The 282,471-nt window shown below is 49.6% G+C and overlaps 8 protein-coding genes, 4 long non-coding RNA genes and 1 pseudogene across 30 annotated transcripts; 7 read left to right on the top strand and 6 right to left on the bottom strand.

The window, feature by feature from the left end:
* Positions 1–2,382: 2,382 nt before the first annotated feature.
* Positions 2,383–3,434, bottom strand: LOC143442502 (glyceraldehyde-3-phosphate dehydrogenase pseudogene; annotated as a pseudogene).
* A 31,248-nt stretch (positions 3,435–34,682) lies between these two features.
* On the top strand, positions 34,683–38,584 carry Rpl38 (ribosomal protein L38). 3 transcript variants are annotated; one of them, XM_034504542.2, is made up of 5 exons: positions 34,683–34,784; positions 34,960–34,993; positions 35,085–35,145; positions 38,131–38,253; positions 38,520–38,584. In XM_034504542.2, exons 2-5 carry the CDS (start codon positions 34,991–34,993, stop codon positions 38,543–38,545), a joined length of 213 nt encoding a protein of 70 aa, XP_034360433.1. In that variant the 5' UTR covers positions 34,683–34,784; positions 34,960–34,990; the 3' UTR covers positions 38,546–38,584. The 3 variants fall into 3 exon arrangements, with proteins under 3 accessions (XP_034360433.1, XP_034360434.1, XP_076791635.1); XM_034504543.2 differs by having other exon boundaries at positions 34,770–34,844; XM_076935520.1 differs by lacking the exon at positions 34,683–34,784 and adding an exon at positions 34,786–34,804.
* Positions 38,585–41,855: 3,271 nt separating this feature from the next.
* Ttyh2 (tweety family member 2) lies at positions 41,856–86,910 on the top strand. Its single transcript, XM_034505629.2, has 14 exons — positions 41,856–42,051; positions 52,468–52,640; positions 57,297–57,408; positions 63,547–63,767; positions 68,389–68,484; positions 68,856–68,928; positions 73,671–73,740; positions 74,003–74,058; positions 74,726–74,818; positions 75,085–75,177; positions 76,226–76,368; positions 77,013–77,198; positions 77,917–77,995; positions 85,042–86,910. Exons 1-14 carry the CDS (start codon positions 41,923–41,925, stop codon positions 85,114–85,116), a joined length of 1,599 nt encoding a protein of 532 aa, XP_034361520.1. The 5' UTR covers positions 41,856–41,922; the 3' UTR covers positions 85,117–86,910.
* On the bottom strand, positions 55,878–57,144 carry LOC143442619 (uncharacterized). Its single transcript, XR_013110932.1, has 2 exons — positions 57,009–57,144; positions 55,878–55,946 (listed from the first exon to the last, which is right to left on the bottom strand). It is a non-coding gene; the product is annotated as an uncharacterized LOC143442619 (long non-coding RNA).
* Positions 86,911–93,387: 6,477 nt separating the features above from the next.
* On the top strand, positions 93,388–124,243 carry Dnai2 (dynein axonemal intermediate chain 2). The gene is made up of 13 exons (XM_034506916.2): positions 93,388–93,807; positions 99,286–99,509; positions 101,042–101,203; positions 102,426–102,547; positions 105,208–105,350; positions 106,972–107,085; positions 112,286–112,425; positions 113,688–113,810; positions 117,470–117,693; positions 119,396–119,531; positions 120,450–120,596; positions 121,878–122,105; positions 123,439–124,243. The coding sequence occupies exons 2-13, from the start codon at positions 99,327–99,329 to the stop codon at positions 123,583–123,585; spliced, it is 1,869 nt and encodes a 622-aa protein (XP_034362807.1). The 5' UTR covers positions 93,388–93,807; positions 99,286–99,326; the 3' UTR covers positions 123,586–124,243.
* An 865-nt stretch (positions 124,244–125,108) lies between these two features.
* Positions 125,109–131,306, bottom strand: LOC143442618 (uncharacterized). 3 transcript variants are annotated; one of them, XR_013110931.1, is made up of 4 exons: positions 130,856–131,306; positions 128,240–128,328; positions 126,496–126,592; positions 125,109–126,260 (listed from the first exon to the last, which is right to left on the bottom strand). It is a non-coding gene; the product is annotated as an uncharacterized LOC143442618 (long non-coding RNA). The 3 variants fall into 3 exon arrangements; XR_013110929.1 differs by having other exon boundaries at positions 126,496–126,589; XR_013110930.1 differs by having other exon boundaries at positions 126,496–126,589; positions 130,873–131,306.
* A 56-nt stretch (positions 131,307–131,362) lies between these two features.
* Kif19 (kinesin family member 19) lies at positions 131,363–156,371 on the top strand. Of its 6 annotated transcripts, none has more exons than XM_076935513.1 (20): positions 131,364–131,574; positions 133,282–133,362; positions 144,060–144,170; positions 144,880–144,967; positions 145,257–145,393; positions 146,457–146,582; positions 146,905–147,099; positions 147,553–147,699; positions 148,616–148,738; positions 150,475–150,640; positions 151,269–151,443; positions 151,559–151,754; positions 152,201–152,471; positions 152,557–152,678; positions 153,308–153,441; positions 153,664–153,754; positions 153,921–154,008; positions 154,870–155,267; positions 155,488–155,647; positions 155,887–156,370. In XM_076935513.1, exons 1-20 carry the CDS (start codon positions 131,536–131,538, stop codon positions 156,015–156,017), a joined length of 2,979 nt encoding a protein of 992 aa, XP_076791628.1. In that variant the 5' UTR covers positions 131,364–131,535; the 3' UTR covers positions 156,018–156,370. The 6 variants fall into 6 exon arrangements, with proteins under 6 accessions (XP_076791632.1, XP_076791629.1, XP_076791628.1 ...); XM_034507218.2 differs by having other exon boundaries at positions 131,365–131,574; positions 153,664–153,778; XM_076935517.1 differs by lacking the exon at positions 154,870–155,267 and having other exon boundaries at positions 131,363–131,574; positions 155,887–156,030.
* Btbd17 (BTB domain containing 17) lies at positions 156,128–162,602 on the bottom strand. Its single transcript, XM_076935518.1, has 3 exons — positions 162,341–162,602; positions 159,590–159,866; positions 156,128–158,269 (listed from the first exon to the last, which is right to left on the bottom strand). The coding sequence occupies exons 1-3, from the start codon at positions 162,423–162,425 to the stop codon at positions 157,195–157,197; spliced, it is 1,437 nt and encodes a 478-aa protein (XP_076791633.1). The 5' UTR covers positions 162,426–162,602; the 3' UTR covers positions 156,128–157,194.
* Positions 162,603–165,740: 3,138 nt separating this feature from the next.
* On the top strand, positions 165,741–173,464 carry Gpr142 (G protein-coupled receptor 142). Its single transcript, XM_034507890.3, is given in 5 exon segments — positions 165,741–165,784; positions 169,632–169,674; positions 169,677–169,719; positions 170,535–170,696; positions 172,605–173,464. Coding segments are annotated over 5 exon segments (1,152 nt in total).
* Positions 173,465–180,408: 6,944 nt separating this feature from the next.
* Positions 180,409–189,222, bottom strand: LOC143442617 (uncharacterized). The gene is made up of 2 exons (XR_013110928.1): positions 188,686–189,222; positions 180,409–187,400 (listed from the first exon to the last, which is right to left on the bottom strand). It is a non-coding gene; the product is annotated as an uncharacterized LOC143442617 (long non-coding RNA).
* Positions 189,223–194,512: 5,290 nt separating this feature from the next.
* On the bottom strand, positions 194,513–217,353 carry LOC143442616 (uncharacterized). Of its 3 annotated transcripts, XR_013110926.1 has the most exons (4): positions 217,215–217,353; positions 202,896–203,074; positions 196,751–197,760; positions 194,513–196,470 (listed from the first exon to the last, which is right to left on the bottom strand). It is a non-coding gene; the product is annotated as an uncharacterized LOC143442616 (long non-coding RNA). The 3 variants fall into 3 exon arrangements; XR_013110927.1 differs by lacking the exon at positions 194,513–196,470 and having other exon boundaries at positions 196,704–197,760; positions 200,490–203,074; XR_013110925.1 differs by lacking the exon at positions 194,513–196,470 and having other exon boundaries at positions 196,704–197,760.
* On the top strand, positions 216,848–245,282 carry Gprc5c (G protein-coupled receptor class C group 5 member C). Of its 7 annotated transcripts, XM_076935510.1 has the most exons (6): positions 216,848–217,154; positions 225,440–225,510; positions 226,431–227,510; positions 229,733–229,827; positions 231,629–231,778; positions 244,984–245,282. In XM_076935510.1, the coding sequence occupies exons 3-6, from the start codon at positions 226,463–226,465 to the stop codon at positions 245,029–245,031; spliced, it is 1,341 nt and encodes a 446-aa protein (XP_076791625.1). In that variant the 5' UTR covers positions 216,848–217,154; positions 225,440–225,510; positions 226,431–226,462; the 3' UTR covers positions 245,032–245,282. The 7 variants fall into 7 exon arrangements, with proteins under 7 accessions (XP_076791625.1, XP_034363564.1, XP_076791626.1 ...); XM_034507673.2 differs by lacking the exon at positions 225,440–225,510; XM_076935511.1 differs by lacking the exons at positions 216,848–217,154; positions 225,440–225,510 and adding an exon at positions 217,159–217,254.
* Positions 245,283–259,167: 13,885 nt separating this feature from the next.
* Positions 259,168–270,324, top strand: Cd300a (CD300a molecule). Of its 2 annotated transcripts, none has more exons than XM_076935506.1 (7): positions 259,168–259,635; positions 262,948–263,100; positions 263,955–264,087; positions 265,795–265,892; positions 267,652–267,689; positions 268,059–268,166; positions 269,421–270,324. In XM_076935506.1, exons 1-7 carry the CDS (start codon positions 259,572–259,574, stop codon positions 269,568–269,570), a joined length of 744 nt encoding a protein of 247 aa, XP_076791621.1. In that variant the 5' UTR covers positions 259,168–259,571; the 3' UTR covers positions 269,571–270,324. The 2 variants fall into 2 exon arrangements, with proteins under 2 accessions (XP_076791621.1, XP_034362653.1); XM_034506762.2 differs by having other exon boundaries at positions 259,183–259,635; positions 262,726–263,100.
* The last annotated feature ends 12,147 nt before the right edge of the window (positions 270,325–282,471 follow it).

The raw sequence follows: 282,471 nt of genomic DNA, 5'->3' as shown, positions 1-282,471 counted from the left end.
CCCAGAAAGTCAGGGGGGCTGGCTTTTTATAGGGAGGGAGAAAGGGGGCGAGAATAACTTAATTAGCTATGTCCCCCACCTTTAGATAACTCATTAATATTTTAATCTCTGGAGGTGGAGACTTGTCAATCATGCCCTCTACCTGCATCCTACATGATTGATGGTGCAGGTTAAATGGCCAAGGCCCGACAGGTAACCACTGCACCCATTGAAAAAAAGAACGGACCTCAATGAATAAAGAGTGGTCAGAAAACAACAAGATATTAGAATTTAAATCTTGGGGCTAGAGAGATGGCTCAGTGATTGAGGACACAGGTTTAATTCCCAGCACCCATATGGCAGCTCATAACTGTCTGTAACTCCAGTTGCAGGGGTTCTGACACCTTTTCGCAAACATCCATGCAGGTAAAAATGTCGATGCACATAAAATTTAAATTTTATCATAAAGCTGCTGAAATACGCAAGCCGTAGATGAGATGTGTAAGATACAGTTAAGATTATAAGATAAAGCTAAGGAAATCTCTGGAATGTAGAGTGAAAAGGGAAAAATAAAAATGTTATGTATAATATGAGAGACTCATGAGACAAATCCAGGAGATCCATCATGTGGCTAAGAGGCATTTCAGAAAGAGAGACAAGACAAAACAGATGAATAAACTACTGAAGAATACATATTATTATGGAATCTTGGTATGGTGGTGCATGCCTTTAATCCCAGCACTTGAGAGGCAGAGGCAAGTGGATTTCTGTGAGTTCTGGGCTGTACTGGCTGGTTTTATGTCAACTTGACAAGCTGGAGTTATCACAGAGAAAGGAGCCTCCCTTGAGGAAATGCCTCCATGAGATCCAGCTGTAAGGCATTTTCTCAATTAGTGATCAAGGGTTGGAGGGCCCATTGTGGGTGGTGCCATCCCTGGACTGGTAGTCCTGGGTTCTATAAGAAAACAAGCTGAGCAAGCCAGGCGAAGCAAGCCAGTAAGTAACATCCCCCCATGGCCTCTGCATCAGCTCCTGCTTCCTGCCCTGATTGAATTCCAGTCCTGACTTCCTTTGATGATGAACAGCAATGTGGAAGTGTAAGCTGAATAAACCCTTTCCTCTCCAACTTGCTTCTTGGTCCTGATGTTGTGCAGGAATAGAAACCCTGACTAAGACATAGGTCATCCAGAGCTGCATAGTAAGAACCTGTCTCAAAAAAAGGCCAGTGGGGATGGGGCGGTGCTGGAGAGATGACTCAGTAGCTAACAGCACAGGCTGTTCTTGCAAATGGCCCAGGTTCAGCTCCCAGCACCCACACAGTGGCTCAAGGCCACCTGTAGCTCCAGTTCTAGGGGATAGATCTGACTCCTCTTGGCATCTTTAATGGTCCCTGCACATGCGTATCGCACAAACACGCGCAGGCACGAACATATAAAATAAAACATAAATAAATTTTATTTAATGTGGTACTTTCCAAAGTCAACGCAAAATGAAACATTCGGCTAACAAAGGGGACTTCTAAGTAAAATTAATTAAAAACAACCACAAGCAGAATTCACCCTCAGAAAACATGAATCCATCCATCCAGAATTTCTCAGATTCTCTAGAGAAAGAGAAGAAATGTCCTACAAAGAAGGGAAAAAGAAATCAGCTTCCCAACAACAAATCCAGGTCCCAGAAGATGGCAGACACTCCAGGAAGAGGATATGTTGGAAACGTGGAAACGTACCAGACGAAGGACCGCTGAAGAAAAAGTCTCAGACATCCAAAAATTAAAGAAGTCAACGATCTTTCTGTGCACTTTTCTAAAGAGGTTACTGGGGAAGGTATTCAAAAAGGACGCTGAAAACGAGATCCCAGTACCTACATCAGAGCTTACAACTGTCTGCAACCCCAGTTCCAAGGGGTCTCAACCTTCTACCGGCCTGTGTGGACACCAAGCACAGGCGTACATACATTCATGCAGGCAAAACACTCATGCACATAAGATAAAATAAATAAATTTTAAAGGAAAAAAAAAAAGAAAGATCCAAGCAAGGAACCATTGCTTTGGAGACCAATGTTTTTTATCAGAGACCAAAGGATGGCTGCTCTAAATTGGAGGTTGACACCGACCCTGGACGTTTTAGACTCTTTAGACTAAGTAAACAAAGAAAATAGGTCTTCTTCTATTACAGAGGAGAAGTGAGGGCATTGCTACGTGTGGGATCAAAGAGTTCAGAAACATTTCTGGGGTTTTTTTTTTGTTTTTTTTTTGAGTGCAGCAAACTTTATTGATGGAATCCAACAGAGTAGGGACCCTCCCTAGGTCCCTCCTGTTGTTATGGGGTCTGGGATGGAAACTGTAAGGGAGATAGATGCTCAGTTTGGGGACAGGGACTCCTCAGCAACCGAGGGCCTCTCTTGCTCTCAGTGTCCTTGCTGGGGTGGGTGGTCCAGGGTTTCTTACTCCTTGGAGGCCATGTAGGCCATGAGGTCCACGACCCTGTTGCTGTAGCTGCATTCATTGTCATACCAGGAAATGAGCTTTACAAAGTTGTCACTGAGAGCAATGCCAGCCCCAGCATCAAAGGTGAAAGAGTGGGAGTTGCTGTTGAAGTCGCAGGAGACAACCTGGTCCTCAGTGTAGCCCAGGATGCCCTTCAGTGGGCCCTCAGATGCCTGCTTCCCCCCCCCCCCTTCTTGATGTCATCATGCTTGGCAGGTTCCTCCAGGCAGCATGTCAGATCCACAATGGATACACTGGGGATAGGAACATGGAAGGCCATGAGCTTCTGCTTCAGCTCTGGGATGACCTTGCCCACAGCCTTGGCAGCACCAGTGGATGCAGGGATGATGTTCTGGGAAGCCCCACGGCCATTATGCCACAGCTTTCCAGAGGGGCCATCCACAGTCTTCTGAGTGGCAGTGATGGCATGGACTGTGGTCATGAGTCCTTCCATAATGCCAAAGTTGTCATGGGTGACCTTGGCCAGGGGGGCTAAGCAGTTGGTGGTGCAGGATGCATTCATTACTGACAATCTTGAGCGAGTTGTCATATTTCTTATGGTTCACACCCATCACTAGCATGGGGGCATCAGAGAAAGGGCAGAGATGATGACCCTTTTGGCCCCACCCTTCAAGTGTGTCCCAGCCTTCTCCACGGTGGTGAAGACGCCAGTTGACTCCACGACGTACTCAGCACCAGCATCACCCCATGTGATGTTAGCAGGATCTCGCTCCTGGAAGATGGTGATGGGCTTCCCATTGATAACAAGCTTCCCATTCTTGGCCTTGACTGTGCTGTTGAATTTGCCATGGGTAGAGTCATACTGGAACATGTAGACCATGTAGTTGAGGTCAATGAAGGGGTCGTTGTTGGCAACAATCTCCACTTTGCCAATTGCAGAGCAGAAGGCAGCCCTGGTAACCAGGAGCCCAGTACAGTTAAATCTGTTCACACCGGCCTTCACCATCTCATCTACAGGATGCGGCTGGCACTGCACAAGAAGATACAGCTGTCTCTGGAACAGGGAGGAGCAGAGAACCCAGAAACATTTCTGATGAACCATTAACATGTCCACATCCAAGCAGTTTACAGAGATGTGCTGTATAGATACAGAAGCTAAAGGTTGGTGCCTGGGATAGCCCCCAAAACAAGAGCATGGTGTCTGGGATAGCCCTCTAAAAACAAGAGCATGGTGTCTGGGATAGCCCTCCAAAAACAAGTGCATGGTGTCTGGGATAGTTCCCCAAAAACAAGTGCATGGTGTCTGGGATAGTTCCCCAAAAACAAGACCATGGTGACTAGAGAGATAAGATGCCTCAGTGGTCAAGACCACTGGCTGTAGCCGGGCAGTGGTGGCACACGCCTTTAATCCCAAGACTCCAGAAGCAGAGGCAGGTGAATCTCTGTGAGTTTGAGGCCAGCCTGATCTACAGAGGGAGTTTCAGGACAGCCAGGGCTACATGAGAAATCCTGTCTCAAAAGAAGAACAAACAAACAAACAAACAAAAAACGGAGACTTGAGTTCAAATGCTCATAACCACATAAAAGCCAGATGCACAGCACAAACACGTAATCCCAGTAATCCTACAGGGAAGTCGGGGCTAGAAATGAAGGAAACCCAGAAGCTCATGGGCCAGCTAGCTTGGCATCCGCAGCATACAAATGGCATAGAAATCCTGCTGTAAACATAGCAAGGACCAGCACCCAGGATTGTCCTCTGATCTCCACAGGACATTGTGCCATGGAATGCCCACATCCACATCCGTGAGCGTGCACATGTGTTCGTGCACACACATCATACATACACATGAAAGAACCTCCGATTCCACTCTTCCTGGTTTATGTATACATGTTTACACTTCCATATGTTAACTAATTTCTGGCTCTTTTCTCTTTTTATTTTATACCAAGCTTATTGGCACTGGTTTCTTTTCTAGTTTGGTCTTCAAGCTACAGAGTATTCCTTAGGGGCTGCAGATAAACCTGGGAGGTACCCAACACCACACAAACCTCAGAGTCATGGCTATTACTCCTGTTTGAGGAGACATAAAGTGTCCCTTACAAAGTGTCCCAGTGTCTTAGTTAATATTACTATTGCTGTGATAAAACACCATGAGCAAAGCAAAACCTGGGGAGGAAAGGGCTTATCTGGCTTACTGGCTTACTTTCCATGGCTCACTCAGCCTGCTTTCTTACAGAACCTAGGACCACCAGCCCAGGGATGGCCCCACCCACAGTAGGCCAGGCCCTCCCCCATCAACCACTAGTTAAGAAAATGCCCTACAGGCTTTTCTGTAGCCTGATTTTATGGAGGCATTTTCTCAATTGAGACTTCCTCCTGTCCAACGACTTTAGCTTGTGTCAAGTTGACATAAAACTGCCCAGCACATCTAGTCACCTTTAACTGTCAACAGAGCCTAGAGTCACCTGAGAAGGGAGTCTCAACTGATGGGTTCCCAGGATTATGTCTGTGGGGGGTCGTCTTGATTATTTACTAATGCCGAAGGGTCAGCCCACTGTGGGCAGCACCATTCTCTATGAAGGTAGTCCTGGGCTATATAAGAGAGGCAGCTAGTGCCAGGCATAATTGAACAATCATTTAATCCCAGCACTGGGGAAGCAGAGGAAGGTGGATCTCTGTGAGTTCGAGGCAAGCTGGTCTACATAGTGAGTTCCAGGCCAGCCAAGGGCTACATAATGAAACCCTGTCTCATAGGTAGGTAGGTAGGTAGGTAGGTAGGTAGATAAATAGGCAGGTAGGTGGATGGATGATAGATAGATAGATAGATAGATAGATAGATAGATAGATAGATAGATAGATAGTTTAAAATAAAATAGTAAAATAGAGAAAGCCCGTTAAACAGGAGCTTGGAGTGAGCAAGCCAGGAAACAGCTTCTATGGGTCCTGCCTTCAGGTTCCTGTCCTGAGTTTCTGCCTTGGCTTCCCTCAGTGACAGATTGTGACCTGGAATTATGAGCCAAATGAACCCTTCACTCCTAATGTTGCCTTTGGTCATGTTCTGTCACAGCAACAAGATAACATTAGAACACAGGTGAAGCCATGCATTTGTTCTTGCTTTAATTAGACAAGGTCCAAACGTGTGTGGGAGGATGCTGGGTAGTCAGCAAGGAGGGCTGTTCCAGGGGTTCTCTCCTCTGTTTCTCCCTGGTGAGGTTAGAATGCTGCCAGTCCCGTCTCCTCTTCCCCACAGGCTCCTGGTACGTCCATTCAAGGTGAATAACTCAGCAGCATTAGCCTAGCAGAGCTGTGGGCTGGGAGTGGGGCAAAGGTGAAGATTAAAAGGAGCAAAGGGAGGGGCTTGTGGCTTAATAACTTGACTTCACTATTAGGTTTCAAGGACCAGTCAGGCTGAAGCATCCGAGGGGCCAGACCTGGGACTTAGACTTTTCCCCTAGAGACTGCAGGAACCACTTGAGAGTCTCCGGAGGGAAGGGCCATCCTCCTCAATGGCAGCAAGCACTACAATGTCCTTGTGTTGACCTTCAGCACAGCTGCCCTCACTCCCGATCAGGTCCCATCTCCCCCTAGACATCTGCCCAAACCAGGAATCTCTCTCTTGCCCAGATACTTCCTATTGGAACTACGAGCCCTCAGAAACCTCGTTAGGGCACTAGTTAGTGTGATCAACTAATTCACAGTGAAGTGTTAGCAAACGAAAATGGTTTATCCCTCCTCGGGGTATTTTATTTTAATGGAGTCTCCGGTTGACAAATATTTACTGAACAGTCTATTACATGCAAGAAACTATGTAAAATTCCTAAGGGGAGCCGGGGCCTGACCTAAATAAATCACAGTCTCTAATGACAGAACTTGAGAGTCTGTGGGAAGCAACCAAGGGAGGCAGCCGATAACCTCTCTTATCTCTGTGTAAAACCAGAAGCTTGTGATCCGACGCCACCGTACTCTAATGGAGACCAGTAGCCGTCACCACCCTGAGTGGAGACATTGCTAGGACTGCCCTTGGGGGCTCAAGAGCCAACCCTTGCCTTACACTTGAAGATCCCTAGTTTTTGCACTGGAGAGGCAGGATGGAAGTAAGTGTGTGTGTGGTGAGGGTCTGTTCTTCACCCTCTGATGAGTGTACTGGGGCCCCATCGTTCTTCTTACACCGATGCCTCTCTTCTGCCTCCATCTCTGTAACCTCCATTTGGTACATTTTCTGGGCTCTGGAGCACATAAAGTTCTTCCAGGAGTGAAGCATGGGCACTTGGAAGCACTGGAGTTCCAAGGGGTCTGATGTGGTCCATACTTTGATGCTATGTGAGGTGGATTCTCCCCCAGCTTGGCTGGCTTTCTCTTCTCCCCTCTCTCCACATCTGTCTTCCCTTTCTCTCAGCCAGGAAGCGAAGAACAGGCTCCCAGCTACTGCTCCCCAGATCTTCTCCTTCAGCTCTCATCATCGGGCCCCATCTTGCCTCTCCTCTCCTCCAACCCTGATTCTCCAGCACCACCCTGGTTTTGCTGACATCGTACACACACACACACACACACACACACACACACACACACACACATAGAGTTTGCAGTTGGATTGGATGGAGATAGTGTGATTCTGAACTCCAGCCACCCTCAGACGACTCACTACATAAAATACAGGAAACTCTTACCTAGGCCTTAGTTCCCACCTATAAAATAGACACCCAGTCGCAACCATACTCACCCCACAGCTAGAACTTCCCTTGCGGGAGGCCAATCCCAGCTCCATCTGTTAAGAAACACTGACATCTAGTGGCTGAATGTGGAACCTGCAGCAACGACTTTCCTTCTAAGAATAAGGTCCGTGGGAGCAAGAGCTAACCCCTCCCCTGCCCCAGGACATTCTAAACAACCAAGTAACCCCACCTCAAAACCCCATCTCATACTTCTCTTTGAAGTTTTCATCCCGCCCCTTCTGAAAAGCCCCCAGGTCCTATGAGAGTCACGAACCCCCGTTAAAATGGTCACGAATGCCTGGCTCTTGCTAAATGTGTCCCAGACGCTTGCCGTTGAAAAGAGAGATGTCATAAATGAAACAGGCCGTGGATAATCCACAAAGTGAGTCATTAGGAGCCGAGACTAAGCCCACGTGCCAGAAGCCACGCAGCGCTCCCAGCATCTCCGCAGGGAGGGGCAGACAGTAAAGTGAGCAGGGCCGTTTTCCCCACCAGCTGCCAATCATCCCTCTGACAGCCTGGCAGGCATGTGGACCACAGCTGCTTACTCAGCACTCGGGATGCCAGGCGTGGCACCGGGCAATCGACAGTGTATAAGTGCGTGTGTGTCCGTGTACTTGTGGTGCGTGTGTGTGGGTGTGTGGGTGTGCACGCGTGCAGATGTGTCTGTATATCTGTGGGGGGGGGGGCGCGCGCTGGGGACCGCTGCACAAAAGGAAGGATGTGTACAGCATGAGTCACTGGCAGACACACGCAACTGAACCATAAAATAATCTAAATTCATTTATTCAACAAATGCTCCCAAGCACCTGCTGTGTAAGCCCGAGGAGCTGCCTCCCTAGCTGCACTGGGCTCCCTTCCACCCTCCCGCCCGGCACCTCTGAAGCAGAGTCCACCTCTCAGCCTCCTTGCCTCTGACTGCCCTACTTTACCTCAATATTGTCTTTTCTCTACACAGCCCTACAACCCTGGGACCCAGCACACAGGAGGTGCCTGCTGTGTGCTGACTGGAGTCATTACTCTAGCACAGTACCTACCCAGAGTGGAAATCCTTCTAGTAATGTTCCCGGTGGCTGGACGCCCCAGCCCTCCTCATACATGCCCACTGATGGGTGCTCATCATTCTCTAGGTGGTTAGACAGACCCGGCCTCTGAAGCAAGAATCATAAACACACCTTGGATTTCCCTTCATGGCTCTTCAGCTGGTTAATGGAGGAGAATGCTGGCCATAGGTGGGCCTGGGTTCCCCACCCCCTTCCATCCTTCTGCTCCCATCTGCCCACTAGACGACCACAGATGACCTCTTCCTGCACCCCAACTGACACCTTGCTTTCTTGTTGATTTTGGTTTTGGTTTTGATTTTGTTTGGTTTTAAGATAAGGTCTCTTACGATGTAGCCCTGGCTGTCCTGGAACCCACTATATATGTAGACCAGGCTGGCCTTGAACTCACAGAGATCTCCCTGCCACTGTGCTGGAATTGAAGGCCTGTGCCGTTGCATCCAGCCCCAGTTTTTTTTTTTTTTTTTTTTTTTTTTTTTTCTTGAGGCAGAAGGGGAGATGGTCACAGATTTTACAGGGAGACCCTACAGCAGAATCCTTCGAGGCTCTCTGCTCATCGGAGTGGTGTCTCCCCCCACCTCCAGTCCCCTTCTGCTTCAGCTCTCCTGGGAAATATTTAAACCCCTGGAATGAGTCTGACTGGGCCAGCTCAGACCCCGTTCCCCTCGGATCCATTCCTACAGCCTGGGATATGTGTGATTGTTCAGAGAGGTTACAAGTCTTACCCTGTGGCCAGGGGGACAGGAAGAAATATCACTACAATTACCAGCCTATCTGCCTCATGTGGGTTGGGGAAAGGATAGTTTCCCCACAGAGAGAGGACATATGACCAGGAAGAGAGAAAAGATGCAGAAGGGAGTTGATGAACAGTGTCCCCCAAAATTCATGTTCACTCAGATCCTCAGGATAGACTCTCATTTGAGAAGAGAGTTTGCAGGTGTATTGTGGATATGGGTCAGGGGAAGCTCATTGTGAGTCACTGTGGCACTAGATCTAACCGCCATCCTTGTGAGTCAGATACCAGGGCAACAGGAGGGAAGGTGGCCATGTTTCCATGGAGGCAAAGAACTGAGCAACAAGCCAGGGCCACCAAAAACTCAGAGACACAAGGAAGGGTCCCCACCACCACCACCCCTACTCCCACCTCTACCCCCCACCCCCAGAGCCTCATCAAGGAGCTCAGACCTGCTGACAGCTGAATCTCAGACCTCAGGCCTCTAGGACAGAGAGAAAATCCACCTCTGATATTTCAGGCCAGCTAAGCAGTGGTTGTTTCCTGGTGTCACTGGGAAGGTCACAAGGCCAGCACATGTCCACATTGCCAGGTGCCCAGATTGGTATTTGCAGCAAGCTTGTGGCTTCAACTCAGCCACTGGGGTTGTCTACTAGGGAAATTTTTCTGGTTGTTTGTTTGTTTAAGATTTATTTTATTGCCGGGCGGTGGTGGCGCACACCTTCAATCCCAGCACTTGGGAGGCAGAGGCAGGCGGATTTCTGAGTTCGAGGCCAGCCTGGTCTACAGAGTGAGTTCCAGGACAGCCAGGGCTATACAGAGAAACCCTGTCTCAAAAAAAACAAAAAACCGCCGGGTGGTGGTGGCGCACGCCTTTAATCCCAGCACTTGAGAGGCAGAGGCAGGCGGATTTCTGAGTTCGAGGCCAGCCTGGTCTACAGAGTGAGCTCCAGGACAGCCAGGGCTACACAGAGAAACCCTGTCTTGAAAAACCAAAAAAGAAAAAAAAAAAGAAAAAAAAAGATTTATTTTATTTATATGAGTACACTGTCGCTGTCTTCAGACACACCAGAAGAGGGCATCAGATCCCATTACAGATGGTTGTGAGCCACCATGTGGTTGCTGGGAATTGAACTCAGGACCTCTGGAAGAGCAGTCAGTGCTCTTAACTGCTAAGCCATCTCTCCAGCCCATTAGGGAGATTTTTTTTTTAAGGCCTACCCCATTCAGTTGATGTCTAAATAAGTAAAGGACTCTTGCAAGCATGGTACCTCAACCCTATAATTTCATCATTGGTGAAACTAAGGCAAGAAGTCTCCTGGTAGTTCAAAGCCATGCTAGACCTGTATATGGAGTGGGTTCCAGGACAGACTTGACAACAAAGACCCTCTCTGTCTCAAAAATAAATAGATAAGTCCCTCAGTGGAATTGACCAATGACCATCTCTCTCCTCTTCATAGTTGCTAAATTAGTAAAACCTGGAGTGTGTTATAGTCACTCAGGGGACCTGGAAACTGTCAAGAAGCCAAGACTCATGGACCATGGGGAATGCACACAAGAGCAGGCTGGCTTGTTTTGTTTTGTTTTGCCTAAGTCTATGACAGGGTCAGGAAGACAGGATCCCCTGGCTGGGTCTTCACATTTCTTGTCTAATTTAATTGTCTGAAGTTGAGAAGTGCAGTCACCAGGCCTTTCTCCTGCCTCTTGAACCCTTCACTCTCTGAGAGAGCTTCTCTTCTCTATTATGGTTTTCAGGACAGGGCCACACTGGCTGGCGAGCTGCCACCTCCCGCTGACTTGACTGAGTAGAAGAGGAGACTGAGGACAAAGCCATCTGCATCGAGTGCCTGCCGTGGACAGAGAACCGAGAGTCCAGCTGCCTGCTCCATGCCCCCCGCAGCATCCCACCCTGTATCCCCTTTAATAGCAAATGTCCCGCAGCCCCTTCTAGCGGCCGCAGGTCAGTTTGTGCGACTTTGATGTGCCGACTCTTGCCTACAACCTGGGGAAGTCGCACCACCACCTCGGTTCAAGGAACTGACAAAGTCCAGCTTGCTTTTCCTGGAGACTCTTTGAAGCCCCCTTCAAAGCCGGTAGCCTGGTGAGCGCTACCTAGTGGCAGCGCGGCCAGACGCCCTGAGGCTTGTCTCCAATTACCCAGTTCCTCAGAGGGGCAGCCCTGTCCGTCATCCTCTATAGCCCGGGTGGTTGCACAGCAGGGCTGAGGTCCAAGCATGGAGCAGAGCTGCAAAGCCACTATTGTACACTGCCCAGTGTGGGCCCTTCCTCGGCAGCTGGCGGCTGAACGGCCCTATACAACCTCCAGCCAGCCATTACCCGGCGTCAAGCCAGACAGAGGTGGATCGGCTAGGAACTTTCTCCAAATAACTAGAGCTTCAAAAGGAAAGATTGTGGTGGAGCTGCCATCCAGAACATTCCACAGGCTTGAGGCTAAGAGTGCCTGTGCTCTCTGCATCCCCCTGGTATTTATTAAGCAACAGGTAACCGAGCCACTGGCTGCCCTAGGCCAGCTGAGGGAAGGCAGTTTTTGGTTTGGTTGATTTGGGAGTTGGTTTGTTGTTGTTGGTTTTTTTTTTCTTAATTTTATATGTATGGATGTTTTACCTTCATGTATCTATGTATATCACGTGCAGGCCTGTGTCCTTGAAGGCCAAAAGAAGACCTTGGATCCTTTTGAACTGGAGTTGCAGACAATGTTCTTAACCATTAAGCCATCTCTGCAGGTCCTTGACACAGTTTTCACACACACACACACTACACACATACACACATACTCTACACACACTACACACATACACACACTACACACATACACACTATACAAATACTCTACACACACTACACACATACACACACTACACACATACACACACACTACACACATACACACACACTACACACATACACACACACTACACACATACACACACTACACACATACACACACTACACACATACACACACACTACACACATACACACACACTACACACATACACACACACTACACACATACACACACTACACACATACACACACACTACACACATACACACACACTACACACATACACACCCACTACACACACACACACACCTGTAGCAGCACTTGGGTTTCAGGATTGAGCCTCTCCCAGAATTGTCTTGATTCAGAGTCTGTTTTCGGCTCCTCACCCAGCCTCTTGCTCTGCCTCATTCTGGCAGATTCATAAGAACACACAAATCTCCTTCTCCATTAGCAAGCCCATGGAGACAGCTGGGGGCAGTGGAGCCCCAAGCTCCTCCCTCTGCCTGCATACCCTGCCTTTTCTCCTTCCATGCCAAACACCCCATCCCAGGCAGCCAAGGCTGTAAGGCTTCTGGGTCAGCTGAGGACACCCCAGCAGTAGCAAAGGGCTCTGGAACTGTGCCACGCCCACCTGCCCCGGTGAGAACCTGAGCCCAATCTCCACCCCGTGGCCTGTGACTTCAGATCATGAGGCAGAATCTCATCAACAAGAAATTTGAAGCCATTAAAATACAATAAAAGAGAAATTAAATGTAATCACTCCGTAAATTATAACTAATTGAAACATCAATTGTAATTTTTATGATCTGCATTCAAGTGAGTGATACCACCAGTCGAAAAATAAAGTTAAATGATGGAGAGGCGCCATCCTGGTCTGCCTGGTAGCTCCAGCCTCCACTGGATCCCTGCCAACAGCTTCTTTCTCTTCCCTCCCAGACTCTCTCCAAAACACAGTCTCTTTTCGAAGTTTCCAGCAAATGCTCCTCAAGCCGCGAGGCCACCATGCTTCTCAGCCCCTCACTTTTTTCTGTCATCCTAGAGAGAGCTGCCTGGGTTTCTCTATCTCTATATCTAATCTGGGGCCCCACCCATCACCTCAGACCTAGGAGCCAAGCACGGAGTTTAGAAATGTCAGGAGACAGGGCCTGGAGGACTCCAGTTCTCCCACACGGACTCTTTTATTTATCCACACAGTAGTCAGCTAGTAGGACCTGAAGAAGAAGGTCAGCTGACCATCCCACCTCCTCTCGCCTGGCTCCAGCAGCTCAGGCATAGGTAGTGGGGCCCCACTGGCGCAAGTAGGTCATTAGCAGAGAGCCCCTGGAGGTTGTACCCACTGCTGGTCCCCATCCTGCTCTGCTTTCTCATCCAAAAGAATATGAACTGCTGTTCTGCCCCGCCTCCGGCCATAAAGCCGGCCGCGATAGACTTCCGCAATCCCTCTGAAACTCTGAGCCATAATAAACCTTTGCTTCCCTTAAGCTGTCCCTGCCGGGTGTTTTGTCACAGCACTGAGAAAAGTGGCTAACCTAGTTGTGATCCATCATGTGATGGTGAGAGATCCATCACTGTCACTCCACAGGAACACAGCGGGACTCAGGAGCCTCCCTCCTACTGTGCATTTTCGGGAGCAGAGAGCTTGGGTCTGGGAAGCAAAGAGCCCTAAGTCTGGAAGTCACACCACAAGCCAGCTGTCCTGGTTGGATACACGAGGCTACAAATACACCCAGGGCCGTGGTAGCTGCGTTCTTAAAGCTCTCAGGTGACCGTCAAGCAAAGTATGTGCCTATTAAATTCTCAGAGACAACAGTTATGACGTCAGTATAGCATCCACCCTAGTGCCAGTCACAGGCAGATAGCCCAGGATGTTGGGACTGCTAGCCCCTTTGCGAGGTTCAGTCCCCTCTGGGTTCCTACTGAAGAATACTGTGGCCTATGTTGGCAAGGAAACGGCCCTCCGGATCTCCTCTCCTATTGGCAGAGGCCAGTGAGGCACCGCCCTCCCTTCCTCCCAGAGGACCGGCACACCCATGATGGACAGATGCTCTAGGGTCTCTGGAGCAGAAGGGCAGCCGGTGCACTCCCACAGATGGCTTTGCTTGGAGTTTGAGGTACGGACTTCTAGAGTCATCATTTCTCAGAAGCTCATCTTAAACCAGACTTTCCCCATCCCCACAACAGACCCTTCACAAAGCCTCCTTCGCCCCACTTCCCCACCCCTCTCCCACCTTCCTGGAGCAAAACTGCAGCTTTCCCATGTCCCTGTGCAGTGGGATGACTGGGAGTAGGGAGAAACCCCAGACATCCTCCCACTCGCCCACAGCACCAAGGTAAGCTGCCCCTCCCCCTTGCCTGACACAGCATCCTCGCCTGAACAATGACCTGTGTCCATACAGGCGAGCAGACAGTGGCGTCTTCTGATTCATAGCAGATCAATACTTTAATTTCTTTTTTTCAGTGCTGAGGATCGAACCCAGGACTCCGTGCATGCTAGGGGAATCCTTTTCCACTGAGCTATATCCTCAGCTGAATTCTTTTGTAATGATTCAGGGGTTGGGACTGTAGCTGAGTTGCTGGTATCCTTTCCTTGTGTGCACAAGGGCAAGATTCCATTCCCAGAACTTTATGAATCAGGTGCCACTAATCCCGCACACCGGACTCCCATGAAAGCAGGAGGTTCAAGGCCATCCTTGGCTACATAGTGAGTCTCAGTCCAACCTGAGCTATATGACACTATTAAAAAAAAAAAAAAAAAAAAAAAAAAAAAAAAAAAAAAAAGACAATTGACCAGCAAGCTTGCTCGTCTCAGTCTTCCATGTGCTAGAATTGCAAAGCATGAACCATTATGTCTGACCTTATTTCCACCTATTTTAAATATCTTTAAAGTTTTTTTTTTTTTTTTTTTTTTTTTTTTTTTTTTTTGTGTATGCATGCAGACAATGCCCATAGAGCCAGAAGAGGGCATCAGAGCCTCTGGAACTGGAGTTACAGATGGTTGTGAACTGCCATGTACCCACTGGGAATCCAACTGGTTGATCCTCTGGAAGGGTAGCCAAGCCATCTCTAGTCTCCCCACCCTTTAACTAAGACAAGATCTTCTGTAGCCCAGCTGTGTGATGGCAGGTCATGGGAGGAAACTCTACATTTAATTTTTTTCAGAAATAAACTTCCCAAAACTATGCTATGAAAACTTTCATAAGAATAAACTGCTTAAGAAAGATGAAATCTAAGCCAGACATGACGGCGCACACCTGCGATCCCAGCACTTGGGAGGCTGAGACAGGAAAATTGCTAGTTCAGAAGCCAGCCCGGGGTCCATCATGAGCCACTGTCTCAAGAACACAGGAAGGACAGCCTGTTTTGCATCCTTATAAAATTAACAGACACAAGATTGCTTTGTGAAGTTATGTGAACTGCTGAACCCATCCCCTCTGCTTAGTCAGCAAACGATGGGCAATTCTCAGACTGGCACCAGCTCTGGGTGTGTCACACTTTGAGCAGCCTGTGTGTGTCCCTGTCTCTGTCGCCTCTAGAGTAGAGCACAGCGGTATTGTAATAGAGTGTGGTCCACAAGCCCATCTCAGTCCCAGGCTTTACAGCCTCACCATCCCCAGCCACAGAGGGTCCATGCCACCCCCTAGTGCCCTCAGGGTCTCTCCTTGGCCTATTGGCCTACTAATCCTCTTATTTCAAGTCCCTGATCTAGCCCCCTCCTCCAGGAAGCCCTCTGACATTCTGTGTCTGGACCTGGGACCCAGGAGTCTTTCTGTCACGTGATCAGTGTCTCACTCCTCTCCCCTCTCTCCATCACTGTGGTGGCCTTTAGACTGGGGTTCTTCCAGGGAATAGAAATGTTCATATTATTGGGCCTCTGTACAACTTAGGGGTCAGCTTTCCAAGAGAGAGGAACTCTCAGGCTGGGCACCAGGCATAAACCATCTCTCTGCTGGACCAACAGGATGTGCGGTCACTGCAAGAACCCTCAGCCTCAGTAGCAGGTCTACAGAAAGGGAAAGGGGAAGGGACAAGAAAGTAAGCAGGGGGGTGGGGGTGCAGCTCAGTGTGAGGACTCGCCTGTCGTGCATGAAGGGCCGGGTTCAAGCCCCCAGCACACATTAAGCCGAGTATAATCCCAGGACTCAAGAAATTGAGATGGGCTGGAGAGATGGCTCAGTGGTTAAGAGCACTGACTGCTCTTCCAGAGGTCCTGAGTTCAATTCCCAGCAACTACGTGGTGGCTCACAACCATCTGTAATGGGATCCAATGCCCTCTTCTGGTGTGTCTGAAGAGAGCAGTGGTGTACTCGTGTACATAAAATAAATAAATCTTAAGAAAGAATGGAAGGAAGGAAGGAAGGAAGGAAAGAAGGAAGGAAGGAAAGGATTGAGATGGAAGTAGTGGAAGTTCTCAACAATCCTGGGCTGCAAGAGATCCTGTCTTAGGGAGAGGGGAAGGGGAGGAAGGAGGGAAAGAGGGAAGAAGAGGGAGAAAGAGAGAGGGAGAGAAGGAGAGGGAGAGAAATTGTCTAGAGTAAGAAGACAGACCAATGGGTCCCCTCACTAAGGCCTATGTGTCTTCTGTAGCCCCTTAATTGAGCCCCTCCTTAAACAACAATGTCACCTTTTCTAGTGTGAGCTAAGCTACCCCTCCTGAGCATCCTCACTAACACATACACACACACTCAGAGGACTCCTTTCAGTCTCGTCTACACAGTGCCCTGGATCCCGACAGTCAGGTTTTCAGAGCCCCACAAAGCACTCCATGAGAAGAGGGAATCCCTGTGGCCCCTCGATTCAGATGGGAACATGAGTGGGCCAGGCTCTCTAGTGTCTAGCAGGCTGTCTACTGGAGCACCCTGACATCCAACCCAGTCAGCACTACATATGGGGTGGGTGGATGGAATGAAAGATGGACAGGAAGATTCAGTGATGGGTGTGTAGATGAGTAAATTGGGGGGGGGAGTAGACAGATAGATGGATGTCTGGATGGTGAATGGGTGGGTGGGTAAGTGGGTTGATGAATGAATGAAAGATGGGGTAGATAGATGGGTACATTGCTATGGGCAGGCAGATAAAAGACGGATGGGTGGAGAGACGTGGAGACATAAGGGTTCTTTGGAGAATCCGTTGTGTTGGATGGTATTTTGCTGAGGCAAACACCTGAAGGAGTGTTTTCCTGAAGTGGACATGTGTGAAAGGCTAAGGCGGACTTTCGAGGGAACGTTTTGCTGAAGCAGACAAAGAAGAGAGGACGTTCTGCTCAAGCAAGCACGTGAAAGGACACGTGATGAAGGATTCTCTGCTAACAGCACGCGTGTATTGGTCCGCCTTACACTGTGTAGTTGAGCTGGGTTTGTTGGGACTCAGGCTGATTGGATGCCTGTGCTGAGGCAAGACATGTGGAGGACACGATGTTTGGAGGGGGTGATGGTTTGTATATGCTCGGCCCAGGGAGGAGCACTATTAGAAGGTGTGGCTTTGTTGGAGTAGGTGTCACTGTGGGTGTGGGCTTTATGACCCTCATCCTAGCTGCCTGGAAGCCAGTATTCTGCTAGCAGCCTTCAGATGAAGATGTAGAATTCTCAGCTCCCCCTACACCATGCCTGCATGGATGTTACCATGCTCCTGCCTTGATGATAATGGACTGAACCTTAGAGCCTGTGAGCCAGCCCCAATTAAATGTTGTCCTTATAAGAGTTGCCTTGGTCATGGTGTCTGTTCACAGCAGTAAAACCCTAAGACGGTAAGTGATGGGCTAGTGGGTATGTGCTAGATGAATAGATGTGAGTGGAAGGACATATTGGTGGGTGGGTTCGTGGGAAGAGAGGTGAGTGGGTAGGCAGGTAATAAATAGATGGTGCATGAATGGATGGTGGGCCAGGGATGGATGGGCAAATGGGAAGGCTAGGTTAGATAGGTAAGTAGAAGGACGGATGTGTAAATGGGTGGGTGGGTGGATGGGTCAAAGGATGGGTAGATAGGTAGGCAGGTGATAGATGAATGACTGGGTGGGGGATGGATGAATAAATGGTGGATGGATGGATAGTGGGCAGGTGTCTTAATTACTTGTCTATTACTGTGGCAAAACACCCTGACCAAGGCGACGTATAAAATAAAAGTGTTTAATTGGGCTTGTGGTTTCAGAGAGTTACAATCCAGCATGGTGGAGAGGAGGCTGCAGGAACAGCTGAGAGAACACAGCTCCACCCACTGGTAGGGGGCAGAGAGAGCCAGGCGGGTATGGCATGGGCTTCTGAAACCACAGAGCCTGCCCCCAGTGACACACCTTCTCCTGAAAGGCCACACCTCCTAATCCTTCCCAAACAGTTCAGCCATCTGAGAGCTGAGTTTTCAAACGTATAAACCTCTAAGAATCATGTTCATCCAAATTCCCACAGTGGTGATGGATAGATGGGAGGAGAGGGGACAGGACTCCAGCTGCAGACAAGAGATTCCCTAAATCCAAACATCCCTGGACGTGTCACAGACCAGAAACAGCCATCTGTGAAGTTCCCTTTCCCTGACAAAACCTGGAGAGAGAGTAATAATTAGAGGTGACACAGCAGGAGCCCATGGCTCCCTTCGGTCCCCGGTTACAAAGTGCCGGGGTCTCCCCAGGGCTGAGATTTGTAGTTCCTGGCTAAATGCTGGAGTTTAATGGACATGCTGAGGAAACACTCTTCAGCAGGACGTAAATGTCTCCCCTGCGCCCACAGCAGTCGTTACTTCCATGAAACAATGTCTCTTGAATGTGCTCCAGGCTGGCGGGTACGGACAGGAAGGGCAGCCTGGAAAGCCAAGGCCATGGCCACCTGAAGAAAGCTAAGAGAAGTTCTTGTAGGAATCTGAGGAAGAAGGAGAGAGAGAGAGCTATGGGCCAGCTAGGATGGCAGAGACCCACAGCGTGAGGGTGCTGAAGGCAAGAAGATTATAGAGTTCAAGGCCAGCCTTGGCTACCTAATGATACCTGTTTCAAAATCAACAACAGTAATGAATAAAGGACTTAAGTTAGCTTTGGTGTTTCTGAGCCCACATCACCATCATCATCATCACCATCACCACCATCATCATCACCATCACCATCATCATCATCATTATTTGGCTGTTTCTGTTTTTGTTTATAGTTGGTTGGGTTTTTATTATATTTTAAAAGACTGTGTGTGTGTGTGTGTGTGTGTGTGTGTGTGTGTACATGTCCTATGGATGGTACACATGTGGAGAACAGAGCTCAATTCTCTCAGGTGGCAGTGCTTGCTTGCCTTCCTGCCCTGTCAGCTTAGTGGCAGGTACCTTTCTTTACCCTCTGAGCAGCCCCTTCCTGGGTCTTGCAGCCTGCTGAACAGCACTCCTACCCTCTGCCCACCAGACACACGTAGGAAGCGCCCTCCCCAGCCACATCAATCAGAATGTCTACCAGTGGTCTGGAGGGACAGGCACAAAAACATACGCCACCCCTCCAGGTTCAAGCATGAAAACAGTCCCGACTCTTAAAAGGGCAAACTGAAGGACTGGTCTTGGCCCTCAGGAACTCACTGACCCAGACGGAACCGGCAGCTCCAAGACCACCGTGACCCAGCCTAGGACAGGACAGTTGTCAGTGGTCCAGCATCAAGTGAACCTGAGATGCCGCAGGTGGAGGTGATCTGTTCAGAAAACCTTAGAGAGCTGTCCCCCTGCTCCAGAGAGATAACGGGAGTGCCTCCCCGCCACTGAGATCGGTTTTCAATTAAAATGATTAGCACTGTTTACTTAGACTCTGCAGACCTATAGGATCTACAACGCTACCGTGACTTTAAAGAAATAGAGTGGGGGAGGGGAAACGATTCAGCCCAAATTGAAAAAGTCCCCCTGTAATTACGAGATTGGAGCATATTCACCGAGGGGATCAATAATGGGAAATCTAAGCACCACTGTTTGCCGAGATTACAGCCTAGAATCACTCCATCTTGGATTTTAATTTTCTTTCTCTTTGGCTCATCACCACAAGATCCCAGCATGAGAGGGGTGGGTAGTGGAGCTGGGTCACAGGAAGAAAGCACACACACACACACACACACACACACATACACATTCATGTGCACACACACACATACACTCATGCACGCACACACATACACACTCATGCACATACACATTCATGCACACACACATACATTCGTGCATACACACATACACACACACTCATGCACATACACACTCATGCGCACACACATACACACTCATGCACATACACATTCATGCACACACATACACACTCATGCACATACACATTCATGCACACACATACACATTCATGCACATACACACTCATGCACGCACACACACATACACACTCATGCACATAAATATTCATGCACACACATACACATTCATGCACACACATACACATTCATGCACACACACTCATGCGCACACACACACACACTCATGCACATACACATTCATACACACACATATACATTCATGCACACACACACACATACACATTCATGCACATACACATTCATGCATACACACACACACTCATGCACACACACATTCATGCACATACACATTCATGCACACACATACACATTCATGCATACACACACATACATTCATGCACACACACTCATGCGTGCACACACACATACACACTCATGCACACACACATTCATACACACACATATACATTCATGCACACACACACACATTCATGCACATACACATTCATGCACACACACATTCATGCATACACACATACACATTCATGCACACACACATACATTCATGCACACACACACTCATGCACACACACATACATTCATGCACACACACACTCATGCACACACATACATACACACTCATGCACATACACATTCACGCACACACACACACTCACACACATCTGACCCTCTGTAGGAAATATTTATTGCTATGTAACCAATTGCCATGCATTTAACAACTTAAAATGACTGATGTTTATTAACTCAGAGTTTCTCCCCGGTCTGAGGGCTGTCAAGACTCAAGTAGTGTCTCTGTCCTAGGGTTCCCCCACCCAAGGCTGGGCTCCTGTGTAGCCAGGTTGGTTCTTGCCTCAGGCTCAAGGAAGATCCTTCAGGAGAACAGACTCATCCCCTGTAGAGCAGAAGGCAGCTTGGTGACCCGGCTCTGATTTCCAAACTCTTTGAAAGACCTCACTTGATTGCACCTAGCCCACCCAAATAACATCCCTTCTAACTCACTGTTTAGAACTTTAAAGGCAGGGACATGCTTTCTGTTGCAATAACAGGGTGTCCCCACCTGGGTAAATTATAAACAAGAGAAGGTTATTTCGTTCTTAGCTCTGGAGGCTGGGAAGTCCAAGAACATGGCACCGGCCTCTAGAGAGAGTCTTCCTGCTACATCCTGACCCAGCAAAAGAGCAAGTGGTGATGGAGATGGGTTGGGGCTGGATCCATCCTGACTACAAAATGGGTATTATTAGTCCATTAAGAGTCTTAGTCAGGGTTTCCATTGCTGTGAGCAGACACCATGACCAAGGCAACTCTTATAAAGGAAAATATTTAACTGGAGCTAGCTTACAGGTTCAGAGGTTCAGTCTATTATCATCAAGGTGGTAACACGGCAGCATGCAGGCAGACGTGGTGCTTGAGGAGCTGAGAATTCTACATCTTATTCCAAAGGGAACCGGGAGAAGACTGTCTCCCACATGGCTAAGAAGAGGGTCTCAAAGCCCTCCCTTAGAGTGACACCCTTCCTCCAACAAGGCCACACTCCCTAACAGTGCCAGTCCCTGGGCCAAGCATATTCAAACCGCCACACCCCAGTAAGCAATCCCACTTCCAGCCTTCAGTGATCAGGAACCTTCTGGCGTGGGAGAAGCCACTGAGGACAGGATGGATATCTTGGTTCCTGTCCTGTGCTCTCTCCTGACTTCCTGTTATCTTCATTGTGTCCCGAGTCCCAGCCAGGGTGACCCAGAAGTCTTCTTTAGGTACCTTCCTTATTCCCAAGTCAGGGGCACAAGACTGATGTAAATGAGCCCCTTGGAAGATGAGAAGAGCAGCCACTGTCCTCACCAGACACGCATTCCTTCGTCTGTGGTGCTACCTAACTTCTGAGTTTAAAGATGGCTGCTGCTGCACCAGCCATCACATCCACAGACCAGCCAACAGAAAGGAGGAAAGAACAGAAAAAGCATGCCTCTTCTTCCCTTTACCGCACATCTCCTCGCACCCCATTGGCCTTGAGTAATTCACACGGCCATAGATAAGCACAGAGAATGCCGGACCATGTAGTTTTTACTCTGGATAATAGTCTACAGTGGGAAAATGAACTCGTGAACACAGGAATTTCTGGAATCCCCTATCTTAATTTCCTTCTCTATCTTAGGTATGCATGTAACCTCAGGACCGGAGGTGTCTTGGGCTATTTCCTGTCACTGAGATTTTCACGGCACAGTCTCCCTCAGCAGGGCAGTCACAGCAGCAGAAGCCTCCAGGAGCTGGCCATACCCACAGTCAAGCAACCGAGAGCACCCGGAGCAGCAGCTTGTGCTTTTAACACCTGCACTTAAGCAGATCTCTAAGTTCAGGGCTGGGCTGTTCTGTAATTATTATATTATTAACACACACAACTTACACGGTCTGATTTGTGTCCCGGTGTCTGCATGTTTAGGGCTGAGTACTTTGGATTAGATAACCTGTCAGGGAGCTCTTCCCTGGAGAAAACCGTTCTCTCTCTCTCTCTCTCTCTCTCTCTCTCTCTTTCTCTCTCTCTGTCTCTCCTCCCTCCCTTTCTCTCTCTCTCTCTCTCTCTCTCTCTCTCTCTCTCTGTCTGTCTCTCCTCCCTCTCTCTCTCTCTCTCTCTCTCTCTCTCTCTCTCTCTCTCTCTTTCTCTCTCTCTCTCTCTCTGCCATTGATTGCCTTTAGCGCTTCATATAGAGGTGACCTTGTGATATTTGCCTCATCCACGTTGGCATGTCATCTGGCATGGACTCTGTATTTTACACAATCCAGGATCCCTGCCCAGGGAAGGGCCTCCCTCACATTCAATCAGCCATAATCTAGATAATTCTTCACATACATCCTCAGAGGTTAACGCTAATCTAGAGAGTCTCTGACAGGCATGCCTGGAGGCTTGCCTTCTACAGGAGCCAGATTCTGTCAGGTTGATAACACTAAACACCACAGGGTATTTCTTTTGTATAGAACGATTGATTTCTCTTTCAGTAGCTGGACCATCCTTCTATAGCCTTTGATTGCTGTGTCAAACCCAGTATTTGGGGACAAGGAGGTAGCTTAGTTGGTGAAATGTCTGTGTAGTATATTCAAAGCTCCAGGTTTGATTCTCAGCATCACATAGACTAAGAGTGGTGGTCCATGCCCGTAGTCCCAGAACTTAGAAGGTAGAGGCAGGAGTATCAGGAGTTCAAGGTCACCCTTAGTTGCTACATCAAGGCCAGCCTGAGATACACAAGACCCCATCTCAAAACAAACAGACAAACAAAACCCCAGGATGTATGCATTCATATTCATTCTCTCTCTCTCTCTCTCTCTCTCTCTCTCTCTCTCTCTCTTTCTCTCTCTCATCACTCCACTTATAATTACCACTTCCTTCCTTCATTCGTCCTTTGGAAATTCTCTTCTGTGTCTTGTACAGACCTGGGCTTGTGGTCAGCATTCAAATTTTATCAAGAAAGACACAGATGCTACAAGCAAGGTGCTCACAAACCAATCGGGAAGGTCCCAAGGAAATGTGGCCTTTAACACAGTCCAGGCACTGTGCGTATGCACAGAGGCTACAATGCCAGCGGTGGGCCCCATCCTTCCTGGGACGGTGTTTGTGGGTGGGGGAGGGGGACCCCCCTGAGTCAGGGAAAAACAAACTTCAGGAACAAACGAGGAGCAGGGGATACTGGGACTGCAGAAAATAGGAAGCGCGGGGCTTTGCCCTGTCCGTGGTGCTGACGCCCTTGGAACACGTGAACCGCGGTGGGCTGACACTCGGGGGCGGGCGCCCAGGATGGCGGTGGCGTGGCACTTAGCTACAGATTTCATTTTTGTAACGACCTTCCTGTTTCCCCTCTCAGTCTCGCTTGTCAGTCTGTGACCATTAAATTCCTCATTAGCAAACGAGATTTGGATGGGCTCATTAAGATGAGGGATGGCCCTGAGGTGCAGCTGGCTGGGGGTGAACCGGAATGTGTCTTTGCCTTCTTTAGTTTGCTGCCTCTTTTATTAAAAAATAATGCGTCCTGCATTCTAAGCACTGGGCTCCATGTCTACTGCCAGACTGAAACAGTCTCCCAGTTCTTCAGAGAACTAGCTTAAGGGATAGGCAGACCAGCAAGCAGCAACAGGGCTGCTGACCCACGTGGATCCCCAAAGTCACCCACTCAGAGCCGGGACCTGTTACCTTATTAAAGCTCAACCACCCTGGATGTGATTCCTCTCAGATTCTCTCCCTCCTCTTCTCCCACATACCTCCAAGCTCACACTGGGGCATTCTGCAAGTGGCTCCCACAGGCTCCTGAGAGCATCTTCATACTGCGTGTACGCCACGGGAATCCTCTAGTGTTGTGGGTAAAGGGTTCAACCAGAAAACAGACTCAGGGCTGAGGATGTAGCTCAGTTGGTAGTGTGCTTGCCTTAGCATGAAGCCCTGAGTTCAATCCCCATCACTGCAGCAACTTGGCTTAGTGGTACACAACTATAATCACAGTACTTAGGAGGCAGAGGCAGGCGGATCAGAGGATCAAGATCACCTTTGGGTCCATGGGAAGTTTCTATACCTAGGAACAGGTATAAGGAGGTATCAGTGATGCCTGCTCACCATGGAGACCTCTGGCAATGAGCTTCACCCTGGCCTTCAAGCAAGTATGGATGCTCTCACCCCACACCCCTCAAGACAAGTCTAGATTCACAGGGGTTGCTTTTCCATTCCCAGGCACACCAGAGGAGAAACCGGAAGAGAGAAGCCACTGCTGAGCCTCCTTCCCCCTAGTCGGGGGCTCTCCTTGTTGCTACATGCCTGCAGAGTCAGGTAACAGCCTCTCTTTATGCTGCCCACACACCTGGAAGCCTCCATTTCCAGCTGGGCACCCCAGCTCTCTCTCAGCTCCACACCTTGGAGGCATTGAGGCGCTCTGGTAATTGCTTTTGGAAACTCGGTCACCAGTGGTAATTGGTAGAAGCTGTCTTGGGCACTGTCGCACAAGGAAGCAACACTAGGACCGTCTTTCTCTGGACGCAGAGGTCAGCGTAGCTGTATGGGAGGTGGGTGGCAGCAGGTTGGGCTGTGCCAACCTGAGCCAGCAAGCCAGCTAGAGTGCTCTTCCAGTTTTGAAGTCTTTCTAGAGCCAAAGGCTCTCTTGGAGAGAGGGAGAGGGAGAAGGGGATGGGGGGGGGGAGGTAGAGATAGAGGAGCAAGGGCTGGTACAAACTCAAAGTTCAAAACCTCAGAGAGCCAGCTTGATCCCAGGGGTGCTTTCTGCCTTGGGATCACGATGGGGGGCAGCAACACTGTTCTTCTAGCCTAAGTCAGCACTCCGTAATCCTGTTAGGTTTCACTGATGGAACGCTATGCTAAGGGGGAGTGTCAGGAAGCATTCACTCCCCAGATGCCACCCTGAGCTAGGCTGAGGGTCAGTTCTCCTTGCAATCTGGGCTGTCTAAGGTTCTGGTGACAATGTCCTGCTGTAATTTACTATTCACCTATCTCTCTATCAGTCTCCCTGGGGCCCTTCACCCCTGCTCCTGGCCTACCTCAAACAACCCCTGGCTTGGCCTGTTTCCTGATGAAACCTCAGAGGCCCACAGGCTGTTGGGGACAGGTCTGGGGACCCAGGAAGCTCCAGGTGTGCGGGTCATTATTCCCTGCTCCCAAGAAGCCTTAGGATGAAAGGGTAGCAGGAAGGTGACTCAATGATTCACTCTCCTACTTACCCACTCAGGGTCTCCCAACCAACTTTCTTAACCCCTTTGCCAGGACTATGCCTTCCCCCTGGGGCTGGAGGGACAACACAGTAGGAGGTTATGACCACCCTACCCCCACACCGTGGTCATTAGTGAGAGACTTGAGGGAGAGCCCAAGGCAGAGCCAGGGTCTGTTCACAGTGGCCAGTCTGTAGGGTTAAGGAACAACAGACAGCACGCAGGCCTACAGGACACATGGACTGAGGTAAATAAGGCAGAGAGGAGAAATGGATGGGGGTAACAAAGCAGAATGAGGGGTGCTCTGAGATCCGTTCTTGTAGGCCAAAGGATATGTTCAAACCTTGGGGAACTAGAGCTGTCCAGGAGAGGTCATCAGTGAGCAATATGGCCCTCACCCCCATCCAGGCAGAGATCCTGCCCACCCCTCCATCCTGGTGCTCACACACACACACACACATACATATACACAAACACACATACACACACACACAAACATACACACACATTCACACACACATACATATACACAAACACACACACATATACACACATACAAACACCCCCACATACACACCTCATATACACATACACACACACACGCATATACACACACAAACACACACAGACAGATACAAACACCCCACACACACATACACACACAAACACACATACATACACACCCACACACATATATACACACACATACACACCATCACACACAAACATACACACATACAAACACCCACACACACCCCATACACACACACACATATACATACACAACCACATACACACATACATATACACACACCATCAAAGCAGGAAGCCTGAACTACCCTCTCACCCCCTCCTCCTAAGGATCCAATCAGAGAATGACAAGGCACTGGCCAGTCACCCACTTCCCGAGGGACTCCCACCACAGTCAAAGAGACCCGTAACCTGCAACTGATCGGACGCTACCGCCGGTGCTGAGCGTCTTCCTGTCATTCATGCTGGGGATGCTCTCTACACCTGTGATTGATGGACTTTAATTTCCTCAGCCCCTCAGTTGTGTCTCTGCTTTCCTCCGGCCTGTCAGGGTGTACATCTCCTGGCCGCCCATGCCCCTCTCCCTTCCCTCTTGTTTAATTTGAAGCATACGTCTGGAGCATCCCGGGGTGGGGACGGTGGCAGGGCTGAATGCATTAACCGCTGACAGCTCTATTGATTTTCTCTCCCACACTGCATAATGCAAGATATATACACACTGATAGGCTGGCCCTTGCCCTGCTCTCTTGAAGGGACAGGTGTCCTTTCTCTTTCCTCTCCAATGTCCCCTCACCCTGGCACATGTTGATATATAGGAGGGTGGATTGTCCCTTGCTCTCAAGATGGATTCTCCTCAGCCTCGATATTACTTTCCTTGCTGCTGGGAGACCGGTCCAATCTGTCCTTTTTTACAGGAACAGATTGGATGCTAGGATTGCAGCTTGAAGAGAGAAAGAGGCCTGTGTGTTGAGGCAGGGGAATTGAAGGAACATCATCTGTCAATACCGACTCTGCCCCCCCATGGAGGAGACTCCTGGGGCTTTCCAGGTTCTCTGCTGCCTCACCAAGGCTGGGCAAGGGAGGGTGCTCACTCCATAGCCCACCTGCTCGGAGAACTCACTCCTCGTGAACATCCACAGCGCCACCTGCTGGGCAGAGCCAGCCTGTGTCCCTCGGGTTTCCTGGGTGCCCAGAAGTGAGGCTACTGAGGTCCAACCTACAAGTGACAGAGTGGCCTGACCTAGAACAGATATTTGCATCCCTCCTTAAAAGAACCCACACAGCCACCGATTTCTGGAGACTGCTTAGCCAAACACTAGCTAAGTGAACCTGGACAGCCTGTCTCCAAGAAGAGTGTCCCTTTTCTAAGAGGACACCCAGACTAAAGCCACCCAAACGGATAATTCCTTTGCTCTTGTATCCTTGGAGATTCTATGTACCCCTGCAAGGTTACATAGATGGATCCCTCCCAGACCTGACCATCCCCATCCTGGGTGGTCTATCCCACAGCACTTCCCATCTGGTCCATGAAGCACTTCTTCCATGTGGTAGCCTCCTTCATCTCTGCCTTCACTGTTAGTCTTTGGGTTCCCTGTGGTGGGAACAGAGGTAGAGACACACGTCATCACAGCAGGGAGGTGACACAGGACCTGGCCCTGTAGGTGCTAGGTGCTCGGGAAGTGAACTGGCTTGGGGCAATGTTTGCTCTCTCTCAGGAATCTTAATCTCGAACTTGGTGTGATTGTTCCTCCTCCTATCTACCTGTCCCACACAGACCCTAGGCTTCCTGATGGAAAAGTTATCCTAGCCATGCTCCCAGCCAAGAGCTGCTGCTTTGCAACCTTAAGGCAGAGGCCAAAGGAGGGGTAGCAACCCTCTGCAGAAAGACTCTGAACTTCTAGGCTATATGTGAATATAAGGAAGAGAACTGGGCCAGGTGGTGGTGGTGCACGCCTTTAATCCCAGCACTTGGGAGGCAGAGGCAGGCTGATTTCTGAGTTCAAGGCCAGCCTGGTCTACAGAGTGAGTTCCAGGACAACCAGGACTACACCGAGAAACCCTGTCTTGAAAAACTTTTAAAAGGGGGGGGGGGATCGGGCTGCAAAGATGTGGCCTGAAGTCAGGCACGGTGGGTATCCCAGGACCCACGATGCTGAGGCAGAAGGATTGCCGTAGGTTTGAGAATCAGCTTGATTTACTTAGGAAATTGTTGGGGGCCGACTTTTAGCAGAAAGCGGCTATCAGCTTTGCAGCCATCTTGAGCCATATACCCTGACATGAGACTTGGATTACAATAGCCTACAACAGCTGAGCACACTCTGATAATCTTGGTTTAGATACCTTGGGTGTGTGAGATTAAAACTGTGTGAGATTAAAGGTGTGTGAGATTAAAGGTGTGTGACTTAAGAGTGACCTAGAGATCAGATTTAGAGACAAGACCTAAGGGCATGATTATAGGTGTGACCAAAAGGCATGGCTTAGAAGTGAGACACAGCAGACAGAGGAGACAGAGAAGCAGGCACTTGGGAGAGAACTTGGAAGAAGTAACTTGGAACTTGGAGGCACTAGGGACTAGGAACTAGGGACTAGAAACTTAGGACTTGGGACTTGGAGAGAGGAAGAGAGACTGAAGAATAAATGGGATTGAAACACACTCTGTCTGGACTCCATTCTTCGAGTCTGTCCTCACTCTCTCTCTTGCTGAACCCCGACCCGCAGACTGGAGTGGCAGCTTGAGCCAGGATACAGTAGCCGCCAAACTCGGGGTAGCCCGGGCCTCAACATTTTGCTCGGGGCTGCGACATTTTTGGTGCCCGAACGTGGGGCTAGTATGGCTCCCAACAGGAAATACCGGGTTAAATTAGGGCTACATAACCAGACCCTGATTCAAATACAAAATGAAGCGGTATCAGTGGACTGGGCTCAGAAATAAATAAATAACCTGGCCACGAGACTGGGGGTGTCACTAATGTAGCTCACTAGCAGTGTCTGCCTAGCACAGGTTGGCTCTGGATTCCAGTCCTAGGAGCAAAAATGGGGTGGTCCACGATGGAGTATTCATGAAAACAGCAAAAATATTTCTCTGGCTTTGTCCTGTTAGCCCTGGGGACTTCCAACCCTGCAGGGACATCTGGCCGTGTGCATGGGCATTCGTATTCTCCAGGATTGTGGAGATGGACCATCATGTGACCGCAAACCAGGATGCTACTCAAATTCCACAGCATCCTAAACAACCTCACTCCCAGCCTGAGACGAGGACCTGGAAAAGATCATCAGTGATGCTGAGTTCCTGGCTGAGCACGTGGCTCAGTTGGTAGAGCGCTTGCTTTGAATGCATGAAGCCCAGGGTTTGAATCCCCAGCGCTGCATAAACCCAGTATGGTGTGGTTTGTCTGTAACCCCAGCTTTCAAGAGGTATAGTTGGGAGGATCAGAATTTCAAGGTCACCCTCTGCTACCTAGCAAGTTTAAGGACAACCTGGGCTGCAGGATTTCAAGAGGCATCACTGCCATGCTTTGAGGCACTTGGCTCAACAGCCGGTTGTGGGTCTGCTTCTCATGACCATCTATGAGTCTTGAAGATTCTGTGGGGGCTGGAAAGAGGAGGTACCCAGCACCCCATTTAAATGTCCCATCTTAGATTCCAAAAAAGCACAACTCCTCTCTCCTCCCCTGTCCTCTCCTCCTTCCTTATCCACTCTTCCAGGTAGCCAAATTCATGGAGAACCCCAGGCTCTCTCTGTGTGAGCATCTGGGAGGTTTATGGACAGCTCCCACAGGACAGGTTTAAAGGCCAGCCATGCTGGCAGCGGAAGGCATGGGCCTCTTGAGGGCTTCCTGGAGACTAAGTGCGACGTAACTAAGAAAGCACTCCTCTAGGTATGAAATACTACACCAATCACATCCACAATTTATAAGCCTGAGATTTGGGAGTTTGAAGAAGGCTGGTTTCTTACCGTTCAGTCTCCAGTCTCAGTCTCAGCACCCCCGTGTGGTCACAAGTGGACACTGCACCCACAGCCCAGACAGCCAGAGAGGAAGCCAGGATGGCTGGTGACCTGCCTCCCATTCTATCTGTCCCCTCCCTGCACACCCCCCCAAAAAAAAAACAGCCTTAGACACAGAAACTCAGAGCTCAAGAGATTACTCTAGCATGAGTGGGAATCAGAAAAATCAATTCTGTTTTGATACCACAGAACTTTCCGACATTCCCAGAGAACCCCAGGTTCTCCAGACCCTAGGCTAACCATTTTCTCTGTCCTTCCCATTGGGGGGTCCGTCCATCAATCATTTATCTGAGCCGGATGCCAGGCTGTCTTCTCAGTTCCTTTAGAGCACGCTGTATCTGACACTACCTCTCTCCCACCCTTGAGTGGGTCTCTGCCCCATTCTGGTGCCTCTGAACACTGACATGAGAAATCCAAATGGATGGGCCTTCAGGGTTCTCACTGGAGGGGAAGGGAAAGGAGAGAGGTACCTCTCCATCCCTGTTTGCCCTGCAGCAGACCCTGCCAGGGCCAGCCCCAAGGCAAGCAGGTAGATGAAAGAAAGCAAGAAAGATGTAAGACCAGAAGATAGTCCCTAGATCCGATTTAAGCCCAGCTCCAGCCTCCATCAGCCCTGTCTACAAGGCCCCACCAAGACCAGTGTCTCTATGGTATCTCAGCTCCCACCTGGGATGCTGTAGTCCACCCTCCTGGCTTAACAGACACAGTAGCCCTGACAGGTAATGAGGACCCCATTCTGGCCAGAAGAGAGCCGTCCTCTCCGCAGGATTCCCCCCTTTGGCAGCTCCTATCACGTGCATGTTTGAGAGTCCCAGGGAAGCTACAGTACAGATCTTGCACGAGGGACTGGTCCCAGCCGCTTCGTGTCTGAGTCCGAAGTCAGATCCTGACACCGAAGCTCTGCCATGGGAGCCTGAGACACCCTCCTTCTGAACACCACACTTTGCCCTGCAGTGTATTTTGTTATTTGTTGTTATCTGTTCCCCTTGGGGAGCCGGAGAAGACCTTGGTCCTTGAACAAATGTGTCTTCGTGGCTTTACTATGCATTTACGCTCTCTTAAATCACACAACTCAAGTGGGCCAACATCTGTCTCCCCAGGGCAGCTGCCAATGGGAGACGCAGTTCATCTTCTTACCCATCACCTGACTGGTGCAACAGTAAGGAGCAGAGGCACCAGTTACACACACACACACACACACACACACACACAAACACACATTTTGTGCACCTACTATGTGCTAGGGACTGCTTGGAGTATCTAACCTGAATCTTTCTACGTTTAGTTCCCCCTTTCTGTTTTTCCATATTCCCTCCGTCCCTTCCTCTCTCTGCCCCTTCTTTCAATGAGTGCTTTCAAAAGTCACATCCAGCTTGAGAGTCCCCCAATGTCAGCATTAAGCGCCTACTGTGTACGTGAGTATCATATCCAAGAGCTGCCTACAGAAGGTTCTACCTTGTCCTTGCCCTCAAACGACGTCAGTACAAACACACGAAGAGTTTAGCCCTGCCAGGGACAAAGGATATAGCTCAGCTGGCAGAGTGCTTGCCCAGCATGCAGAAGTCCTAGGTCCAGTCATCAGCACCAAGCATGGTGGCTCACATCTGCAATGCCAGCACTCAGGAAGTAGTGACAGGAGGTTTGGAAGTTCAAGGAGGTCACCCTCTGCTACACAGAGAGGCTAGCCTGGGCTACAAGGTATCCTGTCCACCCCCCCCCCAAAAAAAAAAAAAAAACAACCAAAGAGCCAGTCAGGAGTGGTGGCTCCGGCCTTTAATCCTAGCACTTGGGAGGTGGAGTTCATAAGATCTCTGTGAGTTCAAGGCCAGCATGGTCTACTTAGTTCCAGGCTACCTAGTTCAACACAGGGAGACCCTCTCTTTTTAAAACAGAGTTTATCCTCACCATTGCCTCACAGTCTATACAGAGGGTGTTAGCTTTTCCTCTAGGCTCTGCCCAACAATTACTTAGCTAGGAGCCAGGCATATAAGGGTGGTTTGGGCCCCTCCCCCATCTTCTTCCATTCTCTCCACTGTTCCCGGCCAGCTTCCCTATTTTCTCTCTCCCCTCGCTTTGTGCCCTTCTCTGTCCCCTTTCTCTGCCTCCACTCCTTCTCCAGACCCCCTTTCCAGGTCCCAAATAAAACTTCTTTTTATGCCAGGTGGTGGTGGCACACGCCTTTAATCCCAGCACTTGGGAGGCAGAGGCAGGCGGATTTCTGAGTTCCAGGACAGCCTGGTCTACAGAGTGAGTTTCAGGACAGCCAGGGCTACACAGAGAAACTCTGTCTCGAAAAACAAACAAACAAACAAACAAACAAACAAACTTTTTTTATTCTGGGCCCACTAAGGCACCCCCTCCCGCCGCACCAAACGATGCTTTATTGGAGGGGACAAGGGAGGGGCATCGGAGCTGCCCCCGAGTAGAAGATGGAAGGGGCTAAGAAGGGACACTGTAATACCTGAGGGGACAGAAAAGAAGTCCCTGCAGACAGGAAGCACTAGCAGGTTAAGGGGCTCTCGGTTTGGCCAAAAGGGCATTTACTTGAGGAGACAGGAGGCAGAAAAAACTGGAAAGGCATTTGCCCTGGAGAGAAGGCCGTCAGCAAAGTCGAGCTGGGACCTATGGGAATGTCCCGGGTCAGGACTGAACAGCCATGATTCTCAGATCCTATCTGGCCCCCAGACAACCCACTCAAAGCCCACCAACTTCTCCAATGGTTACTGAGAAGTTATTTCTCCAGTTCAGGCCAGATTAGAGTCTATATTAAAAGGTTTATTGGGAAACTGCTCTTGGGCTGGTGAGTCCACTGGTCCCAAGGAATGAGGCTGGAGAAGTCGCAGTGGGGAGAGGGACAAAGGAGAGGGGGAAGAAAAAGAGAGAAGTGTGGGGGAGGGGGAGGGGAGGGGGAGGGGAGGGGGAGGGGGAGGGGGAGGAGAGGGAGGAAAGGGAGAGGGGGGAGGGGGAGGGGGAGGGGGAGGGGGAGGGAGGAGAGGGAGAGGGAGAGGGAGGAGAGGGAGAGGGAGAGAGAGCGCTCCTGCTCTGTCCTCTTGTCCCTTACCCTCTCTCTCTCCACACCCCATGTGCACATGGCTGGCCTCTTCTCTCCTCCCCACCCCCTCCCTTTTTCTGTCTCTACTACCCTCTCATCTCCCCTCCCCATGCCCTGAATAAACTATTCTATACTATACAGTCTATGGCTGGTCCCTCAGAGGGAAGAGATGCCTCAGCATGGTCCCACCGAGGCACCCCCTTACCCCACACCTTACTGCACCTCCACCAAACATATCCCTTCTCTCTTTATCTTTATAAAACACAACAGTGTGGACAACCCAGCCCATGGGCCTAAAAGTTTAGGGTTGGGGAAAGGGTCTTCTAAGTAGGGACCTAGGGATGCTGGGAAAAGCTGGAGGCCAGATCGGCTTTGGTATGTAAAATACTCCTCAGCTGCTTGTTCTGGGATCCGAAATCCAACAGTTACCAGCAGACAGATTGTCAGTCGCCAAAGCACTGCTCTGTTCTTGAAAACGACTCCCGAAAATTAGTTTTTCTGCCCTGTATCACCGGGAGGCAGGAGCTCCGTGAAGATTCCTTCATCCAAAGGGAGTGGGGAGGAGGAGGAGGAGGAGGGAGAGAGGTGAGTTTCAAAACCTCATGGCCAAGCACGCATCCTCCTCGAGGGGTCCACTCCACAGTAATAAGTACAAGGCAATTACATTCTGTTGTGAGTTATTAAATTGGGGAGAGAGAAACATAATAAAATGGAGACATTTGTAGGGCGGTTGAAATAAAATAAACGTAGATAAAAATACAATCACTAGCTAAAGTTTACCGGAGCCTAACCTTCAAGGCATTATCGTAAAGACTAACAAGGTACTGAGGAAGTTAGAGCCGGGCGGGAAGGCAGCTGGGAGGAACCCAGTGGGCAAACGGAACCAACGCTGCCTTCCCAAAGCTGTCACTTTCTTACTTGTCTAAAGAAGCGATGTGTGGTGGGAGCTGGGCTGAGGAATCTGGCCAGGGGAGGCTCAATTCTTGACCTGGATAATGGGTCTCAAGATGGAATAAAGGAGCCACTTCTGATTACCCAGGTGGTTGCAGAAGTTCTGCCCGGCACACAAAGCGAGGCACACGAGTGTCTCTTTTGGAATATCTTCATTTCTGCTGGGCCTATTATAAGCATTGAAGAAGGTATGATCCAACCCTGTCTCAAAAAAAAAAAAAAAAAAAAAGCCAATCAGTTCCTCCGTGTATATCTGTGCATGTGATGCACAGATATACACGCAAACTAAATACACACGAAATAAAATGTCAACAAACTAATAAGATGAGTGACAAGAAGAGGGGATAAATAGGGGCACAATAGAGGGTAAGAAGAGAGGCGAGGGGTGATGCCGGCCCTCTGTCCATTACTTTAAGGAGCTGCACTACTAATCTGAACCAGAAGAGGGCAGGACTGCTGAAATTGAAATTATGAACGCATACTTTTTGGCCCATTGCAGACACCGTACTCAATTTCCTCCGTAGGGCGGTTTAACTGTCCGGAAGCGGAAATCTCGTTCTTTTTCCGTTGTCTTCGGTTCTCGCCCGTGAGTTTTTTTGGGGGCAGGTGGGGAAGGGAGTTAGATCCGAGGCAATCCGCAGCCGGGGTGGGTTTGGGGAGCACGGGTCTGCAGGGAGCGTGTGAGGGAGGAGGGAGGGGTGCGGCGGGGCGGATCGGGGACGCAGGATCGCGGCCGGTTAACTCCGGATTGTTTCCCACAGGTGAGGACGCCAGACCCGAACGCCCGTCGCCATGGTGAGTCCGGGGCTGGGGCCCGGGGCGGGCTTGAGCACCCCCAGGACGCATGCGTCCCCCGAGCTCATTCTCTGTTTCTCCTGTGTTGCAGCCTCGGAAAATTGAGGAAATCAAGGACTTTCTGCTCACAGCCCGGCGGAAGGACGCCAAATGTGAGTGCGGGCTTCCAGAAGGCTCGGGACGAGCCCACGGGACGGGCGGAGGGAGGCACCGGGCGGCTCTGCAAGGCGGTTTCTGTCCGGTGGGGTCGCCGAACTGGATCTCTTGAAAGCTTGGCCATCCAGCGTGTCACAAACACTAAGGTCGGCGCTGCCAGTTGTGCCCACCCAGATTATCACAACGTTATCACAACGCGCGATAATTAGGTGCCCAGCCGGCCCTCACGTGGTAGAGGCCGGAGGATCCCTGTGAGTTAGAAGCCCTCCGGGGCTGCATAGTGAGACCCTGTCTTAAAACTTAAAAAGGAAAAACAAAAGCGTCATTTACCTGTAATCTCCAGCTTCCAAATAAAAGTGCGAGGTAACGACAGAAAGCGGAGCCAGTATGCTGGCCCATGCCTGCTTAACCGAGGCAACAAGACTGTAAGCGTCCACCATCCTTGGTCTACATAGCAAGACGCTTCTTGACGCGCTGGCTTCGTTCCTGCTCTGCGTGAGCTGCGATTCAGAGCCAGACCTAGTGCACAGAGGGTGATCCCCGAACTCCGGAGGTAGAGACAAATGGGTGGGGAAATGCAAGGTTCTCCTTGGTTACATTGTCTCAGAAATAGATTAAAACAAGCAGGTTCAAAGTTGTTTGTCGGCTCCTGCTGTTTTTGTATTGTTCTTTTATAACACAAGGACAGAATTGTCTCCTATTTAAAGGATGTTTGGGAGGATGTGTCTAGTGAGAGACCTTGGATGACTGTTATCTCACGTGGCAAAAAAAGAAGTCTGCTTTTCTGCTGCGTGAGATGGCCCTGTGTGCCTTCCTTTTCCTCTCAGTCCGTCTTTATGAACATCAGATAATGAGCGGAAGTAGACCTAGTTGGGCTGTCCTGTTAGGTGGACAGGAAGAGCCTTTGGAAGAACCACAAGGGCCTTAGGTGTCCCCTGTCACGTCAGACAAGCTGTTGCCTCTGATCTGGTGGTTTGTGGGCTATTGGAGGATGTCTCCCGCTGGTGGGCTCGGTGGGGGTTGCTTGTGTTTTCCATCCGGCTGTAACATTTGCCACTGCCTTCCCATGTCCCAGCTCTGTCACAGGCCACAGTTCTTTCCTCCTGTTTACTTCAGAGAATGTAGAACCAGAGGTTAGACCTCCAGATTGGTGAGGTCAGCTTAGTTCCTTAACTAGTTAAGAAAATAAGTCAAGCGTATTTATTGGGAGAAATGCTTTTGAACCCGATTTCTGGTAGATTTTGTCTGTTTTTAGAAACAGGCTATATGGAGCCTGGGCAACCTTGGCCCTCAGTTGTAGCGCGGGCTGACCTCAGATCCAGAGCTCAGGGAGTCTTCTCTCAGGCTCCCAAGTGTTCAGATTGCAGACCTGTGCCACCATTGTTCTGGCTTGTTTTCTTCCTTGTGTTCTTGTTTAGTGTGTGTGTGCACACACATATGGAGGTCGGAGGGCATCTTGAAGTTGGTTCTCTTTTTGTTTGTTTTTTCGAGACAGGGTTTCTCTGTGTAGCCCTGGCTGTCCTGGAACTCTGTAGACCAGGCTGGCCTCGAACTCAGAAATCCGTCTGCCTCCGCCTCCCAAGTGCTGGGATTAAAGGCGTGTGCCACCACCACCCGGCTGAAGTTGGTTCTCCTATGGGGCAGGTTTCAGGAACCAAACTCTGGTCGTTGGGTTTGAGGTTTGGCAGTAGGTGTCTTTACCAGCTCAGCTATCACACTGGCTTCTCTTTGACCTTGAACTGCCTACGTCTCCCAACTGCTGGTGTTATAGATGTGTCGGGATGCCCTGGTCAACGTTTCTACTGTGGGGACCAAGTTGAGTTGGACACAGGGCTGCTTGCACATTTTCTGTCAGCCTAGCTCAGCATTTATCTCTTCATATTGGTTATTTACCCAGAAGTGGAATTGCTGTATCACATTATGTATGGCTGTACTTAGCTAATGCTTGGGGCCTGGGAGTACGAGAGCTCCTACCTAGCATGCCTAAGGTTCGGGACTTTTGGCTGGAGGCAGAAGGATCGGGAGAGTTTGAAGTCCTCTGTTACACAGTGAGTTCAGGACCTGCAGGGCCAGATACATGAGACTCAGACCTCTTACCTCCAGATACTACAGGTCATGTTCAGGAGTGCAGCAGCTGCTAGAGCAGCAGACAAGCTGCCGTCCATGTCTGGGCTTGGTAAGATAGAAGCCAGAGTGGCCAGTGCCTTGAGCAGGCTTTGAGCCCTGGTGCTTCCTGTGAGGTGCCCTGTCCAAGGAGTAGTCACTGGCAGAGGTGGAGTTGGGAGTGCATGTGTACACTGGTCTTGTTGAGTCTGGAGCCTTGGGCCCTCCACTGCTTTGTAACCATGAGTGGAGTCAATGCTAGTGCGGGGTGTGGTTCCCAGCATCCTTCGGCTTTCAGATCTGTCTGTAGCAGTGATGCCCTCTTCTGGACTCCAGGCATCTGCGCTCACATCCCTGTGCCCATACACAGGCATGTGGTTACAGAAAATTAAAAAATAATAAGAAGCAAGTTCCACAGAGATGTAGGAGGAGCTTCCCTGCACACTGGCTGGAATGGAGCCTCCTGAGAGGAGCTGAGTCCAGTGTCCTTGTGTGTGGAGACTTGGTTGCCAGAAGTGGAGGGCTGGAAAGTTATTATCTGAGCAGATAACTCAATTCCTTCCTTTGTAGGCTGTCCCTTTAAAAAGGTTGTCATGAGTCATTCTAGAATGTTCTGTGGTGCTGTGTTTAGTGTGCTAAGTGGAGAGTTTGTGTGCATGTGCAAGTGAATTGAGTCAACCGGAGACTCACTGAGTACAGTAAGAAGGATGGAGACTCACTGAGTACAGTAAGAAGGATGGAGCTTCCTAGCACATTGAACATTTGACAGCAGAGGGAAGTCTGAGGTGGTGGTGACTGAGAGTGCCACTTAAGAGTACAAGGCACATGACCCCTGTGGCTCTGCACCATTCTCATCCTTAATGTGGTTTCCTTGGCAGCCGTCAAGATCAAGAAGAACAAGGATAACGTGAAGTTCAAGGTCCGCTGCAGCAGGTACCTTTACACCCTGGTCATCACAGACAAGGAGAAGGCAGAGAAACTGAAGCAGTCTCTACCCCCAGGCAAGTAGCCCTGAGACAGTAGTGGGGTGGGCAGCATTAGGAGAGTCACTTTGAGGTGACGATGACATGTTTGCCATGGCTGTGATTGTCAGGTTCTGTCTGATCCCAGAGATGGTTTCTTTGGCCCCTGGCAGATTATAGTCCATTTAATTCTCAAAAAAACCTTCTCTGATTGATAATCCTGAGTTTGCAGAGGGAAGGGCCATGAAGTGCAGCAGAGTGGTTATGAAGGAAATTGTGTCAACTGTTGATCTTTCTTTCCCCAGGTTTGGCAGTGAAGGAGCTGAAATGAACCAGACCTGCATATGACTATTAAAAGCCCTGAAAAGACTTCGTGTGTCCTCAGTCTTTGATGGGAAGTGGTATTGCTGTTGCAATGTTGCTACCTTCTGTATTCCAGATCCTGAAGGGGGGTGTCAACCTAAGTTAATACCCTGGGAAGGCGGTTGGAAGAGCCTGCTCTTTGTGGAGGGAAGCTGGTGAAGGCTTGGAAGTGGGCCTTGGGATGGGTTGCTGTCTGAGAAAGGTGGGGAAGGGGCAGCTTCTAAGCTGCAGGAGGGGCCACCCTTGGATCGCCTGGATGCAAGAGAAAAGTGTTCATACTGCAAGACTTGGGAACGTGAAAGAAAGCATGGGCTACGCCGGGCGGTGGTGGCGCACGCCTTTAATCCCAGCACTTGGGAGTCAAAGGCAGGTGGATTTCTGAGTTCAAGGCCAACCTTGAACTCAACCTGGTCTACAGAGTGAGTTCCAGGACAGCCAGGACTACACAGAGAAACCCTGTCTCGAAGAAAAAAAAAAAGAAAGCATGGGCTTCTGAGGTGAATGCAGAAGGATGCTTTCTGTGGGGTTGGCTTACCAGGGACTGCTGGGGATCTGATGCCTCTGGGTACTGCATTGTACATGGTACACATGCATGCCAGCAAACAACATGAGATCATTTTCAAGAATTAAAAAAAAGGGGGGCAGGCAAAGTCAAAGCCACTGGGCCTGCCACCAGGTGGCACTCTACTACAGTAGATAAGCCCATAGTTGAGGGGGTGTCTTTTGAGATAGAATCCCATTCTGTCTCCACCTCCTGAGTGCTGGGACCACAGGTATGCAGAGCCCAATTTAATGTGCTACAACTGGGAGTTCTTTCAGCTTTTAGTAAAATGTAGTACAACAGGCCAAGGGTTATGTTAAATGCTTAAACAAGCAGGTTGTAACCAGAAACAGATCTGCTTGCTGGAAGAGGTCATTTTTGCATATGCTGTGAGCTTTTTGGGGAGACATGGGGGTTTTGTTTACCCTGGGAGTGGGTGGGATGGGAGCGTGGTTGCCTAGAAATCCCCCTTGAGGTGGTTTGTAGTTTTGGCTTTTTTTTTTTTCCCCCCCAAATACATTTCTCAAAGGCTCACCCTGGCTCCTAGGGAACTGACAGTTTGCCTGGCCTTATGGTCTGCTGAAGGCACTTTTTCATGCAGTGCTTCCTACCCTGGCAAGCCTGAGTCACTTAGGGTGTGTGCTTCTGTGGTCCAGGCAGGGTCTAGAGACTGAATGATGTCTTTGTGCCTTCAGGTGATGGGGTTCACTGCTGAGGCTCAGCTAGCGTTAGCTGTGGGCAGCATTAAACTCTACAATAGTGGACTCCTGGTTGGCTTCCCCTCACCTCTGCGTCAGAACACCAGGAACAGCTAGAATGCCCTGGCACTGAGTTCTCCCTCAGGGTGGACATATACTCCCTCTGGCTTGGCACCATGTTCAAAATCAACAAAAGTGAGCAGGAGCATCCTTGAGGCCACTGAGGGTAGGTGTGCAGGACACCCACAGGTGAGGTAGCACCTCACAGGGTTCTAAGGCTGTATCTCTTGGCTGTTACTGGAAATTTGCTTCATATTTCCCTGCTTGGCTACATTGGAGGCTGCCCTGTGCCTCATCTGGCCTCACTTCCCTCACAAGCTTCAGGCCAGCCTGGGCTACATAGTTCCAGGAAACCAGGACTGTCTTGCAAGACCCTGTTTTACTAGAAAAGACTCATCCTGGGTGTAGGCGTATAAATCTTAGTTATGTATGAGCTGTTCAAATCCACAGAACATTTCCAACAGCCCAAAAGCCCACTGGCACTTACCTGCCCACCACCTACCTCCTGCTGAAGACCCTGTGCTCCCAGTGCTTGGGCTGGGGGCTCTGCCCTTGATTGTAACCAAAAGGCAGAGAAGTGATGGGCTGGGTTCTAGAGTATGCAGAGGGCTGAAGGCCTGCAGGAGTCTGCTGAAGCACTCCTGGTGGTGCATACCCTGTTTTACTTTCCCCTAAAACACCCTCTAACATAGCACATGACGACTTTATGTGTGTACTGCCAACCACACAAAGTGTAGTCAGCAAGGCCTCGGGGCTTTTGTCTGCTCTGACAGTAGTAAGTAGTCTTCCCTTCCTGTGTTCTTTCTGTCCACACCTCCCCTGTAGGAGCTCAAAAGCTTCCCTGAGTGCACAGGATTTATACAGTAGATTCTAGAATAAGTGATGTCATATGCCCATAATTGCAACCCTCAGAAGACTAAGACAGGATGATCCTGGGTTCAAGGCCCATCTAGACAACTTAGTCTCTCTGCCCCACTTGGATTTTTCAAGACAAGGTTTCTCTGTTTAGCTCTGGCTGTTCTGGAACTCATTCTGTAGACCAGGCTGCCCTCATATCCACAGAGATTTGCCTGCTTCTGCCTTCCAAATACTGGGACTAAAAGCATGCACCATCACCTCCTGTCTTAGACTCTGTCTTTAAGGGGCTCAGTGGTAGAGCCCTTGCCTAGCATGTTCAAGGCCTTGGGTTCTAATCCTAACACTGCAATAAACAAATAAACCAGGTGTGGTGGAACAGGGAGGCAGAGGCAGGCGGATCACTGTGAGTTCAAGGCTAGTCTGAGCTATATAATGAGTTCCAGGACAGCCAGCACTACATAGTGAGATCCAGTCTGGGGGAAAATAATAATAATAATAATAATAATATAAATAGAAGAAGAAGAATAATGAATGAATTAGGGACTAGCCCGGCCTCTTAGGCCAAGACTACTAATCTACTGGTACTTTAGTCTTTTTTTCAAAACCTTCCTTTTTTTTTTTTTTTTAATTGGATTTTTTTAAATTTGCATTTCAAATGTTTCCCCCTTTCCAGGTCTCCCTTTCGGAAACCCCTTATCCTATCCCCTCTCCCCCTGCCTCTAGAAGGTGCTCCCCCACCCACCCACCCACCCACTCCTGCTTCCTTTCCCCCGCCTACCCCCCCCCCCCCCAATCAGGAGGTCTCACATAGCCCAGGCTGGCCTCCAACTCACTACAGACCTGAGGATGACCTTTGAACTCCTGAACCTTCTGCCTTCCCATTCTAAGGCATGCACCCTCAAACCTGGGCCACTATTCTGATGTGATAGCAAGGATCACTGCATGCTTTTGAGCCCAGTTTTTGGAGCGGGTGGGTGTGTCCAGGAAGAGGCACAAGAGGAGAGAGGTGGGGCAGGGCCCGAGGTGAGGGCGGGACCTGGGCAGAGCCTCTTGCTGGCTGGGGCGTGTCCTCGCCTAGGGCAGGACATGGGGCGGGGTCTAGACGGGGCGGGGCCGGATCGAGTCCTGAGCCGGGTAGTGGTAGCGGCGCTGGCAGTAGGAGTGGACCCGCTGCAGCTTGTGCAAGCCATGCCGGCGGCGCGCGTGGAGTACATCGCGCCCTGGTGGGTCGTGTGGCTGCACAATGTCCCGCACTTCGGCCTGCGTCTACAGAGAGTGGACAGCACCTTCAGCCCGGGCGACGAAACTTACCAAGAGGTAAGCCGGTGATCCCAACCACTGAGACGGACCCGCAGAGTGGGAGCCAGAGCCAGCCCGCGCTCGCCTAGGTCCCATTCCTTTCTCTCTTTCCTCGGCAGCCCGCGCTCTCCGCGCTTCTCAGAACCCTTTGGTCCCCAGTTGGGCCCTCTCGGCTCTCCCGGGTCCCTTGGCTGGGACTCTCGTCCTAGCTGGAAACTTTGGGGTTCGTAAAGCTGGAGAGGTTGGAGTAGAGTAGGCTGGGGAAGAAGAGGAAGGACGTGGAGACTGCGCTCGGGAGGCGGGGGCTGAGCCTTCCGAAGACTTACAGTGGGGGTGGGGCATCTGAACGGGGTGACTGGCGGCCGAGGTGTGTGGGTGGGCAGGGGTGCTCCAAAGTTCCTCCTCTTGAGACTCCAACACCAGACCTTTTCTCTCCCGGCGCTGATGGCCTGAGAGAAGTTTAAGCAGAAACTGACTCTGGAGTGTCTTTTGCGCTTCTTTCCTCAGCCCTAGCCTGCAGGGTAGCAGCCGCTGCCAATACCTCTGCCTTGGCTTCTTCTCAAAGGCTGCGGGGCTGAAAGAAGCGGCGTGGGCGACTTAACCTCTTGGACGCCAAAAACCCACAGCTGTTTAAGTCAAGGATAGAGGGTGGCTTCTAATCCACCCCATCTCGCACCACATCCTGCAACTGCCCTGTCTGCTGTGGCGTCCCTTCCCTACAACCTTCTAGGCCCTGAAATTCTGAGGTCTAGGTTCCCGGGCCAGTTACCCTCTTCATCCTTATACTTCTGAATTGACCCTGATGAAAGGGGATTTTCCCTTGCGGGTTTTGGTAGGCAGGTCCAGGCTTCTGACCTGCTTTCCAGACCCAGCTACCGTCTTCTCAGTCATCTCAGCCGCGGTTAAACCCACGACGGCCTCTGCGGCCCGGCTGAGTCAGTTCCCTCTGCTGGGTCAAAGATTCAGGGGCTGCGGCAACTTGGGAGGAGGCCCATTATTAGTTCAGAGCTCTGTGCTCATGTCGGACTTTGACCTGTAGTGACTGGCACCATGTCCTAATCTCCATAGTGGGGCATCTGGCCGAGCAGGGCTTCTCTAGACTGCCCAGGAGTGGCTTCTTGCACTCCCAGACTCTCCTCATTCTGAGGCCAGGGGCTCCGGCTCCGCGCGGTGTGCACTGCCCAAGAAGAGCCAGTATCCCGGAGTCTAATTATAACTTTCAATGGCTCTGCTGCTTGCAGGCTTAGGCAGTAAGTTTCTGTTCTTCTGGGAAGATGGGACCCCTTTGTGCTATTGGAGGCACCGTCACCCCTAGGCACTGCAGCCGCCCCCGCCCCCCAGTCTTATCTGGCCCTGGAAGGAAGGCTTGTTCCCTGAGGTCTAGCGGCTACCGGCATAGCACCAGGGAGTCTTCCTTTAGCTAGTGCTTAAAAGGGCACGGATATGGTTTCCGAACAGCTGTGGTGGGGGTGTGGAGAGAGCCCAGATCCTGTGCCCTGGGTCCCAACCGTATTTTCGCTTCTCTCCTGGAAGAAATCTAGCCCCTCAGCTGGGTCAAGGAGACCCCTGGTTGGGAAAGGGTTGACACGGGCTCTCCCTCACCCCCACAGCCGGAGCCTGACCCCACCCACTCCAGCCTATGAATAGATGGCAGGTGTGTGGTGCCTGTGAATCCCACTCGCGGTCTTTGCGTCCAGGATCCTGACCCCCAATCCTTTTGTTGTGACTCTTTCCCATAACCACTGTACCTGTTCCACCCCTGCTCCCATCCTGGTTCAGCTATGAGTGGAAGCAGAGCCCGGGGAGGTGAAATGTGATGGGCCTTAACAGAGGTCTGGCATTGGGTATTATTTAATTAAGGCTACTCCTATTTCGGTAAGTTCCCGTGTTGTCTGACCACGGGTCTCTTTTCTCCTGAGCACTGGAGTTCCGAAGCTGGTTAATTGAAGCTGGTTAATTCACAAGGTCGCCTTGGGTGCCTTATGTTGTTGTAAGTGGTCTTGGTCCTCTGCAAACTTAGAGACTGAGTGTTGTGCTAGGGCCTGGGTGACATGACCATAAAGGTAGCAAAGGCTGAGGCGTCTCTGAAGCGAGGATTGTCTGAAGCAGGGGCATTGCCATTCCACTGGTGGAGTTGGATTCCAGTCCCGTGGCTGTGTGACCACAGGCAGATGAGAATTCTTCCCTCATCTCTGTGTATCCCGTGAGTTATTCTACTGAGTATTCACAGTAAGGACATCACAGGACCCAGCGATGCAGTCATTAGACAAATGGCCTGGAGGTGATGGGTGTCTAAGGACAGTGCCTTGTCAAATAGTGAGGAAGAGAGCCTGAGAGCCTGAGCAGGGGGAAGACTGTGAAAGATGCGTGTGAAAGTCACAAACAGTGTGGTCATTAAGGTCAGTGTGTGTGTGTGTGTGTGTGTGTGTGTGTGTGTGTGTGTGCGCTCGCGCGCATGTGTGTATATGTGTGCATTTGCACACATGTGTGTCCTCTGTGTATGTGTGTGCATGTGTTTATGTGTGTGCATGTGTGCATGTGTGTGCATTTGCACACACGTGTATACTCCTCTGTGTGTATGTGTGTGCATGCACGTGCACGGGTGTAGGTCCGACCTACAGCCTTGTAAATAGGCAGTCAGACTCCAGGAATGATGATCCCGTGTGTGGGACCTAGAAAGCGAAGTAGGGCTGAGAGCTGGCCACGTGGTCAGCACAGGCTGTGATCCAGAACTTTCCTGAGTGAGAAGGACCCAGCTTGCTTCCTGAGATTTTTTTTTTTTCTCTGACCAGTGGAGGCCAGAAGAGTAAGTTGGATGCCCTGGAACTGGAGTTCCAGACAAGGTTGTAAACCACCCTCAGGTGTTAGAAACTGAACTCTAGTTCTCGGCAAGAGCAGCGAGTGCTCTTAATTGCAGAGCCGTCTTGCCAGCCCTTGAGTTTGAGGTTTTGGTTTTTTTTTGTTTTTGTTGTTTGTTTGCGACAGGGTTTTCTGTAGCCCGGGCTGGCCTTGAACTCACCACACAGTAAGGATGATATTGAACTTCTTGATAATGATATTGAACCCCTGTCTCTGCCTCCAACATGCTAGGATTACAGGTGTGTGTGTCCATGCCCTGTTTACGGGTGCTGGGGGTGGAGCCCTGGGTTCCCCACATGCGGGACAAGCACTTTACCAACTGAGCTACGCCCCCATTGAGCCCTCCTTTTTATTTTATTTATTCACTTATTTGCTCTTCAGGCAAGGTCTCCCTGTGTAGTTGAGGCTAGCTTCCACCTGGCAATCCATTTGCCTTCGCACCCTACAGTATGGAACTGCCACTGTGTGTCACCATTCCTACAGTATGGAACTGCCACTGTGTGTCACCATTCCTGCCACTGCCTAGAGACCTAGGGACCGTGGAAGTGTCTAGTTTCCTGATAGTTGGTCTTTCTCATCCTCTCCCCCATTGAACTTGAGCCTGAGTCCTCAGGAAGCCGCTACATCCCCAGCCATTTGCAGGAAGTGGCTGTGAGCCCAGCAGAGGCAGGCAGGGCTGCAGACCCGGGAATTCTGCTAGGCTCCGTGTCTGTAGCAGGGCGCAGCTTAGATCCCATCCCAGGTCTCATTTCTCTTTGACAGGAGAGCAAGCCTGGACATCGGAGATGATCCCTGCTTCAGATCTAGCAAAAGGGCTCAGGAGCTCACAGGTGGGAAGCAGGTGGCCAACTCTGTAATCCCTGCTTGGCAAGGAGGCCCTAGCTGGCTAGATGCCCAGTGGGCAGCGCTGAGGATAGTTAGAAAGTTACAAAATCGAGCCGTGTCTCTCAGAGATGCCACTTCAGTCTCCTCCTTATCTAGGGAATTATTTTCACCCTCACTGTCCACCAGCTACTCACGGGAGGCCAGACTCTGATGATGTTATGTCCATAGGACTTCTGTTGGATCTGAGGACAGCACACCCATCTAGGGCCTTCTGCAGGTCATGTGAGAGGTGGTATGAGAGGAGATGGTTGTCCTGGTTTGGCTTGGATTTTTCTTGACGTCTCAGTGTCCTGAGAGTCCCCAGTGAGAGGTCAAGGATGTACCTCAGTTGTGAGTGCTTACCTAGTGTCTTAGTCAGGGTTTCTATTCCTGCACACACATCAGGACCAAGAAGCAAGTTGGGGAGGAAACGGTTTATTCATTGCTGTTCATCACCAAAGGAAGTCAGGACTGGAACTCAAGCAGGTCAGGAAGCAGGAGCTGATGCAGAGGCCATGAAGGGATGTTACTTACTGGCTTGCTTCCCCTGGCTTGCTCAGCTTGCATTCTTATAGAACCCAAGACTAGCATCCCAGGGATGGCACCACCCACAATGGGCCCTCCAACCCTTGATCACTAATTGAGAAAATGCCTTACAGCTGGATCTCATGGAGGCATTTCCTCAAGGGAGGCTACTTTCTCTGTGATAACTCCAACTTGTGTCAAGTTGACATACAAAACCAGCCGGTACACCTAGCATGCACAAAGCCCCAAATTCCATTCCCAGTACCCTAAAAAACTGACTGTGGTGGCACACACCTGGAATCCCAGCACTTAAGAGGCAGAGGCCAGTGGATCTTTGTGAGTTCTAGACCAGCCTGGTCTACATAGTGAGTTCTAAGACAGCCAGGCTATAGAGAGACCCTGCCGTTAAAATAGTAATAATAATAATAATAATAATAATAAAATGAAATAACCACAAACAAAAAGTCACTCTTGACATCATAAGGAGTTTGAGGCCAGATGGACTATAGACTCCGTCTTTTTGACCCAACTGAGCTCACTGAGGACAGAATATGGAATTCTGGGAGAAGAACAGGATGCTCAGCTGGAGGCAGATCGAGGAAAAAGCAGGCTTTTAAAGAGCTCAGCCCCATGGGAGAAGAGCCAAGGTCAGGATGAGGAAGCCCGTTCATTACATCTGAACTTGGGAGTCATGGTCATCAGACTGTCACGCCAGTTCCCCAAGGAGTTAACCCTTCCCAGGCTTCAAGGTGGTATTCTCCCTACAGAGCATGAGGATAGGCCCCCTGCCTCAACCAGAGGCTGGCATACCACTGAAATTGCCATCTGTACTCCCCCGAGGTCTGTCTACAGTGGTCGCTGCTGTCCCCCTAGCCTGAGTACCAGGGTGGCCCTGACTACAAATGATAAACCAGAAACGATCAAAAGAGCTTTGATGTCAGAGAGACCAAGTTTGGGCATGGTGCTGGGACAGACGGGGAGTGGGGGTGGGGCAGTAGGAGGCTGGGGTGATGTGGAGACTGGCCTAAGTTCCGGCAATTGCTTGAGAGTGTATGTATGAGTAGAATCACCCACCCTCTCTCCCGTTCCCCCACCTGATCCCATTCATGTGTACTATTTAGGAACGGAGACATGGTGGCCTGTTTAGAGTTGCAGGAGACCCTCTTGTCTCCCCCCACTCCCTCTCTTCCTACCTTCCTTCCCCTTTCTGATCCCTTGGCCCTTGACCCACTGACAAACCAGCTTCTAGCGCTAATCCTTTAGTTGCTTAGGGCTCTTGGGGTGAGCAGCTAACAAACCTCATCTCCACCCGCATTTGGGTTTCCTACACAGGGCACTGACCTAATTGAAGCTAACTGCCTGGGCAGGAGAGGGTGCAGACCCAGGGCTATCCAGCAGACCTGGGCATGCAGGAGTTCAGGGGGCTCCACAGGAAATAATAGGCTCACAAATTCTACAAATCAGAAATCTGGAATCCAGCTATGGAGAGCTGGTGGAGCAGGTTTGCAGAGACTGAAAGGCAATCCTTGTGTCTCATCTCCCTCCTGAGTGGGGACACCCCATAGGGTCAATGGTTGCTTCTGCTTGGGGTGAACGCAGAGGAGAACACAGGGAGTGAAGGGAGATGCACCGTTAGTTTGGCAGCATAGGTCATTGTTGAAAATACACTCAGGGCTGGTGAAATGGCTCAGAGGGTAAAGGCACTTGCCGCCAAGCCTGAATTCAATACCCAGGACCCACATTGCATAAGGAGAGAATTGAGTCCCTAAAGCTGTCCTCTGACCCCAGCACTAGAGCCATGGCATGTGTGTGATCCCACACATAAGATAAACAAATAATAAAAATATAAACTATATATTTATTCATAATGACTTACTGGAACATGTCCATTCTTAACTCTTCAGCTGAGTCAGTTACTTTTATTTTTAAAAAGAGAGAGAGAGAGAGAGAATGAGAGAGAGAGAGAGAGAGAGAGAGAGAGAGAGAGAGAGAGAGAGAGAGTTGAATACACATACGTATGTGCAGGTGCACATGCCTATTATTTATACATAGAAGACAGAAGAAGACATCAGGTGTCTGGCTCTGTCACAATCAGCCCTATTTCCTTCAGACAGGGTCTCCCACTGTGCTCGGAGGTAGACTGGGGGCCAACAAGCCTCCTCTTGCCTCCCCTCCATAGTTTTGAGGTTACAGAGGTGTGGGGGGTTATGAGAGAGAGACAGGGAGAGCAGGGGAGAGCAGAGAGAGTCTACACAGCCTTTCATATAGGAACTAGGATCCAATCTCAAGTCCTCATGCTTGACAACAAATACCTTTACCTCCAAGCCATCCCCACAGCCCTCAGCGTTAATGTAACACTTCGTCCTGAAGCTGAGCACGGCAGTGCATGCCCAGTCCATGATCCTGGTCAGGTGTACCCTTGACCACCCTAGGCACTGCTGCATCTCCAGATGACGGTTGGTCATCTCCGACTGCACTGCATGTACATCCAACTGTCATGACTACTCCGTGGTCCCATCATTCCCCCCGTTAGATTTACCCACATTATACGTTGCTGCCGTCGCCATCTGGTGCCTGTGTGGCATAGCGTCATATGACTTTTGCACACGGCGTGTGTTTTTTATGAACACCCGCATTGTTTCCAGTGTTTGTTGATTGCTGCTGGACTCAGTGACTGTGGATCTGAGTGTATGTGGACCTTGTAGAGGGACACACTCCCTCCTTTCCATGAAGCAGAACTGCTGGGTCACAGTGTGTCTGGAAGTACGGTGCCTTACAAATCGTCAAGGGCGGAGACCTGCTTCTTAGTGGTGGGATTTCAGAGCCTGTGAGGAGAGAGTGGGGCTTATTTTTAGGTTTTGGAAACAGGATCTCGTTCTGAAGTCCGGACTGGCCTGACCTTCTTGATTGTTGGGGTTATGGGCATGGATATGTGCCACCATGCCCAGACACAGAGTGTCATTTCTAGACACACTTACTGTCCCAGTACTTACAGGAGGGGATACCAAGAGTGTGAGGGAACCCTGGGCTACATAGTGATCCCAAGGGCACTGTGGGGACCCAACAGTGGCATTTGCACCCACAAGGCTCTGTGTCTTGGGCCCCGCTGAGTGGGTCAGTTTAGAGAAGTTAAGCTACTGGGGGTGGGAGGGGAAGAAGATTGTTAACCTCTGTTGACATTAATCTGTTGCTTCTGCCCTTGAAAACACTCGATGAGATAAGTTGGCATGGGACCAGTTCTAGCCTTGTTTGGTTCTTTGGGATTCTGTTGTTATTTGTCCTAGTCAGGATTTCAGTGCTGTGAAGAGACACTATGACCATCTCAACTACTTTTTAAAAAAATATTTATTTATTTTATGTATGTGAGTACACATAGCTGTCTTCAGACACACCAGGAGAGAGCATCAGATCCCATTACAGATGGTTGTGAGCCACCATGTGCTTGCTGGGAATTGAACTCAGGACCTCTGAAAGAGCAGTCAGTGCTCTTAACCGCTGAGCCATCTCTCCAGCCCCCCCATCTCAACTCTTATAAAGGAAAACATTTCACGGGGGCTGGCTTATAGTTCAGAGGTTTAGTCCATTATCATTATCGTGGGAAGCATGGCAGCATCCAGGCAGACATGGTGCTGGAGAAGGAGCTGACAGGTCTACATCTGGATGAGCAGGCAGAGGAAGAGAGAGAGAGACTGGGCTTGACTTGAGCTTCTGCAACCTCAGATGCCCCAGAGCCCACACCCCCACACTTCAGTGATACATTTCCTCCAACAAGGCCACACCTCCTAATAGTGCCACTCCCCGTGGGCCTGTTTGGGCCATTTTCATTCAAGTCACCACACTTGCTTATTGTTGATTTTTGAGACAGGGTCTTACATGGCTCAGACTATGATGACATTGAACTTCTGATCTTCCAGCCTTTTCAGGCCCACCCACCAGCTCAGGGTTTTTAAAGGGAACTGTCGTCTGTCAGGAGGCCTAAGTGTCCCCTCTAAGTGAGGACCACTTAGGTGCACACCACCAGGCCCAGTCTTACATAATGTGGGACTGGAAACCCAGCCTTACCCAGCAAGCATTTCACCTTCTCTACTGCAGCCTCAGCTCCTCCTAGTTCATGCTGTGATGGGCTTAGCCCAGGGTTTGACTTGTTCTCCAGCTCCAGGGAGGTACCCTGCTTCTGTCAGAGGCCAACTTATAGTATGGTGACTTTGTGTAGTGAGTGAGCCCTAAAGCTCCCTTTCTACCCAGCCTCCTTTGCAGTGAAAGATGCCTTCCAGGCAGTGACTTCCCACCGCCTTATTGCACACGAGCCTCCTGAGGTCATTCTAAGGGACAGGTGTGCTAGCGAGTGGTCCAGGCCCCCTGCCTCACCTCGAGGACTGTGGAGTATGCTGTGTTCAGAGCTGCTGCCCCACCTTCTATCTCCCTGAAGGAAGAGGAGGAAGAGGAGGGGGAGGAAGAAGAAGAGCAATAGGAGGGGAGAAAGAAGGGGGAGGAGGAGGAGGAGGAGGAAGAGGAGGAAGATATTCCTTCCATGCTCAAGTGTTGCCCAGGTGGAAGTAGAAGCCATGTGCTAAGTGACATGAGACATCTCACATGTCCTCACAGCTGACCTGTCACTTGCAGATTTGTCCCTAAGTCTGAGAAGCCTGTCCAGTCAGGGTTAGCATCAGGACAGCCCAAATCAGGGGCTCCATAAGCTGCCTGCATCCTCACAGGAATAGGCAGCCCAGCAGCCACCCACAGGGGTCATCTCCATACAGTCTACCCAGCCGGTAGCCACCAGCCTCTGAGAGCGCTACAGGTCACCTCCCTGCGCTTGCCTGCATTCAGCTGTTCTCTCTCAAATCTTGGTTTCCTGTGGCCTCCTGCCCTGATGATCACTACCACCCACACAGGTTCCCTGACCAAAAATCCAGAGAGAGTGACCTCCTCCCCCGCCCACTGAGACACTGGACTTTGGGCATCACTGAGGCCTCATGGGAAGCCAGGAGGCTGTCAGCTCAGGAGGCTGACTTAGAGCCAGGTCCAGCCCTGGCTGGTGGCCACTGATCCCGAGGCCATCTGGTGTCCATCTGGCCAAATCAAGGGATTGGAGGATACAGTGGAGGGGGACACCTGGGCCTCCCGACAGACAACAGCTCCCTTTGAAAACTCTGACCTACTAGGAAGGGCCTAAAGAGGTATACACACACACACACACACACACACACACACACACCCTCAACTGTCTGTCCTGCCTGCTACCACTGGTATTGTGTGTGGGTCAGCTGTCCCTGGCAGGATACAGCAAGAGGCACATCAAAGATTATCTACCCTGTCTCCTCTGTTCTCACCCTTGAGCACAGAACTGGCTTCTAAGGACTCTGGAGAGCTGCGGCACCCAGAAAAGGCACATTCCATTTTGACATAGCAAGACAGGTATGGTAGTACCCATGATCCTTAGCAGCTGGAGCTTAGTTTCACTTGGTCCCTAAGTTTAGTCTCATGGCCCAGGCTCTGCCTCTTTCTAGCCCTGTGACCACAGGTCCACAGCCCTGTTTGCAGCCAGCAGGTCTCCCTCGCTCTCCCGAGTGGCTCAGGGCTTGTCATCCGGCCCGGCCTGGACCACATCTCCATCCAGAAACCTGGGCTGGGCCATGCATAGCTGTATGAGTTATTTTCGTCATTGCCTCGGTAAGATTCCTAGCAGAAGAAGCTTGAAGAGGGAAGGATCTGTTTCAGCTTGCAATCTGGGGGGCCATCGCCCATCATGGCGTCGGTGGGTGGAGCTATTGGTGGCACAGCACCTGCAGAAACAGGGGTGAGGGCTGAGACTCAGCTGCCTTTCTCTTTTGTATAGAACGCCGGACCTTGATGAACTCTCCAACATTTCTGGTGGGCCTCCCCACTTCTGTTAAACTAATCTAGAATCTCTCACACACGTGTCTGGAGATTTGTCTTCTAGCAGATTCTAGATCCGGCTGAACTTGATAATACAAATCACCCCAACAGCTGCCCCTCCCTGCTCCCCCCACCATTCCTTCCCATGCCGAGTTTATCTGTTTCTCTGCTGTATCCACCCTGGCAGCCAGATGTAGGGCAGGCTGTCTAGAGGGCTGGGCATAAGGATGCTTTGCATTTCCTAGGGCTCCCTGCTCCCCAACCCCATGCTGGGCCAGAAGCTGACACAGCCTGCCTCTCTTCCAGTCACTGCTCTTCCTGGGGGTGTTGGCTGCCATTGGCCTGGGCCTGAACCTCATCTTCCTCGCCGTTTACCTGGTGTGCACATGCTGCTGCCGGCGGGACCACTCGATGCAGACCAAGCAGCCCGACTCGTGCTGCGTGACCTGGACTGCGGTGATGGCTGGGCTCCTCTGCTGGTGAGTGTCCTATGTACAGGGAGAGCTAGCCTGTGACCAGGACACCCTTCAGTTCCATGTGGCTCATCGGTGTCTAGTGACGTTCACTTCAAACTAACACCTAGAAGAACAACCTGTCGCCCAAAATGAACACTGTCCTTTTTTAGCCAAGCGTGGGGAAATCTGTCTCTAGTGTGGTGATGGGGGTCAGCTTAATGCCCCCCCCCCAACACTTCTACGAGGCCAGGACCAAGCCTGACAGCCACATGGATGCTCCTCAGTTGACCAGGTGAACAACAGACATTTCTTTTCTGTACACCACGATCAGCTTCCATGGCCGCCCAGGGTCCGCAAGATCAGAAGTTGGCCCCAGTCGCTTCCGTGTCTTGTGGAATCAGGAGCTTTAGTGCCCATGGATAGATCTTCCCCTGCACTCTGAGGAATGCGTCTTGCCAGCACTGTGTGAGAGACCCACCCACCCAGCTCCCAGCCATCAATGTGCTAGCTCTGTGTGTTGGTGAATTTTTCTTGTTTCTATATCTGTAGGACTTTTTCCTAAATTGTAGTGCCCCCTAGAGTTGTTGAAGGGTGTGGCTACCCTCGAGGGTAAAAGTCCCTTGCTGTTTATCTGAAGGACTGGTCCTGGGTTCCATTCTGCAGAAGGGTCACCTTACTCTTGGACATTCTTTTTCTTTTCTTTCTTTTTTTCTTTTCTTATTTTCCCTCTGCCCTTTCCCCTCCCCTCCTCCCCCTTCCCTCCCCCTCCCTCCTCCTCCTCTTCCCCTTCTTCCTCCTCTTCATCTTCTTCCTCCTCTTCCTCTTTCCTCCTCCTTTTCTTTTTTGGTGCTTTGAGACAGGGTTTCTCTGTGTAGCCCTGGCTGTCCTAGAACTCACTCTGTAGACCAGGCTGGCTTTGAACTAAGAGCTCTGCCTGCCTCTGCCTCCAGGAATTAATACAGGAATTAAAGGCATGTGCACCCCCACCCAGCTCATGTCTTTCCATTACAATTTATTCGTTCATTGTTTCTCAGCCTTTTGGCCAAGATGGAATTCGGTGATATGTTCACTGAAGCCAAAAGATAGGCCATCCTCGAAGCAGCAAACGAGTGGGGAAGGACTGGTAAAACTTGGGGCTGGAGCCAGGACCTAGAGGAAAGAGTTTCAGGCCCATGGGAGGGACAGAGAGCCATCTGACTCTCAGACTCCCATGAAGAAATGGGGTACTAAAACCCCTCTTCCTGGTGTGAGTGAGGCATGACAGAATGGCCAGGGAAAGGTGAGAGCCCAAACACACACCAGCAGTGCTTGATCTGATGCAGTGATCCTCAGAAAACTGCGGGTGCTCCTACATTTCCAGTAGAGCTACTGCAGACAAGCCTGTTGTCAGGTATAAATACCGTTAGAGTAAAATGCAGTAACCGTTTAACGCTGGTTAATCCAGCATCCAAGTAGAACCATCGCAGACAGTAGTGGCGGCTCGCGCCTTTAATCCCTTTATTTCACATGTGTGGGTGTTTGCCTGAGTGTGTGTCTGTGCACCACACGTGTGCCTGCTGCTTTGGGGACCAGAAGAAAGTGCTGGAGCCCCTGGAACTGAAGTTACATACGACTGTTGTAAACTACCACGTGGCTGCTGGGAATCAAACTTAGGTGCTCTGGAAGAGCAGCCAGATCTCTTCATTCTGTTTTGCTTTTTGAGTTTCTTTGTGTAGCCCTGGCTGTCCTGGAACTCGCTCTGTAGACCAGGCTGGCCTCAAACTCATAGAGATCCACCTGCCTCTGCCTCCTGAGTGCTGAGATTACGTGTGCACCACCACTGCCTGGCTGCCTTGTTTTTTTAAAGCATGCTTTTCCCATGTGAATGTTTTGTGTGTGCACATGACACCTCCAGTCACACTGTAGAGAAGGATGGACAGAGTAATGGTGCAGTGAAGTGGACTCAGAACATGGGTTCTGATATTGCTTGAATGCTAACAATACTGACTGGAGCTGGACGTGGTGGTAATTGAGGCCCAGGACAACCAAGCTACAACCATCTCAAGGAGGAAGAAAGGATGAGAGTGAGGGAGGGAGGGAGGGAGGGAGGGGGGAGGAAAGGGAAGACATCAGTGTGTGCTTGTCTGTGTGTATGTGCGTGTGTGCGCGCGCGTGTGTGTGTGTGTGTGTGTGTGTGTGTGTGTGTGTGCGTGCGTGTGTGTGCGCGCGCCTTCTCACACCTTTTCCTGAGCTAGCGTTATGAATGAGAGCTGGGGAAGCTGGTTGATTGGCCTTGTGATCCCTGGAGGGGTGGACCACATAGGGATGACAGAGTTAAGGTTGCAGATGATTTACCCAGGCTGGAATGTTGGAGTCAAGCCAGCAGTGACATTTCATACAGATGGATTTCAAGTTTGGCTTTTGATTAAAATCAATAGGAAAGAGAGGAGACTAAGCTTGACAGTTCCTGAGGAGAAAATCCAGGGAGGGGACGTTTACTGACCATGATGTCAGTGGGGCAGGCCAGTGGAGGGAGGGTCTGAGAGCATCAACACACACACCACACACACACACACACAGAGAGAGAGAGAGAGAGAGAGAGAGAGAGAGAGAGAGAGAGAGAGAGAGAGAGAGAGAGAGAAGCTCCCCACATTGCTCAGTCCCAACTAAAGAGTAACATTGAAAACCAGTCAGGGGGTCAGGAGTTCAAGGTCATCCTCAGCTATACGGGGGAACGTCAGGCCCAGCTGGGAATACATGAGACCCTGTCTCATATGTCTGTCTCAGAGAGCATAAGGCAGGAGGTGACAAAGGGGACACTTAGAGACATCAGATGCAGTTTGTGGCAGAATTGGAGATTTGTTCCAGCCACCCAAAAACTGATTAAGGGCCAGCAGGCTCTGGGTTAAATGAAGCAGGCAGGCGTCTTTTCAGCTCTGTAAGAAGGAACTTGCCAGAAACTAAAACTTCACAGTAGAGGACCAGATCTGGAATATTTAGAGAAAACAGAGTGTGAGAGTCAAGAAGAGTTGTTGACCGTGTCTGGAGAGACATGTAGGTTGGCATTGAGTGTGTCAAATCGTATGGCAGGGCTGCACCAGAGCCACCAAATCCGAATCCCCAAGCTTACCTGCCTTTGTGTGTCTTTCAGAAGTATGTAGCCAGCCAGGACAGGCAGGCTTCTGCTGGGTCACTTTAGGTGGTCCTTAACCTTCACCCTCAGACAATATCCCCCTCATGCCAAGTCCCCAAATAAAGCTCCTCAGTCAAAAGCCCACACTGTGGCTGTTATGGAAGCTTTTATTCACAATTCTCCAAAGCTGGAACCAAGTAGAAGGTCCTCTTCCGTAGCTGAGTGAATAAATAAACACACACATATTCAGACAATGGAATATTATGCAGTGCTGAAAAGGAAATGTCCCGTTGAACCATGAAAGACGTTGGGAACCTTGAATGTCTGTCACTAAGGCAAGTGACCTGATCCTTATTGGGAGAGGCTGGAGGCTATGCCTCCAGTTGTAGGACATCTAGAGAAGGCCATGGAGACTCTAAAGCCCGGGGTTGGAGAAGGGGGGGTAGGGGAGAGGAGTAGGCGGAGTGCAGGAGAGTTTTAGGGCAGGGTCTGCTGTGATGGTGAACATCTGACACTGTGTCCAGACCTAAAATTTTAGCCCAGAGTGGCCCCTGTGCACACTGGGCCTTGGACGGCACCCATGTTCCTACTGGGTTACCAGTCATAGCCAGGATTCTACCTCATAAAGGAGGTCATACTTGGGACTGAACACAAATAGAGGAATTCTGCACCTGCTCAATTTTGCTATGAACCTAAAACCACTCTAAATCTTTTTTTAAAGATTTATTTATCTTTATTTTATGTGCATGGATGGTTTGTCTATGTGTGTGTCCAGGCATTATGTGCATACAGTGCCTTTAGAGATCAGAATGAGTGTGTCAGGTCCCCCTGGAACTAGCTTATGACTGTTGTGGACTTCTGTCTGGGTGCTGGGAGCAAGCAGGGACCTCTGAAAGAGCAGCCAGTGCTCTTAACCACTAAGCCATCTCTACAACTCTAAAAACATATTTGTTTGTTTGTTTGTCTGTTTGTTTGTCTGTGTAACAGCCCTGGTTGTCTGCCTTGGAACTCACTATGCAGACCAGGCTGGCCTGGAACTCATAGAGATCTGCCTGGCTCTGCCTCCCAAGTGCTGGGACTGAGGGCGTGCGCCACCACTGCCTGGCTGCAGAAACCTTTTTTAAAATAATTAGTGTAAGATTGGGACTGTACCTCAGGAGTAAATTGTTTAACTGGTGCACGTAGTCCTAGGTTCAGTCCTCAGTACATAGAAAGATTGACAATACTTATGGGAAAACCAGAAGAAAGTGCTTGCTGTACAGACAGACATGAGGACCTACCTGAGTCTGGATTCCCAGCACCTATGGAAAAAGCTCACACATCTGTAACCCCAATGCTAGGGATGGAGACCAGAGATGGTTCCAGGTTCACTGAGACTTTGTCCCAAGAGAATAACACAGAGATCGACAGATGAAGGCACCCAGCATCATCTTCTGGACTCCTTGTGCACACGAACACGTGCATATACACATGTGAGCACACGTTACACACCTCACACACAAGTAGCACAGAAGTGTATTCTCTTCTGGGTATCACCCCTAACCTTTGTTTGGGGTTTTTGCTTGCAGTGCTGCGGTGGGCGTTGGTTTCTATGGAAACAGCGAGACCAACGACGGGGTGCACCAGCTGATCTACTCCCTGGACAACGCGAACCACACCTTCTCTGGAATGGATGAGCTGGTAAGGATTGTGGGCAGGTGGCTGGGCACAGGCACAGCCCATGAGATCAACAAGGCCAGAACAAGGGTGCCAGTCAGCTCTCAGGAGCCCAGCTGCGCCCTGTCGAGTTGTGTGAGGGACGCTGTGGGCCGGGCTGCCTTCTGAGCCGTTGCCCTGCCAAAGGCAAACACAGTTTCTATGTCCCAGGCCAAGGGAGGTTTCAGGGCAGCTCGACCCCATCACATCCTGGGCAGTCTGCAGAACGTCTGATCACTTACCCATCCCGTCTGATCACTTACCCATCCCTGAAAGAGACCTCAAACATGGGTTCTGCAGTTGTTCTGTTATTGTTATTGTTATTGTATTTAAAGTAAGAGGTCTCATTGTGTAGCCCTGACTAGCCTGGTGCCCTCTGTGTAGACCAGACTCACCTGGAACTTTCCATGATGAAACACTGCCACCCTAGCGTACTGGGCATGGGTTGTTTGTTTGCTCGTTTGAGACAGGGTCTGACCTTGAGCTCTTTACCAGGTCTCAGAGGATGACCTGATGTTTGTGTGCATGTGTGCACTCCAGTGCCTTGTATATGCAGTGCTGGGGTCTGAACCCCAAGCTTTATACATACTAGGCGAGCTACATCCTCGGTCCTGAACATGGCTTTTTATTTTTTTATGTTAGCTCTAAGTACTTTGTACAGAGTTCTGTTCCATATATCAAAAGGGGGAAAAGAACCTGGAGACCAAGCATGGTGGTTACAGGCCCTGAACAAAAAATAATGTTTTAAGAGATAAAAAAAAAAAAAAAAAAGTCTTCAGAAACAATGGAAGACTCCCCCTAGCACTACACACACACACACACACACACACACACACACACACACACATACAAGGCTTGGGAAGAAGCCTGCCTCATAAACCCAGCTGTGTGTCTTGGGACTATGGGATCAATGGCACCATCTCTGGGCTCATCTCTTCACCCCTGGCTTCTGCCTGCCTGTCACCTTTGCCGAGTGCCAATCTTTCCTGCTGAATTTCTAGGTGATCTGGTGACAGCTCCTGGTGTATCCTGAGGAATCTGGTGGGAAAGGCCAAATGCATATTTTAGGGAAACTAGACCTTGGGCGTCTGACCCTTTCTAGACCAGGTCCCTCCTGAATAGCACAGGTCCCAGCAAAAGGCACATTTTGATTTGCCAGCCCTAACTCGAGGAACTGGTGACCTGGCATCCTCCTAGGGAAGACTCAACCTCATCCGCCCCCTCCCACATGCTCCTTTAAGCTCTTCTGGGGATCTATCTAGTCCTTCCATCAGCTCCGGGGGGGGGGGGCTGGGGGGGGGACCAGAACTCTTCTTACCTTAAAAAGCAAGCTATGCTGCCCAGGATGTATACCGCTCAGTATTTGTGGGAGGTGGCCCCTGGGAACTCACTCACTCTTATTCACCTCTGACCTGATGGGGACCAAGCCCCAAGGACGCCTTCTGCCTGTTGGGCATTGCACTGTCTCTCCGTCTCCAGCCACCTTCAGCCTTGGTAGTGGGAGAAGCCGGCATGTCGGAAAGACCCCGAGCTGTGACCTTCACGGATGGGAAAACTCAGTCTTTATCTCTGGTGGGGAGGAAGTTGCTGGTGTCTAGGAACAAGCTCTGAGCCAGGTTTGGACACTTGGCTGTGTGACCTCACCTTCACCCTGTCCCTGGAGACAGCCCTTACCATCTGGCTGTTGCTGCAATGTAGAATAATTGTCCCCGAGGGCTTCTTGGGGCTGCCAGCTACGGAAGCATCTGCCCTTTTTACCTAAGAGGGTGGGGAAGGCCTCAAGGTGGGTACCCAACAGTCCCAGGCCTGAGGACTGCAGGGAGATGATAGATCCTTATAGAGCCTTCCCCCTCACCCAAAGGGTGGGGTCCAAATTGCAGGTAAATAAATGGCATCAGGTGAATTACCACCAGCGAAAGTGCCCTGTAAACTATAGAGTGCTCTCTCCCTGGGAGATTAAGATAATGGTGTCATTATAATAATTACTGCTCCGGTTGTGGGAGGCTGTGGGTGGCAGAGTCAGGATGGAGAACCACCCAGCATCCCGGATCTTAAAGCTGGGCCCTGCTGGAGCCCAGATCTAGCAGCCAAATGGTCAACTAGAGGACCTTCCAGGGCTGCCCCTAAACACAAAGGCCAAGGACCCTCTGCATGCTTCTCTCTTGGCTAGAAACCCCCACCATCCTGAGCCCATAGTAGGCCTATTGGAAACTGACGGATGGAGAAACTGAGGTCCAGGCCTCAGGTTCTTCTCCTCCCACTACCTCCCTGAATCTGAGATGGTGTTCCAATTGACCCGCTCCACAGGTGACCTGGTGATCCCTCCCAGAGGTTCTCAACCTGGCTCTGCTTGCATCAGAATCTCCCAGTGAGCATGTTAGCCCAGGGCGCCAGCCCCACCCTTCTGGTTTCCAGTTTACCTTCTGAAGCAAGCTGAAAATTTGCATTTGTAATGAGCTCCTTGGTGATGCTACTGGCCTGGGGACCGCAATTTGAAAGCTACACCCCTCTCCTTAATGACCTTCTATCTGGCCTGTATACCCATTTGAAAGCTACACACCCCTATTCTTAATGACCCTCTATCTGGCCTGTGTACCCACCTGGTGGAAGAGCTGAGCTGTTCTTGTTTTCAGTTCCCAAGAAAAAGCTACTGGCCATGTCAGGGGCATCACACCTGTCTTGAAGGTCAAGGACTGGGACCCTTGTGAGCAAGCACATGTGGAGGCCATTGTTGTGATGTGTTCTATTGTCTGTCTGTCTGTCTGTCTACCTAGCATGTATCTATCATCTCTTCCTGTGAAACAATACCAGAAGGGAAAAAACGGACTTGACAGATGTTTATCGTCTTGTGGTTTTGTTTCTTTTCTTTTTTCTTCTCGTGGCCCAGACTGATTGATCCTCTTGCCTCGACCTCCTGAGCTTTCAGGATTCAGGCCTCAGACGCCACGCCTGGCCTATTCTCTGATTTTTGTTGTTTTGGTTTTTAACACAGGGTCTCTCTGCAAAGCTCTGGCTGTCTTGGAATCCTCCATATAGCCCAGGCTGTGAGCCGCCACACCTGGATAGTCCTTACAATCTCAACTTCTCTCTCTTTTTTTTTTTTTCTTGGGGTTTTGTTTGTTTGTGGGAGGGACTTGTTTTTCTTTATGTTTGTTTTTTGAGTCATTGATAGCTCAAGCTAGCGTCAAACTCCCCGTGTAGCCAAGGATGACCTGAACTCTTGGTCCTTCTGCCTCAGACTGCTGAGTGTTGGGATTGTTCAGTACAACACCCAGTCTGTTGGACGCCTTGGCTCTCAGTCAGGACCTCCTGCGTGCTAGGCCAGCACTCTACCAAATGAGCTACACGTCCATTTTTGGCTTGTCCTTTTGTTTTGTTTTTAGTTTTTTGAGACAGTTTTTCTGTGGAGCCCTGGCTGTCCTGGAACTCATTCTGCAGAGATCCACCTGCCTCTGCCTTCCAAAGGTGTCCACCCCCACCTCCAGGCGAGGGAGGGCTTTTTTTGTTTTGAGATTAAAAGCTCATCTGTAGCCAATCTGGCCTTGACTTCAAGGTGATCCTCCTGCCTCAGCCTCCCAGTTGTTAGGATTCTACAGACATGAGCCAGCAAGCCCAGTCCTAATCTGTCTCTATCTTGGTGTCTCTACATCTGTCACCACCTCCTAAGAACCCAGCAGAAGCCAGAAAATGGAAGAGATGCTGACACGCACAGAAACAGAGAGCCATTGTCTGTTCTAGAATCAGGAAGTCACAGTGTAGGGAAGGCATGAAAAGCCTTCCCTAAGATTGACGTGGGGTTCTCATGATTCCCTGAGCTCAGGGTGCTCTCCTGTGGGCTTCATTGCTGTGCCCTCTTCTGGGATTTTTCTCTTGCAGGCCTTGGAAGCCATTGTTGTAGACATTTTTAATCCCAATCCAGGGTTTCTACCCTGCCTTTGACTATTTAGTTCCTGGACACAACCTTTATATTTACAATACGCCTTAATCGGCACGAGAGCTGGGCAGATATCTACCCTCTATGCTCTTAGAGTCTACTTTCCTATCGATAACTCCGAGTAATTACTTACTGTGTTTCATCTGGGCAGCTCTTCACGCCAGCTGGCCAGCCCTCGGAGCATTTTCATGACTCACCTGACCCATGGCTTCTCTCTCCCCTCCTCAAGCCAAGGCTGGTGGTGCCCTTCTTCTAGCTGTTTATTTATGACAATGTCAAAGCAGCAAAGCCAGACCCTGGTAGCACAGTCCTGCTGGCCCAGCTATTCCTGAGGCTGGGGCAGGATGATCTCAGATTGAAGATCTACCAGGACCCCATAGCCAGTTCCAGGCTAGCCTGGGCAATTGGTGAGACCCTGACTGCAAACAAATAAAACGGAAAACAAACCTCTTCTTCTCTCAGCTGCCGACACACAGACTCTGCTCAGACAGCTGTAGGGCTGTGGCTCCGTGAGATTCACCTTTGCAGGTCAAGCCGAACCCCTTGGTTAGGAGCTGACAAGGACACCCTCAGCCACCTTTCATTTCTGTCTGCATAGACAGATGTTCGTTCGGTCCAAGCAAAGGACAGGTGCCTCTATACCCACCCAGCAGGACAGACATCCTGGGAGTTGGGGGACATGAGTCCAAGATAAAACACTAATTTCCTCCTCCTGTCCCAGGGCCAGGCTGGGAGAAGACGACATCTGTTCTCTGTTTTCAAGGCCCCATTGTTCTGCATTGACTTGTGGTTGGGACACTAAAAGCTGATTCTAGCTTGGAGACAAACCCCTTCTCTTGTAGGGCGCCTGAGAACCCTACTGGACTAAAGCACAAGGCAGCAGCCTGGGGCTCTGGGTCTTTGATGTCATGATCCCAGGGGATTCAAACATTAGGAGAAAGTTCAAGGAAGAAAAATGGATTCTCTCGGTTTCCTATTTGGAGTCCAGGTTGAGCCTTCCTCTCTGAAATTCAGGAGGCCCGAGGTGTTTGGGATTTCAGAATTTGGAGTTTGGGATTTATATTTGGAGTTATTTGTATCATTTCCTGCTAGGTTGTTAAAATGATTTGGGTTTCCAGATAAGAGAAACTAGGGCTTGGAGAGGCAAAGCTGGATGAAGCCAAAGCATGCCCAAATGTGACTGGGCTGTGTGTCTGTCGGTCATCTTTCCAGTACTATAACAAATCCCCCGAGATGATCAAACTTATAAAGAACAAAGGTTTGTACTCCTGAAACCTCAGCACTCGGTAAATGGATACAGGAGGATCAAGAGCTCAAGGTCACTCTCCACTTCATAGCAAGTTGGAGTCCAGCCCCAGCTGCCTGTCTCAAAAGTGAGACAGTTTTTAAAATGAAGGGGAGAGGGAAAGGGAAAGAAAAAGGCTTGTTTTGGTTCAACCTGGGAGGTTTCAGCTCGTCTCGTGTTGGTTGGTCTCATTAGTTTGGAGCTTTTAAGAGGCCATAGTGAGCCCATGGGACAGGCAGGGCTGCTCACTGTGCTGTATACAGAAGCAAAGAAGGCATCCCAGAGTCAGCCTGGTGGGCAGTGGTAGTGCGCTCCTTTAATCCCAGTACCCAGGAGGCAGAGGCAGGAGGATCTCTGTGAGTTCAACACCAGCTTGATCTACAGAGCAAGTTCCAGGATAGCCAGGGCTACAGAGAGAAAACCTGTCTCAAGAAAAATGAAGGAAGGAAGGAAAGAAGGAAGGAGGGAGGGAGGGAGGGAAGGAAAGAAGGAAGGGAGGAAGGAAGGAAGGAAGGGAGGAAGGAAGGAAGGAAGGAAAAGAAAATAAAAGAAAAAAGTGCCTTCTTTGAGGTACCCCCCCCCCCATGACCTGAAGTTCTGTCACAGTCCTAGCTAGTCACCTCTTAAGCATTCTATCTACCATTTCCCAAGATCACCAAGTTTGTGCCCATTCTTTTAACATGGCTCTTTGGGAAACATTCCAGACCCACATGATGGCAGAGGGCAGGCAACAAGACCTCTGTCCTTGGCCACCCCTCTGGGGCAGCAGTCTCATGAGTTCCTGGGTCTATGTCAGTATGGAGTATCCCTTCAAACCCAGCTGACTAACCATTATTTCCTCCTCCTAAGACTTTCCAGGGCTATCCCAAGGCCAGACTCCTAACCTCTTCCTTACCCCCCCTAGGTATCTGGAAACACCCAGAAGATGAAGGTAGACCTAGAACAGCACCTGGCCCGGCTCAGCGAGATCTTTGCTGCTCGGGGCGACTACATTCAGACCCTGAAGTTTATGCAACAGATGGCAGGCAATATCGTCAATCAGCTCTCGGGGCTGCCTGTGTGGAGGGAGGTCACCACGCAGCTGACTGAGCTGTCCCACCAGACTGCCTATGTGGAATACTACAGGTGAGGAACCGGTTGGGGGGGGGAGGCGCGAGTGGGGCTACAGATGCAGACCCAGCCACTCCCTACCCCCCAGCCTCACTGTGTAACCACACTGAACAGTGAGGTGCTGAGGGGCTCCACCTCACCTCTACCCCACCCGCTGTGTACTTTTCTCATTGCTGTGACTAAATATCTTGACACAGACACTTAAGGAAGGAATAGGAGTTTATTGGGCTTGCAGTTTTGAGGGTGTGGTCCATCCTGGCGGGGAAGATGTGACGACAGGAGCGTGAGGTCCCTGGTCCCATCACATCTGTAGTCTGGAAGCGAATGATGAATGCTGTTATTCCGTTTCCTTCTTTCTATCCAGTGCCTCTACCCACCTGACTTAGTTAGTATCCTAATTAGAGTTTCTATTCGCTGGGATGAAACACCATGACCAGAAAGCAACTTGGGGAAGAAAGGGTTTATTTGGCTCACGCTTCCACATCACTGTTTATCGTCATCGAAGTCAGGACAGGAACTCAAGAAGGGCAGGAAGCTCCAGGAACTGGTGCAGAGGCTATGGAGGGTACTGCTTACTGGCTTGCTCTCATGGCTTACTCATGCTTTCTTACAGAACCTTGGACCACCAACCCAAGAGTGGCACCATCCCCAGTGAGCTGGGACTTCCCATATTGATTATTAAGAAAATGCCCTGAAGCAGGGGTTCTCAACCTTCCTAACTCTGCAACCTTTTAATACATTTCCTTCATGCTGTGGTGACCCCTAGCCATAAAATGATTTCTTTGCTGCTTCATAACTGTAACGTTGCTACTGTTATGAATCTTAATGTAAATATCTGATGTGTAGGATATCTGATATGGGACCCCCCAAAGGTTGAGAACCACTGCCCTACAGGCTTGCCTACAGCCCAGCCTTATGGAGGTGTTTTCTCAATTGAGGCTTCCTCCTCTCTGATGTCTCTAGCTTATGTCAGGTGGACATGAAACCAGCCAGAATACCACCTCAATTAACACCACCTAAAAATCTTAGACTGTTGAAATAATTAAGCAGATAAAGGCCTCTGGCGCCAAGTTTGACAACCTAAGTCCAATTCCAAGACCCCTCATGATAGAGGGAGAAAACTGGCTTCTGCACTTTGTATTCTGATCTACACATTGTATGACATGCCCGTGTGCATACACACACATAGACATGTGTACACAATTTTCTTAAACCTTTCTCAGACATGTGCAGAGATTTGTTTCCTAGGTGATTCTAGGTCTCATAAGTGAACAGGATCAGTCTCCACACCACCTCACTTAGGCATCCAAACTCATCTCTGTCTCATCCGGCTGGGGCATATGTTTATGTCCTTGTGTAACCCAATCCCTGGTAAAGTCACTAAACTCAAGTCATAGACCCCAGACTGGCTGGCCCCCTTCTGAAGATAGGGTCTCAGAAGGAAGGCTTTTGAGAGCCAAGGAAGGAGGCAGCTCTCTCTGTCCTAGATTGACCTCCATCCAAATGGTAACGTGAGCGCCTGTAATATGCGTGCATCACGTGTGACACAAGCATCATTGTACTCAAAGGGCCAGGCATCCAGTATCTTAGACACAGGATGGAACAAATGTGTAAGTCTTGCATGACAAGCTTCAGCTCTTTGAATCCCTTCCTTGCCCAAATAACTTGGCCCCTCTTCCGAGCCTCTGCCCCAACATTACACAATATATTCTTGGTTTTCTGGATTAGTATTCAATTATATCATAAACTCCCACCCAGGAGGCTGCTGCTGGGCTGAGTCAAGAGGAAATGCTCAAGGCCTCTTCCCCTCAGACTCTTTTTCCCAAAGGGGCGTACTCACCCAGTCCTGAGCTCTCTGGGTGGTTCTCTGGGATCCAGGTGGTGCTCCCACCCCTCATCCCACAGATTGACATTTCTTGATGACATTTCTTGATTCTAAATGGACAGAGTCCTTTTCTCTCAGATCCCCACAGGCAAAATGCCATCCTCCTAGGGGACCAAAAGGAACTGTCAGCTCTGAGGAGATAGTCTTCCATCACCCAGGACCCTCAACAACGGGATCTGATGAACCCCTTGATATGGGGGCTGTTCATTTCCTGAGCCCTTGAAATCACATCAGAGCCAGTGGGGTATCCATGGTGTGTGTGTGTGTGGGGGGGGGGGTGTCCTTATTGACCCAGCTCTTTTTTTTTTTTTTTTTTTCTGAGTGCATCTGGCTGATCCAGTGGGCATTTTAGCAAAGACCATAACGAAACGGGGAAGGATCTTAGGCTTCTTAATCCAGGTCACGTTAAGGAGTGAGAATCGTCCGAGCAGGCCCCTGCAGCTCCCGAATGGCAAGGGCCATCTCTGCCAGTGTTTGTAGCTCACGGGCTTCTTGGAGAACCTTCCCAAAAAAGCTTTCCAGCAGTTTTCATGCCAACTATTCACTCCAAAAGTGTCAGAACACTTTACTGGGGAGACATATCCAGCTCAGAAGATGTAACAGGCCGAGGCTTACTGCCTGGGGCTGAGATGTGGATGCTGTCTCACAGATGCCGGATGTGGTGGGGTGTGGGGGTGAACCGGCAGCATTAGCTCAGCAGACGAGAGCCAAGTTCATGGTGAGAACTCCCTCCCCCCAGTTCCCAGGGGCTCCTCTGGGAGAACACATCCGCCCAGGAGCTGTTTCTAGGAACAGTTTACACACGCAGCAGTTCTGAAAGCACAGTTGTGGACGGGTCAGGAGCCCTTCTGCATCTGGATTTCCTACAGATGGGAGAGGAAGCAGAAGGAGCAACCAATCTTTAGGTTGGGAGCACGGAACCCATGTTTTAGACGGTGCCTGGTGTAGGGGGGACCTATGTCCCTAGAAGGAAGGAAAATGTAGGGGTCTCATGCAGCCACCATGAGTCTCCATTTTCTAATCTGTAGCATAGGACATAACACCAGATGGATCCCAAAGTTCCTTTCAACTCTGACTCTAAGAAAACTGGCTCCTTGGAGGCCTCCAGCAAGTGACAAGCCAGCTCTATCCATGTCCCTAAGCTGAGGCCCCATTCCTGAGACCCCAGAGACCTGTCATGGAGTAGCTACTGCTCTGTTTGGGGGGCTGAGGGTTTCAATTAAGGCCCCGCTTTTAAGCATCAAGCCTCCATTCACAAAGATAGCATCTTATTTGGCTTCTGGGGACCTCCAGCTTGCTCCATCTTCCTCAGAGCTTGTCAGTTCCTACCAGTTCCATTGTGGCCTACTTACACCCCAAGATCCAGTCCTCAGCACCACATAAGACCTATGGTGGTGCACGCCCCTGATCTCAGCACTCGGAAGGTGACAGCAGAAGAGCCACAAGTTCAAGGTCATCCTTGGCTACATATCCAGTTTAAGCCATCCTGGAATATATAAGACCCTGTCTTTTTAAAAAGTGACAAAAGGTGCATGCAAGTCCCTAGCTGGCATAGGACAGGTTTTTACCAGAAGCTCTGTAGGGAGTCTAGAGGGTAGATGGGACCCCAGGATACCTTGACCCCAACTCCATCTGAATTCCCTGATAGTCAAGAGTGATCCCTCTCACACAGGCACCCTGACACCAAGCTCAGATCTTGGCACAAATGTTGGTTGAAGAAACCCCTGCACACAACACTGTATGTTGCCCACAGGCTAGATGGGCAAGATTGGAGGCCTTGGGGAAGACAGACAGACAGACATCCATCAAAGAAGGGGGCCTCTCTGATCTGTGACTGTAATGTCAGGCCTTACTAAATCTGTTCTCTGAGGGTTCTAGAAACAAAGCAGAGGAGGTGGGAGCTGCCTGATTGGTGGGAGGGAGCTGCAGAAACAGAGCCGTGTGGTCCACTGTGGACGCCTCCAACCACGGATGTCAGAGCTTATTAAAACGTGGGCAGGGGCTGGAGAGATGGCTCAACAGTTAAGAGCACTGACTGTTCTTTCAAAGGTCCTGAGTTCAATTCCCAGCAACCACAGGGTGGCTCACAGCCATCTGTCATGGGATCCGATGCCTTTTTCTGGTGTGTCTTGAGGAAAGTGCACTGTACTCACATAAAATAAATAAATTAAAAAAAAAAAAAAAACTTGGGCAGAAGGGTTGGGATGTAGCTCAGTGACAGACCTCTTATTAGCATGTGTGAGGCCCTGGACTTATTCCTATACATTGTGAAAAATAGTAATATCAAATAGACTGAAACATTTATATCCTTTGTGGGAATGGGCCGTGTGAGTTTACTATATAGCCCAGGCTGGCCTGGAACTCTCATGAGCTGGGATTCCAGGTGTCTGCCACCATGCATGGCTTCATTTTCTCTCTTGCATTATTCACATCTCAGGTTCTTAGTAGGCTTGTTTTTCTTTAGGCCCTTAGTAGGCAGCTGTGAGTAGTGGCAGATGAACAATGTCGATGTTTTCCACCGTGATGGAAAGTTCTAGTGCCCTGTACTGGCCTCAGTATATTCCACCAGATTGTTAAGTCTGGATAGGAGAGTTCAGCCTCGTCTATGTAAAAATGAGTGTGTGGTTACTCCAGCCCCTGAGGACCCTCAGTCTGTGCTCCCTCTGGTCTGGGCTACTGTTCTGGCCTCCCAAGAGCAGTAGGTGGGCAGTTCTACTCTGCCACTCTTTCATTGTCTTTGCCTCCGCCCAGGTGGCTGTCCTACCTCCTGCTTTTCATCCTGGACCTGGTCATCTGCCTTGTCACCTGCCTGGGATTGGCCAGGCGCTCCAAGTGTCTCCTAGCCTTGTGAGTAGCCCTCTTTATGGTCCTGAAGCAAAGAGTCAGGCTAGGGGCCACCTACAGAGGGAGATGAGGGCATAGCCACCATAAGAATGGTAGTAGCCAGGATGCTCCTCAGCACCCAGCTGCCTTGCAGGCAGGGCTTCTTGTGTGTCTTTGTGCTGTCACAGCTGGGTCTCTTCAACCAAAGCACTTGGATCCATGGCCCTCTCTGAGCGTTTGGCAGAGGTGGGGTGGGGGTGGGGGTGGGGGTCAGGGCATGGGAAAATAAGGCTCTGTATGGGATGAAGGGTATTGAATTTAGGTAGAATAACTGCTGTCCAAAAGATCCCCTCCTGTCACCTTGCAAGATCCCAGAGTATCTGCCTCTCTCCTAGCATGCTGTGCTGTGGAATACTGACCCTGCTCCTCAGCTGGGCTTCCTTGGCTGCCGATGCCGCTGCAGCAGTGGTAAGTGAAGGGGATTGTGAGTGGATGCTCCGGATCAGGACAATCTGTCTGTCCTGTTCTGTTCAAAGACCCCAGATGGCTGAGCTTTGGCTCAGTCCCTTACCCACCATCCCAGAGTCTCAGGACTAAAGAGGCTTGGATCATTTTGTCCAGGCTCAGAGACAGGAAGGGGTTTGTCTGACGTTACAGGGCTGCGGGGACAGAGCCAAGACGAGACATCCCGCTTGTCTGGGCATGCCGAGAGCTAGAATGTGGCCAGGTAGCTTCTGTGTGAGCATGGAGTGCTGACCTGAAGGAAGCCGTGTGGGTTCTGAAGCTTGCTCCTTCCTTTACCTGCTGCTTGACGAACATACATATAAGGTGGCATCATTTACCTTCTGTCCCTGCAATCCGGTCGTCCTCACACTCGTGTGTGTGTGTGTGTGTGTGTGTGTGTGTGTGTGTGTGTGCGTGCGTGTGTGCGTGCGCGCGCACGCGCGTGCTTCTGAATGTAGCTCCTCAATGTTACAGAAAAGCGAGGGACTTCCTATATTAGAATGTCAAAACCAAACAACAACAACAAGTCTACCAAAAACCATTTGGTCTTGGAGCTGAGCTACCTGAGTGCCCACTCACTCAGCAGAGGGTGTTGCTGTGTGCTCTGTGTGCCTTGAGCTGCAGAACACAGAAGGACATGGTGTTCCCTGATGAGGGTCACTCACGGTGTGGATCCCTAGGTATAGCTGCTTGCTCTTGAGTATGCGTTGCTGTGTGCATGTGTGAGAACGCATGCTCGCACAGCTGCGCACGTGCTGGGGAAGGCTCATTTCATTAGGCCATACCAAGGGACCATGCTGATTCGAGGGCTGTAGCCAACCCTGTGGTCTGCACCTGCTCTTCCATACCCACACCAGGCCTGATGTCCCTGGGGATGGCTTGGGCATTTTTTTTTCAAACCCACAGAACAGATGGCTCCTGGTGCCACCTGACTCTGTCACTCTTGATGGAGGCTTATTCAGAAGTGCTAAGGAGCCGGTTCTGGTGAAACAAACCTATGACCCCAGTTACTCTGGAGACTAAAGCAGGGGGATTGCAAAGTAAAGGCCTGTCTGAACTACAGAATGAGTTTAAGGCCAGCCTGATCAACTTAGTACAGCCCTTTCTTAAAGGGGGGCTGGAGAGCTGGCTCAGCAGCTAAGAACACCTGTTGTTCTTGCAGAGAACCCAGGTTCCCATCCTGGTACCCACATGGTGGCATGCAATCATCCAAAGCTCCAATCCCGGGGGGATCTGGTATCCTCTTCTGACCTCTAAGGACACCAGACACACAGGTGGCGTAGACATACATGCACATGCGTACACATACAAACACACACATGTTAGTCATACATGTAAAATAGATCTACGGGTTGGGGGCAGAGTGGGACTGAGAACATAACTCGGTGGCAGAACGCTTGCCTAGTATGTAAGAAGCTGTAGGCTCGAGCTCCAGGACTGTAGCACGGGGTAGGGAGGGCTGGGAATGCTTGGTTAATAAGGTGCTGGCTGACACAGACCCAGCCCTGGGTTTAGTCCTGAGCGCTGCATCAACTGGCTGTGACACTACCCATTACCCTCCCAGCACTTGGGGGCGTTAGAAACACAGGGGTTATAAGTTTAAGGGTTACCTGAGCTCCTATCCCAAAGCAAATAAAATGAGAGGAAATGGGTATTTCTCATCTCTCCTTTTCATGCTGTGACCATATACAAGGACTGGTGCAGAAAAGACAGTGCTGGAGCCCAGGCTGTGCTCAAAGCATCCTTGTGGCCTTTGGAGGCTGTAAACACTGTGGGGAGGGGTTCCACCTCCCAGAGCGATGGATGGGCACAGCTGCCTGGCTGGCAGTCTCTCTTCCAGAGACAAGTGCAGGCACAGGGAAGCTTTCCGTGCTGTGGGGCGGGTCCCACTTCTGGCAGCCTCTTGTCCTTTGAAGAAGCAATAGCATCCAGCTTGCCACCGTGAGCTACCCCTTGGGAGCTGGCTTTCCTCCCAGCAGGGGCTTCTCCCACCAAATATCCTGCCGAGGAACCGATAGGCTGTTTTATCTGCAGCCGGGTACTGCGGAATGCCAGGGAGCTGGGAGCCATGCCAGCTCCCTGATTCCTTTACTTGGGCCCTTGTGCGGGAGAGGCGGGCGTGAGGGCACTGAATGGGCCTTTGACAGCAGAGCCGAGGCTGCTACAGCATTTTGATAGGAAGAGGGGTATGGAGGAGCTGCCAGGGGGTGGGGGTTGGGGGAGAGCACCAGCTGTCAAGGGGTCATTGTGCTAAGCTTTTGTGTTTCTCCCTGCCACCCTGCCCTCTGAGGCCTTTTTTTTTTTTTTTTTTTTTTTTTTTTTTTATGAGGGCAGTGGGGCCAGATTCACACCATCACCCTTCCCCCAGCCTGCCCACTAGGCAGGGACATCCACAGTATGGCTTCTGACACTGTTCTAGGGCATGCTGAGTGAAGGGAAGCTGGGAACTGGGGAGCCAAGCTCAGAGCCTCCTGACCTGCAGCCTGTATAGTTAGTAATGAGCCACAGACACACTTTCCACGCTTTTGGAGCTGGGGGCTCTTTGGGCCGAGGAGAGGCAATACCAAGAAGGAGTTGGTAAGGAGTCGCCATGAGTACTTTGGCTGCGACAGACATGACAGAACACTCCCAGAACATCCAGGCCTGAGGGGCAGCAGGCCCACCTCCTGGGTCAGAGGCAGGAGCATAGCTGCTAGAGCCCCCAGCCTTAGCTGTGCCATCCTTTCATTCCTTCCTAGCAGCAGAACCTCTGGAAAGTTACTGGTGTTCTCCATGCCTCAGTTTTCTCCTCTGTAAAATGGGGAGAATAATGGTACTCGGTGCCTCAAAGGGCACACAGTGACTGCTCAATGTGTAGTAGCCATCTTGGCTGCTGACACAGTTCTCACCATGTGAGAGTCACAAGGATGACCGCTTCAAACAATCAGGAACGTCCTGAAGGCCCAGTCTGGGCCAGGCTCTGGGTAGCTTCTCCTCCCTTCCTCATCCCATTCACCATCAAATGAATAATGTACGGACAAATACAGGCATACGTACACGGATGCATGTGTACCCACAAACTGCACGTGCACATCCATATGTCACCTTCATTGATAGATAGATTCGGCTTCTCACAGCAAGCCATAGACATCACAGTGTGTTAACCCACTTTCTCTCCTGACCTTAGCAGAGAAAGAGAAGTCTCGGCATTGGTAAAGCCTCATGAAGAAGTTCCTAGTTCCCCCTCTTTGGAGCCTAAGGTGTGACTCACACACAGTGGCCTTATTCCGTCTACCGAGGCAGCCCTAGCCTGGCTCCTCATCTCTGCTACTCCAGCCAAGGGATAGAGTATGCCGCCAGGCCTGCTGGCATTGCCTCTCTTGATAATAATAGGGCAGCTGATTTATTATGTATGTTTGTGGTTTGTATATAAAACCCTTCTTCATGGTCTTGAGTGCCTGTGGGTGATTGTAGATGTTGGGGGGGAGGATGGTCGAGTGTATGTGGGAGAGGAGATGATTGTCGGGGTACTCTGGAGAAGTTTTGAATCTCCCACCACACACACACACACACACACACACACACACATACACACATACATTTTCTACTCTCAGTCTCAAGACACAAACAACCTTAACAAGTACCAATCCTAGAACTGCGCCTGTACCTAGTAAAAGCTCAAAACCTATCAGTTTGGTGCCTGAGCGGCGATGCTTCCTATGGACAGAGTACGCCTCTTATTGCAGGACCACCTCAAGGAGTCCCGTGCTCAGGGATCAGAGAAGCAGGGTGGTCCCTTAGTATGCGGCATAAGAAGAGGAGCTTGCCCTGGCTTCTCTGAAAGTTGGGGTACCCCATTTCCCCAGTTCTCCATTGCAGCAGTGTCATATCTGGGTTCAGAACATCCTCAGTCACTTCTCTTTTCTGCAGTCACACTGACCTCAGGAGCCACTTAGCCAGGCTGGGAGCCAATCCTACCCCGTTGACTCCCTGCCCCTCGTCTCAGCAGCAGAAACCTGCCCCAAAGGCTCCAAGATGAAGTCTGTGCCAGCCTCACCCTTCAGAATACAAGTCAGAGAGAGAGAGAGAGAGAGAGAGAGAGAGAGAGAGAGAGAGAGAGAGAGAGTGTGTGTATGTGTGTGTGTGTGTTGCACACCTTTAATCTCAACACACAGAGGGCAGGCCAGCCTGGTCTACGTAGTAAGCTCTGAGACAGCCCGAACTACATAGTTAGACCCTGTTTTTGGAGCAGGGTCGGGGGCAGGTGACAAGTTAGAGACCTTTGATAGTTTGACCACCAGAGTGTGCAGAGCTTGATAGTTGCAAGAATCCAGTTAAAAGAACAAATAAGCCCAGGAGCAAAGGAATCCTAACCCCAGACACACACCTGTAGCTGCCCCCAAGCCCTGCAAAGATTCCCAGCCTCCTGGGTATCCGTCACTGAAAAAGCATTCAGAAAACCTTATATAGAGTCATGTAAGGTGAATAGTGTCATCATGCCTTCACCACAGATAAGACCACTGAGGTACAAAAAGAACAAGTAACTTGTCCAAGGTGATAGGTAAGGACAGAGGCAGGATTCAAACCCAGAAATCTGGCTCCCGATCTCTTTTCTGCCCCAGAATGAGTTAGAGAGCAAAGGGACCAGGGCAGCGGGAGCCAGGCTCACTCCCCTCAGTGCCTGAGGCTCTGACCTTCCTCTACCCACTCCTGTCTCCACGACGCAGGGCACCAGTGACTTCTGCATGGCACCTGACATCTACATCCTGAACAACACACGGAGCCAGATCAGCTCAGGTAGTGTCCTCTGGGGCTGCTGTCCCTAGAGCCATTTATTCCCCGAGCTCAGACTAAGCCCTTATGATCCAACTAGCTACACTTTACCTCTAACTTTAATCACCCAGCGTCTCCGTACCCCAGACTTAGGATTCTCTAGGGCCACTTCCTAGAACACTGTCTCCATTGGGAGCTTGGGGAAAAGGGGAGTGGGCTGGACCACTGAGCAGGCAGAGGGTCTGTTTCCTGTGATCTTCCTGACACTGATGCTGTTGCCTTTCAGAGGTGACCCGGTACTACCTGCACTGCAGTCAGAGCCTCATCAGCCCCTTCCAGCAGGTACAGCCACCCAAGCCTACCCTCACCCATCCCACAGCCCTCATCTCTGGATCTCCCTCTCTCTGGACCCTGAGCCCCACCATGTACCAAGATGGTGGACAGCCGGGCCTCGCTTCACTGTGGTCCTCTTTTGGCCGGTCTCTGAAGGGGGCTTTGCTCTTGGTCACTTCATTCTATCCCTGTCTCATGAGCGTGCACCTCCATAGTGAGTCGGTTACTCTGCTGGTGTTGGGCAAGGGGTAGGGGCAAGCCCCAAGACTCTGCATTTCTCACAAGCTCCCTGGCAAGGCCCATGCTATTTGTCTGAGGACCACATCTGAGAAGTGAGAAGCATGAGGACTGTGGAGCTCTTAAAAGCTAAAGGGGTGTGGGGGGAGCATATCCATGCCATAGTGGTTGGGTTGACCAGATGGCTAGGAGTCTGAATGCTGGAGAACAACTTCTCTCTATGAGTCAAGGTCCTCCAGTGTTCCAAAACCAATAGGACCCAATTTATTACGCCTGTCCCCTTCAAAGTCTAAGAAGCCCTTTACAGTGTGTACAGCCTGCCCAGAACTTCCTGTATATTTGCCTGGTGGTAATGTGGGTATAGGAGAAAAAGCCTCCTGGTAACTGTGGGACTTCTGGGAAATGGATTCTCATGGAAGGCTGGGGTTTCTCCACCCAGTCACTGACCGTCTTCCAGCGCTCACTGACCACCATGCAGATCCAAGTTGTGGGCCTGCTGCAGTTTGCCGTGCCCCTCTTCCCTACAGCAGAGGTAAGGGAGCTGCCATTCTCAGCAGTTGTTTCGGGAGGAAGGGAGCCCTAGTTGAACCCTCCCCACTCCCAGCCATCCTCGAACCTGTACCCCAGCCAGGTTTGGGTGAGCATTCTGCCAGCTGTGCATCCATCACTCCCCTGTGGCTCAGCCCTTCTCTTCTATCCAAAGACCTCTTTGCACAGAGGCTCTCTCTAATCTTGTGTGCCCGCCCTCCCCAGCTGCTCACTCTGCCGTCTCTCTCCCTCTCCCTCTCCCTACTTCAGAAAGACCTTCTTGGCATCCAGCTTCTGCTAAACAACTCTGAGACTAGCCTGCACCAGTTGACTGCCATGTTGGATTGCCGGGGGCTGCACAAGGTACTGGGTGACCAACCGTGGAGAGTGTGGGGTACACTAGCAGAGTACATTTCCCAGAGAGAAGCCAGAAAAGATCTAGGAAAAGGAATACCCGATATGAGGCTGAAGCCCAGTAGAGGGAAGTGGAAGGAGGTGCCTCATTTCTTGGTTTCCCTGATGGCTGATGAGGAGCACCCTATCAAAGGAACTTAGGGGAAGAACCTAGCAGGTTAGTTTTGGAACATTGGAAGACCCTGATTTAAATGATGAATATAGTTGTCCACTGCCTAGACTCCTGGCCATCTGGTCAACCCATCCATCTCCCCATCTTGCAAGTCAATGCTTCAATCTCATTGCCAGGATGTAATGTACCAGGCATGTTAATGCATGCTTGTACTTAGAGGTGGATGCAGGAGGATCATGAATTTAAGACCACTTGCATTGTATAGTGAAGTCAAGTCTCAGAGAGAGAGAGAGAGAGAGAGAGAGAGAGACAGAGACAGAGACAGAGACAGAGACAGAAGTGGGCAGGAGCCAGATAGAATGGCACATTATTTTAATATCCAGATCTTGGGAGGCAAAGCCAGGTAGATCTCATGTGAGTTCCAGGCTAACTAGGGCTACAAAACAAACAAACAAACCAAAAATGTAATATATATACACACACACACACACAAGGGTCACTGAGGGTATGTGAGCATCCCGAAGCAGTGAGCAAATCATATACACTTATACATACATACACATAAAATAATGAACATTTTTAAAAGTGAAAGAGTTATGGGTATAACCTGTTTCCAATTCTACAACTAGCCGCCACCTCATCTGTCTGGTTTGAGGTCAGCCTCCAGTGTCTGGCACATAGTAGGAGGTCAGCAAGTCCATGTCCCAAGGAGTCTGTCTGGTAGCTCCAGAGAGGGGGACCCGAAAAGGAAGGGGAAGGTGCTTTGGCTGGGAAGCTGCCAGGAGATTCTATATGAAGGCAGGGAGGAGAGGGGCTTCCAAAGAAGGGCTCAGACCCCAGGCTTTGCCCCCATCCCTCTGCAATGACATGTCCCTGTTTCCCCAGGACTACCTGGATGCCCTCACTGGCATCTGCTATGATGGCATTGAGGGCCTGCTCTTCCTTGGGCTCTTCTCCCTCTTGGCTGCCCTGGCTTTCTCCACCCTGATCTGTGCTGGACCTCGTGCCTGGAAACACTTCATCAACAGGTAGGGTACCAGAAAGGCAGGGCCCACCCCCATCCCAACAATATGGAGGGTTTCTGCTGTGGGCACCGATGAGCTGGTCACCCGAGACAAAAGAGGGCAGCAGAGGGTCCAGCATTCAGCTTCAGCAGCCTAGCTGGATTTCCCTGAGAATTAAAATAGATCCCTGCAAAAGTAAGTGGACCAAAGATGGCGACAACCCTCCTGACACCACCCAGTAGCCCTTGCTTTTCTTCCTAGGCAAGACTTTGCAAGGTGACATAATGAAAGAGAGAGAGGCCCCAAGAAATAGCAGGGAGGATCAAAGATATTACTGACAAGATGGAATTTTCAGGCTCCCTGGGGAGAGAGAAAGACAAAGACAAGGTGGGATTTCAGGACTTCATGGATGGACAAGGGGGAGCGAGTGGACCCCTACGATCCCACCCCCACGTGTGCAGCCAGTATGGTGCGCTGCCTGGAAGAGGTGGGCATGAAATTGGGATCAGGTGCAGTAAGTCGGGCCTCTGAGGACCATGCTTTTGTAGATGCTGAAGGAGATCCATATGGCCTGAGCGTATCCTAGGAAGAGAGATTGGGAGCATAGTAGGATCCCATGGCCTTAAGCCTCACCCCAATGGCCAGGCGACTTCTACATCTCTTTCTAGGGACAGAGACTATGATGACATCGACGACGATGACCCTTTCAATCCCCAAGCTCGGCGCATCGCGGCCCATAACCCTGCGAGGGGGCAACTGCATAGTTTCTGCAGCTACAGCAGCGGCCTTGGCAGCCAGTGCAGCCTTCAACCTCCCACCCAGACCATCTCCAATGCCCCTGTCTCTGAGTACATGTACGCACAGTAGGGCCTCTGAATCTCTTACACCCAGGCTGGGCGGCAATAGCCCCCTCCCGGCCCTGCAGTGAGGCTAGATTTATAGACAGAGTGCTTGTTCCCCAGAAACACAGGGAAGGGAGGGCACCAAACCTGATCTCCCGACTGTAGCCCAGAATGCCTGATAGGTGCATTTCGTCACCCCTTCACAGCCCCCAGGTCAGTCCCAGGCCTGAGAAGCTGCATTTCTCCAAGACGTGCTTCTCGTGGCATCTCTCTCTTCCTTGCTGCCTCCTCCCTGGTCCACCAGGAGCACTGGTTCCCACCCTGTGGGTCACGACCGCCACAGGGGTCACCTATCAGATATCCTGCGTATCGGATATTTATGTTACAATCCATAACAATAACAAAATTACAGTTATGAAAGCAACAACAAAAACAACTTTGTGGCTCTGGGTCACCACAGCATGAGGGTATTAAAGGGTCGAAGCATCAGAAAGGTTGAAAACCACCCTAGAGTATTCTCTTTTTTTGACTCCCTCTGTACCCTGAGGCAGGTCTCACCCTGTAACCCAAGCTGTCCTCAACCTACCGCATGCTGGGATGAGAGGTGTGAGCCACCACGCCCAGTTCTTTTTCCTTTATTGTCCTACCCACAACCCCTCCATCATACCCACTACCCTCAGCTCTCATGATCTCGAGTTCACACACACATATCCGATCTCTTGGCCCACAGGAACCAGGCCATACTCTTTGGCGGGAACCCACGATATGAGAACGTGCCACTCATCGGGAGAGGTTCCCCTCCGCCCACAGTAAGTATCCTTTTGTGACAAAGTCATTGGCTCCGTCCCTGTCTGCGACATAAGCAAAGATAAAAGCTGTCAATGCAATGTGTGATTCCCCACAGAGAAGGGAAAAACAGTAATAGCTTTGTCATCAAATAAGTATTAAAGCAGGCTGCCACATGTCAGGGCCATCCGCTACCCAGACCATAAAGATGCAAAGCGATCTCTCCCTGCTAGATGGTCTCCTGGGCATAGCCCATTGCACAGCTGTCCTCGAGATAAATGGCCTCTGTCTTCAAGCAAGAGGGCCAAGGACAGCATTTGTCACACTGGCACTTCATAAATCCACCTGGTACTTAGGGTGGTCATGCTTGGTTGTCCATTGTTTTAACTCAAAGGGAAAAACAAATTTCTAACATCACAAGACAGCCAGCAGGCTCCAGTTTAGAGCCAGGCACCTAAGCAGTGCAGTCCCGGGAGATTGTGGGACACACACACACACACACACACACACACACACACACACGACTGTCTTCTGTGATAATGACCTTTATACAGCCCTCAAGGAACGCTTTTGGGGCTAGGGATGTGGATCGGTTGGTTGGCAGAGTCCCTGTCTAGTAAGCATGAAGCTTTGGGTTCCAACCCCAGCACCAAGTAAAACTGGGTGTGGTGGTTTAAAGAAGTTCCAGGTCACACAGAACAAGTTCAAGACCAGCCTGACCTATGGTTTCCTACTTCAAAAAAAATGAAAAAGGAAAAATTACTCCTGTATTGTAAGACCAGAAGGAGATTGTCTTGGCATTGATTTGTTTGTTGGTTTAATATGCATGGGTTTTTTTTTTTTTTGGGGGGGGGGTTGGTTGTTTTGTGTTTGTCTTGCCCACTTATGGTATATCTCTGTACCACAGGCATGCCTGGCACCTGTGGAGGCTAGAGGATGAGATTAGATCCCCCTGGAACTGAAGTTACAGATGATTGTAGACCACCGTGTGGGTGCTGGGAATTGAACCCGAGTTCTCTTGAAGAGCAGCCAATTTTTTTAACCTCTGAGCCATCTCTCCAGCTCCTCTTCAGGTTACGGCTGAGAGAGCTCATTGGTGTACCACTCGCCTAGCATGTCAGAGGCCCTGGGTTTGCCCCTCAGGAGAAGAGAAAGTCCCTTATAGCAAGTTTCCTAAAGAGGATAAACACAAGAGGAAAAGAGGCTCTCTTGTCCATCTGTCTGTCTAGTTTCCTTTCCACTGCCATGATCAACAACAGGTAACATGGAGGGAAAGATCTTACATGTCGTCACCCTAGTCCATCACCGAGGGAGCTCAAGGCAGGAACTGAAGCAGAGGCCATGGAAGACCACTGCTCATTGGCTTGCCCCTCGTGGCTTGCTCAGCCTGCTTTCTTAGACAACCCAGGACTACCTGCCCAGGGATGGTGCCACACACGGTAGGCTGAGCCCTCCCATGGCAATCACCAATCAAAAAAATGACCCACAGACATGCCCATGGGCAGTATGATGGAGGCATTTTCTCAATTGAGCATCCTTCTCAGATGCCTCCTACTTAAGTTGACAGAAAACTAAAAGCACTCTTCCCTGTCCTGTTGTGTGTTTGTGATTTGAGACACGGTCTCCTATAGCTGAAGATGACCTTGAACTCCTGACCCTCCTGAGACTATGTGTATCTTCCAGGTGCTGAGACTATAGGCCTGTGCTACTTACTGTTTTCTCAATTTCTTTTTGTAATTTGTGTTTCTCCTTAATCCTGGGGCCTAAGTGTAGTAGGCTGGCTTGGGGCTGTAGTGGCCTATCCAGGACAGCTATCAATCACAGCCTTCCTCCACCCCAGCAAAACTCAGAACCCCCAGGATCAAGCCCATGTGAGGTCTGTACCTCTTGCCTTCTCTACCACTTCTAACCAGTACCAGAGTAGGAGCCCAGGATGTGCTGGGTGGGCGGACAACTGGAGAAAATGCAGTGCTGTCTGTTCCCAGGGTAGCATCCACAGAGCTCAGGATTATTGCTAAGGTAGGAACAGCCTGGACTCTGGTATCCAGGAGCTTGGGTTCAAATCCCAGTTATACCTTGTGGCCTCTATAACCTGGGACATGGCCTCTGCCTCTCTGGCCTCAATTCTCCCGTATGTAGAATGGGGACGGTGAATACACTAGCCTGAGCACTGAAAGGGATGGCTCATTAGACCATTATAAGAATGATACAGTAAGTGCCACACACAGCAGGCCAGTTCTCTTCCTTTTTCTTTTTTTTTTTAAAAAACTTCTCCACGGAAGTGTGGCATTCATAAGAAAAGGCCAGAGTGGAAGCCTCTGGGGAGAGTGGAGACTTCTTGTCCAGCGTCTGCTTCCATGAAGGCGTTCTACCCGACCATCCATGTAGTTTCAAGGGGGACCACTGATATGATAGAGATGCTGGGTACCAGGGACCAGTGAGGTGAAGCTGGGCCCTGGAAACCCAGGAAGTGCACAGATAGGCGGTAAGCAGCACCCTGGCCTGCCGGCTGCAAAACCTACGGCAACAAATCCTGAATTTCCGTTCCACGGTTCCACTTTGGTGTTTTATCCCGAAAACCTTAATTTCCTTTCATTACTATTATTTTAAGATTCTCTCTCTCTCTCTCTCTCTCTCTCTCTCTCTCTCTCTCTCTCTCTCGTGTGTGTGTGTGTGTGTGTGTGTGTGTGTGTGTGTGTGGTATAATGTGGGGGTGTGCAGAGAGGACTATGGGAGTTGTATTCCTTGGAACTGGGGTTACAAGCTTCCTGAAGTGGATGCAAGGAGCTGAACTCAGTCTTCTGGGAGAGCAGCGGATGCTTCATTGCTTATCCCTCTCTCCAGCCCCCTTATTATTTTTTAAAACAGGGTCATGTAGCCTGAGCTGACCTCTAACTCATAACGTGGAGGCTGGCTTTGAACTTCTGATGCCCCTGCCTTGAAGCATCACGGGCCTGCCCCTCCATGCATGGTTTATGGAATAGTGAGTTGCAGGCTGCACCTTTAAAATCCTACCCTGCCTTCCCTGCTCATCTAAACTTCCTAGATCCTCCTCTTTCCCTCCAACTGCCAGGCCCCAGGGACACAGACTGACTTCATTGTTAATCCAAGCTAAACACGATTTGGGAAAATCTGCTGCTGTGAGAGAGAAATTAATCTCTATGCTGTGGTTGTGAGTGAAAGTGATGTTTAGATTGCCTTCTGCTTGAGGCAGTCAGGCCACTCTCCATGTCCTGAGGCAAACTATAGCTGACCCTATTTGCGTGGTTGGAAGGCAAAAAACCCTCATTGCTTTGTCAAAGGTGACTAACTCCCAGCTGCCTCGAACTTGGCCAATTCTGGGGGAAGATTCCTGCCCTCTGCCCCTGCTGAGAACATCTGGAGAGATAGGTGCTACTGATGTTGTCCATGGAAACAGGCAGGATGAGGGTGTGGGCATCTCCCACGAAAGAGTTGTCAGAGTTAGTGGGTGAATAAGCAGAAGCAAGGTCACTTGAAGGCTCAGCTTATTCCTTGGGCAGAAAAGTATCTTCCCTTGGCTTGGACTTCAGGGAATCTCTCTTTTGTTTCCAGACCCGTTGCCCCATTGTGAAAATCCCTGAGTTCAAGGTCTTTCCTGGCTTTATCTATGATTAGGAAGTCTTTCATGCCACAAAACAGCAGTATAGTTGTCAGCCCTGCAAGAGATAGAGATATTTTTTGGTTGGTTGGTTGTTTGGTTGGTTGGTTTTGGTGCTGAGAACTAGAACTCAGGACCTCATACAAGCTCTGTCTACCACCAAGTTATATCCTCAGCCCCACGGGTTTTACAGACAGCAAAGGACCAAGGAAAGCAGGAACAAGCCACAAAATGAGGCTTCCTCTTTTCAGAGTTCTCTTTCTTATAAAAAAAAAAAAAGTGACACTTTTTATCCTTTTGGGTAAGGATTGAAAAGGAAGGGCCACATGATCACCCTGCTTGAAACTGACCCATTTCCAAGGAAATCTGGCTGTTCTCACTCATGCTGAGTTGTAGCATGAATGACTTCATTTTGATTTCCAGTCTGGCTCAGTGTAGGACTCAGGTTCAATTCCCAGTCCAAAGCAGTGGCCCCGTGTCATGTTCCTGCAGTAATGGCAGTACAGGGGTTCTCAGACTCACAGAAACAGACCCTCCCAGGGAAGCAGCCTGGAAGATATACAGTCTAACAGACTTAGCAGGCAAGTCTGGGGAACACTGCTTCCATGGGGAAGGTTTGGTGCTTATGTGTACCCCAGAATCTTTCAAAGGGCCTGAGGAATCTGAACTGGATCCCAGGGGTTAGCATGTCTGGCCTATTCCTGGGCAAAGCTGCCGCTGCTGGCCTGGGAGCCAAACTAGAGAACCATCACTCTCAGGCTGCCTTGCTCTGCAGTCCTAGAGCTTTGATGGGCAGATGGTCCTGTGTGTTGAAGCTGGCCCGTGCATTGTGGGATGTTTACCTGGCTTCGTAGTGTTCCATCCCCAATCCTGCCCCAGCTGTGACAACTGGATCATCATTAGATATTGTAGGCATAGCTGAGAGACAGGGTCTCCTCTCATGGAGATGCACATGGTTACCTAAAGTGCCTCATTCCCATTTCTCCTCATCCTACCCCGAGTGGCATGATCTCTGTTGAATGTGACCTAGACCTCAAAAACGACCCTTGGAAATGCCCCTGGGATCAGGAGATTCTGATCCCGGAGTCAACAGTCCAGCAGCAGCCATGAGCTTGTTAAGAAATGCAGACTGTCAGGGCTGGAGAGGTGGATGAATGGTGAAGAGCATTGGCTGCTTGTGCAGAGGATTTATGTTTAATTCTCATCACCCACATAGTAGCTCATAACCAGAGGATCTGATGCCCTCATCTGACCCTTGCATGCCAGGAATAACATACATACCTGCATGCGCAACATTCCGATGCATAAAAGAAATCTAAAAACATTTTTTTTTTTAGAAAGGAAATATTGTCAAGGGTCCCTGGTGCTTTGGGCACAGAAGGAGATAGAATTCCTGGGTTTTCGCCTAGGACAGGGGTTCTCAACCTGTGGGTCATCATACCAGATGTCCTGCATGTCAGATGTTTACACTATGGTTCATAACAGTGGCAACATTACATTTATGAAATAGCAATAGAAATAATGTTATGGTTGGGGGTCTCCACAACATGAGGAATTACGGTCACAGTTTTCGGAAGGTTGTGTCATGCCCTGGGAGTGTGACTGGATCTGCTGAGCTTGCACAGTTTCTTCCACTCTGGAATTGTCAAAGCACTTTAAAACTATTGGTGACAGCCGGGTGGTGGTGGCACACGCCTTTAATCCCAGCACTTGGGAGGCAGAAGCAGGCGGATTTCTGAGTTCAAGGCCAGCCTGGTCTACAGAATGAGTTCCAGGACAGCCAGGACTACATAGAGAAACCCTGTCTCAAAAAAACAAACAAACAAAAAACTTTTGGTGATACTTTTAAAAACTTGGTTTTCTATTCTATCTATCTTACCTCAAAACAGAAAAAAAAATCTTGGTGGGTGTGGCCTGACTGGGATTTTTAAACTCCCTAGGTTAAAAAGACCCTGATAGAAAGAGTCTTGCTGAAATTTTTTAGGTCCATTTTTCAAGTGAGGAAACAGAGGCCAGGAGAGGTTAGAACAAACCAGCCAGCTAGGTGGTGGTGTTGCAACCCTTTAATCCCAGCATTCAGCAGCAGAGGCAGGCAGATCTTTGTGAGTTCAAGGCCAGCCTAATCTACAGAGCTAGTTCTAGGTCAGCCAGGGATATACAGGGAAACACTGTCTCAGAAAAACAAACAAAACAAAAACAGGCCTCAGCTGAAGTCATGGGGCAGGTAAAGTGTAGAGGGTAGAGACAGGGACTGTGTGAATGTCCACTCAGTAAGGTGCCCGAGAAAAGGAGAGGTGTGAACCCCTGGGGCTCACTGGCCAGCCAACCTCACCTATTAGGCAAGCTTCAGGCCAATGAAAGACCTTGTCTCAAAAAAACACAAGGTAGGGGGCTGGAGAGATGGCTTGGCAGTTAAGAGCACTGACTGTTCTTCCAGAGGTCCTGAGTTCAATTCCCAGCAACCACATGGTAGCTCACAACCATCTGTAATGGGCTCTGATGCCTTCTTCTGGTATCTGAAGACAGCTACAATATACTGATATATACATATGTATGTACACACACACACACACACACACACACACACACACACACACACGGTAGATAGCAGCTACACACACAGGATGCATACATGGGATTCGGACCTGGCTTTTAGGATCTGTGTGTCCCTCAGTCTGCTGGCTGCTAACTACGAGCTCCAAACTTCTCTGGTACACCTAGTCTAGTGCTATGCCTCCTGAGAGCCTGGGTGTGGAGGAAGGAGGATTCCTGCTCTGTGTTTGCATGATATGCTAGAGGCTGAAGCCTGGTGCCGTCAGTGCACAAGAAGCTTCTCAAACCACACTGGTATTCCCCTGAGCTGCTCGATGACTTGTGATAAAGTCACTGTCTGGCTGCCTTGCCTGGCTGGCTTGTCATCCTCTGAGAAGTTCCCAGCACGTTTCCTAGTACAGTTGTTCCCACATTGTCCACAGGGGACTGGCCCCAGGAATCCCAAGGGTACCATACTCTGAGGATACTCCGGCCCGTTATGTAAAACAGTGTGCTGTTTTTCATGCACGCATCCTCTTGCATGTTCGGGATCTCAGCTGGGTTACTTGCAATAACTAGTGCAATGTGACCTTGCAGATAGTTGCTTCATTGCCTCCGGGTGTGGTGGCACACACATACAATCCAGCTCTCTGGAGTCTGACACCCAGCCTGGTTACATAGGGAATTCTGGACTACAAAGTAAGACCCTGTCTAAATAAATAAGTAACAGAAACAAGAGGAAGACAAAAAAGAAAATAGTATTCAATACAGGCATATATTTTTAGAGGCTTTGATCCAAAGTTAGTTGAATTCATGGGTGTGGAACCAGCATACACAGAGGGGAAAGCGGGCTGTATGATGTCAGGGTGACCAGGTAGCGAGCTGTGCCCTCTGACTGTCCCTCCTCTCTCCTCACAGTACTCTCCCAGCATGAGGGCCACCTACATGTCAGTGGCGGACGAACACCTGAGACACTACGAGTTCCCGTCCTAGGAACATCCAGGGTGCCTGCCTCTCCTGCCAGCTTGGTTTTCAGCGGATGCAGAACCCAGCTGTGTTTCTGGAATAGAAACCGAAGGTTTGGACATGAACAGGCTCCTGTGGCTGCTGAGACACAGCTGGGACTCCTGACCAAAGCCACAGGTGGCTACGAGGCCTGTGACTGGACCAGCCTCTCCAGCCTTAACCCCCCCAGGACTCAACTGTTCTCCCTGAGGCAGCAGCCCCGTTCAGCCCACCTTAATCCCACCCTCAGCAGATGAGAAACAGCAGTGAGGAGGGGCCCACCAGCCTGAGAGCCCTTTTCTCTCGAGGCCCTCCCACAGGGCCCCTACCTCTTGTTACCGTGGCCCTAAGTCCAGGCCATGCAGTTACCCTGTCCTAGGTTTCTAGGCGGGTTTCTAGGTTTCTAGGCGGGTGGCAATTGGGGGTGTGTTAGGAGAACACCTGGTCCAGAATCCACATTCTGGGACCACAGGGAGGACCCCAGAAGGACAGCACCAAGAGAACTCCGAAGAGCAGATTGGTGGCTTCAAGCTGAGCACTGCAGCCTGGTAGCCATGGCCAGACATATGGGAGAAAGCCTGCCGAGCTCTCTAACCTCCAGCAGCTGCCCCCATTCTGGAACCAGGTGTCAGCTGCAGGTGGGGACAGTCTCAGGTATCAACAGACTCTTTGAAAGCAACTGAACTCCTGTTCCCAGTGTTTTAAAACATGGTGATGATCCAAAGACTCACGCCTCCCTCACAGGCACGGCCAGTTCTTACAGTAGACTCGGGCTCGGTTTTACGCCTGATGCTCTGCTACGGCGTTCACACAAGCCATCTCACATATCTGGAGGAGAAGCTGAGGAGTGGGTTGTGGGTTTTTTAGGTTTTGTTTTGCTGCGGTCTCATTATGTACCCTGACTAGCCCTGGCCTTGAACTCACAGAGATTTTCGTGCCTCTGCCTCCAAAGTACTGGGCTATAACACCACACCACACCAGGCCAGGAGCAGGTTTGTTTTGATTTCTTGAGACAGGGTTTCTCTGTGTAGCCCTGGCTTGTCCTGGAACTTGTTCTATAGACCAGACTAACCTCAAATTCAGAGATCCATCCACCCACCTCTCCCTTGTGAGTGCCGGGATTGAAGGTGGTCACCATGATACCACGTCCTGTTTTTTTTTTTTTTTTTTTTTTTTAATAAAATAAAATATTGTTGAGACATTCTACCCCACATGGCTAGAGAAGGCTATCTGGAGCCTTGTAAAGGGAAAGACATGATAACTAAGAAGGCTGAGGGGAATTTCTCTATTCTGAGGAACAGCCATTTCTGGCTAGGAGAAAATAATGACCCCTGGCCTCCCTGCCGAGGGACCAGGTTCGGGGTCTTTGGTGCTTCCAACCTCCAACCAACCCAGAGTACACTACACACTGAAGCCCCGTGGCCTTGTTCAGCTAAGCAGGGCCCGGGTGTGAGATGGTGTGAGACAGGGCTGTTTCCATTTCAGAAGAGCCACGTTGTCATCGTACTGGCAGCTCCCAGCCAAGCCACCGGTGTCACTGTGTCTCAATATATTAACCTGTGCACACTGTGAGCTACCTTTGTGTGCCCGTGCCCTGTGCAGACTGGGAACTTCGGCCTCAGGCCTTGCTTCTGATGGTTCCTCTGCAGCAGCTGAAGGACTTTTTAATGCATGTACATTAAACTAAAACTCCGGGTTCTCCAAGAGTCGGGTGGGCAAACCTCTGCTTGATACATGTTCGCCCTCACCTGAGCCAAGAAATAAACCACGTCTCTTAATGTGCGCAGCTGACTGAGCCACTTAACTTGCTAAGCTCTGAGGACTAGCAACAGTGCATGCTCCCTCCATGGAGGTGAGGAATTACATGAGACTCCCAGAAGCAGTGTTGGGTTTCAGTGAGAAAATGAGCCAGGGGTTATGAGGCGGGTGGATGGGTAGCTCAGCAGGTAAGTACTTGCTCTTCCGGACAACCTGAGTTCTGTTCCCAGCACTCATACCAAGCACCTCGTAATCACCTGCAGCTCCATCTGGAGGAGGGGCACATTGCCCTTCAGATCTCCAAGGACAACCACATATACATGGCATACACACAGAGAGACATATATAGAAACTAAAAGGCAAATCTTGGGGCTGTAGAGATGGCTCAGTTGTCGAAAGCACTTATGGCTTTAACTGAAGAAAGACCTGGGCTTGGTTCCCAGCCCTCCCATGGTGGCTCGTAAGCATCTGACTCTTCAGTTCCAGAGATTCTGAAGCTCTCTTCTGACCTCCATCTATGATGTGCATACACAAAGGAAAACACTCACAGGTCTCATTATGTGTCCTTGGTTGACCTGGAACTCGGTATGTAGACCAGGCTAACCCAGGACTCATTGAGATCTGCCTGCCTCTGTATTCCAAATGCTGGGACTAAAATCCACCATAAAACACGTTTTTTAATTGTTTTGTTTTTTTGAGACAAGCAGCCCCAGTAACCTCTGCCTTCTTAATGCTGGGATCAAAGGTATGTGCTATTACACCTGGCTATAAATTTTTTTTTTTTAAAGAAGGAGTTATTAGCCTGGAGAGATGGCCTAGTGGTCACGAGCACTGACTGTTCTTCCAGAGGTCTTCAGTTCAATTCCCAGCAACCACATGGTGGCTCACAACATCTGTAATAGGATCTGATGCCCTCTTCTGGTGTGTCTGAAGATAGCAACAGTGTACTCATATATATAAAATAAAAAAATTTTTTAAGAGGAAGCTCTTGGGTGAATGTCTCAGGTCACAGGTACCTGTGATGGGGTTTCTCACTAGGCTGCAGCCAGAAAACCCCCAAAATAATCCTGTCTCCCCCACTGAAGCACTGAAGTTATATCATGTACCTATCATACCCAGCTTTTAAAATATTAATTTTTATTTATATGAGTACATTGTAGCTGTCTTCAGACACACCAGAAGAGGGCATCAGATCTCATTACAGATGGTTGTGAGCCACCATGTGGTTGCTGGGGATTGAACTCAGGACCTCTGGAAGAGCAGTCAGTGCTCTTAACCACTGAGCCATCTCTCTAGCCCCACACTCAGCTTTTTATATGGGTGCTGTGCATTTGAACTTAGCTCCTCATGTTTGCACGACCAAAGCTCTGATCCGTGGAGGCACCCCTCACCTCTGCCTGGAGCTCCTCTCACAGAACCTGAGCTAGGCCTATTTCTACTCTAGGCTTTCCCCAAAGTTCCTTCTGAAGGTCATTCATTTCTCATCGGGCTTCTAATAAGTAGCCTTGATTAAGTGTTCACCAGGAGCCAGCAATCCTGCCAGGTATGGATATTAATTTTGTATTAACCCTCAGAATAAATCTATAAGACCATTTGTTTTGTAGATTTAACAGGGAAAACAAGGGTCAGGGCCTTGCTGTTGTGAAGACGTCATGGGGTATTTCACACAGAGCCCCAGGCCCTGAGCTGGGTGCCTCTGGGTGGGCATGGGGTAGGGCAGTGGTCAGGCGGGAGGTGCTCAGGTGCACACCTCCCTCCGCCAGCCGTTCACGGATTCATGTTGTATCCCTGAGTACCTTGCCTTACAGGCTGCTGCTTGAGGCCGGGATGCCTGAACATAATGTCTCTGGGGCAGCCCCTGGCTCCCCATCCCACCCCCAGCCCCAGTTCAGCTACATCAGCTCTGGTGCCTCTCCACAAGCCAAGTGACTGCTCACACCCCTGTGCAGCTGAGCTTCCGGAAAGTCATGGAGCTCCTGGGTTAGGTGCTGTATCCCTTCCGAGTGCTCGAGGGAAGAAACGTACGCAGATGACGTCACCGGCTCAGAAATGGGCATTTGCTTCTGTGGCTTTTCCTGGGCTCTGCCTGCCCTCAGGGAACCCGCGGCCTTGGGGAGATGAGTAAGAACCGGGTGGGAACTCCCATAATTAGCCCGATTCTCAGAGAAAACTGCAACTCAGCACTGAGTGACATGTGGTGACGTGGGCTGTGGGGCTTTTACAGTCTCTGCATACTAGATGAGACCTAAGTTGCAAAAGGTCTAGAAGAAGCAGGAAGGTGAAGACTGGAGAGATAGCTCTGTGGTTAAGAGCACTGGCGGCTCTTCCAGAAGACCCTGGGGTTGATGCCCAGCACCCACAAGGTAGATCACAGAATCTGTAACTCTAGTTCTAAGAGATCCGAGATCCGATGAAACCAGTACACCCCTACACAAAAGATAAACTCTAGTTCTTTCATTAAAAATAAATAAATAGGAAGAGTGACTCTGAGCAGCCTGATGCATTTCTGCTTCTCTCGACTCCTGCAGCCCCCATTGCTTCAGACTAAACCAGGGCTACACTCCCAGCTCAGTCCCTCATACAGTGAGGCCTGCCATGTTCACTGACCAACACACTCAGATAAGAACTGTCCTTACCAGCCCCCGTGAGAGCTTTGATTTGTGCCTCCTAACACAAAGTCTAGATATTTGACTGCCCTTTACTTTCTCTGAGTTCTAGTGTAGCAGAGGTATCTGGGCAGTTTTGGTCATGGTCCTGGGATGGAGTTTACAAGTTACCATGTAACAGCTCCTATTGCTTGGATACAGTTAGCATTTGTGGGCAAGATTCCCACACTCTTGTACTTCCTGTTTAGTCTGTTTTGTGTGAGTGTATATGTGTGTAAGAGAGAGAGAGAAGACAGAGGGAGAAAAGAGAAAGAAAGAGAGGGGGAGGAGAAAGAGACAGACAGACAGACTAACTTTTTTTTTTTTTTTTTTTTTTTTTTTTTTTTTGGTTTTGGTTTTTCGAGACAGGGTTTCTCTGTATAGCCTTGGCTGTCCTGGAACTCACTCTGTAGACCAGGCTGGCCTCGAACTCAGAAATCCACCTGCCTCTGCCTCCCAAGTGCTGGGATTAAAGGCGTGTGCCACCACTGCCTCGCAACAGACTAATTTATGTTTGATGGTTTCGGTTTTGGCTTTATTTTGAGACAAGGTTTCACTATTGGAACTAACCTGGAATTCACCATATAGACCAGGCTAGCCTGGAAATCAGAGATCTGTCTGCCTCTACCTCAGGAGCGCTGGGGTCAAAAGGTGCCCAGCCTGGTCTATTTCTATTTGGTGGTTTTAAGATGGTCTCATATAGCCCACACTGGCCTCTAAACTTAGTTTGTAAGCCAAGGCTGACCTTGAACGTCTGATTCTTCTGCTTCTGCTTCAGAGACTGAGGTATCAGTTTTCACTCGATTTCAAAGTTAGAAAAACAAAAACCAAACCAACAACAAAAACATGAAAGCAGAAGGTAATGAGGAGTAGATCTGATCAAAGTATATTTTATGAATATATGTAAACACCATAAGAAACGCCCTTACCCTGTACAATTGATTAGCACTAATAAAAAAAAAATCACTAGTTCAAAAAATCAGAAGTTCAAAACTAGCCTGACCTACATGAGACCCTGTCTTAAAAAAAAAAAAAAAGAAGAAGAAGAAGGGACGGGACGGGGGTGGAAAGGAAGCCCCAGTAATGGACTAGAGACCTTCCTGGAGTTTGTCCGGGGCAGGAGCTGATCTAAGCAAAGAATTTCTGTTGTCAGTTACACTGTGATTGGGTGGAAATCTGAGAAGCTGGGGGGAAAAACCAAACTAGGACCTTAAGAATGCTCCTAATTACATGACTTCATGCTGGCCTCCCAGGGCGGATGAGCTGAACTTGCCAAGAGCATGAGAGCTAAAAGCTGGAGAGTGAGTTAAAGGAGCCAGTGGTGGTCTGAGTGAAGGGAGCGTGGTGTTGGGTAAGAAGCCAGGGATAAAAATCGTTGTCATAATGAAAAGACTGCAGTTTCTTCTCCAACTTCCCCCTTCTCCTTTTTTATGTGCACACGCAGTGCATGCTTACACACACACACACACACACACACACACACACACACACACACACACCTCGCTTTCTCTTCCCATGTGTCCCCCAGCTTGCAACCCCAGCCAGCCACATTGCTCCATCCTAGAACTGCTCTGGCAGTTACTTTGGTCCACATCGTGCCCCACCCCCACTCTGGGAGTCGCTCTCCACTTCTTCCCCTGAATCTCAAAATCATTTCCTAGGGCCCAGTTCCAGCCCCAAATCCCACGTCTTCATGACTCATTCTTTGCCTGACTCTATCCAAATCTCCAGTGCCCACGCCTGGCCTGGGGTTCACCTCGTTCTCCAGAGCCTGTAGCGACAAGCACAGTGCTGGCAGGGCCTCACAATGGGCTGGATTATCTTCTGTATCTGACTGCATATTCTCCCCCATGATCCTGAAGAACTGCCACTGTTCTACTGTGAAGATGGAGAAAGTTAAGTCTCAGAAATGGAAAGTAGGGCTGGGATGTAGTTCAGTAGTAGAACTCCAGACTATCAGATGCAAGGCCCTGTTCAATCCTAATACTGAAGGATTGTCTCAAGTCACTGTTTGATTGCTGCGAAGAGACTCCACAACCAAGGCAACTCTTTTTTTTGTTGTTTGTTTGTTTGTTTTGGTTTTTGGTTTTTCGAGACAGGGTTTCTCTGTGTATCTCTGGCTGTCCTGGAACTCACTCTGTAGACCAGGCTGGCCTAGAACTCAGAAATCCAACCAAGGCAACTCTTATACAAGAAAGCTTTTAATTGGGGGTTTGCTTATAATTCCAGAGGGTTAGTCCATTATCATCACGAAGGAAAACATGGTGGTACATGGACAGACACGATGCTGGAAAAGTAGCTGAGGGCTACACCCTGATCCACAAGCAGCAGGAAGAAAGAGACAATGGGTCTGGTGTGAGCTTTTAAAGCCTCCAAGCCCACTCCAACAGGGCCTTGCCAGAAAGCTTGTCCAGCTGGGAACTAAGCATACAAATATATAAGCTATGGGGGTAATCTCATTCAAATGTCACAGGAGATGGCAGAGAGAGTGATTTGCTAAAATTGCATGATAAATAACTGACCTTGGGTCCCAAATGCTCTTAAAGGACACCTCTGGGGAAGTATATGCAATTCTGTAGTTTTCTTTCTCTTTTAAAAAAATCAAGCCAGGCAGTGGTGGCACGCGCCTTTAATCTCAGCACTTGGGAGGCAGAGGCAGGTGGATTTCTGAGTTCAAGGCCAGCCTGGTCTACAGAGTGAGTTCCAGGACAGCCAGGGCTACACAGAGAAACTCTGTCTCGAAAAACCAAATAATAATAATCATACTGTGGGCTGGAGAGATGGCTCAGAGGTTGAACCCACTGACTACACTTCTAGAGGTCCTGAGTCCTGAGTTCAATTCCCAGCAACCACATGGTGGCTTACAACCATCTGTAATGTGATCTTGGCGCCCTCTTCTGGAGTGCAGACAGAACACTGTACGTAATAAATCTTTTTTTAAAAATCATATTGTGTGTGTGTGTGTGATACATATCACAAGTACGAAGGTCAGAGGACAACTTGGGGAATTCAGTTTGCTCCTTCATCATGTGTGTCTGAGGCTCAACCCCAGGTCATAGAAGTGGTACAAACCCTTTTCTCCACTGAGCATCTCACCAGTCCTAGATATAGGACTACACCTCCCTTCTTTAATTCTTTTAAAATTATTATTATTATTATTATTATTATTATTATTATTATAGTGTGTGTGTGCTACATGGCACGTGTAGGATCTCAGAGGACAACTTTGTGGAATGCATGCTTTCCCCCACTTTTATGTGGGTTCTAGGATGTGAATTCAGGTTTTCAGGCTTGTGCAACAAGTGCTTTTTACTCAGCCATCCATCAATCCCTCCCGCATCTTCTCACTTCCTTGCCTCAAGCTCATGAGCAACACATCTCTCTTTGTGTCATTCATGCGTCCATCGGCTCATTCATTCATACAATGACACCATATTTACAACGTGCCAACCACATAGCTAAGCCATGCATATATTCAGTCTGACCCTCAAGGAATTTCCATTCCGGAGATGAATTCAGAAGGGTGGTGGCGCAGGGGATAAGGCAGCAGAAGAGACCCGGACATTGTAGCAAACAGTGACAAATCAGACAAGATCAGAACTGAAATGAGTAGGTTTTCTCTGACCCAGGCGCGGGGCTTCCCACGCTCTGGTCACTTTGCTTGCGTTTTCGGGGGACTTTGCCGGATGTAGACTGTAAACTTGGGTAAGCATTTTGGCAAACTCTGGTTAACTTTCTTCCACCTCTTCCGCAGACCTCCTCCAAAGAAGGGAGGAGAGAAGGGGGTGCTTCAGACAAGAGGGAATCAGTGTCACGTGCTCCAGATCACCTTCCGAACGGCCGGCGTCTCGGCCCGGCCAGGGTTGCTAGGCAACCGGTAAACTCCGCTGCTCCCAGCCGTTTGAGCTGCGCTGGAGCCGGGACCGGTCTTGGGCGCTTCTCCTGGGCAGTGTGGCAGAAGGTGAGCCAGGATAAGGGGCGGGCGTCCTGGAGGACGTCCACGCCCGAAAGAAGGAAGACCTGGCAAAAAGAGGGAAAAGCCCTTGAGGGTAATAATCACCAACGGTGCAAGAAATCCTGGAGAACTGTCAGATGCTGGAATCAGGATCAGTGCTCTCCCTGCTGCATTAATACTCGCTGTCCAGAATATTCAGAATATTCTTCAAGCTCCAGGACCTCCTCAACTCCCAAGCACCTTGACTTCTGCACCATTACTCCACCAGGCCCTGACCTCGGCTGTGACCCAGAGTGGGCGGGACCTCTCTCAGACTTTCAGGTGAATGAAGCAAAAAGTTCAAACCCAGGAAGGATGAGCTGTTAAGAAGAGAGCTTTCAGTTGTGAGTAGAGAGAGGGAAAGGGATAGGCCGGTAAACCCTGCACTCAGGAGGCTGATGCAGGAGGATTGCCAAGAATCAGAGACTAATCTAGACTATTCAGTGCTCTCTAGGCCAGCTGGATTCAGAGTAAGAGCCTGTTTCTAAGACTAAGAGGGACTGGAGGGATGTCTCAGCAGTTAAGAGTGAATGAGCGCTTGCAAAGGACCGGGAGTTTGATTTCTAGCACCCACATCAGGTGACTCACAACCCCTGAAACTCCAGATCCAGAGGATCTGACACTTCTAGCTTCCACCCTACCTACCCTTGTGTGCACTTACACACACACACACACACACACACACACACACACACGATTAAAAATAAAGTGAAATTAAGCAAAACAAAATGGAGGACGTAAAATGGGAGATCACAAGAGTCTCATGGGCTGGGCACAGGTACTGTATGTAAATGCACCTTTTCTTTTGCCCCTCTGTCTGGGAGTAGGCCTTTCATCTACATTAGGGTCAGGAGACCATTTTCCTAACTTTGTCCAGAAGGTTCACAAAGACATGGGAAAGACACAGGAGCCCTTCCCTCTGTATCCCTCCCTCAAGCACTCAATTAATTCCAGGCACACAGGCTGCCCAAGGGACAAAGGCTGACTCTCCTCCTGGCCCTCTTCCTGCACTGACACCTCTGTTTCCTGCTGTTTCCTGGCCTTTCCTCCCAGCAGTGTGTACCATGCTTTCTGTTCAGCCACAAGGGCTTCTCTTTATCCTTGATAACTTTGCTCATTATCCTCCCATGAGGCAAGTCTTGTTTTTCTATTGGGCTAGGATGCAGGAAACGATTGCATGTTTTGATGTTTGGACCAGGGTGTGGCGGTTCTTTGTGGCCCTAGATTTGAGATTCAGTGGGGCTGAATGTAGCTCAGTGGTAAAGCACTGGCTGGCATGTGCAAGGTTCTAAGAGTCCATATTTAGTTCTCTCTCTCTCTCTCTCTCTCTCTCTCTCTCTCTCTCTGTGTGTGTGTGTGGGGGAGAGAGAGAGAGAGAGAGAGAGAGAGAGAGAGATTGTGATTCTGCATGCTTCTGGGACTCTAGGGTCCCTCAGGGATAATGTCCCCCTGAAACTCCCAAGCAACAACACTCTTGATCCCCTCCGTTACCCTTCCCAGACCCTCCTTGGGGAAGCCCCACCCTGGAGCACTTGTTTTCCAAAAGAGGGGAACGATTGCTGTGACATTCTTGGCTGACCTAACCATTTATCTTTGCACCCTCTTAGCTTGTGAGAAAAGAGACTGCTCTGGGTCTTTGAATGTGCTGTCTTCCTGTCACCAGGCTAGCCTTTAAATGTCCCCTCTGTCTGCCGCCAGACACAAGACAATGCCTCCGTTCTCCGAGAGGGCTTGGCCTTGGGAAACACCAAGTAAGAAAGCAGAGCTGTTAGGATCTGACTGGGGGCTGAAGAGGCTGGTGTTTTCTTCCTGGAATTTTCTCATTCTCTTAACTGTCCCTGTGTCCTTGGGCGCCAGCTGTATCACAGCAATTGGAGATGGAGAGAGACAGCCCCTAAGTGCCTGCATCCAGCTGCCAGCTGCCAGGCCTGTGGTGGAAGACAGAGAGAACTTAATTGACTTTGCATTCTTCCCCCCAAGGCCTCAACTCTGTCCATACAGAATGAAGACACGGGGCACCCTTATGCAGACTGCTGTTTTCCTGACCCCTCTGCTCTCCGAGCCATCTCTCCTAACCATAAGGGAAACTTTCCAAACCACTTTCTCCGAGAGTATGATTTGGGTTGGCTTGGAGGACGGTTGCAAGCGTGCTTTTATTGTTTTTGTTGCTTGCTTTTTGAGACATGGTCCTCTGTAGCTCAATCTAGCCTCGAACTATGTAGCCGAGGCTAGCCTTAACTCCCAAATCCTTTTGCCTCTACCTCCCAGGAACTGGGATATAGGCATCTATAGCCACGCCCAGCAGGAGCTGGGCCTTCAAGGAGCAATATATGGATGCTGAAACCCTGCGGAGTTAACCTCCCCTCCCCTCTTCTCTATCGTTCCAGCTGTTCCCATCCCCCTGGCAACCTGCTTGATGGACACGCCCAGTTCTCAGCCCTTTAGCTTTAGGACTCCGCAGCCAGAGCCGCGGCTCTGACTCCTTATGGCCGTGGAGCGTGGAGCGTTTCTTACATCTGGAGCTGCTACCCATTTTGAGCTCTTCTTTTTCATATGGTGTGGGAAAATGCTCGCGCGGCGGGGAAGGGGGGGGGGGAGTCCCAAGGCGGAACAGATGCCCGTCCCTTATAGGCCTGTTGGGTCTCCGGGCTTTCCAGCCAGCACTTTGACCAAAACCAGCCATCCTATCAGGATCCTACAATATGGTGTGGGAGGGATAAGGGCTCTTAACAATCTTTTGTTTGGGATGTCCAGTCATCCCAACACCACCTGCTGAAGAGACCCTCCCTGTTGCATCCGTTGGCGAGTTGTCAGAGATCAACTGACCGTAAGCATGAAGGTTTATTCCGGAGCTTTCCAGTTCGGTCCCATTGATCATGTGTCTCTTTGCATCAGGAATCACTGTCTTCATTACTCATACTTGGTTTAATTGACTGACTGACTGACTGACTGATTGATTGATTGATTGGTTTTGAAAACTTTTTTTTTTTTGAGTTTAGGTTTTACTGTGTAGCTCTGACTAGTCTGACACTCATGCTGTGGATGAGGCTGGCCTAGAACTTGCAGTGATCCTTCTGCCTCTGCTCTTTCAATGCTGAGATCATAGGCGCTACTGTGTTTAGTACGCACTTGGGTCCTATTGTCTGTCTTCCCTCTCTGTATATGTGTCTGTCTGTCTCTTTGAAATGGGCTCTTTTAATTTTAAATAATGTTGTTTTTAATATTCTTAGAATGTTTATCTTATGTGTATGAATGTTTCGCCTGCATGTATGTCTGGTACCCTCAGAGGCCAGAAGATGACATCAGACCCACTGGAACTGGAGTTACAGACGGTTGAGAGCTACCACGTGGGTGCTGGGAACCAAACTCCTCTCTGCAAGAGCAGTCAATGCATGCTCTTGACTTCCCAGCCATCTCTTCAACACCAGATAGGGTCTGTTGTAGCTCAGGCTGAGGTCCATAGTATCATTAATGCCCCAGGTGGCCAGATGGCCAGCCCCCCATGCCTTCCCTGGCACTCAGCTTCTTAATGTGTGGCGTCAGAAGGATCAAGGCCCCTTTATGTCAGGTGAAAGGCAGTTGGTATTCTTAGGGCTTTGATAAGGAGCCCTCTTCCTCACTGTGTTTGCACGCCCGCTCCTTTACAGAACCTTTGCAGCTGCAGGTCAGCTCTGGAAAGAGTAAATGAGACCGGGCCACGGGCACACTGCTGGTGAAGGCAGGGCCAGATCCAGGGTCTGGCCACTGTTCCTTATAATTATTATTATTTTAACTTACAGAGAGAGAGAGAGAGAGAGAGAGAGAGAGAGAGAGAGAGAGAGAGAATGTGTGATTGTGTGATGTGCAAGACACTATACATACGTAGAGGCTGAAGGACCACTTGTTGGAGACAGTACTCTCCCTTCCTAACCAATGGGCTCCGGGGATTGAACTCAGGTCGTGAGGACTGTGCCACAAGCACCTTTATCTGCTGAGGCATCTCGCTGGCCACCATTCTTGATTCTCGTGGCTAAGTAGCACAAGCCGGTGAGTTTCCAGTTCCACATGTTGAAGAAGTTGCTTGGCTTTGTCCCTTCTCAAAGTGGCTCACATGTAGGTCGAGTGACCCTTGAGGCAGGGATTCACTGTGTGGCTACCAGAAGTCGGTTAAGGTCTGGTAGCCTGGCACGCTGGCATGGATGGACGAGCCTTCTGAACAGTTGTGTGAGCGGTTTGGTGGCTTTCAAGAGATCCAGGTCTCTCTCATCTGTGTCCCATGTGGTTTAAATCTCGAGTGTGCTGGTGGATTTAGCTCAGCAGTCACAGCCGGCAAGATTGCTTCCTGCCTCCAGTAAGTGTATTGATTCAGTAGAAAGTGTGTAATTTTGTGGGCAAGAGCTTTGAAGCCAGGCAACCCAGCTAGTCTGCGTGTCAGCTGTGTGACGCCTAGCAAGTCACCCAAAGGTATGAGTGTTCTTCAAGTAAAATGGTGATTTCATTGCCCACCTCAGAGGGTAAGAGCAAGAACAGAACAGTGTAATTTATACTTAGCATACGCTCGGCGCTTGGATGAGTTACCTGATTCTTGTTGATTGAAGAGAATTTTGTTCTTCTGTTTCTTTAAAGATTTATTTTCTTTTTCTGGCCATGGTGGCTCATGCCTTTAATCTCAGATGCAGAGGCAAGTGGATCTCCAAGTTTGAAGGCAGCCTGGTCTACATGATTAGTTTGGGCCAGATAGTGAGAAGCTATCTCAAAATCAGATTTATTTAGCTGTGTGTGTGTGTGTGTGTGTGTGTGTGTGTGTGTGTGTGTGTGTGTGTGAGAGAGAGAGAGAGAGAGAGAGAGAGAGAGAGAGACAGACAGACAGACAGAGACAGAGAGACAGAGAGATGGAGGTGGCATATACACACATGCTTACAGAGGCCAGAAGGTGGCACCAGATCCCCTGAAGCTAGAGTTATAAGCAGCTGGAGAACCCAACTCTGGTCCTCTGTAAGAGCAGCAAGTGCTCTCAGCCACTGAGCTATCTCTCTGGGACATTTTAGACATGGTCTCACTACATATCACAAGCTGCTTTCAAAGCATAGGGTAGACTTAAACTCATGGCAATCCTCCCGCTTCAGTCTTCCGAGGGCTGGAAGTACAATCGTTAACCATCATACCTTGTTTCAGATGAGGGGTTTTGGTTTTAAGTGCATGTGTTGTTTGTTTTTCTTTTATGTTTTATGTTCTATGTTTTGTGTTTTGAGACAGGGTCTCATATAGCCCAGGATGGCTTTGAACTTGCTGTGTAGCCTAGGATGATTTTTAAACTCCTGATTCTCCTGCCCCCCCCCCCCCCCCCCCCCGCCTCCAGAGCGCTGGGATCACAGACATGTGCCCAGCTGAATGGGATTATTTGGGTGGGGAGGGTGTTGCCTGCATCCTGTATGTCTGTGGGCCACGTATATGCAGTACCTGTGGAGGCCACAAGAGGGCGAGGTCAGATGTCCTGGAACTGGAGTCATAGGTGCTTGTGAGCTGCCAGGTGGGGGCTGGAATCCCAAGGTCCCCTGGAAGAGCAGCCAGTGCTCTTAACTGCTGAGCCATTTCTCCAACCTCCCCCCCCCCATGTAAACGAAAACAAAAAACAAACAAATAAACAAACAAACAAAACCCATAGGTATATCTTCTGGAGAGATACACTAACCTGGCCCTGCCTCTGGTAGGACCAGAAGAAGTAGACAGTATCTGGGTGGGACTCTCACCAGTCTGATGCTCTGCTCCATCCTGCCACAGCTGCAGTCGCTGCCACTGCTGTCGCCACTGTCACCGCCGCCATGGAGATCGTCTACGTGTACGTGAAGAAGCGCAGCGAGTTTGGGAAGCAATGCAACTTCTCAGACCGCCAGGCTGAGCTGAACATTGACATCTCACCCAACCCAGAGCTGTCCGCACTGTATGTGGAGCGGAACCCAGTGGACACAGGCATCCAGTGCTCCGCCAGTATGTCGGAACATGAGGTGGGTTCCCACCCTGAAGGTGTGGGGTGGTCAGAGGGGAGACTGGCTTACCTGGAAACTAAGTAGAGTGGAGAGCAGGTGCTGGAGGTGTGTGGGCAAAGTCACCCCAAGACTCACCCGGTGCCAGGATCAGGAGTACACAGCATCAACTCTTCGTGGGCCAGAGCAGGTGTGTCGGACCTCTGTGTGTCCCACAGAACACACAAGGCAAAGTCTGCGCTCTGAGTTGCTGTTGATGGGCAGTCTCTGTGATGTTGAAGGATGGGAATTACTCAGCGTTAATATGCTATCTCCCAGGAGGGCTGGGTAGATTTCTGGGCCTAGTCAACTCCAGGTATGGCTGATGATAGCTGTGAATGTGGTCTGATACAAACTGGTGAATCTACTTAAAGCATTATGAGAATTTTTTGTATGTGTGATTTTTCATTTTTTTTAATTGAGTAGCTGAGTGGTCATGTGTTCCAGCTTGGCCTTGAACTTACCAAGAGTGACCTTGAGGTTCTGATCCTCCTGCCTCCATCTCCCACGTCTGTTTTTTAAAATTATGTCTATTGCCGAGCGGTGGTGGCGCACGCCTTTAATCCTAGCACTTGGGAGGCAGAGGCAGGCGGATTTCTGAGTTCAAGGCCAGCCTGGTCTACAGAGTGAGTTCCAGGACAGCCAGGGCTACTCAGAGAAACCCTGTCTCGAAAAACCAAAAAAAAAAAAAAAAAAAAAAAAAAAAATTGTGTCTATTTCCTGTGTTCAGCAGTGGTGTGTGTGTGTGTGTGTGTGTGTGTGTGTGTGTGTGTGTGTGTTGACCATGTGCTTACAAAATATGAACTTTGTAGATGATAGTGTTGGGTCATATTGCAATATCAAAAAGATGGGACATACCTAGAACCAAAATGTTCCTCCTAAGGGTTCTGGGACCTTTTTTAATGTTACTGGAGTCATTCTGGGCATTTGGGCCTTCTGAGAGAACTATCCAGAAGGGGTTAAGAAAAAGGAAGTGTTACACAGGTGATTCCCATTGGAATGGGTTGGGGGCCTAGAGACGGTGAGTCCCCACGAAGTAAGGGATTGATCTATCATTCTATCAGCCACACTGGAAATCATGTGACATGGGCTAACCCATCTTACATGCCCAGGATCAACCAGTATCACTTGAGATGGCCAAAACACACTTTTCACAATCTCATGGGCACGAACGATCCTGATGACCGTAGCATGGATGAGGTGAATTGATGTTCAGTCCCAGTCTCGGAAATGCCGGGGGATGGAGGATTATTCACGGTTGATATAGTATCTCCCAGGATGGATGGGTGGACTCCTGAGCCTATTTAAGGTAACAATGGAACTAGGTTTTCCATGAGCGTCACTGCCCCCTGAAAGGCTTTTGAGGCAGTGCTGTTAAGGACCAGATAGGGAGGGCATCCTCACTTTGGTCAGAGCACCCCTTCTTCAGTACCCCTTTAAGAGCTTAGGGTTTGCAGAAATGACTGATGGCTTAGCCCAGAGACAAATGTCTTCTCACCTGTGGTTCTGTTTAGGCCAACACCGAGCGGTTTGAGATGGAGAGCTGCGGGGTCAACCATGTCGAGGGGGGCTGGCCCAAGGATGTGAACCCCCAGGAGCTGGAGCAGACCATCCGCTTCCGGAAGAAAGTGGAGAAGGATGAGAACTACATCAATGCCGTCATGCAGCTGGGCTCGGTTAGCCTCCCCCCCCCACGGCTGTCCCACACCACCACCCCAGCTCAGACTGTGCTTTGCAGGCTGTGTGTAGCCCCGTGTAAACTCCGGTAGCTCTCAGCCAGGGAAAAAGAACCTCACTGCTGACCATAAGGGCCTATAGGCAAACGGGTTTTTTAGGAAGAGTCTAAAATGCTTGGAAGAGGGCTGGCAAGATGGCTGTGTGGGTAAAGGCCCTGATCCTCGAGGCTGATCACTTGAAGTCCTGGAACCCTTGTGATGGTAGGAGTGAGCTCACTCCTGTAAGTTGTCCTCTGACCTCCACACATGTGCAACAGTAAGCATGCCCCCCCCCCAATAAACCCCAAGACACACACACCAACAACAATAATAATGTGGGAAGCCTCTTGGGTAAAGGGTGCCCTAGACGAACCCTACCAATCAGCCAGCAACACTCATGCATGCCCTGAACTGAATTTCAATTCTGTCAGACACAGCAGAGGCTGCAAACTGAACCTCACATGCCTCCTGCTCCTCAAAAGTTTGTAACCCACTCCACAAGTCCAAGACAGACGGATACACTGACTTCACCAGATACCGTTAAAAGAGACACTGTCAGAGACAGGGACCATCCCATGTGCCCTCGTAAGGAGGGAAATTCCTGCTGAAGGAGTTCAAGAAGGCTCCCAGTAGAAGGGTCTGAGAATCCCTGAAAGAAGACCCCCAGACTCGATAGTATGCAAAGAGAAAGAACATTTATTCTGCAGAAATATTCAGCATGCAGGGTCAGCCATCTAAGCAAAATGGTGATCATGAGAAAAGCAGGCCCTTAACCCCAGTTAGGGGTTCTCCAGTTACAATTGGGTCACCTTCCTCAGGATTGGTCGAGCTTATGGTATGAGATATTTGTACACTTTTGATTGGCTTGTACCACGAGGGAGAGAGGGTTATCTTATAGGACTTGTTTGAATCTGTTGTAAGCTCCTGGACAGATGTCGGGGCAGTTGCTGATGGCTACCCTTTTCCTGCTTTTTTTTCTCTCCAAGAAACCTAGGCTATCCTTCTGGGAAACTAAAGCTTAAGGACTAACATGGCAGCCTGTTCTAAAATGGAGTGAATTAGGTCCTCTCACCAGAAGAGTGTTGGGCTTGGACCAGACCTTGCTGAACACCAGAAATGACACAGGTTAGGGCGGGGGCAGCTCTCTTCACTGCTGAGATCTCTCGGCTCGGTGTCTCCTCAGATTATGGAACACTGCATCAAACAGAACAATGCCATTGATATCTACGAGGAATATTTTGATGACGAGGAGGCTGTGGAGGTGACTGAAGAGGCCCCTTCAGCCAAGACCATCAATGTCTTCAGGTAGCCAGGACCATCAATGCCAGGTTCTCTAGAGTTGGAGTGACAGGTGACCTGCCCAGTGAGGATGCTGGGAACCAGACTCAGGCTCTCTACAGGGATCTTATACCCTCTTCTGGCCTACACAGGCACCAGGCATGTGTGAGGCCCGTACATACATACACATATGTATGTACATACATACATACATACATACATACATACACAAACAAACCTCTTAAAAATTGACTTTAGTTCTGGTTAGTCAACAAAATGATGGACTGGGTATTAGGACTATCTTGTATCTCACTAGTACAATTAGGAATAATTATTCTCTAATTGCATTTTGAGAGAAGAGTTTTATTTTAACAGAAAGGGTGAAGCTAGGTGATGAGAGAAGGGGGGGGGCATGGAGGCAGATGTTCACGTGTCTACACCAGTCAAAGATAGTTTATATATCTAGGTTGGGTGTTGGGTTACACTTCTGATTGAGCATTACCAAACTTATAAAGCCTTTGGTTAACATTAAAAAAAAAATGTATAAAAGCAAAAAGGAAAAGGGGGCATGGGATAGGGGTTTTCTAGGGAGGGGAAATGGGGAAAGGGGATAGCATCTGAAATGTAAATAAAATATAAAAAATAAAATAAATCTAAAATCTAAAAAAAAAATTGACTTTAGGAGCAGGTGAGATGGCTCAGTGGTTAAGAACACTGGGTGCACTTCCAGAGGTCCTGAGTTCAGTTCCTAGCACCTATCTATAAAGGGGTCTGATGCTCTCTTCTGGCATGCAGGCATATATACAGATAAAGCACTTATACATTTAAAAAAATAAATAAAAATTATTTTTTAAAATTGACTTTGGCTTTTTACATAGCTTTAGGCCTTCCGCAAAACTGAATAGAGAGAGCCGAGAGTTCTCGAACCTCTCCCTCCCTCCCTTCCTGAGCACACAGGTATCTTCACACACCAGTGGTCCTAGCACTCCTTAGGCTGAGACGGGAGGATTGAAAGTTCTAGGCCAGTCTGGATTACTTAGTGAAACTTTGTCTTAAAAAAAGAAAAAAAAAAAAAATCTACATGGTGGCTCAGACCTGTAATCCCAGCACAGTTCAAGGTCATCCTTAGACTCAGATACACAGGGAGTCTGAGGTGAGTCTGGGCTTCTAAGACCCTGTTTAAAAAAAAGGAAAGAGAAAGGAAGGAAGGAAGGAAGGAAGGAAGAAAGAAAGAAAGAAAGAAAGAAAGAAAGAAAGAAAGAAAGAAAGAAAGAAAGCCAGTTAACCAATTAACCAAATCCCCGCTCTGTGCAGAGGCCAGAGTTTCCACTAGGGGGCACTCTTGGGCCTCATAATCTGTGGATTTGGACCAACAGTGCAGAGGTGGTTTTCATTCTCCTGCCCTCCAAGTCCTGGTACCCACTGGTCTTTTTATCATCACCACCCCCTACGATCTGCACAATGCCTTATACTCTGTGGCCCCTTTAGTCTGGCTTCCTTCATTCACTAATGGGTTTGTATCTCTGAATCTTTTCTTTCCCTCTCCTCCCCTCCCTCCCCTCCCCACTTCCCTCCCTCCCTAATTTTCTTTCTTTCTGAGACAGGCTGTCCTGTAGTTCAGGCTGGCCTAGGCTCACCATGGAGCTAACACTAGACCTGAGCTCCTGGTCCTTCTGTCTCTACCTCCCAAGTGCTGGGATCACAGCCCTTGTTTTGTGTAGGGCTGGTGCTCAAATCATGACTTCCTGCATGTAGGCCCAGACTCTAGCAAGAAGACTACATCCCCACCCCCACCCCCACCCCTTTTTATAAGGATTGAGGTCAGGGTTATAGGGGTGTTCTGCCATGCCTACCTGGACAGGAATTTTGAACTCGTTTTGGCGAGTACCCAGTAACGAAGGGGCTGCATTCTCACCTCTTTTGTGCCAACAGTCATGGACTCTGGCTCCCGGTCAAAACTTTCATCAGGTAAAAGTGTTTAAGCCAGGCCAGCATGGTAGCGCAGCCTCTTGATGCCAGCTCTAGAGAGGCAGAGGCAGGCAGATTTCTGTGAGTCCAAGTCCAGCCTGGTCTGCAGAGTGAGTGTCAGACTAGCCAGAGCTATATAATGAGACCCTGCTTTAAACATTTAGGTTGTTAAACTAAAGCTCTTCGGGGTGGCATGCAGTAGTATCAGATCAGTCAGATACACAGATACTGTCTTGCAGGGGACACAGCCTGAGTTGGCAGTGTGTATGTGTGCCTAAGATGTACATAGCTTTGGGTTCTGTCCCAGTTCCTTTTATACTGGGTGTGATGGTGCATGCCAGTAATCTCAGTACTGGAGGCAGACAGATCTGAACTCCAAGGTTATCCTTAGTTCAAGGCTAGCCTGGGGTACATGAGAATTTGCCACACACACATACAAAAAAAAGAGTTAGCTTATAGATTTCACTCATTTGCTTCCTGGCTAATTCCTTTGTTTGTTTGAGATGGGGTCTCTGTACTCTGAGCCTAAGCTGGCCTCTGGGGTGGTGCTGGATCACAGGCAGGAGCCACCTGCCATCCAGTTTCAACCTCGTAAAATCAATTTCTAAGTGAACGCAGTTGCATAGACCTACTTGGATTTTTTTTGAAAAGGAATCTGACAAACACAAAATTGGGAGACCCTTCCCTCCATCCCCCGATCTTCCTGCCTTCCCCTCCAGGGACCCTCAGGAGATCAAGCGGACAGCCACACACCTCTCCTGGCACCCTGACGGTAACAGGAAGCTGGCAGTGTCCTACTCCTGCTTGAAGTTCCAGCGTGCACCCATGAATATGAGCCATGACTCCTACATCTGGGACCTGGGTAAGAGACAGGTGGTTCTGCCTGCCAGAGAGGACTGCGGGGGGGGGGGCGGGGGGGTGTCAGGTCAGAGGTCAGCAAAACCTGGGGAGCTGAGGGTAGAAATAAGAGGTCAAAGACACCCTGTGCAGTGGGGCACCAGGGATAAGAGGAAAGCTCTTGTCTCTTCCCTGTGTGGGAACAGGCAGGCACACCTCCACAGAGCCAAACCAGATCCAGAAAGTTCCTGTCCATGCTACATTTGCCTCCTACACTGGGGATAGACCCCACACCCCTGTGAGTATGAGACAGGTGCGACACCACACCCCAGACCGACTCCAACTTCTGAGGCACTAAGAGCAGGATGCCTGGGGTCCCAGATCCACAGATTCCCACATGAGAAGGATTCCTACTTGACCAAGAGAGGGCCCAAGCCGGGAAGAAACCATCCCACCTTTCCTGACAGTTGCCTTTCATTCACAAAGACAGTGACAGACCATTTCCCACAGGGAATAATGGTAGCGACACTCAGTGTAGAGATACCACTCAGAACTGACGTTCCGATCCTTTCTACAGCTTATCAAATTCTGACTGGAGGCCACCTTCACCCAGGGTAGCTCCAGTTTCAGCCATGGTCCACAGACCTGACACTTCCACCTGGTTGGAAGAAGTTGAGAGAGAGATTTAAAGATTTTATATATATATATATATATATATATATATATATATATGTGTGTGTGTGTGTGTGTGTGTGTGTGTGTGTGTGTATATATGTATATATATATACACATATATATGGATATATACACATATATATTAAACTATATAATATAAAATATATTTTATATATAATAATATTTTATATATTATATATAATATATAATATATTATATATCTGGCTGAAGCAGCGAAGGAATGAAGAAAAGACAAACAGACTGAAAAGCAGAGGTGGGACGGTCTGCACTCCCTGCTGGAGAAATCTCAGTATCCTGGAAGCTCAGCAGGTTGTTGTATGAATTGAACAGAGACCTGGGGTCATTGGATACAGCTGAACAGGGTTATCACGTACACATAACGAGCAGGCTGGGTTATTATATACTCCTGGATCATGGAGGCGGGTTTAGCTAATCTTGGTAGGAGTGATCTCTGCAGGGGAGCATTCTTCAGACCACAAGTGTCTGGTGAGACGAAAGCTATGGTAGATGTTCTCTGTGCACACTGTCAACACTCCTTCTCAGTCCACTGAGGAAGGCTTTGCCGTTTCCTCTAAGCCTCACCCCAAAACTTCGGCAAGGGATGTGGGGGGAGGGGTGAGGCTTTGCGGTTCCTCCAGGGCTCTGAAACTCTAGGGTCCTTGGCATGGCTACGCCCATGTCAACAGCACACAAGTGCACATCTACTCAGGACTTCACTACTCCCTACACCTTAAGATCAAAATTTTATTTTACACCCAACCTGGGGAATGAACTAGAACTGGAATTCAGAATGTGAATATGCACCCCAATCCCGATCTGCCCACCCCCAACCAATAAAGCCACCAGCCAAGATTCAGGCAAAGGAGACCAGAGGGAGGGGAAAGACTGGTCTACTGTTTTCCTCATCCTTTGCTTGACGGAGTTGAACTGATTGGCCCTCTCCATTCTAGAAAACCCCAACCGACCCGAGCTCACCCTGAAGCCTTCATCTCCTCTTGTCACCCTGGAGTACAACCCCAAGGATTCCCATGTGCTCCTGGGGGGTTGCTACAATGGGCAGATAGGTAAGGAGGACCCCGCCCTGCCGCCAGCAGCCAGGGCATTGCAAACCCACACACACATCCATCAGGGCGAAGCCTGGACTTAGCAGGTGTGCTTATTTACAAGCTAACCACTGCAGTCACCTAGGAGACAGGATTGTGCAGAGAGTTTGGGCTGGCCTCCAGTCATAATCACCGAGGTAAGTCTAACATCAACAGGAAATAAGACAGTTTTAAAAAATCACGCAGGTTGGGGAGACGGTTGGTGGGTAAGGGTGCCTGTCACCAAGCCTGATGACCTGAGTGGGCCTGTAGGACCCACATGGTGGACAGAGAGAACAGTCGTCCTCTGACCTTCACGTGTGTGCTACGGCATGTGTGCAGCTGCACACCCATACATGCATAACACATAAGTAAAATGTAGTTTTTTTGTTTTTGTTTTTTAAAGCAATAGTTCAAATAAAGTCAAGCACCAGGGCCCGCGGTAGACAATTGAGGGCCGTTGTGGAGTCCCGTCTTGGGAGAGGTGTCTGGAAAAAGTACATGGGATGATTGTGGGTGATGCTGGGTTTGGACACGCAGTGGAGAAGTGTCGCCTCCTGTGTGCCCATTGCTGCCTCCTGTGTGCCCATTGCCGTGACGCACGCAATGTCTGAGAGGAGAGACTTAAGGGCGGAAGAGTTACTTTGCTTCCCAGTTCCTGAGGGAACAGTCCATCATGGTAGGGACAGGGTTGGTCCCTGGTGGCGAAAGGAGCCGGCAAAGGGGGCTTCTCAAGTCATGCCCACCAGGAAGCAGAGGCTTCAGGCAGGAAGTCAGGCTGGCTCCCAGCAACACACTTCCTCTAACTAGGTCCTAAGTAAACACAGGAGGACGTTTGCTTGTTTTGTTACTTATTTATGCTCCATTTATTGGGAGAGAGACAGAGAGATTCCTTTTCCAAGGTCCCAGTGATAACCTGAGGTAAAATCTGAGACATTTATTAGGCTTCCTTACGGAGCCTAAGGGAGGGGCTATGGGGGTTTGAATGGTCCTTCCCCCAACAGGCTGCCCCTCCCAGGGGCAGCCAGATACTCAGGGGAGGGTCTCCTGGCTCTCCCTTTCTCTATTACAGTATACAGTCAACAGGTCTGCCTAGGATAATCCTTTTGTAAGGGACACAGCTGAATTCCCCAGATGGCTAGGGGGACACAGTGGGCTGGGTGACACGCAACAGGCAGGATGTGGGGTGGGGGATAGGTGCTGGTGTGTGCCGCCGAACACCTGAGTCAGAGATTGGCACTCTCCTCTGCTTTTCCTCACGGAGCTTCTGTCTGTCACCTCCTATTCAGCCAACATGCGGTCCATTTGTTTCCTAGAACCAGCATCTGCCTTTATTACATTTCTCAGTGTCTTCTTTTCTTTGTTCACTTACTTTTTCTTACTTCAATTTTTATTCTATTTTCTGTTTCAGGGGTGTGTGTGTTGTGGTTTCAGGTATGTGTGTATATGTGTTTGTGTGTTGTAGTTTCAGGTATACACATGTATGTGTGTGTGTATGTGAGTGTGTGTATACTATAGTTTCAGGTATGTGTATATGTGTGTGTTATTATTTCAGGTGTGTGTATGTATGTGTGGGTGCATGTGTGTATGTTATAGTTTCGAGTGTGTGTGAGTTGTAGTTTCAGAGGTGTTTGTGTGTGTGTAGGTTGTACTTTCAGAAGTGTGTGTGTTTTTGCAATTTCAGGGGTGTGTGTGCTGTAGTTTCAGGTGTATGTTTGTGTGTATATGTGTGTGTGTGTGAATTGTAATTTCAGAGATGTGTGTGTGTGTGTGTGTGTGTGTGTGTGGTGTAGTCCAGCCTGCTGATTCTGCTGCCTCCACCTCTCACATGCTGGGTTTGCTTTTCACATTCAGTGTTAATTTTTGTTTGAGACAGAGTCTCACTGTGTAGCTCCTGCTTATCTGGAACTCACTGTGTAAACCAGGCTGGCCCCGAACTCACGAGATCCGACCGTTTCTGCCTCCTGGGTACATGTGCCACCAATCCTGCCTCTTTTTTTTCCAAATTTTTAAAATTTATTTATTATATGTAAGTACACTGTCTTCAGACACCTCATAAGAGGGTGTCAGATCTCATTACGGATGGTTGTGCGCCACCATGTGGTTGCTGGGATTTGAACTCATGACCTCCAGAAGAACAGTCTTAACTCTTAACTGCTGAGCCATCTCACCAGCCCCTTGCCTCTTTTTTAAAAAATTTATTATTTAGCATTTTATTTTGTGAGGCAGGGTCTCTGTAGGAGCACACACAGGACTTGAACTCACTGTATAGCCTGGGCTGATCACAAACTTGTATTAATCCTCTTGTCTCAACTTCCCAGTTCTGGAATTATAAGTCTGAGCTACTCTGCTTGGCTTTGCTTTGGGTTTAATTACTTTTGTTTTTCTGATTTACTTTTATCTTAGCTTTTGTTATTTGATTATGTATATGTGTGGGTATGTGCACCAGAGTGCACTGATCTTGACAGCCAGAAGAGGGCATCAGAATCAAAGACAGTTTGTGAGCCTCCCAGTGTAAGTGCTGGGAAACCCAACTCAGGTCCTCTGCAAGAGCCTATACACTAATAACCACTATGCCACCTCTCCAGCCTTTGAATATATTTTTGTTTTAAAGACAGGGTCTTAGTTTATAGCCAAGGCTGGTCTTAAACTCTTGATTCCCTTAGGAAAAGCCCCTCTTCTCTCTCTCTCTCTCTCTCTCTCTCTCTCTCTCTCTCTCTCTCTCTCTCTGTCTGTCTCTCTCTCTCTCTCTGACCTAATGAGTGTCATAGCTATGGGCCCCATACATTTCCCTGCCATATTATCCATTGTCTGAGCCATAAGGACTGAAGCGAGGCTAATGTCATGACTTATTCAGCAGCCTTCCTCACTCATTATTCATGATCACTGTCAGTGGCTTTTCAAACTGGCTCAGAACAGCTCGGCTCCGGGGCCCTGTTACCATAGGACATCTGTGATCACAGAACCCACCCTGGAGTGCTGCTTTGCAGGAAAATCAGTCAAAGAAACACATTTGTGGACCTAGCCTGGCCAGGGATAAAGGTCTCGGACTCAGGGACAACTAGGTCAAAACTTATGAGCAAGTAAGCACACTGGCCGGCTTACAAAGTCGGTTTTTCTGGAAACGGCTCTGTGGGCCCTCGATGGCTCTCAGGATGCTGTGAAAGCCAGATACCTCAGGGCGGAAAACAGGTAGACCTCACCCCTTTGTTGGCAAAGCACAAATATGGGATCACAGGAGAGACTTGAATGTGCCCATGAGTTGTTGTTGTTGTTGTTGTTTTTTTTTTTTAATATTCTTTTAGTTAAAAATGCCATCAGATCCCTTGTAGCTGGATATAGGCATTGTGAGCTGTCCACTCTGGATGCTAGGAACCAAACTCCAACACTCTGCTACAGCGGCAAGTGCTCTTAACCACTGGGCCACCTTCCAGCCCCCTCTTTATTTTATCATTTAAAAGGTCATACATGTATGTTTGTCTGTGTGTGTATCCTCTGCAGCTGGGGTTATAGGGAGCCATGAACCACCCAGGGTGGATGCTGGGAACAGAACTCTAGCCCTCTGTAAGGGTAGCAAGGGTTCTGAACTGATATGCCATCTCTCCTGCCCTCTTTTTTATTTTTAATTCACATTTTTAACACTTACTGGGTGGGCGGGGTGCATGTATACCACAGGGAGCAGGTAGAGGTCGGAGGACAACTTGAAGGAGGAGTTGGTTTTTCCTACCATGTAGATCTCAGGGGTTAAACTCAGGTTGCTGGGCTGTGAGAAGCACCCTTACCTGATGAGCCATCTCACCAGCCCTCTGTTTATTATTATTGTTAATCAATTTTTAGACTAATTAATTAATTAATTTATGTGCATAAGGGTTTTGCCTGCGTGTATGTGTGTACCATATTATGTATGTCCAGTTGCCAGAAAAGGTATAGGGTCCATCGGAACTGGATTTACAGATGGTTGTGAGCTAACAGGTAGGTTCCAGGAATCAAACCCAGGTCATCTGGCTGGATGACAAGAAGCTTAACCCACTGAGTCATCTCTCCAGCTGCCCCTCCATGAGTTGCTTGCAACAACATGTTTATACAGCAAAGAGATGGCCTTACCTTGGAGGGCCTGTGTTTCCCCTCCCTTGGATCCTGGCCACACCCCTTTGCTTGGCTAGCTCAACCTTCAACTTTAGCTCCCAGCCACTTTCCTTTCAGGCCTTCCCTGACCAAAGCAGCCTGTCCACCTCCTGCCCCCATGCCTGCCTCTCCCAGTATGGAGTCTGGTCTCACGCACTTCACCAGGGCGTAGGCTGTTGCTCAGAACATGGCTGGACACCATGGAATATATGGAGCCTGCAGTCCAGGAGTCTCTGCAGTAGATTGTCTGGGGCTGGTATAGATTTTATATAGGGTGGTTTGAATGTAGCCCTGATTCTAAAAATCCAGATAATTTCTAACTCAGAAGCATTATTCCTCCAACTTGATGCCTTTACCAGACACGGAACGGTGCCGCCTTCACAGACACGAGAACAACCACCCCCAAACAGAGCTCTTAACTCAAAGGGAAATGAGAGACAGTTAATTCTAGAGTCAAACATGGATGTCTGTGATCCGAAAGCACGGATGATTTACCCCAGACACTAAGTCCCAATCCAAAAACAGTCTCACAAAGTTCTTACAGCATCACAACAACAGAAAACCACTAACCAAGGGCCTTTCGGGTAGCATGGTGGAGCCATGAATGGCAGCGCAAGTCTATAAACCCACACCTAGGAGGTGGAGGCCGGAGAGTCAGCAGTTCAAGGCCATCCTTAGCGATATAGCAAGTTGGAGGCTAGCCTGGGTTACATGAGACCCTGTCTCAAGAATCTAAAATGAAACAAATGAATGACTACCCACCTCCCATGGCCAAATATTGATAAAAACAACAGGCAGGTGGGTCAGAACATTCTGGAACAGGACTCAGGTCTCACATGTTATCTAGTTACTCTCTTCTTGTGTCTTATTTTTGTGTATTTTGAGACAGGGTCTCACTATGTAGCCTTGGCTGGCCTGGAACTCGCTATGTAGACCAGGCTAGCCTCTAACTCAAAGAGTGTCAACTCTCCCCAGTAACAGAAAAGCTTTTCTGCAGGTTTGGTTGGTTTGCGTTTCCAGGCACTTGAGTTCACAGCCTAATTCTCTCCCCTGTCAGCCTGCTGGGATACCCGGAAGGGCAGCCTGGTGGCAGAACTGTCCACCATTGAGTTCAGCCACCGAGACCCAGTGTATGGCACCATCTGGTTGCAGTCAAAGACAGGCACCGAGTGCTTCTCAGCATCCACTGATGGGCAGGTACCACCGGGCTGGACCCTGGAGGGGGGGGGGCATCCAGAGAACATTACCTTACATTCTGCTTTCCAGTACTTAGTTTATTGTGTAGTGCTGGGGCTAGAACCCAGGGCCTCATGCATGGGAGGCAAGCATCTACCACTGAGCCACACCTCCAGCCCTCTCTTTCTAAAAAAAAAAAAAAAAAAAAGAAGAAGAAAAGAAAAGAAAAGAAAAGAAAAGAAAAGAAAAGAAAGGATAATAAAAGAAAACTTATTCTGGGGCAGCACTGTGTGCCCTGGTGCCCGTGTGGGTACTGGGAAATCAAACCCAGGTCTTCAGGCTCGGTAGCAAGCACATTTACCTTCTGAGACATCCCACTGCCCTAACCTTTCCGCATTTCGACATGAGTAGTAAAACATTCCAAAGAGTCAGGGGTAGTCTCTGAAATGCCTCCTCTGTCCACAACCTCTCAGCCCCTCCCCTGGACACTGGTTTTCTATGTCTACCCTGAGAGATGCTCTCTGCATGTTTGAGCAAATGCCCTGCTTTTCTCTCTCTCTCTCTCTCTCTCTCTCTCTCTCTCTCTCTCTCTCTCTCTCTCTCTCCCTCCCTCCCTCCCTCCCTCCCTCCCTCCCTTTCTGTCTCTGTCTCTCTCCCCTCCATCCCCCAATTTGCACACTTTCTTGCCTGTCTTGCACCTGCTGTGTTCCTTGGGCCTACTCAGCAGAATCAAATTTCACGAAGCGTGGCTCCGCGCCTGCCGACTGCCTGGTATAGGTCTGCTATGCTTCATTTCACAAGGGCTTATATTTTGTTAGCATCAGAAAAGGAAAAATAAGTGCCTAGATCATTACCCAGGCAAATCTAAAGCATATATTGCTGGGGGTGCTAGCTCAAATGAATATGTATGCTTGCTTATTTATTTATTTATTTATTTATTTATTTATTTTTAAAGATAGGATCTCACGTAGTCCAGGTTAGCCTCAAACTCCTAAACTCTCTGTCTCCACCTCCTGAGTGCTGGGATTTCAGATGCACTTTACCATGCCTGGGTCTTGTGTGAAGTTTTCGTTTTGCTGTCTACTGCTATATAGGGGGAGTCTTGTCGAAAATAGTTTCTTGTGCCTGCATCTGAATTGTATACCGTTTGCCTTCGTAAGGCTTAAAAATATGTTTGTTCTCATTGGTCCCATGACCTTTGAGCCCCTGGATGGTTTGGGGCGGGGCGGGGAGAGCGGTGAATAATAAGGGTCTTCATGGTCTCAATCGCCCGTCCCTGCCAGGTCATGTGGTGGGACATCCGTAAGATCAGCGAGCCCACCGAAGTTGTCATCATGGACATCTCCAGAAAGGAGCAGCTGGAGAACGCCCTGGGCGCCATCTCCTTGGAGTTCGAGTCTACCTTGGTGTGTGGTGTTTTATTTTGTTTTGTTTTGTTTTTTGTTTTGTTTGTTCTCCCTTCCAAAACTTCACTTGCCAGGGCTACAAACAGGCATGGGCTGGTACAGAAGAAGCAGGAAGGAGGTCTCTCTCTTCACGCCTTGTGAAGACTTTACCGCGATCTTCCAGCAGGGGGCGGCAGAGCACTTCCAGGAAGACTGCTGTTGACGGCCTCTTGAGCCAGCCCTTCTGAGCAGAGAGGCAAGCTTTAAAACCAGAGAAGCCCAGTTTTAGGGGAAGAGCCCTGCCCAGAACCAATATCCCCACAGCTTTGACTTCATTTGAGGCCTTAGGCTGGTCATTTCCCTTCCTCGGGGGTGGGGGTTGTGGAAATAAATGGGTGTTGAGAAAGGAAGGAAGAACAGAGAAGCCTCGTGGAAAAGCACAGACAGACCCGGTTAGGACAAGTCTCAGCAGACAAGGAATGCTAAAGAAACCCCAAAAGCCAGGAGCGCCGGTGCGTGCCTGTAATTCCAGCACCTTTGAGCTGGAGGCAGGAAGATCAGGAGTTCAAAGTCATAAATAACAAGTTTGAGATCCTGAGTTTTATTGTTGGTGGCGGTGGTGGTGTTTTGTTGTTTTGTTTTTTTTTTTGTCAAAATAAACAACGAAACAGAAAACAAGAAGCCAGAGAGAGCTTTTGCATTTGCTACACAAACTTGACCTGAGCTTAATTCCTGGATCCCGCTATGGAAGGAAACTGATTCCCGGAAATTGTTCTCTGACCTTTACTTATATATAGTGGGCCATGGTATTCATGGACACAGAAAGGGGGTGGGGGGAAGGGAGAGACTGAGGAAGAGGAAGGAGGAAGAGAAGAAAGAAGGAGGAGGAAGGAAGAGGAGGAAGATCATGATCATGACAAATGAAAAATTTAAAATTCAAAATTGAAGCCAGAAGCAGAGAAGAGTCATTGAAAACTCAAAACCAGCTGCGATCACAGAGTTCCAGGCCAGCCAGGCGTACAGAGCATGGCCACGTTGACCAGGTATGACCAAACATACAAAGCCAAAAACCTTTTAAAAGAAAATATAAAGCTTAGAGCCTAGCAGAGCATCCATGGGCGTGCGTCAGAAGCAGAAAGAAAACAGACACTCTCCCAGAATCAAGGCAAGAAAATCTCTTTCCAGATGGGTCACGCCTTAGGCTGGTTTCTCTTCTAAATCGCTGAGGCTCAAGCTTGGTGGCCCCACTCCTATGTCCTTGGAGGTGTCAGTTGTTCGGCGCACCCTCACACCTACCCCCAGCATCCTCAGCCGCAGGTCAGAGTTCAAATGCCGGAATGACAAGCCGGAAGATAGACCACTCACCCTGCCACCATGGCATAGGAGGAGACCCTGAACTCAGGGTCTATCTGGAAGGGTTTAAGAAGACATTGTACCCCCATGTTGTGATCCCTAGGTCACATGCTAAATGTAATGTCCCCTCTTCTCCATGATAGTCCTTGAGTGCACAGCCTTTGCCAGATCTTGGAAGCCGCCATGCTCCTATGATGATGGAATTTTATCCCTGCTTGGTGATAGTAAGCTGAATGCCCTGGCACATGGTATAGCTGGGACTTGAGCCCCAAGCTCTGATCTTGTCTCCACCTAGTATGATGTCTGAGGCAAACAGGCTGGGGGACTCGTCACTGACTATTTACAGTACACCGTGCCTGACCTAATGACTTACTTCTCAGGACCCCTCAAATTTGGTCTTTTTTACTTCATACCTAACCTTAGTAGCTCAGTTTGTATATTCTCTCTCTCTCTCTCTCTCTCTCTCTCTCTCTCTCTCTCTCTCTCATGTGTGTGTTTCTCTCTTGTTACTGAATACTGAACCTGGGGCTGACCTTTTAACACTAAGCCACACCGCATGGTTTAAAGTCTATGCGTGGTTTAAAGCTCATAAATTATTACCTACTTCCTTGACCATTATTATTCATTGATTTTAAAGATTTATTTATTTATTTATTCATTCATTTATTTACTTTTGTGCATGAGTATTCTGCCTCCCTTTGTGTATACCACATGCAATCCTGGTACCTGAAAAGGTCAGAAGAGAGTACCCAGAAACTAGAGTTGCAAATGTTGGTGAGCCAGCAGTGAGTATCAGGAGTCAAACCTGGCTCCTTGGCCAGAGCAACAAGTGCTCTTAACTGATGATCTATCTCTGTAGCCCTGCTTAACTGTTTGTTTGTTTGTTTGTTTGTTTGTTTGCTTAAGATATGGCTTCTCAGTGTAGCCCTGGGTATCCCAGAACTCACTCAGTAGACCAGGCTGGCCTCAAACTCACAGAGATCCTCCTGCCTCTGTCCCCCAAGTGCTGGGACTAAAGGTATGCGCCACCACCTCCCAGCTTCCCTCTTGAACTTTTTATTCTGGACAAGTCCCTTGTATCCCAGACTGGCCTTGAGTTTACTATTTTACCCAAAACCAACCTCAAACTTAAAAAAAAAATATTGCATTTTAAATATTTATTTTTGCCATGTGTAGTGGGGGGCATGCTTGTCAAGGGACAGCTTGTGGGAATCAGTCCTCTCCTTCCACTGTCTGGGTCTCAGAGACTGAACTCAGGTCGTCAAGCTTGACAGTCAGGGCCTTTACCCACTGAGCCTTCTCCCAGACTCATGACCTTGAATTTCTGACCCCCTTCCCCCACCACTTTCTGCGTGCGGGGTCACAGGTGTGCGCCACCAAGTCTGGGCTAACCACTTTGCAGGGCCAGGTCTGCAGTGCCCGGCCTGCTCACACTGTGGTATAACCATCCCTACCACCTGGCTCTGGAATTTCCCCATCTTTCAAAGCTCTTTATTAAGACGTGACATTTTATTTACCTTCCGGACAGAACAGAAAGAGCCTGGGTGGGGAGGAGCCCCGCCTCCCGTGTTGCTGACGTGTATAACTTTACTTCCTCATAGCTGTGTGGGTTCTGCTGACTCACACTTTGACACGGTTCTTCCTCAAAGGAATCGGGCCACTCTTATACTTCCCAGAAAAGCTGGGCTTGGCAGTTTTATGCCTTAATCCCAGCACTTCAGGCAGAGGCAGGCCTGTGAGTTCAAGGCTAGCCTGGTCTACAGAGCAAGTTCCAGGACAGCCAAGGCTACATAGTGAGACCCTGAAAAAAAAAAAAAAAAAAACCAAAACAAAAAAAACAAACCCAAAACCCCATCAAGCCCCTTGGCCTGGCTCTCATTGTAACTGATTTTCAAATGTTCAAAATGAAGCCTACAGTTTCCTCCTCAAAAAACTCGTTCTCTTGCAGAACAAATATAATACAAACTTGCAACACTAACCTATGAGAAAAACAGGTCCCTGTGTCTCTCTCCCTGAGATCCCAGCAATTCTTAGTACCCTCTCTGCCTCTATCACCTTGCTTCCTCTAGGAAGCTCTAAGAAGTGTCATAATTGTCTTCCTTCCTTCCTCCATCCCTCCCTTCTCTCTAGAGACCAGGAGAGCCTTAACAAGGAGACCCTTATTAAGTGTGACGGCCTTAAGAAGACTCGCAATGAGGCTGCGGGGTGGGACAGGACTCAGCCTAGACACAGCTGAAGCAGAGGTTCCCAGGCAGGCTTCTGGTCACACGGGTCCAGCCTAGAGATAACAGCTCATGGACTTTCTTCTTCTGTTTTCCTCTCCACAGCCAACCAAGTTCATGGTGGGCACTGAACAAGGCATTGTCATCTCCTGCAACCGCAAGGCCAAGACACCAGCCGAGAAGATTGTTTGCACCTTTTATGGTCACCACGGCCCCATCTATGCCCTCCAGAGAAACCCTTTCTACCCAAAGAACTTTCTGACTGTTGGCGACTGGACAGCCCGCATCTGGTCTGAGGACAGTCGGGAGTCATCTATCATGTGGACCAAGTAAGGGGAGGGCTGCAGAGGAGCAGAAGGTACGCAGGGACCCACTTCAGAGAGTTTCGGTTTAGCAAGACTCTAAACAAGTCGTGGTGGCTCATATCTGTAATCCCAGCATTCTGGAGGCTGAGGCAGGAGGATTGCAAGTTTGAAGCATCCTGAGCCTCAAGGAAAGACCTTGTCTTGCCACTGGACATCAGTGATGCATGCCTTTAATCCTAGCACTTAGGGAGTAGAGGCAGGCAGATCTCAGAGTTCAAGGCCAGCCTGGTCTGCAGATTGAGTTCCAGGATGGCCAGGGCTACACAGAGAAACCCTGTCTCAGAAAGGAAAAAATGTTTCTCATATATATATATGCATATACATACATATACATACATATACATACATATACATACATACATATATACATCATCCAGGTAAGTCAGGAATATATCTGTCACCTGGAAGTGTAGATAAATTAACCCTTTCCTCCCCAAGTTGCTTTTGATTGTGGTGTTCCTGATCACAGTAAGAGAAACCCTAAGACTTTGCCTCCCAAGGGCTGAGATTAAAAGCCTGTGTCATCACACCCAGCCAACAACAATGAACAATTTTTAGTATAAATGTGCTCCATCAATATCATGCCCCCATGAGATATACTTAATACTAAAAATTCTTCACTGCCTTCAAAACTCTCCAGAATCAGATGGGCATGCAAGCCATGCCTTTGATCCCAGTGTTCAGGAGTTAGAGGCAGGGAGATCTCTCTGATTCTAAGACACTCAGAGCTACACAGCGGGACCCTCTCTTTACAAAATATAAAATAAAATAAATCTCCAAATCTCCAGTGTTTTTTTTTTTTTCTTTCTACTGTGGCCCAATTGTTTACAAGCTTAGTAGCTTAGGAGGCCTGAAATGTAAAAAATATTTCACCTACTTTTGACCTTGAGGGATGAATTTCCCCCTCCCCCAGACAGGGTTTTTCTTTGTAGCCCTGGCTATCCTCAAACTCAATCTATAGATTAGGCTAGCCTCGAACTCTCGGCAATCCACTTTCCTCTGCCTCCCAAGTGCTGGGATTAGAGGAAGGCATCATCTTGCCTGGTGAAGGATGACTTTTTGTTTGGGCTGGTAAGATGCCTCAGTGGGTGAAGGTGCTTGCTGCCAAGTGAGACGATCTGTGCTTGACCCCAGACCTCTCTAGGGAGAAGGATAGAACTGACTTCTGCAAGTTATCCTCTGACTTCTGCATGTGTGCTATGGCATGCATGCACCCATACACACACACACACACACACACACACATTCATACACACATAAAAATGTGTTTTATAAATCATTAAACAAAGTTGTCCACCAAACAAACCACCTTTGGAAATCTGAATGAAGGCCAGGATGAAATATAGCAAACCTCCATCTCAATTAAAAAAAAAAAATTCTGGGCATGTCCTTCCTGGGACCCCACAGTGGATCCTAGTTCCATCAGGTCTGACACTGTGGGAAATACCAACACCGGGCCCATGGGGAGGGCCATACCCACAGATCCCTGTTAAACTCTGCCTGGAAACCTGAGGCTGGCATGCTAGAAGTCAGACCCAAGAAAGCTTCCTACCCAGAAAGCCTCAGAGATGCTGGCCCCTAGGAGAGCTTCAGTGGTTGGAACCGTGGGCCTTGTGCTCTATCCCTCCACCACAGGATCCCTGACTCACCACACTGGATCCTACAGGTACCACATGGCTTACCTCTCCGATGGAGCCTGGAGTCCTGTGAGACCAGCAGTTTTCTTCACCACCAAGATGGATGGAACCCTGGACATCTGGGACTTGGTGTTCAAGCAGTGTGACCCTGCCCTCAGCCTGAAGGTCACGTGTGTGGTTCCCCCCACCCTACCCGTACACTCTGGCCCTTGTGATCTGGGGTCCTTCCTGGATGGGTCCAGGTGTGTGTGTGTGTGTGTGTGTGTGTGTGCGTGTGTGTGTGTGTGTGTGTGTGTTGTTCTTGGATATGTGTACTTGAATAGGACCTCTCTGAATTGTCTGGGTTTCTGGCCAGCTGTGCTCTGGCCTTGGGAGTATGGGTTTCTGCAGAAGCGAGGGACCAGAGATTTGCAGTTGTGGTGACATACAAGAATCACCCTAGGGAATGTAAACAGAAGGGAAGGACTGGGGGTGCCAGGCAGTGGTAGAGTCCTGGCTTAACTTTCAAGTCTGAGCTTCACACCCAGCACCACAAGAAACAAGCTTTATCAGCTGGTAGGACACTTGCCTAGCACGCACAAGGCCCTGGGTTCTATCACCACAACTGTATACGCCAGGCGTGGTGCTGTGGGAGCAGGATTAGAAGTTCAAGGTCACCCCTGTCTAAGTAGTCAGTTCAAGACCAACCTGGGCTACATGAGACCCAGACTCAAACAACGACAACAAAACAGGAGGGAATTTAAGAAAAGTAAACATTCTCTCCCCTTTCCAACTGTATGTCTCCAAGATCCCTACATTCCGGTCCTCTGCAGCTACCCCATCAGCCGATATTAGCAAGTTGTAGCTGAGATCCGCTGGCTGGGGACATGGGAGAGCAGGGAGTCAGAGATCCGTAAGATGATGCAGCTAGACTAACATTGGGGCTATCGACCAAGCTAGAGAACCACTCTTGGGGTCAAGTGATCTTTATCCACTGTGGAAGGGTGTGTCACCAGGTGTGGTCCAATAGGGTCAGATAATAGGATATGTGTGACTTTGGTTTTCTTCCCAAACTCTACCTGGTTCTGTTGGCTCCTTCAACAGGTGTGTGATGACCCGCTCTTCTGCCTCCGGGTTCAGGACACCGGGTGTCTCATCGCCTGCGGATCCGAGCTTGGAACAACCACTCTGCTGGAGGTCTCCAGCAGTCTCTCCACTCTGCAGAGGAATGAGAAGAACATAGCTTCTTCCGTGAGTGCCAGGGCGAGGCCTACTGTGTACATGACCTGACCCACCCAGCCTGTCACATAGAGACCGAGTTAGGAAAAATGGGTTGTCATTACTGGGTAGGGCAGCACAGTGTCCCCAAGCTGTCGGATCTGCCCTTGCTCACCTGCTTGCATCCAGTAGTGCTGACATGGTCACTCGGAGCACCCAAGCTGTGAATGGCACTGGATAGAGTGAAAACAGTGGGACTTTCTGGAGCAGAGCCTCTCAGTTGAAGGCTTAGCAGAGGGTCACAGAGAAGTCACATGAAACTGACCTGGCTGATAAGAGAGACACTGAGAGCCACCATTACCCCTCTCTGCACCCTGGAGCACACTCCCCAGCATGTGGGGGGGACCCTGGCACTGAAGTTCCTACTGCTGAGGGTGGGATAGCCTCCTGACTGTGCCTGAGGCTGGGGCCTCATGACCAAGCTGGAGTCCAGGATCACCACATTGTCTTACCCCCAAAGGACATTCTTCATTGTCACCTGTGTCTGGGGCTCCTTGGAACTGGGTAACTCAATGGTCCTGGCTCCAGGCTGGGCTTGATTGATGCATGGTCATTGATCACCTTGGGTTTTAGATTCACAGTCTTTGCCTCCAGTGTGCTGGGATTGTTGTCGCCACACCCAATTTCTACTTGGGGCTCTCGGCTAGGCAGGCACTCCAACAGCTGACCTAGATCCCCAGCCCTGTGTGCAAGTGTGTATCTGTGTGTTTCAAGGCAGGATCTCACTTTGCAGTCTTGGTCTGTCCTATGTGGAACAGACTGGCCTCGAACTCACGGAGATCCACAAGTCTCTGCCCCCTGAGTACTGTACCCAAAGGCCTCATGCCACCATGTCTGGTTTAGGTGTGCTCCCCATGCCCATATGACAATGTATTTCAATTAGGCTCATTTGCATACAAATACCTGAAAGCAAATGTTAAAACTTTACATCCTTGGAGACGTACTTTCAGAGATAAATTTACTTGATATACAAGCGTGTGCTGACTCCCTTTTAATTTCATAGAAAATTGTTCAATACATAATAAATCGCCTCAGACATAGATTTTCCTAGATGGGTATTGCTAAGTAGCCCAGGCTGGCCTCAAACTTGCAACAATCCTCCTGCCTCAGCCTCCTGATCATAAGTATACATCACCATTCCTGGTTTAGCCCTTGACCCCTAGTAGGCCTCACCAGGGACAAATTTCGATAGAAGCCCAGACCATGCTGGGGTTTCTAGCTACACCCCCAATGGCTTGTCTCTGTCTGCCCCAGATATTTGAACGTGAGACCCGGCGGGAAAAGATCCTGGAGGCCAGACATCGTGAGATGCGGCTGAAGGAGAAAGGCAAGGCAGAGGGCAAAGACGATGACCAGAAGGAGGAGGAGGCAGCCCTGGACCTTGACGAGCTGGTTGGCAAAGCCGAGGAGGAGTTCTTTGAGATCATCTTCTCAGAGCTGAAGAGGAAGGAGGCAGAGGCCTTGAAGAAGAAACCCAAGCCTGTAAGGAGCTCGGCAGGGGACTGGATGGACGAGGGTCTGGGAGGGAGCCATGAGGCCTGAGCTCTGACCAACTTCTGACCTCCTGGGTAACCTTGAGCCAATAGTTTTCTGGGATGGATCCTTGACTGTCCACTGGTAAGAAGAAAGACTCACTCCTATCTCCTGAGGAAATTTGTCTCTCATGGGGCATCAGGTTCCTTGAGGGCCAAAGCTCCATGCCTCCTGGTATATTCCTCCCCACCGTGGTAGATCGATCTACCACATGCATGGGGCCTCTGGAGCCAGAGCTCTGGGGTTCTGTGAGTGTGAGCCTTAAGACCCATGAGAGGAAAGGGTTGAGCCCAACCAGGTATCAGGAATGTGGCCTTTGATTGCTCATCTGCCTCCCAGCCCCAGGTCACAAGCATTTTCTATTTGTGTCATCCAGTCTCTCTCTCCTCAGCTTCATCTGGAAAGTGAAGCACGCACTGTAAAGACGGTGCCTGCTTACCTTCTGGGGACAGAGAGAAAAAGTATCTTCTCCATCTGCAACATTGTTCTTAGGGGTCCAGCCAGGAAGGAGATAAAGGCCAGATGTCAAAAACAAAAACAACAACAACAACAAAAAAACCCACCACCACCACCACCACCAACAACAACAAAAAAAGAAACCCAAAACCAAAAAAACCAAAAAACCATGGAGCCAGGCTATGCTCTTCTGAACAAGACTGGTCATGTCATGGGGTCATGGGGGCGGGTGGTGATCAAAGAGCATCACTCCGAAGCCAGAAAAAGTAATCCATGCTATAATAACCTGAGCACTGTGTAGCGCCCAGAGAGGAAAGTCTAGAATTTGAGGTCAGCCTCTGTTATATTGCAAGAGTCAGCCTCATAAGAAAGAAATGGGAGGGAGATGAGGAGAGAGGAAGGAAGGAAGGAAGGGAGGGAGGGAGGGAGGAAAAAAAGGAAGGAAGAAAGGAAGATAGGTAGAAAGGCCACCCCCATATAAAGGTTGTCCTCTCTGCACTGTCTCCCTTCACCCTTCTCTCTAAGCCCCGCCCCTCAAGCTGCAAGGTGCCCCAAACGGAGCAGGCTCAAGGTCACTTACTCCAAAAATGGCAGAAGTCTGGCTATTAGATCCCCAGAGTCTTGCTGCTTTCCCCATCCCACGACTCTGAAAGCATGCCAGACCAGCTTGGAACGGACATTATAGGCTCCCAGCAGCTCCCTGCCATTGTCTTGGCGGGGGTGGGCGGGTGGGGGTGGGGGATGGGGGGGCTAGGGGGTGGGGGAGGGTACCTCTTGGAAACAGGGAGGGCGTGTCTCCTCACCAGCATTTCTGGTTCTGCTTCAGAAGAAAAAAAGTGTGGAAAGCGAAGCAGAACCGGTGGAAGGAAACGTTGGAGACGAGGAAGAAGGGAGCAGCCTAACAGGTGAAGACGAAGAAGGTGAAGACGCAGGTGAAGATGCAGGTGAAGAGCAAGAGGAAGTGCCCACCTAGGGCAGCCTCTGCCCACCCTTCATGCTCACGGCTGGCTTCCCGCTTGATACCATCTCATCTGGAAAGTGAAAAGTTGAGTTTCCTTCTTCAATAATTACCAGTGGAGACAGATCAGGGACAAGACACTGGCCCACACTGAGCCAAGCCCCAAGTGCACCCTTCTCTAGGGTAGGAAGGGGTAGGGCTTGTCTCTGCACTAACTCCCCTGGCCTCTGCAACCCCGAGGCTAACTCAGACTCAGGGCACACACACAGCCTTAGGTCTCTAGATTCTGCTTATCACGGGTTATCCAATGAGTAGTTACCAATGGCTTTTTCCAGAAGCTTCCAGGGTTCAACTGAGGCACAGGGGCCTCCAGAGCACCTACACAGGGGCAAGCTTCTCTCTCTCGCTCTCTCCCTCCCTCCCTCCCTCCCTCCTTCTTTTCCTCTCCCTCCCCCTTCCTCTCTCCTTCTCTTCCTCCTCCTCCTCCCTCACCCACTTGCAAATCAGAAGAGAACTTTTGTCTCCATCTACAATACCTTCCCAAGCAACTCCCCGTGCACTCACACCTTCAAGTGTGGAGAGTAGGTAGGTAGGTAGGATAAACCTGACTCTCCCTGTACACACATGGTTTTTATTGCTATGTTTCTTGTAACATTAAATCAGTGATTGACAACAGTGGGTACTTGTCGTGAATGCCATGCTCAGGGCCTCTCATTGATCCTGTATAACCTTTCCAAAGTTCCTGGAACGTTTGTGCTTGAGAAGTCCTTCTTTTACTGATGGGAAAATGGAGGCTCTACCTGGTCACAGCTGGGGAGGCATGGGGCAGGGACAGGAGCTTCAGGCAGTTGAATGTGGGCTGGGGACTACACAGAGTCCTTTTTGGGTAGGCACTGGGCTGGGCCCCAAAGCCGTGGCTCCATGCAGTAGTAGATAGTTGTAGAGGACACCTCAGAGACAACTTTGTACACCTCCAAGTCCCAGAGTGACATGGATTCTGTGACTTAAAGTGCCTGCCAGGAATGGTGGCATTCCAGTCCCAGCATGGAGGAGGCAAAGGCAAGTGGATCTCTGTGAGCTTGAGGCCAGCCTGGTCTATAACGTCAGTTCTAGGACAGTCATGGCTACACAGAGAAACTCAGCCTCAAAAGGAGGAAGAGAAAGAAGAGGAAGAGGAGGAGGAAGATGAAGAAGAGGAAGAGGAGGAGGAAGAGGAGAAAAGGAAGAAGAAGATAAAGAGGCGGAGGAAGTGGAGGAAGAGGAGAAAGAGGAGGAGGAAGAGGAGGAAGAGAGGGAAGGGGAGGAGGAAGAAGAAAAGGAGAACAAAAATAACAGCAACAACAAGGGGGCAGAGAGCTAGCCAGTTCAGTCAGTACAGTTCTTGCTGTGCAAGCATAAAGACCTAAGGTTGGTTCCCCCAGAGCCCATGCATAGAAGCCAGGCACAGTGCCAAGCACTTGTAATCCCAGCACTAGGAAGACGGAGACAGGCAGATCCCCGGGACTCACTGCCTAGCCAGCCTGGATGGATCAGTGAGCTCCAGACCATTTAAGCATAAGATGGATGTCATCCTAAGGAATGACACTAAAGTTGACCTCTGACCTCCTCACACTAGAGTTTGGTTATTTTGCAGAAGGAAAGCACCAGCTGTTCCTTTTGCCCAGAGCAGTGAGGGATCACAGTTGCTGCTGCATTTGGCTAGACTTTGATGTGACAGGTGCTGGGTCTCAGTAAGAGCCCCTCAGCATGGTTCAGGATCCTCAGGCATACATCACACACTGCAGGAAAAGGTCTTCTGGGCTCAGGTGGGCTCAGCTGGGGCCCTGCTCCCTGCTGGCTGCTGCATCCAGGCAAGAGGCAAAGGATACTGGAGGAGGCTGTCCTCACTGTAAGAGGGCAGAAGGAGTCGCAGAGACCACCCGTGCTGCCCTCAGGGACTCTCCTCTCAAAGGTATGATTCCCCATGGGATGGCTTTTTGCCCCATTGAGACACCTAACAACATCTGGGACACTGTGAGTTAATGCAACTGCTAAGTGAACTATTCCTGGCATTTTAAGCAGAAAGCCCCGGGTGCTACATGACTCAGTGTTCCAGGGTTCCTGAGATCCTAGGCCCCTGCTACAAAGAATGGTCTTTTGTCTACAACGTCAGTTTTTGTGTTGGTTTTGCGGGGCAGGGATAGTGCCTGCCTCTCAAGCACAGTGCTCTGGTTTGGATCCCCAGTACTGTAGAACCTGGGGACTAGGTGGCACCCCAGCAAGTCCAACTCTCAGAAGAGTCAGGAGAATCAGACATTCATCCTCAGCTACACGTCGAGTTCAAGGCTACCCTGGGCTGGCTACATGAGACTGTCTCACAAGGCTACCCTGGGCTACATGAGACTGTCTCACACAAACAAGCAAACTGAGGCGGAGCCAGGGCACGGAAACCTGATTTGGAGAGCAAAATCAATCAGACGGGTGGTCTGGGGCTTGGTGAGGGGAACGAAGCTGCTGGTTGACTTGGGCACTGACAGATCCCTGTGAGGGCTCTGCCACTGTAAACTTAAGGCAGGAGAACATCTTCTTACTCTTCTGGGATGTTGACCTTTGGTTTGTGCTTGCAAAAGTGGGCCACCTGCTGGAGACTGAAAATCCTTTCCTGTGGGTACAGAGGGTGCCTCTGTGGTAACATGACATTCCAGAATGAACTGTGGGAAGAAAAAGAAAGAGAGCCTGCAGACGGTGCTGGGCAAGGGCTGCAGAACTCTGTGCACACAGAGTTTACTGCATTGACCTTCTCTGGTCTCAATCACCTGACACCCATCGCCTATCTCCCTCTGTGATGGTGAACCTTCACTGTCAACTTGACTGGATTTGGAATCGCCTCTCCTGGGTGCATCCATGAGGGCGGTCCCAAGAAGGCTTAACGGAGAGAAGGCCCACCTTGAATGTGTGTGGCACCATCCCAGAGTGCCCGCCTTCATCTCTCTCTGCTGCTTCCTGGTCCATCCAAACGTGAGCCAGCAGCTTAACACACCTGCTGGTGAAACCACAGACCATCGGTGTTGCCAGCAGCCTAAATGAACTGCGTCCCCCACCCCCTTTTGCAAGAAGATTTGTTGTTTTTATTTTACGGCATGAGTGTTGTTGCCTATGGATACACGTACCTTGTGCATGCCTGGTGCCCACAGGGGTCAAAAGAGGGCCTGGAAATGCCAACACCAGGCTAGGTGTGAAGTGCCAAGCCACAGTAAACTGCGCGGAAGGTGGTTGCATGCCTGTGCCAGCACAGTTGTATGCCCCCATCCTATGCCACTTAACCTGACATACCATTTCTGCACCCTGTGGGTACCAGGACAAGCTGCCGATCATTTCATCTAGGAGGCCACTGGGTGCTGGAGCCTCAGAGCAGGGTGCTGAGGGAAGCCCTTGTCACCCTGCAATTTTAACCAAATGAAGTGGTTCCTGGGCTTGATGGAATGAATGACCACAGGCTGAAGCAGTGGACGGCTGCTAATGAGCTCCCGGGGTTAGATAGTCACGCCCATCCAAGGTAAGAGGAAGGAAGCATCTGAGAGTGCTGGAACCTGTGGGTGAGCTGAGACTGAGCTGGGAGCCAAGGATGACAGGGAGCTTACAGGTGGGGCACAGATAAATCCAAGTCTGGGGTTTACTGACTGACTTGGCTCAGCTCTGAGAGGAGAGAGGGGAGAGGGGAGAGGGGAGAGGGGAGAGGGGAGAGGGGAGAGGGGAGGAGAGGGGAGAGGGGAGGAGAGGGGAGAGGGGAGGAGAGGGGAGAGGGGAGGAGAGGGGAGAGGGGAGGAGAGGGGAGAGGGGAGGAGAGGGGAGAGGGGAGGAGAGGGGAGAGGGGAGGAGAGGGGAGAGGGGAGGAGAGGGGAGAGGGGAGGAGAGGGGAGAGGGGAGGAGAGGGGAGAGGGGAGGAGAGGGGAGAGGGGAGGAGAGGGGAGAGGGGAGGAGAGGGGAGAGGGGAGGAGAGGGGAGAGGGGAGGAGAGGGGAGAGGGGAGGAGAGGGGAGAGGGGAGAGGGGAGAGGGGAGAGGGGAGAGGGGAGAGGGGAGAGGGGAGAGGGGAGAGGGGAGAGGGGAGAGGGGAGAGGGGAGAGGGGAGAGGGAGAGGGACAGACAGACAGAAGACAGTTGGGAAGAGTGGCATTTTATTTTGTTTTGCTTTAAGACAGGGTCTCATATAGCCCAGGCTGGCCTTGACCTCATTACATAGCCGAGAATGACCTTGAACTCCTCTTGAGTTCTAGAAATACACTTGTTTATGCTGTACTGGGGTTGGAAGCCAGGGCTTCATGCATGCTCTAGCAACTGAGCCACATCCCCAGCCTCTGGGGTGATGTTTTAAGGAATAATACAGGGCATTATAAGGAGAACGGAAGAACGTGTCCTGGATTCTCAGAGATATAGGAAAAAGCTGTCGGATGCCCTCCATGAAAAGCTGACGACAGGCTGAGCCCCTGAGAGGCAGTGTGGGCAGCCAGGAGGTGTATAGCATATTTCATTGCACATCTGCACACATGTGCCTGTCCACCTGTGTACACATGTAATTGTACGCCAGCAATGGAGACTTTCCCATCACCAAAGGCAGGCCTTGTAAGTAAGTGGGTGAAGATTTCAATAAACCCAGGAAGACTGAGCTCAAGTGGGCGGATGGTGACTGACCTTTGATACCTGTGGCTTCTCAGCATTTCCAAGTTGACAACTCTCATGAAAAACAGGAGGGGCGTTTTCATGAGCTTCATCCACAACCACTGGAGGGGAAGAAAGAGAATAGTGACCAGTGAGATGAGTTTAGCAACAGAATCAGCATGGGTACCCACCTCTGAGTTGGAAGATGTTTCTAGAAAGGTTTAACAGAGCAAGGAGGAGCCACCGTGACCGTAGACAGCACCATCTCCAAGCAAGGAGGTGCACCATGACCATAGACAGCTCCATCCTTAAGGGTTGAATCCAGGACCAAACAAGGATAAAGTGAACTACATTCCACATTTCCTTTGCCACCTCGTCCCCTTCCCTCTTCTTCTGTCTTCCTCCTCCTCCTCTTCCTGACTGTGGACATAATTGCTGCCTCTTGTTCCTGCCGCTATGTCTTGTCTGCCATTGGACTGTATTCCCAAACTGTGAGCCAAAATAAACTCTTCCTTAAGTTTCATCAGGGATTTTGTCATAACAACCAAGAAATAACTAATATAACCCCAAAGTCAAGTGGAAGAGAATGAGAGAGACATGGACTCAAGATGGGTTTCCACATCAATTGGACAAGGACCTCTAGTTTTGAGGTTATTCGTTTTGAGACTAGATTTCCCTATAAGCCAGATTGGCTTCAGATTCACCACAATCCTCCTACCTCAGCTTCCCAAGTGCTGGGATTACAGATATACACAGCCACACTTGCCTCCAAAGATGCTTATTTTTACCCATCAGTCAAGACAGGCTGGCTTCTGTGAGGTTTATGTATGTAGAATAATAACTAAAAAAGAAAGAAAGAAAAAAAAAAAAAAAAAAAAAAAAAGAAAGCTAGCCAAAGTCCAAGCCAATTGGCCAGAGACATTCTTGACTGATGCAAAGAGTCAATTCAAACGTCTAAAATGCCATCAGGGTGGAAAGTACTGGCATACATCTACAATTGTATCGGCTGGGAAGTTGAGACAGGAGGGTTGTGAGTTTGAGACCAGCCTTGGCTAACGTCTCAATCCCCATCTCAAAATAAAACGAACAGGCAGGAAACCCTCTTGAACTCATGGCCCGTTCTCTTTGCAGTATGGTCCATTTGCAAACTGGCCAGCCTCAGAGAGTTGGGACCCCCTGCAGGACACTTTGGTTTCCAAGCTTAGCTTGGTTTATATACTCATCAAACTCAGGGCTGCCAGCTGCTTCCTGCTGCTGTTTATTAATAACTATGCCTAACACCAGCTCCTGGGGGAAGCCCAGGAAACCAGTCCCAAGGCACAGGCTGACATTGTGCTCTACCTCTGGGGAGCCACCAGGTGTCTGAGACAGCCCTAAGGGATGTGGGTACTGGGTACTTGCTTTTCCAGCTTCTTTCCTGGATTCCAACCACATGGAGTCTCCTTCTCTGGTCTTTCTTTGCAAGAGCTCTGGGCTCTCTGCTTCAGTGGGGACAGATGGTGCAAAGGACAGATCGCCACATTCAGAAAGAGTTCTAACACCATCCAGGAGACAGGCAGACAGGACAGGAAAACCAGGCTCTCAGCAGCTAGGCAGGTTTAAGGCAGAGGTAGGACTAGAATCCTGTTTTGCCCAGGCCTCCTGAGACAAGGAAAATTTCCACTGGGCTCCCTGAGTGTATAATTGTTGTTACTGTTACCAAGAATGGAAATTGCAACTGTTTATCCATTGTTCCACCTGGCCACCTGGCCGCCTGTCCAGCCTTTTGACATTGCAAAGTGATGTCATCTGCAAAGTTCACAATGGAGAATTGTACAATACAGTTTTTTTTTTAAATTTCAAGAAATTCATCCCAACCCAGAAAAACAAAACAAAACAAAAAAGCCAGATGGCCGTAGCACATGCCTTTAATCCCAACACTTGGGAGATAGAGCCAGGGGGATCTCTGAGTCGGAAGCCAGCCTGGTCTTTCAGGACAGCCAGCCTACACAGAAAAAAACCTGCCTTGAGAAAAAAAAATGTCAAGAAATTTGTCATAAAAAGTTACTTTTAATGGTGTGTGTGTGTGTGTGTGTGTGTGTGTGTGTGTGTGTGTGTGTTTCACTGGTGCTAGTGTGTGGCAGTTGTGAGCTGCCTGATGTCAGTGCTGGGAACTGAACTCAGTCCTCTGCCAAAGTAGTATTGTGGTCTTACCTCCTGAGCTGTCTCTCCAGCATCCCCCCCCCCGATTCATATTTTAAAAAATACATTTATATATTATGCACATGTATTAGGGTGTCCATGTGGAGATCAGAGGAAACATTTGAGTGTCAGATCTGGTCTTTCCACCATGTGAGTCTCAGGAATTGAACTCAGGTAGTTAAGACTTAACAGCAAGCTCCCTTACAGGACAAGCCATCTAGTGGACCCTCAGATTATTTGATGTAAGCTTATGATTTTGTGGTGAGCCACATCTATAACTAACCCAGGCCAAATGCAACCTGAGGGGACAGGTGGACTCTCCTGTGTGGTACTCTGGCAGGCAGGCCAGCTCCATCCATTTTGACCTCGGGCTTGGTTTGCTAGTCTGCCTACATCGGGGGAACTTTTTCATAAGACACACCCTACTAAGCCAGGTGCCAAAGGGTGCAGGGCCAACTTTTTACCCACCCTCTCACTCCCTCTACCTCACTTCCTTCCTCTGGACAATGAGTGCAGCAACCCACACCCTAGGCACTGGCCTCCACCGCGGCGATGCCCACATCTCTCTTGGAAACTTGAGGCTGCTGGGCGCGCCCTGGAGACGCCCAATAACAGCCGGGCCAGCAGCGGAAGATCATGGCCGCAGGCAAGGTTGCTTCTGCCCAGCTAGCCACGTGCCAGGCGGGTGTCGGGAGCGAGAAGACACAGCCAGAAGCCGCGAGCCTGGGCACGGGTGTGTGCGGAGGGGCCACCAAACGGACGCCGCCGGGCCAGGAGGAGTTCGGGACGCTCAGACCGGGGGCCACTCGTACTGACAGAAATCCTCAGGACCAGCAGCAGTAGCTGCAACAGTAGCGCAAGAGGGCCGGGGGGCATCCTAGGTGGAGGCGTCCGGCTCACCCAAGTTCAGGGGGCCGAGCGCAGGGGGCGGAGCGAGCACAGGGGGCGGGGGGGCACAGGGGGCGGGGCGGAGCCGGCCGAGCCCTCCTGGCCCCGCCTCCTGGTCAGCGCTCGGGCGGCAGGCGCGTTGTTGGTTTCGGGTTGTCAGGCAGCGGAGGCGGAAGAGCGACCCGAGGAGGTGACCACAGTGGAGGTGCGTCTCGGCCATGCCAGCTGTCGCGGCCTGAGGCTCTCTACCTACGGCAATCATGAAGGACAGCGGCGACTCAAAGGACCAGCAACTCATGGTGAGACCCCTTACCAAGCTCCTGCTTGGTTTCCCTTCACCAAACCTGAAACTTGACAGCCTCAAACACAATGACCACTGAGAGCAAGAGATGGGAGTCTGGGACTGTGCAGAACAACTGCCCAAGTTCTAGTTGGCCAGAAGGGATGGTGGCACTTCCTGAGGCTGGGAAGTTAGCATCCCACTCCCTCCCACCCTCCACCCAAGTTCAACCTTCTTTGGGCCAAGACTCAGAGGTCAAGACCCAAGAGAGGTCTAGCTCAGGCTATTGCCTGAGAAGGAAGCTGGGATTCTCTAGTGAACCAGAGGGCCAGGTCTTGCTTTAAAGGGATATGGAACCACAGATAGAAAAACAAAAGTCCACCCCCCCCAAAAAAAAAAAACAGGGGGAGCCAGCACCAAGTCTGGAGCAGTTAGTTATGGACTGTACTGCAGGCTCTGTCCAAATCAGGACTCCAGATACTTCAGAGAAATGCTAGAAGCCACCTGGATAGTCCCAGGGTCTCCTGGCCCTCGATGAATGGACATATGGGAGGGAGTAAAGGTAGGTAGAGACCAAAGATAGATTCTTGACTATCAGCGGTGGAGACTGGAGCCACAAGAAGTCTTGGTGCTCCTCAGGTTGTGGGATAGGTGGAGATCTCTCCCCTCTCTGTCTCCCAGCCCCTAGCTTTAACCTTTGATCTGTGGAAGTGACCCTTCAGCCCCAGCAGACGGTGGTCAGCTGGCAGAGCATCCCTGCCTCAACTCGGGGAACCTGCTTCTGCAAAGGGAAGCTTGGACTCAGCCCGAGGAGCCAGTTCCAGACTCTGTGGCACCCTCTCTGGCATGAGAATGGCCTCTTTGAAAGAGTTTGCTCCAAGAATACTCATTGTCATTAGAGCAGGGAAAAAGGTCCTCCTCTCACCAAGAAGGTGCAGCCAGGAGGCTGATAAAGACAATCTGACAGGCTGTGTGGATGAAAGGAACTGAGGGTCCTTTAGGTCCACTCAGTATCCAGCAGGCACCTCCCTTTGTTCAACAGAAGAAATTCTCCCCATTCCCTGACTCTGGGTGTTTTTTTGTTTTGTTTTGTTTTGTTTTTGGTTTGTTTGTTTTTTCAGTTTTTTGTTTGTTTGTTTGTTTGGTTTTTGGTGGGAGGGAGACACACATTGAGGGTGGAGACCCACTATCTCTCAGTGGCCAGGAAACAAACAGCAGAGCAGAGAAGCCCTTGGTGACACTTCCTGGGAGTGTTAGGATGCAGCCAGTAGTTGGAAGGACAAGGGGGAAGATCCGTGTCCCATCCTCATTTCCAGACCATTCCTTCCACACTCCACCACCCTTCCCAGCATCTCCTCACTCTCAGATGCAGACAGGTGGCTCTGGTCCTCAAGGCTCCGGATTTCAGCCCAAGGGAGTGGCAAGTGTTTAACGTGGGCGTGTGACTGATGTAGCCTGTAGAGACAGTTTTCCCCCTGGGGCTCCCCCTGAGGTATACAAGCTTTTGAAAAGAGACACTCAGACTCAGCCAAACACCCTGTGGACCGGCTGCCCTTTGGCTAAGGCAATGTCCTAGAACCACATTGTGTTTCAGGACCAAGGAGATGGAGACGGTTGGATGCAGGAGAACACAAGCCTGTTGGGGAAGGAATTCAAAGACCTTCTCATCCCTCCCTCCATAGCCAAGTGTGCTCCTATTAACCCAGGGCTCTGGTCTTCTTCCCAGGTGGCACTTAGGGTCCGGCCCATCAGCGTGGCTGAGTTGGAGGAGGGAGCCACCCTCATCGCTCACAAGGTGGACGAGCAGGTACTTGGGGCTGCAGCTAGGAGCTGCAGGATGGAGATTGGCTCAGCTTGCTTGGCATACACACCTGGCTGGACATGGAGAGCTCTGTGTCTCACCATGACAGCCTCTGGGTGGGCTATCCACAGCATCACCAAGAGGCTCTCTTCTCTCGGGAAGACTTCCTAGATCAGCTCAAGGAAAGCCACGAGCTTTTGGAGCCTGGGTGGGCCCAGACCATAAAATATATTTTGGTCCACATGCTGTAAACTTTCCCATCTATGCCTGCTCTCCACAGGGCACACATTTAGCTGGGTCTAGCAGAAACCACCTCTAGAACAGGCACGTTTGGCAAAGCTATTCACTGTCTACTCTCTTGGTCTTCACGTCAGCAGAGTGAGAGAAGGCATCTGAAATAATAATTATTCATAACAAACCTAGAGCATGCTGGGAGCTGTGTTAAAAATTAGAAAAACCTCCAATATGAAAAGCCACATGCTCCCTCTGTTGCTGGAGTTTACTGTGGGGTGAGAAGACAAGGCATTGATCAAAAAATTAAAACAGATATAAGAATGCACGGCCTAGAAGGGCTGGAAAAAAAGAGTCTGTTGTTCAGAGAGTGAATAAGGGTCTTGGACCTAGACTCCCTTAAGAGATGGTGACGAAAGATTGGGGAGATATCTCGGGGGTTAAAACACTTGCTTTGCGGGTGTGAGGACTGGGGTATGGATCTCCAGAACCCCCATAAAAGGCTATAAAAAGTTTGTGGGTGTATTGGCCCACCTGTAACTCCAGTTTTGGAAGACAGAGACTGGGAACTCTCAGAGTGAGCTAGCTGAGGAGAGTAATCACATCCATGAGCTCTGGGTTTGATTGAGAGACCCTACCTCAATGCGCACGGTGGGAGAGTGATCAGAGAGGTTGCAGAGCAATTCAGGATGACTTTTAACATGGACGTTAGGGTTCCACATGTACACATACATGCAAACATACATACAAACATATAAGAAAAAATGAGGGGAAATGAGAGAGAGGGGTGAACCTGGATACGATGGCACACATCTGTCATCCAGTGCTCATGTGGCTGAGGCTGGAGGATCAGGAATCCTGTGCTTTCCTGGGCTTCAAACTGAGACCCTGTCCTAACTGGCACTGGGGTAGATTATAAAGATAAGCTCTTGCCAGGTGGTGGTGGTGCACACCTTTAATCCCAGCACTCTGGAAGCAGAGGCAGGTGGATTTCTGAGTCTGAGACCAGCCTGGTCTATGGAGTGAGATCCAGGACAGCCAGGGCTACACAGAGAACCTCTGTAGGAGGAGAAGGAGAAGGAGGAGAAGGAAGGAGAAGGAGAAAAGGAAGGAGAAGGAGAAGGAGAAAAGGAAGGAGAAGGAAGGAGGAGGAGGAGGAGGAAGAGGAGGAGGAAGAAGAAGAGGAGGAGGAGGAGGAGGAGAAGGAGAAAGAAGAAGAAGAAAAAGAAGAAGAAGAAGAAGAAGAAGAAGAAGAAGAAGAAGAAGAAGAAGAAGAAGAAGAAGAAGAAGAAGAAGAAGAAGGAGAGAAAAAGAGATCTTTAGGGAGATATTCAAGAGGAAAAATTGCAACCAGGACTTGCTGTGTACAAAGCCCTTGAGATGGGGCCACAGTGCAACTGCATCACTGAGAAAAAAGCTAGTGTGGCTCAAGGAGAGAGGGAAGAAGTGTGAGGTGAGGTGAGGTGAGGTGAGGTGAGGTGAGGTGAGGTGAGGTGAGGTGATACAGGTAGGACCCAAACCTTTGTCAACATGGCCACAATGCTTGTTTTGGGTGACCCTCCCTGTGCTTCAGAGCTGTGCTGCTGGCTACTCTGAGTGTCAGGGGCTCACTGGCTATGCGGTGGGATAGGCTCCTGGGTCAGGAAGCATGGAGTGGAAGCTACAGAGCTGAGAAAGCTGTGGACAGACACTGCCCCTGGGCCAGGTGCTTAAGGCTGCTTCCTTTTGTCCCTTTCCTCAAAGCCCTTGGGGAAAATGGAGGTGTCTGGAAGAACCCCACATGGTGATCAGGAGCAGAGAATGTATGGAGACAGTGTAGGAGCCTCGTCTTTAAGTAAGGAACACAGCCCACTGTCTTCTTACTCCATGGTTTCTGAGTTTTGATGCTGTTTGTTTGAGGCAGGGTCTCATATAACCCAGACTGGCCTTGAACTTACTATGTAGTCAGAAATGGCCTGATCTCCATGCCTTTCCCTCCCAGGTGCTTAAATTGTAGGTGTGCACCGTTATTCTGGGCGAGGAAATATTGGATATTCAATCTGAGGTGTCGTTTGTGTGTGTGTGTGTGTGTGTGTGTGTGTGTGTGTGTGTGTGTGTGTGCTAGCCATACACTCTACAACTGAAATACATATACACACACACAGACACACACACACAGACACACACAGACACACACACACACATGTCTTGGTGCATGTTTGGGGGGCATTGATTCTCTTGTTGTGGTTCTCTGGGATCAAACTGAGACTATCAGCTCCACCAGCTGGCCCATCTTTCTAGCCCCATCAGAGGTCTTCTTTGGAAAGTCTTTGCTTGTGCCTGCTCAGTGCCTGGTGCACAGGAAGAGCTCTTCAGAGAAGGAGCGTCCTCAGAGCTGCTGTTGGTTGCTGAGAGGGGCCAGCTAGAAGAGTCAGAGCCCTTAGGAGGAAAAACCTCCTTCTAGACAAGGCCACTCCCTATTCTTCTTCCAGGGATATCAGATTCACAGTTTGGGACAATGGTGGCTCTCTCAGCTGCTCCTGGCTCCGGGCCACCTTGGGGGTTGATCAACATGAAGTGATAGAAACAGCCCCTGTTCAGGACCCACGCCTGTCAGACACTGGTTCTTTCTGTTCATGAGGGCAAAGAGAGTGTCTCCCAGCCTGGCTCTGGCCTACCCCAGCTTGCTACACCTCCCACCAGGCCAGAGCTGGGCCAGCCCAACAGGCTGCTCCTTTGTCAGCAGAGACTCTGAGAGGGCTGTCTAAGCATTATAGCCACAGGGCTCTTCACACTGTCTCCCCCCCCCCCCACCCCCCACACACACACTGCCCTTAGCTCCTCGGTGGCTTCCAAACTGGGCTTGTATAGGAGGACCTGGCCTAGCCCCTCTCACTGCTGCCTGGGAGTGACTACAACAAAGCCCAGATGACAGCCCAAGTGAGCTGTCTCTTGGCACATAGGCCCTGGCAACTGGGTGTTTAGGACACGGGAACCCAAGAACCAATATGGCGGAGAGACTTCCTTGCCTCCTGTTCTAATCAGTCTCCTAGTCCTGGCCCTCTCCCAGAACTCTGCCGTTCATCTCTTCCTCTCCAGGGATGCCTGGCCCAGAGGAAGGCTAAGGGATGTGGCTCAGTCAGGCCAGTTGTCTCTCTTCTTTTCTCTTCTCTGAAGTCATAGGGCATGATGGCTGGGCAGTGGGGCTAGCCCAGGTGGCATATGGCAGCGGTAATATGGCTAGGCCCATGTAGTCAACGAAACGCCCTGCCCCTTCTGAAGAAGAGGTCAGTAGAGTGATTACCTGCTTCCCATTTCTCTGGAGCTGGGGCTCTCATGGCCTCTGTGTCTTGGCCCCTCTGAGGAGCTCACCAAGCCAACTCACTAGGGCCTTGGGTGGTAGGTCCTGTCTCTTGTTTCCTGTCTCTCCTCAGAGTTGAGTGGGTTCCTCTGCGGGTGTCCTATCAAAGTAAGGTAATCCTAGGCTATCAGTGTGGCCTGGAACCCTTCCCAGGAGCTCAGCCAGTTCATTGGTCATTGGCAGATAGTAGTACGGCCATGGCCCACCTGTCAGTGGGTCCTAAGTTAAGAGAGGGGGAGGGTACTTAGTTATTCACTGACTTTAGTCACTATGAGGAGTCCCAAGCTTGCCTTAGGACTGAGCAGCATCCTTCTGGGGACATCAGGAGCTTGGCAGCCAGTGGCAGTGAGGTTTAGCAGAAAAAGGCAGACCAACAGGCGGAGTTCCTAAGCACCAAGAGGCCAGTGTGAGTCCAGGGCTACAGCTAAGTTGTTAGACTGCTTTCCTAGATTACACTAAGTCCTAGATTTAATCCCCATCACCACAGAAACTGGACATGGTGGCGCAGACTGTACTCCTGCCACTTAAGAGGTAGAGGCAGGAGGATCAGAAGTTCAAGGTCATTCTTGGCTACATAGCAAGTGTGAGCCCAGCCTGGGCTACATGATGAGACCCTGTCTCATTTAATTAAAATGATGGAGGGAGGGAGGGAGAAAGAGAGATTGCATGTGTGTGTGTGTGTGTGTGTGTGTGTGTGTGTGTGTGTGTGTATAAGAGAGAGAGAGAGAGAGAGAGAGAGAGAGAGAGAGAGAGAGAGAGGGAACAAGCGCAAGTCAATGTATGATGTATGTCTAGATTCTGGGAACATTGAAGTGGGTCTTGGATTTGTCAAGGGGCTAGTTCTGATGGCTTCCAGGGACCTAGGGTCACAGAGCCCTTGTTCAGTTCAGGACAGTGATCTTCATGCCTGTCAGAAGAGTCTTTATCAGAGGATCTGTATACAATGTAGAAACACAGCACCCACCTACAGGAATCGGGCATGGGAGTTACTTCTCTCAAAGGCTGCCCTGTGGTGTGGCCTCTGGCCTCTGGGATAAGTAAACCCCTGCCTGCTGCCACATCGAAATCTCTACCAGAGCTCCCTGCAGTCCCCTGTGGCTGCTTCCCAGTGGTCACCACCTGGAGGGGTGGGGTAGGATCTCCTGCCTTAACAGCAGCTGGGATGAGATGGATCCCAAAGCAGACCCTTTGAAAGAACCAAGAAACCAGAAGGGGCCTGGAAAGTATCCCAGGGAGGGGTGGAGCTCAGGGCGAACAATGGCCTCCTCCCACTCACCCCTCCCAAAGCCTCCTCCCAGCTGTGTTTATCTGCAGGATTTAAACCAAGCAGTTATACGCATAATCCCATAATTAGCACTTGTCCAACTGTCTGTCTATGGGGCCCGGTGGAGCCACACAAGGGCTGGCTCTCCAGGAGGCCTTCAGGAAGGCAAGGACGAGTGAGGGAAGGACGTTCAAGGCAGGGGGATGACATGCGGCAGAATGGTTACAAGGGTGGACCAGAGGCCCAGCCCTGGCATGCCCTGGCTGGGTGCCTCAGGGCTGCTAATGACCCCCTGGGCCTCTGTTCCCTGTTAGAGAAACTGAAGAGTAAGTTCCTGTTCCACATAGAGAGCTATGGAGAGGATTACAGACAGGGCAAGGCAGCCATTGTGAAAGAAAATGCGGTATAAGGTAACAGATGCCACAGGTGCAGCGGGAGTTAGCCTGCTTGCAGCCTAGGGCACAGCAGGGTGTGAGGCTTTCTGGACCATTCCTAGGCCTCATTGTTCCAAGAGCAGAGCATAGTGGGATATGACGAGGGGGATAGTCCGAGCTTAACCATATCCCCCAGGCAACCACCAATCTGTGTTCCATCTCTCTATCCCATTGGTATGCCCATGTGATTGGACCCTACTCTCTCTGTGGTCCTTCACATCCGGCTTTATTATTTCCTCAGTACACCTCAAGGTTCATGAATATTATTATGAATTATGTAGCTTGTATCAGAACGTCACTGCTTTTCTTGGCCAAGTAATATTTTAGAATATAGACGTATCACGGGCGTTTGAATTGTTTCTGAGTTTGGGGATCTTGTGCACAATGCTACAAATATCCAGGGATGCCTACACTTAGTAGACGAGTGGGTACAAGGAGTACTTCTTAATGCGGACGTGTGGCCCCACCGCTCCAGAGATTTTATGTGACTCTGAGCAGCACCTGGGGAATGTGTGGTTTACAAGCAGCACGCCTTGGGGGCCTGTGACAAAGGACTCAGCAGATTCCCTGAGAGACAGACACCACATTACACAACCTCTAGGTCATGCCTCCCGCCACCCTGAGCCTCAGGGTCCCTAGAGTCCAGTAGTCAGATGAGGTCCTGACTGGAACATCAGCCAGATGTAACTGTGCCCTCAGCAGCTGGCTGGGCTTTGGTGGCATTATAAGTACACTGGGCTCCGCTTTTCCTGGCATCGTTGTTTGTTTCAGCCAGTGTCGCCCTGCCTAGAGCAGGCTGGCTTCGAACTTGCTGTGGTCCTCCTGACTCTGCCTCCTTGGTAAATCCCACAGTGTGAACCATCGGTTTGGCTCTCTGGCACTTTATGATTAGGAGGTGTTCATCATGGCTGGGCTGGGGAGGAGATGCACACTACATAAAACTGCTCTTCGCACAGGGCACTGGTTAGATACAGAGTGGTTTGGTTCGGGGACCCGGACTCCTCACCCTCAGCCCGCTCATCCCTGCTGCTTCCGGTGAGCGACTGTTGAGATAGTTGTCTGGAGCAAATGCCCACCTACTCAGGGCTTAATTGTGTCTCCCATCTCCACCCCAAATTATGTTGGAGTCCTAATCCCAGGACCCTAAACAAGGGCTCTTTTAGACATACGTACTCATGGATGTAGTTACTTAAGTAAGAGTGAGATGGGCCCTTAAGACAGCAGATTTGTGTCAGGCTGGGGCTGCAGCTCAGTTGGTAGAGTGCTTGTCTGTCATGCATGAAGCTCTGAGTTCCCCAGCACTGTATAAAACTGGGTGTGGCAACACACTCCAATAATCTCAGCACTCAGAAACAAAGGTCGGCTTCGGCTACATAATGAGTTTGAGACCAGCCTGGGCTAAATGAGATGCCAGCCCAGCATGGTGGCACATGCCTTTAATCCCAGCATTCGGGAGGAAGAGGCATAGATCTCTTGTGTTTGAGGCCATCCTGATCTACATAGTGAGTTCCTCAGTACTACATAGAGAAACCTATCTTGAAATGAAGAGAGGGAGAGAGAGAGAGAGAGAGAGAGAGAGAGAGAGAGAGAGAGAGAGAGAGAGAGTCAGTCTAGTTCCTGGAACATCCCAAACTGCTTCCAAAGGCAGCCTGATTCAGTAAATGTCCTTGGACATAGGTCACCACGTACTACATAGAGAAACCTATCTTGAAATGAAGAGAGGGAGAGAGAGAGAGAGAGAGAGAGAGAGAGAGAGAGTCAGTCTAGTTCCTGGAACATCCCAAACTGCCTCCAAAGGCAGCCTGATTCAGTAAATGTCCTTGGACATAGGTCACCACCAGCCAGGGTGACATTCAGAGGGTCCTAAAGCCTTTTTCCTCCTGGCCTTGCTCATGTTTTTCTCTTGAGTCTTTTTCTACCCCACCTCTCTTGGCTGCCTCCTGTTCAACCTTGAAGATATCGTACCAATGTCATCTCTTCTTCCAGATTGCCTTCCTGTCCCAGCAGGGCTGGACTTGGGGATCTCTCCTCTAAACACCAGCTCTCTCCTGGTTATGAATCTGAGTGTGTCAGAAGGCAGAACACCAGGCCTCATTTTTCTATTTCTCTAAGGCCTTTCCCATGTTTGGAGCACATTGTAGGTGCTTCATAGATGAATTGCCCTGGCCTGAGCACCCCAGGCTACTCTCCGTGGCAGCCCAGGCTCCCTTCCCAATCCTTTCTGGCTCAGCTATGGTTCACCTGGTCAAGGGGCACAAGGGCTTCCTTGTGTGCTGTGACAGTCAGAGACAACACTGATATTTTGGGGTCCTGACAGATGGATCCCAGACAAAGCCCTCATTAAGTGGGATGGTGGCAGGTGGGATAACAGTCTTTTGATCCGGGAACATTTGGTCATCAAAGAATCTGGGTGTCCAGGTGGACTTGGCAATGCCTGAAAGTCATATAAAGGCCATCTGTTAGAGTGGACGACAATACATGTTGTTTACCCTGCTCACCAGAGCCCCTTGAGTCTCCTTGTCCACAGGAACCCCAGTAATTAAAATGAGAGTCGTTCTAACTGGCCCTGCTCCTGGTGCAGCCCTCAGGAACCCATGCCAGGGCCCTCGGAGCCAGGTTTTGTCTTCATCTAGGTCTGAAATCTGAGCGGGCTCTGACTGCTGATAGCCTGGGATAAGGATCAAACCCTGTGGAAGGCTTGGAGGGCTTTCGGGCTGATGCCTTGAGGAGGGGCCAGTGACTAAGGACAGGTGTCCTCCTAGGGAGCAGAGCTAGGGATCACAGTGGCTGCTAGCCTTTGGGGGGAGGGTACACAGTTGGTGGCCTTTCCCTGAACAGGCCCATTGCTCAGCACCCAGCTTGTCAGTGAACCTTCCTTCTAGCCAGTTTACCTGAAGCCCCATCTGACTGACAAAAACTTCTGCCTCCTGAGGAGTTACCCACCCCTGGAGGACCACCAAGGGGGTCCTGCTGCAATCTGAGGTTAGGTGGATGCAGAAAGCCTAGGTGCAGGCCTGCTTCAAGTATTCGGTGGGAGAAGGGAAGGCGTTGATCCTAGGACAGACATGAAATGTGGAGAGGAATCTTCCCAGAATCCCAAGGTCCTGGTCCTCCTAAATCTTCATGCCTGCGTTGGGGATTCAAAGGCACCCACTGAGGACCTCCTAAGCTCCTGAGTTCAGTTGTAAGCTGTTGTCCTGCTGTCTCACCTTCACAAACCTCTGTGAATTGATGCCTGTGGGTGGTTCTCCGTGTTTGGCCTATTCACAAGGAATAGCCTGGCTCTCCTGCTGATGGGGGGCGGGGAGCGGTGAAGTTGGGGCACAACTGCTTTCTCTGCCTTCCTTGGTTCTCTGTGAGGACTCAGTTTAAGTACATGTACTGCATCTATTCCCTAGGGCCAAGTGAGCACACAGGGCCAATGTGAACGGTGGTGGGTGGGGGCTTGGGGTGGGGCTACTCAGATCATACAAATGGTTAAAGCACCCCACAAGCCTCTGTGGCAAGAGAGGGAGCAGGGGGTGTTAGGGAGGGTTCAGAGGGTGAGAAGGTACCAGCCTGAGAACCAAGTGGCCAGAATCTCTAACTCTGGCTCTGCCATTTCCAAGAAGCTAGATGCTAGGCCCTGTCTGAGAAGTAATAATGAGAAAGCCATGTTGAAGGGCCCAGTAAAGATCTGGTATTGGCTGGGTGTGTTGATGCATGCAAGAGGCTGAGGGAGGAGGATTGCCCTAAGCTCAAAGCTAACGGGGGATACAGAGCAAGACCCTGTCTTGAAGGAAAAGAAAAGAGAACAAAGAAACAGTGCTTGTTAGTGTGCCCCAAGATCCAAAGTTAGTGTGTCCCAGGAGTGAATGGCAGCATGCACTGGAAGTGAAGATTCCCCTCTGCCCTCCTTGTCCTTCCCCTCCTTGGTAGAAGATGAATGGACTCTTAAGGCCACCATCTGGCCCCTGGGAGCAGTCCCCCCTCATTAGGTAAGGATCATGGGACAGCTTATTTCCCCTGGCTGTCTGGCAGATCCTGGTGTCTAGGGAACTACGCCTCTCAGGGACACCTATATTGTGCAAGGGAGCCACTGATGTTGCCATCCTGCCTGCCTTCTGTCTGTTTCGGTTTTGCCATGCTGTATTTGATAGCAGGGTCTTGGGTGAGGGCAGTTAGTGAAGTCCCCTCCCCTGCCTCCATGCACACCCTCCCTCTTCATGGCGCCTTGAAAGAGGATCTCTGAGACTCAGCCCGAGTCACACACTGATCTGTGGGCCCTTCATAGCCCTGGGGGAGATTACAGCACCATTTCCTCCTCCGGGGAGGAGACTGAGGCTCAGGCAGGTCCCCGTGGAGAGATGAGGCTACTACTCTGCTAATGAGAGTCCGGGCTAGGATTCAAAGTGCATCCCTTGTGTCCCGCATCCCTTGTGTCCCTTGGTCCTCTCCGAAACTCAGACCCCCTGCTCCAGGAGTAGCTGAGTGTTTTCTGATGTTTCCCATCTCGTATCCTACCCTAGACAAGGAACCCAGCAAGTACCCAGCCACTTGCTCTGTGTTCCTGCTCAGAGCCCTTGGCAAAGCTCAGCTTACAGGGACCTAGGCAGAATGGAGTGGGCTCAGCGAGAATTCTTAAAACAGGGGAGGGATCCAACCAGCCCATTCCACACCTTAAAGTATGTGTGTGCACACATGCACAGAGCTGACCCCACCCTACAGGTGTGGAATGCCAGCCTAGGGTCCTGCAGACTCTCTAACCCCAGGTCTTGGCTAGGGATGCAGTTATTTTAAGTTTCATGTAGGAGTGACCCAAGCCCACCTGCTTTCTTCACATGAGTCACCCAACTGTCAGTGGCTCTCTGCCTGCCTTGTTCTTCAGCGGACTAGAAGCTGGGCATGGAGGGAGGGTCAGGCAGGGTCTTGAGGTCCACGGAGGTGCAGAGACCCAGTTAAGAGCCTTCTGGTTTGGGGTCAGGTTCTGGGTTCTGAGTTATGTCTTTTCATGGGCTAGGGTTTAGCTCAAAATTCCCCATCTGTCAGGCGGGAGCCCACACTTTACCATTACTGAACCGAGATGAAGCGAGGCTGTGGTGGAGACAGAGGTGGAGAAGGCAAACTGGATCTTGTCACAAAAGATGTGTTATGACAACCAGCAATGTTGCAGTCCCTCCTCCAGGAAAGACAGCATGGGGATGGTACTGTAGTTAGGGGAAGAGGCCTTAGATCCGGGGTTCACTGTAGATGTTACCCCACCACTACCCCACACACAGTGTGCTTTGCTGTCTTGGGATGGTACCGTCTCCAGGGGGTAGTCTCTCATAGTCAGAGAGGTTTTCTCTCCCAAGCACCCAGACCTGAAGCTCAGAGAGCAGACAGTGCTGGGAGAGGTCTGCAGGCTGTAGGAACTCCAGGTGACAGTGGTCTCCCCTCTCGGGGACATTTGCAGATGGTGGTTCTCATGGACCCGATGGAGGACCCTGATGACATTCTGCGGGCACACCGGTCCCGGGAGAAGTCATATCTCTTTGACGTGGCCTTTGACTTCACTGCCACCCAGGTGAGGGGAGAATGTGGTCTGGAAACACATGGGAAAAAAAAAAAAACCAAAAAAACTCTCCATACATCACTCTGCAAGGACAGTTCTCAGGGGACAAGGCTCAAGCACCCACTTCCTGGAACTTTGCCCATTTGTGAAGGGGTGAACAGTTTACCAGAAATACCTCCCACCTGTTCTTCTGCATGGCCTGACGTCACGTGACTGCTTGCCTGTAGGGCCACACAGCAGGCTTTCTGCAGAAATACACTTGGTTAGTTAGCACTTAAATCTCACTTTGTATAGAGCAGTCCTGTGAGACACCCCACAGCTGGCTTATACAGGTCGGGAAAAGAAGAACGGTGAAGCCCATCTGGTGTGGGGAGGGCAGGGCGTGGGCAGACACAAGAAAACCCGACACCCTTCTAGGGATTCCATCTTGCCTATCTTCTGGATGTTCAGATGTGCCCATTAGCTGACTGCACCCTTAGAGCAGGAGTGTGGTGGGGGAGCCAGCTATAGAGGAGGCGTCTCAGGTGTCCTGAGTCCTCTTTGCAGGCTGGTGTCCCCCCCCCCCCCAGGAGTGTAAGCAGAGACTACCTTCCTCCACTTTCCATACCCTCTTACCTCTGGCTTAGGGCTCCATCTGTTTACTTCGAGAACCCGCCTGTGGGCACTGGTGTCTTGTCCTGCTGTGTCTCAGACCTCTGAGTCCCTTCCTTCTTCCCTGCAGGAGATGGTGTATCAGGCCACCACCAAGAGCCTCATTGAGGGTGTCATCTCAGGGTACAATGCCACTGTGTTTGCCTATGGCCCTACAGGTGAGGGGGAAGCCCAGAGGTAGGCAAGAACTGCAGCACCTTCCTTGTCTCCCCGGGGAACCAAGCCTTTCATTCTTCATCAGTGAACCAGCCTGGTCCGAGGATGGTCAGGGACAGAGGGGATGATCCAAACCTTGCCTCACCCAGGACCCTTCTCCCCTAAAGACCCCATTCCTCAGCCATCTGGGAGGGAACAGCCTCAAGGACAGCTCAGGGCTGTCAGAAAACTTTCCCCGATAAGACTTCACCCTTGCCCTTGCCCTGCTCACCACCAGTCTGTCCTGCTCAGGCTGCGGAAAGACCTACACCATGCTGGGCACTGACCACGAGCCAGGCATCTATGTTCGGACCCTCAATGACCTGTTCCGAGCCATCGAGGAGACCAGCAATGACATGGAATATGAGGTGTCCATGTCCTACCTGGAGGCAAGTCCCCACCGGGCTTGGATAGGAGGCACATAAGATAGGGTGGTCCACCTCCCTAGAGCCAGTCACTGGCAGTTCCTGGGGTGTTTGGCATGGCTGTGCCACAACCCACACACATAGCATTAGCCCCATATAATAAAAATTGAGACTTGAGAGCCAAACATGGTGGCCCACGCCTATAATCCCAGCACTTGGGAGGCAGAGGCAGGCGGATTTCTGAGTTCGAGGCCAGCCTGGTCTACAGAGTGAGTTCCAGGACAGCCAGGACTATACAGAGAAACCCTGTCTCGAAAAAAACCAAAAAAACAAAACAAAACACAAAACACAAAACAAACAAAAACCACCAAACCACAGACCTGTGGCTCTGATGTGGTATTGCACATCACACATCACAGTAGCCTGGGCAGTGAGCAAGCAGTTTGACAGTTTAGGTATCATCCTTTGAAAGCTCCTCCCCTTTGAGGCCATTCCTTAAGTAAACATCTTCCCATTTTGGACTTTATAGGCTGAGAGGTCAGAGGTGAGCCGCGGCTTATCTAAGACAGCTGGCCAGCCTCCATCTGGCTCCTCTGGGAGCTGATTATCTCCAGGGTGATGTCTCAGTAAGAGTAGCGAGGGTAGCAGCAAGCAGGTCTTGACTCAGCCAGCTGGGCTTGTTTTAAAGCCATCTGGGGGAGGGAGTGGAAGCAGGGGGTGGGGGCAGGGGGGAACGACCCACAGCATAATAGCAGGAGCCTGAAGGTTGCCTAGCAACAATCTGAGCGCCCTCTTCTGGCCAAGGGTCCTGCATTAGATCAGGTCCATGTGTTCAGCCCAGGACTGGCGTCTCTGCTGAGGGAGCTTCAGATGATTCTGAAGCCTCCTGCAACATGGGCTTCGAAGCCTCTAACATCCCACAAAGGAAGTGCTTCCCTGGGGTTAGGACTTCTCTCACAGGGCCTGGGGTCCAGTAAACAGAAGCATGTGGTCCTTCCTTTTTTTAGGGAGGAGGGGACAGCTCGACTGCTCCAGGCCTGGACCTCTTATCTCTCATCTCCCTCCTCCTTTCTCACTGTCCCATCAGATCTACAATGAGATGATCCGGGACCTACTGAACCCGGCCCTGGGGTACCTGGAGCTGAGGGAAGACTCCAAGGGGGTGATCCAGGTGGCTGGAATCACCGAAGTGTCCACCATCAATGCCAAGGAGGCAAGTCTCCAGCTACTGGCTAGGGACCATGGGCAGGACGATCACTATGAAGGAGCAGGACAAGGGACCAAGGCCAGGGTGCCACTGGAACACAGATACCCTGAGTGGTGGCAAGAGATCACATCTCCCATCATTCCTTAGCATACTCGTCCTAGTACAGAGTCAGGGCTTACAGCCCCTCCATTTACAGAGAAACATGCTTGCACAGAACTGCCCAGGCCCCTTAGCCCACCCTGGGAGACTAATAGGCTGGACCTAACCCACCAAGCCCAGGCTCCTCTCTGCAGGGTCCTCACCTGTCATTTCTGTCTCCCGTTCCCAGATCATGCAGCTGCTGATGAAGGGGAACCGGCAGAGGACACAAGAGCCCACAGCTGCCAACCAGACATCCTCCCGCTCCCATGCGGTGCTCCAGGTGGCTGTACGCCAGCGCAGCCGGGTCAAGAACATCCTCCAGGAGGTGCGGCAGGGCCGCCTGTTCATGATTGACCTGGCTGGCTCCGAGCGTGCCTCCCAGGTAAGGCCTGCTCAGGGGGGCACAATGGAGAGATGGCTTCCCAGAGGGAAGGGGTGGGGTAGAAAGGTGTGCAGGGGTGATGGCCCTTCAGTTAAGGCCAGCTTTCAGAGGAGGAGGGAGCTCAGGGAGAGGATGACTTGATAGGGCAGTTGGGAAGGGAGGATGTCTCGTGGATGTGTGGGTGGGGTGGGGGTGGCGGTGATCAGTGGAGTCCCCAGAGCGAAGGGCTGAGCAATGAGCCTGACATCTCGAAGAGACATGCTGCTCAGGGAAGAGAGGCTGTGGAGAGGGCACAGCAAAGCCTGCCTCCATGCCATGCCACCTCTGCCTTCAGGGACTTCAGAAGAGACCATGATCTATAACCAGGATCACTGGGGTATTGTTGGGTGACTGAATGAGGCTTCGGCAGGTTACTCTCCTGGGCTATAGTCATACCCCTTGCTATCTCCCCAGACACAGAACCGGGGGCAGCGCATGAAGGAGGGAGCCCACATCAATCGCTCTCTGCTGGCCCTGGGCAACTGCATCAACGCGCTGAGTGACAAAGGCGGCAACAAGTATATCAACTATCGGGACAGCAAGCTCACCCGGCTTCTGAAGGTACCAGAACAAGCTAGCCCTGGGCACTGGTGTTAAGAGCAGGCCTGCCAGGCCACACCCAGACAAAGCCCAGCTATCCCCACTTGGATTTCAGATGAATCACCTGGTTCATTATGTATCGGGTATGCTTCATGCAATAGCTGAGACAACCTTAAGCTAAACGAATCCATTTACCGTACATCTGAAATGTGGTTGCAAGCAGATGTTCTCGGTGTTTCTGGCACCTCTAAGCAAAGCGCAGGTAGAGAAAAATGAACACGGGCTGTGTCAGGACCTCTTTCCGGAGCTGTGAGTCAGGCAGAGAGAATCAAGAGTCACCCAGATTTGGGGCTTTGTGATGGTCAGCCTTGTGGCCTCTGGAGCTGCTCTTTGGAGCCAATTACTCATGACAGAGCCACCCGTGGCCTTCAGTTGTAGACATGGGATCCATGGAAGCCCAGACTTTGCTGGGTTCAAGGGGTTCTCCCCAACCCTAAAGTCTCCCAGTATCTCTGTGAGTTAGGAAGGTTACAGATACAGATAAGGAAACTGAGGCACAGACTCCCTGTATGCTTACACTTTGTAAACACTGAAAACAAGACATCCCCCCCCCCCCAGCAGAAAGTCTGTATCAGCCTGCCATGAAGACTGTATCCACAAGCCAGGGAAGTGGGTTTATATGGAAATGACCACCATTGTATATACGTGTTTATGTTGTATGAGAGTGTGCATGTGTACATGCCTGTGTGTGTATGGTGTGTACATGTGTGTATGCATGTATGCATGCATGTGTGTGGCATGTGTACATGAATGCATGTGTGCACGCATGTGTGTGTGCATGTGTTTATATGTGTGTGCACCCAGAATATGGTAAACAGCCTTGGAGAACCTCTGGGGAGGGTATCCTCCAGCTAGCCAGCTCCCATCCCCCCACCAGGACTCACTAGGGGGGAACAGCCGCACCGTGATGATCGCCCACATCAGTCCAGCGAGCACTGCCTTTGAAGAGTCCCGGAACACTCTGACCTACGCCGGCCGAGCCAAGAATATTAGGACTCGGGTGAGGGCCCTTGGACTACCCCCTAGACACACCCTCCTGGACTGAGATTTGAGGTCCTGAGAAAATCCCTGCCAGCTGCTCCACTCTTCCAACAGTGACCTCGTTACCCAGGCCAACATCCACTCCAAGCCCTTTCCCTGTATTCCCAGCCGGTGCCTGCCTGCCTGGAGCCCTTGGCAACAAAAGCCTCTCTTCTGCCTCTTGCTCCAAGTTCGCCCCCCCCCCGACCCCCGCCACTCCATCCTTCTCCTGTTACCCTGTTACTTCCTCTTCAGAGGTTTACCCAGTCCTCTGTATGTCTAAAGCGTCTCATCACCACAGTGACAATCAAAGGTTGTCACACCCAGTGCCACCCTGAACTGTAATACGCTGTCTCATCTGACCTCAGAACCAGGCAGGAGTTACAGCCTCCCTACCATACAGTTTAGGATGGTGAACCTTAAGGACATAAAGTGATGTCACAGCTAGTGGAGGATAGGGCAGAGACTGGAGCACTGATTCCGCCAGGTTTCCAAGTTCATGGTCGAACTCATGTTCTCTGGTAGGAAAGTAAGTCTTAGCCTGTGCTGCTATGGAGGGGAGACTAGCTAACTTTGAAGAGGTGTTACTGAGCCTCCTTTCAATACCCACAACTCCCCCAACATTGCCATCCAGCCTCCGGGATCTTCGTGGGGACTGGCCACATGATCGTGACTAGTTAGCCAGAAGCAGCTTATTCCGATATCGATATGGTAGTGAACACTGCAGCCCAACATTCGGAGGCAGAGGCAAGGGAATTAGGAGATCAAGGTCATCCTTGGTTACACAATGAGTTCAAGGCTATCCTGGGCCTCATGAGACCCTTTTTTTTTTTTTTTTTTTTTTTTAAAAGTAGATCAGTATTTAATTGATGCCAACTGTAGGAGCTAAGGCAAGCCAGGAAAAGATGAGCTGTCTGTTGTGGGTATGGGGAGACCAGGAGACTTGCCTAACTAAAACAGGACACTCATACTGAAACAGAGTCCAAACAGAGGGAAAAATAATGGGGCTAGAATGATGGTTAATGATTCAGAGGACTTGATGCTCCTCCAGAGGACCTGAGCTCAGATCCCAGCACCCATACCAGGCACACAATGGACTGTAACTCCAGCTCCAGAGTATCTTACATCTTCTTCTGGCACCCACAGTTATAGGTACATATTCCTACACAGACACACACATACACGCATACACATAAAATAAAAATAAAAGATAAAATCCAAAAAGAAAAGAATCTGAGTAGCAAGACCTCAATACCAGGTGACGAGATTGGTTCTGTAGGAAACAGGGAGCCAGTAAGTGGGGGCGGAACTTTAGGATTTAAATCTAACAGAGGCACACAGATGTGGCAGGGGCTGTGAGGATGGAGACAAGGAGACCATTGCTGTTGTTGAAAAGAACTGGCAAAGGGAAAGAATGAGAGGGGCTGGAGAGATGGCTCAGCAGTTAGAAGCACTGGCTGTTCTTCCAGAGGACGTGGGTTCAATTCCCTGCAACTACATGGCAGCTTACAACTGTCTATAACTCAAGTTCCAGGGGTCCATGGCACCAGACATGCACAGGGCGTGCATGCTCACACACACACACTCACACGGAAGCAAAATACCCGTACAAATAAAATAAATATTTTTTTAGAGGGGAGGTGGAAGAAAGAGAAAGGGAGGCCTGGCTCCTGGGGTGACTGTACCCCTTCATACCTCACCCTGGGCTCCCTGCAGGTGAAGCAGAACCTACTCAGTGTCTCTTACCACATTGCCCAATACACCAGCATCATCGCCGATCTGAGAGGTGAGATCCAGAGACTCAAGTGCAAGATCGACCAGCAGGCTGGGCGGGGCCAAGCCCGGGGCAAACTGGACAGGGGTGACATCCGTCATATCCAAGGTATGCAGATGGGCCTGTGTGTCTGGAGACCAGCCTGAGCTGGTCTCAGCAGCCCTGTCCAAGTGACATTACGGGGTTATAGGACCAGGTAGCATCAACCCTGGCTCCTCTTGGCTGAGTGGCCTCTGGCTAATTATCTTGGTAAATCCCTGTAAAATGGGACCACACTGTTTGCTTTGCAGAGCTGGAGATGGGGGTAAGATGATGTGAGGATATTTTACGGGGCTGCCCTGTCAGGCCAGAGAAGGCTTACCACTCACTGAGACTTGCGTGTTCACTGTGATGGTTTTCTAAAAACAAACAAACAAACAAACAAACAAACAAAAAAACACCAAAACAAACAAACAAACAAACAAAAAAAACACCAGAGAAACAGACATTCTAAAAGATGACAGAGAAAAATCCTTGTAGTTGACAGAAGGATACTGTGAGGACTAACAGAATCTCAGTTCACATAGAAGAGCCATAGTCCCGGCAGTCAGAAGATGGGATGTGGGAGGTGGGCGTGGGAGTAGAGGAATCTGAGAAGTTGGAAGGAGAAGCACTGGTCTGGGAAGAATGTGAGCGACAGAACCTCAGGTGGGCCTGACCTGGCGGCCCCTCTGTTCACACTTCTCCCACCAAACAGCTGAAGTACAGCTACACAGCGGGCAGGAAGGGCAGGTGGCAATGGGACAGCTTCGGGAGCAACTTATCAGCGCCTTCCACGAGCAGATGGATGTGCGACGGCGCCTGCTGGAGCTGGAGAACCAGGCCATGGAAGTTCAGATTGACACCTCCCGTCACCTACTCACCATCGCCGGGTATGCTCGCCCCTATCCTGGGACCCCTTAGACCCACCCCAGTTCAGGTTTGGCCTGGAGCATAGAAGCACAAATGAGCTGAATCTTGTGTCTCTCGTGGGGAAAATGCTGGCAGCTGGGAGCATGAGAAGTCACGTCGGGCTCTCAAGTGGCGGGAGGAGCGAAGGAAGGAGTCCTACACCAAAGACGACAGTGAGAAGGACTCAGACACAGGAGATGAGCCAGATAACCTGGAGCCACCGGAGGTGGCGGCAGCCCGGGAAAACATCGCCGCCCTCGTGGGCGAACAGAAGAAGCTGCGCAAGGAGAAGGTGTACGGGGCTTGGGGGCAGAGGGTTGGGGAAGAGGAGGCAGAGGGCTGGGGAAGAGAAAAACCCAGAGAGCAGACGACAAATCCTGGGTGTCCAAGTCTCTCTATCTCTGTATACATCAAACTTCTCATCTCTAAAATGAGAGCAGCCGTGCTGATGCCCAAGAGGGGTCGCTGGAGACAGTTAAACTAATGCTTGGCATAAAGTAAGAATAAGAATACGGTAATCAATCAATGTAATGACAGATTTTTACCTTCTGAGTTAGAATTAGGGATGTCATAGGATATAGTTGAGTCAAGTAGGCACAAGGCGTCGATTACTTGCAAGGCCCAGAATAAGCTTAGAAGGCTAGCCTGGGCTTATAGTACCAGCCAGAATGCCTGAGACTAGAGCCTGTCTGTACCGATGGGACTGGTCTGATGCTGACCCGTGCCACCCTCCCGCAGCTGGCGCTGGAGCAACGCTGCCGGGAGCTGCGCGCGCGTGGCCGGCGCCTGGAAGAGACGCTGCCGCGCCGCATCGGCTCGGAGGAGCAGCGCGAGGTGCTCAGCTTGCTGTGCCGCGTGCACGAGCTGGAGGTGGAAAACACAGAGATGCAGTCGCACGCTCTGCTCCGCGACAGCGCCCTGCGCCATCGCCGCGAGGCCGTGCGCCGCCTGGAGCAGCACCGCAGCCTCTGCGACGAGATCATCCAGGGCCAGCGGCAGATCATCGATGGTAGGGCCCGACCCCGCGGGCCTGGGGCGTTATCGCTGGGGCTGAGGGCCCACGCCCAGCCCTCATCTCCCCTTACTCCGGACAGACTTCAATCTGGAGGTTCCCCGGCACCTAGAGGAACTCTACGAAGTCTACCTTCGGGAACTGGAAGAGGGCAGCCTGGAACGGGCCACCATCATGGACCGCGTGGCCTCCAGGGCCCTGCAGGTGGGTGTGTGAGCTGACCTAAACTCGCTGACATAGGAATGCCACCAATCCAGCCAAGTTCCAAGAGGAGTTGGTATCCCTCCCTCCCTCTTTTTTCCTCCCTTCCCCCTTTCCTCCTCCTCTCCCACTTTTCCAAGCCTGGAGGAAGTTCCCCCATTCCTGGGCATTACTACCTGGCCAGGCTATTTTCTCAACCTAGGGGCACAGGGTCAAGACTGCCATCTGAGATATGGCAAGTGACCACTAGTCAACTAGTCAACCCCATCTAGTTGGGAGGCTGAGGCAGGAGGATTGAAAGATCAGCCACCACTGTACAACAAGATTCTATCTCAAACAATAGATAGATGGATGGATGGATGGATGGATGGATGGATGGATGGCTTAATTCATTAATTTCTAAATATCAAGGAAACGGTGGATGCTCTAAAGGACCAGGCCATTGAGCTATGCCAGAGACTGTCTAATGGTCCTCAGCTTTCTGGGGACCCAGAGCACAGGCCCAGTGCCCTTCCATCCCTCAGGCCCCTATCTTATAGCCCTTATGGCTCTGTGTTGTTCTTGGTTTAAGGCCTAGTCTTCTGACTGATCATTCTTGTCGTTGCCCCTCTCCCTTCCCACCATACACACAGGACAGCTCCTTGCCCAAAATCACTCCAGCAGGAACCACACTGACCCCGGACTCTGACCTGGAGAGTGTGAAGACACTGAGTTCTGAGGCCCAGCGTCCCCAAAACAACACCCTACCCCCACTTGGCACAGACAGGTAAGACTGTCTGAGGAATTTCAGCCCCATAAGTGCTTGGGGTGGGGTGTGGGGGAGATGGAGCCAGAAGCACATGAAGCTGTGGCATGGGTCTTCAGCCAGGATTTGTGGGTTCTCCCTCCCTTAGCACCAACAGGTTCTTTTCTAGGGTGGGGGTGGGTGGACTTTGGTGTGACTAGCCTGGTCAACAGCTGGCTCCTCCTGCTCCTCTGCCAACTGCAGTGAGCCCTACCACGTGTTCAAGGCCAGTCCCAGGGCCTGGCAGATGAAAAGCTCCTCTGTACCTTCTGTTCCTACTCCGCCTCCCATCCAGGTGGGCAGCCTCGTGACCCAGGAGGTGAGCTCCGGGTGCCCAGCGGTGGGTTGATTGCTTCCAAAATGCCTAGCACCTCATGAGAGGCCACAGGGCCTCTGCAGACTGCAGTGTGGAGCCCCTGGTGTCTTCAAGGTCTTCCCCTTTCCAAACAACTCACCCCTAGGCCCCACCACAGGACAGCCTGGGCAGCCAGATCAACTCTTCTCCCGACAGCAGCGAGAACCTGTCAGAGATCCTTCTGTCCCATAAAGGTGAATGTACCTGCCCAGTCCCCCCAACCACCACCACCACTGCCTGACATCCTCTAAACTGATCAGATTGCAAAGCTGGAAGCTCCTTCCTGCTCTCTGGCCCTGCTGAAGGTCCCCATTCGTTGGTTTTATCAGGACTAGCCACTTGCTCAGGGACATACAGAAGACAGGGCACAATCAGAAATTAAAATGGGGATACCTGGCACCCCCTTCCCACTAGATAATGCAATAACAAATTCTAAAATCAAATCCATTCCTGCCCCCTAGACAGATAGACTAAACCCACTGTCTAAAATATTTGTGTGGGTTTTTTTTTTTTTTTTTTTGAGGAGGTACTAGGAATTGAACCTAGGGCCTCACACACAATAGGCCAGGGTTAAAGGCAGGTGCCACCACCAACACCTGGCTCACTTTTAATCCTGAAATCAGATCTAAGTTGCCTGAGTTGGCAGGCCTCCTCCTCTTCCTCCTCCTCCTCCCCTTCTCCTGAGACAGGGTCTAACTATGTAGCCCAGGATATCCTGAAACTCACTATGTAGACCAGGCTGGCCTGGTCGAATTCACAGAGACTGCCTGCTTCTGCCTTCCAAGTGCTGGGAAGGTTTGCACTGCCACGTCCAGCCAACCTAAACTTTTGATCTTCCTGCCTCGGTCTCTAGAGGAGCTAAGATTACAGACCTATGACACCAGTCCAGACTCCCAGCGTCTCAGTTAATCCTTGAAGGAGTCCCAGAGTATTCATTTTGCAATCCCATTTACAAATGAAATAAACATTCCGAGGGTTCGCCCAAAGCTTCTCAAAATGTCAGCAAGTTAGGGTTCTGGAGATGGCCTTGACGTTGGATTTGATATGTGCTATAGAGAGGAAAGAGATCCTGACTCGGACCAAATGTATCTCCGTGAAGGCCGCCCAGCGGCGCTCCCGGGCCCTGGGAACAGAAGGGCGCCACCTGCTGGCACCTGCCACAGAGCGCAGCAGCCTGTCCCTGCACTCGTTGAGCGAGGCTGATGATGCTCGTCCACCCGGCCCACTGGCCTGCAAGCGGCCGCCCAGCCCCACCCTGCAGCATGCTATCAGCGAGGACAATCTATCTAGTAGCACAGGCGAGGGACCCGCCCGAGCGGTAGGACCTCGAGGTGATGGCACTGGGCCCTGGGTGCGTGGCCAGAAGAAATGCCTCAGCAAAAAGAGGGAGGAGTCACTGGAGGCAAAGAGGAGGAAGCGGAGGTCTCGGTCCTTCGAGGTCACCGGACAAGGGGTGAGGCAATGGGCAGGGGTGAAATGTCTGCACCCATCACTAATGGGCGGGGGCCTGAGGGCTAACTCCCTTCAGAAGCTACAGAACAAACACTTCAGCCCTTCATTACTTCTATCTAGAGCCCTGACCGGAAACACAACTGATAAAGTAGCTAGGACTGGGTTCTGTAGCTGAGCCCAGGACACCTCTCCGCTCCATTCACTGTCTTCCAACTGTACAGCTGTCCGGTCCCAAGACACATCTACTGGGACCTCGTCCCTCGGAGGGCCTTTCAGATCGCCGGATGCCAGCGTGTGGACGCCCATCCCCTGGTGTCAGGCATCTGGGAAAAGTCTCTCTGCCTCTGGCCAAGGTTAAATTTCCTCCAAACCAGAATACAGGTTAGTTCTAGTTCAAAAAAAAAAAAAAAAAAAAAAAAAAAAGGGACCGGAAGTTGGGAGAGGCCTTGACCAGCTCAGAGAGGAAACACACAGGCCTCCTAACCATATCTGGAAGCATGATTCAGGGAGCAATAGTGGGGTTGGCAAACTGGGATTGGTCCCCTTAGGAGCCCAAGGTCACTGGGTGGTAGAGGAGGAAAGGCATTCCTCAACTAGTGCTGCCTTTTCTCCTGTCATAGGCTCTGGAAACCCTTCACCCCTTCTTGTCCTCCCCAACCAAGCCGGTGTTTCCCGTAGAGCTACGCGTGGGCCCAGCCTGCCTCATGGCTCAAGCACCTTTGGCAAAGATGGACGCCTCCAGCATAACTGAGGGGCCCTGGCACCTACTATTCTGCCCCCAAGACTGAACGGGGTGTAGCAGGGACTGGGAGGTGGAAGCTGGGCAGATGGGGAGGGCTGTGCTCCCATGACCCGGAAATGGTAGGGTTGTCTGCATAACTCTTCCATGTTCACCCTGCCACTAGAATGGGAGGTGAGTCCCAGAGACCTGGCTTCCCAGCCCGGGACAGAACATTGTTGCCAAAAACTTGTACAGACCTGGAGCCAGTCTTGGCTTCGGCATTGGGGGAGAGGAGATGTTAGTGAGACAGGACTCCTGGGCCCACCCCTGGGCCTGGCTGAAGGTGGGGGATGGGAAGGAGCCCACAGGACTTCACATACGGAGGGGAGGGGTGGGAAGGGAGTCTGGTTTTGTAACTTCTCTGTTGCTTTTTTTTTTTTTTTTCTTTTTGCCTTTCTTTTCAATAAAGTCCTACTGGGGTTTCGATGGCTGCGTTGGGAGTTCTGGAATGTGCTGTGTGTGGGACTAAGACTCGTCCAGATCCTAGCCCTTTCTCTCCCAGCGCCCCATCTCCCTTGCCCAAACCTACACACAACTGGGGAATGTGTTTTTGTCTGTCTTTTGTTTTTTTTTTTTGTTTTTCTCCCTCAAGATGCCAAGACTCTCCCTCTGCAGAAGGGGAATGCTAGAGCTAGGTCTAGTTTTCAGCCATCTCTCAATGGCCTTTCCACCAGCCTGGAGCCTCCGCTAAGTCCAGGGACTTGAGGGCAGTGGCAGAAATCTCCCACAAACCACAGGGCAGCTGCCCCCCTGGAGACTGCAGCTCAGAGAGCACCTCAGCTCATATGTGGAAATTCCTATCCAAGAGGGAGAATGCCCAGGACCAACCCCCTGTCAATCAGTCTTCCCTGCCCTAATTCACATCCAGGTGAGGTCTCTGGTAGGAAGGAGTCCAGTGGAGGGCATGTGAACCCCAGACTTTTGAGACCTGGAGTTGCTTCAGTACCTGGCCTCTCTGAGCATCGGTTTATTCTGGACCAAGAATGCTGCCTTCAAGTTAGCTGGGAAAGGCACTCCTGAAACCACAGCCATCTTGTCTACCACATTCACCCAACCGGCTGCCCCTGGTCACCCAAGGCCCAGGCCCACAGTCACTTTGACACCCTGGTGCGCCATCCAGGCCAGGCCTTATTTCTCAATGCAGAGATTAGCTGGGAGTCCGGATGAGGGTGTGGTACACCGGCTTGACAATGAGATGGAGATGCAGCGCGTTCTCTACCAGGTATTCTGAGTTGCGCCTCTGCAGGTCTGCGTGGGCCAGGAAGTCGCCAGCCTCCTCGCTGCTCTGATGGAAGCTGTAGGCGTGGCGGACCAGGAGGCGGCCTTGATGGCGCGCACCCACCAGCACGGTCTTCTGGAAGCTCACGCCCGCCGCGTCGCCTCCGCTGCTGGCCGGTGTGACCACCAGTCGCGGCCTCCCGTCCTCAGGGCGCGCGGCGGGCAGCGCAGTGCCCGCGGCGTCCGCGTAGACGGGCCTCAGGCTGACGGGCAGCCAGCGTGGGGAGAAGAGCACGTTCCAGGTAATCCGGCGACCCGCGTCGTGACCGCTTGGTCCCAGCTGCGTCTGGAAACTGGTGCTGCGATCGTCACGAGCCGGGTTGTTGATGACCCACGGGGCGCCCCAGGCCGGGGCGAGGTAGTTGCGCGGCAGGAAGGCGCTGCCGTTCACGTGGAAGAACTTGGCGTAGTGTAACGGCGAGGCGGCGTGGAACTGGTAAGCCTGCAGCAAGAGATCTGCCACCGCCGGGCCGTGGCGCGCCAGCGCGGCTGAGCGCGCCTGCAGCTGGAACAGCTGTGCGGGCGGGATCATGGGGTAGCGGATGGCGCGCAGCGCTCGCTCGGCCACGGTGGGGGACGGCCGCGCGCGGCCCAGCCACGCCTCCAGCGCGTGGAACAGCTCCAGCTCGTCCTGCAGCACCAGGTCCGAGCGCTGCAGGAGCTGAGCCAGCAACTCGGGGCTCACGGCGCCCCACTCCGCGCTCCCCGCCACGGCAGAAAGGTTCCAAGCCAGGAACTGCAGGCAGCTCTCGCGCAGAGCCTCATCCCCGGTGCTCACCGCATAGTGGTACCAGCCCACAGCGGGGCCCGCGCCTCCCGCCAGGTGCGCGCGCATGTAGTCGGCCACGCCTCGCTGCAAGGATGCTACTCCATACTTGGTGGCCAGCCTATGCAGCGGGATAGCCTGGGCCAGCAGTACCGTCAGCTCACCACAGTACAAATACCTGCAAGAGAGTTGGAGAGGGGCCCTGTTGAAAAGGCACGGCAGTTAAGAGCACTTGTGTCCAGAGCACCGGAGTTTGGTCTCTAGCGTCCACATTGGATGCCTCGGAAATCATCTGTAACCCCAGCCTTCTTCCACCTGGAGCGGTACCCATTTACATATGGCATACACTCATGTAGACACACAAGTTAATCATATGATTTTAAAAATAAAAATAGAGATAGAAAGATTGGTGGGGCTGAGTCTGATCAAGGCCACCCACACCACCCCAGCAGGTTTACCCAGAGCTTTTTTTTTTTTTTTTTTGTAAGGAACAAACGGGGTGAATGGGCCTTGAGGCTTCCTGTGTTTCCCTCTTTAAAGTTCCCCCGTGGCCTGCTCAGACATCTTTTAGCTTCAGGTGCTGTGAAAAATCACGTGTATTTATTGAGCATCTACTATTTAATCTAACTATAACCTCAAATGAGAAGAGGCTGCCAGCACCCTTGATGTCCACATTATGGATTTAGATGCCCTTCTGACTTCCTCCTTGCCGTTAGACAAGGCAAGTCCTTTAACTTAGGAATCCTAAGATTCCTAAAAAAGGGGAAGAGCCCATCTCCAGAATGTTGTCACAGTGACAAGCTGTGAAAAATCTCCCTACACAGTACACAGTCGCCAACCCAGGCTGCTTCCTGTTCCCGGTCGGCTTCTCTTTGCCTGGGCTTTTTCATCTGTTGGATTCCCTTTCCCTCTTAGCTATTTTACTGTCTCTGGCTCTTTTACAGCGCGGGCCCCCCACCCCAAACCCCGCCTCATTCTTCCTGACAGTCCCGCTGGCACACAGCACCCTGGTTGGCTAAACCCTTCAGTTTTATCCCTCTTCCTGTTGCCTGGAACTTGGGAGTGTTGTCTGGATTCCTGCAGCCACCTTTTCTGAGCCGTTAGAGCAGGGCTACCTCTTTCGATCATTTTACAAGTCTTTCCCTGTGCAAGAAGGAGAGGTGACAGAGCCCGTTGACCTTTCTGCTCCTTAGCCCTGTGATTTCAAAGCCCTGTGGCCATTTAAGACACTTGAAATGGACCAAGAATCTATTATTTCTATAAGTGTTCTTGGCCGGGTTTGGAAGTAGCTCAGAAGGGGCCCCTAAAGGGCAGGAAGGGACACAGGCCACAATAGAGAGGGCAGCTGAAGGTGGGATAAAGGAAGCCTGTGTTGTCATGCTAGGACTTTTGGAAGTCGATATAATAACCCGTAAGGCCAGACTTCTGTGACCCTGAAGGTGGAGAGGCTGGGGAGCTTTGGGACAGGATAGAGCACAGTGCCCTTCTCACTGTGTACCTGATGAACTTGTCAAAGACAGCAGCACAGTCCCGGGGCTCCTGCAGCACCACCTCACTCTGGTTGCTTAGCATTTCCCGGAACAGCTCACTGTGCAGCCCCAGCAACAGGCGATGGACGTGGAAGGCTCGGACCTCGTCGGTGCCCGAAGCCTGGACTCGCAAGACGACATCACTGGCGTTGCCCTGGCGCAGCAGGTCCTGCAGTCGCTGGAGCAGCGTGTGGGAGTGGTTGATGGAGATACCTGCCGCATCCCCACCCACATCGGCTCTCTGAGCTGCAGCAGGAAGGGACATGGCAGAGCCTGAGAAGGCACCCGGCCTGGTGCTTCCAACTAAGGCTGCAGAAGGACTGACTGGTCACACGGTGGCAGTGTGAGGGAAGTGTGAGAAGGGTGGGAAGCCTAATGAGAGAGCCGTGTGCACACGCAAAGTACATGAGTGTCCACGAGCTAGCTCATCCTGGGTGTACATGGTGGCCCCAGGCAGACTCTGGAGTATGTTCTTAGAAGAGTATGTTCTGGGGGGGGGTGGGGGGGGAGAGGAGTCATAGACCAGTTGTTTCCGTGACCTTGACTCCCAGGTAAGAATGAAGAAAACCCTGGGTTCCACCTCACCCCCCTCAAAAATCGGCCAGAGGTGTCACAGCCTTGGGTACTGAGAACTTCCGTGGCTGCCATGTGGCAGTGAATGAACCTAACCCAGTTCTCAGGCTCAGGAAAGCTCAAAGGACAGAACAGACACGGAGTAAGTACACACACACACACACACACACACACACACACACACACGAAAGGGTAAGACAGAAGGATTGCCCAAGTTCAAGGCCAACCTGGGCTCCATAGCCAGTATCAGATCAAGTGTCACTGCTTAACAAGACCCTGTCTAAAAGTGGAGGAGGGGGAACATCAGATGGCTCAGCCAGCAGTAAAGGTAGCTGCTGATGACATGGGTTTGGTCCTGGGGACACACATACACACACACACACACACACACACACACACACACACACAGAGTAAAATAAATAAAATGTAATGGGGGGGGGAGCTCCTGGAGAAAGAGACAGAGCTCCATTGGTAAAATGTTGACACACAAGGCTGAAGACCTGAATCCTGTCCCCAGAACCCAGGTAAAGGAGCTAGATGGGATGGGTCATGCTTGTAATCCTAGCACTGCAGAGGCAGATGCAGGTGGATCCCTGAGGCTCTCTGATCAACCAGCTTAGCCTGTGCACTGAGCTCCAGGTCAGTAAGGGAAACTGTCTCAAAATACAAGGTGGATGGCACCTGAGGAACTATACCTTGGCCTCTGGCTTCCACATGCACACTCATCACACATAAACACACATACACACACATATGTATACACACATATACACACACATACACACACATCCATGCATACACACATACATATACACATGCATACATACATGCATAGACATACATACACACATTCACACATTTACATACATATATGCATACCACATACACACACAGACATGCACACATATACATACATACCACATGAACACACATATACATACACATGCACATACACGTATACAAACATACATACATACATACATACAAACACACATTCACACATACACACAAATCAATTTTAAAAATAAATAAATACACAAGTGAGCAGCCTAGAACCAGCAAGGAAAGAGTGCCCAGAGACAAAGGGATACAGCTAGCCCTAAAGACCTGGGTGGGTATGGACTGGTGGAACTCAGAGTCAGGGTTAGGGAGACCAAAGTGAGACCAAAGCTGGAGCAGCAGGCATAGGGTTTCTCTCTGTCCTTCTTTTGTTTTCTTTTCAGTTTTTTAAAGATAGGGTATCTTGTAGCTCAGGTTAGTCTTGAATTCATTATTAGCTGAGATTGGCCTTGAACTCTTGATCATCCTCCTTCCTCATCCTCTGTGCTAGGATTGCAGGAATGCATCACCATTCCCCAGTGAGAAGCACTGCTCCAGCCCTACTCAGTGAGACAGTGGGGAACAGTGAAGGAATAGGATTCTAGGGGTAACAGTGTTAAAGCTAGCATCTCCCTTCCAGGGAGGCCTGTTTCTTGTGTTCTCAGCGCAGCTATGGGGTCAGATGGGGACACATGCTGAGTTATTAAAAAAGACAGCCCCCAGCCAGAGCCCTGCAGGGAGCCTTGCAAACTGAGAAAAGCAGACGGTTAACAGTCTGACAACTGCAGAAGGGCACCAGCAGGCAGCTCTTGTGAGCGGGCGTGCACACGAGCACATACACACACACACACACACACACACACACACACACAAACAGAGTGGGCACAGGGCCTATGTGTGGATTGTTGAAAGGAAGGCTCACAGGAGTGAGCATCTGTGTGTGGGAGAGGGAGACCCAGCAAGGGAGAAAGGGAGCAGCTGCTGGCGGTGAATTTCCCAGCCCTGCCTCCCCAGCTGTCACTCCGAAAGACCTGAATGCTGATGGCGTCCCCATGCGGCCTCCGCCTGGACCCAGCTGCCTGAGACAATGAACAATAGAGGGTCTTTTTGTCATTAAGACCCCCGCCTGCTGCCCAGCCTCTCTTTCCCTGGAAGGCTGTGTGCCCCCTTTCTCTCTGTCCTTGGAGATGTCCAGTCTCTCCGTGTTCTCTGGGGCTGGCTGGCTGGCTCCATCTCCTGGCCAGCCCTATGTAGCTCCTAGCAGAAGTTCTTGCCCCCAACCCTTGCCTTTTTCTCACCAGGCACTTGATCCCGTACAGCCCACTCACCTGCCCGAGTGACCAGTCCCACCAAAGCCAGGATAGCCCAGAAGCTGCCCCAAGACCCAGGCTTGCAGGAGCCTTTTCTAAGCATCTTTGTGCTCTGTCCCTAAGTCCACTGGAGGGACAGTCAAGTCCAGAGCACTCCGATCCCACCCCTCCTCCTTATATAGGATCCAGCTAGGGGACAGTACCCCTTTCCCTCCTAGCCTCCCTCCCCCTACCAGTCTCTGCCATGGATTGGTTGAAGCTGGCCCCTGCTGTTGCCTAGGCAACTACTTAAGCCAGAGTGTGGCAGCCCCAGGGGCTATTGTGCAGGCCTGGGCCCCCAAGGGGAACAGATCCGGATGCCCTCCTCCTCCCCCACCTCACCAGACAACCCAGCAAAGCTAGCTGTTCCTCTCCCGGGAAGTTTTAAGCTCTCTGAAGGGCAAAGCAAAGGGCTTCAAGACCCCTGGCAGCCACCAACCCCGGGGCCCCAGCCCCCAGGCCCAGCCTCCATCCTGGCACAGAGCATACTTGGCAGTGTCCTGGTGAGCTGGCTGCAAAGGGAGGGCCTGAAAGAGGCAAGGAAGAGCTGGCTCGGGGCTCTATCCCCTCCCCCACCCCCATTTTTGGGTGGGCCGGTTATCCAGAGGGGTGGATAAGGACCGTGAACAGGGGTATGGGGCAATGGGACTATTCTTGTGCGGTTTGTTGAAGAAAGTTTCTGTCATGCTCTGGAGAGGATGATGGGCCTTTAGAAAACCTGCAGAGGGACGGACCGGCTCCCACCAAGGACACGGTACTGTGGTCCTTGCTCTAGGGACACAGCCTGTTTCTCTACTAAGACAGCCCAAGCCTTTAGCTCACCCCCTATGCATGGCCCTACATCTCAAGGTTCTCCCTGGAAGGCAGCTTTCACCAGCCTCTACCTAAATCCCAGCCCTCCCCTTCCCAAAGTCCCAAGAAGGCAGGCAACAAACCTAGCACCACAGTCCGTGCGTAGGGAACCTGAGGCAGGGAGCTAGACTGCAGACTCAGACAGCATAGAGAAATATCCTAAACAAAGGTAACGGAGAAGGGGACGGTGGGGTCTGGAGTCATGCACATGTCTGTTCGTGTGTGTGGGTGATACATATGTCTGTGTGTACATGTGTTTATATGCGTGTGTGTTTGCATTCGTGTGTGTATGTGTGTGTGTACACGTGTGTGGGGCATGTGTTGTGCATGTGTATGTATGTGTGTGTGCACACTAGTGGGGGGCATGTGTTGTGCATATATGTATGCATGTGTATGTATGTGTGTGTGCACACTAGTGGGGGGCATGTGTTGTGCATATGTGTGTGCATGTGCATATATGTGTGTGTGCACACTTGTGGGGGGCAGGTGTTGTGCATGTGTGTGGGCATGTATTGTGCATGTGTATGTATGTGCGCGTGCACACATGTGGGGGGTCATGTGTTGTGCATGTACATGTGTGTGTTGAGACCTCACCTTTACATAGAATCGATAGGATTTGCTCCCACTTCCTTGTGAGAGGGACTCCCCTGAGGTTGAAGCATGGAAATGAGAGGATTCTGGGAAATCTGAGTCGCTCAGAGGCCAGATCCTGCTCTGAGGATGGGTTGGAATTTCTTGCCCTTACTCCTTGGATCCCAGGAACTAGCTTCATACACTGAGTTCCATCTCTTTCTGGTGCAGAGAGACCCAACAGCTTCACCTCCTCCTGAAACCACAGAGAGAGCAAAAATTGGGTCTGGCACCAATATTGTCTGGGTTGGCAGAATCAGAGCTGTCCGGCTTAGCAGAAACGCCTCCCAGCTGACTGAACTCTCATGCCTGATCTTCCTTGTTCAGATGCACCATGGGTCCCCCACTGGCTGCCCGCCTACCCTTCCCAAAGACTATCCAACACCTAGGCTCAATTGAGGCAGTCAGAGCCTATGTGGAGCAGGGCCATCCAGCCATGGAGGCAGCGTCACTACCATGCACAATGCCCATCAACAAGGATGATTGTTACTCAGTAGACATGCTTCATCCCCCTCGTTGGAGACCCCCATTAGAGTCTCTCAATGCCTGGTCTGCCTGCACTGACATCTCCCATGTTCCACTAAGGACCCAGAACTCCCAAGGACTGAACATTCTGTTTCCTAAGCAAACCAACAGATTGTCATGGATACTCCGAACTATTATCTATGACTGGCATTTCAAGTGTGATGGACCAGGAGGTCTCAGGCTACCAAGAAGACCTCCCAGTCCCCATCTCTGACAGGCTCTTTCCATAATTCTAACCTCCCTCATCTCTGCCTCTCTCCATGTGTGCAAGCATATGTGTGCATGTGTGTGCTATATATTCGTACATGTCTGGGGTGGGGGTGTCTTGAGACTGGATACGGGCTGAAGAGTGCTCAGCCTGCACAGTCTTCCAGGTAGGTGACAGATAGACAACCCCACACTTTATTCCCTGCCATCCATCCCACCACCCCCATGGTCTGGAAGCGCTATCACTCTTTGTGCACAAATCTAAAGATCTTGCAAGCAGGGGGGAGGCAGTGGAGTGTGACTTCCTGCCCAGGGTACATATGCACTGTCTAAGGGACTTGTTTATGTTCAGCCAGAGCAGGCACAGCATGGGCATAAAGGTCCATATATTCAGGGTAGCTCTTCTTGGACGCTAGGTCAACCCAAATAAATGATCTCCATGTAGCGAAGTATCTCAAGAGGGTCTAGAGGCAACTGGAAATTTCCATAGTTGTGGGTAGGAAGGGTGAGTTTCCGAATCTGCGAAGGTAAAGAGCAGACTCCGGACACTGAACTTGAGGGAACATGGAGGAGAGGTAGACCTGAGGCCCAGACGGCCCCTACCCTGCAGCATCCTTACACTCATAATGTCTTCTGTCCAGTCATGAATGGCTCACTTCACTGTGAAAGAGGTTCCAGGCTCAATACACCCAGTGGACCCACTAAAGATAAAAGAAAGGCCTGGTGAGACGGGAGCAGAAGGATCAGGAATTCAGGGTCAGCCTCTGCAACATAGAGAGCTTAGGGCCAGCCTGGGCTATAAGAGATCCATCTCAAAAGGGTAGAGGATCACCTTAAAGTCACTCACATGCTATGGACAGCTCACAGTGACACAGCTTCTCTCCTGTTCTGCACCCTTGATCACGTCCTTCCCCAGCCAACACAGCTGGCCATCTGACCCACAGACTTCTTTTCCATGGAGCCTCAGCTTATTCCTAAGATCACTGTGCGAAGGAGTGAAATAGAACAGTCCTAGGGGAGACAACAGGAGGAACGAACCTGAATTCAAATCCCAATGACCACATCTGTGACCTGCTACCAACGTGCTGACCTATGGCCCTTGGTCTCCTTGTATGTTAACACAGATAGGCAGTTAGCTAAGTGGGCCTGCCACAAAGGATGAGCAATGGAGGAACAAGCAGATGTGGAGCCCATGGATGCTCCTTCCAGGTAGCACTGGATGGATGGACTGGTGATGGCTGAAGACGTTGAGGACCAGGAAGATGTTGCTGTTGGATAACAACATCTTTCACTTTACACAGCCAGGTTATAGCTACAGGCCTATGGGGCACAGTTCCTTCCTCTGGACTATCCTCAGCCCACCCTGGCCACTGACAAAGATACAATGTAGGAAGAGACTCCCTTCACCAAGAATAGGAAACACTGTAGCTGGACTTGGCTACTTTGTGAGTTCTTCTTTGTTCCACCCTTTCAGTCTCCCCCCCTCCCCCAACACACGCCAGGTAAGAGAGAAGAAAGGATAGAGGAAAGAGATCCCTGAAGAAAGTCGGGGGTTGAAAAGGGGGCAACGTTATTGTTAGACTACTTCTTGTTGATTACGGTCATCAAGTTCCTTGGGGCAAGTTTGATCTTTGCTGTCAGCATATCTAATTTCTTCTTATTGTTTCTTTGTGCACAGCTACTTAGCAAACCTCAGACAACAGCAACCAGCAATCCTCCACCTCTGTGGCCCTAGCATTTATATACCCTCTGAAAAGTTCCCAGAATTCCAAACATCACGCTACCGCAGAAACTATCTGCTGCTGGCAAATTCATGCCCCTGCTAGAGCACGAGGCAAATCATAGTCAGCTGCTGCGGACAATCTGAAACAGCCTCATATCCCACACCTGGGACTAAAACAAAAACATATAATAGTTCTGCACAGGCTGTGTGTGCCTACTGATGACTTGGTGGCCCTATCTCTGTCACAACCTATGTCCAGTCAGGCACTGCTATTCCCTGGCGTGTCAGTGTTGGCAGTGCTGTTCCCCTGGTTATGGATCTTGTGGACTTCAGCTCTTGCTTTGTGTAGCTCAATGCTATTGACAAGCATGACATCTCCTGTCATGGGGTGTGAAGCCACATGTCCCTGAATTATATAGCATTGTCTGCCTAGAAAGCTACACCTTCGCCTTGAAGATTCCAAGGCAATTAAAAAATATATTTTATTATTTATATGTATGGGTCTTTGCATGCATATATATCTGTGCACCATGTGTTAGTGTTTCTTTTAGGCTCCACCCAACAGTTACCTAGCAACAGCCAGGTATGAGCCTGGCTTGCTATAAAAGGACTGTTTGCCCCATCTCTCCCTCCCTGCCCCCCCACTATGTTCCCTGCCGGCTACTTCTCTTTCTCTCTCCTCTCTCTTTCTGTCCCTTTCTTTCTCACACCCCCTTTCTCATGCCACAAATAAACTTCATTTTATACTAGACCCGTTGTATGGTTGGTACCTGGGTAGGTGGGGGGAGTGCCTCAGCATGGGCCCACTAAGGCACCCCCTCCCACTTCATCATGCTACCACATTACAAAACATACCACCATGTGCATACACTACCCACAGGAGCCAGGACGTCAGATCCCCTGAAACTGGAGTTTACAGATGTTTGTGAGTTGCTACGTGCGTTCTGGGAATTGAACCCTTGTCTTCCAGCACTCCAGCACTCTTAACTGCTGAGGCATCTCTCCATTTCCTTCAAAAGCAATGTGTGTGTGTGTGTGTGTGTGTGTGTATGTGTATATCAGAGAGAGAGAGAGAGAGAGAGAGAGAGAGAGAGAGAGAGAGAGAGAGATATGCTTGGAGGCCAGAAGACACTGGAGCTATAGTTATATAGTTTATAGTTATGTAGATAGAAGGTTGGGAGCCATCAGACATGGGTGTTGGGAAAACAAACTCGTCCCACGTGAATGCTGGAAACTGAACTTGAGTCTTTTGCAAAAGGTGAATCAAGCCACTTCAAATACGAAATAGATGATAGATAGGCAGACAGACAGGCAGATAGACAGATTTAAAGGTCCCTTTCATAGGGAGGGACCCAAAGGCAAAGACGGCTGAAGGCACAAATGAAAAGATGTCCTCCTCTGCTCTGTCTTCACCTCACCCCTGATCCAAGTGCTCTGGTTATCCGTGTGGGTCACAGGAGAGTGGTAGCAGAGAACACTGGGCTCTGTCTGAAGGCAGAGAATGCTGGGCTCTGTCTGAAGGGCACCTAAGCTTCCCCAGAACGTTTACCTCCCACAAAATAAAAATCAAGTGCAAGTGGAATAGGGAATCGGTAGTCCTCCTTGCCCCTCTTACATGACTGACCTTCCCAACACCAGCCTCTGACTCACTCCTGCCTCGTGGTCCAAAGAGGTGGAGGTCTGCGGGGTCTGTCTGTGACACTCGCTTTTTCTGAGCTGAATTCCCTACTCTATATCTGGGGACCTGTCCTGAACTGATAGCACCATTTCATTGCTGTCAAGGGGGCCTGGTGGAACCCTTTCAGGATCCCTGTGTGGCCACCAGGGGGCAGGCAGCAAGTTTCTGCCATGAGAATAAAATGAGTCTTAGGATGAGGTGGGTTGGCTCGAGCCCTAGACACGGGATTTACCTCAAGGAACAGGAAATTACTATCATTCCCACCACAGTTGCTGGCACATTTCCAGAAGCTAGACCACTGTGGTAACTTGCATGAAAATGGCCCTCATAGCCTCATATGTTTGCATGCTTAGTCCACAGTGAGCAGAACTGTTTGGGAAGAATTAGGAGGCGTGGCCTTGTTGGGGGAGGTGTGTTTCTGGGGGTGGGCTTTGAATTTTCCAAAGCCCAGCCCAGCGCCAGTCTCACTCTCTGCCTGCTACCTGAGGATCCAGATGTAAAGTTCTGAACTACTATTCCAACATCGTGTCTGTCTGTCTCCCACCATAAGGATCATGGACCAACCCTCTGAAACTGTAAGCCAGCCCCATTTAAATGCCTTCTTTTATAAGAGTTGCCTTGGTCCTGGTGTCTTCTCACAGCAATAGAAAAGTAACTAAGACAACCATAAAAAATGACTCCAGGATAGACTTGAGTTGTGCACCCCAGGCAGTAAGTATCACTGGAGTTTGTCCTGATGCCCACAGTAAGCCGACCTGGCTACTCCTCACCCAGGTGCAGGGAGCTGCTAGCCACAGATTCCAGCTCCTTTGCAGCGTTGCCGGCACCGCACCGGCTGGTGTTTATTTACCAGAGAATGGTGTTCCTGAGAGCCGCTTGGCTGTACCACGTCCAGAGGGGGAGAAAACCAGCTTGCTGGACCACAGGGTCCTGTGCTCCTCACACTGCAGGCAGCCAGTGCAGTCTTCTCCTTGGGCAACACAGCACATGGCTTCTTGATGGCCTTTGTTCCAACATCCCCCGTCGTCTGGGGAGCCTGGACCTCATCCTACCCTTCCACTGTGGTGTCTACAGGTGAGACTCCTTTGAACCTCGCTCCTGAGACCTCTCTGGGGATCTAAGCCCTGCCTGCAGCTGCCTTCCTCTGAGGCTTTTGTACTAAATTTCCCAGTTTCCAGAAACAAATGTCCTCCTCTCTGGAAAGCAAGAGTTGTTCATCATGGGTGAACCCATGGAATCAGCCCCTTGTATCCGTTAGCCTCCCGCAAGAGCCTCAACTTCAGGGTGTGGCTGCCCCCACAGAGTGGGCCAGTTTACCATGGACCCTTGCACACAAGACAGCTATCCAGAGCTAGGCCTGCTTTTCTGCCCTTCCACCTCCCTTCCCTTCCCCCTGAGCACAGACACCTTACTTACCTTAGCCTTTCTCTCCCGAAGCCCCCTGCTCAGCAAACCTTCCCAGACAGTACTGTTTTGTTCCTACTGCATCTAGTTCCTGGCTAGATGGCTGGGGCCCTCCCCCTTCTTTCTCTGTCTCCCCACCCCCACTCTCCCACTCTCTGTACCAACAGACTCAGAGCTACAGGGAGAAGCGTGGGGCAAATAACTCTTCCTCAGAGAGCCAGTGTGAGAGACACAGCTGGTGATGTTGCAAGGTGCTGTGGAGATCCCAAGGAAAAGCTGCTAGTGACCCGGGTGGGGACCCAAGACCTGAAAGTATGGGACTTGAGGGACCAGAGACAGGTAAAGTCTTTTCAAATGGGAGAAGGAGTAAGTAGTGAGATAGAGGTCGGGTATGGGAAGTGAGGCTGGGGGTGGAGAGGGTGATGGGTAGGATAGGGAGGTGGGAGAACCGAGAGGTGGGAGGGAGGATCCCCCCCCCGCACCCCACCCCTATTTATCTTCAGCAGGAAACAAAAAGCTGTATGTTCAATCCTAAAAAGATTCAAAATGTATCTGAGGTGACTAGAGGCCAGTGCTGATGTGTAGGGGTCTTGGTTTCATATTAACCCCTAGACAACTGCACCACCTTACTCTGGGACTCAGTGTCCACATGGGGCAGGCTGGGTCATTGGAGCATCAGTTACGGTAACCTGTGAGGAAGGGCACTCTTGGGCTTAGGAAGGATGGGAACCCTAATCATCTTTCCTGAGAGGGGCTGGTTGTGACAAGGAACTGAGCAGCGCCTGGGAGCCACCACCCAGGCCAGACTTGCCCAGTGTCCTCATTAAAAGTGTAGCTGCTCCGGTTCCACTCCAGCTTCTGTGTGTCCACAACTACCACAGAGTAGCCGGTTTCCTTGGTGGCAGGGATGGTTATGTGGGGGGAAGAGAGGTTGCCACTGCCAATGACTCTCCCCGTTGATAAGAGAGCAGACAGGGGGTGGAGGGGGTGAGATTCCATAGAGATAGTGACTGCATTTGCCTAGGTCTGTCCCAGGGCTCTGCTCGGAGAGGCATTGAATACAAGTTGCCTTGGGGTCGGTCAGAGACTGCTGTCAATCAAACCCCAGTGAAAAGAAAGTAATTGCTGTCCCTCTGCCTTTCCATCCTTCTTAGCTGCGCAGCCACAAGTGACCCTGCTGCCTACAGTCAATGGGAGTAACCCAAGATACGATGGTGTGGATGGCCACTGGCCAGAGATCCCAGAGAGGTCACCCTGTGTGGCTGGTATCATACCTGTCATCTATTACAGTATCCTACTGAGCCTGGGGCTGCCTGGTGAGTGGGGACCTCGGGCTAAGCCAGAATTGAGGTCCTCCTTCAGCCATTCCCAATTCTCTCAAGATCACAGAGGATCCATGTGGCACTATCGAACACCCTGTGTAGCCACTGTGCAGGGTGGAGCCTGAATGGGGTGGCGTGGCGGGTATGCATTGATGTAGAAAAGGCCAAGTGGATTTGTTTGGGGGGGGACCCCCTAAGTCTAGTAAATAAACCTATACCTGGATTCCAAGACACCTCTGCTCTGAAGGACATAGAACACCTGAGAAAGACTTAGCTGGAAAACCAGCACGGATGCTCACCCAGATTAGTATTACCAAGAGGGTCTATAGTCTCTGTTGTGTTTTATAAAAATGAAAAAGAAGCCAGGTATATGTTTGGTAGAGGTTCTGTAAGGTGTGGGGGAAGGGGGTGTCTCTGCGGGCCCATGCTGAAGCATCGCTTCCCCCTGAAGTACCAGCCACAGGACATATAGTATAGAATAGAGTTTATTTAGGGCATAGGGAGGGGAGTTGAGGAGGGTAATAGATACACACACACAGAGGGAGGGAGGGAGGGAGGGAGGGAGGGAGGGAGGGAGGGAGGGAAGGAGGGAGGGAGGGGGAGAGGGAGAGAGAGAGAGAGAGAGAGAGAGAGAGAGAGAGAGAGAGAGAGAAAGAGATATTGAGAGAAGAGGCTGGCCATGAGCACATGGAGAGAGAGGGGGGGAGGGGAATGGGAGAGAAGGGACAGAGGGGGAAGAGGGTAAGAGAGAGCAGGAGAGTGAGGAGGGATCAAGCAGCCCCTTTTATAGTGAGTTGGGCACACCTGGCTGTTGCCTAGAAGGAATGCTAACAGGATCCATGTGACAGAGGGCAAGGCTGAGCAGTATGCAGCTCGGCCAAATACGCTTCATTTTGATTTGATTTTTGTCATGGGGTCCGCTTGAGTCCAGCATAACTCAAACACCAAGTCAAGGCAGGTGGTAAAAACGTATTATAATCAAGCCACTACTGATCGATCAGGGCCATAGAGCAGCCTCGGAAACTGAACTGCAACAACGTACAGCCAGAAAAATCACGGAATATTTAAGTTTTGCAACTCATAAACATCTGTGCCAAGTTATTGTTGCATGTTTCTTCCACCAACCAGAATCGGAGTTGGTTCCTGGCCCTGGGGACGTAAACTTAGTTTGACCCTGCCAGCAAGATGGAGAAGTTGTCCCTGAGATGGCTGGACTCAGACCACTGTCTCCTTACAAGTTGTCCCTGAGATGTGTGGACTCAGGCAACTGTCTCCTTACAACAGAAGCTGTTCAGCTATTGGGTACAGGGAACAGAACCCAGGACCTGTGGCATGCTAGGCGAGTGACCTGCCACTCAGACTATACTTTCAGGCAGGTGAAGGGCTTGGCTGTGGCTCGCCTGGCTGAGTGTTTGTCTAGCATGCACAAAGCCCTGGGTTCCATCCCCGGCACCACGTAAATTGGGCATAGCGGCGTACACTTGTCATCTCAGCACTTGGGAGATGCAGGCAGGAAGATCAGAGATTCAAGGTCATCCTTGACTCTACAGGGAGTTTGAGGCCAGCTGATCTGGGAAGGCAGAAATAGAAAGTACAGGACCTACCCAGCTACCATGTGAGTTCCCGGCCAGCCAGGGCAACTTAGTGAGACCTTGACTCAAAATACAAAGTGAAAAAAAAAGGCTGCCGCAGTGGGGCATACTGCAGTAGTATAGCGTTTGCCTGGCCCTGGGTTCAGTTCCCAGCACTGCAGGAAGGAGTAAGAGGGAATTAGAAACAGAAGGCAACACCGGCCCTTGCAGTGACAGGTGGGAGGGACCATGCAAATATCTCAAGGAGCCCAATACCAACACCCCTTCTGATGCCTCTGACCTCTCCTTCCTTTACATGGGTCTCCATCAGTCAACATCCTGACGACAGTGGCCCTGGCCCGCCTTGCCGCCAGGACCAGGAAACCCTCCTACCACTATCTCCTGGCACTCACAGCTTCAGATATCGTCACACAAGTGATCATCGTCTTCATAGGCTTCCTCCTGCAGGGAGCTGTGCTGGCCCGTCAGGTGCCCCAGGCTGTGGTACGCACAGCTAACATCCTGGAGTTTGCTGCCAATCACGCCTCAGTCTGGATTGCAGTCTTGTTCACGGTGGATCGCTACAACGCCCTGTGCCGCCCCCTGCGCCATCGGGCCACCTCGTCCCCAGGCCGGACCCACCGGGCTATTGCCGCTGTCCTCGGCGTTACCCTACTGACGGGCATTCCGTTCTACTGGTGGCTGGATGTGTGGAGGGATGCAGAGCCTCCTAGCACTATGGACAAACTCCTCAAGTGGGCTCACTGCCTCATCGTCTACTTCATTCCCTGCAGCGTTTTCCTGGTCACCAACTCTGCCATCATCCTTCGCCTACGGAAGAGGGGCCGGACAGGGCTGAGGCCATGGGTGAGCAAGAGCACAGCCATCCTCCTGGGTGTCACCTCCCTCTTCGCTCTTCTCTGGGCACCGCGCATTTCTGTCATGCTGTACCACCTGTATGTGGCTCCTGTTCACCGGGACTGGAGGGTCCACCTGGCCTTGGACGTAGCCAACATGTTGGCCATGCTCAACACAGCCGTCAACTTTGGCCTCTATTGTTTCATTAGCAAGACTTTCAGAGCCATGGTCCGACAGGTCATCCATGATGTCCACATGGCTTGTACCTTAAAGTCACAGCCAAAGGGAATGGTGGTGGAACTTGTGTTGAAGTCTGTAGGGACAGAGCTGTAGAGCTAAAGAGGCCAGGCTAGCCATCCCAGGGGCCCCAGGGCCACCTGCACAGAGACCTTTGCCATTGTTTTGGTTTGGTTTTGGCTTCCTTGGCTGTCCTGCACCTCACTCTGTAAAGCCCGCAAGCCTCCAACTCAGAGGGGCTCTGCCTCTGAGGCACCTACCTCTGCCTCCGGAGCACTGGGGTTAAAGGTGTGTGCCACCACTGCCTGAGGAGACCTTTGCAACTGTATTCATCAAAACTTTACCAACTTTGCAATCTGGGGGAGGGGAAAAGGCTCCCACTTTGGGCAGCTCCAGGTAAAAAGAAAAAAGAAATTAGTCACCCTATTGGTTAGCTTCATTCCAATTGCTGTTTTCTGGGGGGAAAGAGAGGTCTCTGCTGGCCCACACATCATAACAGCTATTGAGGTATTCCTTTGTAAGGGGCCTTCCACCTGGCACATACGGGACAAATACTAATGCGAGCTGAAGGGATGAGTGGAAGGAAAGATGGACGGACAGACTGACAGACAGACGAACAGATGCACATATTTATGTGAACCTGGCCTGCCTCCCACTCCCTAAACTGGTGGCCTCTTTGGCTCCCAGTGGTAAAGTTGGAGTCTAAAAAGGAAACTATCAGCTGGTATTGATGGACTTTCCTGGGCTGGGGGGGGGTGTGTGTGCTGATGTTTTTGGGTGAGCAATGGGTGGTGCCTAGTTAAGGAACAGAGGTCCCAGTGTCTTAATGCACACTGGGCATCCCCAAGCCTGTCCCAGCCAGGGAGAAGCAGTCCCTTTGGTTTCAGACACCCTAATTTGGTTCTGAATTTCTCCTTGCACCAGTACCAGGGTCTGAGTCTTGCTTTGTCATTTTCTAGCCTGGGATACTAGAAACTAAAACATCAGGCCACCACCTCCCCACCACCAGCCTCAGCCTTGGAGGAAGATATTTCTTTTGTACTGTGGGGGGAGGCAGAGTGGCTGAGTGGGTGGAGTTGGAAAGACTGCCCCCTCTGACCCCCTGCTAAGTCTCTGACCCCTGCTAAGCCCCTCCTGTTGGCACTGCCTACCCCCACCCCAACCTGGGGCTCTGCAGGAAGAGCTCAACAGATGGACCGCCCACCTGCTGCAGGCCTTGGGTAAACACATTAGCTGCCAGCTGGGGCCTTTTCTGCTCCCTATTCAGGCAGAGCTGACCTCTCTCCTTGATAGGAGCTTGGAGCTGAGCCCCCACCTACCTTCCACCACTGGCTGAATGACAGCAAGCTAAAGAGCTGACACACAGGCCAGGCACACAGTTGGTGAAGAATAAATGCTCCGCCCCCACCCCCACCCCCACCCCCACCCCAACCCCCACCACTTGTCCAGGGAGTTAAGACACTCAGGCATAAGCCTTCAGCCACACCCGGAAAGAGGGCAACAGCTGGCATCCTTCATCCCCAGCCACCATTCCCTGAAAATTGTCCCCAGCAGTGTCACATTCATGTAGTGGCAGAGTTACTTGTACTGATTTCTGGTCTTGATGAAGCTTTGATGTACTGGAGTGTGTTGGCCGCTGCTTTAGGTCTTTGGGGATGGGGCAGGATGTTTCTGACTGTACCCTGTGATAGGGGCTCTAACCCACCAGATCTGAGATGTAGGAAAAGGCTGGAACTCTGGGAGCTGATCCAAAGGCTGCATGAGATGGGCGTGTACTGCCACCGTGGGCACTGGGCATCAGAGTCTCCGCTGCACACACACAGATGTGTGCAGGGCAGGGTGTGTTAGGTCGTTTCTCCACTGGTGAAGCGAGCCAATTCAAGCCAGATTAGATTATATTAAAGACAAATTTATTGGGAAGCTGCTCAAGGGTGGGGAAGTTCACTGCCGAGGCTAGAAAAGTCATCAAGGGGAAGGGGGGGGATAGGGGAGGGAGAGAGAAAGGTCACATGCACAGAGAGAAGAGAAGGAGGAGGAAGAAGAAGAGGAGGAGGAGGAAGAGGAGGAGGAGGAAGAAGAGGAGGAGAAAGAGGAGGAGGAAGAAGAGGAGGAGGAGGAAGAGGAGGAGGAAGAGGAGAGACCAAATGTCTGGATTATATAGGGAGGAGCCTCTGGAGGAAAGGCAGCCCAGCCCCTGGGCTGGAAAAGCTCAGGGTTGGGGCAGGGTGTGCCAGGTAGAGACTGAGGGGTGCTCAGAGAGCCTGGAGGCCAGGTCTGCTTTGATATGTAAAATACGCACCTCAGTCTGGATCTGAAACCAAACAGGTAGGTGCTTGGAGCTCTGTTTTCTGCTAAGGATAGAGGGGGTGCAAGGGAAGGCAAGCAGGGAAGAGGGAGCCCCAAGAGGAATGGTGTCTGCCTCAGTTCAGACCAATCCATCCACACCCCACATGGAGTCTCTGGGAAGAAAGCAAAAGTTATTCTTGATTTTGAGCCAAATGAAATACTGAGTTTTGGGGTTTTTTAAAGATTTATTTATTTTATGTATATGTGAATTGCATGTATACCTGTGTGCCAGAAAAGGGCATCAGATCACATTATAAGTGGTTGTGAGTCATCGTGTAGTTGCTGGGAATTGAACTCAGGACCTCTGGAAGAGCAGTCAGTGCTCTTAACCACTGAGCTATCTCTCCAGCCCAACACTGAGGTTTTGGTTTTTTTTTTTGTTTTTTTTTTTTTTTTTTTTTGTTTTTTTGTTTTGTTTTGTTTTTTTTTTTGTTTTTTTTTTTGTTTTGTTTTTTTTTTTTTTTGACTCTCTGGTGGGAAACCCTTGAAACAAGAGAGTGTCCAAGATCAGGAGCCAGCAATGTCTTCAGAGTCAGCAATGAGAACCACACCAGGGGGCTGGGCTTAGCTACAAGATGCTTCTTCCGAATGTCAGATGCTACCATCCCTAGGGAAACCAGAGAAGACAATGTTCTCACCTACATCCCTCCTCCTTCCTCCCCCCCCCCTCCCCCCCCCAGCACTGGAAAAACCAGAAACTTGCCCCAGATGGTTGGAGAGGTGCTGTTGAGGCAGATAGAGACCTGCATATATGGGGACTTTCTGAGACACCAGAAATCGGTGTCTCAAAGATGACCCCATTTGTCTTCACAGGCTGAGTAATACATGTGTTTTCAAACAGCCTGTACATTGAAGTACCGTGACCACTTATTCTCACTGTGGAAGGGAGGAGCACAGGACAGTTAACTGCCATGCCCATAGGCAAACGCTGGTCCAGAGCAATGCTAAAACTCAAGCCAGCAAACTCTTGCAAACTCCTAGTCCACCCAGCAAGAGCCAGGTATTCTGCAGAGAAAGGGCAGCCCAGGCATGCTTTGCCCTGTTTCTAACTTTTTAACAGACTTGGGACCTAGTATCAAGTTTCCCTAATAAAACACATAAGATGTAGGCACCGAGGGGCACACAGGTGGCCTCAGCTTCTTAGGAGGCTGAAGCAGAAGGATTCTTTGAGTCCAGGAAACAGACATGGACTGGCTAGCCTATCCAGACCCTGTCTAAAAAATAAGTAAAAAAAATCTGAGGCTGAGGAGATGGTTCAGAGGGTAAAGTGCTCAGTACACAAGTGTGAGGGATGGAGGCTGGATGGCCTGAAGGAAGAGTAATCTGAACACACCGGAAATGGGAACAGGAAAGCCTCAGGGCAGGCTGACTAGCTAGACTCACCAAACTGCCTAGCCCCAGGTTCAAGAGACTGCCTCTCCCCGGTGAAGGTGGAGCATGCCTTGAGTCCCAGCACTCAGAAGGGGCAGGTGTGTCTCTGTGAGTTCCAGAATGGCCAAGGATACACAAAGAAACCAAAGAGAGAGAGAGAGAGAGAGAGAGAGAGAGAGAGAGAGAGAGAGAGAGAGAGAGACCCTGCCTCCATATGTAAGATAGACTATGGGAAAACACACAGTGCACATACACTCACACATGAATACACACATGTGTTCATGACTGCACACATATGACTGACTGCACAACACACACACACATACAAAACAAGTTTTTAAAAAGATTTTCAAAATAAGGAGAAAATTCATTGGGTCACGACTTTCAACATTTTTGTAGCCTGGCGAAATGCTATCATACACACCTGTAATTTCAATATTAGAGAGGTGAAGGCAGGGGTGTCGGGAGTACGAGGTCATCCTCAGCTAGGTAAGGAGTGTGAGGCTATCCCGAGCTATGTGAGACCCTGTCTCAAAAATAAATAAATAAATAAATAAATAAATAAATAAATAAATGTAAATCTGAAAGTCAATCAGATCATTTTGTTAGGTGCATCATGGAAATATAAAGAACAAGGGCTGTCATATATCTGCTCTTAGCCTGGCATGTTGGCACACGCCTGTAATCCTAGTGCATGAGGCAGGAGGATCATGAGTTTGAGAACAGCCTGGGCTATATAGAAAAAAAAATCAATCTACCCCACCAAAAGATCTGTTGTTTCTTTGTGCGTTTTTGTCTAAGGATTCAGGGGAAGGGTGTCGACATCAGACCTCACAATGTAGCTCAGGATGACCTGGACCTGGCAGGAGAATAGAGAGATTCTCCTACCATAGCTGCCTGGGTACTGAGGTCACTGTCACCATGTGAACCTTCACACCTTCTTTTAAGCATTTCCTCCCCTGCTTTTTGTGTTTGTTTTGTTTTGTTTTGTTTTTCGAGACAGGGTTTCTCTGTGTAGCCCTGGCTGTCCTGGAACTCACTCTGTAGACCAGGCTGGCCTCGAACTCAGAAATTCACCTGCCTCTGCCTCCCAAGTGCTGGGATTAAAGGCGTGCGCCACCACTGCCCAGTCCCCCCTCCCCCTTGGTTTTTCAAAACAGGCTTTCTCTGTGTGGCCCTGGCTGTCCTGGATTCACTCTGTAGACCAGGTTATCCTCAAACTCAGAGATCCACCTGCCTTTGCCTCCTGAATGTTGGGACTAAGGGGATGTGCCACCACCACTCAGCTAGCTTTTCTTATTGATAAACTCTCAAGTGGCGGGAGGGGAGAGGTCCCCCCCCCAACCAGTTTGTCCTTCCCCTTCTCTCCCAACCCCAAAACTGCTGAAATACCTTGACTGATGGAAATCTCACTTTGGAATCATCAAGTCCTTCCTTACGGTCCTAGCTTCCTAGTGACCACATGGCAGTAGGCCATGTTGACTATCACTTAGCTAAATTAGCTTTGGGGGACGCTTACTTGTCAAGGGTCTCCCATTTCTTCCCAAGTATTTTTTTGAAAGAGGTGTCTTGAGATAGAGTTTCTCTGTATAGCCCTGGCTGTCTTGTAGACGAGGCTAGCCTGGAACTCAGAGATCCACCTCTCTGCTTCTCCAGTGCTGGGACTAAACGCATGCGCCACGGATGCCTGGCTCTTCCCAAATCTCTATATGGCTTTTACCGGTTTGATTGGAAGTTGGATGAAGAACAGTTTTCTGGACCCATCTCATTTATTTTCTAAGACTGACATCACAAAGTTGGACAGACTGTGGCTCGAACAACAACAGAAGTGAATTGTCCCTCAGCTCCGAAGTCCAGGGTCAGGGTGCTGACTGACAGACTCACCTTTTTGTTTTGTTCTTGAGAAAGAGTCTCATGTAGCCCTGGCTGGCCTCAAACTCATTGTCTAGTTGAAGATGACCTTTTGAACCAGCCAGCACACCCCAAACTAACGCTGGTGAGTCCATTCACCCACGCGCATACACACACACCCTACTCCCACTGAAGCTGAAATCTGGAGCCTCTTGCATGCTAGGCAAGCACTCCACTGCTGAGCTATAGTCCCAGTCCTAACTTCTGAACTGGGACCCTTAGCATTGGTGTGAGAGTATCTAGGGATTCCAATCGCTCATTAGGCGAGAGCATGGGCTCTTTACAGTCTTGATACCCGACGCCCCTGTTGGCTCAGCCAGCAGGGGGCGCTGCAGGACTGTCTGGCTGACTCGTCAAGAGTCAGAGGCTCTTTCAACTGGCTTTTATAAGGACATCCAAGTGACTGGCTCAGGGCCCACTGCTAGTGGGGAATTAGTGGGCGGAAAGGGTCAGCTGTCCCCCTGTCTTTGCATCCATCCTGAAGTCACACCCCTCCACCACCCTTTTCACACGTGCGCACGCACACGCACGCGCACGTTCACACAGAATGGTTTCCTGAGCACGGCTGTTTGAAGAAGGCTCCTTTCATCCTTAACTTCCCACCAGCGGGGGTCCAGGTCCTCCTGCTGACCTCAGCAATAGTGATTTCTCTTTCCACCACGGGGAGTTCAGTCCATCTGGGTTCATTGGGTCCAGTCAGGGTCCCTGGGGTCTCACTTGCTCTACCCCAACCCATCATCTCCATGAGATCACTTACACCCCCTCATGAGTATGGATTCTGTCCTGAGCATCACACGGGTATCTTGTTCTCCAAGGGAGTTTGAACCTGACAGGAAGGTGCGTCATCCGCGGTGAGTTAGGAGCGGAGGTAGAAAAGAATCGGCTCTTGGCATCCCAACCCCATCTCTGTTATCCCCGGAGAGCCCCCCCCCCCCCCAGTCTCTGCTGGGACTCTTCTCCACCCAAAGCAGGAAGGAGTCCCCCCCCCCCCGCCCCCTTATGATAGGCTGCTTAATTCACGTAGTTCCTCGTAGTTCCTCGTGTGGGCAAGCCTTGTAGGCAGACTCAAGCATCACCAGGTCTGGGATGGCATATCCATCCCCACTCCAGCTGAGACCTTTCTCCAGAGTCCCCAGATTCTATTCAAAGAGCCTAGAAGACTGGAGGTGGTAAGTGCCTATAAGCTTAGGACGGGGAGGCTGAGAGAAAAGCATCACAAGTTTGAGAACCGCATGGGATATGTAATGAGTTTGAAGCTAGCTTGAGCTATATACAAAGGCCCCGGCTCAGACAATAGGTAGATAGATACGATAGACAGACGGATGGACAGATAGACAGACAGACCTTGAGATTTAGCTTAGTCAGTAGAGTGCCTGCCCAGCGCTGAATTAAAAATGACAACAAGACAGGTATGATGGTCCACAAGCATATGCCTATAATCCCAGCATTTGGGAGGTACAGGAAGGTCAGGAGTCCAGGCTAGCCTCAGCTACATAGCAAGTTCAAAGTTAACCTGAGATATAAGAGATATAAGTCTTGAAATAACAACAAGTATATAAATAAATAGGTAGGAGCCAGAAAAAGAAATCAACTTTTTGTTTGTTTGTTTGTCTGTCTGTCAATTTGACATAAGCTAGTGTCATCTGGACAGAGGGAATCTTAACTGAGAGAATGCACCTATTGCACCGGCCTGTAGGCAAGTCTGTGGGGTCATTTTCTGGATGAATGGCTGGTGTGGGTGAGCTCAGCCCTCTGTGGACAGTCCATCCCTAGGCAGGCAGTCCTGGGCTGTTGAAGAAAGCAGGCTGAGCAAGCCATGGAGAGCAAGCCAGTCAACAGCGCTTCCTGCCTCAGCTTTCCTCAGTGATAGACTGTGATGCAGAAGGGTTAGCCAAATAAACCCAAAGGGGGCAGTCCAGCTCTTTCTTTCTAGGATAAGTGGGTTAGGATATTTGAGCAGTGGAGTCTCCGCCTGCTTTTTTTTTTTTTTTTTTTTTTTTTTTAGTAGGTTTCCTTCCTCCAGTAATTGGGTACAGGAGAGGCAATGAAGCACTGCTTGTCTCCTTCCTACAGGCCAGGCCTACTCTGCAACCCCCTGACCCCATTTGTCTTACCTGGTGTGAGGAACCTGGACCTCCATCTCCCTAGCTGTTTTTAAGACCTCTCTGAGAATAACCTTGGGGTCCTTCTAGAAGCCCAGCTGCCCTCATGGCTTTTGGCCAGGAGAAGACTTAATCCTGTCTGTGGTAGCTCCTTCTCAGATTCCCCCTTGATGTATATTTAGCAGGGCAGGGAGGGTGAGCATCACAGGAATGCCAGCCAGGATGTCCTGGCTTGTCACGCCTCCCAGAGGGTGGGAGAAGGCCAAATGTTATTGAAGGTAGCCAGATGGTGCAGGGTAGGCTAGCAGGTACTGGGTACTGAGCTGGCTTCAAGCATAGGCTGTGCTCTCGGAACTTCAGGGTCTCATGAGGGAAGCACATGCTCTTTACTCAGTTCCTTGGGGACGTGGAAGAATTGTGAGAAAGAAGATTGGGAGCAAAGCATGCCATGGGTGCATGTGACTGGCCTGGGCTGGTTGTGGGCGCTCCTGCTGCTGGGAAAGGTCCTGGAACCCCAGGCTAGGGAATGGAGTAAGACAGAATACCTGCCTTGAGAGTCTCTTCCGGTCGGGGTGCCCACACTCTCAGACCTGTGCTTTCACTTTGGGAAGTAGCCAGGTCATGGTGACTCAGAAGGACAGAGAAGGAAGTTCTGTGGCCTTCACTGAAAGCACTCCAGGGGTCCTGCCCTAGATGAACTAACTGTCTGGTGGACCTGTAGGTAGACAGCATGGACACTGATGGACCACCTGAATTCACCCAGGGGCTCCAGGTAAAGAGGCAGCTGGCTATTCACCTCACAAGGAGGATGGTTTGTTTAGTTACTAGCAATATCTGCACCCCTCCCCAGAACCCACATATAATATATATCCTTGGCCTCAGAGACTAGGACAAAGGGCTTGGTCCAGTTGTCTGATCACCCTCCCCATGGCTTCCTTCTTCCTCTTTTGGAGTGAAAGGAACACAGCAGGCAGATCCAGACAACCCCCCACTGCCCTGAGGTGCTTTCCCCTGACCAATGGCCCTGGCCCTGGGGTACCTGACCCTTTAGGAGGCAGAGATTCTATTTGGCAGGGTGAGCCCTAGGCCCATCCAGAAGTGATCCAGGAATCATCAGCCATATATCCAGGCCTGGCCCATCCTGGATCGAGTCTATATTGACTTCCCTGATGAGGGAACATTACTTTTTCTAGTCTTGATAGTGTGGTAGCACAAGCCTGTAATCCAGTCCTGGTGAGGCTGAGGTAGAGGCAGCAGGGTCACCATAAGTTTGAGGTCAGCCCGGTCTACATAGCAAATTCCAGTCTAGCCAGGGCTACCTGTTAAGACCATTTGTGAAACAAAATAAAGAGAGCCTGGGAGGTAGCTCAGATGATAAGGAGTTCAACTGGCAAGTGAAAGGACCCAAGTTTGGTCCCCAGAACCCATGTTAGAAATATCTGGGTGTGGTGACTTATTCCTGCAATCTCAGTGTTGGGGAAAGAGAAACAGGCATATCCCTGGGCCTCCATGGCCAGTCAGAGTGCCCTGCTTGGTGGAGTTCCAGGCCAGTGAAAGAACTTATTAAAAAGAAGAAAGAAAAGGAAGGAAGAATAGATAGATAGATAGATAGATAGATAGATAGATAGATAGATAGATAGATACAGGGATGAGTGGAGCGAGGGATAGCTCAGTGGGTAAAGGCACAATGCTGACATCATAAGTTTGATTCCTGAAACCCACATAAGATGAAAGGCGAGAACCGACCCGAGACCACAAGCTGTGGCGTGCGTACTCGCCCCTATATCCTTCAAATACACACCAACAATAAACAAAAAGTTTACGTCTGGTTAGGGAATGTGTGAGTGCCAGAGCTTGCTCATGGGCTCAGAGGTCAACTCTGTGGGGTCAGTTCTCTCCTGTCCTTACAGAGAGGGATCAAGGCACTGAATTGACATTGTCAGTTTGTGGGGCAAGCACCTCCACCCACTGAGCCATCTGACCAACCCATTAAAATCAACAAACACGGCTGGTGGCTGAGGAACAAATGATATCCACGGTTGTCCCCTGGCTTCCGCACCGACAATCACACATGTGCATGTTCATATGATCACCCATGCACACGCACGTGCATGTGCACTTGCACATGCATGCACACAGGCACACACACATGCTTGCACACGGGCACACACATGCACAGTTGCACATGCATACATGCACACAGGCACACACATGTATATTCACACATACACGCACGCACACATTGTGGGGGTAGAACCCTCCCACCTCGGTTCTGAGGTTGTCAGTCCTTTTAGCCCAATCTCCAGGCTTTGGGAGGTGAGTCTTTTTGTGCCTTGCCCTCAACTTCTGCTTTGGGGCTTTGGCTAGAGTCTCAACAGCTGATTTTCATGATCTCTATGAGAGAAGCTCATAGAGATGCAAACAGAATGAGGGCCCCAGGATTAAAACAGCTATGTTTTCTGTTCACTCACTCTGTGGCTTCCTGGACCAATCACAGTGAGACTGAAGAGTATAAATCCCTTCTCCCTGGCCTTGCCTCTGGGAGAGGGAGGGCAAATAGTCTGCTCTAGACCTGTCCAACCTCCTGACTCAAACCGTACAGGAGGACATATCCTGCTAAACACTGGCCTGAGGTTCTGGCAAAAGACACTCTAGAGCAGTGGATCTCAACCTTCCTAATGTGACCCCTTAATACAGCTCTTCATGCTGTGGTGACCCCCAACTGTACAATTATTTTTGTTACTGCCTCATAATTGTAAATATCTGTGTTTCCCAGTGGACTTAGGAGATTCCTGGGAAAGGGTTGTTTAGCGCCCCTCCTTGTAACTACCAAAGCCATGGTTTCCCGACAACTTGGAATTTCCCTGAGAATCCAGTGCCAGGCAGAGGAGGAACATATCTCCCAGAAAGAGATTTCACACAGCTCTGACAGCTTGTCGAGGAGACTGGGGTCCAGGCGACGATGCTATACGAGGCACCTTACCCAGGATTGCTAGTCGTACACACCGCTTACCCTCATTCAACCTAAACCTGAGGGCAGAAGGGGGGCGAAATCATCTAATGATGTAACTATAGAATGATCTCAGATGTGCAGGTGGCGCACGCCTTTAATCTCAGCACTCAGGAGGCAGAGGCAGAGGCAGAGGCAGAGGCAGAGGCAGAGGCAGAGGCAGAGGCAGAGGCAGAGGCAGAGGCAGAGGCAGAGGCAGAGGCAGAGGCAGAGGCAGAGGCAGAGGCAGAGGCAGAGGCAGAGGCAGAGGCAGAGGCAGAGGCAGAGGCAGAGGCAGAGGCAGAGGCAGAGGCAGAGGCAGAGGCAGAGGGATCTCTGAGTTTGAGACCAGCTTGGTCTATTGAGTGACTTCCAGGATAGCCAGGGCTAAACAGAGAAACCCTGGGGAGGGAGAGGGAGAGAAGGAGAGAGGGGGAGGAGCTGAGATGGGGGAGAGTGCAGAATCCTCTTTGTTCCTCTCCCCACTACAGCCACATTGAATAAATCAACTTTCTATAGTCTTCGAGATGGCTTTTCTAATTGACCTGATGAAGATGGCGGATAGAGACTAGCCTATGAGAGCTGACAGGGACCAGGCTCCGATATTAATAACTCCAGTAATGAGGAACTCAAGCCTCAGATATGAGTGGACAGAACTCCATGACACCCTCACAGTCTCAGTCCCTTGGCCCATGTAACTCTAGGGATTCCCTTTTGTCTGTGGTTACAAGGGTAAGAGACTCACCTTGTAGGCACCAGCCATGGGGAGCTGGTGATACCTGGCCGTTAGGTGACCTCAGAGCTGGGTGACCTGACTTGTCCTATCTTTGCCTTGTGGCCTTGGCCACCACCCCTCCTAAAGGCCCAGTTTCTGCATCTGGGAAGCAGAAGCAGGCACTGACCCAAGAAATCTAACCCAACCTTTTGTCATCTGGATTCTTTAGAGGCCAAGAAAAGCCAGGATTAAGGCAGGCTCCCCTGGGCTCCCCTGGTCAGGTGCACACAGGTGGTGCCTTGGTTCTGTGAACATAATTAAAAAAAAAAAAAAAAGCAGAAACCACTTCCTGTGTGGCAGTTGGTAGGATTCCTACTACTTCAGCCTTCCTCATCCCCAGTTCCCCTAAGGGTGAACAGCAACTCCTACAAAGGGAGAAGGTACCGGACAGGCTATTGATTGTTCCAAAGCTTGGTTCTGTTTGCCCCTGGCTGAATACTTCCCCAACCAATGCAGAGGACTGCTTCTCCAATCCCAGAACCTGAGGACACTCAGCCAGCCTGTTATACAGGATGCAGCCCATCACCTGAGTGAGTCCAGCCAAGGGTAGTGTCTGCACATTCCATCACAGCCTTGCTGGCTATCACTCGGGGTGGGGGGTGGGGGGTGGGGTTTGGGGTGAGCTGGGAGTTTGTATACAGTCTTAGGGATCCAAGACTCCCTGTGAGATTGTTGTAGGTAGTCTCTGTCTAGATCAGTGTGTGTGTGTGTCTATGTGTTTGTGTGTGTGTGTGTGTGTGTGTGTGTGTGTGTGTGTGTGTATGTATTGGTTAATACCAACTTAATAGAGTCTGGACTCAGCTGGGAAGGGAGTCTCACCGAGGGATTGTCTATATTACTTTGGCCTGTGGGTGAATCTGAGAGATTGGCTCCACTAGGTTAAAGAAAGTGGGAAGAACTGCCCTGAACCTGGGTCACATGGTTTCATAGACTGGACCCTGGATGCAATGAAAAGCGAAGCCAGGCATGGTGGTGCATGCCTTTAATCCAGCACTCGGGAGGCAGAGGCAGGTGGACCTCAGAGTTTGAGGCCAGCCTGGTCTACAGATCAAGTTTTAGGACAACCAGGACTACACAGAGAAACCCTGCCTTGTAAAGCCAAACAGGGGAAAAAGAAGAAGGAGGAGAAGGAGGAGAAGAAGGAGGAAGAAGAAGAAGAAGAGGAGGAGGAGGAGGAGGAGGAGGAGGAGGAAAGGAAAGAGGGAGAAGGAGCTGAACTTGGCAGTCTCTGCATCCTGCTGCTTGTGGATGGATACAATGTTACAATGTGACTAATTGTCCCCAGCCATTGTGACTTCCCTTCATTGATGGACTGTAACCTGGAAGTGTGACCCGGGAGTCGGCTGGGGAGTGGGGTCAGGACCTCTTTTCTCTAAGTTGCTTTGTTCAGAGTATCTTATCACAGCAACAGAAATGAAACAGCATCCCTCTTAGTAAGTGCTTAGCTGAGAAAGGGACCTTCGCAGAGCTCAAAGCAGGGAGGGTCCTGGGGTGGAAGCTCCCACTATACTGGTTAGCCTTACAGACATCATCGGCCTCCCCCTCTCTCCTTTTCTGCAGAAAGTCCAGTAGGGGTTAAGGGGGGAAATGCCATGTCGCTTGCTAGGCAGGCAGAGGCAGGAGAGACAATGTAGAGGTTTAAGGGTGCCAAGAGGGTAGAGTTGCAGGATGGTGGATGTTTGTCTAGAAGCCAGAAGGCTTAGTGGAGACAGAATGACAAAATGCTATAACAACACACTTGAACTAGTTGCTCAGTGCCGAGTCAGACTGGCAAAGGGAGAATGCTGTTTCCATTCCGAATAGATAGTGGATTATGGGTGTTGATGGGGAGATCCTGCCAGTGGGCCTTTGTCACATCAGCAGGATGTTGGTAGCAGATCGCCTCCTCTCTGCGGTCTGTCATCTTTCCTGAAGCAGTCCTGACTCTGTAACAGCATAAAGTTGTCTAGTGGTTTCCTAGGCCTCCAGGATGAATCCTGTAGCTCAGCATGGCCTGGTTTCTGGATTCCCCAGTGTTCCTCCGTCTCACCTATCCCTAAAGCCAGCTCCCAACAGAGTCCAGATGAGCCTGTGGGTTGCCCATACAATTCTCAACACCTAACACAGTACTTGACCAACACACGGGGTGGGGGTTGGGGTGGGGGTGGGCAAGCCATCTGGCATGAAGGCAGCATCTTGGGTTTGAAAGGAAGCAAAGGTAAGACAGGCAGAGACACAGGCATCTCACTGCTGACTTGTGTGGTCTCCTGTTCATGCTGGTTCTGTAGTCTGCAGTATAAACCTTTCATAATTTTGGGGTCTCCCTGGACTCTTCAACTACCTGTGGTCCTAATGCCTTCTGAAAATACTGCCATGGCTTTTGTTGCTCTCCATGGCATCCAGGAGAAAGGAAAGTGGAAGCCCACACAGGTGTCTCACGGGAAGCCAAGCATCTGGTGTTGCATCGAGACAGAGGGACCTTGTTGAAATTCCTCAAGACACAAAAGTCCTCAGGGAGGAGAAGCAACAGATGATAAATGTGGAACAGGATGGTGGCTCCTGGCAGTGAGGAAGGAAAGTCACAAAAGGGTCCTTTTGCTCTCTGGCACCCCAGGATCCTCCACGCCCCCTACAGCTAAGAAAACATTCCAAGAGCTTGTTGCTACAGGTGCCCACATTCTTGTATAACTGGAGTGGGGGGAGGAGCCGGGTGGGAGAGCAGAGGCCAGTAAGCTTTGCTACAAAGAGTTGGGGAAGGAGCTTTTAAAAACCCCTGGAGATACAATAGAGACCGCTAAGGAACCTAGAAGCCAAGAGTCTGGCAAGAGGCCATGTTGAGGTGGGGGAGCCTCACAAGTGGGATCATCCAGCTCCCCTGTCCTTTCTAGTGTTAGACCATCTATGGAAACAAATCACTGTAGCTGTCTTCAGACACACCAGAAGAGGGCATCAAAGAAGAAGCTACCATGTGGTTGCTGGGAATTGAACTCATGACCTCTGGAAGAGCAGTCAGTGCTCTTAACCACTGAGCCATCTCTCCAGCCTCAGGTGCTACAACTTTGGACTAGGTTAAAAGTGGGCCAGGAAATGGCCGAGGAGCTGTCAAGTCCTGTAGCCTACAGTCACTGGGTCTGGGCCTGCCTAAGAAGGAAGGAGGGTCTAGTAGACTCCCCAATGGCAGGGTCAGGAGTGTCTCTCTGACGTCAGCGTGTTCTAGTCCACCCTGAGCCTATTCCTGAGGGAGTGCAGTCTTTATGAGGCTTTGAGAGAGGAGTTGGCAGAAGAAAGGAACGTTTCCTCTCTGTTCCCAGATGGCCCCTGTATATGGCAAAGGCTGTGGCCAGGCCCATCTGCATCCCAGTGAGTAGCCCTTCAGGCAGAAAACGGAAGTCACTTTTGATTTAATGAACACCATCCTGGCGCTGGAGCAATGGCACAGAACTTAAGAGGACTTGATATTCTCCCAGAGGACCTGGGTTTGAGTCCCGACGCTTATACAACAGCTTATAATCATACATCTGACACCCTCTTCTGGCCTTCAGGAACACACATGGCAAACGTTCATACTTGCAGGCAAAACACTCATACCCACAAAATAAATAAATCTTTATATAGAATAATTGTTTGAGTGGGCCTAATGTAATCACGGGAGGTCATTAGCAGTCAGTGCTCTTAACCTCTTGAGCCATCTCTCCAGCCCCATGTTTGGGTGTTTTGTTAGCATGTATGTGCTTGGTGCCTACAGAGGTCAAGAGAGGACACTGGATCCCTTAGAACTGTCATGGGGTAGGTTCTGGGAACTGAACCCCAGTCCTCTAGAAGAGCAAGCAGTCAGTGCTCTTACCTGCTGAGCCACCAGAAATGAGTTCTAAGGTATCTGAACTCGCAGTCTGTGGTCTCTTTGTGATTTTCTTTAGCATGCCCTTCCTAAGACACATTCCTCTGAGTGGCTTTCAACTGCATCAAGCCACGGAGATGCTGACAAGGCTCTGGGGATGCAAACCTCCAGCCGTCCTGGTTTTCGATTTCCTCGGCTGGCTCCATCCTCATCCTAGTTCACACCCGTCTGCTTGCACTGAAGTCTGGCCCACTCAGCCAGTCTGGGCCACCATCCATCTGCTGTCGATCAGTGCCTGGCTCCTAGCAAAATGCACATTTATTCCCTAAACATAGGGTTCTTTTTTTCAGCAGAGGTGGTGCGGCGATGTATTTGGAGAGGCAAGCTGCTGTTCCGCACATAGCTGCTGGTTACTTTGGGAGGCAGCCAAGGAGCTTCGAGCCTAAGCTTTAGGCTCCCTGAACCAGAGCCCCAGAGGTTGGGGGCAGGGCTAGGGAGGGCAGTGGTGTGTGGGAGGAGAGAAGAGAAGGTGACAGGTCTCTCAGAAAGCAATTAAGCCTTTCATGGGAGCCCCAGGGACCACTTAACTTCTTGTGCTTTTCCCCCCAGGGAGGAAAGGGGGGGGGGGATCATCTCTGCATGCAGTTCTAAGAAAAGTCTACTTTGAACTGTGGCTCTGGGAAGCTGGTTATAGAAAAGAGCCCCCCCCCCCCCGACCTGCTTTGCTCCTCCCTCCATGGGGTACAGTGGGCCAAGCTTAGAATGGGGCCCCTTGCCACCGCTACAACCCATTCCTGGTGTCTGACTGGCTCTGAATCTGACAGAGGGCTGGATTAACTGGCCCAGCATCTCCATAGAGTCAAATGCCCCAAGGGTTAGAAAGTGACAGGGCCCATCATTTAAGGGGCTCTGGAAGACCTCTGCCTCAGCAATTTCCAGAGTAAATTTGCCCGTTTGTTTGAGTCAGGAAATAACAGGCTACAGGCTCCCCAGGGGCCCAGGAATCCAGCCACTGGCTCCTCCTGTCCATTCTTGCCTTGGCAGGACTCAGCCAGATGTATAGGACAGCACGAGGGTCGAATTACATGAACCTGACTTGGGCTGCCCCACAGACACTGAGACCCACTCAGAGAGAGTCAGTGGGTAACCAGGCTTCTTACTGGGCCGATCTGTTTGCACAAAGATCTCCCCACACAGCTAGGGAGCATCTCGACCTATCTCAGGCAGCTCTGGGCATTCACCCTGCATCAGTGTTGAGCAGCAGAGCAGGAACGGAAAATGCATCTCCTGCGATTTCCAGGGAAGATGTTTCCTACCGTTCATCCAGGCTCCTCATCCTCCCCACCCATGGCCTACTCCACCCACTCACACTGTTCTCTACCCTGCCCAGGGTACGGAATGACAAGGAACGCCAGAGTTGAAGATCGTCCTCACACTGGAAACCTAAGTGGTTCCTAGGGTAGAAATCACCGTACCTCACTGCCCTTTCCCTCTTGGGAGTGACTCAGCAAGAAGCTGGAAGACACAGACACACATCTAGCCCTGCATCTTGAAGCTGAAGTAGGACGTATAGCCTTACGCTGTGTGTATAGGAGATGTTTACTAGCGCTAGTCAGAGGGACAAGCGCTAAAAAGACGTTTGTTGTCATTCTGGGTCAAAGAAGTGCAAGACGACTTCATCTATGGCCCATTTTCCACAGAACAGATCAACCAGAACTTTGAAAGATTCAGCAACACATTCAGATATTGACAATGGGAAAGGGCGCTCTCCCCTTTACCAGTGGGATTGTAAACCAATTCAACTTCCGCGGAGGGCAGTTTGGCACCTTCTGCCAATGTGCAGAGATTCAAAGCCCTAGACATCCCTCTCTAGAAGAGAGGCATGGACTTCTGTGAGAATGTTTGGGGACTGGGCTGGGTGGTGTTTTCTTAAGAATGGTAAAGGGTGGGAGGTTCCACCCTTGGGCTACGTAATCCCACTAGGGAATGCGATTGACAGACAGAGGAATTAGAACTGCTGGGGTCTGAATATAGAACCAAGTTCTAGAAACTTAATGAACCAGGAAAGCAAACAAGTTAGGTACTGGAGGAGAACAGGGCTGTCAGGCTTTGGGTCCCAGGGACTCTGCTGTCAAAGAGTCTTGTCTGCTGGGTGTTGTAAGAGCGTCTCTGGGTCTCTGGATGGGTACTCAGGAAACTGATTGCATCGGTTTTTCAAGAGTCAGTATTTTGGTGACATAGCAGACATTGTTATAGCATTAAAATGTTGACACTGTAACCTGGGAGCTGTAACCTGGAAGTGCCTCAATGAGTTGGTCTCAGCAACAGAAAAGCAGACTAAATGTTGGAAAACTAGTTTGATGGCCTGGGGAGAAGAAAGGACCCAATAAGTAACACATTTGCAGTACAACCTGAGAACCAGTTTGGACCCTCAGGGCTCAGTGGGCTCCTACCTGAGTGACTCTGGGCAAATCCCTAGCCAGCTGTGCTACAGTCTGAAAGTCGTGGCTCCCCAGGGTCACACATTGAAACCTAACCCCTAATGAGATAGTATTAAGAAGTAGAGTATTAGCCAGGCAGTGGTGGCACACGCCTTTAATCCCAGCACTTGGGAGGCAGAGGCAGGAGGATTTCTGAGTTCAAGGCCAGCCTGGTCTACAGAGTGAGTTCCAGAATAGCTATACAGAGAAACCCTGTCTCAAAAAACAACAACAACAAAAAACAGAAAACAGAAAACAAAAAACAAACAAACAAACAAACAAAAAAGAGGAGAGAGGTGGCTCAGGGTGGCTCAGTGGGTAAGTACTTGCCTCATAAGCCTGGTGACCCAAGTTCAATGCTCAGAATCCATGTAAAGAAGAAAACCAACTCTTCAGAGTGTTCCCTTGACCTTCATACGTGTGGCATGGCACACACAAACACAGACACACACACCACAATACACTAATAATAATAATAATAATAATAATAATAATAGTAATAGTTCTGTTTTGACTTGTTTTAAGAAAAAAGAGGTAGGCTGGAGAGACGGCTCATCAGTTACATGCACCTACTGTTCTTGTAGAGAACCCAGGTTCTACTCACAAAACTCACACGGTGACTCGTCACCACCTGAAGGTTTAATTCCAGGGGGTTTGATCTCTCTTCTGGCCACATACATACACATAAATAAATGATTTTAAAAAAGTTTTAAAGACCAAAAGAGGCCTGAGGAATACCTGTTCTCCACTTTCTATACAGAGATGTGAGAAGACACCATCTGTGAAATCGGAAGTCCTCATAAGCTACTGAATCAGTGGGCACCTTGATCTAAGACTTCCGGCCCCCAGAAATGGCCCCTTTACCTTCATGTTGTTTATAAATCGTCTGAGCTGAGATCTTTTGTCCTGGTATCTTGAATGAGCAAACCCAGGCTTTCCATAGCTCTAGTTGTAAGACAGAATAGTAATGACAGACCACAGGGCTGTGTGGGACAGCAGGACCTAAGGACACAGCTGCCCAGAGGTGCTCACAGCCCCGGCTGCGGCTGCCGGCTGTTGTGGAATGAGGGGAAATTCTGTGCACTCACTGGAGCATGTTTTTTGCATGTCAGCCTGCCAGGGTGCCCGCAGATACCCTTTTTTTGCCTGTTCCTGCTTTTGCTGTTTCTTCTTGCCCTGAGCTGGAAGCCTATGGTTGACGATGAGAATCTTCAAGCATGCTTCCTCCTTATTTAATTAAGGCAGGGTCTCTCCATCAAACCAAGAGCTCACTATATGCCAATCTTACTCAGGGGATCTCCTGTCTCCACCTTCCCAAACTGAAATCACAGGCTTGCTGCTCTGCTCGCCAAGCATTTACAGGAGTTCTGGGGATCCAAAAACGCTCCCGTCCTTGTGCTTGTACACTTTACTTTAAAGCTTTTAAGCACCAAGTCTTCGCTTCGCCTCTGTCATAAATTTTTTTAAAGATTTGTTTATTTTATGTATATGAGTACACTGTAGCTGTCTTCAGACACACCAGAAGAGGGCATCGGATCCCATTACAGATGGTTGTGAGCCACCATATGGTTGCCGGGAATTGAACTCAGGACCTCTGGAAGAGCAGTGAGTGTAAGCGCTGAGCCATCTTTCCAGCCCCCATAATTGGTTTGTTTGACACAGGGTCTTTGTGTAATCAGGGCCGTGGCAGTCCTGCTGTTAACTCCTGAGTGCTGGAGTCAAAGGTATTCGCTACCACTCTGGGCTTGAGACCTTGCACAGGGACCCCAGCCAGCCCTGAGGTGAGTAGGGAAGACAGAGGAATGTCAGCATCTAGTTCTTTTGCCTTTTCTCACCCTCTCAGCAGCTTAAATATTCTAATATTTGTTTTGCCCGAAGATTGCACTCAAATAGATATGGGTAATGGAGAGAAACAGGCTCAAAAGAGATAGGAACCTTTCTTTCTTCTTCTACTCCAGTAGCCAGGGTTGAATGCTGAGCCCCAGGCTGTATCTCATTCTTTAAAGGGGGTTGGGAGTGGGGGTGGAGAGATGGCTCAGTGGTTAGAGCACAGGCAGTTCTTGCAGAGGTCTGTTGTTCAGTCTCCAGCATCCACAGGGCAGCTCACAATGATCTGTAACATTAGCTCCAGGGGACCCAGCGATATTTTCTGGCCTTTGTGAGCACTGCATACATGTGGTACACACACACACACATACATACAGGCAAAACACCTACACACATAAAAATTAAGGAAAGGCTTGGGTGTCAACTTTCTGGGTACTTAAACAGACATCTGTGATGACCAGGGGCAGAAATTAAAATTTTATTTTCTTTCTAAAAAATATTTTTAGAAGTCACTTAAATATGTGGCACACATTTAATTCCAGCACCCAGGAGGCAGATGCAGGCAGATATCTGTGAGTTTGAGGTCAGCCTAGTCTACATAGTGAGTTCTAGGACAGCCAGGGCTACACAGTGAGACTCTGTTTCAAAAATCAAATATATGTGTATTTTTATCATTATTAAATTTATTTATATTATTTTATATGTTATGTGTTTTGTCCACATGGATGTATGTGTACCACTTGCATGCATGCCCTTAGAGGTCAGAAGATGGTTCTGAGCTACCATGTAGGTGCTAGGATCTGAACTCAGATCCTTTACAAGATCAACAAAAGTTTTTAACTGCTGGGCCATCTCTCCAGTCCAAGAACTTAAATTTTTAATTTTTATCAAACATAGCGCTACAACTGACTTAGATTATTCGTGGCAAAATATATAAGGCCATTTATTACAAACAAAAATAAGAAGAAAAGTCAGAAAAACTAAATTTCTATCTTTAAACATTATTGTTTTGCTCTGTGTGTGTGGTGTTTTGCTTGTATGTATGTTTGTATAAAGGTGTCAGATCCCCTGGAATCGGAGTTATGGTTGTGAGCTAGAAATGGAGATTTTTCTAGAAAGTTCAGGAATGGCCATTCACCTGCTTCTGGTAGAAAAGGATGTATTCCACCCGAGGACCGTGAAAAATGCAAATTTGCTTTCTTCTACTTATTTGGTGTTGGTCCGTGTTTATAAAGAGACTCAGACTAATAAACGCTCTGCTAGTTTGCCATGCAAAGTTAGCATTGGGGTTTTGACAGCAAGATTGGTGGCAGTCCTTTTCGGAGCCTGGAAAATGTGCCTGCCTTTTCTCTCGTCCAGCAACTCGTCTGGAACTGCTGCTCCCACAGATGCTGTGGAGTGAAACCTGTCTTGTGATTGTCAGGTTAGAGTGCAATGTCTCCAATTCTCTGTTGAGAGGAATATATATATATATATATATATTAAACTTACATTTCAGATGCCATCCCCTTTCCCTATTTCCCCTCCCTAGAAAACCCCTATCCCATGCCCCCTTTTCCTTTTTGCTTTTATACATTTTTTAAAAATGTTAATCAAAGGCTTTATAAGTTTGGTAATGCTCAGTCAGAAGTGTAACCCAATACCCAACCTAGATATATAAACTATCTTTGACTGGTGGAGACACGTGGACATCTGCCTCCATGCCCCCCCTCCTTCTCTCTCTTTCTCTCTCTCATCACCTAGCTTCACCCTTCCTGTTAAAATAAAACTTTTCTCTCAAAATGCAATTAGAGCATAGTTATTCCTAATTGTACCAGTGAGGTACAAGATAGTCCTAATACCCAGTCCATCATTTTGTTGACTAACCAGAGAGAGGAGTCTTTAAGAGGGACTGGGAACAGCTGGTTCTTCTGGGCTTGCTAGAGTTCCCACCAGAGGTCCCACCAGAGGTCTCACCAGAGGTCCCACCAGAGGTCCCACCAGAAGTTCCACCAGCTTTCTTACTGGCACTGAACCCAATGTCCTTGCCCTTTGCTCTGGGAAGACTCTTCCGCACTGACCATCCTTGCAAGCCAAGGCCTCCCTGGAGGTGGTCACACAGTGTCAGTGTAAGATCGGGGTAAACTGCATTCGGTGGCACTAGCTTATATATATATATAATCCAACAATTTAGGAAGCTGAGGCAGGAGGATCATGAGATCAAGATCATCCTACAGATCAAGTTCAGGGCTGATCTGGGCTATGAGAGATACTTCTGAGAGAAGGTATCTGCATGTTGTACTTGCGGGGCTAGGTGATCCACTTGGGGAGATGAAAACATTCCAGGACAGCCAATCTCGGGGTCATCAGCAGCAGGCAAAGCCTGGGGTGATGGACTTGCTCCTCGCAGTTTACTCTTAGGTCCGGACAAAGAACCCGACTTCCTTGGGTCCTTTTTACTTTCTTACTGGTTGTTGATGGTGGTGGGGTTTTGTTTGTTTGTTTCGGTTGGTTGGTTGGTTTTGGTTTATTTTTGTTTATAGATAGGATCTCAAACTTGTTATATAACTATATTCTGATCCTGCTACCTCCACTTCCCCGAGTGCTTAGGTAAGCGTTTATGCAATCCTAGGAATGGATCCCGGGGCTTCATGCAGACAAGCATGTACTCCTCACACAGAGCTGCAGCCACGACCCCTTCTGCTTACTTGTAAACTAGCTACTGTGTTCGGACCTGCTCACTGAATTATTGCTATATGCAGATGACTAATCATAGGGAATTTCTGAAAAGAGACTGCCCCAACCAGCGGTCCTCAACCTTCTAAAAGCTGCAACCCTTTAATACACTTCCTCGTGTTATGGTGAAACCCCCACCACCACCATAAAATTATTTCATTGCTACTTCATAACTCTTATGTCATAATGTAATTTTTTTTTTTTCTTCACGAGAGGGTTTCTCTGGGTAACACCCCTGGCTGTCTTGGGATTCACTTTATAGACCAGGTTGGCCTTGAAGACACAGAGATCTGACTGCCTCTGCCTCCTGAGTGCTGGGATTAAGGGTGTATGCCACCAAGCCTGGCTATGAATCTTAATGTAAACATCTAATATTCAAGGTATCTGATATGCAGTCCCCAAAGGGGTCGAGACCCACAGGTTGAGAACTGCTGTCTCAAACTAAATCTGGAGTTTCAGCGGGGGAGAAGAGTGAGTTAAAGGGAACAGCTTCTCTTACCGTCAATAAATTCTAATTGGGTTTCAAACTTTAAAACAGGTCTGAATTCCTTTTATGATTTAAAAGTAGTGTAGGGCTAGGGATGTGTCTTCTGTGCCTTGCAGACCGGAGGTCCTGGGATCCATCTCCAATTCCGAAAGCAAACCATACCAGACAGCAGTTTGTAAGTATTCACAGCTTCCAGCCCGCTAAAGCGTTTGGTTCCTTATTCTTCTAAGCTTGCTTGGCTCAGGATTTATCAAACTGATTTCACAGCAGATTCCCCATGTCCTGGAAATCAGAGGGTGCCAGTGAACAGGGATGAGGACCTGGGTGGGAGGAGAGCCGTAGGGTTCTAGTAGAACTCCTTGTTGGGGAGGGGTAATGGCTCGTCTCTCCCCGCTCCTGGCCTCCCGGGTATGGGCATATGCTGCTTCCTGGCAAACTGGCCAGACCAGCCTGCAGGCCGGCCTTGTGGTGCCAGAGAAAGAGACGGGGCAGAACAGAGTACTCAGCACAGGACGCATTTTTAAAAATATATTAATAATCAATGGCTAGGGCAGTAACTCACGACAGTAAGGGGGCTGGGCACCATAGCATCCTCCCCAGGAGCCAGCTGCAGCCGGGGTTCTGGGGACGTTGATGGCTCAGCAGGAGCTGTGGCCAGCCTGCGCCAGCACTGCACTCAAAGACACAGCCAGAGCTGGCACACTTCACTGGGCAGGGAAGAGTGGGGCCTCGTGCCTAAGCACTTGTTTATTTGGTGATTGAAGCCAGAAGCAGGTAAACTGGATGCTCAGATTATCCTGCGAAGAGCAGGCCCTCCCCTTCCTCAGAACCCCTGCCAGCTCTGGAAAGCGGCGGGAGTCACAACCCACAGAGAACCCAGGACACCCCAAGCAAGAAAAGGGACCAAGTAAGGAGATCGCTGTTGCTCCTAAGCAGACAACCCTGGCCAACCGTCTTTGACCAATAACAGGAGAACGGCCTCTTCCGTAAACCTTCCTTTTCCTGGAGTGGGAAGAGAAGACTGGAGGGGGGAGGGGAGTGCCAGACAGCCACTTGAACCAGGTCACACTAAGACGGAGGAGATCGGGTTACAGCCCGGCTCAGTCTCGGGCCGGGGAATTTAACTTCTGTGGGGAGGCTCTGCGCTCAGTTTGGAGCGGTGGTGGGGGGTGGGGAATTCCTGTGTGATGGTAGTGAACAAGTCTCCTCCTGTCTTCTTGGGGTGTGGGATTGGGGTAAACAGTTGTTTTGTGTTCGTTCCTGCCTGGAGGACGAGAGGTGCCCGGGTACCCAGAGGCAGGCTCAGGGCAGGGGTGAAGTCAAGGACACCTTGGCTCCTAGCTGGGCTCTAGTCCTGAATAAATCCTGACACCAAAACATCCTGATTGTAAACAGGAATCTCTTACACTCTTCTTTCTGCCCAACAGAAGTCCATGCTGGAACCATCTGATGCAGAAGACAGCCTAAAAGCCTGGCAAATGCCCTTATCCAGGGCGGCCAAACTTTCTGTAAAGGGCCAGAGAGCAAGGATATTTAACTTCACAGTCACGTGATCTCCATCGCTGCTGGGTCCTGTAGGCGTGAAAGCAGAGGAGTCAGTAGTAAATAAACCCACAGGGCTGTGTGCTAAGAAAACTTTGTAAGAACAAATGGGCAGGGCTGGACAGAGGTCTCAGCGGTTAAGAGTATTTACTGACTGCTCTTCCAGAAAACCTGGGTTCAATTCCCAACACCCACATGGCAGTTTACAACAGTCTGTAACTCCAGTTCCAGGGAATCCAACACAGATGTACACACAGGCCAAATACCAATGCACGTTAAATAAATAAATAAATAAATAAATACGTAAAAAAAAAAAAAAACAAAAAAAAACATCCGTACGACCAACAGAATCACAAAAAACAGAGACATGATTTGCACTGGGCTCTGAGAGCCCAGAGGTTGAGAATATAATATCTTGAAAGCACATACCACTATACCTGATACATAGGAACGCAGGGCTAACCTGTGGTTGTGACTAGTAGCTTGCTCAATGGGCCTGTCCCACATACTAGGAAGGGTTTTTTTTTTGTTTGTTTTTTTTTTTTTTTTTTTTTTTTTTTGTGGTGTTGGGAATCTTGAATCCAGGGCCTCATACATGCAAGACAAGTGTTCTACATTTGTTTTTAATTGAAAAATTGAAATAATGCTTGGTTATTTAGCCCAGCCTGAACTCAACTTTATGACAATATGTCTGTCTCAGCCCTTAGAGTGGCTGGAATTTTTTTTTTTTTTTTTTTTTTTTTTTTTTTTTGAGACAGGGTTTCTCTGTATAGCCCTGGCTGTCCTGGAACTCACTCTGTAGACCAGGCTGGCCTGGAACTCAGAAATCTGCCTGCCTCTGCCTCCCAAGTGCTGGGATTAAAGGTGTGCGCCACCACTGCCCAACTTATAAATATTTCTATTTGTGGCAGACATGAATTCATGTGATGCCACAGAACAGCTTGCAGTAGCTGGCTCTCTTCTTTATCATCCTGGGGATTGAACTCAGATCATCAGGCTTGGCAGCAAGTTCTTCCCTCTCCCCCCCCCCCACCCCAACCATCTCACTAGCCCCAGCCTTTTTATTTAATATGCATGACCTTGCTAAGAGGCAGCGGTCTTGTTTCTTACTTGCAGAGGAGGAAATTCAGGTTTAGGGAAGTGGTAAATTGTCCAAAAGCACACATTGTTAACACTAATCAAAGGAGAACCTCGAATGCTGATACAGAAGAGTGAAGAACCTGGGGCCGGGGCTGCAGACAATGGGCAAATTGATAGCTTGCAGAGGCTGGGAGCTCAATTGTCTTTAAGCCGTTGTGTGCTCAGCTGGGGGAGAGAGTCCTGCTAGTCCCTCCGGGGTGGAAAGACCTTAGGGTATTAATGGGATGAATGCCTAGAGGCTGTATATGAAGTGTGGCTCTGCGGTCCTTGCTGTGTTTGAGTATCTGCTGTTTCTTCTTGAAGTCAGGGTCTTGTTATTTAGGCCAGACAGCCGAAGTCCTGTACCGCCACACCCTTACTGGCATCTGAATCTTGATAAATGTAACTAAGTATCAAGATAAGATTTTGATGGACACTGGGGTGTGGTGGCACACACCTGTAATCCCAGCATCTGGGGGCTGAGGCCAGATGGATCATGAGTTCGAGGCCAGCCTGCACTACACAGGGAGGCCTTACCTGATAAAAGAGTGGCTAGCTACAGAACTTAGGCCTACACAGCTGTCCAGCAGAGAAAAGGGCAATGTCCAGCGTTTTTTCTATTCAGGCTATTCCCATATCCCCCACCAAAGCCAGGGCTTCCTTGTTGCCGTAACAACAGCTCTGATAAGCTGGGCAGCTCAGGAGACTTGGGAAAGGCCTGGGTGATGCTTATCTCTTAAATCATCAGACTCCACTTCCCTCTGGCACTGATCGATCCACAGAGATAGGAAGTCCCTTCCGGTGCCTCCTTCAACCTGGACTGACGTGGGTGCCTTCCATCAGAATGTGGCCAATGCCAACACTAGGCACATCTGTATCTCCTTGAAGACTAACAATTTCTAGCTATTCTTGTAACTGAGACATTTAGAAGTCTGGACTCTACTGTTGGGCAGAGGCCATGGGGAGAAGCCCCAAGCTGGCATCTAGTCCATCCAAATAAGTTGGACCTTCAGATGACCACAGCCTGCAAATCCATAGGGACCTAAGGAAGAGCCAATCTGTTGAGCCAACTTATATATATAACTGTCAGACAGAAATAAATCAATGAGGCTGGAGTCTTAGCTCAGGGGAAGATTATCTGCCATGGATCTGATCCTCAGTATTATAGAAACCAGGCATAGTGACTTTGCAAAGCCAGCACTCAAGAAGCAGAGGCAGGAGTTTTAGGAGACCAAGGTCATCCTCAACCATATGTGGATCTGGAGGCCAGCCTGGGTTACATAAGCATTCGTCTTACTAAATAACTAGATATTATTGTCTTAAGGCACTAAGTCTGGGGTGGCTTGCTTATATATCAACCGCCGGAATCACGTGGAAGATTTATTATTTATCTCTTTGCCATCCTTGCTCACTGATCTCTTGGGAGCCAGGAGGCACGACAACGCATTCATGTGACTCCTTAGACGCTTGACCCAGTCTTGTTCTTCTGAGCATTGTGGGCCAGCTGTGGCTACAGAGAAGAGTGGCTGGGTGGCCTTGCTCCTCCTTGGACTTCTCAGGAAGCTCATTGAAACCCACAAATATTTGTAGAGCAGCCGAGCTACTCAGGCCCTCTGAGGAGTCAAAGAGGCTGACAATACCTTTTATTTGAAGAACATCAAACAGCTCTCTGAGCACTCTTAACTCGGCTAAGCTCACTCCACCCATGACAACCAGCGCAGGGGGCAGGCAGCAAAGCTGCTTTGTTATCAGGCAGGAAATGACATCACAGGCTCCACAGTCAAAAGATCCAGAGCCAGGTTGTGAGGCGACTATTTGCAGGTCTCTCTTGTGCAACATCCTAGTTATCCCCAGGCCATCCCGGAGAGCAGTTTTAGACCTGGTCAGGCCTGTTTTTATCAGGTCAAAGGAGCAAAACCAGGAGGCAAAAGCACAGATTTGGGCGGCAGTGAGCGATGGTCTGGGTACCGGCATCATATCTGGGACTCCATAGTGGGTCAGGTAATGTTTGTAATTAATTGGTGGTAGTTACTGAACTCTTTCAGGCCTCAGTCTTCTCATCTGTGAAATGGAGGCTGTAATGGCTATTCCTGGTTGTCAGCTTGACCATATCTGGAATGAACTACAATCCAGAATTGGAGGGCTCACCTGTGATCCTGACCTTGAGGCTGAAAGACACAAGTTTCTGACCTGGATCTTGGCATGGAGGTCTTGAGGCACAGTGGCTATGAAAAGCTTAGGCCCAGGCAAGGTAGTACACTTCTTTAATCCCAGGAGACTAAAGGGAGGAGATCTCTGAGTTCAAGGTCAGCCTGGGACAAAACAAGTCCCAGATTCAGGCATGGTGATACACATTTTAATCTGAGCCACACCTTCTGCTGGAGACCTACAAAGGACACTGGAAGAAGGAAGAGTCACTCTTCTTTGCCTGCTTGCATTTACTTGCCAGTATGTCTGTTGGAATCTACTTCTACAGAAGACCAGCTGAGACAACCAGCCTCCTGGGACTGAGCAACTACTAGATTCTCGGACTCCCATTCACAGCTGACCATTGTTGGGGAGATGGACTGCAGACTGTAAGTCATCACAATAAATTCCCTCAATATAGAGAGACATTCCATAAGTTTTCTGTGACTCTAGAGAACCCTGACTAATACAGAGGTGAACTGTCGAGAACTCTTGTGAGCCTGAGAGAAACGGCCGGCTCTGGGACTGAACTGATTGCACAGAAGAACTGATCCTCTGCAAGGACAGAACACCCGCTGTCCGTAGATGATGAAGACATGATCTGGAGTGGGGGGGGAGGAGGTAGGAAGGGAACAAGACAACTTAACCTGTGCTTCCCCCAGCCCACTGGCACCAGAAGCTGCTTTCTGCTTCTGTATTTCCACACCTGGCCAGGTAGGTAGGTGTTGTGTTTGGAGAAGAGTTACTGAATGTCAGAGCAAGGGTCTGGACAGTGTGTCTTGGAGAGATGCTGGAACTCTACCCAAGACAGAACATTGAGGAAACTAGTGGTTTCAGGAACCCATAGGGAAGCATGGACCAGAGAGATGTTAGCCAGACCAGGCTACCCTTTCCCCAGAAGGGGTTGTATAACATCTAGCGGGGTTTGGAAGTGTAGCTCAGTTGGTAGCCAGCTTGCCTAGCATGCACAAAACCTTGGGTTGGAATCCTAGCATAAAAAACCCAGGTGCTGAGCCTAAAGAGACGGCTCAGTGGTTAAGGGCACTTGCTGCTCTTGCAGAGGACCCAGGTTTAGTACCTGGCACCCACATACATGGTGGCGCACAACTATCTGTAACTCAAGTTACAGTGGATCTGACGCCCTCTTCTGGACTCTATGGGCACTGCATACACATGGGGCACATATACATGCAGGCAAACACACACATAAGATCAAAATAAGTAAATCTTTCAAAATAAATAAATAAAGAGAAACCCAACTAGGTAGAGTGGCACACACCTGCAGTACCAGCATTCTAGATGTGGAGGCAGAGACCTGGCAATGGTGGCACATGCCTTTAATCCCAGCTCTCAGGAGGCAGAGTGAGTTCTAGAGCAACCAGGGCTCTACAGAGAAAACTCTATCTTCAAAAAACCAAAAAAGCGGGGTAGAAGGGAGGGGAGTGGAGGCAGTTAAGATCAGAAGTTCAGTGCAGTTCAAGGCCAGCCTGGGCTACATGAGAGCCAATGCGCTGCTGGAAAGAGAACCCTGAGATGGAGAGTAGGCCTAGAGCTGCTCTTCCAAGGCCAAGAGGGGTTCTCCTGGATCACATTTCATCACCAAAGCAGGTCCAAGGACAGGGAAGTTGCAGACCTGCTGTTTGCAGGCCTGGTTAGGGAATGGCCCAGTGAGCAAGGCAACTGTTTTGAAATGCAATCTGGTATTTGCAAAAGGGCTGTTGGGAGTAAATCTCTCCTGTTCAACTGCTCTGTGCTGGCTACTTCAGGGTAAGCATAAAAGTGACCTTCAGCAAGCCTCAGGCCTGCGTGGAAGAACTGACCACACTCCGTTCTTGTCTAAGTCTGAGGCTCCTGCTTACCACTTAAGAGCAGGAAACGGCTGGTGAACTGACTGAGGCCAAGGTGGCAGGGTTTGTCCAGAGGCAGGAAAGCTCAGCAGCAAGTGTCATTTGCTTCTGGGATCCCTACTAAAAACTGGATGCAAAGAGCCCCCGGGTGTGCTCCCAGCTTTCCGGTGACTCCTCCCAGCCAGGTATGCCTGGAAAATATGAAGAAAGGTCACTGGGTATGGCTGTCTCTGAATCGTCATTAGGGAACTAAATCAGTGCTTCTCAACCTTCCTAACGCTGCGACCTGATAATACAGTTCCCCATGTTGTGGTGACCCCCAACCATAAAGTTCTTTTCATTGCTTCTTCATAACTGTAATCTTGCTACTGTTACGAATTGTGGTATAAATATCTGTGTTTTCTGATGGTCTTAGGAAACCCTGTGAAAGGTCCTTAGACCCCACCAAAGGGGTTGCGACCCACTGCTTGGGAACTGCTGTGTAATTTGTCCCCAGCCCCTGGCGTGTGTCCCTGTGCCTGACATGGTGTGCATGTTGGGGTCAGGGGATCCTTGTGTGCAGTCAGTTCTCTCTCTCTCTCTCTCTCTGCGTTTACATCAGCTCTGGGGAACAAATTCAGGTTGTGAGGCATTCAAAGCCATGCCCTTACTCACTCACTGGTCCACGTCCCAGGCCTGATAACAGCTTTTGATAACTAGAAAAACGTTTTTATGAAGGTTTGCACTTGGCCCCAATCCCCATTCTGCTTTCTGCCATGCTCATGAGTACGTGATGTCAGATGTCAGAAGGAAAAAAAAAGGCTAGGTGGATTCATGTCTCTCCACAGTGTCAGAATTTATTAAATGAATTTAGGAACTATGTCACTTTCATTGGCTTCCATTTGTTGAGGAGCCCCCAGTTTGCCTGCATAGCTGGTCATTGGCAACAATAGTTCCTTTATTCCAGTTTTAATTATTAATATTATATTAATTCTTAGATCACAGATCACATATGCACAGCAATGATAATTCATATATATCAAATGGGTGTGCGTGCATAGGTGTATATGTGCATGCACCCGAGTGCTTGTGTGTGTTCGTGTGCATAGGTGTGTGTGTGTGTGTGTGTGTGTGTATGTGTGTGTGTGTGTGTAACACAGTGGCTACAGAAGGGCGGAGCTCCTAAAGATTTCAAGGCTGTGGTGAGAAGTGAGAGAGGCAGAGAGCTGCTATGGAGAGAGGCGCTGGTGTGGATGGGACATGATGGAAAAACTCAGAGCCTACCTTCTGGGTCATGGGTTAAGGCAGCCCTGGAGGTCGAGCTGAGCCACAGAGGCAAAGTGCAGAACTTTGTCCAGGCAGATGGATGGACAGGCAGATGGACAGCCACTTGATTAGGTCACATCTGCTGTAGGGACTGAGCTGAACTAAAGCCCAGGGACAATTATGTCTCTGTTGATTCCTTCATGCACACCCCATGTTCAGATGACCTGTGGTGAGAGCCATTAGCACTGAAGTGTTTGATGTCTTCCTCCTTAAGGCTCCCAGTGACAACGCTGTGGCCTTCCTGGGTCGGGAGTGTTTGGTAAGTTCTTAGCCTGGTTATTCTGATTTTTTTAAATTATATTTTTATTATATTTATTTGTGTGTGTGTGTGTGTGTGTGTGTGTGTGTGTGTGTGTTCCCACAGAGGCCAGAAGAAGATCTCAGAGCTGGAGTTACCAAAGGTTGTGAGCCACCATGTGAGGGCTGAGAACTGAACCCAGGTCCTCTGGAAGAGCAGCCCCTGATCTTAACATCTTAACCTCTGAGCCATCTTTCCAATCTTTCCATTTAAAAAATATTTATTTCTTTTTCATGTGTGTGTGTTTGAGGAGGCCTTAGGAAGGCATTAGATCCCCTAGAGCTGGAGTTCAGATACTTGTGAGCCACCCAACATGGGTGCTGGAAACAGAACTCAGGTCCTCTGGAAGAGTTAATATGCGCTCTTAACCACTACGCCATTTCCCCAGCCCTTATTTTTTTTAATTAATTAATTAATTAATTAAAAATTTGGGACAGGGTCTCACTATGTATCCTTGGCTGTCCAAGAACTCTCTGTGTAAACCAGGCTGTCCTTGAACTTACAGAGTGTCACCTGTCTCTACCTCCCAAGTGCTGGGATTGAAGGCTTACACAACTACACCCAGCCTGGTATGATTCTAACATGCCCAAGTGGGCTGGGAGAGCCCCTTGGCTGCAACACCGGGCCCTATTGATTGGCTGTCAAGGGGCGTATCCACTTGCTTTCTCACCAGTCACCCGTGCTCCTCCCAAAGCTGCATCCTGAGTTGAAGAGGATGACCTTCTTCAGTAGAGGAGAATCAGTTTGGGGTCAAGCATACACAAGCAGCTGCATCCTCCTGCTAGGACATCTAAACACACTCTGAATAAGCCCCTGTGCCCATGTGTTTCCAATCTCCCCTGACAGGTCTGTAGAAAGAACCTTCTTAAGTCTGTGTCTCACAGGTGGTAGTATCTATATACTCAACATTCGACATCAACCCGCTTCTATATCTACACAAATGATGTTCTGTAAAATTTGCCTAGGGCAAAGCACAATATGGAGTCACTTAGCCAGCAGGGCACAGCTTGATCTCCTCAGTTCCCTTCTACGGGCTTCCTACTGCAAACCACCAAGGGCTTCTCACTTCTGGACTTTTCCCAGCCAATTTGGTGGTGGTGGTGGGATGATTGTGGTGAGAATTTTGGTTTCTTTAAAGACACAGAAATATTATAAGAATGTGTTTTCATTTTTAATCCAGGTGTGGGGTATGGGGCTGCTTTATTTAGCAGCTGACTACAAGTTGCCCCGTGCTCTAGCAGGGGCGTGGTTTTGCCAGCTGCGGGTAGCTTCTGCAATTGTGTGACATTTGGAATTCTGGGGACTTTTCAGAAGGTACATACATGCTAGAGCTCTGAGAGAAGGGACAGGTTGGCCGGCTGGTGTTTGGGAGCTTTTGGTCACAGATCATCAAGCAGTTGTGTGTAAACATGAAAAGAAGAAACCAGACTTCCTGATGGGGAAGATCAAGCTCGCCCCAAAGAACTCAATGCCCCTAATCAGCAGGAAGTATTCTAATGATATCATCATTCTCTTTCCCCTCCATTCCCCCCCCCACACTAGTTGAAAGGGTGGAGGAAGAGGGGAGGAGAAGGGTGGAAGAAAAAGAAACCCACAAAGAAGCCCAAAGTCAGGCTCCAGGTGAGTCTCTTATTTCCTCTGGAGAGTTCTTTTCCCCATCAAAACTGTTTCCAGGACTACTCCTGTTTAATGGGATTGTCTTCCCTCCACACACCACTCAATCAGCCTGTGGTTTTGTTCACCTTGTCAGCTCTCTCTACCCCACAACAGACACAACCCAGGAAAGAATTTAATTTGGGGCTGACAGAGGGTTGGAGTCCGTGATGGTAGAACAAAGACATGGCAGCAGAAGCATCTGAGAGCTTACATCTTGATCCTCAAAGTAGAGAGAGACACTTGAAACCTCAAAGCCTTCCCCCAATGACATACCTCCTTCCACAAGGCCACACCTCCTTCCACAAGGCCACACCTCCTAATCCTTCCCAAACAGTTCCACCAATGTGGACCAAATATTCACACATACGAGTCTAAAGGAGCCATTCTTATTAAAACTACCACACAATGTTAGTATCCAAGATGGACTTGTATCTAAGAGGATGCAACCTTAAGAGATCTCAGTCACCTGTGCCCTCAATAAACGAGAGGTTCTGATTGGATAGGTTTAGGTGGGTTCAGAAATCTAGTCTTGGGCTGGTGAGAAGGTCCAGTGGGCAAAGGTGCTTGCCACCAAGTCTGAAAACTTGAGTTGGATCCCCAGAAATCACATGGTAGAAAGAACAACTCTTGCAAGTTATCTTCTGCCCTCCACACTGCCGGAAAAATGTAAGTCAAGTGGTGGCACACACCTTTAATCCTAGCTCTTGGGAGGCAGAGGCAGGAGGATCTCTGAGTTTGAGGCCAGCCTGGCCTACAAAGAAAGTTCCAGGACAACCAGAGCTACACAGAGAAACCCTGTCTCAAAAAAACCAAACCCCAGAAATAGATAGTCTCACACACACACACACACACACACACGTCTGTAACTCTAGCTGCAAGGGGATCCAACACATTTGTCCTTGATGGGCACTCATGTGTGAGCGCGCGAGTGTGTGTGTGTGTGTGTATGAAGGCATATATATATATATATATATATATATATATATATATATATATTCTATGTAGCCCTGACTACCTGACTGCCTGGATGAACTTGCTCTGTAGACAAGGCTGGTCTTGAACTCAGAGATGCTTCTGCCTCTGCCTCCCAAGAGCTAGGATTAAAACAATGAGCCACCACTGCTCAATTTAAGATATATTTAAAAAATTATTTTTAATTATGCATGTGTTTGTGTGTGCTATGTACACATGAGTTACAGACAGTTGTAGCTGCTCAAAGTGAGAACTAGGAACCAATCTTGTGTCCTCTCCAAGAGCAGTTTATGAGCCATTTCTCCATTCCCAGAAGTCTATAGTCTTAATCAGCTCCTAGGCGACAGAGGTGTGCCTTGTATTTCAAGGAACAATGTTTTTTTGTTGTTGTTGTTTTGAAACAGGGTCTCACTATGTAGTCCTGGCTGTCTTGGAATTCACTTTGTAGACAAGGCTAGTCTTGAACCCTTGGACACACAGATCTACCTGCCTGTGCCTCTGGAGTGCTGAGACTAAAGTCATGTGCCACCACAGCCAGCCAAGGAAGGATGTTGTCTTAGTTAGGGTTTTACAGCTGTGATCACACACCATGACCAAGGCAACTCTTATAGGACAACATTTAATTGGGGCTGGCTTACAGGTTCAGAGGTTCAGTCCATCATCATCAAGGTGGGAGCATGGTGCAGGAGGGCTGAGAGTTCTACATCTTCATCTGAAGGCTGCTAGCAGAGTACTGGCTTCCATGTGGGTCTCATTGCCTACCCCCACAGTGACACACTTCCTCCAACAAGGCCACACCTCCTAATATCACCACTCCCTGGGCTAAGCATATACAAACCACTACAGGTGTGTTTAACTGGGATGATGTCAGAGAGCACTGGAGAGAACCTAGGGAAAGGTGAGAGGCAGGAGACCCAACACACCAACCTTCTGTTCTTAAGAAAAGTTTTAAAATAATGTTGATTTATCAATTGCATGCATGCTTGTGCCAGGTGCATATGTGAGGACAACTTTTGGGAGATGATCCTTGTCCTTAGCCTTGGTGAGCAGCCAAGCACCTTTCTGTACCCCCTGAGCCATCTCAGGGGCCCAACGTCCTAGTCTTTAATCATCACAGAGATAAAGAAAAGACCTCCATCTGGGGAGGAACAGACAAAAGTGGGATTGGTGCCTGGGGTTGGGTTGAGAGCTCACCCAGGGGCACACTCTGATGGATGGAAAGCTCATAGAGCTTGCAGGGATGGCAGAGAAACCCAAAGACCACACAACTTGCTCATCTGTAAAATGGGTGACAGCCCCTGCCTCTGGGGACCGCTGTGGAAGTGTGGCAGAGCCGTTGACCTAGGGAACCACTGCCTTTGGGAGCTCTGAGACCCCAAATTGTCTCCCCAATACTCGGCAATACCGTGAGAAAGAAGCTCCAAAAACAGAAAGGAGCTGGGTCCTCAGTGTGCAGCTTCGGAACGGATCGTGCTGCTTAACAGATCGTGCTGCTTGGCTGACTTCTCCCAGTCGGCCTCCGTTGGGAACCCATCCTCCATTCTCCCTTCTGTTCATCTTCCATTCATCTGCTGTAGTCCAAGGAGTGGCCAACCTGGTGGGACCCGGAGGCAGCATCTTTCTCCCTGTGTTTTGCCTGTCTTGCCTTCCTTTGCTCCCAGATGTTGCCATCTGTCCTTTACTTGATGCTACCTTACCCAAACAAACAAAACACTCATTTATGTTTTACTAGGTATGAGTGTTTGCCTGCCTGTGTGTATGCACACCACGTGTATGCCTGGTGCTCATGGAAGCCACATGAGATCACCAGAAGAGCCTCTCAACTGAAGACAATAGAGGGTTGTGAGCTGCCTGTGGGTGCTGAGAACCGAACCTTGGTCCTTTGTAAGAGCAGCCAGTGTTCTTAACCACTGAGCCATCTCTCCAGTCCTGACTTTATTTTGTTCCTTTGTTTTGAGACTGGGTCTCATTGAATAGTCAGTCCTTGCTGGTCTGGGACTCCAATGTAGACCCAGCTGGCCTTGAACTTACAGAGATCTGCTTGTCTTTGCCTTTGAGCGCTGGGGATTATGGCATGTGCCACCACACCCAGCCTTGACCCTACTATTTCCTAAGGCCAGTGTGCATCTTTTGGGGGTGTGGATATCAAGCAGAGTCCCAGGGACTTGGTGGTCAAAAAGTGGCCTAAATCATCTGTTTCAAAGCAAATGACACAATCAGTTCTGAGGCTGTGTGTTTGTGTACCACGCCCCCCTGCCCCTCGAATAAATAAATAAAAATAGATAAATACAGTAAGAATATTTAAAAAGCAAGGACCTTTGAGGAAATCGGTCACTGGATTTAACCTGTAGGGATGGCTTCAGAAGGCCCATGAATGGGTTAATTTTGTAAAAAAATAGGGCAGATATGAGGACTAAGTGTAAGACTTGGGGTTGAGGGGGGAGGGAAGAACCATGGGCCCTGTGAGTGACATCAAGAAAGCTGGCTGCTGAGCCCAGAACTGAACACAGGCTGCCCACTCCTGCCAGGTCCCGTTTTAGCAAGACCACAATTGCTTTTAGGACCCTCAGACCTGCCATCAGTGGTTCTGTGCTTGTTTAATGCCTGAACTCTGCCTTATCATCATCAGGGAGGAGACCAGCCTAGAAACCAAGGGAGCTGAAGTTTCACCGGCTGCCCAGCCCCATCACACTCCCAGAATAGCGCACTGGTTCCCGGCAGCCAGAGCCACACCGCAACTGGGGCTTCCGGTGAAAGAGACAGTCAAGCTCCGGTAGCAGTGGGAACAGCTGGCCCTAAACACAGCCCTGAAGCCAGCTGGCTGGCCCCTCCCTGCCTTGCCCAGCCTTGTCCTGCCCTGCCCTGCCCTGCTGGAAATACCATTTTTGGTGAGTGCAGGCAGGACCAGAAGTCTGAGCTGGGTTCAAGAGTATTGGTGGCTTCAGATTCCAGATCGGGGAGTGAGTAGTGACTGGGACTTTTAAAAGTTTTTGCTGAGCTGGCGGTGAGAGGCTGAGACAAGAGAATTGTCATGAATTTGAGGCCCGTCTGGACTATAGGATGAAACCCTAGCCAGCCACCACCAACAACAACAAAATAAGGGGCTGTAGGTGTGCCTCAGTCAGCAGAGTGCTTCTTCAGAAAGCATGGGGCCCTGGGTTCATCCCTAGCATGGAATAAACCAGCTGTGGTGGAGCCCTCCTGTAATCTCAGCTCACGGAGGTGGAGGCAGGAGGATCAGAAATCAAGGTCACCCTTCGATACACAGCCAATAGCCAATCCAAGGCTGGACTGGGTTACCTGAGACCTCTGTTTTAAAAATCAATCAAACAAACACAGTAACTAAAATAAGGCTTTGCTTTGTGCAGCCTGTCAGTGGCTGGATTAGCTGCAGAAGAGCCTTGTCGGTGGTGGCTACAGAGGCTGAACTGCCAGATGGCCTCAAGCTGTAGAGTTGAAGTGACCACTGGGAACAAGGGCCACCAGCAGAAAATGGGAACAGGCTGTGGCTGGCTTCTGAAGGTGAACGGAGAGCACTTGGGCACACCCTGCGGGCTTGCCAGCAGGTGTGTTCTACAGCCCTGGTAGCCTCCTCAGGCCCTGTGCAGATCTCTCATCTAATAATTCCCTTTAGAAAGGTTAACCGAAGCCTCATTGTGTAAGCACAAAGATGAACCGGGCACACCGCTCCTTGGTTGCGGACACGTGTACATAAACAACCTTACTTTAAGCGGAAGATGGTAAGGCTATGCGGGAGTTGGGGTTCAGGGTACCAGACGAGCAGAATCAAAGGCTAAAAACGGTTATAACTCATGGCTGGTTTTAACCTCTATGAATCTCTAACAATCTATAAAATAGAGACAATAATATCTGCCTTGTGGAATGCTACGCTACCTACCTTTAATAACACCTGGCTTGTGAAATCTATTTATCATTTGGATAGCTACACGATTGTAAGCTTCATTTGTGCCAAAGACAGAAACGGTTTAATGCTATGTAGAGGTAAACTGTCGCAGGTATTGTATTATCAACCAGGCTTCCTCTCCAAGCGCATCAGCCCCAGGGCCAGGGAGCCAGAGTCCTGGTTACTGGGTTCTTGTAGACTCCAAGCTCCCCGCCCCCAACATCATCCCTTCACAGAAGGCTGACAGCCTCCTACAGCCCTGGACAATCAATCCAATCAATCTGCCCATAGTTAATGCCTCCGCTTAGATGTGTACCATTCTATGCCAGGGGCTGCTGGGAAGAAGAGCTTTGGAATCTAGAATCCATTCCCAGCAGAGACTATCAGAGAACATGGAGGCAAGACATCTGTGCATAAGATATCACTAACAATATAGTCCGGTGGAGAGAGAGATGAGATTCAGATAGTTGGGGAGGTCATCTCAAAAACAACCCTAAAAATTAACAACGTAAAGAGTAAAGCCGGAGTAGTGGCCACACCTGTAATCTCAGAACTCAGGAGACAGAGAAAGGCAAGAGGGACAGGAGTTCAAGGTCGTCTTTGGTTACTTATAGAATGTGCGGCCAGCCAGGCTAAGCAAAATCCACAACCAACCAATTGAAAAAAACAAACTATAAAAATAGAAGATTCCTCTGTGTGTGTGTGTTGCCCAGGAAAAGGACTCTTGGTGTTACCAGCATTCCTTACAGAAGAATCCCCAGAGCTTCAAGGAGAGGGATAGAGGGAGGGAGGGGTAGGGGTGTGGTGTGGTGGGCTGGTGGGGGGATGAGCAGGGGGAATGCTCTCTGACAGGCTGAGAGGAGGGGGAAGACATCCTGGATTGAGAATGGAGGCTGGTGGGAGTGAGCCAAAGGAAGGCCAGTGTGGGAGGCTGATTCAGGCCTCTCTGGCTGGAGTGGCGACTTCCTGTGGGGAAGATTGGAAAGCTCTTCCTTGAGCACAGGCCAGAGGGACTGAAAGTACAGATACAGGAATTAATTTGGATTTTGACTTAGTGGCCCCTGGAGCCATTTTCAGCTTGGATCAGAGTTGGTGGCTATCCCTCACTAGGTGGGACTCTGCGGGATGACAGCGAGGTTGTGAGCAGTGCAGTAGGTTTGGAGGGTTAGGGATCAGCCACCAAGTATGCTCACCCTTGAAAGGATCTCAGATTGAGGTGACCCTAAGGTGAGGGGAGCGGAACACAGCATGGCCACACGTTTCTGTCTTGGTTTTGGAAAGGCTGGGTTAGTTGATTGTCTTGAATGTCTAGACTTGGATTTGAGGCCTGGTTTTAGGATGCGCTAGGTCTGTTGATGAGGACTGGCCAGACCCATATGAACACCTTAGAAAAGCCTATTTTCCTTCCCTTGGGGGAGTTGGTCACTGGTGTTGAGCCACTGAGCTGTAGAGGGGCCAGCGGGAGGTTGACACAAGACAGGGGAGGCACAGGTTTCGTGGAAGGGTTCAGTGTCAGGTGACATTCCGGCAGGCTCTACCCAAAGCCTGCTTCCGGGTACAATTCCTGAGAGATTAGCCATGGGCAGCCAGCAGTGAGGAGTGAATGGTTTTTGATTTCTTAGGATCCTGGCTTCCAGCTTTGTAAAGTGGCTGCCACAGGTAGTAGGAACACTCTGAAATAACCCAGCTGTCTGTTCAGCAGGAAGCCCCTAGGAGCTCAAGGGGAAAGGAGCCAGCAGTATACTGCTCGGGGCAGTAATGGTTAATACAGGCTCAATAAACAGGGAGAGGTTTCCCAGTAGCTGTGGGACTCCCAGCCAACCCCCAATTCCACCACACAGGGTTCCCGGCCCCACTCTCAGCAGTATGATATAGCTGGCCTGTCTTTCCTTATTTTCCTCCCCCCACACCTTTTTTTACTCTTCTCTTCTTTCTTGGGGTGGGTGGATAAGACATGGTCTCATGTAGCCCAGGCTAGCCTCTAACCCAATATGTATAGTTAAGGAAGAATGCATGATCTCCTCTTCCACCCCTTCTTTCTCTTGATAGGGTTACAGGATGTGACACCATGCCTGACTTTGAAAGACTGTAATCCATCAGGACCCTTGATCTCTAAGTCAGGGCTGGCCTTTCCTGTCTCCCTTGTGAGATTCTACACATTGTGGTCCAGGATCCCTGTGCTTGGGATAGACTACAGGTTCCTTCTTAGGAACAGGTAATGAATGACCTGTATAGTATATATGGGTTGACTATATCCAAAATGGGTTATCAGGTTTCTACCCTGGGCTTCTAATATGGAGCCCTGCTCTCTGTGTTAGGGCAGGCTAACCTCTCCAGCAGGTACGAGGCTTTCCTATTTCTCAGGAAGCTGTAACACTGCTGGTGCAAAGCAGGTAAGGCACGACTTGTAAGGTCACTGGTGTGAGGGGAAGGTCTGTGGTGATTTGCACAGAGTGGGCAAATTCAAGTTCAGAAGCATCCACTAAAAGCACCTACTGTGTGTCAGGCTGTATGTCAGATGCTAGGACCAGAAAAATCCCTGCTCTTTAATAAAAGGTATTGTTTAGTAGGGAAGACAATTTAGAAGGTTAATGAAAACACACTAGAATAAATTATAAATAAATGAATGTAGAGTAGGCTCTGTGTGGACAAGGCAACTCAGGAGGGCTCGCTCCTTAAAAAGATATTTCTAAGATTTATTTATTTTATAACCGTTTCACCTGCATGCGTTGGCTATATGCTCACCACATGCACGCCTGGCCCCTGAGGAGATCTGAGAGGCTCTGAGAGGCAGCTCTGCTTGGCTGTGAGCCACCATGTGGGTGCTGGAAACTGAACCTGGGTCCACTGCAAGATCGACAAGACTCTTAAATGCTGAACCATCTCTTGAGCCCTCTTAAGATAGTCCTTTCTGAGCCAGGCGTGGTGGTGCACGTCTTTAATCCCAGCACTTGGGAGGCAGAGGCAGGGGGATTTCTGAGTTCAGGGTCAGCTTGAACTCTACAGAGTGAGTTGCAGGATGGCCAGGGCTGTTACACAGACAAACCCTAAGACCCGGCCATCTGGGGGAACCGAGGAAGGCTTCTGAGAGGCAGAGACATGGAGGCAGGGTGGAGTTTAGAGAAATTTTTGCTCAGACAGAGACAGGGGGTAGAAGAAACAAAGCTTGAAGAGGGACAAATTAGCACAAACCAGCGCTCAGCTGGGCACAGCCAGCAAGCCTTCCCTAGTGATGCTGAAAAGGGGGGTTATCCACTGCTGGAGAAGCAGCTTCATCCAGTGTGTGCTTCCGGAACAATTACCTGCCTTATGGCTCAGAAGGCTGGACCATCACACTGGGGGTGGGGGGTGGGGGGGAGTCTGGCCTCAGACCTGTCTGTAAGCGCTAATGTGTGTGTGTGTGGAACATTTTAGACATGTTGTATTTGTGTGTGTATGTGTGTGGGGGGAGTTATCACTCTCATTTTCCAAAAGAGGAAAGTGAGTGGGTCAGAGGGGTGAAATGACTTGGTCTGTCACACAGCTGGTGGGTGGCATTTCTAAGACTCCAGGACCAAGGGCCCCTGGCAGCTCAAAGATGGGCCAACTGAATAAAGATGGTGTCAGCCTGCCTTTCAGCAGAAACTCAAGTGCAGAGAGCAAATGAAGCAGACATTGGGTTCAATCAGGGTGAGAGGCACCAGGGATTTTAGATAGATGTTCCTATGACTGGAGTCAGAGAGGGTCCACAGAACTTTCACCCAGTCCCCAACTCTTTCTCCCAAGACCTAAGCAGAGCACAGCAGGGATCTCAGAGAAGCAGAGGTGGGAGCCATCTGCCCAGAGGAATTTGCTTTGTCCTTTGAAGGCAGATTTTGTTACAGAAGGGGGCCTTAGTGAACAGGGAAGAGCAAAGAATTCTCAGACACTGGCCTCCTTTCTAGTGCCAGCTGCCTCACTAAGGCTAGCTGAGGGCAGAGCTCAGCCCCCGTGGGACAGTCCCTTTTAAATGACTCCCAGTGGGTGATCAGGCACCCGATAGATAACCCTGCCTGGTGGAAAGCAAGGGCTAAGACTGGTAGTTTAGTTTTGAGACAGAATCTTATGTAGTTCAGGGTGGTCTTGGGATGACCTTGAGTTCCCTATCCTCCTGCCTCTTCCTCCCAAGAGTTAGAGCTACAGGTGTGCGCCACGAAGCAGGGCAAACCAATCATAGTTTTGGAGACTGTAGGGAAAAGAGAAGACAGAAAATTGAGATGGTTTAGAGGGTCCTGCCACTTACCACCCCCCCCCCCCAGCTGGCTTTTCACAGATGCCAAAAAGCCCTCAGCGCATAGTTAGGCATCAGTCACCTAGTTAATGAAAAGCAGGTAGCGTCCAGGGAGACTTATTCTGTGCACTTAGGTCTAACCAGTCTGTTTGCCTTTCTAGCTAGCGTGGGCACTAACTGCCTGCTCCAGTCAAGCCTTGACACCTGAGCATTGGATCCCTAACCTTGGGCTGGGAGGTGAACTTAGGAATGGGAGCGCGGGTACCCAGCAGCAGCCACCCACTGAAATAGTTCGAACTTTGTTTGCCACGTTGCCCAGACCTGACAGAAACTGCAAGGCACAGGAAAGGATTCAGGGTTCTAGAAAGTCTGGGCCCCACAAGCTCCCTCCCCAACCCCGCAACTCCCCTTAAGCAAACATTCCTCCTAGAGACAGAAAAGAGCAGAGTGGTGCTCGAAGGGGAGGAACCCGCCTAAGGTTTATCGCTCCGGCAACTCCGGGTGATTCATTTGAGTTTAGACTCCAGGTTGTCATAGATGGAGGTACGCAAACACACAGCCGGGGAGGTACGGGTCACTAGCTCCCTGCCCTCCTCCACCTGGCTATCCCCTCGCCTGTGACCAGCTGCCTCCCCTCCCCCTCGCGGGCGCCCAGGATTGAGCAAACACGCCCTGCCGCCTGCCCTGCCACGAGCTGGCTCCGACCGAGCTCCTGGCGATCCCCCAGGCAACTCAGGCGTCACGAGAACCCGCACCCTGAGACCCGACTCCCTGCCCTCCCCCAGAGTCCCCAGGGCTCCAGTCAGGCCCAACAACCTCTCCCTTGCTCTTGCGTCTTGTCCCCTCCGGGGATACAGAGCAATGCAACCAGACCCACTCAATGCTCCAAAGACAGCGCAGCACACTCCCGCGGGATCCCATGTCCCCAGAGAAAGTGGCCGGGGGGGGGGGGGGGGGGGGAAATCTCTTGTTTACTGGGCCAGAGAGGCCTCAGCTGGGACTCGCTTCCCTATTTCTGCGGTTTCTTTTCCGCAGATTCCTGGGGCTGGAGGAGAAAGGGTGGATCCACCCAGGCAGAGAGTGGGGGTGTGGTTCAGGGGAATCTGAATTCGTGGAAAGGTCTCCGGACTTCGGCAGAGGCCGCACTCGGAGTTAGCAACAACGTGGCCAGGAGCGCACAGACCACAGGGATCCTGTTAAACACTACCTCGGGGAACTAAACTGAGAAGGCTAATTAGGACAGGTCACCACAGGGAACCGGGACGCGGGGAGGGGAGCCCGCGATGTAAGAAACTCGGGCGTGGGGTAGTCAGGCCGACAAAGACGCTGGCCAACAGTCCGCAGGAGTTCTGGACTCAGTCCACAGAATTAGGGGCGTGCGCCGTGGCATTCCCTCGTGATCTTGGAGACTGGGTTCTCCGGGTAGGATCACGCAGGAAAGAGGCGGACGCTCCGTGTGTGCTGTGTCCACGTGTGCAAGCTCGCGAGGGGAGGGGGCGCAGAAGCCGTGACAAAGACGGACTTTGTGTCTTAGTGTGTTCCTCGCTCCAGCCGGGAGCAGCGAACTGTGCCAGGCATGTGTCTCATGGGAAAGCCAGGACGAAAGTGACAAAGGTTGGGTGTCTGTCACGGGGAGACGCGCCAAGGTGGCCACCGTGCGTCTCTGGGTGCGTGTGATCGCTGGGAGATGTAGCCCAGGGGTGTACTGGACTGCACCCCGAACCGCTTTCGGGAGAGAAAGGCGAGTCCCGAAAGTGAGTACGCGCAAGTGCGCGCGCGCCCGCGTGCGGGGGCGTGGCAGTAAACAGCAACAACCCACCCGTCAGTTTGGCTAGAAACTCGAATCTCCCTTCCCAACCCGAAAGTGCGTTTCGGCCGAGCCTGGAGGTGAGTCGGAGGGGGCAGGGCCGGGCGCGCTTTGTTACTGGGGATTAGGATTGCTTGTACCTGGAGGGCTGCTGGCCCCGGAGGAGCGCCCGGAATGGAGGTGATGTCACGGTGATGCAGCCCGGCCCACCCTGGCCGAGAGAGGGGAGCGCTGTGCCTGGGAGGCGGGCGGGAGAGCGAACCACTAAGCGCGCCCAGCTCAGTCGGGGGGTGGGGGGTCCCTGGGAAGCTGGCCCCCCGCACCTCTGCTCCGGCCTGGTCACCCCCGCGGGAACGGGCTCTGGCCCAGCGCCCTGCTTTGAGTCCCTCCTACGCCCGCCGGCGCTCTGCCTGGGGCCGAAGTTGGCTCTGAGCGCGGCGCCGGAGCGGGAGCGGGCTGGCTGCGCGTCCCAGGTAAGGGCTGCTGCCTCGGCGCTCCGCCCTTGCCAGCGGCCGGCAGGAAGGGCTGGTTCCAACTGGCTGGGAAAGGGAGAGGGCCGAGGGCCCTGTGAGAGTCCAAGGGGAGGGCGACGATGCATCCACTCTGTAAGTTCGCAGAAAGTTTCCAAACCCGAGCCAGCTGGGGACTTAATGGCTCGGGGAAGCCAGGTTCTGCGGCCGGAGGTGTACGGCAAGGGATCTGAGCGTCCGAGAGGTGCTCCTCTACCCACTCTCGCAATGGGAGGCCACGGTCGACTGTGACTCTACGTAGGTTGGCTTCCTTTCCTTATTTCGCTGCTGTGCGTGGGGAGGGCAGGTTCCTGTGACCAGGGGGATTAGGAACAGAGAGCCTGGCCCTTTGGTCTTTCGGTTCAGACTTTCAGGGGCGTGAGACCGTAGACTCAGTAGTCCAGTTGGAATTGGGGAGGTCAGGGCTCAGGATCTTTCCGCGGGAAGTTTGGAATTTCGGAGGCCTATGGCGCCTCTCCCTGTGGAGGCCTAGGTTCTGGATCCCACCCTTTACCCCTAGTTTTGTCAGAGCGCTTTCCGTTTCCACCTCGCGCCCACACGTTTACACTTACAAAGTTCTAAATCACTTAAGACTTCACGATCTTGATTCTGAAGTACAGACAGGAGGATATATAGAAGCGTGGCTTTGTGCTCCTGGTGAACCCCATCCCCCCCAACAATGTCTGTTCTGTGGCTGGGGGGGAGTGCTGTTGGCGATGGGGGTGGGGCACATTCCAAGGCGGAGAGCAGACCCCTGATTGCTTAGGAGATCTAAGACTCAGCATGCTGCGGTATTTTGGTCCAGTGAAAGGGAGGACGGTAAACGTGCTGTGTGGTTCCTTCCCTGCATCTTTCCAGGTCGTTCTTACGAGTCGTTGAACGGCCCACTACTCAGAGGGCCAGAGGGCTGAGACAATAGGACTGACTTGTCCTGAGAAAAAGGAGGAAGTGGTGGATAAGAGGATGGAGGAAGGCTGGCCAAGTGTCCGTCCACCCAGCTTTCCTGGTCAGCTGCTGAGGGGACGCAGCCAGGGAGGAAGAAGGATGCTGTGTGGTGTCCCTGGCTGAGCCGTTCCTGCATCAAACGGGGCCCTAGGTGGCTGTAGTCTTCTTTCCCTCTGTGGTGTGTGTGTGTGTTGGATGCTGATGGGAGAGATGAAGGAGATATTCTTCTTTCCAAAAGGTGAGAAGGGGAAGGTCTGCTCTGCCTCACCTGTAACTGCTTAAACCCGGCCAGGGCTGGTAGGCTCAGCCCACCAGCCTTACCAAGGTTTCTCCACTCCCCCTGAAGACAGAAAGAAGGAGGGAGGGGATTTGGGAACTTGATTGCACTGACCACCTTTGGGGGCCGGGTCATTGACCCCAAGGAAAGGCTGATTTCCGAGGTGATTAAAAATAGTTGTAGGTCTGAGTCTAGGGAGGTGAAGTTAAAAGCCTTTTTTGTACAGGAAATAATCTAAGGTAGAGTCTTGGCTGCACTCTGTTAAGGCTTCTAGGGCAGGAGGCCTTGTCCCACTCCCCGGCAGAGATGGATACTGTAGACTGTTCAAAGAGTAGAAGACATTACAAAGGATACAAGTCTCTTCACAAGCCCTCAAGACTTAGACCTGGTCGGGGAGGCAGGTCACATGACTCAAAAGTTCAGGCCTCCAAAGAGTCAGTCTAGATGTAGGGTGTGTGTGTGTGTGTGTGTGTGTGTGTGTGTGTGTGTGTGTGAGAGAGAGAGAGAGAGAGAGAGAGAGAGAGAGAGAGAGAGAGAGAGAGCGCACAGCAGGGGGCAGGCACACCAAGAGCTCTTTAAGAGCCTTTAGGCAGAGCTGTTCTCCCCTGTCTACCTTTTGGCCACCATCTTAAAAGGTAGCAGGTGGCTAAAGAAAGGGATTCAGCAGGTAAGAGCAGCAGCTGGTCTTACAGAGGACTGGGATTCTCAGCACCCACGTGGTATTGATAACTGTTTATAACTCCAGTACCAGGGATGCCCTTTTCTGACCTCTTTGGCACCAGACACACATGTGGTACACATACAGACATACAGGCAAAATATTTATACACATAAAAAAAATCAAAATGAATCTGGCTAATCTGTACTCCTGGACTGAAGGATTTGGTCTGAGCTCTTCTGTGCTTTCTTCTCCTCAACTGTCTTGTTGTTGCTACCGGGTTTTTATTTTTTTTATTTTTTGGAGACAGGGTCTTACTATGTAGCTCTGAGAGTCCTGGAACACATTGTGTACACAGGGCCAACCTCAGATCTGCCTGTCTCTGCTTCCTAGGTTTAAAGACACTAAGCCTGGCTCTCTTCCACTGTCTTGTTCACCTCAGGGACCTCTGTCCTTCACAGGGGAGAGAGTCCAGCCGAGAGTCCCAGTTTCCCATCTTGACCGTTTCCACTCAGGTATACACACACTTCTTTCTGGTTTTTTTTTTTTTTTTTGGAAGCAAACAGATGAAGCATTTTCGGGTAGGAATGGTACATTTCAGGCAGCCCAGTTTTCCACGCTGGTAAGGTTTGGTGACAGAGGTGAGATGTGAGGAACAGGTCAAGGCGGAAGCTGCTCCCTCTGTGGCAAAGGTAAGAGGAAATAGAACAGGATTGAACCATTCCTAATCCTGACCCTTCTGTCTGTGGGGATACTGGGGACTTCACCTTCTCCCTTCTCCCTGGGGAAGGAAGCCAGGACCTTGGACTTGGCTCGCAGTGACCTACATCCCCAGCCTTGGGATGACCTGGCTATTATCAGGTCTAAACTGGTAGTGTGGCCTGTGGCATGCTTTCCTCCTGTATCTCCCTAGTCCCCAGATTTGTGTGTGTATTGAGGGGAAGGGGTGGCAGGGGAGGGGTGGTGGCAATGATCTTCCAGATCTGGCCATTATGGTGCTTCCTCTGGCCTTGCTCCTTAAACTGGCTTTGTGCTTTTGTGCCAGATACATCTCTGAAAGCACTGCCTTGTTGATGCTGCTATCATGTTCGGTACGGCTTGCAATGGCTCCTCGTTTCCTTGAACAAGGCCCTCACTCTTGCCCACCACTGCTCACACACTCACCACCGCTCACACGCACCACTGCTCACACGGTTTTCTTTCTCTTGCTCAGAATTTGGGAGACAGATTCAGGGTACTGATATCTATTTTTGGTTTTTAGCACAATATATTTTTTTTTATTAATTTACCTCTATTAGCATTCTATTTTTTTTTAAAAAAATATTAATTTCATGTATATGGTTGTTTTGCATGCATGTATATCCATGCATCATGTGTGTGCCTGGTACCCAGGGAGACCAGAAGAGTGTATCATATAGTCCCCTAGAATTGGAGTTACAGATGGTTGTGAGCTGCCATGTGGGTGCTGGGAATCAAACTTGTATCCTCTGGAAGAGCGCAACCAGTGAACCAGTGTTCTTAACCACTGAGCCATCCCTCCAGGCCCCCCCCCCCCCATTAGCATTCTTGTTGAGTTTTTGCTAAGTATGGACTAAAATGCTTTATGTGGTATTTTCTGATTGTACCCCAAGTCTTCCTGTATCGATCTCCACCTTATTTTATTATTATTTCATTTATTTATTTGTTTACTTTTTAGTTTTTAATGTGTGTGCAGGCACACGTGGAGGCCAGAGGACAACTTACAGGAATCAGTTCCAGGTCCTGTGAATTAAACAAAGGTGGCCAGGCTAGGTGGCAAGCACCTTTGCCGCTGAGCCATCTTGTCTGCCCATTATTTGAATTTTTAATAGATTATGTTTAAGCAGGCATAATAGTCATGAACACCTTTAATACCAGCACCCAGGAGGTAGAAGAAGGATCTCTGTAAGTTAGAAGCCAGCCTGGTTTACAGAGTGAGTTTCAGGGCAGCCAGGGCTACATAGTGAGATCCTGTATTGAAAATACAAATCATATATATGTACATATAATATATATATATATATATAATTATAATTATTATTATTATTTGACAGTTTCATGCATGTAAACACTTCATCTTCTGCAGGTGCCTCTAGCACATTCCTTTCCCTACTTCGTGTTCTTTCTCTTTCCTTGTTAATAATCTACTAAGCCTGTTGGAACATTGACTGATCTTGCTGGCTTGATTTTGTATTGGTAATAATGGCTGCAGTGAGCTCCTAGGTACAGTGGCCATCTCAGGTCCAGAAGTCAGCCTTTCTCAGTGCACCTCCCATCCTCTGGCTCTTGACATTCTTTCACCATGCTCTAGAATGTTCCCTGAGAAGGTCCACCTTTTTTTTTTTTTTTTTTTTTAAAGAGTTGTTTATGATTAAGCTGTAGCTGTCTTCAGACACACCAGAAGACATCTGTAATGGGGCATCGGATCCCATTACAGATGGTTGTGAGCCACCATGTGGTTGCTGAGAATTGAACTCAGGACCTCTGGAAGAGCAGTCAGTGCTCTTAACCACTGAGCCAGCCATCTCTCCAGCCCTCCACCTTATTTTTTGAGACAGGATCTCTCACTGAACCCAGAGCTCGCTGATTCAGCTAGACTGGCTGACTAACAAGTTCCAGCAATCCTCCTGTCTCTACCTCCCCAGAGCTGGGAGTATAGGTGCATACTTTACATGATGGTGGAGATCCAAACTCAGGTCCTCCTACTTACACAGCAGGCACTCACTGACTGACATATTTCTTCCTTTTTTGAGGTGTTGGGGGATCAAACTGAACGCCTCATGCATGCTAAATATACGAGTCATATCCCTAATTCCCAATAAAATGCTTTAGACTAGGTCTTCTCTTCTGATTCTCTCTCTTCTTGTTCCCTTCTTACTCTCTGTCCTCCTGGAGTATTTCTCATAAATAGCATACTTATCTGTATCATTTTTTGCATACCTACCAGTCTTAGCTAGCATCAGGCCAGCAACTGTATTTGACCATCTCTGTGTTTTACAGAACTCTAAAAGCAATTGGGCCCTGTCTCCCGAGATACATAGTAAATACTGGCAGACACCAAATAATTACCTATTCTATATCCCTACGCATCTCCCAGTGTTGGATTGAACCTAGGACCCTCACATAGGCTAGGCAAACACTGTACTGCCAGGTTATGTCCCTGGTCCCAATTTCTTTCCCTAAACTACTGGCCAAGGGAGGTGGGGTGAGAAACCTTCCCAAGAGCCAATGCTTCTGGGTTGTTTTCAGGGTTCCATTCTAAAATTGTAGGTGCACCTTATGTTCTAGCTGTTGTCTGTTTGCTGAAACACTGGATATTTAGAATCCTTGATCTTGTTACCCGTGACTTATTCTCAGGTGGCTGGGCATGACTCCTTCCCTATTAACTCCAATGGTCACTCTCTTCCCAGTACTTGTAAATACCAGTGACACTTATTGATTTACCAATATACAGTCTCTGTGTAGGGGAAGTGAACTTTTGCATTAGAAATAGCGAGCAACTAGCTTTAAAAACAGTACTTACGTAGGAAAACAGCTATAAAGTTATTTAAGTACGCATGAAATTTTAGGAGTTGAAGGTAGATGGTAGCTGAGGAAAGGTGAGGAAATAGATGGCTTAGGCTACATCAGTTTTTATTTTACTTATTTTTATGTGTGTTCCTGTGGGAGTTTATATGCACCATGTAATAACTGTGAAGGCCAGAAGGGGGCGTTAGACCCCCAGAAACTAGAGTTACAGGTGGTTGCTAGCTGCTATGTGGATGCTATAAACCCAAGCCCAGGTCCTCGGTAAGAGCAGAATATGTTCTTAACCACTGAGCCAACTCTCCAGTCTCCCCCCCACCCCCCATTTTGAAACATGATTTTTTGTGGCTCAGACAGATGCCTAGTTTATTATGTAGCTAAGGAACAGGACTCCTGATCTTCCTGCCTCCACTTCCCAAGTGCTGGGATTACAGGTGTGTGCCACCATGCTGGGCCCTGAAATTTTTTTTCAAGAGGCAAAAGCTGGGATGGCTTAAAGTGCTGTAATCCTAGCACTCTGGAGTTGAGGCTGAGGGATTGACACATATTTGCAGCTATTCCAGGCTATCACTTGAGTTTCTCTAAATAAATAAATAAGTAAATAAATAAATAAAACAAAGAAGAAAGCGTACTATGATGGCTGATGGTTCAGTGGCTAAGAAGACTGGTTACTTTCCCAGAGGACCCATTCAATTCCCAACACCAATATGGCTGCTCACCAACATTTATAGCTTGGATTCCAGAGGCACTAAAGCCTCTCCTTCCCTATATTATGGAACTGCATGGGTTTATTTGCAGGCAAAACATTCATACACAATTTTTTTAGTAAAATGCAAAAGAGGGGAGTGGGAAGAAAATGTGGAAAAAATTAATCATCTTTATTATGTTAACTTTATTTAAATTTGTATGTTAGTTACAAAATAACCAACAGAAAGCTCACTTAAGGAAGGGTTTGTTTTGGCTCAAAGCGGTTGGTCACATTGTATCTGCAGTCAAGGAAGCAGAGAGCAATGAATGCTGGTACTTGGGTCACTCTCTCCTCTTTTCTCCTTGGAAACACCAGCCAAGGGAATGGCGCCGTGGGTGAGTCTTCTTCAATTAACCTAATCTAGATAAACTCTCACAGCAACGGTCAGGCTTCTGTCATTTCCTCTAATTTCATAACTTTTCATTTATCAGTTATGGTTGGAAATTTTCTATCAAATGAAATTTGGCGTTTTGTATACATGAAATTAGCCAAGAGTATTGGCTCCAGCCTATATTCCCAGTACTTAAGATGGTTGAGGCACAGCCGGGAGGTGGTGGCGAAAGCCTTTAATCCCAGCACTTGGGAGGCAGTTCGAGTTCAAACTTCTGAGTTCGAGGACAGCCTGGTCTACAAAGTGAGTTCCAGGACAGCCAGGACTACATAGAGAAACCCTGTCTCGAAAAAACCAAAAAAAAAAAAAAAAAAAAAAAAAAAAAAGTTGGTTGAGGCAGGAGGATTGCCACAACTTTGAGGCCAGCCAGGGATTAGTAGCAAAGCCCTGCTTCAAGTCAGATAGATAGATAGATAGATAGATAGATAGATAGATAGATAGATAGATATTGGCTTTGGAGGAGAAAGCGTTTAGTAACATAAGTGTCATGCCTTTGCTGGCCACTAGTGGACGCTGTCATTCAAGGAAAGCTTGGTTGTTGGCTTCAGGGACCATCCTCCTGGTTAGGCAGGAGAAATCCTTCCTTTCTTCCTTCCTTTCTTCCTCTTTATCTTTTCCATGTCCTGGAACCCAGTTATGTCTTCCTCTCAAGTGCTGGGGCTAAAGGTGTGAGCCGCCATGCCTGCATAGCTACAGCTAGTTTCTTGAACATGTAAGGTGGCTTACAGAGCTTGGGGCTTTATAATAGTTTCTTTTTGAGCCTTTAAACATTCTTTCCACGGCCAAAGCAACTTATGAAAGAAAGAGTTTATTGGAGTTTGCTTATAGACTCAGAGAGTTGGAGTCCATGATCCCAGTGGAGAACATGGCGGCAGGCAGGCTTGGTGTTGGAACAGTAGCTGAGAGCTCACACCCTTTTCTTCAGAGATCTGACTGGGGATGGCCTGGGCTTTTGAAAACTTCAATCCCACCCTCAGTGACACACCTGCTTCAGCCAGGCCACACTTCCTAATCCTTTCCAGTTCCTAGAGGGAACAAACATTCAAATACAGGTACCCAAAGGGGCCATTCTCATTCAAACCATTATATTTCCAAGTTAACGCTTTGAATGGATGATTTGTCTCTTTTGGTTGGGGGGTGGGGGGGGAGGGGGGCAGGAAGCAGAGCTAAGCATGGAACCCAGAACTCTGCACCTATGGCAGGGAAGTGTTTCACCACTGAGATTCTTTCTCCCGAGTCCCCCAGGTTTGTTCTTGAATTTCTCTTCACCAGTGACACCCTTCACTTCACACAGGGATACTGTTCTGGGCAGCTGGCTTTGGTTTTCCCCTTTGACACAAATCTGCAGCATTCAGAATGGTTATGGTGAGCAAGTGGGGTGATCTGTTACTTTTCTGGTGTTAATAAAATAGGCCGTTTTCCCCTTTTCACTCCAATGTCTTAAAGTCTTCCATTAAAGGCTAATCCCTTCGGGGTCTTGTTGTCTTTCCCTAGTTCTTGATATATATGTGTGTTTGTGTGTTTCCTTTTGCTGTTGCTGTTATGATTAGTTAATTAGCAGCCAGCGTTCTTAACCACTGAGCCATCTCTCCTGCAGTTAAGAAGTTTCTCCTTTCCCATGGTTAGGAATAGGGATGACAGCCAGGTGTGGTGGCTCACACCTTTAATCCCAGCACTTGGGAGGCAGAGGCAGGCAGATCTGTCTGATTTCCAGGTCAGCCTGATCTAAAAAGTGAGTTCCAAAACAGCCAGGGCTGTGGTTGTACAGAGAAACTTTGTTTCAAAAAACAAACAAACAAACACAAAGAAAATCAACAACAACAAAAAACTGAAACGAGAACAGGAATAGGGATGACAGATGGGTCTCATCTCGCCACTCAGATAAACTTTCCTGACTTTTAGGTTAAAAGATTCTGAAGAGCTGGAGGGATGGCTCAGTGGTTAAGAACATTTGTTTCTCTACTAGAGGACCCATGTTCGATTCTTAGCACCCACATAATGGCCATAACCAACTGTAGCTCCAATTTTAGGGATCCAACACCATCTTCTGGCCTCCCCAGGCAACAGGTACACACGGATGCACAGACATACTTGCAACCAGAACACCCGAACACATAAAATACAATTTTAAAAATGGAAGATACATAAAATAAGGATTCTGAAGCTTAGAAGAACATGTCTCCTGATCAACTCTCTTTCAGGATGGGGAGTGGGTGGAGGGGATACTGTGCTCACTGACGTCTGACCTTGGAGGACTGATTTTTGTCTCTTCTTCCTATCTCTAGGGACCCAGCTGAAGCCTGGCCTGGGAGCCAGGATGGCCACCCACAAAACCTTGCTGATGTGCCTAGGACTGCCTCTCTTCCTCCCAGGAGCCTTGGCCCAGAGTCATGCCCCACCTGGTTGCAGCCCAGACCTGGACCCCCTCTACTACAACCTTTGTGACCGCTCCGGAGCCTGGGGCATTGTCTTAGAGGCAGTGGCCGGGGCGGGCATCATCACAACATTTGTGCTAACCATCATCCTTGTGGCTAGCCTTCCGTTTGTGCAGGACACTAAGAAGCGGAGCCTCCTGGGGACCCAGGTGTTCTTCCTGCTGGGCACCCTGGGCCTCTTCTGCCTTGTGTTTGCCTGCGTGGTGAAGCCGGACTTCTCTACCTGTGCCTCTCGACGCTTCCTCTTTGGGGTCCTGTTTGCCATCTGCTTCTCCTGCCTGGTTGCCCACATCCTTTCCCTCAACTTCCTAGCCCGGAAGAACCATGGGCCCCGAGGCTGGGTGATCTTCACTGTGGCTCTGCTGCTCACCCTGGTGGAGGTCATCATTAACACCGAGTGGCTGATCATCACCCTGGTACGAGGAGGTGGCCAGGTTACCCCTCTGGTCAATGGCAGTGCCGACTGGACCATGACCTCCCCCTGTGCCATTGCGAACATGGACTTTGTCATGGCCCTCATCTATGTGATGCTGCTACTGCTGGGGGCCTTCCTAGGAGCCTGGCCCACCTTGTGTGGCCGCTTTAAGCGCTGGCGGAAGCACGGGGTCTTTGTGTTGCTCACCACAGCCATCTCCATTGCCATCTGGGTGGTATGGATTGTCATGTACACCTACGGCAACGAGCAGCACCATAGCCCCACCTGGGATGACCCCACGCTGGCCATTGCCCTCGCTGCCAATGCTTGGACCTTTGTCCTCTTCTATGTCATCCCTGAGGTCTCCCAGGTGACCAAACCTAGCCCAGAACAGAGCTACCAGGGGGACATGTACCCTACTCGAGGGGTGGGCTATGAGACCATCCTGAAGGAGCAGACGGGCCAGAGCATGTTTGTGGAGAACAAGGCATTTTCTATGGACGAACCAGCCTCAGGTGCGGCAAGATGTTATTTATATCCTTGTGGGGCTGTGTATGTGTGTGTCAGGGTGTGTATGTGTGTGTCAGGGCTGTGTATGTGTGTGTCTGTGTGTGTCAGGGTGTGTAAGACTAGACAGGATCTCACATAGCCTGGGCTAGTCTTGAACTCACTGTGTAGCTGAGGCTGGGTCTTGGAACTGATCCTCTGGTCCTTCTTTCTCCCAGTTGCTGGGATTATAGGTAGATGCCGACATTTCCAGCTTTTGTTTTTTATGTTTGTCATTTGTTTTGGTTTTTTGAAACAGGGTTTCTCTGTGTAGCTTTGGCTGGCCTGGAACCTCAATCTGTTGACCAGAACTCAGAGATCTGTGTGCCTCTGCCTCCCGAGTGCTGATTTTAAAGGCACACGCCACCAATGTCCAACTTTCCAACTTTTGTTTTTTAAAATTACATTGATTGACTGATTGATTGATGGATTGACAGTCATTTCTTTCCTACCATGTTGGTTCTGGAGACTAGACTCAAGTTGTCAAGCTTGGTGGCAAGTGCCCTTACCTGGCTGTGCCAACTTTTTTTTTTTTTTTTTTTTTTTCAAAACAGTGTTTCTCTGTGTAACCCTGGCTGTCCTGGAACTCACTCTGTAGACCAGGCTGGCCTCGAACTCAGAAATCCGCCTGCCTCTGCCTCCCACGTGCTGGGATTAAAAGGCGTGCACCATCCTATGCCAACTTTTATCCTATGACTTTTACTGCTGGGCAGGGAGCCTTTCTCTTGAGAAAAATGTCTGCAATTTTCTGCTTTAAAACCCCTGCATTCGGGGATGGAGGGCGTAGGCAGTGGGAGAGTTCTTGTGTAGCAGACCTGAGACCCCTCTCCCCACTTTCAGTTTCCGGCACCACAAACACCGCTCACCATGGCCCATATTGACCTCAGCAGCATATTTCTTAACTGGAAGGAATGTTGTCAGAGACCTGCTATGTGCTGGGCTCTCGCCTAAGACACAGGGGCTTGTGGCTCACAAGCTGCAGCCCTCTCAGGCATGATCAGAGCTCTGCAGGACCCCAGCTGTTTATATTGATAAAGATGTGGTACCACATCCCGGCTCTGGGATCTCTGACAGAAATTCAGTCAAGGGGCAATGGACATGCTAGAGTCAGAAATCCTAGGGTCTTCTGTGCACACTGCGTGGGCCTCATACTTCCTGTTTTGTGGAAGGCGGTGACACATACATGGTCTGTGACCTACTCTGTGGAGCTGACACTTTCCCCACACTGGAGTGGCTTCTGGCACACAGAGGCATTAAGGCATCATTCAAGAAGCCAGAAAGACCTGGGCAGGTGCTGGGAGGTATAGCAAACCCTTCCCAAACCCTTGCTCTTCCCTCCGTACTGTCAACAGACCGGAGAGTTCTTGGTATTTTTCTTCTCATAGAGTTACTTCTAGGCTTTTATTTTATTTTATGTATTTTATTTATTTCATTTTTTCCCCCACAATGGAAAAATCAATAGCATGAGCCGAGCACTTAAGTGTAGTCCCTGCACAGGCTGTAGGGTCCCTCAGCCCTGCAGGAGGCAGGTGAATTCTATATGCTTGGCCCCCTCAGGCTAGTTAACAGCTCTCCTCCAATACTCCAGCGGCGCTCAGCATGGGAAACCCACACCAGAAGGTGCAGAGAGTTACAAATCTGTCTGGGTGCTTGCCAGGGGGCCCAGGATAGGTGGAGTGCCAAGGCTCCCTGGCTGGGTCTTGTGTGGCTATAGAGTGACACCATAGCCACCCATGTTCTGTGAGGACATGAACACAAAAGGCTGTGGGGTTTCAGCTGTATTTCCCCTTGCGCCTGGCAGTGGGTCCACAGTGGTAGAGGTGGGAGCTGGAGGCTGGCCATCTTGGAAGGCAGCCCAAGGCCCATGTGCCCTTCTTGGCCTCTGGCCCTGAGGATGGATAGGGATGTGAGGGTTGCTGACAGCGTGTTTTTCTGAGCGATGAGGGAGGGTGTGTGTGTGTGTGTGTGTCCGTTCCACAAGCAGAAAGCCAAGCAGTACTTTTCTGTACATCTAAACAAAAGCGCACCAGATGTGGGAAGGGGCACCAGGCCCACTGACTCACTCATCTGTCACTGGCCCAGGGTCTCATTTCCTTGTGCCCAGGAGAGTCGCTTAGGGTGGGGAAAGGGGAGACAGACAGGAGATGAGTGTCCTGAAATCTTCAAATTTGAGCTTGGTTTTTCCCTACAGCAAAGAGACCGGTGTCACCTTATAGTGGCTACAATGGACAGCTGCTGACCAGTGTGTACCAGCCCACCGAGATGGCCCTGATGCACAAAGGCCCGGTGAGTCGGTCCCTCAGGTTCCTGTGATCTGGCTGATAGTCACAGAGCCCAGCCTCGTTTTTTATTGTAGAGCAGCTGTGCAGGCCGTAGCTGGATTGAGGCATTAGGGTACGGTGAGCTTCTCCTGGGGACATTAACCCTACCAACCTAGGGCTCTAGCACAATGTAGTGGGACGTACCCTGAATCACTGGCATCACCCACAGCCTGAGGCCCAGGCATGGTGGCACATACCTGTAATTTTAGCACTCAGGAGGCGGAAGCAGAAGGCTCAGGGGGTCGAGGGCAATTTTTGGCTACAGCCTGCACCACTAGCCTGGGCTATATGACACCCTGTTTCCATGCCTTGACCTTACACCTCCCCTGAGCCCTGGGTGCAGTACTTCATTAGCTATGGGGGCTGTGGGAACAGGAAGGAGGTGGAGTAGACTCTCCCTCCATATGTGGTCCTCCCCTCTGCTGGCAGTGGTTGCCAGAGAGGTCAGGACCTGCCTTGGCAGGATTCTGGGAACAGGAAGCCAGGAGGTCAGCAGGGTGCTGTTCCCATCCGTTCCCCACCTCTCCGGGCTGGGAGCAGGGGATGGCTGGCTGGTGTGTCTGAGACTTCCAGCCCAGCTCTTTTCCAAGTGTGAAGTTGCACCCTGGAGCAGAGCAGGGGCAGTTTCCATCCACAGCCCTGTGGAGCCGGCCCAGCCTCTCTCCCAGTTTGGAGGGAGAGCTGAACTGGGCTGCTATTATTCCTGCTTTGTTCTCACACCCCGTGGTCCACAGACCATCAGAGTGAGGAGCAAGTGAGAACTTGCTGACAGTGCAGATTTGGTCTGAGGTGGACATAGTAATGTGACTTCTGTGTTGATGGTGAGGTGGGTAAGGGCATTGACATCACCTGGTAGCTTGTGTTCTACCTAGAAGGGAGTAACTCCCCAAGGCAGATCTATAGGGGCCTTCAGGGCTTTCCCATCTCAGTAGTTAAATATTTGCCAGCCTTCCTCAGGATGGCGCCCAGCTAGGGAGTGGAGCTTAATTCCGGGTGGGGCTTTACAAACAGTCCTGATAATTTGGGTTCATCCCCCAGTTGAGTTAAAGATCCCAGATTTAACTATCCTGAACAGCCAGCATGGTTGGATGTTCTAAGGTACATACTACCTTAAGGTACATACCACCGCCACCACAGCCAACACACACACACACACACACACACACACACAAACACACACACACACACACACACACACACACACACACACACACGATCCTGGCTGCTTCAGAGCTTTGGTGGTCATTGTGATAAGACAGGTGGGACCACCCCAGGGGTTCATGTTCTTTCCAGGCAGAGTATTTGAGGCCAGATTTCTAGGCCAGATTTCTATGAACCGGGACCTACCTTACCAGAAGGGTAGAGGGTATTGCAGTGACATTTTAGGGACTTGGGTAAGACACTTGGAGGAAGGGAGCTTGCGCATGGTCGGAGTCAGACAGTAGCAGCTCAGTGTGAGCCGGCTCTCCACGAGACCTGAGGTTACCCCAAGAACCTAGGAGCAGGAACTCAGAGACAGGGTCTCCTAGGAAGCCCCGATGTGGCCATGGACCTTCTTCCATTCCCAGAAGAACAGTTCTCTATTTCCAGAGGTAGAGTCATCCATTCCATCCTGCCAGCAAGGCCCTGGAGGAATGGGGGCGGAGGGGTCAAGAAGTGGGAACTGGCAGGTGCAGCCCTGCAGGAAGCCGGGTATTTGTGTGTTTGCCCTGGCGGAACCTGGCTCCCAATGCCCTGACTGTGAGACCGCCTGTTCTTCCTTCCAGTCCGAAGGTGCATACGATGTCATCCTCCCACGGGCCACCGCCAACAGCCAGGTGATGGGCAGTGCCAACTCAACCCTACGAGCTGAAGACATGTACCTGGTCCAGAGCCACCAGGTGGCCACACCACCAAAAGACGGCAAGATCTCTCAGGTCTTTAGGAATCCCTATGTGTGGGACTAAGGCAGCAGCTGTGGCCAACTGGAAGTGGGTCGATTTAGAGAGGGCCCCCGGGACCCGGTTTGGGCGAGGGACCACTAGGGACCCTATGCTTTGTGGCTCCCTTCCCTCTTCACTGACTCAGGGTAGCTTATGACTCAGGGTCAGATCTGCTGATGTTTGGGTGGGTGTCCATGAGGGCCCCTCCCACTCAGTATTTGTGGCGTCCAGGAGCCTGCCCTGTTTCATGCCAGGGCCACCTCCGGCGATTTAACTCTATCCAAATAGTGTTCTGCTTGGGATGGTGGCTGGTTCTCTGCCTACACTCTGCGGTGACACCTCCACGACTCCATTGAGCTCAGAGAGAACACCTTGGGCTGAATCTTGCTCCTCTGTGAGGAGTAAGGGTGCCTAATAAACACATTTCTGCTTTATTAACTCTTGCTTTGGGCTTGTGGTTTCTGACCGGGTTCTCACTTCCCATGACTCCTTTCTTTATCCGGTTCTTAGGGCTGATGCTCTTTGGGTCTCCTGTGGTAAAGGGGCTGGCACCTCCTCTGGGGCAGGGCTTTCTAGTGTGTCTGCCATTGATTACCGTCAGAATGAGTATCTGGGCTCTTCACATCTGGGGTGCAGTCCTACACCTGGGAGTGTCCAATCTGGGTCTCATCTTCCACTGGTTATATTAAGAGACAAAATGAGGGAGGCAGACCCACCAGTGGGAAGTTCTAGGGTTAGGGGGGCATCAGTTCATCTTGGCCTCTTCCACGGGAAGCTAGCATACTTTTAAAGGTAAGCCAGGCTGCCTTTCTGCTCCAAGCTCTGAGATCGTGCTTCATGGCATGAGTAGGTTGGCTTGTAGTGGGCCTGAACTGTTTATAATGGGGGTTCACAAAGACAGGCAGTCAGAACACTCCTGGCTGGTTCAAGGGTCACAGCATCCATGTGCTTAAAATTTGGGGATCAGTAAAAGTCTTTTCCCAACAGCTCAGGTTCATCTCCATGACTGGTGGGTGTGTGGGGGAATGGGTATGGGGGTTCAACCAACAGGACAAGACCCGTCTTTCCCTCCATTTCTAGAACCAAAGTCTCAGAATGCTGTCACTTCAGGGTTATATGAGAACTTAAGGGTAGTTGTCCCAACCTCTTTTATAGTAAACAAAGTGACCCAGTCTGGTCACAGAGCCTCTAGGTGGCTGGACCAAAACTGGCCAGAATGATATCCCAGTGTTTGTCCTTGGCCTTCCCTGGGATAAGCCAGACCAGTGGCCGGGGCTCTGAGCTGCCTCTGTTCCTTATGGATGGGACAATGTTCTGACCTCTGGAGGTCAGGTCCAGGTTCTTCAAGGGGACTTGAGAGCCTGCCCATCCCCAGAGCTTGGGAATGTTTGTCCCTGACTAGCCAGAAGCTATTTTCTGACACCAGTTGTAAGGGGAAAAAACTAGTTTTTTTTTGTCGTTGTTGAGAGAAAAGGGTTATTGGAAGAAGACTCCAGACTTCTCACAAACTTCTATATTTAGATGGCATTGCTCCCTGAGGACTGAGACCTTTAAAATTTTTCTTTTAGTACAATTCAGTGCTTGGCTATGAGCCGTAGAATCCTCCCTTTTGACTCTTGTTCTTTCTGGTTACTTTAGGATCAGGCCCCGAACAATATAACAAGATGGTAGATGCCCTCTTCCCTGGACCACACCTCATCCGGATCTCTCATTGCTCTGCCTCCAGCTGAGCAGGGCCCAGCAGCTTTCCCATCTTTGTCCTTGGAGCTGGGAGGGACCAGAGGCCACCAGTTTGAAGCAGTGGACTGAGTGGGGACCTTGGGATAGGCCTGAAGCACGTGACATGCTCACAGGGCCTCCTGTCCCTTGCCCATCCCAGCCTCCTGGTACCCAAGACACCACAGCTATAGGGAGTTAACTATTGACTTCCATCTCCTGCCTTAACACATCCCCCAGGTCACAGAGTCTTGTGTCCCCATGTGGTTCTCCAGGTTATTGTCCCGCTGTGAACGTCAGGTGCATGACGGACCTTCTTGACCATGTTGGTGACCTGTGTTAGTGTGTCTCACAATGCACGTCAGATGAATCTTTGTGAGTCTCTGGAGATAAGCCACACAGAAGTTGTCCCTTGCCCTACTTAGGGCTTGCTGCACCTCCTAGACTGGAAGGTCACTAGCTAGGTTGGGCAAGCTGTTTCTCATGGCCTGAGGGTCCCAGGTCCCAACACCTTTGAACCTGGACTGAGTCTACTATACCTTCAGTGGGTCGTGTCCCCTCACCAGGGCAGGACCAGTCTGCCTGTTCTGTCCTCACTGCTACCCATCAGCATTGAAGATGGCAGTTACACCCGGGAAAGCTTTTGTCCTGCAGCCCTACTGCACAGAGAACCCCCATCAGAGTTGAAGAGCCACAGGGGTGCTAGGACTTTGCACCATTTCTATATCTCAGTTAATCCCTTGGCTGAATCACCCCCTACTCTGCTTTCCGGTTTCTGTGCCAGCTCCCAGGGCAGCTCCTGGGACAGGTGCAGATGTGCATGTCTCTGACTTACCCGGATCTCACAGGTTCTGGAGGTACCTGCTTGGGTTACCAGGACATACGTGGGTGGGGTCTGGCAGTACCCTTAGGAGACGGTGGGTGGGAGTCAGGGCTGCATTCTCAGGGTGAATTGAGCCTTTCCTGTGTCCGACTGGTGGGATGTGGGCTCCAGGACTGCAGATCGATTATGGAAAGTTTTCTTAAATTTCTACCTCAGCTTGGGCAGCAGATGTCCTTGGGACACCTGGACGTGCTCTGTTGCTTTCATCATTAGAGGAGTGTCCTTGGCCTTAGGATATGCACCCGAGGGATTCGATGGCCACCCAGGTCAGAGAGGGCCATTTTTAGGCCTGCAAGCTGCTGGCACCAGCCGCTGAGATGGCGTCATGGTACCAGACCCTGGAACTGAGATCTGCAGAGCATCGTTCTTTGTTCTACGCTTGGGTACCAGACAGAGCCTCTTCTGGGGACCCCCCCTAAGTGTGCTAACCTGGCCCTTAGCCCAGTCCTGCTTAGTGCCAAGGTAGATGAGTGGATTCCCCGGAGGGCGCCCCGTGCCTAGTTCTCATACTGTCCCCAGCAGCCTGTGCCTTTTATCACTGGGTGAAAGATTCCCATAGAGTAAGAGTATACCTCTGAATGTGACTCACTCCTCCTGCCTTGAGCTCTCTTCTGAATGACGATGCTCAATCCTTCCATAAGGAAGGGGTCTCCACGCACCTCACGCTGTTCTTGATCTAGAGCCTCAAGATCTGCCGCAGTAAGTAAGGGACAAGTTTGCTGTCTTAAGTGAGTCCTTTAGGACTCACAAAGCCCCAGATCCCTAGGTGTGTATCCTGTGGCGGGTGTGGCTGTGTTTAAAGACCAAGTCCTGCCTGCAGATGAAGCTGAGGAGTGATGGGCTCCTGGAGGATACAGGCCTGCCTGGATTTAGGAGTGTCTTGGTTACCCTGCGTCTCCTAGTTCCGGTTCCAGTGGAGAAGTACATTTTTTAGGAGGGTTGGGGGGTCTCCCAATTGACAGCTCTGTATCATGCACAAGCCTTGAATGGGAGACATCTAGTAGGTCCAGGCTTGATGCAAGCTCATCATCTGCAGGCCACTATCCCTTGATAGTTGTCACACTGACACTGTTAAATCCTGTAGTGGATGTAAAGGGAGGTTCTACCTTGTAACTACTCAGAATTAAATGACTGCCCTTTCTTTGTGAGGGGTTACTGCCTCTGTTCCTGTGTGTTTCTAAGTGATTGTGGAATGTCTGTCAGCTGGTCTGCCTGCCTCTCTCTCCCCATCCCCCATCTCTGCTACACAGGCGACAGCTGTTTGATTGCAACTAACTTCTCTCTGGTTAGAGACTTTAAGGGAGAAAACCAGGCCTCCAAAAAGAAGTTTGAATTCATAGCTGGATCCAGTGTTGCACGACTTTAATAAAGTACTTTGGAAGGTAGAGGCAGGCAGATCTTTGTGAGTTGCAGGCCAGCCAGGACTACATAGAAGAAAAACAAAACAAAACAAAACATTGAATTCTTAACCAGCCAAGCAGAGAGACAAACGGTTCACACAGGAGATGGAGGAGGGGTGCAGTGGGCAAGGGGACACCCTCAGATAACTACCCAGCTATGCCTGGCATGGTTGGAAGGTAGGGCACTGCCCATTTCATCTTCATTAATTGCTTTGTTCACAGAAAGGCATGCTGGGCCAGAGACATCACAGCTGCCCCAGGCTTAGGGGCCCTGTCATGGCCACACCCAGCTTGCTCTTTTGGCCCATTGTACTTGTGTGGCAGTGTTTCAGCTCCTCACGGAAGAAAGCAAGAAACAGAAAGGTTAGCTGGCTTGCCCGGCTGTCACCGCACAGACACCAACATTCTCACCAAGACCAGCGTCCCCTCTAGTGCTACAGAGGGCACGCCAAGGTTGTTTTCAGGGGGCTGCTAAGCAGACTTCCTGTCTACTGTCTCAGGGCTGGGTCCTCCAGGAAGCTGCAGCCCCGTTTACAGCAGCAGCATGAATTATTTAGCATCTGCACCAGCCAGAGAGCTCTGACCTCATCCTCCTTGGGCCCTGTGCGGCTCTGACCTCATCCTCATTGAGGAAAGATATCTGTTAATAGCCGGGAGTGGGGGTGGTGGGTCCCATGGGGTGTCAGTAATGGGGCAGGGGTCTCTTTGAGACCAGCACTCTCAAAGAGACTCAATTAGCCTTGTAACCAGGAAGTGACTTCGAAGTGGAGAGTTCTATACCACGTATAGAAATCAAAGGGTGATTACTAGCTGTGGCCCTGCACAGTCCCTTCCACCTGTCCCCAGTCTCCGCTCATCTGTAAAATACGAGTGACAACCTTTGGATACAGTAAGCACTCACACAAAAATCACATTCAAGCATAGCACTCAAGTGTGTTCTCCCTAGACTATTGGGTCTCTAGACTGGATCATTTGCTGTCTGTCCTTGGACATAACTTAACTCTGTTTGCCCCAGGCACTGGATTCCCAGGGTAGGTGCAATAGCTGGGTTGGGGCTTGAGGGTATATGTTGGGATATCTTTGCAGTTCTCTGATGTGTAGGGGGAATCGTCTTTGGTGGTTGGCCCACTTGCACAGGAAACCCAAGTAGCCAAGCTGGAGGGCTGGGACCAGACAACTGTCCCCCAAGCACCCATATGGGTCATTGAGAGTAGCGACTGTTGCAAAGGAGAGACTGGAGCTCTGAAGAAGTTATGGAGGCTTTGACTGGTCATTCCAGAGGGGCCACAGGGCATCCTCATGGCATGGCCTGACTCTGTCCTGCTCTGTCAGAGTTAGGAAGATACAGCAGTCTCTGCCCAAGGTCTGCAATAGAACTAGCCAGATAAAAGGTCACTGCAGGCTTGTGCCTTCCACAGAGGAGCTGAGGGGGTTAGGAGGCCCAGCCTAGCTAGCTGTCTGCCTGCAGGCTCTACCAAGCCAGGGAGAGGGGGAGATGCTTCCTGGTGTGTCCATAAAGAGGCAGAAGTTGAATCACCCTCCTAGGGCACTTTGGGGGTGCAGGTGGTAGGGACTTGGGAAGATTTCACACTGAATCCTAAGCCGTAGGTTCAGGCAGGACCCTGCCAGAACTCTAGGGTTCTGGGCTCAGGAGATCCTCTGTCTCCCACCACAAACACCCCCAAGCTCCTAGGCTCCTGGGGTGTGTGTTTTGGGCTGAAGGGAGGTAGGCCTGAACATCTGGTGCTTGGCTGTCATTCTCCTTGTAGGGCCCGCCTCTCTGGTCCCCAGCCAACCAAAGAGGCCTTCTACTCTCACCTAAGCTCCACCCAACACCCTGCAATCTAATCCCCGACCAGTTGGCACCAGCAGCCCCCCCTAGCTGTCTCTGTGCCTGCCCAGCCCTGGGTGAGGATGGGGAGAGGTGGTGAGTAAGAGTGTCGGGGTTGTTGGGGTTAGCCCACGTTGCCCCTACCCAGCTATAGGGATCTGATGCAGAAGTCTCTGTCCCATGTGCTCCACCAGCCCAGGATCACATCAGTCTCAGCCTAGCTCTAGGAAGCAGGTCCCTATCTGCAAAGAGGTCAGATGTCTGGACTAGCCAGCCTGGGGAGGGAGCCCCTCCTCTGTCTTAGTTGGGCTTCAGAGGACAGTCTCCTCAGCCTGGCACTACTGACATTTGGGAAGGAAGCTCCTTTGTTGGGAGCTGTGTGTGGTGGGTGCTAAGTGGGACCCTCTATTGGCTACATGCCAGAATCTCCACCAAGTCCCAGGATGTGACAACTAAAGATGCTTGGGGCTGTGGTAAATGTTGGTTAGGATTGACTGTCCAACCCCTGGGCTGAGGTCTGCTTCCCTAAGGAGTTACAGGGGGCCTTAGCCTGCCTTACAGGGACCCTGGGAATCGACATAGTCCTAGATTTTGCTTGCTTTCTGGGTGCTTCTCTGGGGAAGGGCAGCCTGGGGATCCCAATCTTTAGCTATAACACAGGCAACAAGTGATCACCAGCTCCCTACTTCCTGCCTGGTGAGCTGAGTTGTCTTGGGACAAGAATGCCAGCCACAAAAGTCTGTTTGCTGTACACTGGATCAGGGTATCTGGGCCACCAGAAAATCCCACAGTCAGAGACCAAGGTCAGGGGAGAGCCCGGGTAGCAGGTGTCCAGCTGCAGGTCACAGCAGGGGGCGGGCCACACTTGGCTGAGCATAGAGCCCCTCCGTCTTGTGCCTCTCAGAGGGATAAATGGACCCAACACACACACGCACACGCACACACGCATGCATGCACGCACGCACACATGCACACGTGTAGCCCAAGCAGATTCCCCCCTATCCCCTGCACTAGATCCCCTATAGAACAGGCTTGCAGAGCAGGGATGGGGGCAGGATGCTATTGGCCCAGAGCTCTACACATGCAAAGAACTCTCCAGAAGAAACCAATCCCAGACTCAAAGCAGATGGTTTTAGTAGCCCGCTGATACCGACACCCCCATATTCAGACGCTCTTTTTTGTATAAAAGGACTCTGAATAAGAAAGTTGGGGAAATCAAGTTCAGGTTCACGTGTGTGAGGGTGGGGTTGCCAGACAGAGGAGGGAGAGACTTACTGCCCTGTTGTTTCTCTACCCTGTCTTCTCTCTCCACCCCTTTCTTTATTTTCACTGAAAATAAACCATGAATTTGATTTCCTAGTTCAGTGCAGTGCGGGGGGGGGGGGGGGGGAGTGGGGGTGGGGGTGGGGTGGGCACAGAGGGGGAAGGCAAAGCCTTGTATAGGGGAGGAAGGGCACAAACCCCACCCACCCAGCTCTAAGTCACCAGTTTTAAAAAATTTTTAATTATTTTTAGTTATGTGTGTATGTACATGCGTGTGTGTATGAGTAAGGATACGTGCATGCATTGCCCTGAAGGCCAGAGGCTTTGGATTCCCTAGAACTGGAGTTACAGGTGATCGTAAACCACCTACTTTGGGTTGCTTGGGGCTGGGGAAATGGATGGCCCAGAGGTTAAAAGCACACGCTGCTCCTGCAGAGAACAAGGTGGGAATGAGTCTCAAAGATAAAAAAAGAGGAAGCTGACTGAAGGAGGGATGACTCAGCAGTTAAGCTTGCTCTCGGAAGAGTCTGGTTCTCAGCTCCCACATCAGGTAGTTCAAGACCAGCTATAATCCAGCTCCAAATCTGGCACTGGATCACCTAGTCTTTGCGGGTTCTAGTACATGCACGTGCCGACACGTGCGCGCGCACACACACACACACACACACACACACACACCTCTAAAAATGTCCAACGGCTGAGTAACAGGAAGCCATTACAAAGGGCTCATCCTTGGGAGATGACATGGGGTTCATTTGTGGGGTAAAAAAGGTCCAGACAACCTAAGGCTATACACCACCCCTTCTAGACACATCCTAAGTAGGAACACCCTGGATTTTTAAAAAAATATTTATTTAAGCCGGGCGGTGGTGGCACACGCCTTTAATCCCAGCACTTGGGAGGCAGAGGCAGGCGAATTTCTGAGTTCGAGGCCAGCCTGGTCTACAGAGTGAGTTCCAGGACACAGGGCTACACAGAGAAACCCTGTCTCAAAAAAAACAAAAAACAAAAAAACCAAAAAAAAATTATTTATTTTTGAGACAGGAACTTATGCCTCCCAGGCTGGCCTGGAACTCATTTATAGTAGCCACGGATGCAAGGATGACCTGGAAACTTCTGATACTTTCTTTGGCTTCCATCTCCCGAGTGCTGGGATTAGCAGTGTGTACTGATATTCCTGGTGTGTGTAGTGTCCAGGATGGAAGCCCTAGGCAAGCAGTCCTACAGCTAAGCTACACCCCCAGCCCATCCTGAGGAATTTTCAAGAGGTCCCTGTTTAGTGTCCTCTAGAATTCGTCAAAGAGACAGAGATCAAGTAGGGCAAAGGTGCAGGGCTGGGGTGTAGCACCTCTGGGTCACTTCCCTGCCACTCTTCTGTGTCAGATAGATGGAAGGCCGAAGTCCGTGACTCACCAGGTCAATGAGATCCGGGCTCTGCTTTTAGCAGTGTTTTTCACCTTTTAAGGGAATCTCCCCCCCCCCCCATCTTTGTTTACGTGTTTCCTACTATGCCACGGACTCCCAGAAAGGAGAAGTTGCTGTATTTTTATCTCTATGATCCTGATCCCATCTTTGGACCCAGAGCCTGGCATAACAGGGGAAGCCATGAAATATTTGTTAAACAAATAAACAAGGTCTGGGTATCAAGTGCCACCTGGTGGAGACACCCAGTTCGGTGGTGTCTCAGATTCAGGCTAGATCAGTGGACCTGCAGGGATGTGTCCTGGTAATGCTGTTTGGACCCATGTCCAAGTGTGGGGTCAGATGGTCAACAGAGTGAGGGGAAGGAGGAGGCTCTGCCCACTTTGAACAGGTAAGGTGAGGCATCCACTGTGATCCACTGCACATAACTTCTGTAAACATGGGAGGGGGAGTTATGCACTGAAGGTCATGGAGAGGGTTAAGGAGACAGCCCAGTTTTTGTTTTGTTTTGTTTTTGTTTTTTTGAGACAGGGACAGCCCAGTTTTTAAAGTGCTCACTAAGCAGGTGTAAGGGCCCAGGCTCCATTCCAACCCACATAAAAAAGTAGGCATGGTAGCCCATCCATGGTGTGTCACAAGCAAGCCTTTAATGTCAGCATTCGGAAGGCAAAAGCAGATGGACCTCTGTGAGTTCCAGGCCAATGGCCTACAGAGTGAGTTCCAGGACAGCCAAGGCTACACAGAGAAACTCTGTCTCAAACAAACAAACATACAGAGATAATCTCTTATGCACTGTGTAAGCGTTCACCTGTCAATAAAGAGCGGATTGGCCTATAGCTGAGGCAGGAATAGGAGGTGGAAGTTCCAGTAGGAAGAAAGGATTCTGGGATAGAAGCTCATGGGAGGATTCACCTCGGGAACCCTAAGGAGGACAGACACCTGGAACCTGAGCAGAGGGAACTGGCCATGTGCCTTACACAGGATGGGAGAAATGGGTTATTCAGTTATGAGCTAGTTAGAGAATGTGGAAAGCTTTGGCCTAGGTTATTTGTAAATACCCACTATCACACTCGCGTGCACACACACACACTCACACACACACCTCACACCAAAAAACATCTGGCATGGGAGGCAAAGACAGGAGGATCTCTGTGACTCCCTGGCAAGGCACCCTAATTTAAGTGGTGAGTCTCAGTTTCCACAGAGAGAGAGAGAGAGAGAGAGAGAGAGAGGTGGACAGCTCAGTGGTTGACCCTGGTCTCCGTCTGAATACATACACATATGCGCATGCACCTTCATACCCACGTGCATTCACATGTTCACATGCATATGACCATACATATCTGTACATACCACTTTATTTATTAAATAAATAAAAATTAATAAAGGCGCTGGGCAGTGGTGGCACATGCCTTTAATCCCAGCACTTGGGAGGCAGAGGCAGGTGGATTTCTGAGTTCGAGGCCAGCCTGGTCTACAGAGTGAGTTCCAGGACAGCCAAGGCTATACAGAGAAACCCTGTCTCGAAAAACAAAACAAAACAAAACAAAACAACCAAAATAAATAAATAAATAAATAAATAAATAAATAAATAAAGGCAATAGAGACAACAATAACCACAAACCCTTCTGAAGCACAAACCCTTCTGGACTATAGTTACTGATATAGACTGATAGCCTCTTTACTGTAGGAGGAAAAGCTAAGGCTCAGAGAGGTTAGAGACTCAGCCAAGGTCACACAGCTTACTCAAAACGAGGTGGGATTCAAAACCTAGGCTATGCTGGGTGTGGTGGTTCAGATATTTAATCCCAGTGTTCAGGAGGTAAGGACAGGTACATCTATGTGAGTGTGAAACCAGGCTGGTCTACAAAGTAAGTTTCAGACCAGGCAGGAATACATAGTGAGATCCTGCGTCGGCAAACAAAAACTGAAACCCTAGGCTATGCCTTCTATCCCTTTTCATTTATTTTTTTGGTTTATCTACCTACCGGCCCTGTGGGTAGTTCCAAGGTGTAGCTGGTACACTGGGTCTCACAAGCTCAGCCATTTTGTCATTGTGAAATCCTCCCTGTAGGGACCCCTGCCTTCTGTGGAGAGAATTTTGGTGATTTACTAGTGTGAGGGAGCCCTGCCTTAGAACTAACAACTGAGTTCAGGGAGTCCCACCTGAAACCTCCCCTCTTCTCCACAGCCCCGCCCAACACCAAGGCCCTGCCCACCCCGCCCCCACACCACAGGCCTCGCCCCCCAACCCCCCAGGTCTGAACAACCATTAGGTCAGAGGACTGTCCCAGCATAAGGTGTTTTTCCTGCTTTATCCTGCTTGCTTGCTTTCTCTCTCTCTCTCCCTCCCTCCCTTCTTTCCTTCCTTTCTTTTCCTTTCTTTCAATAGCAGAACAAACACTTGTTCAGAAAAAAGGAGAAAATAATTTCCAAGAGTGCAAAGGAATTCAAAGAAGAAATGCCCTTATTGTTCTTTCTGAGACAGGATCTTGTGTAGCCCAGGCTAGCTTCACACTTGCTATGTAGCAGAGGATAGTCTGGAACTCTTCATCTTCCTAGCTCCAACTCCCAAATGCTAGGATTCTAAATGTGCACCATATGCTTGGGGAAATGCTAGATGCTTATTTTTGTTGTTTTGTTTCTTGGAGCCCTTGTTGGCTTAGAACTTGTACTAGGTAGCGTCAGCTGGCCTTGAACTCATGACTCTCCTGTCTCAGCCTTCTGAGTGTGGCTGGAATTACCATCCTGTACCTGGTTGGGTACAGATATTTTAAAAATACTTACATATTTATTTTATGTATATGAATGCTTTGTTTTCACAGACACTGAAAGCGGGAATCAAATCCTCTTACAAATGGTTGTGAGCCACCGTGTGGGTGCTGGGAATTGAACTCGGGACCTCTGGAAGAGCAACCAATGCTCTTAACCACTGAGCCATTTCTCCAGCCCTGGGCACAGATATTTTTAAAAAAACTCCCCGCAGGATTCAGAAGTGCATCTGGATTTGGGTTTTTGCCAGTGTGGTTAGTGAGACTGGGAAGTGGAGTTCTGCTTTGCCCGACAGAGGCCTGCCCAGCTGGACCACTTCTCCATTCTGAAAGCAGGAAACCTTAGCAGCATTTAAAGTCGACTCCTTGGGCCCCTTGTCCTTCAGCCAAAAAACATATTCTCTCTCTCTCTCTCTCTCTCTCTCTCTCTCTCTCTCTCTCATTTTTTAGATTTATTTGTATTTTATGTACACTGGTGTTTTGCCTGCATGTACATATATCTGTGTGAGGGTGTTGGATCCCCTAGAAATAGAGTTACAGACAGTTGTGAGCTACCATGTTGGTGTTGGGAATTGAACCCAGGTACTCTGGAAGAGTAGCTTCTGCTCCTAACTGCTAAGCCATCTCTCCAGTCCCCAAAACACATTCTTAAGGAGTGAACGTTCCTGTAAGCTGGGAGCTTTAGGATGGTCAGCATTGGACCCAGAACCCAGTTCATAGGGAAAGACCACATCCAGTCTTGCCTGGCAGTGGGGAGGGGGTGCAGTGTGACCCATTCCTTCATTTGCCTTCTCAGGCCCCCGGGGAGATGAGCAGGTGTCTCTCTGTGCTGCACCTGCAGCCCAGCCCCTCCCTTCTTCCAAAGCAGTCTGGCAGGTAAGACAACCCAATGCTCTGCTTGCCCCAGAGGGCTGAGCCAGCATCAGGTAGGTCTCAGAAATACTGGGAGACCTGAGTAGCATTGGTTTCACTGGTTGGTAGGCTGGGGCCTGAGAGATCCCAAGTGTCTCTCAGAGAGATCTCAGTGTCCTCTGGTTACTTTCTGGCTGAGCTGTAAGACTCCTCTCATGTCTTCTTCCTTAACTGCCCCTCAGGAGGTCTCAGGTCCTCTTCCCAGTGTTTGATGCACCTGAGATTAGGCAGGAGGTGGGGGTGAGCCCCTGGATACACCTGCAGTTCCTATGCAGTTCTCAGAGGTGACCAGCAGATGGCGACAAGGACTGCTTGTGGCTCTCTGGCTCTCTGGCTCTCTGGGATCTCACCTAGGGTCCAAGAAAAAAGCCCCTTTCCTTCCCTTCCCTTCCCTCCCTCCTCCTCCTTCCCCCCTCTCCTTTTCTCTCTCCCCCCCCCTCCCCAAGACAGGGTCTCACACTATGCAGCTCTCAATATATAGATCAGGCTGTCCTCGAACTCACAATAGCTACCTGCCTTTGCCTCTCTGCCTCCGCATCTCTCTGCCTCTCTCTCTGCCTCCCTCTCTTTGCCTCTCTCTCTGCCTCCCTCTCTCTTTGCCGCTCTCTCTGCCTCTCTACCTCTCTGCCTCTGCCTCCCGCAGTGCTGCGTAGGATTAAAGACCTACTCCCACATCTGGCAGACACCTCTTTTCTTTTTGTCTTTCTTTCTTTCCTCCTTCCTTCCTTTCCTCCTCCTCTTCTTCCTCCTCCTCCTCTTTTTCTTCTGTTTGTTTATTTTTTGAGACAGGTTTTCTTTGGCTGTCCTGGAACTCACTCTACACCAAGCTGGCTTCAAACTCATAGAGATCCACTTGCCTTTGCTTCCAAGTGTTAGATTAAAGGCATGCACCACCACCCTGCAGAACCCTCTGTTTCAGGTTTGGCCATCTGGTCTACCCCAGCCTCATTATGTTCAGGTCCAGTTCCTGTTTACTCTCCTCCTCTTTCCTTTTCCTTTAGGTCCACACCTGGGATGGCGTTGAACCATGTGATCCTCTGCATAAATAGCAGCCATCTTCACAGCAGCTGTGACTATTGTAAGAGACTCCCAAGAGTCTCTTACAATACAAGAGGAGGCTATTAGCCAGCTGTGCTGGAGAATACTTTCAATCCCAGCACTTGGGAAACAGAGGCAGGTGGATGAGTTTAGGGCCAACCTGATCTACAGGGTGAGTTCCAGGCTAGCCACGGCTGTATACTGAGACACTGTCTTAAAATAAATAAAATAAATGAATAAAATAAGATTATAAAAAATTGAACTATTAATGGCTGATGTTTCCTTGTGTGTGTGTCTCTGTGTGTGTGTGTGTGTGTGTGTGTGTGTGTGTGTGTGTGTGTAGGTGTAGGGTCATTGTCTTCATTTACAGCCATTTAGATTGAATTCTTTCCTAATTGCATATGGCCTGTGGTCTTTGGAGGAAATAGAGTGTGCAGACCCTGAAGTCTAACTGAAGCAGGCAGTGGGTAGGGGCTCCTATGCATACTTTCCTATGCAGCCATAGGAAAGTCCTCTGTGCTGAGAAGATCCTTTCCAGTGATGTGACTGCTTTAGGGTCACAGAAGCTCCTGGACCTCTCAGCATCTCCAAGTTAGGCTTTGGTGGCCTCATGCTTCGGTTGGTTGGTTGGTGATCTATAAGGAGTTTGCTCTGCCAAGGAAGAGTCCTGGAAACAGACAGTGATGGGCCAGATGGAGGCAGACAGGCAGTAAGAGTTGGTGTGGGAAGGACTTGGTCTCAGAGAAGTCCAGCCAGGCCAGCCCCAGTCAGTAAGTACTTCCCTGGGGTCCACTGAGAAGCAGCCCCTCGAGGCTGGCTCCTCTGCCTCCTGTCTGGAGAATAAGGAGTTTGTTTCCTTCCTTGAGGGTTTTAATGGCTTTGGTACCTGGCTTATCCAGTCTTATGGGAAGTTCAGAGATCCTTGTGCTCACAGATAAGCCCTAGGGGAATGAAGAATGTTAAACACACAGGGTTGACTTTTCAAAGGGAGGCATGTGTAATCTGTTTTCCACCCAGAAGGCTGGAGCAGATATGGTTAATAGCCCTGTTTACTTTTGAAGAAAGAAGACCATACCAGATCTTTTCCAGACCATTATCAAGAGCTTGTCAATCTATAGAGCCCGTGTTTACTGAAGGCATCACACATAGTCAATCTATAGAACTTATATTTATGGAAAATGTCACACGGACTTTTCAGAGAGTTCACTGTAGCCACATCTTGCTTTATAGTACACACAGGACTGAATTAATTATCACCAGGAAAATGGTCACCATATTGTGCCGTACTTAGTTTAAATATGCCCAAAATAAACTACACAGGATTAGACTTCTGAAGCTTGAACCAACACTGGCTACTGAGTCATGCTGCACCTGACTATCTTCTCACGTCCTGTGGATCATTACTCTGTTGGCCATGGTGGTGGCACACACACACACACACACACACACACACACACACACACACACACACATCTCTGTGTTTCTTCCCACTCTGCAGGCAGAGAAGTAGCTTTTTGGAGCACTCACTACTGGTCAGAGTGGGAAGGTCCTCAAATGGACAGCAACCTCAGAAATGAGGAGAACAGGACTCAGCCAGGTCAGGGAGGGCTGGGGAGGATGTCTCTTATCTGATTTAGTTTTTAAACATTTAGCCACAGGGTTGGAGATGTAGCTCAGTTGGGAGAGTGCTAACCCATCATGCACAAAGCTCTAGGATAGAACCCTAGCACCTCATAAATTTGGGCATGGCAGTGCACACTTAACCCCAGCACTCAGAGGGCGGAGGCAGGAGGATCGGAAGTTCAAGGTTATCTATCCTTCCTGACTCCAATCAGATCAGGGACAAGGGCTGACAAGTGAGAGTTTGACTTTATCTGGTGTTGTCCCTCAGGTGAGAAAGGAGGAAATAGCAGTGGTTGCCCTGTTGCTGAGGCCCTGGGGTGTGACAATCATTTCCTGTAAGGCTTTCTATTTTCCTTCCTGGGCCTCAACTACCCAGTCTCTCCACTGTGCTCCTCGGACATCAGCTTAGGTGCTCCCTGCTGCTGTCTGTCCACCGTGCTCCTCGGACATCAGTTTAGGTGCTCCCCCCTGCTTTCTTCCGGCCAGTTTCTCTGTCATGCCCTGTTTGGCCCATTTTCCAGGGAGTCTTGACAGGAGAATTGAGGTTAATATGATAGATATGGAATCTTGCAAATCAGTCATCTGTCCCTCTGAGTTTGAGTAGAGATGAACGTAGGCGTATGGCTGGCTTCAAACTTGTAATCCTCCTGTCTCAGCCTCCTGAGCATTAGGATCACAGACATCTGCTATCATACCCTTTCCCCGTTTTCTTTTTTCTGCTCCCCAAAGACTCATGAAGTAGGTAGAGTATTTTGCTTATGAGAAATCTGAGTGAGGTCTCCCCTTTACACACACACACACACACACACACACACACACACACACACACACCTCCCAGCTCCACCCTTCCCTTCCCTTCAAAGATGCCCCATTGTCACAGTTGGGGGATCGCCCTGGGGCAGGTGGCCCTCTCTGCCCTTTTACCTTCTACCCATTCTGTGGAGTGAGTCCTGACAACTATCTGTGACTCAGAAGCGATGTGAGGTCAGTGCTGGGAGCGGCCATTCTTTCAGATACTGCTATCTTTGTGCATCTTAGGTTATGTGTATGTGTGTGTGCATGTAAGGGGGGTTGATCAGTGGCTGGAGGCAGCCGCCACTGTACTTCCAGGTGCACAGACCACCTAACTCTATCTATGAGGCACAAAGTGACATTAGTAAAGTGGACAGTCTCAGGGACTTAGCTGGTGACTTCTTACATGGACATCCTGTACCCTCATGCTATGAGCCAAACCGATCCCTCCCTAAGTTGCTTTTGTCACAAAGAAGAGACAAGTAACCAAACAACGTTACCCATCTGCTGGTCTATAGTTTTTCTCTTCCCTGTCATTTCAGTACCCAGGACTAGGAGGGACACATCATGGCCATGATGACCAGCCGGCGTACTGTGGCTGGAGGCCAAGGGACATGCTGGACATGAGTTCAAGTTGCCCGGACCCCTTAAGGATCTGGCACCCAAGGTTAATTCCCCAGAGATGGGCAAGGGTGGTAGGACAAGGAAATGCCCAGAGGTCTAAAAGGGGCAGGCCAGGGCAGATGGTTGTGGAGTAGTCGTGGCCACTGAAGAGAAGCCAAAAATTAAAATTCCCAGTCTTCAGGCTGTCCCCAATGGAGCCTCTTCTTTACCAGCTTGTCATGTGAAGTCTGTATCTTTGCCTCTGTATTGCATGTCCCAAGCTGTATACATTGGTATCTCAGCGGAAGCACTTGGGCATCGGGGTATACAAGGAAGTCTGCTCCTTCTGCTTTTCTTAGATACTCACATGGCCACAGAGCTTTTCTTCCTATCATGGGAATTACAACCACACAGACCTGCTTCCTGTTTCTCAATGCTTGCTTGGGGCCCAGCCTCTGACTTTCACTGGAAGAGTCAGAGGCTCAATCCTTGGATATATGCAAGGAAAGGCTCATTTACTCCAGAGAGAGATGGGTGGGAGTGCGCCCCATCCTAGATAGAGAGAACACCAACAATCTCCCCCCCCCCCAAAAAAAAAAAAATTCTGTCAAGTCCAGCATGGTGAACCAGTGAATATATTATGGTTACTTACAGAGGTATGGATGACTCAAAGATGTGAGAGCATGGGGAAGTTCTCCTGGGTGACTCATGGGCAACTATACCACTAATAAGGAGTCCCACCCAGAGCACAGATAACACAAGAAAAGAAGCCCTGGACAGTTGGCAAAACTTAAAACAGACACACCAGGAAAAGACCCAGAGTAGTATTCCCTCTTATATAACCAAGGAGGAAGGATAAGGTAAAGGCTCATGAGCCTGCCCATCCCTCTGTGAAGGAATGCTAGTTAAGAGTCTTGGGCAGGTATGTTACAGTCACGCTAATTCAAGATGGCAGCCACACTCAGCCTTGAGAAACAGGAACTCTGGAATACTTTCATCCATCTTTTCTGGGGGGCTTCTAATGTACAGGAGTCAGTGGTCCCAGTCTGTCACCTCAGTGCCCTTCCCCAATGGCATCCACCTTTCACCCATCTGAGAAGAGGCTCTGAGCCAGATGAGAGGACTGACTCCCTAAGGAAAGGCTGTGGTCCTGAGTTTCTCTTCCAACATCTGTTCCAGTGATGGGAGCTTGTGAAGGATTGTTGGTTCCTCATCCTCAGTACCTCAATGTCTGTGGTGATTTTCCATCGTTCTGTGTCTGCCTTTGTGCCTGGGCTCTTTGGCAGGGATGGCCGGGCGGTGGTGGTGCACGCCTTTAATCCCAGCACTTGGGAGGCAGAGGCAGGAGGATTTCTGAGTTCGAGGCTAGCCTGGTCTACAGAGTGAGTTCCAGGACAGCCAGGGCTACACAGAGAAACCCTGTCTCGATAAACAAAACAAAAGAAGAAGAAGAAGAAGAAGAAGAAGAAGAAGAAGAAGAAGAAGAAGAAGAAGAAGAAGAAGAAGAAGAAGAAGAAGAAGAAGAAGAAGTGGTGCTGGGGATGGGCTCGGTTCAACTCCTCTTTGCAGTGGTTGGTTTCAAGGAAAGTAGCTTTCTGAGGATGATTGACAGTGCTTGCTCCTCTCCACTGCATTTAATGTTCCTATTGCCTGTTTACTAAAACCAGAGATGCTTCTGCTTGGGAAGAGTCTAGGGCAGTAAGTGATAATCATGTTCACATGATCTCACAATCAATACACAACTCATGTCCACAGATGAGCTGCTGTAGCTGACATAGCCATAGGTTCTCTCTGTGTGTGAAGGTGTACATACCTGTGTTCGTGTGTGTGAAGGCCAGAGGAGTGTTGCAGTAAATCTCTTGCCCATAGGAAGTCCATAGAAGAAAAGACACAAGTCAATAAATATCAAATTAATGCTGCATGCCTAGATTGGGCAGATTTACCATTAAACTACACTATTCCCCGGCTAAGAGAGCTCTTAACAACTTGCGGTTTCCTAGGTCAGGGTCTCCTTCATCTTCTCTCTCTCCACCAACTGCCAACCTTCTCTGCTTCCCCCAACTCCCCCCCCCCCCTCCTCTTATCTCCTTTCCCTGCCTCTGGCTCCTCCCACTCCTCTTCCACTGCCCAATCACTGGCTGTAGCCTTTATTTAACAAATTTGATTGGACAGAAGGTTTACAAGATTCACTCCTCCTTCGCAGCCCCTCCCAGGAGTGGAATTACCATGACAACAAGAGGCTAGGGCTATCCACCACATTTCCCCCTTTTTGTCCAATAAAAAAAATTTTTTTTCTTTTCACATATTAATTGAACACTAACTATATTACCATGTTGTGATAGTTAAAGAACAAGATAAATCTAACACCCAGTCCATCATTTTTGGTAACTAATAGAACCTTTGCCATCTCTCTCAATTAAAAAACTTAGTTCTGAACCTGGCTTATGTCCTGTCTTCAGAATGAATAGCATCTGAAAACCATCCTCTCAAAGTAAATAGCCTGGGTTGGCTGTGAGATTATTAATCTTCAACCCCATCAGAAATCCAGAATGACTCAGTTAAATAAAGATATGGGAAGCACAAAGCGTGGCTTCTGAAACTCAACCAATTTAAATAGAACACTGAACATCTAGACAGTTCCTTATTTCAAAACGTTGGAGCATCTGGTCTTCAGCCTTCTGGCCCAGGAATCACCTGACAGACCTAGTAATGCAGAATTACTAAGGGCTGATTACTCTGTCTTGGCAGATATAATCAGTCGACTATTCTGCAAGTGTGTTTCTTTTTTGCACACTATTTTGTCTGTAGATGAAAAGAGGCAATTCTTGCCTAGTGGCTGTCATACCACAACTGGTGTAACTCCAAAGATGCTCAATTTCTTCTTAGAATCCAAGACTGGGAAGCTGTCAGGATCAGATAGGTCTCCAATAAAATAAATGTTTATATAAGAATGTTTGTAACATCAATTCTATGGATTTCTGACGTTTTTGAAAATCAACTATGTAAGGCAATCTGAACAGTTGTCTGTTAATTCCTTTCCACTATATATATATATATATATATATATATATATATATATATATATATTGATTAAAAAGGACTGGGTCTAAGCCTTGTATTTCTAAATAAGATATATAGGCACAATGCCTATATGAGAGTAATATATTAATCCCACTTTTGTATTAATAAGAAACTTACGCCAGTGAAAACCCTAAATTTGTATAAAATAAATTCCACATCAATGTAAGAGATTATAATTTCAACCTTGTAACTATCATAAAGATTTCTTACCAATGTAAGATATACCTATTTTTTTTTTAAAAAAAAAAAAAAAACTGGGTCTAAGCTTTGTATTTCTAAATGAGTTATACAGGCACAATGCCTATATAAGAGTAAAATATTAATCCCACTTAATTCCTGAGATTTAGCTCTCTAATTCCCTTCCTGTCTGAAGCTACATTTGTAAAGTTTTCCTTAAATTACAACACATGTATAATTTACAAAGTAACCAGAACCATCCATCCCAACATAAGGAACTGGGGCGATGATCTCCTTTTGTCTGCTTCCAACTGAATTGGGGCAAAGAATTCCCATCTGGGGGCCCAAAGGGAAACAGGAAAATTGGCTTAGTCAAAGGAGAGCTAGCTGGCATCATTTGCCTTGAAGTCACTGTGTACTGAGAAAGTTCATAGCAAAGCTGACACCATAACTGTTACAGTCAGAAAGGCTGGACAGGCAAGCTAGCTGTTCTGGAAAAGTTCTGGAAGCAAGTTCTTAAAAGAAGCGGCTTCGATGCAGTTGCAGTAGAATCAAGCACGAAGCTGGAATAGGAGGTCCTAGAGACTCAAAATCCCCGAGTATAAATCATGCTAGGGCTGAGTTTCTCTTCTTTCATCCTGTAACATATAAAACTTAAAAGCAACAGGTAGTTTTATAAAAACATTCACATGGAACATGTAGGGTGCACAGCTTTGTCAATGAAGATCAATAAAGAAAGGCCACTGCCCTCTTCAGGTTAGTTTGATTACTTAATCAAACTATATATAACTTATATACATGCCCTCATAAAGGATGGCATGTATTAAGTCATGAGAAATTATTACCCGATTAAATGTTCTTGGCTTTGTATTGACATTTTAGTCCCAGTCAGTTAAGTCCATATAAGAGACATAACACCATATATACATCACCCATTTGATTGGTTGAGTTAGTCTCCCTTTTCTTCTGTGTCGACTAGTGCTTCAGGGGGTCTCCCTTTGTCATTTCTGATCTTTATCATTTTGGAAGGAACCTACAGCTTTTCTTTTCCTGTGGAAACATAAACATAACCTCTCCCCCAGCGTAACACATTTCCCACTTTCTTTTCTGACTTCAAAATATCCTTAATATAAACAGATTGATTTAGTTCAGTAGTTTTATCCACCATCCAATGTTTCTCAGCGACTGTGGTGTTTTGTTCATTAATATTCAAAAAATTTAAGTTTAATAAAGCAATATGTAATCCATCTTTGGGGGTTCTTATTGATTCCTTTTGCCTATTAAGCATCTCCTTTAAAGTTCGATTAGATCTCTCCATTTTTAGGCACTCTTCCTTCTTCTGCTCAAGAGCAATTTCTAAGGTCTTGAGCCGTGAGTCCTTTTTTAGTCCTGAGGAAACCAGGGAAGAAGCATGCTCTTTGATATCCAAGAGAGAAGTCTCCTTCTCTGAGAGGTCTCCTTGCAATAGGCTGACTTTTTCTTTCAAGTCTTTAAGATCTTTTTTGTAGGTTTCAATCTCCTCTTGCTTCTCTCGCTCATCTCTGTCCCGCTGCTCTTTTAAACATTCAATTGTCTGCTCTTTGTCTGCAAGAGCCTCCTTCAGCATTGTCAGAGCTGTGTCCTTGTTAGTCGTGTCCACCTGCAGAGACTTGACTTGCTCTTTCAAGCTGCTCATCTGCTTCTCTTTATCTCTTAGTTGATCCTGAAGATTTTCTATCTTTTTCTGGAGAATATTGACCATCCGATCCTTCGTGTCCAGAATGCCCTTGAGGTCGTGTATCTCTCCAGTTTGTGTGCCCTTCTCCGCAGTCATAACTGGTCTCAGAACATCTGTTTTTGAAGCAGTGACATTTAATTGTCCCGAGGAAGAGAATTCTCCCTTTCTGGCATTGGGGCCTTCGAGAGGCCCCCCTGGAAGTTTTTTGGCAGGGTATTTCCCCATTTGTCTGTTGTTGCTCTACATCCCCTAATCAGATGTCGGCCTTTGCCACATCTTTGACATATTCCAGAAGGTCTAGGCCCCCATTTTGTGTTATCTTTATTTGTCCTGTAATCATTTCTAAAATGACCCCATTTACCACAATTAAAACATTTGAAATCTTGGGTCATCTCTAGGTTTCTTGTTGCAGCTTTTCCTGTTACCATCATATCAGCTGAGTGAGATCCAACATCAGCTATGTATCTAATCCATTCATCTATTGATGCTGACCTTGCCCTCAGTGGTCTGATTACTCTCTTGCATTCAGCAGTTGCATTTTCAAAGGCTAAAGACTCAATTATTGCCTTTCTTGCTACTGAATCGGATATACTCCTTTCGACAGCTGAGGTTAGCCTTTGTAAAAAGTCAGGGAAGGTTTCTTTTGGTCCTTGTATGACTTGAGTAAATGGTTCAAGTCTCTTCCCGGATTCTGCAACTTTGTCCCAGGCATTTAAGGCTGACAATCTACACAATGCCAGAGTTTCTTCATCATATACAGCCTGCACCTCTAGTTCAGCAAAACGACCTTCACCAAGCAGTTGGTCTATGGAAATCTCTCTTCCTCTGGCTCTATTTTGTTGTGCTATCTCCTTCGCCTCATCTCTCCACCATGCAACCCATTGTAAATTTGCGGCAGGTTCTAATATAGCTCTTGCCATATCTTTCCAGTCTTGGGGGATTATTCTATTTTTAATAGCCCAAGAAGTCAGAATTTGTTTAACAAATGGTGAGTGCATACCAAAATTAGTGACACTCTCCTTAAATTTTCTCAGATCTAACACATCCACAGGTTGCCATTCAAATTCCTTATAACCCTGTGGGTAAACAACGTTTGGAGGTCTTTGTTGTACAGTAACCGGATAGACCAAGATGTGTTTTCTAATAACTCTTGGTTGACTTTCTCTATTTACTTCTGTCTTAACCTCAGTATTTTCCTTAGCTGAAAATTTAAATTCCTCCCTTAAGGTTTGTATACATGCTTCATATGTTTCTTTATATTGTAATTGTTTCCATTCCTCATTATTTTCTGTTTCTCCATCTGATCTGTGAGCTGTTGTATGCTCTGTTTGATCATCTTTTCTAGCTCCTGTCTTCCAGTTTTATTTTCATCTTTCTGTCTCTTATTCTGATTTATAATTTCTTGTGTCTTCAATTCATTATTTTCTATCTGTTTCTCCATTTGATCTATTAACTGTTCTATCTTCTGTTCAATTATCTTTTTAATCTCCTGTCTCCCACTTTCATTTTCATCTTTTTGTTCCTGTAACTTCTGTTCTAAGCCCTGCTTCCATTCCTCATTATTTTCTATCTGTTTCTCCATCTGATCTGTGAGCTGTTGTATGCTCTGTTCGATCATCTTTTCTAGCTCCTGTAACTTCTGTTCTAAGCCCTGCTTCCATTCCTCATTATTTTCTATCTGTTTACAAATCTCATCTCTATCCTGTACCAAAAGTTCTATTGTTTCTTGTAATCTCTTTTCCAAGGCAAAGAATTTTTTTATCTAGAGCTTTGTCTTTTGAGAAGACACAGTATATCAAAAAAATAAATATTACAATACTGATAAATAATAAAGTGTACCCTAAGTTGATTTCTGTCAAACCATTTGAAATATCATCATATAAAGCCCAAAAGATATCCATTGTTTTTGTCATCTTTAAGTATCAAAATATGTTTCTTTTTTTATATTAAAAAATTATCTGGTCTAGAGCCCTCAATTCACTGTTTCTACCTGAAAACTACCTCGCAGGCAGTTGTTTTCTAGGATCAGCAGTCCCTCGTTACAATTCGTTACTATAACCTTTCTATTTATCTGTTTGGCTCTCTTGACTCAGAGCAGCCTGCAATTTACTCCTCGCAACTTTAAAACCTTTTACATCTATTTATTTGTGTCTATTCACTTTTTTTTTTAAATTTAATTTTTTAATTTTTTAATTTAAATGACCTACTGGTCTGGCTACAATAACTTTTGTTTCACTGTTGAATTTTCGGAAGACCCTTCTTTCAGTTTTCACAGGGCAGTGAGCAAGCCCAGCTGTAAGCTGAGTGCTGCTCCTGACCTTGGCCGTTGGGAAAGTTTTTGTACTTTGTAACTTTTTGTTCTTTGTAGGTCCTCAGACCTATTCAGCTTTCAATACACTTTTATCTCAAGTTAGTTGAGTTCTAAATAATACGTTGGACGCCAATTTGTTGCAGTAAATCTCTTGCCCATAGGGAGTTCATAGAATAAAGACACAAGTCAATAAATATCAAATGAATGCTGCATGCCTAGATTGGGCAGATTTACCATTAAACTACACTATTCCCCCGGCTATGAGAGCTCTTATCAACTTGCGGTTTCCTAGGTCAAGGTCTTCTACATCTTCTCTCCTTCCACCAACCACCAACTCCCTCTGTTTCCACCAACTCCCCCTGCTTCTACCAACTGCCCACCTCCCCAACGGCTCTTCCCCTCTTCTCCTCTTTTCCTGCCTCTGGTTCCTCCCACTCCTCTTCTACTGCCCAATCACTGGCTGTAGCCTTTATTTAACAAATTTGATTGGACAGAAGGTTTACAAGATTCACTCCTCCTTCGCAGCCCCTCCCAGGAGTGGAATTACCATGACAAGAGGCTAGGGCTATCCACCACAGAGGAGGATGTCCAGTGTCTTCCTCTGTTGCTCTGCATGCTATTCCCTTGAGACAGTGTCTCTCACTGAACCTGGAACTCACCCTTTTTTGACGAGATGATTCTCCAGCAAAGCCCCAGTGGTTGGCCATCAAGCCCCAGTGGTCCTCCTGGGTTTATATCATCCCTGTCCTCAGCACTGGTGTTTGAGATTTGTATTGTGGGAAACAAGACCCACCCCACACACTGTAATAAATTAAAGTGACTAGTGAAAGTGGCTTTTAATATTTTATAGAAAGGGACACCAGCATGGAGAAAAGGCAAGATGGCTGACACACCGACCTGACACAAGAGATTTGTTCCTTCTCTCCTTTCTTTTCTTTCTTTCTTTCCTTTTGGTTGTTTTGAGTCACGGTTTTTCTGTGTATCCTGCATCCCTGGCTGTCCTGGAACTTGTTTGTAAACCAGACTGGTCTTGAACTCAGAGATTCCTCCTGCCTCTGCCTTCTAAAGGAGTGCACCACCACCTCCCAGCTCAGACAACGGTTTCTGAAGTCCCCAGTTGTGAGGCATTCCAGCCCACTGTCCCTAGGCTGGAACTTTAGATGGTTACAATGGGACACTCTTGTAGCTTAGCCCCCTTCCCAAGCTCCCCACTCTTTCAGTTCAGGATGCAAAGCCTGAATATCTAATGAATATCCGGGACATGAGACTGCCTCCTTTTCTAATTCAGGGCTTGTTCCCCTGGCAACCTCCCAACTCTGAGTTCTGAGACAAGCAGGCGCTCTCCACCAGCTGGGGGAAGGAGAAGCCTAGCTTCACCTGCTTACCTGTGGCTTGTCAATGAGCTCTGGGCATGCCTCATTCTGAGAGTGGACCATCAAGATTTATTTTTTTAAAGTGTCACCATGTCCAGATTTTTACATGGGTGCTGGGGACCCAAACTCAGATCCTCACATTTGTATAATAAGCATTTATCCACTGAATCATATTCCCAGCACCCCTACCTCCTTCATGAGCCTGGATCTTTATTAATTAATTAACCAATTCATTCATTCATTCATCCATCCATTCATTTACTTTACGTTTCAATATCAGCTCCCTCCTCCTAGTACCCTCTCACACAGAACCTCCCCCATTCTTCTCTCCCCCTTTCTTCTGTGAGGAGGGGGAGTCTCTCTCTAGGTATCACTTTCCCTTCTATTCACCCCTTGAGCCTATATCTTATATAGTTGGGGCTAGTCTCAGACTCTCTAGTAGTCAAGGATGACCTTGAACACCTAATCTTTCTGCTTCAATCTCCTAGAGCTGGGACTATGGGTCTGTACTATCACAGATGGTTTACAAGATATGGGTTTTGCTCAGTGTCACTCAGGAGCAAGCAAACCAGCTGCATGAGAGACTTGCCTCCTATTCCCTGTCTAGCCTGGGTGTTCAAGCCCACAGTAGTGCCTTTTACGTCATAGCACATCTAGGGGATTAAAAAAAAAAATCACATTTCTGTGAATCTTACAGTGGTCAGGCTATGTAAACCATAAAATACGACTCCTCTCCTTAGTGTTCATGTTCAATACAAGATCAATAGTCAAAGTGTCCCTGTTAGCTTCAGATGTCACCTTGACCCATCCCAGAGTGTTCATCAGAGGGAGTCACAACTGGGGACCGCCCAGATACAGTTGGCAGATGGCCATGTCTGTGAGGAATGACCTTGGTTTTGATTGATGTGGGAAGGCCCAGGCCTTTGTCAGTGGTACTATAGATGGGCAGGTGGTCTTGGGCTGTATGCACTAGCTAGATGAACATGAGCCTGGGAACAAGTCAGTAAGCAGTGTTGTTCCATGGTTTCTGTTTCAGTTCCTACCCTGACTCCCCTCAGTCATGGATTGTGACCTGGAAGTGTAAGCTAAGCAAGCAAACAAGCCAGAAGAGAACAACAAAATAACTATATGTAAATACAACTGCAGGGATCCAGTACCCATTTCTGGCCTCCAAAACCACTGTACATATGGTACACACACAGACAGGCAGGCACACACATACACATACATACAAATGTTTATTATTTCATTTTCTTGAGATAGGATCTATCTATCTATCTGCCTAGCTAGGAATCCACCATGTAGACCAGGCTGGCCTCACAGAAATCCTCCTGCCTCTGCCTTCCAAGTGCTGGGATTAAATGTACCATTATATCCAGTTTAATATTTTTGTTGTTGTTTGTTTGTTTTTAATTTTAGACGTATTATGGTGGTTTGAATGAGCCCGCAGGTTCATAGATTTGAATACTTGGTCACCAGGAGTTGCTCTATTTGAAAGGATTAAGAGGTGTGGCCTCATTGAAGGAAATTGTCTCCAGGGGTGGGCTTTGGGGCTTCAAAAGCCCAAGCCAGTCCCAGACAGTGTCTCTCTTCCTGCTGCCTGCTGATCTGGATGTAGAACTCTCAGCCACCTCTCCTGCACCTTGTCTGCTTACAGGCCACCATACAATGGACAGTGGACTAAACCTGTGAAACTGTAAGCCAGCCCCACTTAAATGCTTTTTAAAAATAAAGAGTTGTCATGGTTGTGGTGTCTCCTCACAGCAATAGAACACTGACCAAGTCGAGTATCTAGAATCCAAAGCCTTATACTAATCTTTAGTTGACCTATGATGTCATTACTGTCATAGAATGGTCTCTCCAGGCTTCTGGGCTCAAGCAATGCTCCTGCCTCTGCCTCCAGAGTAGTTGGATAATAGAGGTGTGTCCCTGTACCTGACCGCCAGAGAAACTTCCTCAGGATCGCCACGATCCATCTTCTACCCGCGGCATAACTAGCAAGTGTCTTCGAGGGGACATTTGTAACAAGAGGAGGAAAGCATGAACCGATCAGGAGGATGTAGAAGGGAGGGCGCCCCAGGGACCTCATCATTGGCACGGGCTGCCTGTGGGTTTAATAACTACTACTACTATATGATAACTAGCTAGTTAATATAGTATAATAACTAGCTACTAGGTGGCCTGTTTTATACTAAGGCCAGAGTTTCCTGGGCTTTTGTGCCATTCTGTATGAACTGGAAGGGTTCACAGGACCCTTGTGTACATGTTTGGTGTCTCCGTGGACAAGAGAAAGAGGGAGATCTACTGGTTGTCTGGGTCCTTGCTCAGGTTCAGTGGGCTACACAAGAAAGAAGGTCACAGCCTGGAGAGCCCTGGTCAAATGGAAGACAAATTTCCAACATCAGAAACTCTTCAGGAAATTTTTTTTTTGGGGGTGGGGGGAGGGTCCAGGCCTAAAACTCCCAGGAAGGCTCTGCAGTGGGCACACCCAGGCAGGGCCGGCAGGCCTGAAAGCTTCCTCTCCACAAGGTTGTCATCTTACCCACTATGAAATGAAGAGTGACTGGGCACCAATCAGAATGAAGCCTGGCCCTGCATCCTGAACCAGACGCAAGCAGGGGTCTGTCATGGCAGTCTGGCAGTCTGGCAGTCATGAGATCCGTGTCTCACCCGGGCTTCCTCGGCTCGCTCGGCTCCTTCAGATTCTTTCAGTTTCTCCGTGGCTCCAGGAACAGAACTAAGAAAAGTCGGAAACAAAACAGCTAGACACAAAGAAAAGCAGAAGTGGGCCTCTCAGAGACTGGTCCCCCAGCAGGGCTGAGCTGTGGAACGTCCAGCCGTGGCCTGTCTGCCGGTGACCCATGTGTGGGAGAAATGACCCAACTACCGTCAGCTGTATGGCTGCCCACGCTGCTGCTGTTGCTTTTCTGGCTTCCAGGTGAGGAGGCATCTGCCTTGGAGGGCGGGGGTTCGGGGTGGGGAGGCTTCGGGGAGATGCCAGTGTGAGGCATTGAAACCGGGATTCCTCGGGGCACAACACAGAATGCGGCAGCTACGTCCTTCATGTAAGGTGGATGACCAAAGGCGGGGAGGGACCAGGATCTCGCTCTGCAGACAGCTGTCAGAACAAGGGACAAGTCACACACGGTGGGGGCTGATGGCTGCCGAGGAGGGGTGTCCAGAGGAATTTTGGATGGTTTAGAATAGAAAACAGGAGGTCAGGGCAGGTGGTACCAATGCAAGTGGACAGTGGTCGTGTTGAGAGGCCCAGAGAGGCACGTGCTGATGGTGATGTGTGTGAAGAAATTTAATCTGTCTTTCTTTCCTTCCTTCCTCCCTCCCTTCCTCCCTCCTTCCCTCCCTCCCTCCCTCCCTCCCTTTCTTCCTTCCTTCCTCTCTTCCTCTTTCTTTCTTTCTTTCTTTCTTTCTTTCTTTCTTTCTTTCTTTCTTTCTTTTGTTTTTCCCCCTCTTTTTGGTTTTTCAAAACAGGGTTTCTCTGTGTACCTTGGCTGTCTTGGAACTCACTCTGTAGACCAGGCTGGTCTAGAACTCAGAGATCCATCTGTCTCTATCTCCCAAGGCTGGGATTAAAAGATGTGCTAGTCTCCCCCCCCCCCCTTTTTTTTTTTTCAAGACAGGGTTTCTCTGTGTAGCCCTGGCTATCCTGGAACTCACTTTGTAGACCAGGCTGGCCTCGAACTCAGAAATCCACCCGCCTCTGCCTCCCAAGTGCTGGGATTAAAGGTATGCGCCACCACTGCCCGGCTTTTTTTTCCCCCATTTTCTTTTTGAGATAGGGTCTCACTGATTATCCTTGGATCTCACTATATGGACTAGGGTGGCCATGAATTCACAGAAACTGCCTTTCTCAGCATCCAGAATGCTGGGATTAAAGGTGTGCACCACCACACTCCACAGACTTCTTTTTTGGTTTTTATTCTTTGAAATTTTCATTATATGTGAATAATGTGGTCTAACCGTAACTTCCCTCAAGTCCATTCAACACATCTCCCTCCAACTTTGTATTATTTGTACTTTAAAAAAAAAATAGCCATGGAATGGTTAGCACTGGCTCTATGCACATGGGTGTGGGGTCATCCACTGAGGAAGGGACAACCTGTCAATAGCCACACCCACAAAGAAAAAAAAAATCTCTAATCCAGTACTCTGGAGACAGAGGCAGAGGCAGAGGCAGGCAGATCTCTGTAAGTTTCAGGCCAGCCAGAGCTACATAGAAAAAAAAAAGTCTCAAAATAAATAAAGGAAGAACAAAAGAAAGAAAGAAAGAAAGAAAGCCAGTCAGCCATTGGTTTCATCTGGATTTACACACTTATTTAGAGAGGCTTGAAAAAATTATCTTGGCTATTTTTCTCTTTATTTTTCTTCTTTTTTCCCCCTTTGGTATTTAAGGGGATTTGAAAGTACCCTGTTAAGGGAAGAGGTGGAAAGATAGACAGACAGCCGTCTACTGGGGTGGAGGAGCATCCCTGTAAGCCAGGAAAGGCACAGGAGGGCTGGGAACTGGTGTTTACTTATTAAGCACGTCGGGACTCAGGAGATGGCTTAGTGGAGAAAGCAGGCACCTGAGTTTGGATTCCAAGCATCCATTGAAAACTGGGTTTGCTATACATGTGTAACCCCAGAGCTGGGGGTGCAGAGAAGAGTGGGACTCGATGCTCCTTCTGGTCTTTGTAGGCACCATGCTCCTCTGCCCATACGTGCACACAGACACAGGGAGAGATGGCTTAGTGTTGAGTACACTTACTGCTCTTCCAGAGGACCTGGGTTTGGTTTTCAGAACCCACACAGTGGTTCATAACTGTAGAATTATTATTATATTAATATTGATTCATAAACTAGTACAGAAGCAGTTCTTTTTTTTTTTTTGGTTTTTGAAACAGGGTTTCTCTGTGTAGCCCTGGCTGTCCTGGAACTCACTCTGTAGACCAGGCTGGCCTCGAACTCAGAGATCTGCCTGCCTCTGCCTCCCAAGTGCTGGGATTAAAGACGTGCGCCACCACTGCCCGGCACAAAAGCAGTTCTTAACCTCGGCTAGTTCCCCAATAACCACAGAGAGAGACCAAGATCTATTAAAATTGCCTTGAACCAGATACTGAGCAAGCATTACTCCATTCTAAACCTCCAAGCTAGTCAGGCCTCCTCCCAGACAGTATTCACATAGAACTTCTGTCCTCTCCTGATGTTTTCTCCACCTCCCTCATGGTTCCATTCCTCTTCCTCCTAGAATGGGAAGTCCCACCCATTCTCTCCAAAGCTCTGTATTGGCTCATTGGCTTTTATTGGCAGGGCAGAGAACGAATGAGGAGCAATGTTTATATAAACTTGAGACAGGAGCTTCTAAGAATGAACATAGCAATGCCATGTCTGTTTTGAGACAAGATATGAGGGCAGAGAAATCAGCATTTAAAAAACACAAGAGTAAACTTTACACGGTACAAAAACATACCTACATACAACCACCTATAACTCTAGTTTTAGGGCTTCTCACACCCTCTTCTGGCTTCCATGGGCTCCTGCATGTATGTGTGTGGTGCATATAAACTCACACAGGTACACACAAACACACAAAAATAATAAACCTCAAAAAGACAGAACCTCAAAATCAGCGAGATGAACCTAGGTTTAGAGAGCAAAGTCTCCCATTTTCCTGCCCTTCCCCCTAACTCCAGGAGGTCACAGGGTCATAAGGTCATTGAAGGAGCCGGGTATACAGCTGGCCACCTCTTCTGCTCTAACTAATATTGTTGTAGGGGGTGGGGGTGGCACATGGGGGTGTGGCTATTCCCCAAGCTCCTGAGATGCCCAGAGCTGAGTTTGAAAACATGAGGCCCTAAAGGGTGAGAGGGACTGGGAAGATTAAGGGTGAAGGATGGAGCAGGGCAGAAGGGAAGGTTGTTGAAGGGTGATTGGCTGATGGGAGGTGACGGGATGGATGGAGGGTGGAGCTTTTGGAGGCCTTACTCCTCATCCAGCTGTGAGGTGCAGAATGGAGGTTTGTATTTTCCAGACTGTGTCCCTCTGCATGGCCCCAGCACCGTGACAGGAACTGTGGGGAAAACGCTGAGTGTGTCGTGTCAGTATGAGGAGAAATTCAAGACTAACAATAAATACTGGTGCAGAGTGTTATCTGTGCTACGATGTAAAGATATTGTCAAGACCAGAGGCTCAGAAGAAGCCAGGAATGGCCGAGTGTCCATCAGGGACCATCCCGACAACCTCACCTTCACAGTGACCTTGGAGAGCCTCAGCGAGGAAGATGCAGGCACCTACATGTGTGCGGTGGATATACCATTTTTGGATGGCTTCTTTGAGATTGTTGACTCCTTGGGGATCGATAAGTACTTCAAGATTGAGTTGTCCGTGGTCCCAAGTAAGGTCACAGGTAAGTCCCCATAATGAGCACTGTAGCACCAGGACAGCTGAAAGTGGCAGGAATTTCTAGGCAGGAATCAGCTCAAAGCCTGGGAGTAGAGTGAGCGGCAGTCAGGGACAGAGCAACAGCTAGGGAGGCATCCTGGAATAACTGCTTCTTGTGAGGAGGAAGGTGTTAGTCTGTCAGGAGACAGGAGGTGGAAAGGGCAGAGTGTGGCCAAAAGAGTTCTGTATCTTGTTTGGGTAAACCATGAAAACTAGAGTTCATGGGTGTGCTGGGGGCTGAGCAGTGGTCAGTAGGGGACAGACGGTGACAGTGCTGTGTTCAGAGGGCACTTTCACTAGTGACACAGCCAGCTTTGCAGTTAGCTGTCTCTGGCAGCATGTGGCTGAGGCTGAGGGGAGCAGACCTGGTGTGTGGCTTTGCCTCAGGTGTGTTGGGGGTGGCAGCTGTGTCACATGCCCCAATGATCAGCTGGTTTAGGAGGATCCCCCCCCCACCCTTCCTTTGTACTAAAACAGCTCAAAAACAACCCATTGACAGCTGATCAGGGTGATGTATGTCTGAGATCTTAGCACTCAGGAGGTGGAGGCAGGAGGATCACAAGTTCAGACAGTCAGGGCTATAAACTCCATGTCAAGACACTGTCTCAAAAAAGTAAAAGAAAGAAAAGGAAGGAAAGAAGGGAAGGAGGAAGAAAGGGGGAGGGAGGGAGAAAGGAAGAGAGAAAGGAGAGAGGAAGAAAGGAAGGAAGGAAGGAAGGAAGGAAGGAAGGAAGGAAGGAAGGAAGGAAAGAAGGAAGGAAGGAAGAAGCCCTTAGACACTGGCAGAATCTGAAGAGACTAACTAGTTCTGATTTGTAGTTTCATCTCCAGAACCAACACTAGAGATACCTGTGGTGTCCACCAGCCTGTCTACCAAGGGTCCCACCCAAGAATCCATCACAGGATCCATCACAGACGGCCACCATGAGCATCATGGGACCCAGGGCTTGAGGTGAGGTACCCTGGTTCCTGACCTGGAGGTGTTCACCTCAGCCTTGTTGTTCCTTTAAGTGAAGGGCTGCCAGGAGTGTGAGGGCTTGTGGTAAGCCAATTTGTTTCCTGACTTGAAGGTGGACCTTCTCCTGAGAGGGGCTTACGTGTTCATGTCATACCCTGTTGGCTAGAACCTCTTGTACCCTGGGCTGTGGTCCAGGTAAGGAGTTCATAGGTCACTGACCATGCTGGGCCTGCCTATGATGAAGGTAGGGAGAGTTCAGGCTGAGGAGGACCCAGGAAGTCAGGAGAGGAGAGCAGAATAAAAAGGGCTGGTGACGTCCTGTCAGGCATGACTCAGTGCTTCACAGAATGCTCTCTTTCGTATCTCGTGAAGATCTTCATGTTACCACATGTTATTTTTCTATGGCTGTAATAAAAAAACCCACCCTGGCCAAGGCAACTTATAATCAAAAGCATTTATTTGGGGCTCATGATTTCAGAGAATTAGAGTCCATGACCACCATGGTGGGGACAAGGCAGCAGGCAGGCAAGCATGTCTCTGGAGCAGTAGCCGAGAGCTTACACCTTGAGACACAGCCACAAGACAGAGAGAGAGAGAGAGAGAGAGAGAGAGAGAGAGAGAGAGAGAGAGAGAGGGGGGAGAGAGAGATGAGAGAGAGAGAGACAGAGAGAGAGACAGAGAGAGAGAGAGAGACAGAGAGAGAGACAGAGAGAGAGAGACAGAGAGAGAGACAGAGAGAGAGCGAGCTAACGGGATATTGTGGGCTTCTGTGTGTGTGTGCGTGTATCTGTGTATGTAAATCTCTCTGTGTGTAAATCTCTGTGTGTATCTATGTATGTGAAAGTATCTATGTGTATTTATGTATGTGTGTGTATCCGTGTGTGTGTGTAAATCTCTGTGTGTTTATCTATGTATGTGAATGTATCTGTGTGTATCTATGTATGTGTGTGTATCTGTATCTGTGTGTGTGTGTGTGTGTAAGAGAGAGAGAAAGAGAGAGAGAGAGATTTAGATATATAGCCCATTATGTTGTTGACCTTTATAAATTTTTTAAAAAGATTTATTTATTTTATGTATATGAGTATACTGTCACTGTCTTCAGACACATCAGAAGAGGAATATTCAATCTGGTTGTGAGCCATCATGTGGTTGCTGGGAATTGAACTCAGGACCTCTGGAAGAGCAGTCAGTGCTCTTAACCGCTGAGCCATCTCTCCAGCCTCCATAAAAAAATTTTTTTATTTATTTATTTCTTTTGATACAAGGTCTGACTACATAGCTTTGGCTAGCCTGGAGCTTGCTGTGTAGACCAGGCTGGCTTTGAACTCACAAAGATTCATTTACCCTTGCTTCCTGAGCACTGGGATTAAAGTTGTGGGTCAGCACTGCCAGCTTTATAAAGTTTTAAAGGTTACTGTTGTACGTGAGGGAGTGTTCCTATGAGCACAACTTTCAGGAGTCAGTTCTCTCCTTCCTCTGTGGGTTCTGGGGTTTGAACCTATGGCTTCAAGCTTGCATGGCAAACTCTTTTATCTACAAAGTCATCTTATGGATTCCTTTAAAAAATTTTGACTTTATGCATTTGTTTTGAAAACCAGGGCCTGATGATAAACTCAGGGGCTGTGTAGAGCTCTTGCCTAGTATCTATGAGGCCGTGAGTTCAATTCCCAGCTCTGAATAAATTACTCCCTCCCTGTAAAGGCTCCCAGTGCTGCTGTCCGTGTTAGCTGTCCTGCTGTTGCTGTTGGTAGGGACCTCTCTGCTGGCCTGGAGGATGTTCCAGAAGCGGCTGGTCAAAGGTGAGTTAGTCCCTGTGTCCTTCTGTTCCTGCTCCAGGCCAGGCAGATTCTGGCCACAGTCTTCCACCTTCCTGCTCTGTCCCTAGTTTTCAGAACAGGCACCACATTAAGCACACACCCTCAGCATGTTTGCGGGGGATTGTGTTTTGGGGGGGAGGCCCAGAGGTCTTTGCAGATAGCTCCCTAGAGGCCTTTCTCCTGGGGCCTGAGTGGCCTCCTTGGAGCTACGTCTTCTTTGGTTAAAATCTTGCTTGGCTTCCCACACTCTCAAGAGACTCTGCAGGGCTGTTAGGCCTCCACAATGTGTCCAGCCTGCCTTGCCCCTTCTCACTTCTTGTGACTTTTGGTCACATGGGAGGAACCCTCCCCTCTCCACCCTCCTGAGCCTCTGCTCCCACATAGCTGACACACATGGGACTTCCCCAACCTGGACAACCCCAGTTCTGTGAGTCCTAGCACACTTCTTGGTTGCCCTTTCACCTAGAAACACTGTGGCCCCACACTTCCTTCTTAACAATGGTATGAGAGGGGTTGGTTCATCTAATCCCAGTGCATGAGAAGCAGGGGTAACAGGATTGCAGGGAGTTCACGGGCACACAGCACTACATAGGGAAGACTTTGTCTCATAGAACAAAACAAACCAGGAGGTAGAGGGTAGAGGTGCACGCCTTTAATTTCAGCACTTGAGAGGTAGAACCAGAGGGATCTCTATGAGTTCGAGGCCAGCCTGGTCTACAGAGTGAGTTTTAGCACAGCCAGGGCTACACAGAGAAACCCTGTCTTGAAAAAAACACACAAACTAAACCAAAACAGCAGAAAAAGGGGCGAGGAGAGGATTTCTGTAGGAAACTTGAAAAATAATTTAAAGCAACAGGAAAGCAATTACACAAGATACATGATAAGTCCAAATCCCACCACCAAGAGCCGGGCAGAGGTGGTGCACCTTTAATCCCAGCACTTGGGAGATAGAGGAAGGTGAATCTCTGTGAGTTCAAGGCCAGCCTGGTCTACATAGTGAGTTCTAGGATAGCCAGGACTGTTACATAGAGAAATCCTGTCTTGAAAACAAAAACAAAAAACAAAAAGAAATCCCACCACACAGAAAATAAGCCACTGTGCCAGCGGCATGTGAGTTCCTCCTGGTCTTTTATTACACCTATGTGAATTCTTTAAAATATTTTTCCATGTTTTAATTATGTGTGTATGTGTGTGTATGTTGTGTTGTGTGTGTGTTGTGTGTGTGTGTTGTGTGTGTTGTGTGTGTGTGTGTTGTGTGTGTGTGTGTGGTGTGTGTGTGTGTGTGTGTGTGTGTGTGTGTGTAGAGCCCTTGGAGCTCAGGAGTGAGCATTAGATCCCTTGGAGTTGAAGTTACCGGCAGTTGTCAGATGATCAGTGTGGGCGCTGGGAACCAAACTTGGGTCCCCCGGAAGGGCAGCCAGTGTTCTTCATGACCAGGCAAAGTGGCTCATCCTTGTACTCTCAGCACTTGGGAGGTTGAGGCAGGAGGATTAGGGGAGATTTGAAGAGCAGGCTGGACAACATAGCAAGACCCTGTCTCAGAAACAAAACAAAAACTTCATTCCATTTAAACCTGCCATTTTGCACTTAAACATAGTATATATAGCATTTCACTAGCATTGAATGTTCTAGAAATCCCAGACCTATGGCTGAAGTCTCCAGGGCAAACCTTTCTCAGATAGAGTAGCACACCCCTCCCCTGGTCCACAGCTTCACCTCCACCTTCTCTTCCTCCCTCTAGCTCATGAGCATCCAGAGCTATCTCAGAACCTCAGACAGGTAAGGGAGCTATGGCTGGGCTGGCCGGAAGAGAGCCAGGGTGACTGGGTGGGGAGGAGGTAAGAGGAGGCTGTGGTGGTGCCACTGGGCTGGTAGAAGGGACTGGTCTGCTACAGGGAGATGGAATTGTTCCAGAACAGGAAGACTAGCACCTGGAGATCTAGTCACCAACTCTCGTCCCAGGTTCTGTCCAGTGTGTTCCCTTCTGGCCAGGACGGTGGACTTGGAAGAAGGGAGAGTCCTCAGGAACGCCTTTATGACACCCAGAGTGTAGTGGGGGGAGGGTGTTCAGAGAAGGAGGGCAGTTGGAGGAAAGGGGAGGGTTGGAAGGGAGGGATTCCACGGATGACACTTCTTGACCTTCTATAGGCTGCTGAGCAGAGTGAGTCCCAGTATGTGAATTTGCAGCTGCACACGTGGTCGCTGAGGGAAGAACCGGTGCTACCAAGTCAAGTAGAGGTGGAATATAGCACACTGGTAAGTTGGAGAGCCTGGCTCCCTTGGCATGAGGATCCCGGGTCATGTATGGGTATCACATAGGATGGGGGTGGGCAGAAGGGGACTGGGCTGCTGGCTCAGGCAGCGATTCAGAAGATGGGGCAGGTGGAGACTCAGGGAGAGCCGAGGCCCTTAGAAGAGCCACGTGCCATTGTAGCTAGGAGTAGGAAGTGGGGTTATAGGAGTGGCCAATATCTATGGTCTTGACAGTGAATACATCAAAACCAGCCTTTTCACCTGGCGTTGGTTCCCCCCACCCTATCATTTTGGTATCAATTCTGCTTTAGAGGTGTGTCTAGGACCCACCATTTTACAGGAAGGATCAAACAGAAGCTGAGAGAGATACAAACATCAAAAGCTTTCTGGGGAGACTTCTTTCCCTCTCCTCCAAGCTCAGAGCCCTCTGAACCCTTCTCCGATGCCCTGAGGGATGCCATGGTTTGGTGACAGGAGATAGGTGACATATACTGCTCTGAAAAAGTGACTCATTTAAATGAGTTCACTCTGACCCATTCAACCCAGGCTGTTGATCTTGCTCCATGGGAGATAAGGAGAGGTTCTGTCCCGCATCCATTCAGGATGACCCAAAGCTATGACTTCCCTTCACTTGTGCCAGTGTCTGAAAAAAAAAAAAAAAAGGCTCATTTATTTTTGTTTCATGTGCATTGGTGTTTTGTCTGTGTGTATGTCTGTGTGAGGGCATCAGATGTCCTGGAAGTGAGGTACAGACAGTTGTGGGCTGCCATGTGGGTGTTGGGAATTGAACCCCCGTCCTCTGGAAGAGCACTCAATGCTCTTAACCACTGGACAGTCTCTTCATCCCTACACCAGTGTCTTCTGAACATGAGTTATGGGCAGGGGACCCAGTGTCTACATTTTAAGCAGCTGTCTGTCTGTAGTTAGATGGTGCCCAGCTTTTTCCCTCCCTCCATCATGTGACATGTTCTCATGCCTTCCCAGCTACGGGACCAGCAACAACCTGGCGCCACCTGGTAGCTAATGATTGCAAATCAGTTGGTTGGAAGCTAATTTCCTTTTCCCCTTGGGACAAGTCAGCTGGTGACATTAGAAGAGTTCTGCCATTGTGGCTACTTCTGCTGGCCATGATATACCCAGCATGGGGACTTTCCACTGTGGCTTGACCAGGTGGGCCAATGAGTCCACTTCTGGGCAGTCGAGGTTTGGGATATGTACCCTCTCCTCTTGGCCTGAGTCTGTGGTCTCTTTCTACAGGCATTACCCCAGGAAGAGCTTCACTATACATCCGTGGCATTTGACCCCCAGAGGCAGGATTCTCAGGCCAGTGGGGTTGCCCGTCGTCAACCTCAGGAGCCAAAAGCAGTGTACAGTGAGATCCGGAAGCCCAGAAAAAAATCTCTCTGACCCTCACCTGTGACTCCTTGTCACCTGATCCCTTCAATGGTGACCACCAGGTTCTCAAGCTCCTTGCTGGCTGCTGCCCTCAATGTCACCACCCTCTCTGGCTTCACTAAAGACGAGCAGGAGCCAGGGCTCTGTGGGCAGAGAGTCTCATCCCACTGGCTCTCTCCTCTTAGCCTGCATTTTGTTCTGCCTCTGGGTATGGAGGATGTAGATGCTGCTCCTTTGGGGCTCTGGGAACTGACATGGTTCGTACAGAACGGTACTTGTGTTAACCTTGCGGTGTCAGTCCAGGAAGAACATCTGTGGTCACTGGGAAAGTAGAGAACCAGTGAGGACCCATGAGACTACAAAGAAATAGGCGTCATGGGGGCGCTAAACACCAACTACCTGTCTCACAGAGATAAGCTCTAAGGACAGGAGCCTGGCCCACAGCACCAAGGTCACGGGCAAATTCCTCTGGACTCATTTTTATTTTTATTTTTTTTTGGTTTTTAGAGACAGGGTTTCTCTGTGTAGCTTTGGCTGTCCTGGAACTCACTCTGTAAACCAGACTGGCCTTGCTCACAAAGCTCTGCCTGCCTCTGCCTCTTCAAGTGCTGGGACTAAAGGCATGAGCCATGATGTCTGGCTTCTCTAGACTCTTAAGTAAAAGATGAAATAAAATTTATAATATCTTTTTAAAGGGACAAGAAGTGGTTCAAATGGTGTCTGTTACATGCCTGTAACCCCATATTAAAGCTCAGCTTTGAAGTCAGAGGAACCTTTGGGGTACAGGGCTTGGGAAGGACACACCCACTGCCGCTCCCAATGGAACACATGAGTGTTTTCTTTTTTCTTTTTTCTTTTTTCTTTTTTCTTTTTTCTTTTTTCTTTTTTCTCCTCCTCCTCCTCCTCCTCCTCCTCCTCCTCCTCCTCCTCCTCCTCCTCCTCCTCTTCCTCCTCCTCCTCCTCCTTTTTCTTTGGTTTTTCGAGACAGGGTTTCTCTGTGTAGTCCTGGCTGTCCTGGAACTCTGTAGACCAGGCTAGCCTCGAACTCAGGAACTCAGAAATCCACCTGTCTTTGCCTCCCAAGTGCTGGGATTAAAGTCGTGCACCACCACCGCCTGGCACATGAGTGTTTTTTTACCAGGGTGGTTTTAAACTTGAATCCAAAGGCAACTGTATTTCCAGGCTGCAGTAGCCACCAATAGCTTAAAAGCTGTATCTGCCCAATTTATTTTTCTTACAACTCTTAACACTGTGCCAGAAGCCACTCCAAGGGTAAGTTGTCCCCAGAATGGTAGGATGGTGGGTATTTGTGACTTCTTTTTTTTAAAGACATGATTCTTACTGCGTATTGGTGCAAACCTTTGATTTAGCACTTGGGAGGCAGAGGCAGTCAGGTTTCTGTGAGTTTGAGACCAGCCTGGTCTACAGAGTGAGTTTCTGGACAGCCAAGGCTACACAGAGAAACCCTGTCTCAACAAAACAAACAAACAAACAAACAAACAAACAAACAAAAGACAGGGTTCTTTATAGCCCAGGCTAGCCTTTGAACTTGCCATGTAGTCAAGGATGACTTTTTAGTCAATGTTTCATTGCTGTGAAGAGACTCTACGTAGAGGAAAGCATTTAACTGGACCTGGCTTCCAGTTCAGAGGTTTAGTCCAGTGTCATTATGGTGGGAAGGGCATCTTGCATGAGTTTCTTCTCCATCAGTTCTTTAGATTTGTGTTCATGTACCAACCCTCCACACATGCATGTGCTCATGATATGTACATCCATAACTCATCCCTCCCTTCTTGTACTAATGTTCTGAGACATAAAAGGGGAAACCCACATGCACGGATGGATACATGCCCAAAGCCAGGTTTCGTGGTGTGAGGGAAGTGTGTCAGGGCAGTAGTGACTATGGGTACAGCAAACAGAGCACTGGCCTGCTCTCAGCTCTGCCCCAGGCCCAAACCTACCAATAGCTCTTTCCACTGGAAAGAGCAGTGGGCTCTGAATTGTCAGCAGATGGGACTGAAGAGTCTTAAAGGGGGAAGTAGGGATACTGTGGCCAAAAATAGAGTCCTAGGCACACAAACACTCAGGCACAAAGATTTAGTTGGGTGACTAAACTAGACTGCCAAGTGGGAGGGATGGCCAGGGAAAGGAGAGCCTTGCTTCCTGGTGAGAGTCACTTATCCTGGGGTGGCCCAAGTACCAAGTGCCCAGACAGAGGAGGTTTTCTTCTCCTATGGACACATTTCTTCCTTCACTTTCTCCTCTCCTGTTTCCTCTCCCTGCTGCCTGGGGCAGATCAGCCCAAGGGCAGCTTTCATTCATTCTTTCATTCCTCCCTTCATTCACCATTTATTCAACCATTCACTTGTCAGCCCATCCATCCATCAGTGGGGAGCTGACAGAAGGCAGCTATCATCCGTGAAGCCATCTTGAGCCATATACTCTGACAAGAGACTTGATTACAACAGCCTACAACAGCTGAGCACACTCTGATAACATCTTGTTTTAGATACCCAGGATCTTCCTTTGGGTGTGTGAGACTTAAAGGTGTGATTTAGAGCCGAGACTTAAGGGCATGACTCAAGGGTGTGACTTAGAGGCGTGGCTTAGAAGTGAGACATATAAAAGGCGAGAGGCAGACAGAAGAAATTATTATTAGGTATTAGGCACTTGGCACTTGGAGGAAGAATTTGGATTAGAGAGTAGGCACTTGAGACACTTGGAGGCACAAGGGACTAGGAACTCAAGACTTGGGACCTGGACTAGGAAGAAAGACTGAAGAATAAACAGGATTGAATCACACTCTGTCTGGTCTCCATTCTTTGCGTCTGTCTTCACTCTATCTCTTGCTGAACCCTGAACCATGGACTGGAGCAGCTTGGGGCAGTGCAGGCTCTAACAATTTAGCCCCCCAAGGCTTTTGGCAGTGTGGGTTCCAACATTGACAGAGCGGTCCTGACATTTTGGCTCCCACACATAAGGTAGCTCGGGCCGCAACATTTTTGGCGCCCAATGTGGGGCAGCTCAGGCCGCAACATCCATCCACCCACCCACCTACCCACCCATCCATCCATCTATACACTCAATATTTCATTCACTCCCTGCAGAACATTCAGGGACCTGCTTCATAGGAGGCAGAAGGCTGAACACAGGGAAGCATAGGAAAAACCTCTGCCCCACATAGACTTATGAGTTTACAGAGATACAGACATGGTCTTCTCCACTCACCTCTCCGCTTTAGGGGCACCCCTTCAGATGTAGTCCTAAGTAAACAGTGGGTGGATGGATGGATGGATGGATGGATGGATGGATGGGTGGATGGATGGATGGATGGGTGAATGGGTGGGTGGGTGGGTGGATGGATGGATGGATGGGTGAATGGGTGGGTGGATGGATGGGTGGGTGGATGGATGAATGTAACAATTTCCTATTAAAGAACTGAAAATCTGGATGCTCCAAATTTATGTTAAAGAGTGGCCATCAGGGCTGGAAAGGAGGCTCAGTGGGTAAAAGTGCTTGTCACCTAAGTGCAAGGGCTTGAGTTTGGTCCCCAGAACCCACATAAAAAGCTGGATGTGTGGTCTGCTCACATCCAGTGGATGAAATGCTTACAAGTTTGGTGACCTGAGTTTGGTTCCTGGAACTAATGTAAAGATGGAAGGAGAGGACCAAGTACACAAGTTGTCCTCTGACCTCCACATCATGGCATATGAGCTCCCATCTCACCCTCCACAAACAATTATTTAAATTTTAAAAAATAAAAAAAAAATTAATGTAGAAGTTGGGCCTGGTTCTTCCTCCCAGTCCCATGCTCCCAGAAATGAGACTCAGACTCCAAAGTTATTTACAAATACCTTGGCCATATAGCTAGTCTCTCTCCTGACTAGATGCAGTTTAAACTATCTCATGTATGCTAGCCTGCATTCTGCCACATATATGGCTGGTTACCTGTGCTAAGATCTCATGCATCTGTCTCATCATGTCTTCCCAGGCAGGTCTTCCGGCGCCTGGCTCTATCCCAGAAAGTTTTTTACCTCCCAGAGATGTTCCACCTCTGATTTCCTTCCTAAGCCATAGGCCATTGGCATTTTAATTGACAGATGATGCATCCATACATTGCATGGGATATTCTCTCTAAAAATTAAAAAGTAGGACATGTAGCAAGAGAGCCTGTAATCCCAGCTCTGCTTCAGCAAGATGGAAGGTGGAAACAGGTCCCCGAAGCTTGGAGGCCAGCTGGCCTGGTGCTGGAGTGATTATCCAAGAGACCGTGTCCCAGACAAGGTGAAAGGTGTGTACTGATACCTCAGATTGTCCTCTGACCATAACACATGTGCCTGCATGCATACATACAAATACATACAAAATGGCTGTGAGGGTTGACTGCCCTATTAGCTAGAAAGCTAACATGATGGATTTCATGTTGTCCTTAGCCTGCACTTAGAGTGAAGGGGGAGAAAGAGTCAGATGGGATGGCCTTTATCCAGAATCCCCATGGGGAAGCACTTTCTCCATCAAGAATAGGCAACTTCATCCAGCCATTCATGGATCTCAACAGTGCTATGTCATGTGCTGTGTGGCAGTGGGGCAGTGGGCTGTGAGAAGCAGCTGGGTGCTTGGTAGAGCATAAGTCTGGAACCCCAGACCCTTATTGGATGGCAGGAGTTCGGCTCTGCTCCCGGGGCCCTGGTTCTTTTCATTTAGCTTCAACCCCCCACAGCCCCTCCCACAGAGAGGTCTTCCTTACTCCCTTTGCCCAAGACAACAGTCACAAGGAACAGGCCTCAGGCCCTAGAGAGATTTACATACTAGTGAGATGCCTGAAGGCCAGAGGGTGGTGCCGATTAAACATTTTTCCCCAGCCCCTCCCACTTCTCTCCCTCCCTATTTAACTCAGGACTGCCCTGAGTTTCAGGGGGGTGCATCCAGATCCATCCACCATCTGCCATGACATTAAAGCCTGTAAAAACCCATGGACTTTCTCATGTCATTGGGGCCATGAGGAACTGTGGAGAAGGCTTTTAATGAGCTGCTGTAGCCGTGCCGTGAGGAACCATGTAGCCACAGCCGCCATACCTAACTTCCCCTGGAGGAACCCTCAGCGTTTCCAGCCGCCCTACCTACAATGTGCTTTTTCTGAGGAGATGTGAACATCTAGTGACCCAGATAGGGCTCAACCCAAAGAGACAGTTGCATCCCAGTCTAGCTTGGTGAGCCCGTGAGCTCACCTGGTTTCCCTTCAGGAGCATGGGTGAAAGGCTTCTTACAGGATCATAACTGACCCCCTCCAAACAGCTGTCCCAATGAAAGTCTCATTCTAGTATAGGTGCAGGTCTCCCTCAAATCTCTATACATGGAGTTCCCCTTACTTCAGCTAACTTTCTATCTCCTATGTAATCCAGCACATCCTCACATTCAGGTGGAACAGAATTTTGTGCTAGGGGCATGAAGGGAGCATGCAGGAGGGAGTGGCTAGGATCTCTGGTGAGGGACTGATGGGGTGTTTGAAAGTCTCATAGGTGTGGGCAGTTACAGATGCTGTGCCTTCAAGGTGGTGGTGGTCATGTCCAGGACAATGCTCCCCAACATCTCTGAGGAGCACTTTTGTCTCTCTCGTGAACCAGAATTTGTCAGATCAAAATGGAGTCACTTATGTCAAATCCTAACAGAAGTCAGGGATCATTGTCTTAGTCTACTCTCTCTTGCTTCTTGACCTCTTGGCTAAGATCAAGTGCAAAATACTGGTGACTGAGAAATTTATAGGAGAAAGAGGTTTATTTAATTTAAGGTTTTGAAGTCTGGGAGGGTAAAGTTAGGAGACTGCAATGGGTAGGAGCCTTCTTGCTGATGGGGGCTCTGCAGGGTCTACAGACAGGATGGGCTTCAAATAGGGCAGGAGGTGCAAAGTAGACACTGAGAAGCATTTTAAACAGATACATTTCTTTTCTACATTAATTATATTTGCTTGTGTTTGTGAGTACACACGTGGGTGTGCCCACGTACCAAGGTGTGTTAAGGCGTAGAGATCCAAGGACAAGTTGATAGGAGTCAGTTCTCTCCTACCATGAGAGTTTCAGGGGTTGAATTTGTATTGTTAGGCTTGGCAGCAAGTGCCCTTAGCCACTGAGCCATCTTACTGGCCCAACACATCAACAGGTGGCTTCTTCTCTCCTCTTCCTCCTCCTCCTCTTCCTCCTCCTCCTCTTCCTTCTTCTTTTTATAGATACAGGGTTTCTTTGTATAGCCTTGGCTACAGTGGAACTCACTCTGTAGACCAGGTTGCCCTTAAACTCAGAGATCCACCTGCCTCTGCTTCCTGAATGCTGGGATTAAAGGTATCTGCCATCGTACCCTGCTCCTAACACGCCTATTCTTGAGATAACACATTTACCCAGTAATCTATGTCCTAGTCCCTATCCTTTCTCTAAGAAGTCCTGGTGATGTATTGATAGTGTAGCAGAAGCCAGAGGCCTTGAACCAGACCACAAAATGGTATACTGTGGGGCACACTACAGCTTCCATAAGAGTTTGTTTGTTTGTTTGTTTTTTAAGGGGGAGGTTGCAACGGCAGAGGGAGAGGGTGGGTATGAAGAGACAGGGGGATGAGTGGGATTCAGGTGCATAATGTGAAATTCACAAAGAATCACTAAAAAGCTAAATAAATAAATAAATAAATAAATAAATAAATAAATAGCAGTTCTGACCAGAAGAGTATGAGCAGGAAGAGGAGAAGGAGGAGGAGGAGGAAGAAGAAGAGGAAGAAGAAGAGGAGGAGAAGGAAGAGGAGGAAGAGGACTAGGAAGAGGAGGAAGAGGAAGAGTGGCAGTAGCAGTAGTAGTAGTTGTTCAGATGACTGAACCCAGGGCCTCAAGGATGCTAACCAGGTGCCCTGCCACTCAGCTATGCCCCTAATTCTAACCCTCTTTTTACTATTTTATTTTTACTATTTACTGAAGTCTTGTTAAATTGCCCAGGTTGACCTTGAACTTGCTCTGTAACTCAGGCAGGCCTTGCCCTCGCTATCCTCCTGCCTCAGTTTCACCTGGCCCTACTGCGCAACAGGGGTTCAAGATTCACTGTGTATTCTGATGATGGAATCATCAAAGTGGAGACATCCACAAAGGAGATCATCACAGATACTTACATGACAACAGTAACTGTCACCAGAGACTCTGCCCAAACCACAGGCTTGTACAAAAGTCATGATGACCTTGCACAAAGAACCACAGCCTTGCAGTGCCACATCAGCCCAGAAGCTGTCTGGTCAGCTTCACGCTGACTCCACCTTCAATACTGACATTTGCGGTGGAGAACCATTGCTTCAACACAGTTATGTAACCTTCCTGACCTTCCCGTTAACCCTCCCCTTCTTTACTTTTTCACCCTATGACATCTTGCGTCCTCTATGGCACACGTGTTCCATAGTGCAGGCTCACTGCGCCCAGTAAGCTCTTTCCTCACCTGCTCAGTTTAGCTCAAAGCAGTATCTCCATATCATTCTAGCAGAGACCCCCACAGAGGGGAGGTGTGCTAACTAGTTTTATGTCAACTTGACACAAGCCAGATCATTTGGGAAGAGGGAATTTAAACTGAGAAAACGCTCCCACCCGACTGGTCTGTGGGCAAGCCTGTATACATTTACTTGATTGATGATTGATCTAGGGTTCGGTTCACCATGGGTGGGGCCATCCCTGAGTGGCGGGTCCTGGGTTCTATAACAAAGCAGGCTGAGCCAGCCTGAGGAGCAAGCCAGTAAGCGGCACTTCTCTATGGCCTCTGCCTCAGCTCCTGCCTTCAGGCTCCTGCCCTGAGTTCCTGATGAGACTTCCCTCAGTGATAGTTTGTGGTGTGGGAGTGTATGTGAAATAAACCCTTTCCTCCCCAAGTTGCTTTTGGTCATGGCGTTTTATCACAGCAATAGAAACCCTAAGACTGAGGGGGTTTGGAGTGTTCCTATCCATCCAGGCTGCAGGCCAATTGCAGCTGGCAGGATAATGAGCTTTCGTCCTTGTCTCAATCCCCAGAACCTATGAATATATTTTAGTTAAAAGGTACTTTACCTAGGTGATGGCTTGTGGATTTTGAATGAGGCTGTGTGTGTGTGTAAAATGAGTCTGAATTATCAAGGTATTTTCAGTTGTATGTAAGAGTGTGCAAAGAGCCTGTGTTAGCTGTTAACCAGAGCAGAGAGGGATGAAGGAGACAGAAATGGGAAGTTGTGAAGATAGTACCCAGGCTCTGAAGAGATTACAAGCCAAGGAGTCCAGGGGACCGCTGGCAATAAGAAAAGATGAGGGGACTCCCCCTAGCGGCTACAGGGGGAACACAACCTGTCAACACCTTGATTTAAGGAGATGTAAGGTCTGTGTTTTTTGTTTGTTTTTTTGTTTGTTTTTTCGAGACAGGGTTTCTCTGTGTAGCCCTGGCTGTCCTGGAACTCACTCTGTAGACCAGGCTGGCCTTGAACTCAGAAATCCACCTGCCTCTGCCTCCCAAGTTCTGGGATTAAAGGCGTGCGCCACCACTACCCAGCAGGTCTGTGTTGTTTTAAAACATTATAACCCATTGTATGGTTTTGGCGTCTTTATAAAAAAAATCAAGTGTCCATAGGTGTGTGGGTTTATTTCTGAGTCTTCAGTTCAATTCCACTGATCCATGTGTCTGTCTCTGTACCAATACCACACAGTTTTTTTTTTTTTTTTTTCACTATTGCTCTGTAGTACAGCTTAAAATCAGGGATGGTGATTTCCCCAGAAGTTCTTTTATTGTTGAGAATTGTTTTCAATATCCTGTGTTTTTTGTTTTTTCCATAAGAAGCTGAGAATTGCTCTTTCAAGGTCTATAAAAAATTGTGTTGGAATTTTGATTTTGGGATTGCACTGGATCTGTAGACTGCTTTTGGTAAGGTGGACATTTTGACTAGGTTAATCCTACCTATCCATGAGTATAGACCCTTGGGATTCTCAGAGATGGAACCACCAACCAAAGAACATACACAGGATGGGCCTAGGCCTCCCCACACACGTGTAACCGATGTGCACTTTGGTTTTCATGTGGGTCCCAAACAACTGGAGCCAGTGGGGGGGCCTAACCCAAAAGCTGTTGCCTGTGTGTGGGATATGTTCTTCTAGCGGGGATGCCTTGTCTGGCCTTAGTGGGAGAGGATGCACTTAGCCTCACAGAGACTTGATGTGCCAGGGTTGGGGGATATCCAGGGGCCCCCATCTGCTCAGAGGATAAGGAGAGGGGGATGGGGAGAAGGATTGTGGGAGGAGCCTATGATCTGGGTGTAAAGTGAATAAGTGAAAAATAAATAAAAGACACTATGACCCAAGACTGCAGCTACAAGCTCTGACCTTGAGTAGACCAGCTGTTTGTCAATGGGCCCAGCTAGAGACGGGGTCCCATGGGCTATGGTGCCAGGGGCAGCCCCTGAACCAGGTGGGGCGGAAATGGCCCCAGGGAGGGCTTGGCTTAGCAATGAGGAGACAAGCCCCCAGAGGAAGCCAAGACTCCTCAAGGAAGGCCTGTGTATTGAAGGCTTGACTGTCAGCTTGTAGATGCCTCCTTCCCAATGCCGTCAGAGTGGCAATTAAATTCAACCTGAGTCCGGCTGTAGTGGCTCATACCAGTGATCCCAGACAGAGGGTCTGAGGTTATCCTGGGCTATCTAGTGAGTTACAGGACAGCTGGGCTAAAGAGTGAGACCTTGTCTCTGAAAACAAACTAAACAATAAAAACAATTTTAAAGCAAGTTTGAGAGAGGACATTGAAAGCACAGGAAGACTCAGCGCTACGTCACTCCACAGTGAGGACAGGTTCTGAGAAATGAGTTTGTGAGCAGTTTTACCACTGTGTGAATGATTATAGTGTATGATTAAGCAAGCTTGTGGGGTAGACTACCTGTTACACACCTGCGTGCACACACACACACACACACACAAGCACACACACATGCACACTGACAGAGACAGAGAGACAAGGAGGGAGGGGGAAGGGAGGAAAGGAGGGAGGGAGAGGGAGAGGGGGAGGGAAGGAGGGAGAGGGAGGGAGAGCACATAATACTCCTAGGGACACTATGAGCAAGACAACGTGAGATTAGATTAAGCACAAGAAGAAATAATGCATCAAAAGACATGACAGGGGCCAGCGGCGAGGCTCAGTGGGTAAGGGCGCTTGCTGTGTAAGTGTACTGGCCAGAGATTGAGCCCGAGACATGACAGGAGCCAGCAGGGAGGCTCAGTGGGTAGAGGCGCTTTTCTTTAAGTGTATTGACCTGAGATTGATCCCCAGAACAATATAGAAGTAGGAGAGAACTGACATTGTAAAGTTAACCTCTGACCTCCACATGTATACTGTGGCATGTGTGTGTTTCTCATGACACACACACACACACACACACACACACGATAAACTAGGACTATAAAAGGTTGTTGCCCTACTATTTTACAGAAAACCTTTTTAATAAGTAGAGAGAGTACATTTTAAAATAATGTAAAGCATATTTCTATATGCATAAGTGTACATATGTATGTATATATTTAAGACAGTATCTCACATAGCCTAGGCTAGCCTCAAATTTGCTATGTAGCTAAGGATAATCTTGACCTTTTGCTTCCACACAATCCACCGTGAGCAGATTTATTGTTTATTTATTGTTTTTCAGTGTTGGAACCAAACCCAGGGGATGGAGCATGCTACAGAAACAGTCTAGCACCAGAGTCGTGTCTCCAACCCCACAGCCCATAGTTTTATATTCCTGGCAAGGCAGTAGGTGTGTTTAGACCACACTATACACCCGCAAGTAATGGCTTCTGCGACAGTGTTAGGCAGTTCTGGCGTCACTAGGGAATAATTGTCATCTCATGACATTCTTTGAGGTCCAACATCACATATGTGGCTTGTCATTGGCTAGATGCGGTTCTGTGGCTTGTGACTCTACCAGGCCATTTTGCACATATTCACGAAGATGTGGTCCACATGTTCCTGCTCCCCCAGCCACATGGATGCCAGTCTTCCCATCCCCAGCATCCTCTCCTGCCCCTTAGTGTTTTCAGGCCACAACCATCTCAGATATCATTTTACAGTCTCATGTAAGAACGACAGCGCCATCCCATAATATTCCACTGCATGACTATGCTAGTCATACCACCAAACTACACACCCATCCATTACTTTAAATTCTTAGCTAAATTCAGGAATCCCTGAGCCAGGCTCAGTGGTGGGTAAGACTACAGGAAGAACAATTGTAAAGCCATCTATACCCCCTTTCCTTTAAAAATTAATTAATTAACATTAATTAATTATGTTTACCAAAGAAACCTGATGGAATGTATTTTAAGTTAGTCCTCATCCATCTGTCCAAAAGATTAGCAAAGAATGACTGACCCAAAGTTTTAAACCATAACCTCAAGGCAGGATGGCAAGTTCAAGGTCAGCCTAGAGTATATAAATAGACTTTGTCTAAAGAGAGCGGGGAAGAGAGGGAGGAAGGGAAGAAGGAAGAAGGAAAGAAGAAGGAAATGGCCTGAGGAACACATTGCCTTGTTTGTTGACTGCACTCACTGTGTGTGATCATTTGTATATGCTCAGTCCATGCAGTGGCACTATTAGAAGGTGTGGCCCTGTTGAAGTAGGTGTGTCACTGTGGGTATGGGCTTTAAGACCCTCATCCTAGCTGCCTGGAAGTCAGTCTTCCACTAGCAGCCTTCAGATAAAGATGTAGAACTCTCAGCTCCTCCAGTACCATGCCTGCCTGGATGTTGCCATGTTCCTGCCTTAATAACAATGAACTGAACCTCTGAACTTGTAAGCCAGCCCCAGTTAAATGTTGTCCTTTATAAGAGTTGCCTTGGTCATGGTGTCTGTTCACAGCAGCAAAACTCTAACTAGGACACTGGGCCACCCCCAGCATTGGTTTGTGGAGCTGATTCCACCTTGGACCAACACTGAGGGATAGGACAACCATATGTTTCCACCTTGTGGCCACGGCTAGAATCACACATGTCTTGCTCTAGCAGGTCAGCCAGGGCAGAGAATTTTGTATTTTTGTGTCCTGTGTCCTGCAACTGCAAAGGGGGAAGAGCTTGAATTAAGAGGAACAACAAAAAACCCTTGACTGGCACTTCACTCCCTTGCCCTCCCCTTGATGTGGAAAGAGAACCCCAAACTTCCTGATCGAGTGTTTCCTTTGCTGTGCTCAGTTATCTCGCTCGTCCTGATTCTTGACAGTTTGTTATTGCAGCCTGCCCAAGGGAAGGGCAGCCACTAACCCCTGTGGTGGGGATAGAAAAACAGAGGACAGAGTGATAAACAGAGAGACAAGAAGACACACAAATATTTCATTTTATTTTATTTTAGATACAGGATCTCGTGTACCCCAGGCTGTCCTCAAACTTTCCAGGTAACAAAGGATGGACTTGAACTCCTAATCCTCCTGCCTCCACCTTTCAAGAGCTGGGATTACAGGTGTGTGCCATCATACCCAGTTTTAACTGGTGCTGGGGATAGAAGCCAGGGCTTCCTACAGACTAAGGAAGAACTCTATCTTTCAAGGCTGTCTGAGTATTAGGCCTGGGACACAATGCCCAGTGCCTCACATTGTCCTTGTCACACACAATGTCCAGTGTCCCCGCATTGATCCTTGTTGTCACCTTTCAGACCTGGACTCATTCATGTGCAGTTTCCTTACTGCCTGCCAAAGCCTCTTGACAACTTCCTTTGAATTAGACCCTACAAATCTGGACCACCCGGCTCAGCAGAGCTTGCAACACACTTCTGAAGCCCAAGCAAGTGTCAAAGCCAGACTTCTCACCTGCCTGGGCAGGGCCGTGATAATGTGGGAATGGCAGAACCTGTGGACACAGTTCAGTGGAGGCACCAAGAGGGATCACTGACCCCCAAAGATCCTATT

The sequence above is a fragment of the Arvicanthis niloticus genome, chromosome 6 (assembly GCF_011762505.2).
Source record: "Arvicanthis niloticus isolate mArvNil1 chromosome 6, mArvNil1.pat.X, whole genome shotgun sequence".
NCBI lineage: Eukaryota > Metazoa > Chordata > Mammalia > Rodentia > Muridae > Arvicanthis > Arvicanthis niloticus.
Note: the sequence above shows the minus strand (reverse complement) of the source record. Positions and strands in the feature narration are given on the sequence as shown.

Coding starts and splice junctions, on each gene's coding strand:
- Dnai2 (XM_034506916.2), top strand. CDS start 99,327: ATGGAGATCGTCTACGTGTACGTGAAGAAGCGCAGCGAGTTTGGGAAG. Junction 113,811..117,469: donor TGGAGTTCGAGTCTACCTTG/GTGTGTGGTGTT, acceptor TCCTCTCCACAG/CCAACCAAGTTCATGGTGGG. Junction 120,597..121,877: donor AGAAGAACATAGCTTCTTCC/GTGAGTGCCAGG, acceptor TGTCTGCCCCAG/ATATTTGAACGTGAGACCCG.
- Cd300a (XM_034506762.2), top strand. CDS start 259,572: ATGACCCAACTACCGTCAGCTGTATGGCTGCCCACGCTGCTGCTGTTG. Junction 263,101..263,954: donor GGTCCCAAGTAAGGTCACAG/GTAAGTCCCCAT, acceptor TCTGATTTGTAG/TTTCATCTCCAGAACCAACA. Junction 268,167..269,420: donor AGGTGGAATATAGCACACTG/GTAAGTTGGAGA, acceptor CTCTTTCTACAG/GCATTACCCCAGGAAGAGCT.
- Gprc5c (XM_034507673.2), top strand. CDS start 226,463: ATGGCCACCCACAAAACCTTGCTGATGTGCCTAGGACTGCCTCTCTTC. Junction 227,511..229,732: donor TATGGACGAACCAGCCTCAG/GTGCGGCAAGAT, acceptor TTTTCCCTACAG/CAAAGAGACCGGTGTCACCT. Junction 229,828..231,628: donor CCCTGATGCACAAAGGCCCG/GTGAGTCGGTCC, acceptor TCTTCCTTCCAG/TCCGAAGGTGCATACGATGT.
- Ttyh2 (XM_034505629.2), top strand. CDS start 41,923: ATGCCGGCGGCGCGCGTGGAGTACATCGCGCCCTGGTGGGTCGTGTGG. Junction 63,768..68,388: donor GCCTATGTGGAATACTACAG/GTGAGGAACCGG, acceptor GCCTCCGCCCAG/GTGGCTGTCCTACCTCCTGC. Junction 74,819..75,084: donor CCCTCTTCCCTACAGCAGAG/GTAAGGGAGCTG, acceptor TCCCTACTTCAG/AAAGACCTTCTTGGCATCCA.
- Rpl38 (XM_034504542.2), top strand. Junction 35,146..38,130: donor CCGGCGGAAGGACGCCAAAT/GTGAGTGCGGGC, acceptor TTTCCTTGGCAG/CCGTCAAGATCAAGAAGAAC. Junction 38,254..38,519: donor GAAGCAGTCTCTACCCCCAG/GCAAGTAGCCCT, acceptor TTCTTTCCCCAG/GTTTGGCAGTGAAGGAGCTG.
- Btbd17 (XM_076935518.1), bottom strand. CDS start 162,425: ATGCTTAGAAAAGGCTCCTGCAAGCCTGGGTCTTGGGGCAGCTTCTGG. Junction 159,867..162,340: donor GGGACTGGTCACTCGGGCAG/GTGAGTGGGCTG, acceptor TTCCTGCTGCAG/CTCAGAGAGCCGATGTGGGT. Junction 158,270..159,589: donor GTCTTTGACAAGTTCATCAG/GTACACAGTGAG, acceptor ACTCTCTTGCAG/GTATTTGTACTGTGGTGAGC.
- Kif19 (XM_034507218.2), top strand. CDS start 131,536: ATGAAGGACAGCGGCGACTCAAAGGACCAGCAACTCATG. Junction 148,739..150,474: donor CCAAGAATATTAGGACTCGG/GTGAGGGCCCTT, acceptor GGCTCCCTGCAG/GTGAAGCAGAACCTACTCAG. Junction 155,268..155,487: donor TCGAGGTCACCGGACAAGGG/GTGAGGCAATGG, acceptor CCAACTGTACAG/CTGTCCGGTCCCAAGACACA.